Source organism: Eubalaena glacialis, chromosome 6, assembly GCF_028564815.1.
Source record: "Eubalaena glacialis isolate mEubGla1 chromosome 6, mEubGla1.1.hap2.+ XY, whole genome shotgun sequence".
Classification (NCBI taxonomy): Eukaryota; Metazoa; Chordata; class Mammalia; order Artiodactyla; family Balaenidae; genus Eubalaena; species Eubalaena glacialis.
The window spans coordinates 9,427,543-9,715,900 of record NC_083721.1 but is presented as its reverse complement, the minus strand read 5'-3'; the positions used below and the strand labels follow the sequence as shown (position 1 = coordinate 9,715,900).

The 288,358-nt window shown below is 40.5% G+C and overlaps 1 long non-coding RNA gene across 1 annotated transcript; it reads right to left on the bottom strand.

The window, feature by feature from the left end:
- Positions 1-128,066: 128,066 nt before the first annotated feature.
- Positions 128,067-284,203, bottom strand: LOC133093139 (uncharacterized). The gene is made up of 3 exons (XR_009701241.1): positions 284,099-284,203; positions 183,127-183,177; positions 128,067-128,132 (listed from the first exon to the last, which is right to left on the bottom strand). It is a non-coding gene; the product is annotated as an uncharacterized LOC133093139 (long non-coding RNA).
- Between the last annotated feature and the right edge of the window lie 4,155 nt (positions 284,204-288,358).

The following is a 288,358-nucleotide window of genomic DNA, read 5'->3' as shown; positions in this document are numbered from 1 at the left end:
AGCACAGCAACAGGGGTGCAGAGGGCAAAGTGGAGAGATTCCCGCACAGAGGATCGGTGCCGACAAGCACTCACCAGCCCAAGAGGCTTGTCTGCTCACCCGCCGGGGCAGGCAGGGGCTGGGAGCTGAGGCTCGGGCTTTGGAGGTCAGACCCCAGGGAGAGGACTGCGGCTGGCTGCGTGAACACAGCCTGAAGGGGGCTAGTGCACCATAGCTAGCCGGGAGGGAATCCAGGAAAAATCTGGACCTGCCTAAGAGGCAAGAGACCATTGTTTCAGGGTGCGCAAGGAGAGGGGATTCAGAGCGCCACTTAAAGGAACTCCAGAGATAGGTGTGAGCCACGGGCACGAGCCCTGCCTCTGTGGAATACCTGAATAGACAATGAATCATCCCAAAATTGAGGCAGTGGACTTTGGGAGCAAAGGTAGACTTGGGGTTTGCTTTCTGCATATAATTTGTTTCTGGTTTTATGTTTATCTTAGTTTAGTATTTAGAGCTTATTATCATTGGTAGATTTGTTTATTGATTAGGTTGTGCTCTTCTTTTTTTATATATATATATTTTTTTCCTTTTTCTCTTTTTCAGAGGGTGTATGTGTATGCTTCTTTGTGTGATTTTCTCTGTATAGCTTTGTTTTTACCATTTGTCTTATGTTTCTGTCTGTCCTTTTTTTTTTTAGTATAGTTTTTAGCGCTTGTTATCATTGTTGGATTTGTTTATTGGTTTGGTTGCTCTCTTATTTCTTTCTTTCTTTTTTTAATTATATTTTTATTTTTAATAATTTTATTTATTTCAATTATTTTATTCTATTTTTTCCTTGCTTTTTTTTCAACCCTTTTCTTCTGAGCCATGTGGCTGACAGGGTCTTGGTGCTCCAGCCGGGTGTCAGGCCTGAGCCTCTTAAGTGGGAGAGCCGAGTTCAGGACATTGGTCCACCAGAGACTTCCTGGCCCCATGTAATATCAAATGGCAAAAGCTGTCCCAGAGATCTCCATCTCAACACTAAGACCCAGCTCCACTCAACAACCAGCAAGCTACAGTGCTGGACACCCTATGCCAAACAACTAGCAAGGCCGGAAACACAACCCCATCCATTAGCAGAGAGGCTGCCTAAAATCCTAATAAGTTCACAGACACCCCAAAACACACCACCAGATGCGGTCCTGCCCACCAGAAAGACAAGAACCAGCCTCATCCACCAAAACACAGGCACCAGTCCCCTCCACCAGGAAGCCTACACAACCCACTGAACCAACCTTAGCCACTGGGGGCAGACACCAAAAACAGCAGGAACCTGCAGCCTGCGAAAAGGAGACCCCAAAGGCAGTAAGTTAAGCAAAATGAGAGGACAGAGAAACACACAGCAGATGAAGGAGCAAACTAAAAACGCACCAGACCAAAAAAAAATAAAGAGGAAATAGGCAGTCTACTTGAAAAAGAATTCAGAGTAATGATAGTAAAGATGATCCAAAATCTTGGAAATAGAATGGAGAAAATACAAGAAACATTTAACAAGGAACTAGAAGAACTGAAGAGCAAACAAACAATGATGAACAACACAATAAATGAACTTAAAAATTCTCTACAAGGAATCAATAGCAGAATAACTGAGGCAGAAGAACGGATAAGTGACCTGGAAGATAAATAGTGGAAATAACTACCGCAGAGCAAAATAAAGAAAAAAGAATGAAGAGAGTAGAGGACAGCCTCAGAGACCTCTGGGACAACATTAAACGTAACAACATTCGAATTATAGGGGTCCCAGAAGAAGAAGAGAAAAAGAAAGGGTCTGAGAAAATATTTGAAGAAATTATAGGCGAAAACTTCCCTAAGATGGGAAAGGAAATAGTCATCAAGTCCAGGAAGTACAGAAAGTCCCATACAGGATAAACCCAAGGAGAAACACGCCAAGACACATATTAATCAAACTATCAAAAATTAAATACAAACAAAAAATATTAAAAGCAGCAAGGGAAAAACAACAAATAACATACAAGGGAATCCCCATAAGGTTAACAGCTGATTTCTCAGCAGGAACTCTGCAATCCAGAAGGGTGTGGCAGGGCATATTTAAAGTGATGAAAGGGAAAAACCTACAACCAAGATTACTCTACCCAGCAAGGATCTCATTCAGATTCGACAGAGAAATTAAAACCTTTACAGACAAGCAAAAGCTAAGAGAATTCAGCCACCAAACCAACTTTACAACAAATGCTAAAGGAACTTCTCTAGGCAGGAAACACAAGAGAAAGAAAAGACCTACAATAACCAACCCAAAACAATTAAGAAAATGGTAATAGGAACATACATATTGATAATTACCTTAAATGTAAATGTATTAAATGCTCCAACCAAAAGACATAGACTGGCTGAATGGGTACAAAAACAATACCCGTATATATGCTGTCTACAAGAGACTCACTTCAGACCTAGGGACACATACAGAGTGAAAGTGAGGGGATGGAAAAAGATATGCCACGCAAATGGAAATCAAAAGAAAGCTGGAGTAGCAATTTTCATTACAGACAAAATAGACTTTAAAATAAAGACTGTTACAAGAGACAAAGAAGGACACTACATAATGATCAAGGGATCAATCCAAGAAGAAGATATAACAATTGTAAATATTTATGCACCCAACATAGGAGCACCTCAATACATAGGGCAAATGCTAACAGCCATAAAAGGGGAAATCGACAGTAACACAATCATAGTAGGGGATTTTAACACCCCACTTTCACCAATGGACAGATCATCCAAAATGAAAATAAATAAGGTAACACAAGCTTCAAATGATACATTAAACAATATGTACTTAATTGATATTTAGAGGACATTCCATCCAAAAACAACAGAATACACTTTCTTCTCAAGTGCTCATGGAACATTCTCCAAGATAGATCATATCTTGGGACACAAATAAAGCCTTGGTAAATTTAAGAAAATTGAAATCGTATCAAGTATCTTTTCTGACCACAATCCTATGAGACTAGATATCAATTACAGGAAAAAATCTGTAAAAAATACAAACACATGGTGGCTAAACAATACGCTACTAAATAACCAAGAGATCACTGAAGAAATCAAAGAAGAAATTAAAAAATACCTAGAAATAAATGACAATGAAAACACGACGACCCAAAACCTGTGGGATGCAGCAAAAGCAGTTCTAAGAGGGAAGTTTATAGCAATACAATCCTACCTCAAGACACAAGAAGCATCTCAAATAAACAACCTAACCTTACACCTAAAGCAATTAGAGAAAGAAGAACAAAAAAACCCCAAAGTTAGCAGAAGGAAAGAAACCCTAAAGATCAGATCAGAAATAAATGAAAAAGAAATGAAGGAAATGATAGCAAAGATCAATAAAACTAAAAGCTGGTTCTTTGAGAAGATAAATAAAATTGATAAACCATTAGCCACACTCATCAAGAAAAAAAGAGAGAAGACTCAAATCAATAGAATTGGAAATGTAAAAGGAGAAGTAACAACTGACACTGCGGAAATCCAAAGATCATGAGAGATTACTATAAGCAGCTCTATGCCAATAAAATGGACAATCTGTAACAAATGGACAAATTCTTAGAAAAGCACAACTTTCTGAGACTGAACCAGGAAGGAATAGAAAATATAAACAAAACTACCACAAGCACTGAAATTGAAACTGTGATTAAAAATCTTCCAACAAACAAAAGCCTAGGACCAGGTGGCTTCACAGGAGAATTCTATCAAACACTTAGAGAAGAGCTAACATGTATCCTTCCCAAACTCTTCCAAAATATAGCAGAGGGAGGAACACTCCCAAACTCATTCTACGAGGCCACCATCACCCTGATACCAAAACCAGACTAACATGTCACAGAAAAAGAAAACTACAGGCCAATAACACTGCTGAACATAGATGCAAAAATCCTCAACAAAATACTAGCAAACAGAATCCAACAGCACATTAAAAGGATCATACACCAGGATCAATTGGGGTTTATCCCAGGAATGCAAGGATTCTTCAATATATGCAAATCAATCAATATGATACACCATATTAACAAGCTGAAGGATAAAAACCATATGATAATCTCAATAGATGCAGAAAAAGCTTTTGACAAAATTCAACACCCATTTATGATAAAAACCCTCCAGAAAGTAGACATAGAGGGAGCTTACCTCAACATAATAAAGGCCATATATAACAAACCCACAGCCAACATCGTTCTCAATGGTGAAAAACTGAAACCATTTCCACTAAGATCAGGAATAAGACAAGGTTACCCACTCTCACCGCTATTATCCAACATAGTTTTGGAAGTTTTAGCCACAGCAATCAGAGAAGAAAAAGAAATAAAAGGAATCCAAATCAGAAAAGAAGAAGTAAAGCTGTCATTGTTTGCAGAGTACATGATACTATACATAGAGAATCCTAAAGATGCTACCGGGAAACTACTAGAGCTAATCAATGAATTTGGTAAAGAATCAGGATACAAAATTAATGCACAGAAATCTCTTGCATTCTTATACGTTAATGATGAAAAATCTGAAGGAGAAATTGAGGAAACACTCCCATTTACTATTGCAACAAAAAGAATAAAATACCTAGGAATAAACCTACCTAAGGAGACAAAAGACCTGTATGCAGAAAACTATAAGACACTGATGAAAGAAACTAAAGATGATACAAACAGATGGAGAGATATACCATGTTCTTGGATTGGAAGAATCAACATTGTGAAAATGACTATATTACCCAAAGCAATCTACAGATTCAATACAATCCCTATCAAACCACCAATGGCATTTTTCACAGAACTAGAACAAAAAATTTCACAACTTGTATGGAAACACAAAAGACCCCTAATAGCCAAAGCAATCTTGAGAAAGAAAAACGGAGCTGGAGGAATCAGGCTCCCTGACTTCAGACTATACTACAAAGCTACAGTAATCAAGACAGTATGGTACTGGCACAAAAACAGAAATATAGATCAATGGAACAGGATAGAAAGCCCAGAGATAAGCCCATGCCCATATGGTCACCTTATCTTTGATAAAGGAGGCAAGAATATACAATGGAGAAAAGACAGTCTCTTCAATAAGTGGTGCTGGGAAAACTGGACAGCTACATGTAAAAGAATGAAATTAGAACACTCCTTAACCCCAAACACAAAAATAAACTCAAAATGGATTAAAAACCTAAATGTAAGGCCAGACACTATAAGACTCTTAGAGGAAAACATAGGCAGAACACTCTATGACATAAATCACAGTAATATCTTTTTTGACCCACCTCCCAGAGAAATGGAAATAAAAACAAAAATAAACAAATGGGACCTAATGAAAATTAAAAGATTTTGCACAGCAACGAAAACCATAAACAAGAGGAAAAGGCAACCCTCAGAATGGGAGAAAATATTTGCAAATGAAGCAACTGACAAAGGATTAATCTCCAAAATTTACAAGAAGCTCATGCAGCTCAATATCAAAAAAACAAACAACCCAATCCAAATGGGCTGAAGACCTAAATAGACATTTCTCCAGAGAAGATATACATATTGCCAACAGACACATGAAAGGAGTGCTCAACATCACTAATCATTAGAGAAATGCAAATCAAAACTACAATGAGGTATCACCTCACACCAGTCGGAATTGCCATCATCAAAATATCTACAAACAATAAATGCTGGAGAGGGTGTGGAGAAAAGGGAACACTCTTGCACTGTTGGTGAGAATGTAAATTGATACAGTCACTGTGGAGAACAGTATGGCGGTTCCTTAAAAAATGAAAAATAGAACTACCATACAACCCAGCAATCCCACTACAGGGCATATACCCTGAGAAAACCATAATTCAAAAAGTGTCATGTTCCACAATGTTCACTGCAGCTCTATTTACAATAGCCAGGACATGGAAGCAACCTAAGTGTCCATCGACAGATGAATGGATAAAGAAGATGTGGCACATATATACAATGGAATATTACTCAGCCATAAAAAGAAACAAAATTGAGTTATTTGTAGCGAGGTGGATGGACCTAGAGTCTGTCATACAGAGTGAGGTAAGTCAGAGAGAGAAAAACAGATACCGTATGCTAACACATATATAGGGAATCTAAAAAGAAAAACAAACAATGGTTTTGAAGAACCTAGGGGCAGGACAGAAATAAAGACACAGATGTAGAGAATGGACTTGAGGACACAGGGAGGGGGATGGGTAAGCTGGGATGAAGTGAGACAATGGCATGGACATATATACACTACCAAATGTAAAATAGATAGCTAGTGGGAAGCAGCCACATAGCACCAGGAGATCAGCTTAGTGCTTTGTGACCATCTAGAGGGGTGGGATAGGGAGGGTGGGAGGGAGATGCAAGAGGGAGGGGATATGGGGATATATGTATACGTATAGCTGATTCACTTTGTTATACAGCAGAAACTAACACACCATTATAAAGCAATTATACTCCAATAAAGATGTAAAAAAAGAAGACTACTTCGTGTAGGCCACCACACCAGTTAGGAGGAAAGTTCCTTTTAAACACAATCACTCATGTGTCATCTCAAATATTAAACCCTGAGAGATGTTTCACAGTTTGTGGGTCTAGTGCTGTTGACCAGTTGGCCAGTAGACTGTTAAATAAACCACGTTGTCCATGAATTCCCCCCACACATTAAAAAGCAGAAGTTGGCAAATATATACAATATACTTCAGCTTATTAAGGGTATTTTTAGACTATCACTTTTGGGCTAATAAAAACAAAAATTGACTTTTGTAGAAGGGAAAAACTCTCTGGAGTACTTGGAATATCATGCATTCCAAACTTGGAAAGGAGTTACAATTTCCAGTTTCAACGAAAATTTTCTTACCTAAATAGGAAGTCAGAAAAAAAAGATAGAAGTTTACATCATAACTCAGGTCCATCTATTCTTCTGATAAGAAAATAAGACCTAAAACAAAAACAAACAAAAACTCATCAGTTATTAAACTTCATAGGAGGATAAAGAAATGTCATCCTCACTTTCAGATTTCTTTATATATTCCTTGAGAGGTAAATGGGTCCTGTCTTCCCTCCAAATTCTCCTTTAGAAGAAAATTTCCAAAGACTTTTCATTCTGTGAGTAAAAAGTACATCCCCATTTATTCAGTGGTTTATTTAACAAATATTTTTGGAAGTCTTACTATGTACCAGACACTGTGTCAAACCCCAGGGATCCAGCAGTGAACATGAGATGGTCCTTGATCTCATGAAGTTTACAAACCAGTAAGGGAAGGAGAACATTTGAAAAATTATTTGCAGTATATTTAAGTTTCATGCATTCTCGCATGTGTGATGTATTTCTTATTTTTAAATGAAGAAAATAATTAAGCCACCTAGTAAATAAAGAGAATTTTTTAAATTGCCATAAGAACAGACGTTCAGAAGGCTACAGGAGCTAAACTACATAATCAGGGCATGCAAATAAGCTCAGAGAACAGTGCGGGTACATACCTGCTTCTCCCAGGTGACGCATAAGCATTTTAGCAATAGTCTTTTCAAAACAATAACTCTCATGTTTTGTCCAACCTAAGGAGTGAATTTTTATGGTGGAAATCTCAGACCCAGTATAGGAACAGTGGCAAACCCATGGGGGGCAGAAAGAAAATTTCCAAAGACTTCTCATTCTGTGAGTAAAAAGTGCATCCACATTTATTCAGTGGTTTATTCAACAAATATTTTTGAGTATATGGAAAGGCAGAGTTTTCAGAAATAATGCTGTTTTAGAAATAAGCAGTTATTTTCCCCAAGTATAATTCAATGACTCCATCTACCTTCTGCTGAAACCACTGTCATCCCCACCAAAGCTTGAGTATATGAAAAAATTTAGAACTCACTTTCAAAAATTGTCCCAGCATAGAGGTAATTAAAAAAATAGAATTAAGAACACATAAAATGCCAGACAGGCAAAAGAAATCTAAGGGAACTGGCACTAAAGTTTTCAAAACATGGGGAACTGAGTTTTTCAAATGTCAGCCAAAGCAAAGCAGCTCATCAGGAATTCAAGAAAAAAGAAAGAAAAAATCATTATCCCTGGCATCTGACATGACTATTGGGAGAAAAAAGTAAGGAAGTTCTGTTTATGGCCTTTAAAATGCCATTATTTGGACCAGAGTCATAACAGAAAAGCGCTGCTTATTTCAGTGAACTGTAAACATCAAACCCAAAGCCCAAGATCTTAGAACTCAGGAAATGTTCACCATTGACTGGTGTTGCCTAGTTAAGGGGGCCACTGTGGCTGTGGATGACTCTCTGATATACGTTGTTTCTTTTTCTCCCTCTGGCTATTCTGTGTCTTTGTAAATTCTTTATAACACTCCCTTCTCACTACTATTCAATTAGCTTTCAAATGAGTGAAGAGTACCTATGCACCACTTTACCAAGTATCATCACAAGAATTCACAACCAGCTGCTTTGAAGTAATTGGCATCATAATGTGCAGAAAAATGACTTTTCTAATGGTTGCCTGGAAGATTTATATCCTTAAAATGTAATTAAAAAGTAGATTTAGAAATATGCTCAGCAACCAAAAAGATTAAATATTAATGTGGAGTGTAATTAATAAATTATACATCTCTTGATTACTAATGGCTTATTGACTGTAAAAGCATAACATTATGGAATATTAGGGCAAACAAAGGCTTTTGGGGAATATTGTTCAGCTTCAAGGATGAAGCTTCTGCTCTTGAATTTTCAGAAGAAATCCCGATTTTGCAGATAACATAAAAATTTGCCCAATTGTTCCCATTATCAGTCTTCATTCATTCTTTATGTTACAAAGTCTGCTGCTCTTTATAAAATGAAAATTTTGTAGTTTCTTGAATCTTTTTTTATTGCATTAAAGCAATTTCTATTGCTTATCCTCTGAGCTTCCCAGTTGAAATTTCAAACCTAGAAGTATTTCTGTCCTCTTATATGAAAACAAAAGGTCTAATGCCATTACAAAGGGCAGCAGTGAAGAGAAACATGTGAAACAAGGTGAGTATGTGATGGGTAATACTTGCAGGGCACTTCAAACTGAAGAGCAGGATGAAACTATGAATGGAAATAGTGGGCTTTCTAATGGCTTCAGTAGACAACTTTGAGCTCCAATCATCCTAAGTTCCTTTTAAATTTTTTCAAGACATTCATCAGAATCTTAGAATGTGAAAGCTGTAAAGCATCTTGGAAGTTATCTGGTTGTAAAATTTCTTGGAGGTTATCTGGTCTACCAGCTTCATTTTGTATATGAATTTGGAATTCTCTTATCCAAGTCAGTCACATGACTCATACAAGATTTCAAGGGTACTTAAGGGCAGAATGGGTACAATAACTCAGGTCTCCCCCCAAAACCAGTCCAAAGCTTTTTCCTTTGTTTCATTAGTAACTGAGAAACCAGAATGGTCTTAATTTACAAATTTTTTGATATTCAAGTGTTTTTCTAAGAAATTTTATTAACATGTACACAGAAACAAGTGATGTCCAAACCACTAGAACCAAACTTCAAATAACTACCTCTTTAGGGGTCCCTCCCAACTCAATCCCCACTAACCTTTGTCAAAGACAATGAATTCTTTATGCCAGAGAATCTTCCAATGGAGAAAAATTAGCAGAGTAAGATACAACCAAGGACCTAGAGTTTCAGTCTCATTTTATTCTTCTGAAATTAGGCAACTCCTTACACTCCTCAGAAACCAGAACAAATAGCTCTCTAGTCAGCACTTAGAGCGATGAAGGAAGGACTTTGGCAGGAATAATATTTGGGCAACCGTGTTCAATAGGTTTTGCTCAGGAAATTTCCCAGAGAGAACCTGGTGAGTGCTGAGAAAGTTAATCTGATTCCTAAAGCAGAGTACTTCCTGGGTCAGAGTTCAAAAAGGAAGAGCAGACCTTGGCTCTCATCTCAGCTTCGATGTTCCTCCTTCAGGCAGACCCTCCCTCTCTATCTGCACACTTTCTTCATAGCACACATCATAATTATACTTACTTTTTGTCTATTTATCTAATCATCTATTGTATCCATTTATTTATTTGTTTTTCTATGTACATGTTTATCAGTTTATTTTGTCTATTTCATGCTTTTCTCTTTTAGAGTAGACTCTAAGCTCCCTGAGGGCAAAATTTTCTTTACTCCTTTAATTCCAGAGTCTAGCACTACACCAGAAAAATGAAAGTTCCATGAATATCTGCTGAGAAATAAATACACCTATAAGAGCAGAAATTTCTAGAAAATCTTCCCAGCTCGCTCTCTCCCTGCTTGTCCTTGGCATTATAAACACTGTTCTTTCATTTCAACACTGGAGTCTCCTCTATTTTCCCTGTGCAGCCAAAATGTGAGGATGAAGGTGAAGGGCCTCCATCATTAGGAGGGTGGCAACCATCAACGCAGAAAACTGTGAGGACAAGAATGGTGACAATATGCTCTAGAGTGGTCCTTTCTCTTAAGTCCAAGTGGATTAAGTTGCAAAGCATCTCACACTAGAGGAAAATCAAAGCTCCTTCTAGAATGGATCAAATGGTCTTTCTCCAGTGACAATGAGTAGAACACAATTAAAGCATAGCTCTGAACAAGAAATAAAATCAAAGGGGAAAATGTAAATAGGCAAGACTTTTCCAAGCTATGTTAGAAATTCAGGCATTTAACAGGTATATCACTCTATTAATTTCACACGAATGTAGTTCATAAATTCTAGCTTGTAAATTCTCCTTCCCTTTTTATGAACAATGTCATTCACATGTCCCTACAGATGTCACTCTGTACAATTCCTTGGTTGAATTTTTTTTTAATTTCAACATAAGTCCAAAGATGTCATATTTGTTGACCAAAAAAAAAGAAAGATACTTTAACATTTTGAGAGCGTGACACTACCTTTCTTGTTGAACTGAGTTAATCTCAGCTCACTCCACTTCCTCTCAACCATCATTTTGCTCTATCTCTTTTGTCACTATCAGTTCAGTAGCTGACAATAGCAAAAATACTCGGAAAGTATATGGACAAATTAACATGGGCTCAAAACTCCAAAATACAAACCTACCAGCTTAGCTCTAATAGAAATTCAATCACCAGAAATTATTATTTTTAAAAAGTTACAAGTAATAATATAATCAAAAAATCCTAAGGATACTATATTTCTTCAAGCTGACAATGTTAATTGTCACCAGAATACTATCTATATAACAAAACTTTTCCATTGCTTAACAAGTAATCAATAGGGAGGATGGGAGGGAGGGAGATGCAAGAGGGAAGAGATATGGGGACATATGTATATGTATAACTGATTCACTTTGTTATAAAGCAGAAACTAACACACCATTGTAAAGCAATTATACTCTAATAAAGATGATAAAAAAACAAAAAACAGAAAACAGGTAATCAGTGGCTTAGAAACTTCATAAAATTTCTGATTTTACAGAGGTGGAAATTAAGTCCTTGTGAGGTTAAGTGACTTGGTTTAGGTCTCAGAGTCATTTGCTAAAATAAATGCATAACCTAAATGGTATTCATTTTGATGCAATTATTTTATTTTATAAAACTGTGAGATGTGACAGGGTGAGAGAGTGTCATGGACATATATACACTACCAAATGTAAAATAGATAACTAGTGGGAAGCAGCCGCATAGCACAGGGAGATCAGCTCGGTGCTTTGTGACCACCTAGAGGGGTGGGATAGGGAGGGTGGGAGGGAGGGAGATGCAAGAGGGAAGAGATATGGCAACATATGTATATGTGTAACTGATTCACTTTGTTGTAAAGCAGAAGCTAGCACACCATTGTAAAGCAATTATACTTCAATAAAGATGTTAAAAAAAAAAAAAAAAAAAAAAAAAAACTGTACTCACCATGGCAGAAGTGTACCTGATTAAAATCTTGACAATTATTTTGCATACTATTAACAGCAGTGCTTAACCCATGTGGCAGAATAGCTACCAATAGTTTCTGTTGTGTTCTCTGTTTTTGCTTCCTCCTTCCAAGATAGCAGAGGAATACTGTGTTCAATTTTACTTCAGAAAAGATTCTTCAAAATGACAGTTATAAAGAAAGTAAAATACATAGAAAAACACATGTTATAATTTTAAATTTAAAAAGACGAAAGACTAGTGTCTCCATTGAGTAAATTACATGCACATGTAATGTCTGAAGGAAAACATGACAAGATTTGCTCTGTTAGAGCATAGATTTTTTAAAGTTTCTACCAGTATATTACTTATTCAAATAAAAATTAAAATTTAACATCATTAAGTACACATTCTAAAACAACAGGTGGAGGTTGATTGTTTCTTCTGGATAGAGATTCCAGATATTTCAGCAAGTGGCATCTAAAACTACAAAGTCCTTCCTAGGACGGAATTGTGTGGCATTTTATCTAAGATGCTGTGGTTATTGGATTTGATGTTCCTTTGGCAGCATGAACATTTTGGACCTTAATTATGCTCATCAACAATCCCTTATGACAATTTCAAGGTCCAAACATTTCTGGAAACTGAAATTCTTGCGCTAACTCATTTGGGACAAAACCTGCCCTGAAGTGACAGGTCGCTATGCATAGTCCTTCTCCCACTGATGAGAATATTAATATATTTGATTAAAGACATAGTTAACAGTTTAGATTATGGAGTGATGCTGCAAACCTTGCTAGGGCTCTTATACGATGTGTGATATGCCTATTAAAGTATGGTCCAAAATGTGAAACCTTCCAAATTTCAAGACACGTCTGGCTCAAGTGTTCAAGAAATGGATAGTGAACTGTATTCTGTCTTATTTTACTGTTTAATGTAATCATACTCTAATGACAGCATCAAAATCCCTTTGCAGTCCTGTCCTGCATGATCACAAACCACACACAGCCCAAATCTGACCAGCCCTCAGTGTTAATCAGCTGACAACTTATTAGCAAAATCAGCGAAGGAAAATCATCCTTCATGGTTGTTGATGGCTTGTCAGAAATCCTCAGAGAAACTCCGAACCTTAATCTACATAAGTGATGACAAGAGAAATCTTATTTATACCACTTTAAATACTCATCTGCCTAATATATTCTGGAATCTCTCAACAGTACATGACACTGATAACTATTAAATGTTTCCTGTTTCAGAATGAAAAGCTTTCTGCGATTTGGGTTTGAAATAAAATTATTTCCCAACAACTTGAGCACCCGAAATGTCAAACGGTCTAACTTTTTAGGCTTATGCCGAGGTGCTCTAGAAGTGGGGAAATAGGGAAAACAATTAAGCTTGTCATAGTTCAACTTTTAACAATTTTTTTTATGACACACAACATCAGTATAAAGAAAGACGTAATTAAATTCTCCAACCCATGGGGATCCATGTGTGCTTCTCATGCACAGGCAACTTAGTATTCAGTTGACTTTTAGTAGAAATCAGGAGTATTTTCGACCATTTCATCACTAAATCTTATCCCACTTCTTCTTGTGCAAATTCATCAAATTTGCAAAATGAATAGGCTTCGAAAACAGAGATACTGAACTCTCAGTGAGTAAAGAGTAAAGTACTCCCTGGATAAGTCATGTATTTTGGGTAACATGTTAACTTTTCAAAAGCTTCTCAGGGGCCATTTAGCATATTTAAATAATAAGTAAGGAAATCAACATCAATTAATATTTTCTCTGTGCCCGCGGGGTACTTGGCACTGTCTGTTGGACTCAGTGGGAAACAGTCATTAACTGTCCCTGTTCTCAAAGGGCATTTTCCAAACAGACCATAACACCAACCTCATTCTTTCACAAACCGCAGAGAGCAAACAGAAAAATGTAACTTTAGCCAATTAAGAGACTTTGTTTTTAATGGATACTTTACTTCAGTTGGCTTAAATCTTTGTCTTTGAGGTGGTGGAGGAAGGATTGGGAAAATAATGGGATAAGACAGAGAAGTGATGACGAGAAGGAAGAAAAGTAGGAAAGTGCTGAGCAGACATGAGGTATTTCTTTTCTCTAAACGGCCAGTAAACACAGCTCATTCCTTCATCCGCTCAATCACTCAACTCTATGTCCCGAGAGCTTCTCTATGCAACCTGGTCCCGGGCTGGGGACAAAAGAGTGAATCGTGGAGCCCTTGCCCCCAACTATTCAATGGGGACCACAGGGATCTCTATCTCATTGGGTTCTTGTGAAGATTAAATGAGCTAATGTGTGACAAGGTTCAAATAATGCCTGGCACATATACCATATGGCACAAATGCTCTAACATTTTGGGAAATGGGCACATAAACAGACACTTTCCGTGCAATGTGGTAAGGGGGGAGTAGAAGACTGTGGGAGGATGCACGGGTTGGGATGCAGGGGAGGGGCAGGGAGATTAGGTGGCGGCTCCAGAGCCCTGTCCAGGTATCGAAGCATCATCCAGAGGGCTGCAGGTGTGCTGCTGGGCTGCCCCACGGAGCAGGCAGAAACCCTGCCTGGGCTTCCTCCAGACACCACGTGTCCTGGCCTGGGACTGTACGTGCCAGAATTAAGGGGCGTCTCCTCTTTCTCTCAGCAAGTGCTGTGTCCTCCAGGAGAGGAACTTCTCAGTCTTTAAATAACAGGTGGAACTGGTCAGGTCTGTATTTCCCATCACTCAGCATGGCTGATTCTGCTTTCCCCGGAGGATCAGGCGCCCTGTTGGGTGTAGGTACTGTGTCAGGGCTCCGCCCGTGGCATTTTCTTGTCCCTTTTCAGGACTGCCTCGTGGACTAAGAGAAGGACCCAACTCTCCAGTAAACGCTGACTCTGCCTAGAAAGCCCCCCTGGACAGGGCCCTCCAGCGGGGAGGCTGCAACTCCCTGGTTCCCAGGTATCCAGGTGTGAACCACCTGTTGGCCAGGTGTCTTCAATAAAGAGGGGAAAACGGGAATCCAGCTCTTACTACCATGCTGAATTTGGTTCAAGTTCCATTTGCTAGAGCCTGGGGAAGAGAAGGGGCGGAGGGCGATCCACAATGACTCACCTGGGCTGCACCTGTTGGGTGAGGTATCAGCCATGCAGGGAGAGGCAGAGCTCGCTCCACAGTGGTTCCTCATCTGTTCGATGAGTGCTGGGAGCCTGCTGGGTGTCAGGCCCTGAGCCAGGGCACTGGGGACCCACAGTGAACAGAACACACCTCTAACCCCCCAGGGTGCGTATTCAGCTGTGCCAGACAGATGCACAAGTACTCACAGTAAACGGTTAGAGGGAGAGTGCCCTCAGCATTCAAGAGCCCACGTGGGTACAAAGAGGGGACCATAGTTGGTCTTTAGTCCAGATGTTGCAGGGCCAGGAGGCTAAGGACAGATGCTATGAGAGGTGCTGGGTAAGGACCCAGGGTCTGAGCAAGACGGGGACTGAAGGCGGCTGTCATGGAGGACGAGTCTAGGGCAGGCCACCACTGGTCGAGTAGGACCCTCTAAGCCATTTGTGAGGGCAGTGGACATCGTAGGCCATCTACCAACTCCACCTAAAAAGGCTGTTTGCATTCCTGGAGCACAGGCCGTGGATGATGGACGGAGTGTGTTTAGACCTGAATCTCAGAAGCCTCCTCTAAGTGAGCTGTTGAGAAACTGGAGGTGTGTTTTCTCCTCGGTTCCCAAGAGACTGCCTTAGAATCATCTTTAGAAGATTTTACATGAAGTAAAAACAAAACATAACAAAAACCGTGTTTTAATCCCTCTGCCATTTATTAATCGTGAAAATAAATATTCACTTGATTCACAGAGGTGGTGTGAATTAACCTTTGGTTTTTAACTTTCAGGCTTCAGAAGTCTCCTACATTGGGAAGTTCTCTATGCCATACCAATGGTGGGTTTTCTGTGGAAAGACTTGAGGATAATCTTTGGCCCTATAAATTGGAAGCCTGGATAATGCTGTAACGGGGGTGGGGTTTGTTCTCATTCTTTGGTTCTGTATAATAGAGAAAAATTTACAGAAACCCAAAAGAAAAAAAAGTGAAAGATGTTCCTGGTTCATAATAGTCAAACCACTGTCTCCCGAGGATATTAGGGACCCTCAGATCAGATTTCAAATTCCAACTCCTAATGAAGTACTAAATAGATAACTTTGGCTAAATCGTTTAACCTCTGTGAGGCTGCATTTTGCTCATTTATAGAAAGGGAGAAACAAGACCCATCTCTCTTGTACAGGCTCCAGTGTGATAGCATCAGTGAAGGCGTTGTGCACACTCAGAAGCAGTGGATGAATACACAGAACTATATTCAGTCATCAGCTCCTTTCCTGATGGATGAAAGTGTAGCAGAACATCACAAAGGTCCAAGTCCTTGTACGGTTTCCTAAGGCTCTGCTTGTTTAGCGATGTCAGAGTCCAAGTTATAAAAAAGGGAGAAATCCAAAAATCCAGAATTAAGGTTCAAAATCTTATGAAGAAAGCATCCTGGGGCTTTGGAGGATTCCAGCATTAATCCCTTGCCTACCATCCTCTTGGTTTACTCTGCCCTTCACAGATCGCAACCTGCAAGGCCAGACCTTCACCAATTTTCTGCAAACACTCACAGAGCAGCACGCAGGCAGATAAGGGCGGACCCATGCCGGGTTCATCAGGGAGAGGAGGGGAGGAGTGCCGGATCTCAGCATGGAGGTGACCAAGTTCACACAACCGTCAGGAAATGAACCTGATTCCCAACTGGACTCCAAGTAGACCTCATCGAGCACCAACTATGGGCTTACCTGAACCTCATTTACTACTCACAGCAGCTCCATGAGGACTTCAAATATGTATTCTCTAGGTCTCTACAGGGAATGACTACAGAAATGGACAAACTGACTTGTTGATACAAGCCGTGGTTTAAGCCCAAGCTCCTCTTTCTGAGAGTCACGATACCTACTATTTATTAAGCACAGATCTTGTGCTAGACACTATATGCCAAGTGTTTTCCATGTACTATTTCTGTTGTTCCTCACCAGCTCCTACATATCAAGGATTATTATCATTCCCACTTTACAGATAAGAAAACTGACTCTCAGGAAAGTAGTCACTTGCGCAAAGACACAGAGCTTGTGTCTTTAAGCCAGAACTTGCCTTTTCCTCTGCTCTACCATCTCCTCAGGAAAAAAAGGTCCACACTCTAAGCATTGGTGAGGCAGGGCATTATTGAAGTAACCTATAATTATTGATCTACACAGACATTGGGAATGTCCCAGGCAGCCACTTCCTAGCCTACAGACCCTGATTTTGTTCAGGCAGCAAAGTGTCACTCTGGATGATTTAGTTGGTGTGACTGAATGGTGACAATCCCAATGGATTTAGCCAGTGATTGGTGGTTGCCATTTGACCTTGTTCTGACCAAAGAGATGTAAGAAATCTCTTCTGGATTTCCAGAAAAGATTCTTTCCTCCCTGACAAATAAGACATGCAGAGGAGAAAGCCCTTTTGCACCAGCTCCTCCTGCTGGCCACAACACTGTCAGATGTGTGAGGACCCAATGGTTGGAGCAGGGGCAGCCGTCTTGTGAGCATGAGTGGAAGGTGAGGGGCATTGCTCACACTCTAAGGGTGTCAGAATGAAAAAGAAAAAGAGTTTAGGATTTGGAGTCATTGTTATGCCATCAAACCTACCCTGGGACCACCTACTTCCAGAGTTTTTGTAATGTAAGTAAGAGTTGTTATGATCGAAACCTCTGTTAGTAAGTTTCCTATTGCTCCAGACGCACCCCAACTGATAGAGTTATGAAGTCAAATCAAAATGCAAAGTTGACTTATTCTGAAAAGGCAATTTGAGTGTGTTCAGGAAGTAAATGAGTCACCTATTCTGTATATGGTCCTAGTTCTCAGTCACCTAGAAGAGCAGTTAGTGACTTGGAGTTCTTTCTTTGTCTCTGGAGGGGAGGAAAAACTCTTCTTCTACCCTCTTACGTTTTCTGACTGGGACATGCAGATTAAACTAACAGCAGTCAGATTCACAAAAGAAAAGCATACAAAGTTTATATGATGTTAACATTGTTTATGTGACACAGAGGGCTTCATGGATAAGAAGCAAAAACTCCAAAGAACTTGTTAGACTCAGGAGCTTATAAACAACTTAACAAAAGATGATAAATTTGTGGAGAAGTGACAAGGCGAAGGAAAGGGATTTGGGCTTTTAGGGGTGATACATTGTGGGAAAGTGGCCAGGAAATACATGAGGGAAACTAATGGAAGATGAGGGTTGTTTCAGTAAGGTTTGTGCTTATGATGAGTTGACTCATCTTGGTGTCAAATTCCTATCCCCCATGATAAGAACGTTCTCTTCTTCCTGGTACCAGGAGGGCACCTTTCTCATGGGAAATTTATGTCTTGCTTTTAGGCAGAAAGGGTGAGGATAGAGAGCAGTTTCTCAGTTGCTTGCAGCTCAAAATAATCAATATGCCAAACCAGCATATTTTGGGGTGACATGTTTTGATCCCCTCCACTTCCAAATAAATAAGATATCTATTATTTTACTTTTATATTTAAAATATAAGTAACTTATATTTTATATATGAGCTATAAATATAATTAAAATATTTAATTTTATAATATTACAACAAAAGCTACTAACTTTAATCACAAGGCTTACTGCATTTTATTTTTAAATTTTTAATATTAATATGTAATGGTTAGAATAACTTAACCACTACAGAAATGCATAAAACAAAAGTGAAACTTGTCCCAGAATTAAAATGTGCTGAAACTTCTTTTAATAATTAGAAAATTAATTTGTGTTTGAGCTTCATCCATGTTGTGTGTAGCAATAGTTCATTCCTTTTTATTAATGAGTGGTATTTCATTGCACAAATATACCATAGTTTGTTTATTTTCCTGTTGATGGACATTTAGGATGTTTCCAGTTTGGGGCTGTTATGAATAATGTTGTTATCACCATTCTTGGACAAATTATTTTAGCAGGCCTTTTTCTTTTCCTCATTTCTCTGGGGTAGAGAACAGGCAAAATAGTTATCAGGTTGGAAATCAGAGCAGTGCCCCTAGGGGTGGCACAAAAGAACTTTCTGAGGTCATGGATATGTTCTATATTGTGACTGGTGTGGTAACTATGCAACTATATACATTTATCAAAACTCATCAAACTGTGCACTTTAATGTATATAAATTATACCTCATTTATAAAACTCATGAAAAAGAAAAAAGAGAGGACAATACAAAACAGGATGAAATTGCAGTGGATAAAGAGAATCCATTACATCAGCATCAATTACAGCCACTTTCCTTTTTTTTTTTCCTTATGCTTTGCAATATCTTTATTTTACTAGCAAGCACTTAATATATTCATATAGATACATATCTCCTAAAGTATATACTTATTTTATTTTTTAAAATTTTTATTGGAGTACAGTTGATTTAAAATGTTGTGTTATAGACAACTAATGAGAACATACTGTATAGCACAGGGAACTCTACTTAACGCACTGTGGTGACCTAAATGGGAAGGGAATCCAAAAAAGAGGGGATATATGTGTATGCATAGCTGATTCATTTTGCTGTACAGTAGAAACTAACACAACATTGTAAAGCAACTATACTCCAATAAAAATTATTTTTAAAAATGTTGTGTTAGTTTCAGGTGTACAGTAAAGTGGATCAGGTATACATAAACATATATCCATTCTTTTTTAGATTCTTTTCCCATATAGGTCATCACAGAGTATTGAGTAGAGTTTCCTGTGCTATACAGTAGGTCCTTATTAGTTATCTATTTTATACATAGTAGTGTGTATATGTCAATCCCAATCTCCCAATTTATCCCTCTCTCCCTTTCCGCCTGGTAACCATAAGTTTGTTTTCTACATCTGTGACTCTATTTCTGTTTTGTAAATAAGTTCATTTGTACCATTTTTTTAGATTCCACCTACAAGGGATATCATATATTTGTCTTTCTCTGTCTGACTTACTTCACTCAGTATGATTTTCTTCTGTTCAACCCTAAACTGCAGACCCCTGGGAGCTAAGAACCATGATTCTCAGATTTTCTTGAATCAAGGAGTCAAACTAAGCTTCTTCAAATTAAAAGCACACTTGCAAGATCTGCAAAAAAAGAAGGCAAGCACGGGCGAGGTGGAGGCCATCTTCCTGCTACTTGGGACATTGCTGATGGCAGGTGCGGTGATGGAGGGTAAGAAAGGTGATCTCCCGCAGCTCCAGCCCAATCACCACGGCCAGGGCAGGTGTGTCTGTGAAGGGACCAGACTCGCCCTCCCAGGGTCCAGTCACCAGCCTCAGGCATCTAGAGGGGCAGTTAGAGCAAGAGCAGCTATAGACAGACGCTACAAGTCTGTTTTTGTTTTTTAATTGGAGTATAATTGCTTTGCAATTTTGTGTTAGTTTTTGCTGTACAGTGAAGTGTATCAGCTATATGTATGCATATATCCCCTCCCTCTTGGACCTCCCTCCCCCATCCCACCCATCTAGGTCATCACAGAGCACCGAGCTGAGTTCCCTGTACTATACAGTAGGTTCCCACTAGCTAGCTATTCTATACATGGTAGTGTATTTATGTCAAACTTAATCTCCCAGTTCATCCCACCCTCTCCTTCCCGCCCTGTGTCCACACGTCCATTCTCTATGTCTGCATTTCTATTCCTGCCCTGCAAATAGGTTCATCTGTACCAGTTTTCTAGATTCCACATATATAATGGAATATTACTCAGCCATAAAAAGAAATGAAATTGGGTCATTTGTAGAGATGTGGATGGGACCTAGAGTCTGTCATACAGAGTAAGTCAGAAAGAGAAAAACATGTCTTTTTTTTGTTAGTTTGTTTTGTTTTGGTTAATTATGAACCTTTTCAAAGATACATAATAGTTGAAAGTATTGTGGAGTGGACACCCATATAGCCACCATCTAGATCCTACCGTTGTTCAGGTTATTTTTGCTTTATCACATATCCACAACATATTCATGCACCACTCCTTATTTTTCTGATGCACTGACAGTGCATATTTTAACTCAGCAGTTCCACTGGTGGTCTCCTAGTCCCCTCCAGTACCAGGTAGTGGCGCCCCTAGAGGGCCAGTGCCCCAACTTGTTCTTGGAGTCCTCCAGATGACCCCCCTAGAGCCCCCTCCTCCAGCCCTCTGACAATTCTGTAGGCCCCTCACTCCATGTACAGTCTGTTCTGCCACAAGGCCTCTTTCTAAGACTCGAAAATAGCTCATGTAGGACTGGGAGTCAGGGGATGATGTGACAGTAACATGACAATTGTCTTGATTCATACACAGTTTTTTCTGAGCAAGAGGAATACGAAAAGAAAAATCTTCAGCTCCACAACAGAATGCTTCTCAACTCTACCCTAAGAAAATTGAAGAGGATTGCCTGCACCCGCGGCTCCCTCCCCCAAGAAGAGACGCCCCCAGCCTTGCAAAGCTTTGCGCAGAATAGGTTGCTCTTCCTTCCAGGTTTGGAGTTTCCATCTGCATTTTCTCAGCCCAAAAGCCAGCATTTTCATTCATTTGTCTTTATTCATTTTAAACATCCCTGAGGCTAACTCCGGCCATGTTCAGTCACCTATCCAAGTGCCCTCTGAGGTTCAAATCATTGTTTTTGCTGGTGCCTAGATGCAAAATGACATAAGTTTTGAGTGATCTGTCTGCACTGAACCTATATATTCTGTAATTATTAATTTTGAAGAACACAAAGTTGTGGGTTTTTTTTTTTTAAGAACACAAAGTTTTTAAGGAACACAAATACTGGGTTATAGAAGAAATAACTAATGTTTAAAATCTTTTATTTTATTTTTTTAAGTGAATTATAGTTGATTTACAATGTTTTGTTAGTTTCTGGTATACAACAAAGTGATTCAGTCTTTTTTTTTTAACATCTTTATTGGAGTATAATTGCTTTACAATGGTGTGTTAGTTTCTGCTGTATAACAAAGTGAATCAGCTATACATATACATATATCCCCATATCTCCTCCCTCTTGCGTCTCCCTCCCACCCTCCCTATCCCACCCCTCTATGTGGTCACAAAGCACCGAGATTCAGTCTTATATATATGACTTTTTCTTCTTTTTTATATTCTTTTCCATTATGGTTTATTGCAGGGTATTGAATGTAGGTCCCAGTGCTATACAGTAGGACCTTGTTGTTTATCTATAGTACTCTGTGACTACTCATCCCAAACTCCTAATTTATCTCTCCCCCACCTTTCACTTTTGGTAACCAAAAGTTTGTTTGTTTTCTATGTCTGTGAGTATGTTTCTATTTTGTAAATAAGTTCATTTTATCATATTTTAGATTCCACATATAAGTGGTATCACATGGTATTTGTCTTTCTCTGTCTGGCTTATTTCACTTAGTATAATAATCTCTAGGTCCATCCATGTTGCTGCAAATGGCATTATTTCATTCTTTTTATGCCTAAGTAATATTCCACTGTGTGTGTGTGTGTATATATATATATATATATATACCACATCTTCTTTATCCATTCATCTGTCAAAGGGCACTTAGGTTGCTTCTATGTTTTGGCTATTGTAAATAGTGCTGCAGTGAACATTGGGGTGCACCTATCTTTTCGAATTAGATTTTTCTCTGGATATGTGTCCAGGAGTGGATTGCTGGATTATATGGTAACTCTATTTTTAGTTTTTTGAAGAACCTCCAACTGTTTTCCACAGTGGATGCACCAACTTACATTCCCACCAACAGTGCAAGAGGGTTCCCTTTTCTCCACACCCTCTCCAGCATTTATTAAGAAATAACTATTAAATCAATCTCTGCTTAACACAACTAGAGTCACTCCTGTCATCTGCAATTGAAATCCAACTGATACAGAAATAAAACCAGATCTCCCATCCCACTCCAGTCCCCAGCTCCAGGCCCCAGAAATAATCACCAAATATAGGTTTTTGGACCCTTCCACCTATGAGATCATATAGTACATGTTGTCTTACGTGGGACTCCACTTAACAGCATTAGTTGAGCAGTCTCTCCAACACCAGGACTTGTAGCCTACCTCACTGTCTGGATTTATCGTGATTTACTTAAACAAAATACCACCTGTGGACACTTAAGATATTTCAACTGTTTGCTATCATTAAAAATGCTGTAATGAACATCTTTCAGCACACCACTTTATGCACCCAGCAGAGCATGGATGCAGGATACATTCCTCAATTCCAAAAGGAATGTTCACTGTTGCCCGGCAGAGAGGATCCTCCATTGTATTCCCATCAAGCCAGTGTGTATACAAGCATCATCACTGAGCAATTTCAAACATGCTTTTGTTGTTGACTGTTTGATAAATGAGAAAAACTGGCATCTTGTTTTAATTTGAGATTCCTAATATTGAGAAATGTTGAATAGTTTTTGTTTACCAGTCATTTACCACTTCTTTTCCTCTGTGGATTGCTTGCTCTTTTATTTTAAATTGATTTGTAAATATTTTACATAGCAATGAAATTTACCTTTTGTCCTATATATTTGAAAATGCTTTGCTAGCTCACCATTTGTCTTATAGTATGTTTTTCATGCCGAAGTTTTCAACTTTTAAGTAAATTCATCAGTCTTTCCCATTATTTACCTCTGATTATTGTATCATGTTTATAAATTCCTCTTCCTTCCTAAGAATGGATATAGATAGGGATAGAGATTTAAAATTCTTTAGTAATAAAATGGTTTTGTGGTTAAATCTTTAGTTCATCTGAAATTTGTTTGATATTTAGGAGTGGGATATTTTTAACCAAATGGGTAGTAAATTGAGCAAATGTAATTTATTGAATTATCTTATTTTGCTGATAAAATGTTGCCTTAATGTACTTAGGGTTTTGTGTATTTGTGCTCCCCATAAATTATGAGCTATTTCTGGAATATTCTGTTCAATTGACATGTCTGTTCTTATTCCAGTTCCAACTATATAGATATTGTAGGTAATGCTATAAAAAATTTCAATATTTAGTGGAGATAGTCTTACCCTCCAAATACTCTCCCCCAATCCCACTTTTAAAGAATTTTCAGGACTATTCTTAGATATTTATTTTTCCAGTTGAATGTTAGTATTAATTTTCAAGTGCCTGGGGCCGGGGTGGTGAGGGGGGGAGGGGAAAGAAGCTTCATTTAATTTTTAAAGGATTGACATCTTTAGACTATTGAATAATACTGAGTCTCCTTAACCAGTGACAAGCTATGTCCTCTATTCATGAGTCTTAATTTTTTTAATGTTCCTTAATGAGGCTTTTCTAGGGTTTTTTTTTTCCATAAGCATTAAACAGGCCTTAAAAAGTTTACTCCTAGATAATTTATATTTTGCTGCAATTCCGAGTGTGATATTTTTAACTGTATTTTCTAATGGCTTGTATGGTTCCTAATAGTTTTCATGAAGAGGTCAGTGTGACTCAGCTTATTTAAGTTTACATATCTCTGTTAAGAATGCATCAAGGTTGGGCTTTGGCCTTGATATTCAAGAAAAATCTTTTCAGCCATTTGAGGTCCAAATAGCTGTATGACTGCAGTATCATTTCTGGCATCCCTAATCTTGTCTATGATCCATAAACCTGGGAGTGCAGTCATTTGCATCCTATCTAACCAGTGTTACAACATCAATGATATCAACATGCCATGTGTGATGCTTAATTTTATGTGTCACCTTGACTGGGCTACGGGATGCCCACATAGCTGGTAAACCATTATTTCTGGGTGCATCTGTGAGGGTGTTTCCGGAAGACATTAACACCTCAATCAGTAGCCTAAGTAAAGCATACTATGTCTTTCTTCCAGTGGGCATCATCCAATCCACTGAGGGCTTGAATAGAACAAAAGGCAGAAGAAGGGTGAATTTGCCCTTTGCTTGAGCTGAGACATTTATCTTCTCTTTTCCTGGTTCTCAGGGCTTTAGTCTCTGGGACTTACACCATTGGTTCCCCTATTTCTCAGGCCGTTGGGTTTGTAACCATACCTCCAGCCTTTCTGGGCCTCCAGCTTGCAGACAGCAGATGGTGGGACTTCCCACCCTCTATGATTGTATGCCTCAAACTCTCCCAATAAAAGTCTTTGTATATATCTCTATATATCTTATTGGTTCTGTTTCTCAGAAGAACCCTGACTCATACACCATGCTGTTTGGATTTGGATTCAATATCTGACAATTTACTTTAAATACAGGTAGGAGAAGAAAAAATTTCCTTACAGACTTTATATCTTAAAATTCCATCAACCAGTTTAAGGATAAATGAATATTTATTTTTTCAAGAGTACCTGCTATAAAGATTAATTATGACATTAAAAATGCATATTTTATGTTAAAATAATTATTAAGAATGTACTAATAGGGCTTTCCTGGTGGCGCAGTGGTTAAGAATCTGCCTGCCAATTCAGGGGCATGGGTTCGAGCCCTAGTCTGGGAAGATCCCACATGCCGTGGAGCAACTAAGCCTGTGCGCCACTACTGAGACTGCACTCTAGAGCCCATGCTCCGCAGCAAGAGGAGCTACAATGAGAAGCCCACGCACTGCAACGAAGAGTAGCCACTGCTCACAGCAACTAGAGAGAGTCCACACGTGGCAAAAAAGACTCAACGCAGCCAAAAATAAATAAATAAATAAATAATAAATGTTTTAAAAAAAGAATGTACTAATAGTTAAATTAATGTGGAGAGGGGAAGATTTCATGATACAACTATTAAGAGAATGTGTTACATAACATTCTAAAATCAAGAAACATTTATAGAAATTTAAAGAAACATAGAATACAGAAATTAGATTATATTGCAATTACAATCTGTGTACAATTGTTTGGTATGCTAGCCTCCATAGCATTAAGTAAAATATCTATTAGTGACTGTATTGAATTTTTAGTTATTTAGCTCCATTTAGGCCATGAATCTTTCAAGAAAAGTCCATTTAAAAATTCTTAATATCTCATCAGAATGAAATGCATAATGTCAATTTTGCTGGCTCAGAATTTCATGATAAGGGAAAAGAATCACACACATAATATTCATGAATAATTATCTGTGACTCAAAATAAAGATTTTAAGAATATTTTTTAAAAAGAGAAAATATCACAGGAGAAAATTCTTTCTCCTCTCTGAACCTGAATTGAAAGTAAACATCTGCTTTATTTGATAAATATGCCTTCAGGGACTTATTGTTTCTGCACTATGTCAAACTTTTAAAATATGACTAAGACTTTTATATTTTTTTTAATTTTTATTTTGAAAAAAAACTTCAGACCTAGAGAAAAGTTTCAAGAATAGTACAGTAAATACTGATACAACCTTTACCCAGCCCCTCATTCTCTCTTTCACCCTCTCCCTCTCCCTCCGTCTTCCCATCCCTTCCTCTTTCTCTCAGGGAATGGACCATGCTGGGAAAAAGCTCCAGACTAGGGGTAAGGGATTCAAGCGTTCTTATTCTGGATCTGCCTGAAATAAGCAGCAAAACTTAGATGACTCTGTTTACCTCTACAGATCTCTATTCATCCTGATGATCAAGAGTTTGTACTGAAATCTCAAGTTTCATTTATCATCATTTGCTATGATCTGTAATGATTGTATCAATACAGTTGTCCCTCTGTATCCATGGGGGTTCCAGGACCCCCAAGAATACCAAAATTCACAGATGTTCAAGTCCATTATAGGAAATGGTGTAGTATTTGCGTATAACCTACGCACATCTCCTGTACACTTTAAATCATTTCTAGATTCCTTATAATACTTAATACAATGCAAATGCTATGTCAATACTTGTAGATACAGTGTAATTGGTAGGTAAATAGTTGCCAGCACACAGCAAATTCAAGTTTTGCTTTGGGGAACTTTCTAGAATGTTTTGGTAATATTTTTGATCTGTGGTTGGTCGAATCCATGGATGCAGAATCCATGGATATGGAAGGAAGGCCATACTGTGAGAGAATAAATGATAGAGTGGAAGACTTGGAACCCTTCAGGAAAGTATGAAGAAAGCAAGCTGAAAGGTGGAAAGTGGTAGATGCTTGGAATAATAAGAAACAATCTTTCTAGAATAGTGTTTTCCTAATCTTTGGGAAAGTTAAGAAAACAACTCCTTGCTTTCAAACACTAACTTGGGAGGAACAAAGCCCCATCTGTCTGCCAGTGACTAAATATCAACACAAAGTACAGTAAACCTCATTAATTTTCCCTAATTGGGTGGAAAGTTTTGAAAAAGTCTGAAGTAGAGAAACATTTTCACAAAATTCAGCTTAATTTCAAGTTCATATGGCAACAAGGATGACAGGGCCCCCAAGGAAAGGAAAGAGCATACTGTCTTAGAGAATTTTTAATAATAGATTTTTAAAGAAACATTAGGAATTAGAACATTCATTGTTTCACAGAAGCGTTCAATTTCAAAGAGGGTTTACAAGTGTTTAGAAACATTTTTTGGCCTTCAGCCTTATAAAGACTATATATTTCCCTTGTTTATACTTTTAATTTGCTTGGCAAACACTTCCTCTACTTCTAGCCCTAATGTATCAATGCATTTCACCAGCATTTTAAATTTATCCCGGATTCTGAGTTAGTGGATTTCTCATTGGCCAGGGTCATATAGCTCTTTTCTAAAAATCCTCAATACTTTTAAGCTCCCAGGAAATGCACCTGTCAATATGGCATGTGCGTTCTCTCATTTTCTTAAAAGCAGGAACTAGGTTTCATTTTTCACCCTTGATTCTAAAGCGGTTGGAGAGCTTGAAGGAGAAGGGGGCCGTCAACAGAGCGCAAATAAATCTAATCGTGGTGAAAAGGTGATGAAAGACTTGTGCTTACATTTCCTCAATTTGTTCTTAAAATAATCCTTGACACACTCTTTGATTAAGGACCAACTCTTGCTTTTCCAAGGCTGGGGTCATAGAGATCAGGAACAAAAGACACAGTAATTTTAAAACACATATTTGAGCAATTAGCTCCCACCTTTCCCTCTCCATATTTCCAAAGATTTAATAAGTAGCTAAATGGACCTCTTTGAATTCTGCTTCTGTTCCTTTCCCCAGCCCGCTCTCTAACAGGTATGCTGTTGAGGAGTAGACTGGTTAAGAGGAATGACTTGAGAAAAGTCTAACTGAAAATACCACCACCAGCCACTTAAGGCCTATGAGTGCTTCTAGCAGACCTAACAGCTCAGGCATGGATTGAAAGGGAAAATAATATATATGAGTAATATTGGGAGGAGGAAGGACTAAAACTGGGGAGTGTGACAGATGCTATCAATGTCACCCCAGGGTCCCGAGACACTTACTGTCCATACCATGATCCATACCTGCAACTCACCTCCTCCACCGTGGATTTCTCTCTCACAGTGTAAGGAAGACCGGAAGTGGGAGAGAATTAATGCCCCTGGATCAGCTCTCAGCCCATAACAAATGGGGATTAGAGGATAAATAGTCAACTGTCTCCCCTGTAGGGTGGGACAGCTCTGAAAGCACATTCTACTCTGTCTCTCAAAGACAAATCTTGCAAACAAGGCATCGACCACTCTTTGTTCTGGAGTACCTTGTCATGGATGTTTGTATAGCAAATAGCCTTGGAAGATAGAGATAATATCTTCTTCTGGAGCAAAGGGTAAGAATGCTTACTGCTCATTATGTAAGATTTGGGTTCCTTAAGTACAAGGTTTCAACCCACTGATTGCATAAACAAAACCTAGGCCCATCTGCACTATACCCATGGTATAAGGGGACAAGGGGAACCAACACAGTGATGCTCTCGCTGCTTGCTGCACCGTATGTAATGAAGTCATTTGTCTCCGATGTAGGGGTCTCATACCTTCTGCCAGCATCCATGAAACTGTGTTAGGCCAACATGCTAGCTTGAAAGTATGGTGGAGTTCTCAGACCCCACTGATCTCACACCATAGAACATGACCAACTGCAAGACTGAATTTGAATTTGGTCTAAATTTGAATTTGGTCTAAATGAGAATAATCATTTTCTGAGAAAATGTATTTTAAAAAATTTATTTTGCTATGTTGTTCAGATAGGATCCTAATGAAAGTTGAATATTTTGAGAAATAGATCTCCAGGGTTTCTCTGGTCACCAAACTTGAAGGTTGAGCCACCTAAGCTCTTAGCTACTGGCAGATATACAGAGTTAGTACACTCATTCTCTCAAATAGTGAAGTTGTTCAAAGATCCAGGAGACAAGTACAGCTCCTTCCCCTGAGACTTAAAAGACAGAATATTGGGAATTCCAAGTGTAACAGTCAAACACAATGAATTCATCACTTTTGCTTCTTGCTTATGGAACTGTGGGTCAATATATATTTTGTTGGTTTGTTCACTTATTTGTTACACCATACAAAAGTCAATCTCCTTAAGCATATGCATTAAAATGACAATGGAGAAAAAAGTACAATTAATGGTGAAAAGAAGAAAAGTTATTGAGGCATTTGCAGGTTGGGAGGGAAGGAAAAGCATGTGGCTAACACTGGGATTAGCAATAAGTTTGAAGTCCAAAGGGTTTTCATATTCATTCATAGGTGGATAAAAGGGTATGAGTATCCCCATGTACAGAAGAGAAAGAGGAACTGTTGCCAAGTTCATCAGCTCTCAGCAGCTCCATGGAGAGCAGTAAGCTTTATTTTACAGATCACTGAGAATGAATCAGGACTTGTCATAGCTTAAGAACCCTGGTTTGCTTTAACTAAATACATATATATTGTATATTACATATATAAATTATAATGTAACATCATATTGTTACATTATTATGTAACGATATACATTAGAACTATGTTAGAATTATATATGTAGCATACATATTTTAGTAACATATGTAGTTAACTTTAGTAATTTCAATATAGTAATTTCAGAAAAAGCTCTTTCTAGACTAACCATAAACATAAAGGCTTACCTTACTATTACTGGTTCTCTGTATTGTATTTAAACTTCTACAGTTGTGTGTCAGTTATAAAACATACCGTTAAGATAACACTGAAAAGGTTATATTAGTAAACTGCACTATAAGTATGATAATCTTCAGTTCAAATCAGAGATCAAAAAGATCCAAAGCTAGGGAAATAATTTCACCCTTACTTAATATGCTTTTCAGATTAATCTAAGAATGACACCAAAAGGCCAAGGTAAGAAATGCAGGCAGTGAATGCAAGCAAAATATTTTTTTAAAAGACCATTTTAATATTGGAAATCAACGTACCCATGTAAGTGATCAAATAGTAGGAATTAACAATGTCCTAAAAAACTTCCGTCTTCCATCATTTTATTGGTTTGAGGGCTTTTAGTTTCAAGCAGAAATAAAATGAGCTTTCTTCCCTGAAGATATAATAGTCGTTGTCCGGCCTGATTTTGACACTGATTTTATAAGTTATTTGGAGAAGAACAAACATCTTCAAACAGACAGTTCCTTACGGAGCACCTGTGATACACCAGGCGTTGTGCTCAGGGGTGGATTCAAAGAAGAAAAATGTCCTTGAAGGGCTCAAAATCAGACACATATTTTTTTAAGATAAAAAATAAACATGTGACTTAGTTTTTTTCCAAAGGGCCTGCAAATTGGAATTTATCCAAATTCTCTGCAAAATAGAAACCCAGGGAGAAATTAAGACAAGGTTTTATCCAGCATGTTATCTACACGTTCTTAACTATGGTAGGAGCCTCCATTTTCCCCACTAGCATGGGAAGAGAAAAGATACTAAAAGTTCTTACTTCCACACACTTTTTTTTGTGTCTCCCCCTAATTTAGTTGCTTCATTTCTTGAAATTCCTGCTATTTTATTAGTCCTGTGTGAGGAAAATGGAGGTCAAAGCCAAGAGTCCCTCAAGATGAGGTAAAAGGAGGGAGTTGGACTCCATGTAGCCCATCCAGAGCTTGAGGACAGAAGACTCAGCTAACAATAAAGTGGGTCCCTTTGCCTGGAGGGTCCTTAATGCTAAAGACAGACTGTGAAGAGCTAGATGATTTTACAGGTATATTCCACAAACTGTCCTCTTTTAGACAAATGATTCCAGGGAGGGCTCCCCACTTAAATTTATGAGGCTGGTATAACCTAGGCACCAAAACTGGACAAGGACATTAAAAGAAAAAAGTGTTATAGGCCAACCCATCTTATGATCATTAATGCAAGAATCCTAAATAAAACACTGGTAACCTAAATCCAGCAGGCTATTAAATAATTACATCATGGCCATGTATGACTTATCACAGGACTACAGATTAGATTAACATTAGAAAATCTACAAATATAATTCACAACATATTACAGGAGAAAAGCCATATGATTATCAAAATATTCAGAAAAACACAAAAGTAAAATTCAATACCTTTCTGGATAACAAAACAAATACCCTAAACAAGTTAAGGATGGAAGGAACCCCTTTAACCTGATCAATGGAATCAACATAAATCATACACAATGGTGAAGAATTAATAACATTCCCTTAAAAGAACCAAAACAAGTCAGGAACAAGAAACAATGCCTACTCTCACTGCTTTTATTTAAAATTGTACCAGCAATCCTAGCCAGCACAATAAGGCACGAAAAAGAAATAATCGATATAAGCATTGGAAATGAAGAAATAAAATTGTCATTATTTGTAGACTAAAGAATTATTTACTTAAAAAAAAGTTCAAGAGAGCTTACAACTTATTAGAGAAAAGAAATAGTGGTAGAAAAAGAGACCAAATGAACAGATTAGGGAAATTTACAACAGACCAACATATCCATGTGCACTTCATATATGAGAGAGGTGCTAATATAAACCAGAAAGAAAGAATGAACTATTCAAAAAATGTTCTGGGCTGACTGACTACACATTCGTAAAAACATCTTTGCCTCATGCCAGATTCAAAAATAAATTCCAGATGGATTTAAAATATAAAGATTTTTTTAACTTAACATTTATGGAGGAAAAAAATAGAGAATAGCTTTAGAACCTCAGGATAAAGAATCACTTCTAAACCAAGACAAAAGATGACAAGGAAAGAAAGAATGATACATTTTTTGCTACATTAAAATTAAAAACCTGTGTATGACACCATAAACAGAGTGAAATCTATAAGCCAAATACTGGAAAAGACAGCACAAATACCTGCAAAGGAGATTTTCCTGTAGGTCCTATTGGCCAGAAATGGGTCAGATGACCAATCATTGCTTATCTGTAGGAGCTTAGGGAAGACCTGCCCTCATTTCTTGGGACATTGCCACCTCACACCTCAACCAAATCAGGACACTTTTAATAAGAAAGAAAGCAGGGAAATGTTGGTTGGGTAAGCCAACTATTACATCTGCCAAAGACAGTTCACAAGCAATTGACAGAAGAATAAACCAGAATGATTAATAAACCAATGAAAAGTTCTGGACTTCACTAGTAATCAGAGGAATACAATTTAATGGTTGGGGGAGGGAGAGAGGAAGAGAGAGACAGAGAGAGAATATCATACAACCATCAGATTGAAAAAATTCTAAAACATGTAATAACACCACATTATTGGGGTTTGAAGAAGCCCATCTCCACTTAGATGCCTTGTAAGCCTCTCAGTTCAATGTATTCTAACCCAAACTGCTTCCTACAAACCCTTCTTTCCAACCCAGTCAATGGTACCACCAACAACTTAAGGGAAAGACTTGAGTCATCCTTAACTACTGTCATAGCTTCACGGCTCATATCCAGTCACCCTGACATACTTGTACGTCCTTCTATTCTGTTTCCACAGCACTAAGACCCATCTCCACTACCTGGTGGATGTCCTCATCATTTCCTGCATGAAAATCCTCTACATCCTCTTAACCCATCTTTTTGCTTCCTATCTTGCTGCCTTCCAACCACTATTCAGCAGGTAGTGGAGCTGTCTCTCCATGCTTAAATGCTCCCAATAGCCATTGTTATAAAGATTGAGTTGAAATGCCAGATGGGACGTCCCTTAAAGATCTGTCTATACCTCTTCCAGCCCCATCTACAGGCCTCTCTAGGAGTCCACACCTTCCTGTTGGGTTCAATTTTCTTTTCCCCAAGTACATTCATTAAGAGTTATTTTAGTGAGGATCTATGAGCAGTAAATTCATCTAGCATTTGTATGAAATTGTTTTTATTTGCTTTCATTCTTGAATGATTATTTATTCCTTGTTCATTGTTATTATCCCTCAGCACTTTGAGGGCCAAGGAAGGCCACTAATGATGGCACCCAGGACACAGACCAATGATGCAGAGTCAAAAAAAAAAAAATGACTTGCCTTCCTTCTAATTTCTGTCTGACAAGCCTTACTTATAAAACAGAGTGTACTTCACGAAGAGAACTTCTCCATAAACTCTAATCAACATCTTTGCTTTGCTTATCTCTGACAACACAAGGCTCTTCCAAAAAAACCCAAAAAAAACAAAAAACAAAAAAAGAAAACAGCAAGGGGGACACCGTCCTGACTATCTTTGCAAGCTAAGAAAAGTTCAGAAATACTCTTGCACCTTGCCATACTTTAGAGGCTGTGATGCCTAGCTTTCTATGATTATAAAAAAAAATTTTATAAGTTAAATAAATATGTTAAACTTTCTATTTTAATTCTAGATGTAAGATCCAGACATGAGACTCAAGGCTCAGGACACTGAGGCTAGCTTATTTCTGTAAAATAAATCATTTCCTTTCAGCTGGTAAGCTGAAAGGAAATGTATGTTATTCATTAGATTACCAGTACCCACATATCAGCACTATTGGGTAATTCTTTTTCATCTCTAAAACACCAATATTGGTGCCTAATTTAATTGATTTATGCCAAAGATGCAGGTGAAAATTGTTTTGAGTTTTATTACATTACAAAACTATTAGCTTAGTGTTTCAGAGAGGAAGAAAAAATGTTTTGAAAAAATAAAAAGAGATCCAGGGGCCCATTGGCCAAAAGAAAACACACCAAGGAGTGGCATGCACATACAGGCTTCTGGGTACAAGTTTAAATCAAATTTTCTTAGGAGAGGCAGACATTGCTTATATTTTACAAAGGATATATTTGACCTAAACATGCATAAAACATAGATGATCATATTCTAAACAACCTAAAAATATTAACTCATTTCCCCCTTATTTGGCATTTCCTTTGGCACTTTTGTATGCAATCTGAAATCCACTGTAAAGCACTTGACATACATACATATAGTCTCATATGTGCCCTCTTGAAATGTGAATGTATATAAGCCATGTCTCAGTGTAAGTTGACTATAAATTCTTTTCAGGCAAAGACCATGATTTTTGTCGTTATTCTTTCCTAATTATTAAAAATATCTCAAAATACCCACTTTGGTGCTGTGTTTAGATTTATATGATAGATTTGCTTTCCCCAAATGCTGTACTTCTCTTACCACCAGGACTTTACGTGTGGTCTATCTGGAACATTCATCTCATCCTTCAAGAAATAGACATTAAAAATATGGTTAAAAGATATTATGAGAAACTTTATGACAGTAAACTTGACAATTTATATGAAATGAACACATTCCTTGACAATCACATCTTACCAAAGCTGACACAAAAAGAAAGAGAAAATATGAATAGCTCTATATTTATCTAAGAAATTGAATCTGTAAATAAAAATATTTCCACGGAGAAAATTCTAGGTCCAGATGGCTTCACCTGTGAGCTCTTTTAAATATGTAAGGAAGAAATGACACCCATCATACACAAAACCTTTCAGAGAACAGAAAACGTCCAGCTTAACCATGATATCAAAATCTGCAAGGGCATTACAAAATAAAGAAATTATACATCAAATTCACTTATCAGGTACAAAATCCTGAACAAGCTATTTGCAAACTAAATTTAGTAATGTATAGAAACGGAAAATACATTATGGTAAATTTGGGCTTATCCTAGGAAGGCAAAGTTGGATTAATATTAGAAAATTCATATAATTAACTGCATTAACAGATTAAACATGAAATCATCATATGGTCCTTCCAATAGATGCAGAAAAATGATTAGATAAATTTCAATGCTCATTTATGTGAAAAAAAACACCTTTAACAAACTAGGAATATGAAGGGACTTTCATAACCTATAAAGAAAATTCATAGTAAATATACTTTATGATGAAAGTTAAAAACTCTCCTGGGGAGTCAGGAACAAGATTCAAATGCATGTTATAATTTCTATCAACATTTTAGTGGAAATTCTAGCAAGTACAAGGAAATATAAACTAAATGCATAAAGACTGTTATGAAAGAAAAAAACTTTCATAATTCACAAATGATATGTTATTATGATTTTAGCATCTATGTTCATGAGTACATTTGCATTGTCATTTTTCATCCTCATTCCTGTGAGGTTTGGTCAAGTTTATTCTAGTTTCATAAACTTTTTCAATACTCTGGTATACTTTTTGTATGTATTAGCTGTGTCTCTTATTTTCTGATGCTTTGACTTTAGGAGGTCTTGCTGCTCCTAGAGGGACTGCCCCGCCCCACAGGGTTAGCTAATTCCCAAAGATAGTAAACAACTCACCCCTGAGGGTGCCTGTCAAATGTAAACCAATCCAGAGCCCACACACCTAACTCCTTCTTTATCAGGCTTTCATATACCAGGACACCATCCACCTGCCCCAATCGCTCCAGGGTCACGTACCAAACACCTAAGGACAGCTCCTATGCCCCAGAGCCTCCTGAAATTATTCAAAGTAATCAATCTTAAACCTGTTTACCCTGCCTCACCCATTCTTTTGTCCATTGTGGCAAGAAGCCACAATAAAGGTTTTTGCCACTGTTTTCCCCTCTCCTCTGCCTCCTGACGACCTGGTGCTTCCTCATGTGCCCCCCATGCCGGGCCATGTCCCTTCTGCTTGCGACCCTTGAGCATAACAACCTGTCTTTACAATGGTAATACTCTCCCAATCTGTTGACCTTGACAGAACTAAGCAATAATAAAACCTCTTATTTTAAAATATATAAAATTAGAGTCATTCGTGAGAACTGACCCTCGTCCAGCTCCCCTTGCATTACTGTTCCCTTTCTTTTCAGGTTTCAGCGGCACTGGACTTCTTCCTTTTCCTCTACATGCCTTAGGGTTTTTGCTCCCATGATTCCCCCCACCCAGAATTCTCCTTCCCCAGAACCCTGCTGGTTCCTTTATCACCATCTCAGGCAAGCCTTCCCTGACCATGTGGTCTAAAGTAAACCCCTCCCCTGCAGCCCCCTTTCTTTATTATCAATACATTACTATATTTTATTTTATTTTATTTTATTTTATTTTATTTTATTTTATTTTATTTTATTTTATTTTATTTATTTTATTTTATTTTATTTTATTTCATTTCATTTTATTTTATTTTATTTTATTTTATTTTATTTTATTTTATTTTATTTCATTTCATTTTATTTTATTTTATTTTATTTTATTTTATTTTATTTTATTTTATTTTATTTTATCTTGTTTTTCCATTGTACTTATTGCAACCTGAAATTATCTTTGTTTCTTCTTGGTTTACTTTCCTACAGTCTGTTTCCTTGAAAGCCAGAAATCCATCTGATTTTCACTGCTTTAGCCTAGGAGAGTACTTGACACACAATAGGGGCTCATCGTCATTGTTTGAATGAAGAATTAATAAATGGACACAAGAATATGCCACAAGCCACGGCAGGTATTTGAGAAAATAGTTTGGGAAAATAGTGAGGAGACCATATCCCTTAGAGCCAAGGTCCTTTAGGGGATGGTGGGGAAGCGAGTCCGTAGGGAGCCCTGAGCACCCAGTGGGAGAGTAAGACAGCTTGGAGCATAAACACCATCCACACTCTGTGCTGCCCCAGCTCTTGAACTGAGACTCAGTACCCGGCTGAAGGCTTGCAATGAATTCGCCTCTTGTGTCACCTAGACTATAGGCTTCAGATAATCGACAGGGAATATTGTAATCAGTGACTATTTTTAATTCTAGAGAGACCCAAACATGCAATTCTATTCTTCCTTAAAATAAGAGAAGACATCTTAGAAAACGAGATGTTTAAAACACAGATCACTAAGCATCAATTTGGGCATTATCTGAATTCTGACATCATAAGTGAAAACAGTTTTAACTCCACTTAAAAAGATGTCAGATTCAGGCAGTTTTACAACAGGAAATGGGAAAAGGTTAAGGCCTTAACATGATTCAGGTGTCATTTGATATATATACATAGGAAATAAGGTCAGTTAAAATAATTTTTTTCATCAAGAAATTTACAGCTCAGAATAAAATGATGTTTCAATCCATTTTAACCAGCGTTCCGACTCATTCATGTTTCGTAACATTACTCTGCATTGACCACTTAAAAGCTACAAAAATGGAAAGTTCGAAGACCTCGGTGCTTATTTCACTAACATTTTAATTCCAGTAAAGTTTAAACTACTGAATGCAGCTATTTTCATGACAAAAAAAAAAGGAGTCTGCCATTAAAATGTGGGTGACTGGAATAAAATGGAGAAATTCATTAGCATCAAAGTTCCTTGGTTCATGAAACAAACTGGTTCAAGGGAGGAAACCAGAAAAGTATGAATAAACCTCAACGGTTTTGCTGTTTATTTATAAATGTCTATGGACATATTCAAGACCTAACTCAAATATCACTTCCAGGTGACTACTTACCTTTTCCTCTCCTGTTTTCCAGTGTATAAATCTCTATTCTTATGCATATTTCCTTAGATAATAGATATCTCCTCTATGCAACTTTTAGCTTCATAAAAACAGAAGTCCTCTTTTTGTCGATTTTGAATCCCCAGGCCCTGGCATAGTGTCATGCTTTCAAGAAAGGTTTATTGACAAAGTAAAAGAGTATTTTAATCAAGGGCCTCGTATATATGTACTAGGTGCTGGTCATTGTTGCTTTAATAGTAATTTTTTAAAAAAAACCCTGATCTGCCCCTGTCCTCAAGAACCTTATGTTCTGATTGTGGAATTTAAAGAGGCAGAGGGTTTGTTTACTAGTTACCACTGTCTTCACCCATCCAGTTTGTCAGGAGTTTAATAGCAACCTGCCGGTATTTTTCTCACAAAGGGTTTATACTCCAAATATAGGCATCATCATAAAAAATCAGGGAATTGTGTCACACCATCTTAACACTATCCTTAATGGTCTCTTCAAAATTTAGGAAAAAGATCCATAAGATTCCAAATTGTTTATTAAAGAAAAGCCCTGATTGACGAAATGTTTCAGACCATGCCTGCCATATTTTTTAAAGAAAGGAAAATTTTAAATGTAACATGTGGAAGTCACTATATTAATTTAGTTATAAAATATATCTAGTAAAGAGCTGCTTCTAGGTATAATTTATACAGTTAATACGTCCAACTATAAATCAAAAGCACTCACCGTGTGGTGTTTCTAGTGAAATTGTCCCACTCTCCATTAATTTTACTGACTGGAATTTCAGTCGAAGATTAAGCAGTTGATTTTTCAAGTAGTAACACAAATTCTCTTTTCTCTTAATGGAAGATGGTGAGAAAGGGTGTTTTCCACATTTCTGGCCTATGAGGAGAGACAAAGCAGTTTTATTGTACCGGATTGGAAAGACAATGCTCCCGTTTGGATAGGTTGGGTTTTTTTGTTTGTTTTTTTTTTGGTTTTTTTTTAGTCACCTATACACATAGTGTAGAGGCTGAGAATTTTCTTATTCAAGGAAATTATAAAATATATATTTTTAATGGAGAAAATCTGCTATACTAAAAATATAAAAGCTATGTCGTCCCAATGTGTGAAATAATTGTGATTTGAAGTATTAGGGTCCATTATCCCCATAGAAACCCGCACACCTATCACAGGTTGGGTTTTGGCTTTTGATTTGGATAATATGGACCCTATAATGGTCCATCGCACTCTGTCACCCAAAATGTCCCACAATAAAAGTGTGTGGTAACTCAATCTTCCCCATGGGAATTAGCCAACGCTGATGTTATGAGCAGGCCTCAGTCTAATTTTTTAAAGAGCTACTTGCCGTATATTTCCCACCAGACAGTCTTAAAATTTATTGTGAGCTTATACACCATATGAAAATTCAGGGTAGTATTGGTAGATCTTTCTTAATTCCAATAATCATCAAGCACCTTTTAAACACTGTTTACTAAATTATTAATCTCCTATTTTTTTTCAACATCTTTATTGGAGTATAATTGCTTTACAATGGTGTGTTAGTTTCTGCTTTATAACAAAGTGAATCAGCTATACATATACATATGTTCCCATATCTCCTCCCTCTTGCGTCTCCCTCCCACCCTCCCTATCCCACCCCTCTAGGTGGTCACAAAAAACCGAGCTGATCTCCCTGTGCTATGCGGCTGCTTCCCACTAGCTACCTATTTTACATTTGGTAGTGTATCTCCTATTTTTAACATGGGCTTTTCTAAATTGTTTTCCTAAATCCTGGGAAAAGCACTCCAAAATGATATCTTGTGGAAAGAGAGCACAAACGTACAGCATACACACAAAATAAGTATTTGTAGTCCACTTTCAATTTATTCAAAATATACTCTCTCCCAGTTAAAGGAGAAAATGATTACATATTCAGTTATCTTGAAATAATTAAAAGGTCATCAATTTCCTGTCATGGAAGTGATATGGTTTAATTACATTGTATAAATGTATTGACCAGGCCATGGGGGAGAGTATCCCCCTGAGAGGTTATTATCCTAACAACAATCTGACCTCCACTGAGTGGGATATAAGTGTGTACTTAAAGATTTGTGTATATGTGTGGATTTTAAAATAACTGTAGATTTGGGATTAGCAGATACAAACTACTATATATAAAATAGTTAAATATAAGGTCGTACTGTATAGCACAGAGAACTATATTGAGCATTTTGTAATAACTATAATGAAAAAGAATATAACTATATGTATGACTGAATCACTTTACTGTACACCTGAAACTAACACAATATTGTAAATCAACTCCTTCAGTTTTAAAAAAAAGAATCAAATAAATATAGCAGCATTTTATCTGAAACAACAATAGAAAATAAAAAATAAAATTGTGTTTAGGGCAATTGTATTGAGATTAATTAAGGTTTGGTTTACTACCCAGAGTCCACAAGTCAAATATCATCCAGACTGACAATTTAGGGTGAAAAGTAAGGACTCAAGAGTTCAAAATATAGGGAAGTCAGTTGAAAAACGCAAAGGATTAGAGTAAAAAAATAATGACTATAGAGTCTCTGAATGGTAAAGCTGGTTGGAACCAGAGAGAGTTTAAGATTTGCTCATATTTTTCTATGAGAAAATAAAATACTTATTCATATAAATACAGAATTCATTTATATTAATGTATACAAACTTTCCCTTTGCAAGGACTTTCATCCCATCAGACTAACTATTGAAATTGGGCAAAGAAAATGGCCAGTAAAAATGGCAATTAAATAGAACATCCTTCAAGGTAATCATATTTGCAGTTTCCCCTAATCTACCCTAAAACAGTTAAAAGGAACAAGTCTCTAAGCTGAAGGGTTCATTCTGATATCACCCAGTCACGAGTCTACATGAGCTAGGGAAAACCTACATAGTAAGTAGTGTGGAAAAACTCCGTTGACTAGCTAGAATGTCAAAATGTAGTATTTCTACCCAAAAGTTTTGTTACAACAAGTGGTAGCATACAATAGTTTCCAATACAGAGAATTTCTTCAAAGTGAGGTCAATTAGAGTCTTAACACACTGTTATTAACACACGGATTAATAATTCACAAAACAGATTTTTCTCCTCTCTTTACCCCACATCAGTCCATGCTTGAGGCTTAACAGATGCTTGGATACCTCTACAAAGGCCGTTTCTGCTTCATTCATCTGAGCCTGTGCACTGGTTGTCTGTTTCCTAGATGCCACTCCCCACCTCTCTCCCATCCCCACCCGGTAAACAGACTCAACTCGAAGATCAAAGTTCCTAGTAAAGCCCCCAGAGCTGGAGCTGGGCATTTCTTCCACTATTTACCATATTTACCTCTAGCCATGCCTCAATTATGCAAAGCAGCACAGTAAATGGAAACAACTCTGCATCAGGAGTCAGCTCCCTGTTTTGTCACTTACCACATTTGTGATCCTGAGGAAGCTTCCCAATCGCCCAAGCCTTGGACTCCTTATGTGTAAAATTGGAATAATGACACATAACTAAAAAGTTTTACAACAACTAAAAGAGAGAATTTGTGAAAAGCCCAGCACAGCGCATGGCACACAGGGGCACTCAGCAAATGGTACACCTTCCACAAATCCCATCTCCCTTCTCCAGGGTTCCCTCCAATAACCCTGCAGCCCACCAGAGTGGGGACCCCGGGGACGATGCACCCTATGTTAGGTCAGCACCCTGCTTGCTGCCCCCTGAAGCCCTATGTATACATGAAGTTTCCTCTGGGTTACAGCCTTCTCCTCCTCCTCTGTCTCCCCAGCTGATCCCAGCTTGCAACACAGAGATTGTGATTCACATCATCTGGGGTGAGGTCTGCAGTTGAGTAGTTTTTATTTTTTTAAACTTTAAAAACTTTTATTTTATATTGGAGTATAGTTGATTACAATGTTGTGTTAGTTTCAGGTGTACAGCAAAGTGATTCAGCTATACATATACATATATCGATTCTTTTTCAGATTCTTTTCCTATATAGGTTATTAAAGTATATTGAGTAGAGTTCCCTGTGCTATACAGTAGGTCCTTGTTGATTATTTTATATATAGTAGTGTGTATCTGCTAATCCCAAGCTCTTAATTTATCACTCCCCCCAACCTTTCCCCGTTGGTAAACATGTTTGTTCTCTATGTCTGTGAGTCTGTTTCTGCTTTGTGTTTCATTTTTTTGGGGGCGGGCTGGGATATTAACTTTCTTTTTTTAATTTCTATTTTATATTGGAGTATAGTTCATTTGCAATGTTGTGTTAGTTTCAGGTGTACAGCAAAGTGATTCAGTTATATATATACATATATCTATTATTTTTCAGATTCTTTTCCCATATATGTTATTACAGAATACTGAGTATAGTTTCCTGTGCTATACAGTAGGCCCTTGTTGATTATCTATTTTATATATAGTAGGGTGTATATGTTAATCCCAACTCCTTAAAGCTCTGTGTATACATGAAGTTTCCTCTGTGTTACAGCTTTCTCCTCCTTATCTGTCTCCCCAGTGGATTCCAGTTTCTGACACAGAGGTTGTGATTCACATCATCTGGGGTGGGGTCTGCAGTTGAGTATTTTTTAAACTCCTAGGAGTTATTCTAACGTGCAACCAGGATTGAAACCCAACACATCCTTCCGTGATCCCTCCAGCTAACGGAGTCCCTCTCCAAATGTACTGTAATTGTTTGTTTCCTAGATGGCGACACCCTTCAAGGTCAGCACTGTGTTTCATTCAACTTCAAATCGCTAAAAGCTTAACACAATGTCGAGCATTTTGCAGACCCTCAAAATCTTAATAAGTAAATAAAAGGGTACAATGTTGGATAAATGGCCCACCTTGCTAGTCCTCTTTTCTTTTCTGGAGAATGTGTATAATATTTCTCTTACTCACAAAGACACTGAAAAATTAAATCAAGTTTTTTTAAAAAAGCATATGTTTGGGTGGGATGAATTGGGAGCTTGGGATTGACATATGTACACTCCTATACATAAAACAGATAACTAATGAGAACCTACTGTATAGCACAGGGAACTCTACTCGGTGCTCTGTGGTGACCCAAATAGGAAGGAAATCCAAAAAAGAGGGGATATATGTATACATGTGGCTGATTCACTTTGCTGTACAGCAAAAACTGACACAGCAGTGTAAAGCAAGTATACTCCAATAAAAAAATAAAGAGCATATGTTTAAATAAATATGTACTGTATAAAGCAAAAGCATTGCCAAATTCCAATAATATATGTTCATATTCACTTTATACAATAAGAAAGCTGAAAGTAGGAATGTTTGTGAAAACGTATCAATTTAGTCATTCAAACGTCTCTCTTGAACTCATTTCTTTCTTTTTTTTTTTTTTAATAAGATATGTGAGGTACATCCTTAACTTTTTTTTTTTTAATTTATTTATTTATTTTATTTATGGCTGTGTTGGGTCTTCGTTTCTGTGCAAGGGCTTTCTCTAGTTGAGGCAAGCGGGGGCCACTCTTCATCGCGGTGCGCGGGCCTCTCACCATCGCGGCCTCTCTTGTTGCGGAGCACAGGCTCCAGACGCGCAGGCTCAGCAATTGTGGCTCACGGGCCCGGCCGCTCCGCGGCATGTGGGATCTTCCCAGACCAGGGCTCGAACCCGTGTCCCCTGCATTGGCAGGCAGACTCTCAACCACTGCGCCACCAGGGAAGCCCCCATTTCTTTTTAATTTGTGGCTTTCAGCAGTAACCCTGGAAATAACTTCTTTAAAGTAGAATCCATGGCCGCAGTGACTTTGAACTCAGCTCACAGAGACTGATAGATACTGAGCTAAACAGCATCTCACTTGAAACAAGACTGGCATGTGAAGCTATGGCCGCAGAAGAAGAAGGATCACGTGTGCAGTCAGTGCCACTCCTGGCCCCGGAGCTGGATCAAATTCGAAAAAGCAGAACACAACCAGAATCCACTCTCTAAGCATCATTCCTCAGGTAAGGCTTGGACACCTCCAACTCTGATCCCCCCACAGGGGACAATTCGTACTTGAACGGTGCCCTGGGTGAGTCTATTATTGCTTTTAGGATGTGGGGAATAGCAGTATTCATTTCCAACTGGGTTCTTGACAAATTACCACAAACTTAGAGCCTCAAAAACTGATAGCAAAAACAGTCCACAGATTTATTCTCTAACAGTTCTGGAGGTCAGACATCCAGAATGAGTCTTAAGGGACTAAAATCAAGGTGTCAGCAGGGCCAGTTCCTTCTGGAGTCTCCGGGGGATAAGCTGTCCCTTGTCTCTTCCAGCTTCTGGTGGCTCCTGACAGCATCACTCCAATCTCTGCCTCTGTGGTCTCATCACATCCTCCTCCACGGTAGTCAAGTCCCCTTCTGCCTCCCCCTTAGGTTTACATTTGGGGCCACCTGGATAATTCAGGATAATCTCTGCATCTCCAGGTCCTTAATCACATCTACAAAGTCCTTCTTGCCATGGAAGATGACATTCACAGGTTCTGGAGATTAGGACGTGGACATCTTTAGGGGCCATTATGCAGCCTGTACAGACACATAACTAGATGAAAGTAAGATCTGTCCACAAATAATTATAATACAAGGCAGCACATAAAGATGCTCTAAGAGAAGGACAGGTGAAGACATACAGAAGTAAGAGAGGAAGTAAGTCCTTCCCACTAAGAAGGGTCAGGAAAGGCCCTGTGGGCTGTAGGATTTGACCTGGTCTTGAGAGATGGGAAGACTTTGGAAAAAGTAAAACTCAAAATATGTCAGTAAAAAAGTCAATAATCGATACTCATTCTTCCTGTGGTGTGCACATACACATACACACACACAGTAAAATAAACCAAAACAATTTTTTGAAAAAGAATGATTGGGAGTATTCTGGACCCGTCAGCCAATGGTATAAATTGATACCAATGGTATCAATTGTGACCAAGGGTATAAATCGATATTATATAAAATATTGAAATTCTAGAACAAGGTTAAACTGAAATCTACAGAACACAATAGTCAAGGAACTGGCTATCTTATTGCATATATATATAATATGTATGGTAAAATAAATATTTTAAATAAATGAGAAAGGGGTAAGTCATTTCATAAATAAATCCCCCCAGAACAATTGATTATTTGATGAAAAAAATCTATTTAGATTCTCACCTAAAATCATTCACCAAAAAATATAAATTCCAAGGGAACTTTAAAATTAAATATAATATATCAATATATAAGAAATCAAGAAGAAAAAACTTTTAATTTACCATCATTGGAGGAGGTACAATTTACTAAAAGTAAGATGAAAACATTATTATATGTTACTAAGTTTAAATTTTAAGCTTCTCTTCAATCAAAATAAATAAATAGAACAAAATTAAAAGGCAAACATCATATTTGGGGAAAAATAGTCACAGGAAATACTATCTAGACAAAGTACTAATATCATTATATATATAAAAAGGTTAATCAAATTGAATTTTAAAATACTGAAGCTCCAATGGATAAATTGACAGAGGATGTGAATAGGCAATTTCCAAAAAGGAAATATAACTAATCAACAAATGTGTGGAAAATGTTTTCCTTCACTAGTAATCAAGGAATGGGGCATTAAAATAACAATGAAGTAACCTTTGACCCCTATCAAATTAGCAAAGATTTTTTTAAAAATAATAATTTCCACTGCTGATAAGGGGACTGTGAAAAAGGTACTCTCGAATATTGCTGATATTTTGGTATAATCCTTTTGGAAAGCAATTTGGCAAAGAGCCTTGCAATGTTTATACTCTCTAACTCAGTAAGTCCACTTTTGAGAATGGAGCCTAAGAAAATAATTCTGAATATTCAGAAGCACTATCTATAAAAGGAAAAGAAAAAAATCAGAAGTAATCTAAATACCAGATACAAACACAGTTTTTACATAAATTGTGTATATTCATTTCATTAATTATAATGTAACTTTTAAAAATTATATTTCTAAAGAATATGCAATATATGGAAAATATAAGCATTACAATGTTAAATGAAAAAAAGAGTAGGATAGAAATAGTATATACATGATCTTTCCATTTAGAATGAAAACAAATAGAATAAAGATTAGATATAAATACAAAAAAATATTAACAGTGTCTGTCTTTGGATAGTGAAACCATGGATGAAATAGATAGATAATAGATAGATGGATAGATATTTGTTTGTTTTAATTATAAGATATCCTTTTGTCGTCATTGTCAAACTCTTACAGTTTGTCACATAAAGCTTCATTAAAAACTAATTTTTAAATGCCCCCAATTAAACTTTTTTCCTACTGAAAATTTTCAGGAAATAATTTTTTCCACTTTTTAAAAATAAAAACCGGCTTTTGTTTTTAATTTTTTTTGTTGTCTGTATGTAAATAACACAAGAATTACAAATTTAGAATCTCCTTCAAGAGAATACCCAGACCACTTTCCTTCTAAGACAATAGTTATCTGGTACAGCATTTTAAATCTCCATTGATTACACCATAACCCTCATAAAGTATTTCTACTTGCTCATAACTTCTCCCATAAGCTCTGAAATTCAAATAAGTGATGCAGTTTTTTAAAAATTCTAATCTAGGTTTTGATATATATCTGTCTAGAGATAAAAGCTAAGTTGATTTCATGTCTTTAAAAAGACCCCCAAATATTACATGTGCTTCTAATCTCATTAGCAATTAGTTTTTAAACTGTTTGCTCATTGAACGTAACATTTGCAGATAATTTTAAGAAATGATTTTTCAAATTGCTTTAATAAATTCATCAAATGACTCCCCACTGTTGGATTTGGCAAAAATGGAGTTTGAGGTTGAGGGAAAGAAGAGATGCAGGCCCAAGAGCCCAGACAATCTGGGAGCCAGTAACCAGTGGCCCAGCAAGATGCCTGGTCACATCCAGAACCCAGGAGCCACTTGGCACTGGGAACGAAATGCACCCTTCTGTCTTGGACACCAGACCTGGGATGCAGCCAAGAATGCGGTTTGCCTTGGGGGACTTTCAGGAACCTTCCTGCACCAGCCCTGCCCCTTCTCTCGCTGGAGCTCTCCCCTCTGGTGGGGAGTAGCCAGCCATGCAGAGCAGCGTCCAGGCCCTCTCGGGAGCCCTGCTGCCATGGCCAGGCAAGGAGCCCTGGTCAAACGTGACGTTGCCTTTAGGACACAAGGAAGACTTGAATATCTCCCTGAACTTCTCTTGCCTGGTTTGTAGTCGTGTTGGATCAGGCCGGAAACTGTGACCTCCTGATACACAGTGTCTAGACAGTATGACATCAAAACCACATCAGCAGACCTCATCCCATCATCAAAAATGTCAACATTCTGGAATTGCCCCAGCCGGAACTGTAGCCACTAGCCACATAAAGCCATTTAACATTAACTTTAAATTTATTAAAATTAAATAAAACTTAAAATACAGTTCCTCTGTTGCACAAGCCATAGTTCAAGTTCACCCAGAGGTGTCTGGTGGCTGCCACCTCGGACAACACAGGTCTAGGCCATTCCCACCATCACAGAAAGGCCCACGGGGCAGCACTGTTCCAGAACATACTGGCTCTAGCAGGGAGTCAATGGGCCCACTTCCCCCATTTCTAAGACAGTAAAACTTAGAGGATCTGACTCGAAAAAAAAAAAACAGGGAAGAAGCTCAAATGCTGTTACCGTTTAATTAATTAATTAAAATTTGCCTTCAGCCCCATCCATATAAAATAAACTCCTGACTGTGGTCAGCGGTTACACGCAGACTTTGTCATTTTGCTTACTGACTACACATTTTCATTGATCGATTCTAAATTGGATTATTGTTAGTTTTAAAAGCGCCTGACCAGCAGAAAGTGGCCATGTGGCAGGCAAAGGGGAGATTGATAGCAGAATAAACAGGGAAAGTGACAAGATTCGAGGCTGAATTGATCACTGTCAGCGGGTCCGTGGTCAGCTGTCTGCCCTTTGGTGCCCAAAGTAAACATCAGAATAATGTTTAGACAAACACATTTGATTTTTGAGGTAATGGGTATGTCAACTAAATGACAAACCTTAGAAAGGTCAAAGGGATAGCCATTTTTCAGACTCTTTCAACCATTAATCGTTGATTTTGGTAACAGTGCTCTGGTAGGCAGAGCGGGGAGAGAACGTCGGCTTGTGTGCGCTGTGTGATGCTCCAGACAGACCTCCCCAGGATTCACCTGGTCGTCAAAATAAAACGCTGTTGTAAGCCAAGAGTTCCTCCTTTAAAAATGGCACTCAGCATCTCAGTTGTCCAAAGACAATCCAAAATGCAACAATCTTATTAATCCTTTGAAGGGACTCAGTCCATTAGCACCCACTAAAATCATATTTCTGTGGCCTGTTATCTACAATAAAACAAAGCACAGCAAATCCATTCCTAATCATCCATTAGCCTCTGAGAAATTTATAACATTGTTCCAAACACAGGAAATCACTGGTGAATCACAGGTATCCGAAATTATAGTTTGGTACAATTCACCACTTGCTGGGTCATTTTTAATGTGATTTTTTTCCCTTTGAAATATCATACATTAACTATGACTTACAAGGCCAATCAGCACTGATGGTGACTATTGCGAGAGTCCCAAATTCACCTGGTTTATCTGATCACACAAAGCATTTTTTCTCTTTTGCCTAGAGGGATGTGACAGATGAAACTGGATGGGAATGGAATGTAGGTAGAGATGTTCCTGCCTCCAGAAGGAGCTGAGCATGACCCTGCTTCTCACAGAAGAATGTCATGGTGTTCTTGTGTGCTGGCAGTTGCTGCATGCAAATCATAATTTATCAATCTATTGAAATTATGTCACTTGCCAAAATGTTAGGACTCTCTAAACTCATCAAGCACATCAATGTACATAGGAAGTCAGAGAAATGTGAAGTGTGTATTTGAGTCCTACCTGTAAACACACGTGCCATGGCATGGAGTTCACATCCCTCAGATAAAATAGTGTAACGAGTAGGAAGCATAAACCATATAGAGGTCTATTGTTTTGCTGTGTAAAATTCCAGCAAACTCACTGTGCAGCTTGGGTACTTAGGAAATAAGTCTTTGAATATATCTGCAGTGTGGGAGTGTCTTAGTCAGCTTCAGTGCCATAACAAAATACCTAGAGTGAGTGGCTTGAACAATGAAACTTTATTTTCTCACAGCTCTCAAGTCTCGAAGTCCAAGATCAAGGAGCCAGCATGGTCAGTTTCTGGTGGGAGCTCTCTTCCTGGATTGTAGACAGCTGCCTTCCTGCTGTGTCCTCACAGGGCAGGGAGAGAGAGAGAGAGAGGGAGAGAGGGAGAAAGGGAGAAAGCAAGCTCTTCAGAGTCTCTTTTAATAAGGTCACTAATCCTACCATAAAGGCCCCATCCTCATGACCTCATCTAAACCTAATGACCTCCCAAAGGCCCCACCTCTGAATACCATCACGTTGGAGGTCAGGGCTTCAACATATGAATGTGGGGGGCACACAATCAGTCCATAGCAGGAGGCATGAGGTTATCAGCTTATGGAGGTGGATGTTACTGATGTTCACCAATTTCTAGTTCTTGTCTATTTCTAGTGATGTTTTCATTACACTTCTCCATACCCTTGGAATTAAGTTTGGCCATGTCATTAGTCATGGCTAATGAAATATGAGGCATGTCACTTCCAGGCTAAAACATGTCACTGCTGTTGCTCAGCTCTCCTGTCATCTCTTACGCTATCAAGGTAAGCCCTGAGCCCCTTGTGATGGTGTCATAGGTGGTATTCTAGTTACCATGCTGCAGAAGAGCTGAGCAGCTTAAAAAAGCATTGACTTATATTCATGGGTGCTGTGGGTCAAGAATTTGAACAGGGTAAAAAGAGGATGACTTGTCAATGGTCCATTGTATCTGAGGCTGGGAAGTCAATGGCTAATGTCTAGAATCATCTGAAGGCTTGTTCATTTACATATCTGGTGCTGGGGAAGATGATTCAAAAGCTAAGACTGCCACCTTGAGTGCCCACTGTAGACTCTCTAAGTGGTGGGGACTTGCTCACAAACGGCAACATCAAGGCAGTCAGATTTCATACATGGTGGCCCAGGGCTCCAGCAAAGAAGGCAGAAACTACATGGTCTTTTGAAGCCAGCTTGGAAGCCACACATATTACATCAGGTATATGCTATTAGCTGAAGTATCAATAAGCTGGCCCAGGTTCAAGGAGAGGGGACACATATACCATCTCTCCAACAGAGGAGTGTCAAAGAACGTGTGTGCATGGCTGGAGTCGGTGGGGAGGGGACTTCTTAAGACCACTACTGAGGGTGTGGAATGCCTGTTTGGAGCAGAGCCCCACTGCCCTTCCGCAAAACCATGTGGAATAATAATAAACTCTTACTGTGTTAAGCCACTGAGGTTTTGGTGGCATCTGTCCATGCCCAACCCAAATAGAATATCTCCTTAAGTCCTCAAAGAGATAATGAGCTTCCTCCATAAATATCAAATTAACCAAAACAGGAAAGGCTTCTACTTTAGAGGAGTATAGCTCCAGTACTAAATTCATGCTTCAAAAGCAATCAGGTTGGAGTGTATAACTGAGTTACTTTGTTGTACAACAGTGATTGGCACAGAATTGTAAATCAATTGTACTTCAATAAAAAAAAATTTTATAAAAAAAAAAGCAATCAGGTTACACAACTTTAAACCAACATCCCCCAAACTGTGTTTGGAGGAACACAATATATATGTCCAATTTTTTTAGCAAGAAAACGGAGGTTCCCAATAAAGCCACAATAGCATGTACCTGCCCCAGGTACCTGCCCCCAACTGCCTGCTAAGTGGCCGTGTCAAACATCGTAGATCAGCCTCAACACTAACCATCAAACAATCCTCTCCTGAGTCCCAAAAACTACTTTCTCTAAGATTCATTCTAGTATAGTTCCTCTCCAAATCCACATTATGTTTGTATCTTTGTGTATGTAAATTCCTGTCTTTGGTCTACTTTGGTGCAGAGGAGAGAGTATGGGTTTGAATTCTACTATTTGACCAGTTATTTCCAATAAGTATGTCAAAGTATAATTCTATGTCTAAAGTTGAACTAAAAGCTGGATTGCGGGGTGAGGGATCTACTGAAGACTTGTTAGCAAAGGCTAAGACCTGAAGTAGCTTTTCGTCTCCCTAGGGAGGCAAGATGGGCACACAAAACCATATTAGTCATCTGATCGTGTATGATAAGGACATTAGCAGAGTCACGAGAAAGGAGATGAGAATTGGTTAAAGTAGAAGGATACAGCTTTAGAGAGGGAACTGGATTCAGCTTGTCTTTGCAAGGAAGACAGATTGGACTGTAAGGGGAGGAGAAAGAACGCACAGAATGTGTAGAGGCAAGAATGCTCAGGGGAGGATCTGGTGCAAGGAAGAAACCAGACAGCTGGACTATGTACAGTGTCCTCACAAAGCATCAAGTTATCAAAGTTATTGATAGTTCCAAAGTTATTGTGATCCAGTGGAGAACCTGACTCAGTCCACTTCCCAAGGGCTTCAGACCAGATGGAAAACTAGGTTCCTCTTATTTTATTCTATGACCTGGAGCAGCTTGAAAAAAGCAAGAAAAGTCAAGAGCCTGGGAGGAGGTGGGCTGTGAAACAGAAGGTCCTGGGCACAAATCCAACTCTGCTTCTCAATCGCAGATGAGGACTTAACTCATCCACTCCTCAGCTTCCCCTTTTGCCAAATGAGTATGAAATTCTCATGAACATGACTTCTCTGTGGATTAGTTTGACACTGTGTGTAAAGTTCCCAGCACTGTTATGGTTACATGGTAGATGCTCAAAAGAAGGTGTGTATCATCATCACCATCATCATGGTAGATGCTCAAAAGAAGGTGTGTGTTATCATCACCATCATCATCATTATCATCACCATCACCTCATTAACAAAATGAAAGATCCCAAGGATAAATTCCAAGCTATGCTTTGGAAAGAAATAGACTAGAAAGATAGAGATTTGTAGAGAACACAGGGCTCCTGAGTCCTGAGTCAGCAATAGAATGTGCTTCAACTAAAAAAGTTAATTTAAGAATATTTTCCATCCGCGGTTTGTTGAATCTGCAGATGCGGAACCCGCGGGTATGGAGGCCGTGTCAAACATCGTAGTAATGAAACTGTAGTAATGAAACAAGGAAAGAGCAGCATTATAAAATCCCAATGCAAGTTAGTGTTGACTTCTCAGGAGGAGCGGGGAGGACAGATGTCAATGAACATTATTGGCAGTATTCTAGTTCTTGGATTGTGCGGAGGCTTGATGCCTGTAACGTATCATTAATAAATGAATAAGTAAAATGGGAGAGGGCCATGCACGAACCGATGACGATAGCTCAAATATCAAGTAAAATCAAATACTGCCCAGTTCTGTACTTGGTTATGTGAATGACGAGAAAATGTCCTCATGTAGGAGTCTTCCATCCTCTGAACACTGAAGCAAAATAATTATACTCATTAAAGAAAAAAAAGTTAATTTAAGAATATCATTTTTAAAAAAGGAAGTACTAATGTCTGCTGCAACATGCAACATGGATGAACATTGGAAACACTGTGCTAAGTCAAAGAAACCAGATGCAAAAACCATATTGTAAACTAGAGATGATCATACTAAGTGAAGTAAGTCAGAAAGAAAAAGACAAATAGCATATGATACCATTTATATGTGGAATCTAAAATATGACACAAATGAACTTACCTATGAAACAGACTCACAGACATAGAGAACAGACTTGTAGCTGCCAAGGGGGAGGGGTGTGGGGGGAGGGATGGAGTGGGAGTTTGGGGTTGGTAGATGCAAACTATCAATGTTATATATAGAATGGATAAACAACAAGTTCCTACTGTGTAGCACAGGGAAATATATTCAATATCCTGGGATAAACCATAACGGAAAAGAATGTGAAAAAGAATGTATATATGTGTATAACTGAATCACCTTACTGTATGGCAGAATTTAGCACAACATTGTAAATCAACTATACTTCAATAAAAAAAATTAGAAAAAGACCGTATTGTATGAGTCCATTGATATGAAATGTCCAGAACAGACAAATCCATAAAGACAGAGAACAGATTAGGGTTTTCCAGGGGTTCTGGAGAAGAGGCAATGGGAGTAACTGCTTAATGGGTTCGAGGTTTCCATTCGGGGTGATGAAAAGTTCTGGAACTAGACAGTAATGATGGTTGCAAAACATCATGAATGTACCTAATGCCACTGAATTGTACACTTTACAGTGGTTAAAATGGTAAATTTTAAATTATGTGTATTTTAACACAATAAAAAAGTGGCATCCAAATATATTAGCAGAAAAGTAACATTAAAAATCAGGGAACTACTGGGAAGCAGCCACATAGCACAGGGAGATCAGCTTGGTGCTTTGTGACCACCTGGAGGGGTGGGATAGGGAGGGTGGGAGGGAGACGCAAGAGGGAGGAGATATGAGGATATACGTATATGTATAGCTGATTCACTTTGTTATAAAGCAGAAACTAACACACCATTGTAAAGCAATTGTACTCCAATAAAGATGTTAAAAAAAAAAGCAGGGAACTAACTCTCTCCTAACACTCAGAATTTAAGACCCTAGTGAGATGACGGTACAGTATGGATGCATGACGTTAAAAATGACTGATAGAGAAACTGAAGAGCAATAAAAATAATAAAAAGCGTAGAAAAGAGACACTGTGCCAAAAAGTGGTCAGAGATGGAATGACTAACACAGACAGAGGAGACAGCAATAACGTGTAGAAATAGGAGAGGTTATCTGAGATTATCTGACTGTCCATGTACGCTCTATTAAAATAACAAGATTGTCCTTGCATAATTCCCCACTCTAATTCATTTCAGCAAAAGTCCCACCCCGGAACCACTGGGGCACTGAATGCCCACTATAAATAAACCGTGTTTATTTAGAAACAATACTGTGAAACAATACTGTATTGTAATCAATTTTCATATTTTCCCAAATTTCAATGCATAGAGAAACTCGAATCTTGGTGTAATATTTTCCCCACGAATAGGGAAAGTTGATACTTTCACCATTTGGAAGACAGAGAGAGAAGGATGCTTTCTGGAGAAGGAGTTAAAAGATGTTAAACTGAGTAGAAGGTGGACCATTGTGCACAGCTCTCCCCTCACTACAGCTGGTCATCTGCTGGAACCAGTGAGCAGAGCGGCACTTGCAGTCTAAGAGAGAAGTGGCTGAATTAGGGAAGCCCTTAATTTGGAGGAAAGCTTTGTTAGCAAGGACAGCTAAGGGGCTGTGATCAGATCGCCCAGCTGAGGCTACCCCAGGAGTTCTGTAAGAGAAAGGCCTGAGCTCGTGCTGTCAGGCTCAGCTCTGAGTCGGCAAACAAATATACAATTTTTGAGTTAAAGTTTCATGTAGTGCTGTAATAATTAATCTTGCTTCGATGTTTATAAGGTCATCATTTTGGAATCTGTAGACTGACAGTAATAACTCCATGGATCAGGCTGCCTGAATCCAATTACAAATATCTCATCTATAGTGGCAGCAACTTGGAGTGAGGTGAATCTCGGAAGAAAGGCTGGAAAAGTTCCATCCGGACCGCTAGCCTGAAAAAAATGCTGATAAACATGAAACTTATCAACAATTCTGAAATGTCTTTCCCAGATAGAAACATTTTACGCTATGAGCTTTTCGAGGACTCTTTTTCGGAGAAGACTTACTGCACACCATGGGTTCAGAATGCAAATCACCACCTACAGTGGAAGAAAGAGATAAATTTAAAAAAGCAGATTTTCAGAGAAAGACCCAAAGGAAGAGAAACAAATGGACAAATGGGGTAGGGGAGGTGAGATAAAGGGACGGAGTGAGATGAGGAGGGACAGAGATGAAAATAAGAAAGATCCCAAAAAGGAGACTCACTTCATCTCTTCGAATTTCCTGGTGTCCTGATGGAGTAATGGGAGATGCCAACACAGATGGCAGGATCTAAGTAAAGGATCAGGGGACATCAGCTGGCTTTTTATTTGTTCCCAGACCCGAGCGGTGTCCACCTCTCAGCTGACACCTCTCTCACCCACGGGTGGCCCCTGATCTGCGCCAGCTAAGTTTGTTTCCTTGTTGACCAACACGCCAACACATCACAACAAGAAGTTGGCATGGAAAATGACTTAAAACATGCATCATGCTCATAGGAAGAGAGTCAGTCTTCTTATCTGCCCCTGCAAAATATGAATTGCACAAAAGGACACTTTGTCATCATAAAAGAACGATGGGCAGCCAGGCTGACCCGTATACCTAGGGCTTGGAGAACGAGGAGGCCAGTCAAGGCTCTATCTCCCCTGACACCAGGGTGCAGGGCCACACTCCCATCTACTCACTTAGTTGTGAACGCCAAAAGTTCTGCAATCCTTTCTAGACTTTAGAACCATAAGGATTACAGTGTCCCATCTCAAGAAGAAAGGAAGTGCCTTTTTTGGGGATTAGGTTTGGTTTGTTGTTTGTTTTGCTCTGTTTCCACTTGCTCTCAGGTCAGCTACCCACTCTTCAGAACGGAACCAGACTTCCTCTGCACCGTGAACAGGACCCTGGCTTTTTCCCCAGGCCTCCTGCAGCACTTCTAGCACCTTCCTCACACAGATTGCAGGTAGGAGATTAGACGCACAGAGCTCTGGAATTGGAAGGATGGAAAAGAAGATGTAAATAAAGGTCCACCTTTCAATCTCCTGGGACTCCAGTTCAAATTTAAGCGCTCAAAACAGTGACTCTCTCCTAGAGAAAGGGAGCTGCTGTTCCATCCACAGTGCAACAGGCTGTTTCCTGGCTGGTGCTGCCCATCGCTGGGCTAAAGCCAGAGTGCCCACTGCATGAGCTGTGAGCACACGTAGTCCAGCAGAAGCCCCTTCGTTTTCCACATCTGTCCCTTTAAAATGTCGGTAAGGTCCACTTTCTCCCTGCATTGCATCTGTTTCCCTGGCATCCCACGTTTCTGTTACAGAGAGCTAAATCCTCGATTTATTGCTTTCTCTTTTTTAAAGTAAGACAATGTAGGTTCAAGACATTTAGCAAATGTCTCCAGCTAAGCCAAAAATTTAAAGATGAGGAAGGATTTGGAATTCCCTATACTATTCTCCTGTGACCAGGTTGTGTGTTGTTTGTTTCCCTGGCATGTTGTGATACGAGGCTCTTTGACTACATATAAAGATGTCTTAATTGGTCTCAGTGATTTCCAGCTTGCAAGACGTCACCTAGAGCTAGACTGGTGCAAAATTTTAAAATTTTTAATGAGCATTTTAAAAATTAAAAATAAACCTTAGAGTTAGACCAGTCCATATTCAAATGCTCTGGGCATCAGTCCCAGCTACTCACAAGCTGGTGACTTGAGACCAGTTACCTAACTTCCCCATGCCTCAGTTTCCCGCATCTACAAAACTCTGATGAGAATTCCTGCCCTACCTACTTGGCAATACTAAAATGGGAAAATGCTACGAATTATAAAGCATTCAAAGGTGCTGTCTTATGACTGAGAATACCAACTTGTTCACTGGGGGACTTGCAGGTTATGCTCAAGTCATTGGAGAGTAAGACACGAGTAACTTCCTACTAAACTACTGAACTACAGGGCTTCTTCCAGAACCCATCCATGTGAGTGCTAGTAGCTACCTTTCCATCTACGGTATGGAACACCTGTTTTTACAGAATGATCATCTGAGTGCAGCTGTTTCCAAATCTAAAAATAAGTCAAGGTATAAGCAATCTTTTAATTTTTAAATTATATGGTAAAGTCAACTTTTTCCCCTTTGGTGTACAGGTCTACGAGTTTTCATATGTATAGATTGGCCTAACCAACACCCTAATCAGCGTACTGACCAGTTCCATCACCTAAAACATTCCCTTAATGGACACATTCTTTCTCCCTCTCCCCACCTCACAGCACCTGCAAGCATGGATCTGTTCTCCAGGTCTATTCTGACCTTTTTGGAAAACGTCATCTAAATGGAATCATACGGTATTCAGCTGTTTGAAACTGGCTGTTTTTCACTCAGCATAGCATCTTTGAGAATCATCATCAAAGTTATTGTCTGTTTCTTTTCATTACTAAATAGTATTCCCTGGCACTGATGTACCACAGTTGGTTTAACCATTCACCTGGTAAAGGACATGTGGTTTATTTCCACATCTTAGCGATTATTAATAGAGCGGCATAAACATTCACGTGTAAGTTGTTGCGTGAGCCTAAGTTTTCATCCCTCTAGGGTAAACACCTAGGAGTGGGATTGCTGCGTCATCCAAATCATTCTTTTATAGTGATGGGTAAATTTCAACATCACATTAAATCTCCAGATTTCTTTTTCAAGTCAATCTCTTAAAATAAGAGACTAAAAACACTATTAAACAACACTCAAAAACTCATGTACTCTACCCTCTCTCAAAATTTGAGGTTTTGATATATTTGTGCTATTTTTGAGTGTTTTCCATAGATATTTAAAATGTCATTTTAGCACATTGTAAATAATTTTCAGTGATTCTATCAAGAGTTATTTTTATCAGCTAAGAAACATCCATTTGACTTTCTGAAATAAAGACAAAATAAAGCTAAGTAGAAAGGGGGTTCAACATCAGAGTTTGAGTTAACACAGACCAGATCTAGCATAATTTTGAAGCCACTAAGGCTGAACTTTATGAAGAACACTCCTTCAACACTACTCATCAAGTAACCCTTGGGGTGTTTGAAGATACTTTTTAGGAGTGCCCCCAAAGGCCTGGATTTAGCATTTGTTAAGCAGTCCTGGAGGAAGCCACAGTCACTGGAGTTTTGTGAGCCAGTCTCTACGTGGTATTTCTTGCCCTGAGCCTCATGGGTCCCACAGGCCCCAGAACAATCTTCATTCCCATGGTTGAAGATGACAGCATAATGTCAGTGTACTTAAAATTCAATTTCATTCTTCCTAATCTATGCTCCATTATGCAGGCCTTTGAAATAGTCTCCAAAGAAGGTAAGCCTTCTATTGATTCCCATTCTCCTACATAGCAACTGGTGTGTAGCAACCCATAGTATAATATGAGGGGGAGAAAATATTGATTCTAGGAAACTTAATATTATTAAAAGACAGTTGTATTAAATCTCTTTCCTGGACTTAGCTGAGCGCTTTTTTTTTTTCTTTCCCATTTTCAGAAAATCAATGAAGCTAATACCCTTGTTAGTTTTAGAGTTTCTACGACAGCAGTTTCATGTCATCATAGAACCATCGGAAGGTTTGTAGGCTCAGCGCTCGAAGCTTGCAGCCCTTGAATGACTGACGATAATAACATTCCTCTCTTTAGTATTTTCTCTTTAGTTATTCTGCCACTCAGAGGGGGCAAGTTGTATTCGAATTACATTTTCCATGTTATTTGTTTTCTCCGGTGTGTAAAAGTCTCAAGACAATGCTTAGCCTTCACCACAAAATGCCTAAGTGCCTATGATAAAGTTCATTTCACAAATGCAATTTGCAGTTTGAGAGAAGTCTAAAGAAATAAAACCAACAGGAATCAACGTGGTGGGGGGGGGGTTTGCTTGATGGAGAACACCTGCCAACTGAAAACCCCAGAATCTGCTATTTAAGACTGTGTAAGTCACATTGGTTTTTCTGTGGACCATCCAAACATGAGCTTTCCTTTTTATAAGAAGCAGCTGCTTCTGATTTGTGACAAGATTAAAGCATTTTGGAATCTCTTTCCAGCATCCAAGTTCTGATAGAATGTCTGCTATGTCATTATCAAATATAACAAGACTGTAATATGGCTCCAGAGTCAATGAACCAAAGACTGGAATCTTCTTCTAATTATATAATATGAAACTTCTTGTAATTCTGATGCCATGAATTTGGAATTTGTGATTAATATGAGTTAGACTGCTAAGCAAGCATTTTCATCATAGATACTGCAAACAGTATTTTAAAAATAAGATGGCAAGAATAATGCTGAAACTATGTGAAAAACAAACTGTTTTCAAACCCCCTCAAAGACTTTAGAAGCCACAATTAGCATGCAAATATTTGTGGTGCTTTTTATAGTTATTTTAAATCCCTTTCCTCTGGCTCCTCTTGAGAGTGGTATTCTCAGCTTCCAACTGACCAAGTCCACCTGGACATTTCAGACACCATGAATTGATTTGCCCCAAACTGGACTGGATATTTGTATTTCTTGCTCACCGTCTCTCTTCCTGTTTTCCCGCTTTCCATGAAAGGACTCATCTCTACCGTCACCTAAAAGAGAAATCTGAAAAGCAACCAAGGACCGTTGGTTGACGTTGACACTGTTTAAGAAATATCTGTCTAACTTGACTCCTCTCCCCTAGAATTCATCCTGTTGCTGCTTCCTCCCCCCTCACCGGACCCCTGAAAGGCCTCTTACTTACCAGCATCTCTGGTCCCAGAGACACCCTCCTGAAAAAAGCAAAGCATCAGATCATATTGAAAACTGCCCTTGGCTTCATATCGTCCATCAGATAACATGCCGAGTCACCAGCACCCTGTGCTGGGAAGGCTCTGGAGTCAAAGATGATGCGCATGAGCTTGAGCAGATACCAGAGCAGAAATGCCTGTGTCCTCTTTGGGTGAAGGTAGGAGACCCAAATGGCTCGAACAGGAGTTTTTGTCAGTGATATTTATACAAAATGGGTCATAGAGGTGAAGGGGGTCCAGACCGGTGGAGACGTGAAAATCAGCCTGAGACTTTTTGACTGTATCCCTCCATCCGTGGGGAATCATGGTATGTCATGAGCAGAAGAGGCAGAGAGAAGCAATGTCTAATTGGAAACACCAATCCCCTCCCCTACTGCCACACAAACAACTAAATGATGTCATTAGGCTACTAGCTATTTTTGCTAGTGACTACTTCATTTGTCTTTCATGGGAAACAAGGACAGAAAGAGAGATTTATTGACAAGTAACTCTTTAGGAGCTTCCCTTTAATACACTTTGAATTTTTAAGTAACACTTTGCACTGGCTCTACAGACATAAATACTGTTTCACAGATTTACAATGTATTAGTAGTAGTATATAGCTTAACTGTGATGGTCCTTTCTCCAGAGGATAAAAAAATAGAAATATAGTACATCATCAGATAAAGTACTAACATATTAATGAGGGGACTTCATTTCTTTGAACCAAAGAAAACAAAAAAATATGATGAAGAATGCATTAATGAGTGTTTCAAACTTAAGTGCCTGGTCCTTTTAGTCCAAAGCCATTTTATCAGATAATCTCATTCAAAGTAAGACACAGTGGTCCTATGTGTTATCGCCTCCATTTGAGAAGATCATTTAAAAATCATTTAAAAGGGAGTTGGTATGTATACACCACAATTTGTTTATCCAACCATCCACTGATGAACATTTGGGTTCAGTCATTTGAAAAAACGAAGTACTGACACATGCTATAACATGGATGAACCTTGAAACATTATGCTAAGTGAAAAAAGCCAGACACAAAAGACATGTTGTATGATTTCATTTATATGAAATGCCCAGAACAGGCTAATCCATAGACAGAGAAAGCAGATTTGTGGTTGCCAGGGGCTGGAGGGAGAATGAGGGATGACTGCTTAGTGGGTAAAGGATTTCCTTTTGGGTTGATGAAGTTGTTTTGGAACTAGATAGAGGTGGTGGTTATACAGTGCTCTGGGTCTACTTAATGCCACTGAATTCTTCACTTTAAAATGGTTAATTTTGTGTTATGTGAATTTCACCACAATTTTAAAAGGGGGGAGGCGGTCTGTAGATGGTCATCCAGGAGGCTGTTACAGTGAAATTTCAGACATTGTGGCAATAGGGTAGAGGTTTCCCATTAAAGAGCTTTCTCAGGGTCCCTAAATCACAGGAATGAGTTTGCCTTTGTCCAGGACTGAACTTGCCTCAGATAAAAAGTCCTCACTGTGGCTTGTCTGGGAAGCCAAGGTTAGCTCGCAAGAAAGGAAGGAGAGTTGGCCTCAACCTTCCACTGGCATGGATCCATCCTCTGTGCAGAAAAAGAAATAATAAGTAACTAATGCTGACTGGAATTAATTTTATTATTATCCTTATGCTATGCTGACCTTTTCTTTTCTGTGGCCTAAAATTAGATCTTGTGTTGTTTATCCAACTTTTGCCTGGGATTCTTTTTTAAGTTGTATCGATTCCCTACTGCTGTGGCAGCAGAGGCAAGCCAAGGCGAGACCTGGTGGTTACACACAGTTTACTTTATGGTTTCACCCTCGGACACAGACCGAGGCAGCGACATTTGTTTCTGGTTACTGACGACACATGTGTTTCATCTTTCTTTCTCATGCCCTAGGCTAACCTGGGAAGCCTACCCAGGGTCTTACGCAAGGGAGCCCCTGGTTGCTGAGGCTGCAGACTATAGAGTCTAGAAGTCTGAGACTTGAAGACCCACCCACCCGATTCCCATTGGATAAGGATGCCAGCCTTTCTCAGGGCAGGAAATCAACATCATGAGAGCAAAGGATAAAGAAGAAACTAGATGGAAGTGAGCTTTGAGTAGGTATAGTTTTGCTGTCTTGCTTTTTGATGTGAGTGGGTGTACATTCAACTTTGCCTTTCTGTGAAAAAAATCACCAGGAGGAGGGCACAGCTGTCAGGGTCCATTCAAACGACAGAAATCACTCTAGTTATTTTAACAAGGAAGATGTAATGCAAAGAAATGTTAACTATAAAAGATGTTTAACTATTTTATTTTTAAAAAGGGACCCTAAAGAAGTAGCATTACCTTTAGGATGAGGAAGAGAGATAAAAGGACAAAGAATTAGGAGAGAAGCCCCCTCTTGCCACCCACAAGGCTGAGACTCAGAGCTCATCAGAGGGGACTCAGCTACCACAAGAACTTACAACCTGCTGGTGGTCAAGAAGCATTCTGGAAGGCAAAGGCCAGAGATGGTCTGGAGAAGCAGCCTGTCATTGTAGGGGTGTGTGTGGGAAGAGCTTCTGGGAAGTGGCCACCAGCAGGGAGAGCGTGGCCAGAGGTCAACAGCCAGAGCTCAGCTGCATAGGCCACTGGGCCACTGCAGAGGAGGGTAACGCTGAATCCAGAACTCTGAATCCAGAACTCAGGAGCAAAGAGTTTTCACCTTGCATTGCCATTCTAAAACCCTCCTGTGATGAAGTTAACAGTTGGCCAGTGGGCAAAGGAGAAATGTTTACAGGGTCCAGCTCCAGTATCACAAATCAGGGCAGAGAAGAGTCAATCTGGAGCTGGGAGACAATACATTGACACTTTGCACAGATGGGGACCCCCATTCTAGATCTGGTCTCACTTCAAGGGCAGGCAGACCCTTCACCTCAGTGAACTGCTATCATGGTATCTCCATCCCTGGGAGGAGCACGGACAACATTCTTCATCAACTCCATTTGCCAGTACTCAGTGATATATCCAGGTGAGTCAAGGGACATCATTAAACTTTCAAAAACAGTGGTTGATACATATTTTCACAGCATCTCAGGTGGAGGAGAAAGATAAAGAGGAGGACTTTCGTAAACTTAGATGTGGCCCCAAATGGCTGTATTTTCACCAAAATCAGTTTCCTTTTCCTCCTGAGCATCCAGCTAGACTCTGTTCCCAGCTTCCTTTTACAGTTAGGCAGAGGCCACATAACTGATTCTAGCCAATGGGATGTAAGCAAAAGTAATATATCCCACTCCCAGGCCTGGCCCTTAGAACAGCCCCGGCCCTTATGTCCTCTCTCCTCCAGGACCCACTAGCTGCTTGCAGAAGAGGGGGTCTGTGGTCTTAGGGAATGGCAGAGCTTCTAGGGAAGGAGCCTAGGGCCCCGAGTTACCTTTTGGAGGAGAGGATCCCTGGAGAGTTGCCCAGCCAGATACACCCACATTGGACTGTGATGACGGAAAGAATAAGCCCTTAGTGCTCTGGTTTCCAGACCAGCAGTGTCAGCATCACTTGCAAACTTGTTAAAAATGCAAATCCCTGGCTTCGACCAAGGCATACTCAATTAGAAACCCTGCGAGAGGGTTTCTAAAAGCCCTGTATTTTTAATAAGGAGATTTAGACACTCTAAAGTTTGAGAACATCTGCCTTATTGTGTAAGGACACTGAGATTTGGAGGGTTTTTGTTAAGTCACTTAGATAACTATATACAGGGAGTCCCAACATAAAAACCATAAACTGAGTCCTTGGTAACCAATTAAAATTTGACGGTTGCTTCACTAGAGACCTTTGTCACGGCTCCATTAATTCCAAGCCTGGACCAAGCTGATTAGGTCTTCATAAGGTTGAAGACTTAACTAACCTCGGGTATCACCTGTGACATTTGACCGGGAACCAGAAAACCAGGACTGGGTTCATTAATTGAATTTTTTTAGACAAGTCACTTAACCTACTCCTTTTATTGCCTCTGCAAAAAGCAGATCAATTCCAACCCATTTAGTAGTTACCTGGAGGAAAAATCCTCAGACAAGCATGAACCAATAGATTGCATGTCCATGTTTAGAGAAATTCCATATGATGATTGTTTTTATATCCATCAAACTTTAGAAAACAGAAGACAAAACCCAGCAGCTCTTCAACTCCATACACCAGCTGCAAACAGGGGACTGCACAGAAACAAACGATCTAGGTTAACTCATTTTCAATTTAGAACTTTCCAAATGCGAAGTTTTCTATTTCAACTGTTGGCCAAAATGTAATGCCATCTCTACAAAAATTGGGGTTGTTTAACTTCCCAAATATAAAGTCCAAATTTTAGGGTTTTTGAAATCACATTTCCCAGGGGAAAAAATATCATCATTTCAGGGAAACGGGAAGCTTGGAAAGAGCATCTAATATCAAAGCAATATGTTTAATTAGCCACGTGGGTAAACAAGGGCAGCCAGGAATGCGGCGGCTCAGAGGAGAGTCATGGCATTTAGTTCCAGCTCCGTGCAAAGCCACATCTTCAGCACTTAGTTCAGAAGTAATTACCATCTCGCTGGCCCTCGGGTAGAGGGAGAAAAGAAATAACTATATTCATCTTGTGATTAAATGGCAATTAGCAGCTAAGTGCCCTGCAATAATGTGGCACTTACCACCTCATCACAGTATCAGCAGCTTCCCTGGCCAACCCCACCAGCCCGCTGGGTATCAGAGCACAGTGCTGCACGGCTAGGACCCTAGGGAGGACCCGGGCACCAGCCAACACAGGTCAGAGTGAGGCGCAAGGTAGTGGTTAAATGGGCACTCTACAGCCAAGCTGCCTGGGTTCCAAATACAACCCCGCCACTTATCAACCTGCCAACTTGGCCGAGTTACTTAAATCTTTCTCAGCATCAGTGTCCTCACCTGAAAATTGGGGGAAAGAGTTGTTTCTAACACATAGCATGGTGAGTGTGAGGCTTAAGTGAGTTAATAGATGCAAAGCGTTCAGGAGAGCTCCCAGAACACGGAATTTTCTCAGTCAAAGATGGCTAATGTTTCCCCATGCTTCTCCTTCATGGGGCTGGGACAGATGAACTCTTTCCAGCCATGCATGATTTAATGCTAAAAATAATTTTAAATGTATTGTACTGCCAAAAACAGAAACAAACACAAACACAAACAAAAAACCCTCTCTTATACCAGCCTGTCCCTTTGGTTCTGGATGAATTCTGATTTATCCTGTACCTGCGGGACCACCCTCAATTGCTCCAAATTGTGAAACAAATAGAAGCAACATCCGGGAAGGCCTGAACGGAAATTTTTTATTTCCCAAAAAGAACAAGGCTATGGATTCAGACAAGAAACTGGGAAGTTCAACATCTCAAGACAAAAATGAATGAGGATGGACCTAAGGAAGGCCAAAGGGATGATGGGTGTGGCCAGCTCTTGATTGTCTACATTTATAGCCACCGGTTGCTTCTCAGGCTGACGTCTCCTCTCACCACAGATATTGTGAACTTGGTGCACAAATGATTTCTGAAATTAGTTTTAAAACATAATAAATGATAAATCTGTTGCAAAACCATAGAACTTTTTTAAGGTTACCCATTTTGGGCAGCAGGGGTCATTTGTTCTTAGATGCTTTCCTAATCCCTGTCCTACTCTGCTCTGCACACCTGGGACCTGCATTTCCCATGCTCCTTGCCAATTAGCTTTGTCCAACACGAGACAATGGTAAGACTGGAGAGTCTTACTCTACCTGTAACAGAGATTCCAACAGTGCCTGCACCTCCTATCAGATAGCCCTCCACTCTTGGTTCCCAGCTCCAGCCAGGACATCCCCACTCTGGGGCTCCAGTTCAATATCACATCCTTGCCCTGTCCTTCTCCAGCCCAAGAGGCAGCGGCAGAATGTTCTTCTTGCTAATCACTGATTGACTAATGGTTCTCTGGTGGTTTCTTAGCTGTAACATCACTTATGTAACAGATTCTCTTTATTAAATTCCCTCTGTTTGAAATACCTAGACTGGATTTTATTTCTTGAAGAAACATTGACTGCTAAACCATCGCTTCATCTATGTTACTTTCTCCCTCTTCCAATATCTCAGTGAGAAAAGCACTGGACTAGGAATCAGAAGCCCTGAGTTCTGGTCCCAGTTCTGCCACTAACTGACTGTGTTACCATGGGCATTCTTCTCTGTGCCTCAGTTTCCTAATAAATAAGATGACTGGACTTGGGGATCTCAAATAACACTTTCAGCTATAAAGTTCCCGGACTAGACATTCTGACCAGTGTCACCTGGCACTTCAGAATGTGGGAACCCGTGGCATTGACTTACTCCCTGAGTTGGCTCGCACACATTCACTTGTGTGTCATTTTACATCAGCAGCCGAGTTAGGGCAAGGTGGTCTCGTCTGTTTTGTAGGTGAGGGGAGGGTCTGCATGTGTGGAGGGGTGGCCACACATATACATGTATGTACTTGCAATTCCCTAAGAAATATTCATAGGGGCATTATTCTCTCTCTATTCATGATTTAAACTTATAAAGAACTGAGCGTATTAACATTATAAGATGAGGATTGGTGAGGATGATACTATCCAAATTAACATTTCAGCCAAATTAATATAAAGATACTAAATAATAAGCATGAATCCATGATGTATTTGGAGCCTCAGCAAGTAGATTTCTATTTTCTTTCTCTTCTCTGAACTAGCAGTTCTCGTTTTCTCCTCACAAGACAGCATAATCAGTTATGGGTCACACGTGGGTATAGTCATGGAAAACTTCCAGTGTGCTATATGTAACCTGACCCCTTCTGCTTTTTCTCATCATTATGCAAAAATTCTTATTGTTTTCTATTGCCTTCAATACTTATAGAGTTAGCTTTTAATTCATTTTAGGCTAGAGTTACAATCAAGTATATATTTAAGTCAGTTATCAATTCATGTCCTTTACTGATAGAACTTTTATTTTTAATTTTTATTTTTGGCTGCATTTGGTCTTTGTTGCTGCACGTGGGCTTTCTCTAGTGGGGGCTATTCTTCATTGCGGTGCGCAGACTTCTCATTGTGGTGGCTTCTCTGGTTGCAGAACACAAGCTCTAGTCATGCGGGCTCAGTAGTTGCAGCACACGAGCTCAGTAGTTGTGGCTCGCGGGCTTAGTTGCTCTGCGGCATATGGGATCTTCCCAGACCAGGGATCGAACCTGTGTCCCCTGCATTGGCAGGCGGATTCTTAACCACTGCACCATCAGGGAAGTCCCTAGAACTTTTAAATATAAGTTTATATGCATGCATGTGTGTTTGCATACATCTCACACACACACACACTCACAAAACTCAACCTTGAAGAGATTTCTACAGTGAAAAGTCTCATAAAATTTTTCTTCTCATCAACATAGTCTTAAACTTCACCCAAAAGTAATCCATTTTCTTTTAACTCCTCAGTGCCTCATAAAAAGACTGATATCCTTTTTTTATCAGAAACCAGTACTGAAATATTCATCTATAACTGCAATGTCCAATATGGTAGTCACTAAACACACGTGGCTATTGAGTACTTGAGATGTGGCTGGTTCGAATCAATTTATGGCATAAATGTAAAAGCACACCAGATTTTGAAGTCTCAATATGAGAAAAATAAACATAACATAATCTCATTAATATTTTTATATTGACTGCATGTTGAAATTATAAAATTTTGGACACTTTGTGGTGAAAAAATATTGTTAAAATTAATTCCATGTGTCTCTTTTCATTAGAAAATTTTAAAATACATCACATCCTATTTCTACTGGGCAACACTGATTCTAGAAGTTAAAGGAAATGAAAAGATGCTTCTACCGTGTTTTCTTTCCTTACAGAAGAACTTTGATGAGAAGCAGCAGTATTGACCACAGTTGATGGGGGTGGGGGCAGGGAAGGGCTGAATTTATAGGAAAGATGGTTGTGTTAGGGTTTCAACTTGCTGACACCCAAATCAAACTTCACTCTATACAGAAAATAGCAAAGACCCAATTAACGGTGCTGTACACTGGAAACAGCATCATTGTGTTAATAGTTTGTGCTTTCTTCAAAAGTCCAAGAGAGAAGAGCTTAAGGCACTTTTTCTTATTGACTGAAAGCTGAAGAAAGTAAGGATCTCTGAGTTAAAGTTTCAGAGGCTTGAATTCCCATATGGCCACCCGTTTCATTATCATTCAAAAGCACATGTCAAGAATAAATCTTACAAATATACACAGGACTTTAAAGCTTTAGGATATTCAGAGGAATAAGATCACACACACATTCCACCTTACATCTAAATAATTTTATTCATCATCTCAATCCTTGGGCATAGCATGAAGCCTGGTACACCGTGGGTGCTTAATGATGTTTGCTAAATTGCACCAAAGGAACAACTTAAGCATGTCATTTACTGAAAGATGGACCCACTCATGCTGTTTAAGACAATGAAGCAAAGATGCAGCTCCAGAAATTCAGAAACACAGTTGCAGAAATTACCAAGTACATGCCGCAGCCATCAGAAAGATGAGAAACTAAATCAAGCTTTCTCGGAACGCCATGTTGTTGCTCTATTAGCTAATGAGGATCTCAGTTTTTCTGCTAGGTTGTGTAATAACCATCTTGGTAGTTCTTTAATAGGAGAAAGAAGCCGGGTCTCTTTGCCATCTCAGTCTGTACTGGTTTGCATTATTTTTGTCCAAGCCTTTTACACTTACAAAAAAATCTATTTAAACTTTGCATTCTTTTTCCTTTGAATGGATCATGTGGGCACTAGGGTGGACCTCAGGGGCTTTTGGGTGGATAAGACCAATAACAGGAATTGCTAATGTGGTTTCTGTTGAATGTGATGGATTCATTAGGTAAAATCATTTGATAAATCAAGAGTACTACATTTTTACTCCATTCATCTTTGTCTTTTGGATTCCAGGGTGACATTGCTGACAAAAAGTACCACTTTGAGCTAAATGAGCAGCCTTGCTTGAAGAAGCTGGTTTAAGGGATAAACACTGCCATTCCTTGATTCTCACAAGCCCCTGCATTTGCCTTGAAGTCGCGCTGAAGCTACACTACACAGAAGAGCCCTCATTCTCCCCAATGAGTTTTAACGATAAGCCCCAAACCTTGGGGAATTTCTTCTTCACCCTTTCACATAGTAGTCAGTCTGGATGCAACCAGCATGGTCCTTAAAAATCCCAGTTGTATTATTTTTAACAATCAAATGGAATTTGTTAATATGTAATACATATATATAAAACCTTGTACCCCATAACCAAGTGGAATTTTTTTTACATCTTTATTGGAGTATAATTGCTATACAACAGTGTGTTCATTTCTGCTGTGTAACAAAGTGAATCAGCTATACGTATACATATATCCCCACATCCCCTCCCTCTTGGGTCTCCCTCCCACCCTCCCTATCCCACCCCTCTAGGTGGTCACAAAGCACCGAGCTGATCTCCCTCTGCTATGCGGCTGCTTCCCACTAGCTATTTTACATTTGGTAGTATATATAAGTCCATGCCATACCAAGTGGAATTTATTCCAAGGATGCAAGGCTGGTTCAATAGGCAAAACTCAATGTAATACAGTGTATCAACAAGCTATAGAAGAAAAATCGGATATTCACATCAATGGATGGAGGTAAAGCACTGCACAAAATCCAACACTCATTCATGATAAGAAAAATCTCAGCAAATCAGGAACAGAGGGAAACTTTCTAGACTTGATATGAAAACTCTATGGAAAATAAACTTGCAGCTAACATTGTACTTGATGAAAAACTGAACATTTCCCCCCTAATATCAGGAACCTGTCAAGGAGGTCCTTTCTTACTACTCCTATGGGTTGAATAATGTCCCCCCCATCCAAAGATATGTCTAAGTCCTAAGCTCCCAGAACCCGTGAATGTGATCTTATTTGGAAAAACGGTCTTTGCGGTAATTAAGTAATAAGGAGCTCAAGATGAGATCATCCTGGATTTAGGGTGAGACTGCCTAAATCCAATGGCAGGTGTCAGAAGAGAAAGGCACAAGGAGTTGACAACAGACACACTGGGAAGAAGGCATGTGAGATGGAGGCAGAGATTGGAGTGATGCATCTACCAGCCAAGGAATACCAAAGGTTCCCAGCAGCCACCAGAAGCTAGGAGAAAGGCATGGAATAGATCCTTCCTCCAAGCTTCCAGAAGGAACCAACCCTGTTGACACCTTGATTTTGAACTTCTAGCCCTCAAAACTGCCAGAGAATAAATTTCTGTTGTTTTAAGCCACTCGAATTGTGACAATTTGTTATAGCAGCTCCAGGAAATGAATACATCAGGTGACAAAGCTCAGCAGAACCCAGGGACCAAATGAATCTGATGGTTTGTACAGAGAGGCTGGGAGTAAGCTTACCTTTGCCAAGTCCGCGAAGAGCAGAAGTCCTGCTCAGCAATTTGCGTTCTCTATAAGACTAAAGTTTCTTAAATCCCCTCAAAGTCGCCACTATACTATCCGAAATACATTATTCAGATTTATTCATGACATCACTCTCTCTGTCTGCACCCATGTACCTCTCAGGAGTTCACTCCCTCCTGCAAAGGCATCCACCCCTGGGCTCCCCTGTGAGCCTCTGGAGAGAAAGAACTGTGCTCTTAAGCTCGTTATGGCCCCAGCACCCAGGGCCATGCCCAGCACATACAGGGGCCTAATAAATGTCTGCTGAGTGGACAGATGGAACCAATCTGTGATTAAAAGTGTCCTCCTTAGAGCATAAATGTGTCTCCCAATACCACCTGTGTCTCCGTTCTAGCTCTTTCCCTAAATACCTCCACCATGTGTGCTTTTTCAGGGCCAATATGGTGTCCATGCATCAGGCCCACTCCCCTGACCTGTTGAGGCTTCATCACATAAGCCCTTAGCTGCTGAGCAGAGGCCCTGAGCACACCATGCTCTTCTCCACACATTTTCACACTCAGTGCTGTTCCTTTGTTCAAACTCCTACTCCTTCAAGTCTCAACTCAAACGCAATGACCTCTAGGAAGCCTTTCTGAATTTCCTTAAACAGCTTTGACCTTCCTTTTCCATCACACTTGGAAACACTTAGCATTGACAGCTAGCTGTGTGCTTTATGTTGGTGGTGGAGGAGGTGGTGGTATCAATATGATTGAGCCTCTGCTGGGTGTCCTTCCCTTCTTTATACCAATTATCCAGTTTTATTGTAATTTGTTGCTTGTCTGCCCACTACATTAGAAGCTCCAGAGGACAGAAGTCTTTTCCCCTTGAAATCTGGCTTGTAATTTCACTATGGCTTCAATTTCTTATCTGATGACCTCATCTCAGCTTACCCAGAAATTCTCCCAAGGGCTCAGGAACCGTTTGGACCACAGATCCAGCCCATACCGCCCTGATGGAACAAATGCCAACCACACTCCAAAAGGACGCAGTTTCTTGTTTCTAAAGTATTTGCGGGCTTCCTTGGTGGCGCAGTGGTTAAGAATCCACCTGCCAATGCAGGGGACACGGGTTCGAGCCCTGGCCCGGGAAGATCCCACATGCCACGGAGCAACTAAGCCCATGTGCCACAACTACTGAGGCCACGTGCCACAACTACTGAGCCTGCGCGCCTAGCGCCCATGCTCCACAACAAGAGAAGCCACCGCAACGAGAAGCCCGCGCACCTCAAGGAAGAGTAGCCCCCACTTGCCACAACTAGAGAAAAGCCCACATGCAGCAACGAAGACCCAACGCAAACAAAAAAATAAATAAAATTAAATTAAAAAAAAAAAGTATTTGCTAGTACCTCTCAGATTTTAAACATTTCCCCAAAAGCCATTATAAATGGAGTCTATGATTTTTAGAATATTATTACTTCAGAGGAAGGAGGACTCATGTCAGTTGCCCATGCAGCCAAGCCGGCACAAAAACCCCTGGTGAAAAATAAGTCTCTTAAACAGAAACCAGTAACCGGGCTGAGCTGGTACAAGTAGCTCCCCCTTATCCGTGGGGGGATACATTCCAAGACCCCCAGTGGATGCCTGAAACCAGACTGAACCATATTTATGCTGTTTTTTCTATACATACATATCAAAAAGTTTAATTTATAAATTAGGCGCAGTAAGAAATTAACAATAACTAATAATAAAATAGGAGAATTATAACAATATACTATAATAAAAGTTCTGTGAATGTGGTCTCTCTCTTTCTCTCAAAATATCTTATTGTACAAATATAATGCCTTTTCCATCCTAAGTGCTTACTGTGCACCGTGGCCATAACTTTTGCACTTTGAAGTGTGAGAGCAAAACTAGAACAAATTTCTTTTTCTTTCTTCACAGTTTCACAGATAAAAGATTCCTTATTACCATAGATCTTAGCAACCTCAGCATAGGATTTTTCTTCTTTCCTTAAGTCGAGAACTTTCACCTTTTCACTTAAAGGAAGCACTATACAGTTTCTCTTTGGTGTATCCAAATTGCGAGCATCACTGCCTTTGTGCTTTGGGGCCATTATTAAGTAAAATAAGGGTCACTTGAACACAAACCCTGTGAGTGGTCTGATGACCAATATGGCTACTGAGTGACTAAGGGGCAGGGCACACTGGACATAAGGATGATTCACGTCCCGGGTGCGATGGCGCAGATGGCATGAGATCTCATCACATTACTCAGAACTACTTAAAACTTAATGAGTTGTTTATTTCTGGAATTTTCCATGTAATATTTTCAGACCATGGTTGACTGCAGGTAACTGAAACTGCAGGAAGCAAAACCATGGATGGGGGGGTGGGGTTACTGTATAGGAAACATGTCTGCAGCACAAGGAAGGGAACACAGCCCTGCGCAGATGCAGTGGAAGTCCGCCCACAGTGTGATGTGCATGTATGTTCACACTGAGTGTAACTAAATACACCCGGATGGTCTAAACTGTGTTCTAGGGTGGGGGGGATTTCATTCTTCTCCACTGGAGTAAAGTTGGTTTCCACGAGCACTTTCAAGTTGCCTATCTTTGTGTTTTTATTACTTCCTTGTTGCCCATTTTTATAAGTAAAACTTTTCTCTGATAATGACTGCATCTCCCTAAAAGCTTCTTCTGAGTTCTTATTTTCAAAGCAGTTGGATCCATCTTCATATTTTCCTGCCATAATTGCCTCAAGCCAATTTCTTTTAAAGGAATTAAAAATGCAAACCTAATATTCTAATTGCATAATAGGATCATCTTGGCAGCTCGATCAATACTATCTCCCACTGTCAATACTATGGCCGGGCTGCGTGGATGTCAGAGCCCACTGGTCTCACTTTATCACTGGCCCCATGGTCCATCCACATCTATAAGATGTGACATTTTATTGGTGGCCTTCCATCAATCAGCTCTAATTTGTGCATCACAGAGATGCACGTTGTCATCTCAGCATCCGCGTTGCCCTGGGCACCAGACAGCACAGAGTTGAAGCCTTCATGTTTCCAGGGACTAAGTTAAATGGCAAGAAAGAGGCTGGTTGACAACCACACACAGGATTTTTTTTCCAGGTCACCATCCAATGGAATTAGAAGCAAAGGACCTATGACAGGTCACCCCAAAGATCCTAAACCTGTCAGTACAGCTACAGATCATTACAAATGACACAGGTCTGGAGTCAGGAGACCCTGGCTGACAGATCCAGCTCAGCCATTCTCCAGGGGTCACCTTGAGCAAGTCACCTAGCCTCTAGGTGCCTCAGTTTCCCCTCCTACAAAATAACCGTGTTCACCTAGGTTGAATGCTAAGGTCCCTAGCAACTACAACTTATTTTACTTCTAGAAGAGTGAAGATCATACTCTAAGTAACAAGGATGAAGGATATTGTCAGTTGATTGAGATAAGAAACATCGTTACTACTTCTGGGCAGTTATTTGCCAATTAACAGTAGAAACATCATAATTAGCACATATCATGCAAATTCTACTTCCCTTAAGAAGTGTTTTTCCAATAGATGTGTTGGGGGAAAAAAAGAGAATGTTTTCCCACACTTTCTCTCCAGCAGAATTTTTTTTTTTTTTAGGTTTCAAATACCGTACTATTTGATCCAAAACACAATCATTCAATTTACCCACCTAAGCCAGCACAAAGGTATAAAAACTATGCCAACGATCATAAATTTCCTTAAATAGAGCTAAGCAGTTGGAGTGTAGCAAAGTTTCAGGTTCTTATTAAATCTGATTTTAGGGTAAGCTGATTTTGAATAGACAATCAGGTCAAAATCTTTTAGATTCTCTGAAGAACACCTTTCTAAAATTATGACAGCACACACTAAGTCTCAAAATGTAATTTATTTGGCTTTGGAGAAAAGCACTCTGTGTATATATGTGGGTATCTTACATGTAACTATAATAAAATTTCTTATTTATGTGGTTCTTTGTAGATTATTCAATTAACAATTATCCATTATATGCTGGGCATTGTGTAAGGAGCTTTCATAGACATTTCTTTATTGGGTTCTCAGGGTGACCTCAGGGGTCAGATGAGAGTGGCCTTCTTGTTTCCAGAGGAAGAAACTGAGGCTGGAGGACAGTAAGAGGCTCCCCAGGAATTATCAGGAGACATGAAAGTGACAGAAGACTCAAGGATTGTTCAAGAAAACAAGAAGCAAAGGAAAGATTCTGAAGAGTTGAGTCAGCAAAGGGTTCAATTTTCAGAAGGGTGGAGGGAGGGCTTGGAGATAAGAAGGGAGAGAGAGAGGAAGGGTTATTCTGTGAAATACAGATCAGTGGGCTTAATATTGATCCCTGGCAGAAAGCGAGAACTAATCATTACTGGTTGATCTGTGAGCTCAGGGATGAGAAAACAGCGACTGCCAAGAGGCTGCCGTCTCCTACAAACGCCACCCCAATCTAATCTCGTTTCCTCTCTTGATAGGGTTATTAGGCTGGTTGATCAGTGGATCTGGGTTTCAGCAAGGCACTTGACAGAGTCGCTCAGGATATTCTTGCGGACAAGAAGGAGAAATGGGGGTGGGACTAGAGGACAGTTAAGTGAATTTGTAACTGGTTGAACAAGCGTGTCCAAAGCGTTGATTAATAGAGTGATGTCAGCCTACAAGGAGGAAGCCATGTGCCCTGGGGCTCTGTGTTTTGCTCTGTTCTGTTCAACCAGCTTATCAGTGTCTTGAATGATGTTGTAGGAGGCATGCTTGTTAGAACATGGAAGGACATAATTATGGGGTCACTAATAGGTTAAAAGAATCAGGATCCAAAATGTGCTCACCCTGCTAGTCCAATGGCCCCAAAACCTTACAGAAGAAATGTAAAAGGAATGAGTTGTGTAGTCCTTTGATTGATTCCCAGATCAACAGCACAATAGAGAATCTCGGCTTAGGAGCAGTTCAAGGAGAGAAGACTTGGTCCCAGGCAAAATATGCCCTCGTAAACTGTTGTAGCCAGTAGCAAAATCTAAGGGGTCTTGGACATCATTAGTAGATTTCCAGGGCCCCCTCTAAAAGTAGTTATGATCTTGCTACCTGGTGGGCTGGTAGAGATACAGGTTCAGGTCAGGCACTGCATTTTAAGGCAGGTAAGAGACAATTCATAGGAGGGGAACAACACAAGTGAGAGATATGGCTACTACTCTAGGTGAAGAATGGTTGACATGGTTGGTGATATTTACACGAGGAGAAGCAAGGTGGCAGTCTTCTAATATCTGGAGAGCTAACATAGGAAGAATGAGAAAACACAATTTTCACTGCTCCATAAAGATGGAGGGAGTTACAGAAGATCAGAGATACAGTTTCAGGGCAACCAAAACACAGATGTTGCCACATGAAGGACTGAGTTCTCAATTCTTAGTTCCCAGTATTGAGTTTATAGGCTGGGCTGTTGAGGGAACTATTTTTTTCTGGAGTGAGAATTGCCCTGTGTGATTCTACAAGGCAAAATATTTGATGTATGTAGATGTGTGGACAGGAGAATTGTCATAGAGCCTGCTGATAAAATCCAACACACAAGCACTAGCAAAGTATTACTTCAAGGTATTTTGTGTACATAGAGAAAGTGTGATGGAAAACTGAAAATGACCATGACACATTGCTTTCCCTGGAGGAGCTTAAAACCTAAAGACACGTAAGTAAATATGTAATTGGCTTTAAATAAAAGGCAGAATAAAGTAGATTGTAATAGAGGCTCAAAGAAAAGGTCAGCAGGATAAGGAGAGGGTCACATTTAACTTTAAGTTGGGTTTGGAGGCCCATCAAAGACGGCTTCATGGAACAGGTAGCATTTGACTCAATGGGAGTTGGATTTCCAGCCCAGACCTCCAGGCAGCTCCACCGCAGCCCTACTGACATTCCAAAGGTCCCCATCTTTGCACCTTCTTCCAGATTTACCCTTTTGAAACTTCTTCTCGTCTGTGCCGTTTCTTTGACCAGATTTTGTTCTCTGTCCACACCTGCCACCTGGCAGCTTAAGATGTCCTTTACTTCCCTACTTCCCCATCACCCTCACTGCTACCCAGGACTTGCCTCCATTCTCTGTACCCCAGCCCTGCCCACTTTCACATCTGACAGAGTCCTGGAACAGGGTGTCACTTCATCACCTTTGCCATGTTCTGTGGTTTAGAAGCAAGTCAGAGGTCCCACCCACATTCAAGAAGAAAGGATTATACCAGGTATGAATATGAGGCCACCTGAAAGTCTGTCTGCCACAGGTACCGAACAAGAGTCATTTAGACACCTGGAGCAAGGAGAGGAAAGATGGGACAAGGGCACAGATGGCTGACAGTTGAGTGCAGGGTGCGGGTTCATGGAGGGTGTCGGGCCGGCCCTGGGGGAAGCCTTTAGAAGTGCCCTGGTCTTCCTCTCAGCTCTTGCACAGACAAATGGCTTGTCATCCTATGAGTATAACAAGGGGACAATTTAGGCACCGAGTAGTCACCTCTGAAGACTTGTTTAGTTATCAGTAACTAACTAAAAAGACAGTAAATACTTTCAGGCATGAGCAGGTGCCCAACACAGGCAGCACGCAGCCTTGAGTTCTTCCCCTTCACAGTTCTGGAAGGCTTGCACCCTCGAGGGCACTAATCCACCCAGCTGTGGCGGCTGACACTGCTGGGATTTACACGTCTTGGCCATCATACAGGCCCCCAGACTGTGGTTAACATTATCCCCCCAGCCACGTGTTTACATATGGGAATTCCTGTACATTAGCAGCTGCTTAGACATAACATTTTATTGCCAGCGGTTTGAACTCCACATCACACTCGGAGCTTGTTGCTGGAGCCTCTCCCTCAGCTTTCTCACAGTGCAAGGTGTTGTCTCCCTTGAGAACTGAGCATTTAAAAATTAATCACCATGATGTTTCATTCCACAATGAAGAGCCTGTTCTATTTATTTCCTCTTCTTAAGACCTGACCCTGGAGATCTCAGGGGAAGACTGTGTGTTTTGTTATTTACTCCTTCTGTAAAGTGGTCTGAAAACTGCAGAGAAGATAATCAGGAGATACTTCTAATCCCAGCCATTTCCTCTCTCCAAGTATGGCGCCCTCTTTGGGGAAATGGTGTTTCCAACAGTGAGTAAGTGCCATAAGTCTGCTGCTCTTTGGGGCATTGACTAATCATAAGAGTAGCTCTGTGATAGGCTGCAAAATGGCCACAGTCCTACGGTTCTGCATATAATCACACCCTTAGCAATGTGCCTTTGTGACTCTTCTCATCAAGAAATGGAGTCTACCTCTCCCTACCTTGAATCTGGGTTGTTGTTATAACTTACTTCAGGCAAAAGAATAAAGTGGACATGACAGGGTGCCAATCTGGGGCCCAGGCATCAAGAGGCCCTGCATACTTCCACCCCTTGGAATCCTGCAAAGATCAAGCCCAGGCTAGCCTGCTGGAGGATGAGAGACCATGTGCAACAGAGACTTGCCATCCTGTTTGTTGGCATCTTAGACTAGCCAGGCCCCAGCCAACCCAGAAGCCGACGGCCAACCCAGAAGCCGATGGCCAACACATGAATAAACTTGGATGAAACAAGAAAAACTGCCCAGCTGAGCCCAGCCCGAACTGCCAACCCACAGACATGTGAGAGAAGAAAATGGCTATTGTTTTTGCCTACTCCGTTTTGGGGTAGTTTGCTATGCCATAAGAGCTAACTGATACAGGTGCCATAGTTTATCAACATAAACATCAGGGTTCCCAGTTTGAAAGAATAATGAGGCAAAGACATCTACTAATGATGTCCCAACCTGGCTCATTCTCAAACACTCAGCAGGCTGATGACGCCCCCATTCTTTTTTTCACTAAGTCTTTTGAACCCATTTTCGTGAGCCACCAGAATCTCACGCTGAAACTGGAAGGAAAAGACCTCCAGGGGATGGGCTGGGCTGTTATATCTTTTCCTTTCACAAAAACCTTGCAAAACATACTTCTTTTATTTCACCCTTGGATGATTGCCTTCAATTCTTTGTTTCATAAGCTTCTGTTCTTCCAAAGAGCCATGACAGCATTGATTTCAACCTACGATTGCTGGTGAAATATTAAACCTTATTGATTCGAAATTAAGGATTAGTTGCAAGTTGGATACTCTGCATATTTTGAAGATGCACAATTTTATTTCTTCTAGTTGAAAAGTAACTGCAGCTCCACAGTATGATTCTTTTTTTTAAGATGGAGTCCTTCAAATCAGCTTTCTCATTTTGTCTTGCCAAAATTGTCAAATACATTATGTTGACTAACCAATTTATTCTTCCAAATGAAGCATTCATATTTCTTACTTATAAGTGTGCTAGTGTGAAAACACATGTTCTTTTCATTAACTACACATTAGGATGCCTCTGGATCCCCCAAACGACAACAAAAACTTCATTGGCTAAAAGTAAAGATATTTTGAGTAAGAATTCAGTAGATTTTTTTTGGTCAAATCAGCAGAGTTTATCATTAATTTGATGTTTCATTGAGAGCATACCACTGCTCCCTGAGACTCATACATTCAAAGCTCACCTCAGTACATGGCTACGATGGAAGTTTTTTCTTCTAAAATTCTCTCATAAAATAGAACACCACACCACTGAAATAAAATCTCTCAGGATGACTCAAGTCTTGGGATCGGCAATGTGCTGTCTAAAACCAAACTTCACCTGAAGATGTAAAGACATGAAGATATGCATGCAATAGGATACTTATTTCCCAGTTCCTAATTCATAGCCGCATTGCTCTTAAGCATCCACAAATATATACTCCTCTCCAAACCGCAGTTGTTAAACAGTTTTTTTCCTTTGAAGCAATTTGAATGGCAACATTTTTTTTATTGAAGTATAATTGATTTACAATGTTGTATTAGTTTCAGGTGTACAGCAAAGTGATTCAGTTATACAACTGTATATATATATTCTTTTTGAGATTCTTTTCCATTATAGGTTATTACAAAATATTGAATAGAGTTCCCTGTGCTATACAGTAGGTCCTTGTTGTTTATCTATTTTATATATGGTAGTGTGTATCTGTTAATCCCAAGCTCCTAATTTATCCCTCCTCCCTCCTTTCCCCTTTGGTAACCATAAGTTTGTTTTCTACATCTGTGAGTCTATTTCTGTTTTATAAATAAGTTCATTTATATCATTTTTTAGAGTCCAAATGTAAGTGATATCATGTGATATTTGTCTTTTCTCTGTCTGACATACTTCACTTAGTATGATAATCTCTCGGTCTATTCATGTTTCTGCAAATGGCATTATTTCATTCTTTTTATGGATGAGTAGTATTCCATTGTATGTGTGTGTGTGTGTATGTATATATATATATATATATACACACCACATCTTTATCCATTCATCTGTCAACGGACATTTAGGTTGCTTCCATATTAAACATTTTAAGGGAAGTAGATAAACAAGGTAAATACCTTTCCTTAATATATACATCTCTATATCATAGCTGTATTCGACCTAAAAAACGGTTGCCCTGGTGTGTTCCATGTAGACAACACAAACACAGAATCTCTCTCCCTTTCCCCGTCGGCAGTCACTGCTTAGAATTCCCCATCCCTTTCCCCTCCCAGAGCTCCTCCCCCAAGCTCTGACCCTTACTTCTCATCTCTAACTGGCATTCACTTGGGATGAGGGAACCTCAGTCCCCCAAGCCCCACGTCTTCCACAGAATGGTATCGTCACTCTACTGTCTTCCCATCCTCCACACTGGAACCGTGATGCTGACTCCTGAGGTAAAATGTCTAGAAAGCGGGGTTGGAGGGTCCTTTTGAAATGTAGGTGAGGTGTCTTACGTCCTTATTCTCAGTCTTTATTCTCAATTTATTCTTTGATCCATTCCTGAATTCCTCAACTGGGACTCACTGGGCTCATCTGACAACTTTAATGTAGACAGAGAGACAAGCCCAAGTTCTTGGCCTCAAAGAACTAAGAGTCTTGAGGGAAAACACCAGTGATACTGTCCCTTTCCCAACAGGCTTGCAGATGAAAATGAGAAGAGGAAGAGCAGACGAGTCCATTCACTGCTGTTCGTGTCCGTATCACGTGAGTAAATACATAAATAAAGCAAAAACTCTTGAGACTGTAACCAGTTTATTAAGGAGTCTCAGAACATGGGGTTACAAACACAACATGGTTTTATTTCTTCTAAACATTGCCCTTCTCACTTTGCTCTGCTGAATCATCCTTTGAACACCCCTTAACAGTATCTTGGGCAGATTCCACACCTTCCCAGTCACTGGTGCATTCCAAAGCTTCAATCCCAATCTTGATGTAAATCCCATGTCCTCCTTCCCTCTATGCAGACTTGAGCTGGGACCTTAAATGCTGAAGGGTGGGTGAGATCTACTTCTACAATGCCCACACCCTGCTGCCTGAGCTCTCTCAGTTGGTGGGGCAGTGAGGAGGCACCAGAAAGGGACACAGGTCTATTCACTTAAGTGGTCGCTACTGGCATCCTCTCTTGGGTGGTTCTTGAAGCTCTGCTGGCTGTCTGGCTTATGATTCCTCTGAATGGCAGCATCCAAATGCTGGCTGTCTTGTGGGGTGCATGTATGAGCTCTGAGGGCTCTGTCAGCTCCCTTCTCTGCCCCCACCTACTGCACAATTCCCTGACATTCAGAACCTGGTCCTGGGTTGACCTCTTTCACCCCTGCCCCATTGTTCCCTACATCAGGGGAAAATCCCAAAGCCTCTTACTGCTAGGATTCCTGTGCCTGATGGACACTCCTCTTAGCTGGGTACCAGCAAGATGGTTCAAGCTCAGCTTTCTTTCTGGGATGTCTACATGACTCACAAGAAACTCAGCCTGCTTCACGCCCACCCTCTGTCCAGGCTGCCTCCCCTCCCATGTCTCTCAGAGAGGCAAATTGGCAAGTCCACTTCTTAAGCCAATGTCCAGCGGGGGAAGGCAAGTCTCCCTTTCTTTCGGGCACCTCCAATCTTTTAGTATTTCCCTGGGTTGTCTCACTTGTCTTCATGTTGAGAGGGACGTCTCTTACTCCAATGTCCTCCTTCTCCCCTGCCAGCTTTATTAGAAACACTGGGAAGAGGTGCTGGGTGGTGGCTGGTAATAGGCGGGGTGGGCAACTGAAAAGCCCCACTAAAACCTCTTGGTGTTTGTTTCCAGGGGCTTCCATAGCAGATAACCAAAAATGGAGGGCCTTAAATGACAGAAACTTATTCTTCCATAGTTCTGGATGCTGGAAGTCCAAAATCAAGATGTTAGGAGGGCCACGCTCCCTGTGAAAGCTCTAGAAAAGAATCCTTCCTTTCCTCTTGCAGCTTCTGGTGGCTTTAGATACTCCTCAACTTATAGCAGCATCACTCCAATCTCTGCCTCATCTTCACATGGCCTTCTTCCCTCTGTCTCTGCAGGTGTCTCTTCTCTTCTTATAAGGACACCAGTCATTGAATCTAAGGGCCACCCTACTCCAGTATCACCTCTTCTTAACTAATTATATCTGCAAAGACCCCATTTGCAAATAAGGTCACACTTGGAGGTTCCAGGTAGTCATGAATTTTGGGGAAACACTATTCAGTACAATCTTGTTACAGAAAACTTCCAGGTCATTTCCTTGAGAAGCAGAAGAATCAGAGAGAAGCTTTGAGATGTGTCTTGTTCTACAGAGGGCTTCAAGGGAGAGAAACTTTAGTGAAGGTGATGGTACAGGATTCATGCAGGCCCATCACTGGGATCTACAAAAAAAAAAAAAAAAAGGTGGCGGGGAGATAGACAATAATAGGTCATGAAGATTACTGGCTAAAGAGATATCCCTAGACCCTTTAACTACCCTGGACCTAGGAATGACCAGCTTCTCACTCGCCAGCCCCCAATCGCCTTCCTTCCACTCCTTCCAGCCACCACCGTGTAGGTGACCATGACGGCCACCGCAACCCCCATAGCCAGCCCCTGGCAGGGAAGGGGAGAAGCTACATCACACCTCTGGAAGGAGGTATTTGCCCAGCACATGTTAATACTCTTGATACACTTGCCCATGGAGTGAATGTACCTGCGGTGTTTCTTCTAGCCCAGTTTGGATGATGTGACACAGCTCAGGTGGGCTTTAGTCACCTGTCTTGGGATCCGGCCATTCTTTGTATGAGGAAGAACATTCTAATCCCCAAAACTAACTTCTAAATCTGCCCTTCCAGAATGTGTGGATTCCCTAGGGCACCACTACTGGGGAAAGACTGTTTATATAGCAATGAGATAAACCTTGAAATGTCCAACTTAATACATCAAGCCAGAGGAACGTATTAAAGATTGAGGATGTAATCTAGGAGAACTCTATTCTTACTCATTTTCTCACTAGAAGTATGTTTAAAACTTAGTTTATATCCTTCCCCCCAAAATAGTGATAAATACTTCCTTATATGTGTCACTAGCTATTAAAATTAATTATTCAAAATAAATAATGCATCATATTCAGGATTAAAAATGGAAATTGTATTTAATATTTTTGAAAGCTTGAGGAAAATATTACTGAAGCTCAATTTCACTTAAACTAGATAATTTGTTACAAATGACATATCATTTTTAATAAATATTAAAATATGATTCTTCCTTTTTAATAAATAGACATGAGCACAGACTTTGGGCAGAAGCTGGGGCTCTATTCCAGCTCTTTTTCTAACTGTGTTAACTTGGCAAAATAATGGCCCCTATAAGCCTCAGTATTTTCACCTGGAAAATGGGTTTAATGATACACTCTACCTCAAAGTGTTATGATGAGATTAAACGAGTTAATGCACGTAGAGCTCACAGAACAGAGTCTGAAACACAGCAAGCACTACACAAGTTCTACTGTTGTAGTTTTTTGGTAGGCCTTTCTGCCTTGTCTTTTCTTTCTCTCCACTTTAAGTTTCCAAAGTACAGGCGAAAAAATACCAGCAATTATCTCTCCCCAAGCCCTCAGCATGGTGCTCAGCATAAGCTGGGTGCTTCTAGCGCTGTGGTTGAAGTTGTGGAATCATTTACTTTCCTGTGGCATTCTGATACAGTTCAGAATTATTGATCTTGGTTTCTGGGAACAATATGGTTACATATCAGATATTTTCAGACAAAATTTTGTCTTCTCCTAGAAAGATAAGGTAAAGAGTCACAGCCTCCTAGTCTTGACACAGAGAAATGATCAGCTGGGAGTCAGGAGCCCTGGCCTCGAGTTCCATCTCTGCTGGCTACTAGTTATGGGATCCTCATTAAAAAAATCACTTTTCCCACATAGACCTGGGTTCTCCCATTTGACAGTGAGAAAAGTTCTTCCTGTGCGATTATGTAATTAATAATAATGACAGTGACGGCCACCTCACCTCTAACGTAGACCAGGCATGAGTCAGAGTGCTTTAGAATTACCAACTCCTTCAGTCCTCAAGATAAGGTTCCCACACCAGGACTTTAGAGTCCCCACTCTCATCATCCCCATTCTATGCTGGGGAAACTGAGGCACAGAGGCCCCACTGCTGGTAAGCGGTAGGACCAGAGTCTGGTTCTAGAGCCTGACTTTTTAGCCATTACCCAGTACTGTCACCTCCAAGTTCATCAGCATCTGCAATACAAACAAATCCTTAATGTGCGTCCCCTAAAGCTCAGCATATGTTGGACCCCGTGCCCTCAGGCCTCTGTGACATCACTAGAATAATCCCTCAGCTGATCCTTCAAGAGGCAATTCAATGTCCACTCTCCTGAAGCTTTCCTGAGTCTCAGTGCCAACAGACATCACGCCTACTTTGACACACATTCCAACCCTGGGGCTGGTATGGCCATTGCGGTGTCCTAAGTTAGTGGTCATTGTTTTATATGAATTGTCCCATCTCCCTGCGCACATGATTACGCTCTGACGTCAGAGGCTGTGTCATCCTCTATTGGCATCTCCCTGCTGGAGCACATAGAAGGCTCAGTAAATATCGTCACAAGTCAGAGCATCACCGACGTGTGGTGCATCCTGGTCTGACGTCATCTATTGATTAAGCTGATAGGATGTGGGACGGGAGGTGGGGAGAAGCCTGCGGCTCCTAAATTCATGGTGCAGGAACGGAGTGGAGGCAGCATGGTGAACCAAGACTGGCACTGGAGGAGGACAGCAGTTATTCAGGGAAGACAAGGAGTTAGGACACACCAGGCTTATTTCTACAACAGGGTGTAAGAACGCAGCAGCAGACAGACACCAAGTTGCCACAGGAGCTTCCTGAAGGACCCTTCACTCAGTCCACAAGAGTTGCCCTGGAGGAGCAATGCGTCACTCGTAACGCCATTTCCATGTTTACGTTTTTGAAATATTAATGGCCTTGGCTGGCCTTTGTTCTGCTGATCATGGACACAGAACCTGTCCCTAGAGGAGGCGGACTCAGAGCCCAGGATTGAAATTCCATCAAGCCTTTTAGTCAGTAGAAATCCTTTAAGCTATGACAATAACTCAGATCCACTCCTTCCTTCATTTAGTTCCAGAGACTTGGAGGAAGTTTCGTCCCTGAGACAGAATTCCATTTCATTTCTAACACCACACACGGTGGCTTAGAGACAGAAGGCTCACCAGCAGGATCGAGGGTCTACAATGTACAGGCCATTCACCATAGGCGGCTGAAGCTGCAAGGGTCATGTACTGGGCGCAATGGTTCTCAACCCCACAGCCTGGGAGGAAAGTTCATTTTAGGATTTATACCAGGAGTACACACATGAGAAGAGGGTTATATCTTTCTGTGTATCTGGTTTGAAGCTCTGTGCACCAGACTGTTAATATCAGAAGACCATCTGAACATCTGTGGATGTGTCTCTACATCAGTGCTGTCTGGAAATGGCTGTTGGATCCACACTAAACAAAGCTCTCGAGAAGAGAGAGAGGACAGAGGATGCTTCTGGTACAAGCTACAGAAGGCTAATGTTTCAGGAATGAAAACCAAGCTGCAAAGACAGAGCTGGAAAGTGGGATATTGCTGCTCAAGGGGCCACCAAAATGCCTGGAAACCCCAGAAAGAAAGGACAGTCTCAGTGAGAGGGTTCCAAGTAGTGACAGCAAATGTGCATCCAACTCTCAAGCATTTGGTGGTTTACCTGCATCCCGTATATGGACTAACTATTGTCTACTGTCGCAGACTCTGCATGACTAAAGGCCCTCTAGTGCAGTCCCCATCTAAAGGTCACATACGTAACCTCACACACACACACACACACACACACACACACTAGCAGACACCACAGGTGCCCTGTCCATATCCCTTTGGCCCTTCCCTTTTCAGTGCACTCTGGCCCAAAGTGCCAGTGACTGATGGGAGTTAGTGGGTACATACACCTCAAGGTGGGAAAATTCCGTAGTTCAAGTTCAATAGCATTTTCCAGGGCTTGGATATATATTACACACACACACCACACACACACACACAGAGACAGACAGACAGACACACACACACACACACACACACACACTCCTCTACTATTCAGAGAAGGTTTAAGTTGTACAACACTCATATCTTCACATCAATTTTATTATTGTTCTTATCATTTTACTTTAGAAATGAAGAACCTGAGTCTCAGAGAGTTAATAGATACCAAAGTCATATAGTGCACTCAAAACCACTTCTAGGTGCTTCCAATGCCTTCAGTTTTTCCACTGTGCCAGTGCTGCCTCAATGGAAGGGACAACCAAGGACACACTTCCAAAGAGCTCATTTATTGTCACTGTGTCTCTTGGTGAAAGGCACAATAGATATAAGGGCAGAACAAACATTACTCTAACCTCAGTGGTGAATCACTTCTTACCTATTCCCCACCATCTACTGGCACACACTACAAACAATAGTAGATGCTTAATAAATACATGGTGGATGAATGGATAGATGGACGCATGGAAGGATGGATGATGGATGGATGAGTGGATGGATGGATGCGTAGGTGGATGGATGGATGGTGGATGGAAGATGAGTGGATGAATGTATAGCCATTATCAGTCCTCAATGAATATCTATGTCTACTGCATCCTGAGGAAGAACAAGGGTGGAGTTACAACTTATTAAATATGATTTGCATATAACATGTTGCCTATTTTACGTCCCAGCACCAAAGACATCTGAGAGGGTTTGTGTGAGAATGTCATCTATTGGGGTTGTCAGAGCAGAAAAAGTTTGAGAAAAACAAGTCTCAAACAGTCACCAGAGGCTAGCTTGAAATCCAGTAGTGGTTCTTATGCCTAAGTGCGCATAAAAACCACTTGCGAAACTTGTTAGAAATGCTGATTTCCTGCCATAAGTCTAAGGTTCTAATTTAACAGGAACCCAGGAATCATGCAGTATCCTCAGGTAATTCTGAAGACACCACAAGGGTTGTGATGCTCTGAATAGGGATGAAGGGATCCCCTTCACAGAGACCTTTTCTTCTCTCCTTTAGTTTATTGTCAGGATTTGCCTTATTGTGTCAGCATCACAAATACACATGAGGCTTGAAGAGGGAGTCATAAGTGGGATATAAAAGGCATCACTCCCACCCTGGGTACTCACTGAAAGTGTCAGGGAAAACACAGCATCAAAGCCTTAGGTGTAGATAGGGTAGATAAGGAGATTAGGGGCCAGAAAAGTCAACCCCCGACCCAGTGCATCAATCCCTTATAAAGCTGCCAAAAGAAAGTGGTCTCACTTTTGCTTGAACACTTTCTGCAATAAGAAGTTATCTACCTCCTGAAACTGTCATTGTTGAACAATTTGGTTACACAGTTCTTAGTGGTTCCGGTTCTGTTTACTGAGGCCACAAAGATGAGGTCCAATTCTCCATGCACCATACAACTCATGGAATATTTAGGGACAAATGGCATGTCTGCTCTAAGATAAGCAAACCGCCCGCCCCACTTATTCCTATAAGTATTCATGAGATAGAGATTGACAACTATTAACATCTAAGTGATGCCCTCTGGACCTACCTTTGAATTTAGCCTCCCAGCTGTGGTCAGATAAGAATAAGTAGAGAGGGTCTATCACACTATCATACCCTTTTATGGACACTCTACCTCCATTATTGCCTTCTAAAATCACATTAGCTGATCTAGTAGTCAAATCCTATTGAGCCAAACCTCAATTAAAACCCCAAAGTCTTTTTCACAAAACCTCTCTGTGTGTGGCCATTGATTCAATTATCAGCACTTGTTGAGTAAAGGCATTCACCCATGTTGTGACTCATCTAACTACTTGGCCTGCATTTTGGCATCTCTCCATCTGTTCCACGTAGGAAGAGGCTCACTGCTTCTTCAGCCTTCCTGTGTTCACTAAATCTGGGTAGAGCTATCAAAATCAACTCTCCCACCCCTGCCCCCTGGAGATACACCATCATTACGTTACTGGAGACTCTTGATCTGGGATCTGATCATATCTGCAGAAAGACATGACAGATAAGACTTCATTTCTTATGAAGATAAGAGTGAAATGAAGGGTTCTTGCCATGAAAAATTACTTCCTACCATGCTGACACTGGAGAATAGGGCAACCAGGGTGCTGTCAGAATATCCAATGAATGAGGGAACTTTTTTCCTGTCTCACTGATGGTTTAATAAAAGTTTAATCCATTTATATTTACTTTGGTCTATGTTAGCTTTCACTTCCCTTGCTTTTTTTTCTTTCTTCCTTCTTTCCTGCCTTCAGCTCTGTTTTTGTTTCTTTTTTCTTTTGAAATTATATAGTCACATTTCTATACTTTTATTATTATAGTATTAAGCATACACAACTATCTTTTTTTCAGATTTTGATGCTAACCAATAACTCTACTCTCCCACCAGATAAGAATCTTTAATTCCACCCTAAATACTGCCTTTCTATCACCCATGACATTGTGGTCTAGAATTTTAATTCCTTCTCATTTCAAATATCCCCTCAAATATTATTATTGCTATTCTTATAGTACATTTGCAAAATGTTTTTACCCATTTCATAACTTTCTTGCTTTTTGATGCCCACTGATTCCTTGTAGCTTCCATTTTCTTCTTTCAGTATTGCATTATTTTATTTGCTCTTTCAGGTAGTAAGTCTCTTAGTCTTTGTATGTCTGAAAATACATTTATTTTACCTTTACTCATATCAGGGAGTGAAACAATTATATTGAGAGAGTTCTGAGGGTAATGAAAACAGGGGAAATGATGATGAGGACACTTGACAGCAGCCCTGCCAGCATCCCAGGCTCATAGCTGCTGGGAAAAGCTTCCCTCCTCTTGAATCATCATTTAACTGAGTATAGATATGAAGTTGATAGTTACTTTCTCTTACCATTTAGAAAATAGTATTTGATCATCTTCTGACATGTGTTGTTGCCAATGAAAAGTCTGCTGTCAGTCTGATTGCAGCTCCTTTTCAGGTACACATTTAATTTAATTTAATTAATTAATTAATTAATTTATTTGGCTGTGCCAGGTCTTAGTTGTGGCATGCGGGATCTAGTTCCCTGACCAGGGATCGAACCCGAGCCCTCTGCATTGGGAGGGCAGAGTCTTAACCACTGGACCACCAGGGAAGGCCCAGGTACACATTTTAAAGATTTTTATATCATCTTACATATTCTGTAATTTAATTGCAAGGAGTTGGGTTTGGACCATGTTATGTATCCTCTTCAAGATTTAGGGTTCTACTGCAAACTGGTTAATGATTTTTCATTATGGAAAATTCTCCACCAGTACGTCTTTGACTATTATCTCTCCTTCATTCTATCTCTAATTTCTTTCTGGAACTCAGCTATATTTTGGAGCTTCCTGTTTTGTGTTCATTGTCTCAATTTCTGTTTCATATTTGTACCATCTCTGTTTCTTTGAGCTGTATTTTGAGCATTTTATTTTTTCAGCTTTATCTTCAAAATTATTTCTTTCTTCACTTGCATTAGCAATCTTTGTTTCTTTGTCAAACCCAACTGCTTTTCATCTTGCATTACAAAATCTATTTGTACTTTTCACCTTGATCATCTAAACCATGCCTATTTTCAAATTCTTTGGACATTACTCTTATCTGCAGTTCTTAGTGAATTCTCCCATTTGTTGTGTCTGTTGACCCTCTCTCAAGGAGAGAATGTCATTGTGGGTTTTGTAATTTTTTAGTTACTTGAGGGAAATGAGAACATACAAGCTTGCATGGTGTGTGAGATGTAAGCTTGTCTCTGGCATATGTAAGCCCTTGTGAGAATTCCACCTGTGTGCCCTGGGTTATGGAGGTCACCTTAGGGGGACAGTCTCACTTTGGCTCCTGCAGACTCTGTGGAGTCCCAGGCTGGTTTTCACATTCACGTTGTGCTAGACTTGTTTTCAGTGGTATTTTTTGGCTTGAGATCTGGCTGTGTACATTTAGTCTCACACTCATACTGTGCAAGCTTGTGCTTTCTGATTTCCCTCAAGTAACTCTTGCTACCCAAGGTCCAGAGCATAAAGCCCACATCTGGGGCTGGTGGGTGGAGTTTTAATCCCTATTTCATTGATGGGCAGTCCTTATCTCTGGGAGTTCAGTCTCTCCTCCTGCATCCAGGGATCTTGACGCCTGAACTCCCTGCCAGTGCATTGTTACAACCCAGACCCCTGGGAGACACTCCATCCACAGTCCCCAGGCCTCCTTCTCCTCCAACTCTGGCTTCTTGTTTCTGGCATCTGGAGATCTCCCTTCCCAGCTTTTGAGCTCACCTCTGGATTTTGTTTTTGTTATTTTTGGAATAGAAGGGGAACTTTCCCAATTATCTCGGTCAACCATCTTGATCAGAAGTTTAAAGGGTCTTTGAAACGTTAAAGGATTTAATTCATGGGCAATGTTTTCCCCTTAGCCTTTAATCGAATGTCTTTATAGCCACCCACCTCTGCATCTGAGTCCTGTAAGAGCAAGCAAGTACCTTTATAGCAAGACAAAAAAATCACACACATTCACGGCGGCAAAAACCTAACCTCACAGGAACTGCTCTGAAAGGGAAAGCACCATGTGAAGAAACAAGTTTTGATATGTTCAGTGAACACTAGTCTTGGTATCTTCTGTGTGCTCATCAAATAAAAGATGTTGAAATGAAAGGGAAGTTTCTCTACCTCTGTGTTCCTGGCCTGGAAGTGAAAGGACTTACATTGTAAGAAGCACCATTTGTCTTGGAAATATAATTTTGAAAATAAGACTCTTTCTTTGCAGCTCCTCATCCTCACCCCAGCCCTGGTCAGAAACTCTGAGCAGTTGCAAGTGTATGCAGAGCTGAATGTGCCTGAAGTTCAGTCGTTCAATAAGTTACAATAGAAATGTTAACAGCAGTATTGATTTTTTATTATGTTTGTATTGCCTGTTTAATTTTATTTTCCTTGCAGGAAATTTTTTAATCAAAAATCCAGTTATTGAAATGCCCCATAAGCCAAGTGATACTAGTGAGGCTAGAAGAACACAGGCATTAAATCCCTCCTGGTTTTCTCTCTTCCACCTTTGCCCACCCCCAGTCCAAAACTGAAAGCTCCTCCATTTCCAGCTGAGAGTAAATGCATGTGACCTTCAGTTCCACAGAGGTTAACCTAGTCTGATTAACTTTTCCATGTTATTCCATTAAATAAAAACAGTTTTGACACCCAGAGACTAAAGCATCCTAGAGATAATACAATAACCCTATGCAATCATTGCAAATTGGATTGTAATAATTCATTTAGGTGACCATACATATTTGTTATATGTAATATGAAACATCGCAAAATGAAATCAATAGAAATGTTTCTTGTTAATGAAGATATACTGGGCTGTTATGTGTGGGTTGCGGACTCAATACCACAGAAATCTTATTTGTATTATAAATTTCAGGGTATCCTGAGTGTTACAAATGAAGATAGCATTTCTTAAAGAAGCGATGGCTGGTCTTTTAGAAAATTATATCATAAATTTTATGTCATTTCTTGGTCTTTCAAGATCTTTGCACAGCAACATAGTCTTATAATTCAAGTAAAAATTCTGGCTGAGTGATTGCGTTCAACAATTTGCAAACAAACTTTTACCCAAACTTCCATTTTAAAATTACAGAGTTCAAAATAATTTCGCTTCGGTAAGTCTGAAAGATGTTACCCCGGAAGATTTTAATATACTTTTTAGGGTATTTCCTTCCTCCTAACATAAAAACTGAAGATGTAGAGGTAGAAATTGATAGGTATAGGTACAGATATGTAACTATACACACATCAACCACCGTGACTGTAATGAACTTCACTATTAGAATACTACCCTTACCTTCATAAATGAAATACAATATAACATAGCATTATGTAGTATACTATAGTATGATAATATAACATATATGTTTATTTATGTGTATAGATAAATAAAATAAGATTGTTTTAACTGTGTGTTAACTAAACTCACATGGTATTTTAAAAGGCCCATTTTAATAGTAAGTTCTTCTGCATTTTGAACAATATTATGGTGATATTTCAGATGAACAGTTGGCAAATATTGGCAATAGGTGCAAAGAATTAGTGAACTCATAAGTTATGACGCCATTTACACTTCTCCTGTCAAAGCTCCTATGCTTTCCTTCTAGTGAGACCTGACACGTTGATTAAGGCCCATAAGAATGGCATCCATCGCCCTCGTGAGAAAGGAGGATTACAAAACGCAAGTAGAGTTATTTGCAATAATTAAATGGTTACCTTGGATAGTATAAGTTTAAAACAGACCCACAACAGGTAATTGTAATCATGTTTCTCCATCTGTTATCTTTTTGATTAATGCTACTCTCTCCCGTTTCTACTGCACCCTCTGAAACCCTCAACTTCAGGTAAACACAGACTAAAACAGCACCTGCTTTAACTGATTCGACGACTCTCAGCTGAAATCTGGTTCTACCTGCACCCCTTGTGAGCCTCTTGGACTTGGCTGGTGCCCACTTCCACACCCACTGAAGGGCTGTCTGAATGGACAGGAGCTGGGGCTGGCTTTGCCTTTTCCTCCTGCTGTCAGTCTTTTAAATATTTTGAGTCTGGGGTCTTCAGACTACACTGCCCTCTAACTTTCCTCTGCACTGTTTTCTACCTTCCCCTCATTTACCCCCTACACTCACCGGAGACTTGGGTTCATACGTTGGGGTCATAGGTGTCCATCCATGAGCTTCTCCAGGCTCTTTCACAAACCACACCTGCGACTTTCATCACTGGGACCAGCTCTGCCTCTGAAATGGGAAACTGGGATTCTGTCTTTACACCTTCTACTCCTCTGACTCTCACCTCTGCTTCCAATCTGATGTCTCCACCTCATCCAGAGCTTCTCCTGTGTATCATCACAGGTGTCTGGAACCTCTCCCTTCCTCCTGACTCTGCCCTCATCCTGATAACTTGTTCTACCTCTGCCTGCCTTAAAAAAAGAGAGAGGCAATTCTCTGGATCTGGACCCCGAGATCCTCTCTAGCCACTTCTCTCTTGCCTTCCCTTCCCAGTGCAATTTCTTGAAGGAATAGCTTACACTTCTCTCTTCTTCTCCCCTCCTCACATGCCACCACCAACTCCCCCTGAAACTGCTTTGGCTGAGTTGCCAATGCCCTGTTAATTTCCAAATCCAATGGAAACATGTCTGTCTGTCTTTTTCTCTATCTCCCGTGGCCAGGAATTCCCATTCCTGCAGCATTCTGATTGCACGAACTCATGAACTCCCCGATCCGTGGTTGCTGCATCTTTATCCATGAAAGATCTCTCTTCCTCCATCTGTTCTTTTTTCTTAATTTGAATTTTTTTTTAAATGATGAGTTATTTCAAACATTCATAAAAGTGCAGGGAATAGTAGGTTCATCTCTGATTCTCTTATTTTCTCATCCTCTGCAGTTGTTCCTAGTGGCCTCTTCCCCCTGCTAGTGTTAACTACTAAATCCTTTCCATCTCTTCCTCCTGACCTGCAGGTCTGTGTCCTCCCACATCCAGACACCCCCACTGGACGCCCTACAGGCTGCTCCACCAAACTGACCTCTTCTGCACACACAAGCCTGCTCTCCTCTTTCATCATTTGTATTGGTGATTATCTGTGTTGCCAACCAAGTTGGATAATGCAACGCTTCTGGCAAAGTTCTGTTATCACATCTCAGAAACTTCTTCCTACCCTATCTCTCCTCCCATGCCCAGCCATGGCTTTGGTTCAGACTTTTCTCATTTCTGGCTGGATTTGATATAACAGTCTCCTTGTTAGCTTAGCTCTTCAGTCTCGCCCCAGCACGTTCCAACCCAGCCTCCACCCATCTCTACACAGATGTTTTTCTTCATACAATTAAAATCCTATCATGCTAGAAACAATAAATGCTGGAGAGGGTGTGGAGAAAAGGGAACCCTCTTGCACTGTTGGTGGGAATGTAAATTGATACAGCCACTATGGAGAACAGTATGGAGGTTCCTGAAAAAACTAAAAATAGAACTACCATACGACCCAGCAATCCCACTACTGGGCATATACCCTGAGAAAACCATAATTCAAAAAGAGTCATGTACCAAAATGTTCATTGCAGCACTATTTACAATAGCCAGGACATGGAAGCAACCTAAATGTCCATCATCAGATGAATGGATAAAAAAGATGTGGCACATATATACAATGGAATATTACTCAGCCATAAAAAGAAATGAAATTGAGTTATTTGTAGTGAGGTGGATGGAGTTAGAGTCTGTCATACAGAGTGAAGTAAGTCAGAAAGAGAAAAACAAATACAGTATGCTAACACATATATATGGAATCTAAGAAAAAAAAAAAAGGTCATGAAGAATCTAGTGGCAAGACGGGAATAAAGACACAGACCTACTAGTGAATGGACTTGAGGATATGGGGAGGGGGAAGGGTAAGCTGTGACAAAGTGAGAGAGTGGCATGGACATATATACACTACCAAACATAAACTAGATAGCTAGTGGGAAGCAACTGCATAGCACAGGGAGATCAGCTCAGTGCTTTGTGACCACCTAGAGGGGTGGGATAGGGAGGGTGGGAGGGAGGGAGATGCAAGAGGGAAGAGATATGGGAACATATGTATATGTATAACTGATTCACTTTGTTATAAAGCAGAAACTAACACACCATTGTAAAGCAATTATACTCCAATAAAGATGTAAAAAAAAAAAAAAATCCTATCATGCCTCTTCCCTCCTTGGAAGGCATTGGGATCCCTCCTTGAACTCATGACAAGGTCCAGACAGTAACATGGGTACCAGATCCAACTGATCAGTCCCCCCACCCTACTCACAAACCCTCTGCTCTTCCAAGCTGGTTACCCTCTCCTTCCAAGAATGCCACTCCCCTGGGTTCCCCCCAACCGCAACCATGGAGCTAACTCTAAGTCTTCCTTTAAGACTTAGAATCTTGAAGTGTTTCCTCCTCTGCATCACCTTGCTAGGTCTCCAGTTAGGAATGATGCTTCTCCTCTCTGGATGCCTCTATCACTGCTCTTACCTCGCTGCTACTACCATTTGCATGTTGGTCTCCCTGGCCCATCTGTGTAAGCCCAGAAAACAGGGACTATTCTGACCTCTGCATAACCAGGATTTAGCACATTTCCTAGCATTAAGTCCTTGATAAGTACCCAACATCTCCTGACTCAAGAACTTGTTCATATGCACAGAGATGGTGGGCTGGGCCTTAATACAAAATCAATAAAATTGCAGAGGATTGTAAAAACCCCACTAAGGGCACAGTGTTCAGTATAAACTAAACAAACATTTAAATTCAAGAGCCATGATTTCTACTGCTTTAAAGCAAGTCAAGGGAAGTTAGCATTATATATTACTCCCATGTCCTTGAATGCTATTACTTAGGAACCGATAGGCAGATAATCAAATGCTCACTTTAGAGGTTGAACCCTTGTCTTATCATAGAAAACTGGATAGTTATGAATGAGGTGATCCATTGATGATAAACCTTTACCCTGGGGCATAACTCTGAAATTGTTCATGCTGTGCTGCCCTGTGGCTCTGGGCAGGAACTGGGGGCTTGGTTATTTAGGTGAGGGGTGGGAGGAGAGAAAGGAGGACAGGATTTAAGTCAAGGAGCCTCTGCCCCAAGTGGCTGAGAATTAAGGTCATCTTAGCCCCAGGGAGGCTAAGAGTTCTCTTCCCCATATCACAGGTTATGTATTGGCATCCCTCTACTGCTTTGCTGAATAGAATACCTGCATCACCCAAAGATAACCTATTTTCTTTTCTTCAATTAATAAGATTGAGCTTATAATTTATTGAAAGTGAATAGGTTATTATGAGTTCTCCAGAGATAGATTCCCATGCGACCTGATTATTTTCTTTTTGTTCACCCCCATGTCCCATTCTCTGGGCTTCTCTTTTTTGTTCAGTGTCGCAGGAGGCTGGGCCTATGAACTTTTCTAGTGAGCTTCCCTACCTTGTGGCTTCTGGTAGGGTTCTGACAATGGGAGCCTTGGCAGAAGATTGGGGTTGGAGGAGGGAAAGACCAGGCACTTATTTCTTCTACACCCTCTCTGCCAACCCTCAGTTTTGCCAATGGCTGCATTTCTCTGCCTGTAGCCCCAGCCTGCATCAGGGAAGCATCTCCCATAGATCTCGATTCCTACCCCTGCTCTGTTTACGCCAAAGGGAACTAACAGATTCCCGCTGATGCTCACCCTTGGGTGTACCACCTTGCGGATTCCTTTACCCCTTGACCTCTGAAATTGTCTCTTCAACGAACCCCTGTAGTACACAATCTATTTCCTGCCAGGAGCCTGATGGGGAAAACCTCCTTGATTCCATCCCTCATCATAAGCCTGACTGCAGTAGCCACACCATCTTCAGGACAGTTATGTTTGGCACTGTGGTCACTGGACAGACAGATCTCTCTGATGGTTGGCCTCGATCCCCGAATCCCTCCCCTCCTTGAATCAGTCATATTTCTCCAGAGAAACAGAACCAATAGGGTATTTAAGGAATTGGCTTAAACAGAACCAATAGTACATTTAAGGAATTGGCTTTTACAATTATAAAGACTAGGAAGTCAATTGGGAGATTGGAACTGACATATACATACTACTATATATAAAACAGATAACTAATAAGAACCTGCTGTATAGCACAGGGAACTCTACTCAATACTCTGTAATGGCCTATATGGGAAAAGAATCTAAAAAAAAAAAAAAGAGTGGATATATGAATATGTATAACTGATTCACTTTGCTGTACACCTGAAACTAATACAACAGTAGTAAATCAACTAGACTCCAATAAAAAACTTTTTTAATTAAAATAAAATAAAGACTAGGAAGTCCAAAATCCATAGGGCAAGCTGGCAGACTGGAGACTCAGTTAGGAATTTATGCTGTAGTCTTGAGTCTGACAGATGGAAACTCAGGCAGAATTTCTACATTGCCCTAGAGGCAGAATTCCTTCTCCTTTGGGGAACCTCAGTCTTTGCTCTTAAAGCCTTCAAATGATTGAGTGAAGCCCATCCACATTATGGAAGATAATATGGTTTATTAAAATCAACTGATTGTAGATGTTAATCATATCTTAAAAATGCATTCACAGAAACATCTAGATTAGGGTTTAACCAAACCACTGGTCACCACAGTCTAGCCAGTTGACACATAAAATTAATCATCCCCCCAGCCCCCATGCACCACATACACTCAGTTTCTTCTGGGTAAGGAGGTACCTCTTTACCTCAAAAGCTAACAAGGACTTAGAACAATTTGTACTCATTTATATCCTCTTAGGAGGTAAGGATAAGAAATACCTAGTGAAATAACAAAAACAAACACCTTCATGGTATCAGAGAGACCATCCAAAATCCATCAGGCTCTGCACAAAGTATAACACTGTTACATTTTTTTATTGACACTGATTGGCTTGTGCTTGAAACTGCCCAAGAAATTTAGAAATATGGAAAATAGGATTAGAAGGAGTTTGAACTATGACCCAAGAGATCAAATCCTGACAACTTGGTATGCTAAACTATATTAAAATGTATGACTTTGAAGGAAGAGATCAATATTTTTTTCTGTTTGTGAAGAGCCTGCACTAAATGATAGTGAGATATAAGCAGCCTGAGAATGTAAACATATCCTAAGGATTTCCATGGTTTGTAGTTGTCCAAGGCAGCCATCTCTAGAAGGGGAAAATGTGACGAGCTTCTAGAAAGAATAGCTGAGATATTTGCTTGTTTGTTTATTTTAAAACCAAGAACAGATTTATAAATTACTTATGTCTTAAAAAACCACATGACAACCACTATGGACCTGACCCAAGACACTCTTTTTTAAGTATAGCAAAATACAACTGAAAACGCAGCTTTCTCTTAGCCTGAGTGCCACGGAGGTTTCTGCCCAGGGTATTTATTCCTTCTGTGCCGCCATACTGCAATGGCGGCACTCCTCTACCTGTAGCCACGACCCCTTCAGGAGTCTCTCTCCCCCACGTACACCTTTCCTTCCCTACCCCTTCAGGCCTAAGGGAGATGCCAACTTCTTGCTAAATGCATCACCAATCCTTCTTGCAACCAACAGAATCTAGGAGAAACAAGAGGCCAAGAATGGAAAATCTTAAGTCCTAGGAGAAGTACCAGTCCGGCCAATCCCAGAAATCCTTCAGTCTTTAGCCAACACGTGTTCTTTTTCTAAAACAAACTCACCAAGGAGGTGGTCACTCTCTAAGTGTCCCTCTCTGAAACTCCACATTTCCCTTCACATTTGTTCCTGTCCCTACCTACGTCATTTTCTCCCTCTTCTTCTCCTTCTCCTCCCTCTCCCTCTCCCTTTCCTTCTCCTCCTCCTTCTCCTCCTCCTCCCCCCTCCTCTCCCTTCTCCTTCTCCTTCTACTCTCACTCTCCCTCTCCTTCCCTCTCTCTCTCCCTCTCTCTCTCTCTCTTTCTCTGTCTCTCCCTCTCTCCCTCGCCTTCCCTCTCTGTCTCTCCCTCTCTCCCTCTCCTTCCCTCTCTCCCTCTCTCTCTCTCTCTCTTTCCCCTTCTCCTCCTCTACAGACAGACAAGCTTTCTTATTGCAAAGGGCTACTTGAATGCAGAAGAACCTCTTCACCATATGCCTCTATTACAGTATCACCAACTGAGGTACGCCAATTACAACAAAAGGAATTCAACCAACTCTTATTCTCTTAGTGGAGATGGTCCTCCAGCAATCACACACATTGAGTCCAAGACCCAGATTTTCTCATCCATGCATCATAACAAAGGACTTTTTATATGCGAAATAAACATGAAGGGGCTTCCAGACCAATTCAATGTAAGTGGTTTGCTTTATGCTGTGATTTCTTAGCTAAATATATCTCAAAACTTCCTTCTGGAATATTGACGCTTTCCTTTCTCTGTGTTATTTTTGTCTTTGATTATCAAGGCTGCTTTGCCTAGCTTTGGCTTATATTTTTATGGTCTCACACTACCAAGCAAAGTGAGGACTGCCTATACCTAGACCCTCCGACCTGCCGTGAGAAAGAGATGGAGCTTTCTTTTCCCCCTTTGTGAAATCACTGCAACTGCTTAGCAAATATGAGCCAAAAGAGGCCAGATGTTGGGAAAAGAGGGCAAAAAAAAAAAAATTGCCTTTAAACAAATATTTTCCTTTCTCTTGATACAGAGATGCCATCCACCCTATATCACCAAATAATACTCTTCTGGAAAATGCTGTCACAGACAGGAGGGGAGAGCACACTTGCTGCACGTGACCAGCAGGAGCCAGAGTTTATCATCTTTCCTTCTCAGGAGGGAAGGGAGACTCGATAAGCGGTGCACCAGCAGTGCACAGCTGGTGGGGTCACTGTGACTCACACTCCTCCACAAGATGTGGAACCCCCTTGCCCTCCACCCACCCCAGTGCGAGTTGGCGACCCTTTCCCATGCTCCTGATCTTGGTCATCTTGGGTCAAATCTTACTCACCATATGAGAGAGTTGGTTTAGTCTCTGTTTGTCCCTTCAGGCTGTGTGTGAGCTAAGTAAAGTCAGAGAATCTTCCTTTCTCCTGGGGACCCTCAGGTCCAGCCCAGTGCCTGACTCATCCAAGGAAAAGTAAACTCTTAGTCCAGGAGTGAGTCATCCCCCCACCCCAGGTTGAGTTCAGGCCTCTGTCTAACACTGAATCAGTGACATTTACTGCCTATGATTTTGAAATTAGGTAAATGTACCTAATTTTGATAATCTGCTTTTGAAAAGAATCTTTTATTTCTTATCCTGGGAGAAACCAAAGTCCTCTAACTGGGGAATTTTCCTAATGCAGCCCCAGTGACAGGCTGACCCCAGGACCATAAGGAGGCCATTCACTTCCTCCCCTGATGGCTTGATAACAGGGCTGAGAAGAAATGCGTCTGTGAGCCAAGGCTTCTGTGGGCCCCTCTGTCCTTTGTCCCCTGTGGACCTGTCTCTGTGAAGATTATCTTCTTTTTTGTTTGTTTGTTTATTTTATTTTTCCAAATAAACTTTTTTTTTAATATACGGAATATTGTTGATTAACAGTGTTGTGTTAGTTTCAGGTGTACATCAAAGTGATTCAGTTATACATATACATGTATCTATTCTTTTTCAGATTCTTAAGATTATCTTCTTTTCTAAGTCCCTACAGTTTGCTCTTGCCTACATGATTACACATTGGGCAACCCTTATATTTTCAGCAGCTCATCTCATAGCTGCCTCCCACCCCTCAGAGGGTGAGGTTCAGCCTCTGCCACAGACCGATCTGGGGAAGGTTCGATTCCATCAGAGCACATTCCTGCTACTCAAGCATCCCTGATGGATGTATTCTCTTGGTGCCCTTCGTCATCAGCCTCTGACCCCACTCTGTCCCTTGCTCTTGCTCTTGTAGAGCTGGGGATGCACAACAGTCTTTAAATTCCTTCATCTCCTCCTTCCCCTTCCACCCAGTTTCAGGTCTATAACCACCTTCTTTGCATGTATGGTCCCACAAATGCCAGTCAAGGGCACCCTAAGCACAGAGTTCCATCCCAGGGTTCCCCAAGTCCCCGTTTCTTTAATTACTTCCCCTCCTGACACCTGTTTCAATAGCACTATCTACGTCTATCTATTCCTCTTGAACTGTAAAAGGTTTTCATTTCTTTCCAAATCACTTAACTCTGCTTGGTGTGTTTAATAGCATTCTTTATTTAGCATCTTTTTTCCAAAGTGGTTTCCAGAATTTCTTCTCTCAGTGTCTCCAGAGATCAGCCTTGTCTTCATTGGCTTACAGCTGGGTAAACTCCTGAATGGAGACCTTATCTGACTTGCCAGCAGTCACTCAGCCATTCAGTAACACTCAAACATGAAGATCCTACATTTAAATTACTGGTCTCTCAACTATTGGTACCTTCTCTGCTCCCAAGGAAACAAGAACAGGCTTGATAGAAAAAATAATGTTCACTCTAAGTAGCAGTGGCACATCGTACAGTACATACAAGGCAATGCTTAAAATTATCATCTTTGGGGTTAGACTGACCTAGTTTCTGTCCAGTTCATCCAAGCTTCAGCTGGGTGACTTTGTGCAAATTACTTAACCTCGTTGAGCCTTAGTTTACTTATCTATTGCATGGGAATGGTAATACCACCTCACAAAGTTGAGAAGATAAAATAACAAAAATGCTTAACCCAGTGTCCAGTATAAATGAAGTGGCCAAATAATAGTAGTGATCATTAATTTAAAGAAAATAATCATATAGCTGAACTTAATTTTTTTTTTTAAGTATATGAAGAAATGCTCAAACTCATAGAAATCAAATAAATATAAATTACAACAGTGAGGTGCTACTTTATACCATCACATCAGAATGGCAAAAATAAAAAATGGCTAATATCATGTGTTGGTAAAGATGGAACATTTCTACATCACTGGTACCACCATTTTGGAGAATAATCTAGCTGTATTTATTGAATTTAAATATATATACCTTATGGAAAAAAAATATAAAGATAGAAATTAGATGGCAGGTGTGCTGAAAGTTATGTCTTCTCTGTGGTCACTCCATGAGCCCCTCTTCTCCCCTCCTCTGCTCCTCCCGTTGACATGGCATCCTCTAAGACTTGCACCTGGATCCTCTATGACTTCGCCAGATTTTCTTTCTCGGGGAGCTCAAGTACTTCAATACTTCAATTCTTTTTGTTGTTGTTGATTAAATTGCTCATATAGGATCTCCATCTTCTCCCTAGTTGCCAGGATCTCCTCATCTGTGGCAGTGTTTCCCAACCTTGCCTGATCATAGAACTTACAGAAAGTGGGAGTGGGGGGACTTTAAAAAATCTCTAAACCCAAATCTGCAATGGGTGTGGGGATATGCAAGTTTAACAGGCCCCCTAAGGTAAGTCTGTGATCAGGCAAATTTGGGATAAAACAGCCCATTCAGCACAGCCACCATGGTCTCCTAAACCAGGTCTCATGACTTATGAAGGAATTTGCACCACTATCTCCTGCAAGTAACAATCAGAGGGAAAGAAAAATTGGAATCAAAACCCTGGGGATGTTGTGATATTTCTATAGTTTATAAAGACAAGAGCTGGCACACTTAATATTGAGAATCTTTTGAAATACTTGAAATAAATATGGCCACCATATCTGCAGGACACTTCTGTATGAGAATCCCAACTTTTAAAACTAAATGTGCCAACAGAGATCAGCCAAGGTAGTGGAGTAGAAAGACCACAAGCTCACCTCCTCTCACAGGTACACCAAAATCACAACTATTTATAAAACAACCATTGGTGAAAAAGACTTGAACCCACTAGAAAAGATCTTCTACAACTAAAGATATAAAGAAAGAACCACAACAAGACAGGGAGGATGGGCAGAGTCACAGTATAGTCAAATCCCATACTCCCAGGTGGGCAACCCACAAACAGGAGAATAATTACATTGCAGAGGTTCCCCCACAAGAAGTGAAGGGTCTGAGCCCCATATTGGGCTCCCCAGAACACTTGGCTTTGAAGGCCAGCGGGGCTTGCTTTCAGGAGTCCCAGAGGGCTGGGGGAAATGGAGACTCCTTTCTTAAAGGGCACACACAAAACCTCACACTCCAGGATCCAGGGCAGAAGCAGTAATTTGAAAGGAGCCTGGGTCAGACCCACCTGCTGATCTCAGAGAATCTCCCAGAGAGGCAAGAGGCAACTGGAGCTCACCCTGTGGACACCGACACAGGCAGCAGCAATTTTGGGGAGCTCTTTCTGCCACATGGATACTGCTGCTGGCAAGCATCATTTTGGAATCCTCCCTCTAGCTTGTTAGCCTCAGAACCCAGCCCCACCCCTGCTCAACAGCCGGTGAGACCTGTGACACCTCAGGCCAAGTAACTAACTGGGCAGGGACACGGTCCCACCCACCGGAAGAGAGAACTCACAGACGTCCCTGGACACAGCCCTGCCCATTAGAGGGCCCAGAACCTGGTCCCACACACCAGTGCATAAGCACTAGACCCGGGACCTCCAGTGCCCTGCATCCAGAGACCCCAGGACCCAGCTCCACCCACCAGTGGGCGGGCACCAGACCCCAATCCCTGACCCCTCCCACCAGTAAGCCTGCTCTAGCCTCAGGACAAGCCTCACCCACCAGCCGGCAGACAACACTGGTGTTCCCTCTATGCCCACTTTCTAGAGAGTTTTTATCATAAATGGACTTTGAAATTTGTCAAAAACTTTTTCCGCATCTATTGAGATGACCATATGATTTTTATTCTTCAGTTTATTAATATGATGTATCACATTGATTGATTTCTAGATATCTGCTGCATCTTATTTTTTTAATTGGGGAGCAAAATTGTCCCTAGAATCACTTGCCCTTGTGCTTTCTTGGGCAGAACTGATGAACAGACCCACCCCTAAACTTCTCACTAGCAAAAGGAAATGGAATTATTAAGTTTGCCTTGAACGAATCACGGTCTATTCCTGAAACTCACCTTCCCTGAGAGTATTTCTAGAATACATTTAGGAAGAAGAAAGGAATGGCTCATAGATAGGTAACCAATGGAGTCTTGAAAAATGCACAAGATCATAAGATCACAAAATAAACATTTTTTTTCATTTCTTGATTTGCAGTGTTCATGCCAACAAATTTTAACCACACACAATTTCACTTCCAAACAAATGCTTAAGTCCTTCAAAGCAAATTTATAGTTTCATTTATATTAGATTGCTATGTTGCATCTGGACTCTTAATTACAAACAAACTAAACTCCTACTAATACTACAAAGAGCATATGCTGGCCTCAGGGAGGTAGAATGGAAGTAGAAAGGTCTAGTCCAAGCTTCTCCCACCTAAGTGTGGGTTCTCAGTTGATGGACAGAAGGTCTAATTAAGGCCGTGACCACCGTTCTGTTTACACAAAGATATTATTAGAGGGTCCATCTTTAGATCTTGGTGGCTGGGGGTCAATATATATTTTTATTCCAAAAATAAAGAAGCTTTTATCTTTAAAAAAAAGTTATTAGGTATATCATAAGAACCCTCTCTATATTTAATTATTGAATAAATAAATTATTAAATAAATTATTGAATAAACCCTCTCTATATTGAATTATTGAATAAATAAATTATTGATATTTGTTAACTTATATTCTCTCCCTTTCTACAAATGATTTGGAGAAGCTTATAAAAAAAAAAAAAGAGCCAATCTGAATAAGGCTAGTGGATTGCACCAATGTCAATTTCCTGCCTGTAATATTTTACAATAGTTGAAGAAGATGTTATCACTGGGGGAAACTGGGTAAAGAGTAGCCTGGATCTCTCTGTATTCTTTCTTACAACTGCATGTGCATCTACACTTATCTCAAAATAACAAGTTTAATTTTAAAATAAATAAATAAAGAACTGAGCATATCATTGGCAGCAAAAATGGTACATCTGAAAGCAAGAAAAAGCAGAGACATGCAAGCCAGCAGTCCTCTGCAGTTGTTAGCAGGGGTCTGAAAATTTGGTCTAAGCTTCCTAGTGGCCAAGGGAAAGAGGGAATTAGTTACAAGGATCACAGTGCCCTAAAATTTTATTAAAAGGGGGGAGGAGAGACTGCATTTCTGATACTGCAACCTGAGAGGAATTTGTTCCCTTTACAGATACGTTGTGTTGTACCCAAAAACAATCCTACAAGAGATAAAATCGAAAAATTCATAGGACTTTTTTTTTTTTTTAATGTTCTTGAACCTGTAGAGACAGTGGAACTCCATGGTACACTTCAGAAAAAAATAAAATTCTGAGGGGCCAATAAGTTTCACCAATGGGTAATGAAAGGAGGCACAGTGACGTCATTTGATCACCTTTCTGCCATAATTACTCACAATTATTGAATTACGTTTTCACCCTGACACTGTGAAATACATGTTCTTCAGGAGCGACAGGCAAAGGTGGCTCTTCAATACATTTTCTAGAGTCTTCCTTTTGAGCAAAAGTCAACGGCTTGCCAGCCATCTCCTGTCCTCCCGGCTCTTCCCTGTCCCCAGCGCCATCCCCAGCATCATTTCTCGGCTGCATGGCTCCAGGGGAACTGGTTGCAACACTGGGGAGTCTCTCCAGGTCCCTGGACAAAGGAGCCACGGCAAAGAGCACACAAGGGAGCCTCTGAAGTTCCCTCTCCCTTGTGAACAAAAGCAGGATTGGGCATTTTTTTAAACAGTCCCTGGGTAAATGCTTCTGCGCTAGGTGTTACTTTGCCTCAGACAGGCACAAATCCAAGCATGCCCTCTCAATCACACACCGGAGAAATCAGGGTTGAAGAAACATCTTAAATGACGCTGTTAAGTTCAGACATTACTGATTGGTGGGGATCAAAAGGCAAAGGATCCAACTCATGGTCTCTAACCCCCCGAAGTTGATTATCTGTTCAATGCCAAGTATAGGTAAGGTCCCGGAGAAGCCACACAGAACTGAATCAGAGGAAAATCCAAGTGTTGTAAACTCAAGATGTAAGTGTTAGGTTTGAGGGAGCGATCTGAGCAATGAAACCAGAGAGTGAGTTTTAAATGAGGTCCTGGAAAGAGAGAGGAATTACACAGATTGCCCGTGAGGAAAGGGTATCCCTCACGGGAGGTACAGCAGAGAGAAAAACATGAAGGTGGGATTCGCAATTCATCCTCGGGGGACATTACACAGATTGATTTGGTTGGCGAAGCAAAGCCATGGTGGAGAGTAATGGAAGAGAAAGCTGGAGAGATAAGACCAGCTAAGGCAAGTCTTTGAATATGACACTATGGCATTGAGAGGATTCACAAAGAATGATATCAGCACGTACATGCCAGCCTAATAAAAAAGTAGAGACAATGGACTGTCTCGTGCATCAGAGGTACTCTGCCTAAATTATTTTTGATCTATTGGCACATCTTTTACGATCTACTAAAAAATTAAATTTTTCATTCATCTATTGTATTCAACAAGCGCAAGTCACGAGCCCAGATTATTAATGATGTCAGATCTTGTATTACTAAAACAAATGCATGAAGGTTCCATTTCTGATGACAAAAAGAGAGTCATTTGTTTCAATCATGGAAGACAATCTTATTAAACATTGCCAACTTACTGCCAAGCTGGCTGGTCACCAAGGCACAGCTACAGAACAAATGGAATCGAGAGGACTGTCAATCTTCTGACAGTGTCACAGTCCCCAAAATAATAAACTAAGGGAGAGATAAATCTGTTATGACTTGGATACTTTTACTTCTTAATTCTGGAGTCTTTCAAGTTCACCATTTTCATAATCCTTTCATGTAACAACTAAGCTGTTTGGCAAATGCTAGTGAGGATGGGTAAAATGGTCCTATCTGTGTGGAAACCTTATATATATATTCAGATAAACTGACTTAACCTTTCAGGAAAGTAATTTAGTAAAATAGATAAAAAGCCTTAAAAATGTTCATACCCTTTGACCCAATAATTTTACTTCTCAGTCTAAGGAAATAATCTGGAATGCAGAAAAGGCATTGTGATCAAGAATGTCCATTACTCTGTAGCTCTTAATGGCCAAAAACAATGGAGCCAACTGATTTTCTAACAGGAGGGGCATGATTTAATAAAGTACCTTCCAGCCGTGGAAAAAATGCTTATGACACATTACATATATGCTATGTCATATATACTACACTTTCAAGTATACAAACAAGGTTCCCAGAAAGTATATAAATAAGGTTCCCAGAATGAAGACTAAAAGATAACTGCCCCCAAATTTTGACAATGGTCTTTCAGATGTTGAGATTTTATGTATCTGTTTATTTTCTTCTTGTTCTTTACTATAGTACTTTCAAATTTGTCTCAGCACTCATGTATTACCTTTAAATGCAAATAGAACTCTTGAAACATTTCTGAACAGGTTCATTCTAGAAGGTCCTATAGCTGGGGGGCACCAGGAATAGTGAAGGACAAAGAGCACAAAAAACCCAAGAAGGATGGTAGTTCCTATTACACCTGAAAGATAAATGTGTTTGTTCCAGATCTGCCAAGAGAAGCTTGGAGGGATTCCCAGGGAATGAGGCCAGAGTTAAGGTGCTGCCCAGATCCCAAATAAGTCCAGCCCCTACCCAAATGGCCTTGAGGTAGGAGAGATAAGATAACACAAATGCCAGTTAGTTTTAGGGGAACCCAAAAAAAGAGGGTTTCATGCTCCGATTCCTATTTGGAATTCTGGGAGAAGACCACTTTGTGGGATGCCCAAAGGCAACATGAGGTAGTCTCACTAGAGCAAAAATGGCAGAGTGGGGTCTGGAGCCTCTGAAGTAGTTCTCACCCCAGATCTCCACGGCCTAAGCAGCAAGGCACAGAAAGATCCAGAAGTTCCCATGAGACTCCATGGTGAACAGGCCAACGAGCTGAAGTGGCCTAGAGTTGTGACAAAGAGCGGCCAAGTGATGACGCTAGTGACCAAACTGCCCCAGCATTAGTGGCAGATGCAGGCACACACCCGAGGCCAGGAAAAATTCACTATTTTTTCTATAGTTTACCCCTTTGAGCTTCAGATGCACATAATTAACTTAATCAAACTCCTAGTTAATGGCATGCCATCATTTAGTGGCACACTCTCATGGACAGTTTGTGATGAATTATGATTGATTGATTGATTGCCTTTCATTCCCATTCTCATAACCATCTTTCTCTCCCACCATGGGCAGTCACCCCATTGTATTTGACTAGTATTCTTGAGTTTGTATGTACCCTTGAGAATTACAAAGTTTCAATTTATATAAATGGTAATGTGCTAAAGTTGACATTGCGTTTTTACTTTCTTTACTCAGCACTAAGTTTTTAAAGTCTATTCATTCTGATGTGTTTATGCCTAGTTTGGCATCTGGATAATATTCCTTGATTTATTTACACATTTCCCAAGTGACAAACACTTCAGATGTGTTCAACTCCAGCACAGACACTGCTGCAATGGATATTCTTTTGCATGTCCACTCATAGACCCTTAGGAGAATTTCTCTGATATGTATCACCAGGAGTGGGGTTTCTGGAATAGAAGAAACACACCTACTTAACCTAATGACTGACTACTGCTTTTAAAAGTGGCTTCATAAGTGTTCAGTATGAAAAATAGTTGAAGAGTTACAGTACAAACACACACACACACTCACACACACACACACACACCATGCCTATGACAGATGCAGAGCTGTGCTGCTCAGATCCCTCTTCAAGGATGGAGGAAGTGTGGTCCACAGTCAGCCTCCAGCTGTCAGCTCCCACAGGGTCCATCTCCGTTGTGGAACACGTGGTCTCTAGCCTCTTGGGGTTGATTATATGACCAAGGCCACACATAAAGACTTGGCTGCAGTTCTTACCTTCCCAGGCCAGCTATTTCAGCCAAATGTCAGCAACGCTGAAGGGTAATTTCCACTCCAGAGGCCCTGGCTGATTGGCCAAGGCTTTGCCCTGCCTGCATCACATCTCCACTTCTTCTGCCCAGTACTGCATCCTCCCCACTCCCGTCTCAGGTGCTGATCCCTGATAAACTCTGTCTCACTGTCTGCTCCTGGAGCGCCAACATGCAACAGCACCACTCAACTGCCCAATCTTGCCAGTCGGCTGTGTCTCTCATTGTTCTTTTAACTTTCATTTCTCTGCTTCCTAATGAATTGAAATGTTTATTCATATACTTGTTAGCTGTTCAGTTCTCCCCTCCTCTGAACTGATTTATTATATCCATTATTCTTGGTTCCTTTGACTTTTTCACGCTAACATGTAGGCATTCCTTGATTATCCTGCATAAGCCTTCCAGTTTTAGATGTCGCAAATATCTTCTTCTAACCTGCCATCTGACTAATAACGATGTCTCTATGAGATTCTACAATGAACTGGATTCTTAAGTTTGATGTAATAAAATCTACCAAGTTTTTACATTTGGTTGTGATGTTGAGGCCTGGTTTAAGAAGTCTTCTCCTACCCCTAAGTCAGATAGTCTCCTGTATTTTCTTCTATTATTTTTATAGAATAGGTTGACGTTTAGGTTTCTAATTTATCTGGAGTCACCTTTATAAATGATATAAGGTTGGGATTCAGTTTTATTTTCATTCATCTAAAGAGGAAGTTTCTGTAGTAGCAAGAGAGGAAAAAGTAGTAATATAGCTTTAATTGGACAGGGAGGAATAACAACAAGTGGCATGGTGTATTATTTAGCGATATGGGCTTGACCATCAAAAGTAACCAAAAACAGAAGCAGTTAAAGTCCTCAGAGAGGGGGAGGGGCAGGACGGGGAGAGGGGCTTGGGGGACACACCAGGATCTATTGCTTGTCACATAAGTCCTTTTGTTCTCTTTTATTACTTCGGTAACTTTTTACAATTACTATTCAAGTTAAACGTGAACTTCAAGTTAAACGTGAACTTCAAGTTAAACTTGAACTTCAAGTTAAACTGAAAAAAGTCACACTTGTTATGAATCCTTCCCAAGCAGACTCTGATGTCTTGAGTCAGAGACCTATCCCAGCTCTCCTTACTCCCCATCAACTCATCACACTTCTTCATTTTGGAATGAGTTCCCAACAGGAACTCATCATCTAGGGTGATGTATCACCCTAGACACTCTTCATGACACCACCCACAGGGGTGGGACATCTGCCTACAGGGAGGTTGGGCACATGATTGTCCTGGACATGGAGGAAGGGAAATGACCTCACCGTGAGGTGAGGAAGCCACAGGGCCTGCGGAGATGCAGATTTACAGAAGGCCTGTGAGTATGCACTTTCTGAATAGAGAAAGGCATATCCTGAAGGTATACCACAGTAATTTTATCTGTCTGTGAATATATGATACTCTTTCTTCCCCAAAAATGATTTTTAAAAAAGCACTTCATACTGTCTAGCAAGTTCAAATTATTTAGAGCCGCCGTATATGGTTGTGAATGTTCTATGTGTGAATGCCCTGAAAAAATGCCCTTAAAAAAAAAAAATAAATAAATAAATATATATATATATATATATATATATATATATATTTAGTTGTTTCTATATGATACATCATGGTGCTTTGAAAAGAGCCCTGGACTGAGAGTCAAGAAAGCTGAATTTTGGCCTGGCCACTGGCTATGTGATTTTGAGCCAGTCCTCCCCCTTCTGAAAGCTTCAATTTCCTCTAAGAGAATGGGTTACTAGATAGTTTCTAACACTCTTCTCAATTTTAACAGCCTATTATACAAATATCTGATTAAATTCCTAGAGAATCCCACAGTATCAGAATATCTAAAAAACACATTTTGAACCCAGAAAGTGAATTTCACTGAAATTTACTACCAAGTGAAATTTTTTATTTATGAATTTGATTGTCCTTTTAAAATAGGTCCTTTAAATGCCATTAATTGATAAACAGCAGAAATGGTTTCAAAATCTAATCCAACAAAGCTCCTGCGTGTTCTACTCAGAACAGATGAATCCTTAAATTTTTTAGGGTTATCAGATATGTATAATATTGCCAGTTCATTAGAGGGTTGTATTACCATACTTCATTCATCTATGGCTCAAAGTGTTGTTATCAACTCAAATATTTGACAGTCTTAAAGGTGAGAGCACCTCTGTGGGTTAACCTTCCCTCTTGTGTGCACACAACATTTCATGAGGCCAATATAAGAAATCTTGCTTATTTCTTACAGTGCAAGCCAGGTGTATCTTCCCCAATAGCTTCTAATCATTCATCAGACCCATCTGGAAAAATCCCACACCTTGACGACTGAACTTTCCATCTCTGGTTGAGGAAACTCAGGAGATCCAGTCTTTTCTTTCTCTAACACTGCAGTTTGTAGAAAAGAAGGATATGGCTTTTTCCACCCTGCCAGGCTCCCAGTTATGGGATGTGTCTGGTACTGCAGGGTACCTTTGAACAAACAACTGGCCATTTCCATGTATCCACATATTATTGCTTTGCTACAAGGAAAATATTGTAACACTAACCATTTAACATTAGAATACTGACCCTATCTTATTAAGTGATCTACCAGTTGTTGGGCATTTCATTACTATAAACAACCTCAGAATAATAAAACCAAAAGCCAACTCAAGCACAATCACAGGGAAAATGCTTTCAGTGGAAAAGGATGAGCATTTTCTCGGCATCATCATGTATCACAAGATTTAGTTCTATATCCAGAATGAAAAAATCTGGGAGGTGTACAGCAAGCTACCCCTCTGGCCTGTCCCTGGAGCTGTGCTCCAAAGGGCACCGATCATCTTCAGCCAACAGATCCGATGGCTCCTTCTCAGCATGGTCCTGTCAATCCCAGCACACCATTTAATGCTGCAAAGTACACCTTCCTTCTGAAATGGCAGCCTCTTCTGGCTTTGGGGATAACTCTCCCTGACCACTCTTTTTTCTACCCATAACCAAATGCTGCTGTTCACCAAGGCGCTTTCACCAACTTTTTCTTCAAAGCTTTTCCAGGGGAAAGTTCATCACCCATGTGATGATGGCTCTGACAGAACTCTCTACAAAGTTCCAACGCAAAAATTTCACTTTCCAATTGTACGTTTTCCATCTTGCATTTTAAAATTTAAATCCATTTCTTCCCCACTGATTCCACCAAAAAAAAAATCTGATCCCTTTTCCAAGTTCTCTCAGTTAATGTCACCGTAATATACCCATTTATTTGGGTTTGAAATCTCACAACCATCTTTCACTCTCCTTTTTTCCCTATATCTAATCAGTCACCAGCTCCTGTCAGTTTTACATCCTAAAAAAGGTCAAATCTTGATTATTTGAGGTTGAATTAACCACGGTGAAGACTAAGCAGTGACCTGGGACCCTTTACCTCTCCAGCTGAGTGAGAGCACTCATTGTTGGCTGACTGCTAAGCTGGGAAGAATGGACCCAAAATGCAGAAGAGCTGCCTTTGATGTCAGCAGGAAAGAGAGACCGAAACTCTATTTGGCCGACCTGGCTCAACCTCCTGCCTTCACCCCAGGACCTGACCAATCCCCAGAGCGGACACTCGGTAACCATCTGCCAACCACAAGCATGTCCTAGCTGTCTTCTGAGTCTTAGCCATAGTTGTTCCACCACTAGAAAGTCAAGAGTTGACAGTAGTTTCGACCTAATTGTAATTAGGAACTAATATATTCTTCTTCACCACCAATCTCTCCCACTTAATGGAATCTGGACTCTGATTCCAGAATCATTCCTCTCCTTTATTACTACCATAGTGCGAACTCAAATCTCCAGTATCTCTCCTCTAAATGACTGCATAAATAGCCTACTGGTCTTCCTTGCTTGGAGTCACTCTCCAATCCAATTCAGCCCCAACCTTGATTCCTTCTAATATACACCCTGGACCTTATCGCTTCTCTACTGAAAGCTGCAATGGTCAACAACAAAACATTGTTTAGATATCATTTACAATGCTAGTATTCCTGCTATAACAAGTTCTTGCTTATTCATAATCCATTTAGAGTAATACAAAAAAAAAAACCTGGCAATAACCTAAGTGTCCACCAACAAGAGAATGTTAAATAAATTCTAGTACATTCAAGATATGGAACATTAGGCAGTCCTGAAAGTCCTTTGAAAGAATGAAATGGTGGCAAACAAAGATATCCGCCATATATATGCCTTATTTTTATGTTTTATAGGCAAACAAAATTTGGGAGATCACATACCAAACAGGGAACCTATAGACACCACTGGGGAGTGAGATTGCAGGAGAAAGGGAGCTTTTATTCTTACTTTATAAGCTTCCATGTTATTGAAATGCGTTACAGAAAGCTGATATTATTTTTAAATACCCAAAGCTAATATAGGGTTTATAAATACATTTGTTATCTGAGGGCTTCACTTAGAAATTGTCCTCATTATATTTTGATTTGGGGTACATTAACATATCTATACATATAAACCTAAAATTTAACCATATAATGTCCTCACTAGACTGCGTTCTCATTGATCATTGAAGACAGAGTTTGATCCAATTCATCTTTGTATTTTCCCAGAATTCTTTGCATGATGCCTGGCATACATTAGGAGATATACATATATATAATTTCACTACCAATTTCTCCCAGTTAATGGAACATGCTCTATATAAGCCATATATATAACTGTATTTTTGCATATTTGTATATGCAAATATATATGCAACCAAATGGGAGAATGATCGGCATTTTGTTAATTTGCTGACAAACCTGTCTTGCTCACTGCTATGAGATCTCCAAATCACCAAGTGCTCCAGGAAGGACAAGAGCCATTCGCTAGGGAATGAATCCTTATGTTTGGAATGATGGGCACAGGCTGGCGTTAACTCACAGGTGAGTCAGGGCCATTTGGGGATCAAGCACATGAGCAGGAAGCCTCTTTCTGTGAGACTGTCATTGAGGAACTCAACCCCAGATTGAGAGAGAGGCCCTCAGAATCTTTGGAAGGGAAGGAAACAAATTCCTAACCCCAAACCTACTGGATTGAAAAGGGAGTGGTCACTTTATACACACATGTCTCCAAAATCCTGCCCAGTGAGTAAAAAGCATTAGCTGGTGTTTAACTAAATATTTAAAATCTCATAGAGGCAAAAAGGATCACCATAGAAAGGAACAAAGAAAAGCAAGCTCAGCCTTTGCCCTATGGCAGTTGATTTCTCTCCCAAACCCCAGGTAGCTGAAAGGTGGAAAGTCTAGAAACAGAATCGAACATGTCTGATCTCTTTTATAACAATGTTCTTATTTTAGCCCATGTCATCAGGGGAAATGGCTGAAAATAGTGACAAATACAACATCAATAAACATAATAATAATTGATTTTCCAGAGATGAAATATTTGAAATTAGTGGACATTTCCCCCCAGAGTATTGGTTGATTAATTTAATGTTCATCTTAGTCTTTCAAAGATATCCTCTTACTGCTCATCTGCTCTGCCACGCTTTGTGATGGGTTTTGTGGTTAGGACTCCATGGTTAAAGTATATTGCACAGTTCTGCAGTTTTTTAAAATCTATTTTATTCAAGTATTGTTGATTTACAATGTTCTATTAATTTCTGCTGTACTGCAAAGTGATTCACACACACACACACACACACACATATATATATATAAACATTCGTTTTCATATTCTTTTCCATTATCATTTATCACAGGATAGTGCATATAGTCCCCTGTGCTATACAGTGGGACCTTGTTGTTTATCCATTCCGTATATAATAGTTTGTACCTGCTAATCCCAGACTCCCAATACATCCCTCCCCCTTGGCAACCACATGTCTGTTCTCTATGTCTATAAGTCTGTTTCGTAGATAAGTTCATTTGTGTCATATTTTAGATTCCACATCTAAATGATATCATATGGTATTTGTCTTTCTCTTTCTGATTTACTTCACTTAGTATGATAATCTCTAGGTCCATCCGTGTTGCTGCAAATGGCATTATTTCATTCTTTTTTATGGCTGGGTAATATGTCATTATATATATGTACTACATCTTCTGTCAGTTCATCTGTCAGTGGGCATTTAGGTTGTTTGCATGTCTTGGCTATCGCAAATAGTGCTGCTATGAACATTGGGGTGCATGTAACTTTTTGAATTAGAGTTTTCTCCAGATATATGCCCAGGAGTGGGATTGCAGGATCATACGGCAACTCTGTTTTTAGTTTTTTTAGGAATCTCCATATTGTTTTCCATAGTGGCTGCACCAATTTACATTCCCACCAACTGTGTAGGAGGGTTCTCTTTTCTCCGCACCCTCTCCTGCTATTTGTAGACTTTTTAATAATGGCCATTCTGATCGGTGTGAGGTGGTACCTCATTGTAATTTTGATCTGCATTTCTCTAATAATTATCAATGTTGAGCATCTTTTCATGTGCCTGTTTGGCCATCTGTATGTCTTCTCTGGAGAAATGTCTATTTAGGTCTTCTGCCCATTTTTAGATTGGGTTGTTTGGTGTTTGTTTTTTGTGTGTGTTTGTTTGTTTGTTATTGAGTTGTGTGAGCTGTTTGTATATTTTGGAAATTAAGCCCTTGTCAGTCACATCATTTGCAAATATTTTCTCCCAGTCTGCACGCTGTCTTTTTGTTTTGTTTATGGTTTCCTTTGCTGTACAAAGGCTTGTACATTTGATTAAGTCCCATTTGTTTATTTTTGCTTTTATATCTATTGTCTTGGGAGACTGACCTAAGAAAGCATTGGTATGATTTATGTTCACAGTCCTGAAGCTTTAAAGAGAATCCTGATTGTTTAAGGATGGCTGCAGCCAACAGCAACAAAAACTACAACAACAAAGGAGGTTAAGACACATAAAGTGATTAAGCTTCCAGAGATTGGGATTTCAGGTTTTTCACACGAGATATAAATTTGGTGACTGTGCTACTCAACATTTTTGTAACTTAAGTATTCAAGAAACAGGTTTTTGAGAGCTTCTATTTGTACTCCCCCAGAGCACCCAACTTTCACTGAATTAATTCAGAAATCTCAACACAGAGCAAAGATGAGATTCAAGTGACTATTTTCCTTCCTTCCTCCCTCTCTCCCTCCCCATCTTCCTTCTCTTCTTCCTTCCTTTCCTCCTTCCCTTCCTTCCTCCCTTTCCTTCTTTCTTTTCTTCCCCTTTGCTATTATCTGAATGTTTATGTTCCCCCAAATTCATATGTTGAAATCCTAACCCCCAAAATGATGGTATTAGGAGGTGGAGACTTTGGGAGGTTATTGGGTCATGAGGGTGGAGCCCTCATGAATGGGATTAGTGCCCTTATAAAAGAACCCCAGAGAGATCCCTGCCCTTTCCACCATGTGTGGCTGCAGAGAAAAGACAGCAGTCTAGGAAATGGGCCTCACCAGACACTGAGTCTGTTGGCACCTTGATTTTAGACTTCCCAGCCTCCAGAACTATGACAAATAAATCTTTGTTGTTTATAAGCCCCTCAGTTTAAAGCATTTTTGTTATAGCAGCCTGAATGGGCTAAAACACCCTTCCCCCTTCCTTCTTTCCTTTTCCTTCTCTAGCTCCTTCTTTTCCTCCTTCCTTTCTTCCTTCCCTCTATAACTCTAAAACAATGTTTTAAAGTCACCTTAGACTATTTCAAGGTTTTATATTCATATCTATGATGGGAGATAAGTGGAGTGAATATTATTATTTCATTTACTGTGAATAAGTAAAGTGAAACACAGAGAGGTTCGGTGACTTTTCCAAGACACTATGGTGAATGGATAAACAATCCAGAGAAACAGGTTGACCTCTAGAGTTCCAGTTGAGCACTTTCCACGAGTTGTTAGCCCTTCCTGTCTGTCAGGGAGAATTCCAGGTGGTTTCACTGACAATAGCTCATCTTATAACCTGTAAGCACAGACTGACTTCTGTATGGAGCCACCCATCTGGTGGGTGAGGCAGAAAATCTGTGTCCACCCTCACTTCTTGTCCCTTCCCAAATGTCACATCACTCAGAAATATGTACTTTATCATTCTAAACATGTAAAGATAAACTGGCTTCCCTGTTCTTAGGGGCTAGGAGTGGAAACTCCCCTTTTATCAGATCTCTTCACATCATCACCTGCACAGGTGAGTTTAAACCAGTGCTTTGGAAACGTGAGCTATGGCTCCTGGCACTGGCTGCTTGCTCCCTTCCCTTCAGGCCACCATTACTATTTGTTGTAACTTGACTTCTCTTAACGCCATTGCTCTGCAGGGTGATTTATCCCGTCTAGAACCCGGGGGCACCCGGCCTATGATCTTCGTCCCCTACAAATCGACCAGAGCTGCCTCTCTTTCCCAACTGTGTACACTTTGACTCACCCTCATCTTTCCTTCTGCCCCATCCCATGGTCCCCATAATTGTACCCAGGAGACATAAGACACCTTCTGTGAAGACACATTTAGTTTCCTAACATCTCGCATTTACAATTTGGTTTTTCCCAGCACAATTACCCATCTATAGCCTTCACTAAGACAGTGTTATTCATCCCCAGTGCATTTACCAAAGGAGATGAATTGGGAGTTTTCATGAATGGAAATGAACTTCCCTTTCGACACTTTGAACAGAATGACTCTCCCTAAATAAGGGTCACAGTGAGATGGCAGCACTGTAAGTCACCATCAGGTCAAGCTCCCTAGGTCAGGTCAGCATCAGGCATTAAAAAAAAAAAAAAAGGCTCTATTAAGTAAACAAAATCATTTCACAGAAGGGAGGGGAACATCATCACTTATAAGAATGCATTTTGTAAACTTCCTTTCATTAAGATGTCTTTCCAAAATGTTTCAGAAACAAAGAGAAGAAAACCTCTTCATTTCCTTTCCTAGGTTCTGCCTTTCAGAGCTGTTAAGGCTGAGCGATGCTGGGAATATGAGGAAGTCATACAAATGGGGGAGGGCAGAGCTGGGGGAATCTAGTTAGAGACACAACCTGTGTCAGAGTCATGGTCCAAGCATCGGCCCCATTTATAACCTGTTCTTTAACTTTGTTTATCTTTGTAGTCATTCACAGGAGCATCTTATTTTCCAGAAGTTGGGGCCCTATAATCATTACCTGTCTTTGGAGAAAATAAGATTATGAACATTTAGTTCCTCTTCTCAGAAAGTCGACACTGTAATAGGTCGCTCTTCCCTGACCTTCCACCTCCCACCCCCGTGGGGCTGCTGTATTTTCATGGTTTCCTCTTGGCCCTGGTGCTATAAGCACAACCAACAATGGTGGGATTTTTTTTTTTTTTGATTGATTGATTGATTGATTGCTATGTTGGGTCTTCGTTTCTGTGCCAGGGCTTTCTCTAGTTGTGGCAAGCTGGGGCCACTCTTCATCGCGGTGCGCGGGCCTCTCACTATCGTGGCCTCTCTTGTTGCGGAGCACAGGCTCCAGACGCGCAGGCTCAGTAGTTGTGGCTCACAGGTCTAGTTGCTCCGCGGCATGTGGGATCTTCCCAGACCAGGGCTCGAACCCGTGTCCCCTGCATTAGCAGGCAGATTCTCAACCACTGCGCCACCAGGGAAGCCCAATGGTGGGATCTTTGATTCTTAACCTCAATCATAAACAGAAAGGGGACAAGAGGACCCACTTTCTCATTTAGGATTTGTGATTGAGACCCTCAGCATTTCTAGGAATGAGCACAAGTTTCTGGAAGTGAATACATATGTTTGGCTATCTGGCTTATATTAGCTTGCTACAGCTGCCATAACAGTGTACCACACAGCCTGAGTGGTTACAACAACAAAAATGTATTGTCTCACAGTTCTGTAGGCGAGAAGTCTAAAATCAAGGGGTCAGAAGGTGGGGTCCTTCTGAGGGCCTGGAGGGAAGGATCTGCTTCAGGCTTCTCCTCTTGGCTTGTAGATGGTCATCGTCTCCTATGTCTTCGTAGCTATGTATCTTCCCTCTGTCACTGTCTGTTGCTATGTCCAAATTTCCCCTTTTAATCAGGACACCAGTCATACTGGATTAGGGCCCACCCAAATGATGTCATTTTAACATTGATGACCTCTGTAAAGACTCAATCTCCAAACAATGTCGCATTCTGAGGTCCTAAAAGTTAGGACTTAACATATGAATTTTAGGGTACTCAATTCAACCTCTAACATAGCTCAAATAAGTTGCCTCAGATTCCAAAGAGAAATTGGTTTTTGGTAAAAGGTGACCAGCAACCACACTGGATTTCTTGTCCCTCTCCTATATACAGCACAGTTTCCCACCCCAGCCCCATCTCTGCACCACAGAAGGTCTAGAGTTGCCAGCAGAAGTCCCCTCACTCGGTTGGAAGCTGTGCTCCAAGTTGACACCTTGAACCATAGGGACAAGCCTATGGGGACAGATGCTGGTTTCAGAAAAGGCTCCCTCATAAAGGGTTCTGATCATCACACCTGTGAATGCCAACTGCCCACCTATCAACCTTAAGTCCTGGACCCAAATCCTTTATCAGCCCTTTTTATGGTTGAATTCAGATTCCATCCATCCATCCCTTCATCAGTTTATTCATTTGACAAAGAATTCCTCAGCATCTGCCATGTGCAGGCACTGTGGTAAAAGCTGGAAGCCTAAATGATGAAGACCCATCTCAAGGAGCCCATAGCAGGGTGTGGAAGTCAGAGACAGGAGGAAATCCAATACATATGCAGTGGCAGAGGGGTCTTTGGGCACACAGAGCTGGGTCATTCTAGTTAGACTAGGGAAGGTCCAAGAAGACCCCTGGATTTACCAGGGAATGATGAACTTGGCCAAGTTCTGATATGATGTCTCCTCCTGCAGGTGCGGCATGACACGAAGCCAAGGAAAAAAGGAGTGAGTAGAAAGAGACAGTGGTCACCAGAGATGGATATCATTAGGATGGCAATGAAGACCAAGACTGAACTAGTCAGTGGGTCCAGACTTTCATCTGGCTGGTGCCATCCTCCTCGCCTTTGCTCCTCTCTCCTTCTCCCCAGACGAAGGCTTCTTCTTCTGGCCTGCACACATTCACCATTCTTCCTCATCCTCTGCCCCAAACTGTGTCTCAAAGTCATAGTTTCCTATGGCTGCTATAACAGGTTACCACAAACTCAGTGACTTAAAACAACACAAATTTACTATCTTATAATTCTCGAAGCCAGAAGTCTGAAATGGGTCTCACCGGGCTAAAGTCATGTTGTCAACAGGGCTGCCTTCATTCTGGTGGCTCTAGGGGAGAATCTGTTTCCTTGCCTTCTCCAGCTCCAGTGACTGCCTGCAATCCTTGGCTTGTGGCCCCTTCTTCCATTTTCAAAGACAGCAGTACAGCATCTCCCAATCACTCTCTTTGACTCTGACCTTCTTCTTCCCATGTGATCACATTGGGCCCACTCAGATAATCCAGGATTATCTCCCCAGCTCATGATCAGCTGATTAGTAACCTTAATTCCAACTGTGATCTTCATTCCCTTTTGCCATGTAATATGACATATTCACAGGTTCTGGGATTAGGATGTGGATATCTATGGCAGGGGGAGGGCATAATTCTGCCAACTATATCGAGCAAAGACAAATTCCTTCCTATGAGAAATTCCAATGACAGTTGTTACGAAAATAGGGTTTTCATTTCAGTAGGGACTGAAAAGTGTCCACTGGGTTTTTGAACAGAAAGAGGACCTGAATAAGGGTGATGTCAGAGCCCAGTGGAATAATATGTGAAGGAAGAGTCAAGAAATGAGAAAGTAAATACAGACAACACTGTAAGGATATCATCTGTTTGTAGGGCCAGTAAACAAGTCATTCATATTAGTGAGTAGAGCAAGCACCAGGGATGGGGTAACAATATCAGATTGAAAGTCTTAATTACAGACTTTGCATTCTCCAAATTCTAGGAATCAGATTCCGTGTTCCATAGATCTCATCCCAGTCCATTTGCCAATCAATTTTCGGGAGAGATCTGGCACAGGAAGCGGTAGAACAGTGATGCACTGCCCAGGTGTCCTTCTTAGCAAGTTTGCACAATATCCTAGAATCCTTGCCAGGGAGTTTGATCTTGGGAGAGTACTCCCAAATCTTTAAACTCTCCCTTATCTAACCTTATATTCCAAGCTCCACAACCCAGAACCCTCAGAACCAGACCCATGTATAATCCACGGGTCTTGCTGGTCCATGCTGCCTAAGTCTTGCAGCTATTTTCCTCAATTATCTGGTTTAACACATCCTCAGCTGGGGTGTGCCAGGATGAAACCTATTTATAGACCTAGGGATCAGGAGGGGAGGGAGCTCAGGTTATCTTGCAGGGGCGAGGTCTCTGCACTGCCTCCAAGCATAAGGGAAGTGCTAGCTCTTCATGGGAGGGATAGGCTACTTCTGTAGACTCAGGGGGTGCAGGGGAATCTGGAGATTCAAGACTTTCGAGAGACCAAAAAGGTGCAAAATTTCAGAAGCCACTCACTCCCTGCACTTTCATGGACCTAAGAGTGCATACCCCCTTAAACTGCACCCTGGATGCTTCCTTTTCCTCTTCCTAGTCTCTGTCCTGCATCGAGACGTGAAGGTCTCACTCCTTTTCAACCAGGACCCTGACCTTGGCAGAGCCGACTGGCCTTGCTTAGAGTTTAACCTCCTTTAGCAAGGACCCCAGGAGACTGTGCAAACTAGCTACTAGGATGGCACCTCAAAGCATGGAAAAAGTAATGACCAACTTACTGAGTTCAAATGCCAGAATTCCTAGGATCAAACGGCTCCTCTGGGTGAGCAGGCTGGAGAGGACAGATCATGGAAGACCAGGGAACCCACCAGAAAACCCATGTTCAATGGGAAAGCCTAGATGATAGGCCACTTACAAAACAACAGGATGAGCTGGTGATGGGTCACTAGCAGCACTTGGGAAGTTCAGAGTAGTTCCTCTTCTTTAGGCCAGGGTTGATGACAGGAGAGGGTGCTAGAGAAATAGTCTCACCAGACCAATGGGGATGATAAGACCCCAAACAGGAGAGACTAGGAAGCAGAGCATAACCATGTTTAACCATCAAAAGCCAAGTGGATGCAGGTATTGTAATGACTAGCAAGGCATCCCTAGGGCAAAATAGATGAGCAGCTGGCAAGGGCGCTGCTCACCTTGTGCCTGTAAAAGAACCAAGGATGCATGACAAGGAGACTAAAGGGAGTTGCCCCCATTAAGGGTCATGGTCCTTTTCATAGTTTCCAGACCTGAGCCAGTTTTCAGACAATAACTCATTGATTAAAGAGGAGATGGAGTCCCCAGGACAGACCCTGTAACATATGGCAAATGAACATGGTTATGATGCCCCCAGTCTTGACCCAAAGGGACCTCAGCCATTTACTCAGGTAACTGTACACTGGGCAAGAGAAACACTCAAATATGTTTAGGAATGTTGCACACAAGGTCTCGGCTTACACTGATAGCTGGAGAACTGAAGCGTTATCATGGCTGTTCTGTGAAAATGCGAGCATATGGGGCCCAGGAATAATGGCATCTGACCAACATGCAACTGAGAGGGTATCCACCAGTTCTACAGACCCACCTGGCAATGATTTACCTCATCTTCAAAAGTACAATTGGGATAGACATATTGGTAGTCAGAGCAACCAACTTACATTGAGTTCTTGACCTATGGGATAAGAATGATCATAGTGGGGAAAGCCAATTGGAAGCTTCTGAAACTGCCACCTCCCACCCTGCCCAAATATAATATTAAATCAAAATATATATATCACATACCAGGGGAGGAGAGTAGAAATTATTTTCACCCTCAGTGATCTAAAGGATACAGAGGTAGTGGTCCCCTTCCTGTCTCCTCTTAATTCATCAGTCTGGCCCCTGAAGGAACCAGATAGATCCTGGAGGATGACAGCAGACTACTCAAACTCAACTAAGTAGGAGCCCCAGGTGCTGCTGTCACACCAGACGTGGTGTCTTTGTTGGGGAGATTAATAGGTCTCAGGTACATGCTATGTAGCCATGGATTTGATGAAGTGAAGGTGTTCCTCTCTAACTCTATCAGAAAAGAAAATCAGAAACTGTTTGCATTCAAATTGAAAGAAGAAAAATATGCCTTTACTGTTTTGCCCAAGGCCTATGTTAGCTCTTCTGCCCTCTGTCGTAATGCAGTCTGAAGAGATCTAGACATCTGGGCATCCCACAGAACATCACATCTATAGCATAATTCTAGTCTGGCCAGATGGACAAGAAGTACCTAGTACACTGGAGGCCTTAGTAAGACACATGTGCTCCAGGGGGTGAGAGATAAACCCTATGAAGATTCAGGACTTGCTATATCAGTAAAATTTTAGGGGTCTGGGACATCCCATCCAAAGTAAAGGACAAAAATATTGCATCTTGTATCTCTCACTACAAAGAAGGAAGCCCAAATGTGACATCAAGGACAGACTTATGATAGTCTCCACTAGCAATGATCGCTCTGCCATGAGTAGAAGAAGTGATACCCACAATACTAGGTTTTCTGTATACATAAATATTCATTGAGACTCTCAAAGGGTTATGGGCAACAAAAGTGAACAATTTTATACTGCAGGTTCTTATTAGTCATCAATTTTATACAAATCAGTGTATACATGTCAATCCCAATCGCCCAATTCAGCACACCACCATCCCACCCCACCGCAGTTTTCCCCCCTTGGTGTCCATATGTCTGTTCTCTACATCTGTGTCTCAACTTCTGCCCTGCAAACCGGCTCATCTGTACCATTTTTCTAGGTTCCACATACATGCGTTCATATACGGTATTTTTTTTTCTCTTTCTGACTTACTTCACTCTGTATGACAGACTCTAGATCCCTCCACGTCTCAACAAATGACTCAATTTCGTTCCTTTTTATGGCTGAGTAATATTCCATTGTATATATGTACCACATCTTCTCTATCCATTCGTCTGTCGATGGGCATTTAGGTTGCTTCCATGACCTGGCTATTGTAAATAGTGCTGCAATGAACATTGGGGTGCATGCATCTTTTTGAATTACGGTTTTCTCTGGGTATATGCCCAGTAGTGGGATTGCTGGGTCATACGGTAATTCTATTTTTAGTTTTTTAAGGAACCTCCTTATTGTTCTCCATAGTGGCTGTATCAATTTACATTCCCACCAAGAGTGCAAGAGGGTTCCCTTTTCTCCACACCCTCTCCAGCATCTGTTGTTTGCAGATTTTCTGATGATGCCCATTCTAACTGGTGTGAGGTGATACCTCATTGTAGTTTTGATTTGCATTTCTCTAATAATTAGTGATGTTGAGCATCTTTTCATGTGCTTCTTGGAACAGTCGTTTATTTAGCTCATGATTCCTTAGGTTAACAATTTAGGCTGGGCTCAGTTGGATGGTTCCTCTGATTTTGCCTGCGCTCATCATGCATGTGTGCTTAGCTGCCGAGACAGCCAGGGACCGGCTGGTTTGGGATGGTCTCTGCTGAAACATCCTACCTTGGTTCCATGTGGTTGTTCATCCTCCAACAGACTACTCTGGTCTTATTCACAGGGAATCTGGACAAGGATCAAAGAAAGAACAGCCATGGATGAGCTCTTGTGCTAAGCTTCGAAATGTCACACCTCACTTCTGCTGTGTTCTATTTGTTAAAGCAAGTCACAGGGCGGCCCAGATTCAAAGGTAAGGGAAACTGACTCTGACTCTACCCCTTGATGGGAGAGTTGCAAAGTCATATTACAGTGAACATGGATACAGGGAAAAGCAAAGGATGATGGCCCTTTTCTACCAGTCTGCTAGTTTCTGTATGAACTGACATTTGTTGAGGCTCCCATAGTAGAAAATCTCCTGAAAGAGTGAGGGAAGCAGGAGCCTGATCAAACTTCTAGGCCAGTCATTTCAATGCCTGAATCAGAAATTCCTAAACAAGTCTGATGTCCCTCTTTTAAAAACACAGCAGGAGCACAAAGCCCTGACCTTTGCTTCTCTTCTCTCTGAACTCATTCCACCCTCTGAAATGACTTCTCTGTGCCTCTTGTCCTCTTTAGAGTCAATTTAGAAATGACTCCTTCAGAACAGAGCAAATTGGTAAACACGCTAACAGGGGTGGACAATTTATTCAAGCAAAACAGGAATGAATTCCTGTCATCTACCTGGCACCCTCCTGCATGATTTTATCACAGCCTTTGTTTCAAAAGAGAAGAAAAACAAGTGGTCTGACACAGAAACTGCACTAAAATGCTAGTAAGTCTGCACTCACAAGAAACAAAAAGAAAGAAAGGAGAAAATCCTAAAAATGTTGAGGTAGGGAGCCAAATGTACCATATGTTCTTGGGAATCTGATCTTGACCATGAATCTCACAGATGGCTGTCAGAGTGAGCTAGGTGGTGAGGGGAATGAAGTGATAAGAAGGGTTTCATCAGAGAATAGCCATGTACGACCTCTCCCTTTTCTCCTTTGAAAAGGGGTATTTGATGAAACAAAGCACAATTTCCTAAATCCCAAACCTATTTTTATTTCTATTTGCAAAATTATTTTCTCTGCTCTTTAACGTTTCCTGGTTCTCTTTTTTTTCCCCCTTTTTTCTTTTCTCTCCTCCATTAAGGAGCAGGGGATTTCAAGCTTTGCTTCCTTGTCAAGTCGAAAGGCCTAAGAATCAGAAGTTGTGGGCCTTTTGGTTTCTGTCTATTTCAGGATATGATGAAGTCACATAGATTTGCAAGGTAGAGAGGTGCTCTATTATCTAATCATGGCTCCAAGAACAGGAATTTGGAAGGAAAAAAGGAAGTAATTAGGCTTCTCCCTCTTAAAATGCCTTTAAAATGTGGACTTAAGAAAACATGTACTCCAGAGTCAAACAGAATGAGGAGAAAGAGCTTCTTAGATTTCAAAACACAGTGGGCTTGGAGCTTGAAGAGAATTTAAAGGGACTAGAGCTATAAACAAGTCTGATCCCCTAAATTAACCAGATCCCAGCCTGAGCTCAAGAAGACATTGCCCACAAGAGCCACCATGCTAAGGACAATTTTTGAATGCAATCAATAAGATGCTCTAAATTGAACTTGCCTTTATGAGCTTTTGTATTCAAACAGACCAAAAGAAAAAACAAAAAACAAAAAAAATGGGAGGCAGTTTAGCATGGTATTAATTGCTTAGACCCATACCAGATTGCCTGGGTTTGGGTCCCAGCTTTACCAGTGTCATGAGTTGAATTGTGCCCACTCCCTGCCTCCCAAAATTCCTAGGTTGCAGTCCTAAGCCCCCAACACCTCAGAATGTCACCTGATTTGGAGACCGGATCTTTACAGAGGTAAACAAGTTAAAATGAGGTCGCTAGGGTGGGCCTCAACACAATATGACTGGTATCAAGGAGAAATGTGGACACACAGACATACATACAGGGAAAACGCCTGGTGAAGATGAAGGCAGAGATCTGGGTGATGATTCTACAAGCCCAGGAACACCAAAGATGGCCAGCAAACCACCAGACACTCAGAGAGAGGCCTGGATCAGACTCTCCCTCACAGCCTCAGAAGGAACCAACTGACTTGATCTTGAAATTCTGGCCTCCAGAATTGTGAGACAATCCACTTCTGTTGTTTCAGCCGCTCAGCTGTGGTTCTTTGTCACGGTAGCCCTATATACAAATGAATACACCCAGTTATCATGTATCTGTTGATACCAAGCAGGACCCTGTGGGGCTCCTGGGCACAAAAGCCTTTCTGTGTCCACCATGTCTTGATTACAGGAAATAGGCTTCATTCAGCCTCCATGACCTTCCCTGAGTTCCAACCGGCAGGTTCAAGCAGTTGCTAATCAGGGAAGGGAGGGGATGTGAGACAAGGGAGGAAGAGTTCAAAGAAACAAAATATAGTGCAGCCTTAGGGCTGAGTCCTGGTTCCCCATCATGGGATACACACAATATCTTTGAGTCGTTTTGCAGATACTGAAACCCCCATCAGGTGGGAAAAGTTAATGGTATGCTGCCCACGAGCACGTAGACCCCAGACCGGCTGGAACCGGATGGTTGATGGTGCTGACTCCCAATTACCTCACCACCAACCAATCAGAAGAATGTCCATGAGCTGATCACGCCCTCTTTGCACAATTACTGTAATACTCCTCACGACTCCCTCCAGGTCGGGAAACACAGTTTTGAGGGCGTAAGCCCGCTGCGGCCCCCTTTGCCTGACGAAGCAATAAAGCTATTCTTTTCTACTTCACCCAGAACTCTGTCTCTGAGATTTATTTAGGTGTCAGGGTACAGAAGCGGGATTCGGCTTCACTGTGACTCTGGGCACAGCTCCAGGCACATGTGGATAATAGTAACAGGGTCCAATGCAGATGTTGTTAGAAGGATTAAATGAATTAGTATGTGCAAGTGCTTCAAATAGAAGTTGACACCAAGGAAGCTATATATGCGTATTTGTTAAAGAGATTAAAAAAAAAAATCCACATCTACGCCAGTCATTTTAGGAATTATTAGTTAATTTGTCTGACTTTGCAGCCAGGTGGTATTAGAGGGGTTTTTAAAAAATCCTTTAGAAAATCTAAAGGCCATTACTTATTTCAAGTACGGCCAACAAACTGTTATAATTAGAGCTATGTTGTTTTCTTCATTTTTCTTTCAATAGTGTGATCTGGCACTACCGAGGGCCGTTAGGTTTCTAATAAATTATTAATCTGGGAGTTAATAATTCATGTTAAATGGTGCTATAAGCCACTTTCTCTGGCAAATGTGAGCAAAGGTCATAACTTTTTAACAGCAAAGGTGAAACCTTTTCTAAGTTTCTTTTTCCATGCTCTATCATGGAAATATTAAGATATGGAAGGCAAATTTTAACCAGAGCTGAGAAAGCAAGATAATTCCAAGGGTAAAAGGTCTAGACCTTCAGTTGTATTTTGTGGACCAGTACTATCTCCACAGCCCCGAAGGAAGGAGAGAAAAGCTCCAGAGAACTCAGAGGTATGCCAGCCCCATGAGAGCCTCCCAGGAAGGACACGGCAACTCAGGTTTGCGGATCTTTGACGAGACGACATATAATAATTATATGTTGATTCGTTGTTGATAAAAAAATTTTTTTCAGAAAATAACAAGGCATTTGAGATAGTAACTCACCAGTGAGATTTTTTTATAACAAATAATAATTCTTCTAAATTACAAGGCATGACTTTAAGTATAGCAAGCACAGAATCCTAAGCAAATCCCTCTCACCATTGACATCTTTGATTTTAATTAATGTATTTAAGTTCTGCCTTTTTTTTTTCCAGAAAGAGTTTGTTATTCCTGATTGCAGACCACAGAAGGCAAGAAATTAAAGGCTTCTTACCTCAATAAATTTGCATTTACTGTCCAACTCATTGATTCATCCTTGGGTCTAGGAAGCAATCACTAGTGACCCAGATGTTCTGAGTGTCTTCTACCTTTTTTAGCCCTGGTAATTACTTGTAAACTTCATGTCAAGCCACAGACTGGTGTAATGAAATAACATTTGCCCATTTGGAGAATAAAATTCTTCTTAGTAGCTTTTTTTCAGTTTTGATTAAAAAATGTCAAATATGGAACGAATGATGTCTGAAGACTTAGGATAAAACTTAAATGGAAACCACTAGTTTAAAGAGTTTCAGGGCTAAAAGTCAAGTCTTCTAGCTCTTGTTTTTCTAAAGAAAATTTGAATAGCATATGCTTTTCATTGTGCTCCATCGCAGTCATTTACATATTCGGGAAATGTATATTTGGCAACAGGTCCTATTTTTAGGAGTCCTTGAAACTTGCCCTTTGAAAATGTTTTCATTTCTGGCACATATGTGTGTTTTCAGCAGAATAAAAATACAAAGCAAAAAAGAAAAATATGTACAGAAAGGAATGATTTTTCCAGCCCCATGGAGCACAATAAGAAAGCAATCATTCAGTTGTGACTTTAAAAATGGATTCATGCCGGGATTTTCCAAGTATTTCCTTCTAAATGACCATTTCTCTACAGAACTGAACTAATGTAAAGAGACAGGTTGTTCCAGTGCCAGAACTGAACAAGCAAAAAGGATGGAGGTTGTATTTTTATAGGAGGAACTTGACCAAATAATACCCTCTCTGTTTCCCTGCAGCCCCCTGGGTTGATGCAGAAGAAAGTGCCATATGCCCATTGTGTGGCTTGGAGCACGTTTTCCTGGCCTGACTCTTGATCACCACCAGACTATTATTTGCAGTCAGTAACAAAGATTCATCCTTGTGTCCATCAAGCAACAAGGAGAATCTTTGTCACTTAGTGTAATTAATAGCTACACTTCACATGGCAAGATGGAAGAAGAATGCCCTTCTCACGTAGATTTGTGTGGATTCAGAACAGGCTTCATGGAACCTTGCTGCCTTTTGACCATTTAAAAGGCCAGAACTCCAACAGAGGTAGTAAGATGGTCAGCCAAGGGTTCCTTTCTGTGGTTTGCTTCTGTTTTCAAGAGCAATAAAGTAAGGCTAACCTTTTAGTGCTTAAAACTGTTCAGTCTTATTCAAAACATGCCTTGTGGAAACTAAATAGGCACACACCTAAATGCAACCTTGGACTAGTTGCTGTATTGAAGGAAAAAAACATTATAAAGGATATAGTATTTGGATAAAATTGGAATATGGATGGCATATTAAATAAATGTATGATATTGTTGTTAAATTTACTGAAGTTGATAAGTGGTCTGTGGTTATGGAAGAGAATAATTATCCTTGTTCTTAAGAAATATACACTGAAGTATTTAAGGATGACAAGTCACGATATATGTAACTTATTTACAAATGTTCAGAAAAAATACTTTGTGTGTCTGCGTATATGTATACATATAGAAAGAGAGTACAAATGAGAAAGCAAATGGAGTAACATGTTCTCAACAGGTGAATCTAGGTAAAGAATATTTGTTGTTCTTTGAAAATATTCTTGTTGCAGTTTTCCTGGAAGTTTGAAATTATTTCCAAACAGAAACTTTAAATGTATATATATAAATATATGTATATCTTATGGTTTGAAATTATGTTTTGAATAAGATTTGGAGAATGGAGAGACAAAAGCAAAGAAGAATTAAAAAATTAATTTCCTAGAAAATACTTCCTGAAAGATGGGAAGATGACAGCTTCTTTCCATCTTCAGAGACGCATCAACACCTTAAATGTGCTTCTGCCCACCAGGCTCATTCTATTCTCTCCAGTCCTCCTCATCAGTTAATAGCCTTCAAAAGCATTCGGGTTGGTGCAAAAGTATCTACAAACAAAAAGTATAAGAATGAGCATCTTGGTGCAAATGGTGCACAGCATCATCTTGGCACTGAAGACTTTCCTTCCACTGCTGAAATATCCACTGAATCAGGCAAATACGGTTCACTGAAGTTCAGTGTTGTAAAACTTTTAACACCTTTGAAATAGATGGCTATGTTCCAGACAAAGGTACTAAACAATGTTTTATAATGATAATAATAATTATTGGGCTTCCCTGGTGGCGCAGTGGTTAAGAATCTGCCTGCCAATGCAGGGGACACGGGTTCGAGCCCTGGTCTGGGAAGATCCCACATGCCGTGGAGCAGCTGGGCCCGTGAGCCACAATTACTGAGCTTGCGCATCTGGAGCCTGTGCTCCGCAACAAGAGAGGCCGCGACAGTGAGAGGCCCGCGCACCGCGATGAAGAGTGGCCCCCGCTTGCCACAACTAGAGAAAGCCCTCGCACAGAAAGGAAGACCCAACACAGCCATAAATAAATAAATAAATAAATAAAAATTTAAAAAAAATAAAATAAAATAAAAAAATAATTATTATAATTAGTAGCATCCTAGTCTAAGCTTTTTAAATGTATTAACTCATTTATTCCTCATAATCCTATAGGAGAGGTATTATACTTATTTCCAATTTACAAGTGAAGAAACAAAAGCCCAGCGAGACTACATAACTTGCCCAGGGTAACACAGCTGGTAAATTGACAAATTTGAACCCTAGTGGTGTGACTCCGTACCCTACATTCGTAATGACAACACTAGACTTCTCAACTACCCTCTCCTAGCACTCAGACATCAGTCTTTACCTGCTAACCAGTTGAAACAGTTCTAATTATCCTAATTGATTGGTTAGGATGTCACTATGATGTCGCACTGTCTTTGTTCAAAATCCCATCACCTATAGGGAGGGTGGGGGGGAGACGCAAGAGGGAGGAGATATGGGGATATACGTATATGTATAGCTGATTCACTTTGTTATATAGCAGAAACTAACACACCATTGTAAAGCAATTATACTCCAATAAAGATGTTAAGTAAATAAATAAATAATAAAATCCCATCACCTGAGTTTCACAAAGCAAACCTCTACTGAAAAGCCAAATTTCCTCTATGGCCACAATTAAGTTTCTAAGGCCAAGCTCATTGTGTGTTGAGATCACCACTTCCAAATAAACTAGAAAGATTAAATAACTAATTGCTTCTCCATGAACTCTTCAACAATTTTCTCATAACCCAAAATGATCTCTCCCCTCGAAACCCATTGTGAATCATTAGGTGGCATCCAGTTCCATAACAAGAGGTAATGTACCAGTTCCATGTGCATAATCCCTGAGTGACTTAATCTAAGGTTTATTTTGTTAGTTTGGCTAGTACTTCACATGGGTTTGCATCAAGAAACCTATTTTCCCCTCTCAAGAAGCATGAGATCCGTGGTAGCCTTTCTTTTTTTTTTAATTTTATTTTTTTTTGAAGTATAGTTGATTTACAATGTTTCAGGTGTACAGCAAAGTGACTCAGTTAGAGATAGATGATGCTAGATAGATAGACAGAGAAATATATACATATATATTCTTTTTCAGATTCTTTTCCATTATAGGTTATTACAAGATATTGAATATAGTTCCCTATGCTATACAGTAGGTCCTTGTTGTTTGTCTATTTTATATATAGTAGTGTGTATCTGCTAAGCCCAAATTCTCAATTCATCCCTCCCCTCTGCTTTCCCCTTTGGTAACCATATGTTTGTTTTCTATGTCTGTGAGTCTATTTCTGTTTTATAAGTAAGTTCATTTGTATCTTATTTTAGATTCCACATATAAGTGATATCATATGACATTTGTCTTTCTCTGTCTGACTTACTTCACTCAGTATGATAATCTCTAGGTCCATCCATGTTGCTGCAAATAGCATTATTTCATTCTTTTTTATGGCTGAATAATATTCCATTATATATATACCACATCTTCTTTATCCATCCGTCAATGGACATTTAGGGTGCTTCCATAATGGTAGTCCTTGTTGAAATAAACATCCACTTACTTCAGGTAATAGTATTGATAGTACTTGCCATAGTAGTAGTACTAGTCATGGTAGTGGTGACATTTCACTGAGGATGAGGCACAGTTCTCTACTTTGCCACATCCTTATGATGTAAGTACTATGAGTTTCCCATGTTAAAGATGAGGAAGTTGAGGCACAGAACAAGGAGGGCATCCTGGCCATTGGAAAGTCAGATTTGGCAACCACCTTGTATTGGTCAGACAGTCTAACCACTATGGCAAACAATCCTAAATCTCAGCAGCTTAATCTAATAAAGGTTTATGTCCCACTCGTCTGATCACAGTCTGATCAGGCAGTTAGCAGCAGCCTTCCACAAGGTGACTCAGAGACCCTGGCCCCTTTCTCCTGGTGATTCCACCATCCTCTGGTCCTTGGAGTCCTCCTTGGACCACGTCTAGCCAGTGGAGAATGAGGAGGCATGGAATGTGGTCTCCTGTGTGACCAGGAGAAAAATGAGCCCCTTGGTGAACACTTGGCATGTTGCGGGAAAGACCACAGAAGCCTGGGTTAGATTGGAGCAATGAAGAGAGAAGAATTTTGGTCCCTCCCCACCTATCCAGCATGGCATGCTTCACTTCCTCCTTCACCTTGCCCCACACAGAGAACCTACAACCACACACGTCTTCTGGGGTCAGGAAATCACATTGTGATTCCGTGTGCTTTCAAGAGCAATCAATCCTGAGTCTTCTGGGCCAGGGTCTCCCTCAACAACTAAACAAAAGAAGTAGTGTCCGGTAATGGCCAGAGGCTCGACAACTTTCTCTGACTCACCTGAACTTTGGCCTGAAATAAGCAAAGCCCTAGGATACTGACACAGGCTTGACCTGGGCACAGCATTGTTTCTTGACCTGGGCACAGCATTGTTTCTTTGGCCTGAAATAAGCAAAGCCCTAGGATACTGACACGGCCTTGACCTGGGCACAGCATTGTTTCTGAGTGCTTAGACTGGGCTCTCACTCTGGCCCCCACCACACCTTCTTTGTTATGTCACAAAACTTTCATGAATTTATGTCAGGCAAATCGGGGCTTAGCTGACTATACTCACATGCATCCAGGAAGAGCAGTGGTAAAAAGACAGAGGTGCTTGTCCAGGGTTGACAAGCCCCCTCCTTGCTATTCAGTGATGTCCTATTTATTCTGAATATTTTACTTCATCTGTCAGTCTCTTTAGATATCCCTTTTTAATTATGTATAGTAGGGATATTTCTTATCAAACATCAGATACTAGACATTCATAACTTTCATGGGCCCAGAAGATAAAACTTAATGTTGCCTCAAAAATATCTCTCAAAGATCTTGACTTTGCCAAATTTTATTGTTTCAGAGATCATGTATACAGTAATGCCACTACTCAAAGACATCTTTAATGTAGCATCATAAATCCAACGTCTCTTTAGAACATGTGAGTTAGCGTAATTTTTTCGTAACAAGTTGGTATCTCAATGTCTTTATCCTCTGCTGGTATCAAAACTCCAGGGAAAATACAGTGTTTAAGAAACACTACAGTGTTCACTAAAAATATATAGCACAAAAATTTTCAAGACAAAATACAGAAATAATCATTCTTCCCTCCTCTTTCTTCCTACCCTTTACCTTTTCTTCTTCTAAGAGCTTTCAAATAAAAATTCAGAAAGGAGGAAACTTCCAAATAAAACAAAACAAGCAAAGCCAATTAGACATAGTATCTAATTCTGTATATCAGTATAAAACAATGTTTCTGCATTAAAAACATTTTAGAAATTATGAAAAGTTGTAAAAATGAAATTAAAACCACTCATAATTCCATTAACCAGAAATGATCTTTTTTCTAAATTGGAATTAAATAGTATAAACAGTATATTCTACCTTTTTCCCTTTCGATAGTGTAAGCATATTCCCATTGATTTAGTGTACTTTGAAAACACGACTTTTCACAGTTACATGTCTGTTATGTGGTTGATAATAACATTGGCTTATTGCTGGAAATATAAGTCTTCATAATGTATTGTTATTATAAATAACACTATGATGAACATCTTATGGTACCACTTGGTTGTTGATAATCCTTTACAACAACATGAACCATGGGCCTCTTCTCATCTACTATGTGGATATGGATTGCTGATTTTCTGACTTGGACTGCTGAGAAAATGTTCCTGAGTGGCTAAGACACTTTTCTAAGGAAAATATTACAAAGCTTATTTTCAGTTATCCATGATAATGGAGGAAAAGGAGATGAAAACCCCAATTTCAAGGACTTTCTGTTGGTCCTGAAAATGCATGAGAATGGATCCAGAGAATTCCTAGACACAGTGGGTGGCATTGAGGGACTATTTTTATAATAACTAATTTGGTTCACTTTCTTTTGTGACAGTCGGAAACTTGGCCAATGAATCCTTTTGCCCCCTCTCTCCTCATTTGAGAGATTAGTCAATGTCATAGTCTACATAAAGAGAGATTATTTTTCTTTATACAAGTCACAAACATGGGAGGGGGAAATACATGAGAGATAGAAATGCAATTAATTTTGTCCGGGCCCTGAAATTCGTTCATGAAATTGCCAAGCCGAGGGAAAAGACAAAGAGACTGTTGGGTGAGAAACCAAAATTGAGAGCCAGGAGACTTAGATGGTGGGGTAAGGGGAGGCAAGGGGGCGGGGGGTGGCACTGGCAGCCAGTGGGTCAACAGAACCTGAGCCAGAGGTCAATGGCCTATGGGGGTCAATGGGGGAGGGGGGGTTCTCTTTTTGTCCACAGTTCAGTGAACTTGCTGATTAGAAGAACAACTTAAGACTTTCATAAGTGCTGTGACCAAATCCCTAAGGAAAAGTGTCTACGACAGCCCGAGCAAAGCCTGCAATGAATTGTTGGACGTAATTAAAGGTTCATGTCCCATACTGGTGGCAGAGGGTGAAGCAAGTTGACTTACAGAAACTAAGTCTTTTCCAACCCACAAGTCTCAGAACTCACTCAGATTTGGCAAAATTCCACGAGCAAAAGGCAGACACACATTTACCATGACTCCCTCCATCTTGTGAAAAATTGCATTTTCCTGAGAACCCAAAGTGCTTCTCCAGATGACACGTGTCCTCTCAACCAGAACCTAGAGAAAACTCTGGGAGGAGAAGGGCTGAGAGGCTTTAAAAACGCCTAGACACACGCTGAGTCACCAAGGGCTCTTCCAATGTCAGTGAGGGCCACCCCTGGGCAGAAGAAGACTCCCTTTCAGGCTGCAGCCCTGGAGACAACAGGGGTTGGGGGTGTGAAGAGGAGGAAGGGGCCGGGGAGCTCAGAGGCTCAAGTAGCAGCCTGCTCTTGGCAGGGGCGGCTGCTAATTTTCTTTGGCTGGCTCTGACTACCTGTCTGAAAGCGCTGCAATGCAGGAAGGAAATTTTTCAAAAGATTAAACTATTATTGTTTCCTGTGTGGCTCTCTTCGCTGGTGTATGAAAAAAAGCTTTAAGGGCACTTGAAAAGAGATTTGTCTGAATAGCACGGCTGTTGTGATTCATCTCCCCCTCCAGTGGGGATTTGGCCAATTTCCTCAGGAAAGTGGTTGATTAGGACCCATGGATTTATCCATGGCATAAATATAAGATGTCATAAAGGTGATTAATGGTGAGCTCCCCATCAGAGGGAGTTAAGAGTTTAAAAAAGCTATATTTAAAGGTCTGAAAGGGGAAAAAAAACCTCATTTGTCACGTTGCCAACGTGTTTCAAGAGTTAAAAACTTCTTTGTGGCCCCGGATAATTCATGCTACCAACTGTTAAAGGTCGTTGTATTTTCTGATTTTACAAGTTTGTTTGAAAAATTCATTCAGCATGTTTTGCTGTTTATAGAAAAGCACATGAGGAAAGGAAAATAAAATGTATTTCCCCCCTGACTAGTGACCGCTGCTCCCGTAACACTTAAGTACAATAAACTTGTTTGTTTTTTCCACCCTGCCTTGCTGTTTATGTCCCACCATACAAATAGCAATTGATGGAGGATATTCTGAGACAGTTTTCAGAGCCCAAGTGAAACTAGCCTGGGGTTCCCAAGTCAGGGGAAATCAGAGTTGTTCAGAAATCAGATGATGGCACTGATGGCCACTGGCAGTGTCTAGCGTGGCTCAGTGATGTCACATTAACCAGAGATGCTCCAAAATGTGAATTCACTGTCCTGACAGTTCCACAAGGCAAGGTCCCTTCTCCAGTCACAAAGCAACCAGCTTTATTTAAAGGAACATAGATGATCCACCTTCCTATAAAGCAGCTACCAAATTCTCTGAAACTGGCAATCAACCACTGGCCAAATCATGCAGTAAAGCACTAAAAAATATTTACTGAAAATAAAAGGTTGCCAATGTTGGCTACATATTTGGGCCTTTTATGGAAACATGAAGTCATGGGTGCATTTGCTAATGTGTATAGGGCGGGTGGGATAAGGGGAGTGGAGTGTAATTGTTGAAATACAATCAATTGCTATGAACTATTTTAGTGCTTTCTGGGATCCTTGCATCATTTTGTAAGTTGACCATAATCCACATGGGAAACCTGATGTAGTACAAGGTGTTCTTTAATTCCTTAATTTGTTTAGCAAACATCTAATGTGGCAGGAACACTGACTGCTACTCAGTGCTAGAGAGGAAAATATGACTAAGGGCTCAATGAGCTCCTGAGTGAGCCTGGCAGATAAAGAAGCTTCTTACAAGAGTGAGATAAGTGATTTGATAATGTATATACAGACTCTCAGCCTGAGTCAGGGAGAGGTGAAAGTTTTTCTCCCAGAGTGCTAGAAGTAGAGATAATAATAGCTATCACAGCTAACTAGAAGCTTCTGTTGAAGGGCACAACCCAGAAGTTGAAGGAATGGCTCTCTTTGGGTCCTGTTGTCCTGAACTTACTCTGGTTACCACACCCAACTGCAGTGAAGACACAATATTATAAGCAATTAAATGTAAATTATAAGCAGTTTTTTAAAATTGAAGTATAGTTGATTTACAATTTATAATATGTAAATATTTATAACAAAGTGCAATCAATTTTCATAGCAATACAATATGTATAGGGTTTGTTCAAAAAGTGGTAGAGAATTTAAATGCAAGAGGAGCCAGAGGAGATGAGATCATCTTCAAGTCTTCAGACTCAAGGAAAGATGGCAGGAGTGAGGAAGATCCCTCGGCACTGGCTTTAGCTGCTGCTATGGCTGCGTGCTCAGCCGTGCTAGCTCTTCCAGCAGTGGGCTGTATCCCATCCATCTTTGTGCCTCCAGTGCCTAGTATAGCTCATTCCCTGTCATTTATTGACTCCTGATTAACGTTGAAGAGACGGGAAGAACACTTTAGTTGGGTTTTAAATAATGGATAAGATGTACAAAGCCCTATCACCAAAGGGCCATTTAACCTTGGCCTCACAACCACAGGGTCTCAAATTTGGACTTTCAAGATACATATATGACATATAGAGATGACACACAAGGTTGAAAGATGATGACATTCATCACACAACTTTGATCTCATGTTGCGTTATCAGGCTACCCCCCTGTGGTACACAGTGAATTAGTTTTTATAAAACTTATAAATATCTTGTGCCTAACACAAACATACAGCATTGTGGGCTTTGTGTTTGGGTTATAAAGAATTTGTTTGTTAAAATGTAAAGTTAGGTATTCTGGAATATTTGCAATGCTGTTTCGGCCTTTCTTCCCCTTGTTGTTGTTTTTGTTTTGTTTTGTTTTGTTTTGTTTTTTCACTTAGGGTCTCAAAAAACTTGATGTATCCTGAGCCTCTCTCAATTTTTAAAACTCCAGGAACAGATATTCTAAGGTTGTCCATTCCAAACTATACTCTTCGGTGCAAGTTCCCTGAACATCCCATCTTTTTTTTTCCATTTAGATTTGGTAACTGGTCTTCAACCAGTTTCCCAGGGTAAAGTCATGGGATTCCGGTAATTTCCTGGCCCTTTCCATCCTTCAAAACTGTTACTTTAAGGGCCAATAGTCTTTCTTGACCTGGGCTCTCAGGATACGCAGACCCTGGTTTCCAGCTAAGTCCAATCATTCATGGTAAGCAGGTAAACAAGGAAAGAAAGTGAGGATGGATATAGTCCTCCAACCCTGAGAATACCTGTTTAGACATTACTGCCTTTTGAGGCACCTACCATACCCTCCATTCAAAGTTGGTAAGTACACACATAACTAAACCCAAATTCCAAATCTCTTACAAAGGACTTCAGTGCAAGCAATCACTAAGTGGGTTTTCTAAAAATATGTGATTTCCATATTCCATGCCAACACCCCAGGGTTCATCCTAATAAGAAATATTCATAAAAACAGCCCAAGAAAAAACGGAGCTGGAGGAATCAGGCTCCCTGACTTCAGAATATATTACAAAGCTACAGTAATCAAGACAGTATGGTACTGGCACAAATACAGAAATATAGATCAATGGAACAGGATAGAAAGCCCAGAGATAAACTCACGCACATATGGTCACCTTATTTTTGATAAAGGAGGCAAGAATATACAATGGAGAAAAGACAGCCTCTTCAATAAGTGATGCTGGGAAAACTGGACAGCTACATGTAAAAGAATGAGATTAGAACACTCCCTAACACCATACACAAAAATAAACTCAAAATGGATTAAAGACCTAAATGTAAGGCCAGACACTATAAAACTCTTAGAGGAAAACATAGGCAGAACATTCTATGACATAAATCACAGCAAGATCCTTTTTGACTCACCTCCTAGAGAAATGGAAATAAAAACAAAAATAAACAAATGGGACCTAATGAAACTTCAAAGCTTTTACACAGCAAAGGAAACCATAAACAAGACGAAAAGACAACCCTCAGAATGGGAGAAAATATTTGCAAATGAAGCAACTGACAAAGGATTAATCTCCAAAATTTACAAGCAGCTCATGCAGCTCAATATCAAAAAAACAAACAACCCAATCCAAAAATGGGCAGAAGACCTAAATAAACATTTCTCCAAAGAAGATATGCAGATTGCCAACAAACACATGAAAGGATGTTCAACATCACTAATCATTAGAGAAATGCAAATCAAAACTACAATGAGGTATCACCTCACACCAGTCAGAATAGCCATCATCAAAAACTCTACAAACAGTAAATGCGGGAGAGGGTGTGGAGAAAAGGGAACCCTCTTGCACTGTTGGTGGGAATGTAAATTGATACAGCCACTATGGAGAACAGTATGGAGGTTCCTTAAAAAACTAAAAATAGAACTACTATACGACCTAGCAATCCCACTACTGGGCATATATCCTGAGAAAACCATAATTCAAACAGGGTCATGTACCACAATGTTCATTGCAGCTCTATTTACAATAGCCAGGACATGGAAGCAACCTAAGTGTCCACTGACAGATGAATGGATAAAGAAGATGTGGCACATATATACAATGGAATATTACTCAGCCATAAAAAGAAACGAAATTGAGTTATTTGTAGTGAGGTGGATGGACCTAGAGTCTGTCATACAGAGTGAAGTAAGTCAGAAAGAGAAAAACAAATACCATATGCTAACACATATATATGGAATCTAAAAAGGTTCTGAAGAACCTAGGGGCAGGACAGGAATAAAGACGCAGACGTAGAGAATGGACTTGAGGACACAGGGAGGGGGAAGGGTAAGCTGGGACGAAGCGAAAGAGTGGCATGGATTTATATATACACTACCAAATGCAAAATGGATAGCTAGTGGGAAGCCGCCGCATAGCACAGGAAGATCAGCTCGGTGCTTTGTGACCACCTGGAGGGGTGGGATAGGGAGGGTGGGAGGGAGACGCAAGATGGAGGAGATATGGGGATATATGTATAGCTGATTCACTTTGTTATAAAGCAGAAACTAATACACCATTGTGAAGCAATTATACTCCAATAAAGACGTTAAAATTAATTAATTAATTAATTTAAAAGAAAGAAAAACAGCGCAAGGGGGGAAACACTTAACACAAACAATGACCCTTTCCCAAGACTGAGTCTCAACCACATAGAGCAGTGATATTGGAATGAGAAACAGATTTTGTGAAACAGTGTTTCGGGACTTAGTCTGGGCTCTCTTCCCTTCCCCATCTACCATTTTCCTCTATGTGACAACATCTAAGTCTGTGACTTCCACGAACAACTACTGAGATGCTGGGATGACTTCCGGATCTTAAACGCCAGCTCCCACCTCTCTCCTAAGCCACGGACTCATATATGCCTCTGCCTGTTAGGGATGGACACAGTTATCTCAACCTCAGGTAGTCAAACTCCGTCTATACCAATCTGTGCTTATCAGCTCATGTGATCCTGCTTGTCCTCCAGGTTCCCTGTGTTGGTTAAAGGCACTAGCACCTTCCTCCATGCCCAAGCTAAACATCTGAGCATCACTCAGCCTCATATATAATCGACCTCCAAGTCTTGTTGACTGTCTTCTAAATGCCTCTCAAATCCAATCACTGATACCACCCTGTCCTGGCAACTTTGATCCTTTTTCAACAATAACTTTCTAACTGGACTCTCTGCATTCACTCTTGCCCCAATTCAACCCACTCTTTTCTCTGCAGCTAGAAGTTATTAAATATCTTTTTCCTCATTGATTCAGCAAATAATCTGAAAATTATTTATTATGTGCCAGGCACAGTGCCAATCAAGCAGAGGGTATACAGCGGTGAGCAAAAGAGCCGTGGTTCCTGTCCTCATAGAGTGTAGACCAATCAGATCGTGTCACCTCCAGGTTTTATATCTGTGGTCGGAAGAAACATGGCCCCCAAAAATGTCCACATCCTAGTGAAAGGGGCACACAAGCTAAGGAATGCAGGCAGCCTCTAAAAGCTGAAAACGGCAAGAAAAAGGATTCTTCCTTAGAGCTGAAGGAACACAGCACACCAACACCTTGATTTTAGTCCAGTGAGACCCAATTTGGACTTCTAACCTCTAGAACTGTGTTGTTTAATCCACCAAGTGTGTGGCAATTTATTACAGCAGCCGTAGAGAACTAATATCCCAGTATTCATAGTATTCACATAATACAGCTTTCTTCAACAGCTGCCCAGTTCCTTTTGGATAAAGCCCAAATCCTTACACACAGCCTCGATCCCACCCACCCTCCCTCCCTTCCTCTCCCCACTGCCACCAACTGAACTTTTTTCAACTCTCAAAGGGGCTACACGCATCCTTTGAGGCTGGAACACACCATCCTCACTCCCTGGAACCTTCCTCTGCTTTATCTGCTGCCTCCAATCCCCAAATGCAACCTTCAAATTGAAGGCCATTTTCCCCAAGATGTTTGACTAGAACTCCTCCATCTGATCACGTTAGAGGCTCCCACGCTCCCTCTATTTTCTTGTTCAAAGTATGCATCACACCTGGCACTGTCTCAATATCTCTACTCCCCACTGAACTATAAGCTCCCGGAGGGCAGAGCCTACAATTGTCTTATTCACCACTGGACCCCCAAAACCTACCATGGCCGGTACTCGACAGAAGTTTGCAAAACGAATGAACGTACGAACGAATAAGGGACAAAAGATAACATTTCTCCTTCATCTAGAGAGTAGTCCTTTGTGTGTACATCTGGTCATTTTTTACATTGAAATAGTTACTTTATTATACACAATATTTTGGACCTCTTAAATTCTGATTCCTTGACTGAAACACAAGAAAAAAATCACCTTCACTGTTATGCACGTTCTCATTTTTTTTTTACAAATTGCAGATCACTAAGTTTTTATCAGGTGAGATTCTCTTGCTTCCAAGGGTCCCCCACAAGGTGTGGACTGAACCTTCTGGGACTCACTTATTCCAACAGAACTCAGTGACTGGACACAATAGAACGAGTGACTGAAAGTATCCAAAATAGCCATTGAGCCACAGCACCTTGGAATTAAACTCATTCCTCTAGGAGATGACCCCACCAACTTCCCATGGCTGAGCCTACATGGTAAAGTGTTTCTGCCATGGCAGTGAAAGTGAACCCTTCCTGTTCTGTCCACTCATCTCACCCTCCTTCTTGTGGGGACCTGCACCTCCTTTCTGGGAACTCTCCTCCCTTCCCCCACTCCAACCACGTGGCTGCTGGAGAAGGAACTATGAAGATGATGCCCTTCGGTGGTCAACTTTCAAGCCAATTGGAATGGTACCCTGGGAAATTTAAAACTGAGAAAGAGAGACCACTTTCTTCTATTTCCCACTGTGTGCATCAAAGAAGCCAAGAGAAGAAAATCCAGTCCAGGGAGGGATGGAGAGAAAGGGGGGCAAACCCAGGTGGAAAAGGAAAAGGTAATCTCTGAAGGTCACTCCTGAGACCCCGCCCAGTTCTTATCTTTGGTACCATAAGACATCTCAACAACCATGTAACAATTTTTTTCCTTTTGGCCTAAGCTACTCTAAGTTGGGTTTTCATTACTCACAGTTACTATGTACACATTCATAGAAACTCCCCCTTTAGCCTCCCTTTAATCGACTACAAACACACTCAAGGTTGCTGCTCAGCGAAATCCGTCTACGGCCATATGGAACCTGGCACCACATGTAAAGTAAACCATGTTTCACATAGCACACTCTACCTCAGGGAAGAATGGAAGATGATCCATTTATTCAACAAACAGACAGAACTTAATATATGCATGGCAGCCTTGCAAGGGATTACAGGATGCGACCCCATTCAGTGAAATGTCAATGCAACCTTTAAGAAATCTTTATCAAGATCTTTTTAATCTTTACTACTAAAAAGAAAGCCAATGAAGGATTTGTTCACAACTCACAGCAAAATCTGAAATCTTGTTTTCACATCTTTCTTAAAAGCTCCCATGCACAGCAGTATCTCCCACCTCTGTCCAAACTTCCAGAACCTCTCCCTGCTGCCACCATCTCAGGCTACCCAGTATGGTCCATTGTCATTCATTCTTTCAAAAAGTATGTGTGCCAAGCATTTCAAGAACAAGGATAAACTGGAAAACAAGTCAAGCAAAATTCCTGATCTCATGGAGCTTACATTTTATAGTGGGAAAATAAGCCTTCCAATCTTCTCGATCAATTGTATTCTCTTCCATATGTAACTTTCTAAAATAATTCAATAAAGATCTTTTCCCTCTCCCAACACTCACATTCTGTACAAAAAAGCTTTGTGTGCTGACCTGGAACATACAGAATTCTTCCAGCAATTTTTCTAAGCAAGGAAGAGATGGTGAATACCCATTTTTGAACTTTTTCATGTCATACACTCTAGATATAAAAATGGCATGGGGATAAAATTTATAATAAAAATATAGAGAGATATGGATATATACATGCATATACATACATACATGTATGTATGTGTATGCATGTGTGTTTGTATGTATGCCACATGAAAGATTCAGTCTCTGCAAGATGGGATTTCAGAGAAAGGACAGTTCAGTCAATTGAATAAAAAGAGAGAAGGCTTCCTGGAGGACATAGCCTTGGAAGGACGGATAAGGTCCAGGCGCAGGTGTGGCACTGTAAAGAGAAAAACTCATGAGCAAATAGAGAGAGGAAGGAAAATGGAGAAAAGCCAGTAGACCAGTGAACCTGGCTGTCCAGGAGGCCCCATGTACAGGAGGTGGCTGGGCTATGCAACGGACCTGGGCCCTACTGAGAGGGTGGTGAATAGTCAACAAATGGGTTTGCATCATGTCCTCCAGGCAATAGCAGGCTGTTGAAAGTCGTGGGGGAAAGTTTCAGTGTAGAGTCATTGAAATTCAGTACAGGAAGGGAAATTAAAGGTCATCTAATCTCCCACCCTGTTAATCCTATATTTTATAGGTAAAGTAACTGAGACAGAGCAGAGATCATAACCCCAGGGTCCTAACACTTCTCACTGCTCTCATTCCCATGATCTTCCAAGCATACATCACTGTCTTAATGAAAGATTAAACTGATGCAATTGGTAAAGGGAGAGTGATGGGGAAAGGGAGGGGTGGCTACTAGAAATGTATTTAAACATTCTAGGTTAGTACTAAGTATAATGTGATAATGGCCTAAAAGTAAGGTGTTGGGGATGTAGAAGAGAGATGCAAATAATTATGACAATGGTAATAAATTAGGTGCGCATATGTATGTGAGCATGTGTGTACACACACACACAGACACACACACACATATAAATTGAGCTGTTGTGAAGACCATGTAGAAGGAAGATGCCTCCAGGCTTGAAGCCAATTCATCCACCCAGCACAGTTCCTGTTACAGAGAAAGTCCTCGGTCACATTCATTAAATGAAAGAATGACTATGTGATGCGGGGAGAGATAATAGGGCCACTTCCCCTCCTCCTCCAGTCTTAACATAACGCACCCCATTCCCTTGGTGTTTATTGTCAAGGAAAACTCAAAGCAGTTTTCAACTGTTGAGTTTCCTCCTATTGTCACCCACATTGTCACGGTGTGTCGGTGTGTCCGTGGGCAGTCAGGTCAATAACTCAGAATTCCATGCCGTCCTGGGCCTTAGGGAAACACAAAATGGGTCACAACAAATACTATGAGATCAGGGCAGAGAGCCAACTCAGGCTGCTGGAGCCCCCAGGCTCCACCCCTAAGATGTGCAGAGTCACAAAGGGAAACGCTACAGGGCCCTAAGGCTTCATGATACTCCTGACCCGGAAGTGAAACTCACTTCCTGATGGAGCTCAGGCAACTTCCTGCAGCCACCCTGAGCTTCTAAGTCAAATTTCAACTATAGAACTCACTGTGCACACCTAGCTAGGGCAACAGAGAATTCAGTCCTCTCCAGAAGGCAAGAATCTGAGGGAAGGACCACTCTTCAGATGTGTGGACCTTGAGGCAAAACACTGTCTGCACCCTACCCCCATCACACACCCCCATCTCACCACCCCCTTAATTGTTATACAGGTATGCCTCAAAGAAAAAAATTAACATCAATGGCCATTGCGAAGAAGAAAGGAAGTCACAAAAAGTGGAAGCGGTGAAGGGAGGGGAAAAAATGGAATGAGAATGGTAGCTCATATATGCATCAATGAGCCCTGAACTAGTTTTCATGTTAGTTGAAGCACCACCATTATATGGAGTTATAGCCCATCTACCAGCAGCAACATGGGGCAGCTCCACCCCCGCCCAGGGGCAACAACATCTATTTGCTGTAACAAAAAGCTCTATCTCAGTCAGTGGTCTCCAAACATCGTTCAGGATTAAGTATCATCATAAAGGATTAAATGTAGATTTCAGCTCATTGGTAAACCCAATACTTCATAAAGTAGTTTGGGATAGAAAAATGGAAGAAGTAAATGTTTTGGTAGAAAGTCATATTCACAAAAATCCAAGAAGTAAGCATGTTTATTAATTTCATAAGAAAATGATAGAAAAGGAGGGGAGAGAGAAAGGACATTTCCCTGGATACAAAATTCTAAAAGAGGCTTGGGGCAGGACACCCAAACCTAAAATAGCTCTTTAGTCCTTGGGTTCTGTGGTCTTTCAGCAAAAGTTAACTTTTCTGGCTTGGAGTTTCTTACTGAACTCCAGTGTGAAATATTGAAAAGAAAATGACTACAGAGAACCTATTTAGACCTTTCTGGCAAGGCCCGAATTGGAGGAGAAGAGGGAAAGGGTTGTTTATCTTGACAGAGGATTTCCTTACCAGAACATGGAAAACATTCTTTTTGTCAAATATGGTTAATAGTCACCCAGCAACACAAAGAGTAGTTTCAGTAGCTTAAAATCAACATGAGGTGACTGGGAGAGGTGTGACCATGCCCCACAGACAGAACATGAGCGAACTTACAGCCGTGTCTTGGACAGAGACAGTGTTGTTGATGAGTGCATAGGAAAAATGTCATTACCTAATGCACTTTCCACCAAGGAAAATGTAGTCACCTACTTAGTAGGTAGTGCAGACCTGCCCAACCAAAAGCTAGAAAAGCAGCAATATTAACACATCCTCAAAAATGCCTTGAAAGACACAGCAGCTGTTCTTCAAACAGGAAGAACAACGATGCCCTCACCCACTCAACTTCCCATTCCGATGGGAATGACTAATATTTTGCAGCATTCCAACTGACTTCCTCTCTCAGCTCAGTGAGTATATGCCCTGGTGGTAGAGGCCTCTGAACAGAGCATCTATGATGGAAACAGTATGGAATGGTGGAAAAAGCTTGGATTTGCAACTTGGTTATGTAGGCCCTAGTCCCGACTCTGCCAATGACTAGCTGGGTTTCCCAAGACAATTCGGCATCTCTCTGGACTACAGTTTCCTAAAGATCTTTCAACTCCAACGTGTAAAGAATAGAGTCATGGAGTTAGGAAATTCCTTAAAGATCATGTATATTAGAGATAGATCTCTGGATTAACCCCCCAGTTTCAAGTCAAATATTCATACTAGTGTTTTGTTTTTATTCTTCATGTTTCAGAATTAGCTCAAGGAACATTTATATATAGTTAATTTTATTTGCCCTTTTTTCCACCCACAGCTCTTAAGGCAGTTTTCTGTATATTTTCCCTACATACAACAAAAAATTTTAACTAAGATAAAAATGATTTTTGTTTTCAAATTCTTTGAAATTCTAACTACCTAAAATGCTCTTCTCTTCTACCTGAGTTACAAAGGGTCATTCATATTGCCTGGTTAAGAATTGTATAAATTCTTTGTGGTTTTTATATACTTTCTTTTATAAATCAGAATAAGAATATTGGCATGCATGGGGTGTGCAAGGTGATTCTGATCTCATTTTGAGTTTTTAAATTCAAACAACAAAAACTGAAGCAATAAATGATAAAACCAGACTAAGTACTTGGAAAAGTTTGTATCTGATATGGTAGATTTCAGTGGTTCTAGGCATTCTGGTCAAGGGGTGGAGGCTATTTCCCTGCCCCTTTAATCTGGCCGTGTGACTTGCTTTAACAAACAGAAGGCAGCAGATGTGATATTGGGCCACTTCTAAGCTAAGTCCTCTAAAGGCTTTGTAGCTTTTGCTTGCTGTTTTAAGAACTGCCACCACATGAGCAGACCCTGCTAACCTATTGGAAGATGAGAGACTTTTGGTATAGTCCCATCATCACCCCACCCTCTAGCCAATGAAACATGCAAACGAGGCTATCTGGGACCAGCTACCACCTTGCTCACCTACCAAATGACCACAGATTCATAAGGCCAGCCAAGACCAGCCAAGCTCAGAAGAGACCAAAAGAGCCACCTAACAGAATCATGAGCTAAATAAATGGTTGTTGTTTTAAGCCATTTGATTTTGGAGCTGTTTGTTATGCAGCAAAGGCTAACTGATACACCTAGTTTGTCTTAAACAAAGGCTAGCCTAGATATTATTACATGTGATTTTTTAGATATTATAAAATAAGTAGTTTGTCCTCAGAAACCTCCCTGCCCATTCTGCTTTGCCCTTACCCTCACTGACATAGCACCCTCTCTCTCTAAGATACTACTGTCTCCTGTCATCTCCAGCCTTCCTGACACAGAGGGGAAAAAAAATTTAATAAAACCAGTTTAAACTAATATATGAATATTAAGGGTGTTTTTAGATGCATTATCTCATTAGATTATATTCGATTTTTATAACCACCCATGAAATAATATCATTCCCATTATACTGATTAGGAAATAATAGTTCAGAAAGGAAAAAGCCTGCCCATGACCACTAAACTAGGAAGTGGTCTCTCAACTCCAAACCGTATATACATATATACATATACTCCTCTTCTCCCCTTCAAGTTGTTTCTCTTCATCCAGGGTATTTGCATTTCAAAAAAAAGGAATTTGCATTCCTGGAGGACTGGCCCTGCTAGAAATTCAAGCACTAATTCATGCAGTGGATTAGAATTTAAGAAAGCATTGGCTCCTCTTGTGCCAGATACTTGAAGAAAGGAATCCATTTAAGCAGTGTGCCCTTTAGTTACACACTCAGAAGATAATTGTGCATTGCTGTTTTGTTGAAGGATAACGCCAAGACTTTCCTTTGAGGAGAGCATCATTGACTTTCATTCATGAGTGTTAACCTAAGCCAGTGGTTCTCAAAGTGTGGTCTCTGGACCAGCAGAATCAGCTCCACCTGGGAACTTGTTGAAACTACAAATTCCAGCGTTCCACCCCAGACCTGCTGAGTCAAAATTCTGGAGGTGGGGTTGAGTCACATGTGTTCTGATGAGTCTTCCAGGTCGTTGTGATACGTGATCAAGTGTGAGAACCACTCAGTCTGTGGTACCTGCTCAACCTGAGGACTTCCTAGAGCAGGGGTTGGTAACCTGCAGCCTGTGGGCCAAGTCCAACCAGCCACCTGTTTTTGTAAATAAAGTTCTATTGGAACATGGTACTATCATCCTTTTATGTATTATCTACGGCACCACAAGGGCAGAGTTGAGTAGTTGAGACTGAGACCATATGGCAAATAAAGCCAAAAATATATATTATCAGGCCCTTTACAGAAAAAGTTTACAAACCCCTGTCCTGGAGGTTGACTGCATTAGGTACAATGGATAAGAATGTAGGTTTATATGTAAACAAAATGAGGTGCAATACTGTCTCTACCATTTACTAACTGGGTTGCCATGAGCAAGTTTCTCTACTCTAAGACCATCACAGCTTCAATCATTCTAGCTCCAGAGTCCCCTGTAGGGTTGACTGAAGCTGTAACTCAGCCTCTGCCCTGTTCACTCCTGCCTCCTCCCCCTCCCTCCCTGCCATAGGTGTTGCTTCCAAGGATCCTCCTTAGCAAACAATCTGTATGCTAGTGTCTGCTCAGAGTCGACCTCTGAGTGACCCCAATCCATGGCAACCCCAGACTAGAAGATGATGTTCTGAATCATCTGACATAAAGTACCGTGATCAGCAGAATAATCCCCTCCTCAACAATGTCCCCACCCTAATCTGCAGAACCTGTGGAACCTACATGACAAAAGGCACTTTGTGGATATGAATAACCTAAGGAATTTGAGATGGGAAGATTACTAACCTGGATGACCCAACCAATCACATGAATCCTTAAAAGCAGAGAAACTTTCCTGGAAGTTATGGTCAGAGGGCGATATGACTTTGGGAGGGGGGTCAGGGAGGTGCAACATTGATGGCTTGAAGATAAAGGAAGGGACCATGAGCCAAGGATTGTGGGTGGCCTTTAGAGAGTGGAGAAGGCAAGGAAATGAATTCTTCCCCAAAGCCTTCAGAAAGAAACACAAAACCTTGATTTTAGCCCAGTGAGACCAGATCAGACTCCTGACCTCCAGAACTGTAAGATAACAACTTCTTGTGTTTTAAGCCACTAAATTTGTGGCAATTTGTGACAGCAGCCATAGAACACTAATACAAAAAGAGGCAATTGACAAATATAAAATTCACAGTGAGAGGCTATAAGACCTGAGGGCACTTCAGAGAGGAAGAGGTCACTCTGATGTCTCCTGAGAAGCTTCTGTGCCTGACAATCAAGAAAGATGAGCCACAGGTATTAATATTTTCACAGACAGGGGAAAAAAAGCAAGCAGAGTCAAATATGGACTTGAAACCAAAAGTCATAAGGACAGATGCACACTTGTGATGGAGCTGCTTCTCCCAGGGGCAACTCCACAGGCTCCAAGGGGAGGGGCACAGGATTTACTTCTTTTGTGATTCTCCCCACAGCACTCAGGAGGCCAGCTGGTTAACAAGGAGGACTTTGATAATCACATATTTTATTAAGAATTATGTGCCACCAATAAAGATGTTTTAAAAAAAAGAATTATGCATCAAACTTCTGTAGTTAACACCAACTTTCTTATTTAGCACAGTGAGGCATTTTGACAACTCAGAGAAAAAATGGTGAAGAACAATCACGTTACAATAGTTCATTCATTAGGGCTGGGTCACTGGGCATTTACAGCACTTTGTAAAGTCCTTTATTCATTCAGGGCAAGATACAATTGATACGCAGCCCAGTTCACACCATTACACAGGCTGTCAAAGCTGGAAGGAAACTCAGAGTCATCTTGTCTAACCCTGTCATTTTCTGGATGAGGAAACTAAGGAGCAAGATGATCAAATTATTCACCAAAGGCCACACAACCAGTTCACATGGGGACTCAGCTCCAGCCCTTTGACTTTTGGGCTAGCCTCTCCCCCTCCCACCTCCCTCAGGCTGTCTGGGGTTCTAGAACAGAGGGAGCCAAATTCACAGCCAAGGCCAGATTAAGCACAAGGGTACTTCCAGCCAGGCAATAATCTGGCCCCTTTCAACAGTATTAAGTATCTGTTCTACTTTTTTTAGTGGGAACAACATTTATTTATATTAATAAAAAATTGCATTATATACAGAAACCAATTCACTTTCCCAGTCCAGAGCAACATCCATATTCTAAAAGAAATGATGGCAAAACACCACTCATTATTCTACTTTACTAACCAGGTAGATCTTTGGGAGGCATATAAAGGGTTTTAAATGTATAGAACAAATAAACTGATTGTTCCTGGTAACTGGCACTGCAGAATGCATTGTTTGGGTTCAGAATTTCAGAATCTATGACTTCATGTTTCTATGACAATAATTCTCCACAGGTAGAGGTCTGGGCATGTGGGGAGTGGTTTGGGGTTTTTTTTGTTATTTCCACTGGAGGATACTATCTTTGGTGGCCCAAGTTAGACTTCCTTGGTTGTGTTAGTTGCAGGATAAGGAAACCTGAGTTAACTGGTGAACCATTTACAGAGATATTCAAATTCATTGTACGGCTCAGTGCCCTGAGCAGCTGCCCAGCTGGCTCAACCCTTACTTGAATTCTGATTGCAAGCACTCCTTCGTGTCTTGGTAAATGGGAAAGGGAATATCAAAAGGATGCTTGGGTCCAGCCAGGAAGGCACCAGGTTGTCTCAGAGGAGAATCAGTAGTTTAGGTAAATGCTGAATGAAGATCCTCTGACCACATGATCCAGGTTTACCCTCAGAATGGGATCACCACAATAATGTATCTCTGTGGAGCTTTTTCTAGTAGTTAGTCTCCATTTTGAATGAGAAGAAGAAGAAAAGGAGGAAGAGGGAGATGAAGAAGAATGAAGGTAGTGGGGGAGAAGCGAGGGGAGGAAGGAAGAAAGGAAGGAAAGAAGGGAGGGAGAAAGGAAGGAAGGAAGGGAAGGAGGGAGAAAGAAGAAAGAAAGCAGACCTTCTATTCCTAACAGCCAGACTAGAAACTATCCAAATGTCCATCAACAATTGAATATGAAATTTCATCAATCTGTACCCTTAGGACCATGTATGTTACCCTCCAATTAAAAGTTTTAAAACTTAAGTACAATGGTTCTGCCCCTTGATCAAGTATCCTTTGACCCCAGTCCTGAAAGGAAGCACCCTCACTGGCTCCCTATGCACAAGAGGAGCAAATAAAAGTAGAGGTTTGAGATAATTCGTGGGGAGAAAAAAAAAAGAAAGAAAAATGTTTCTGAAACACCTAATTGAAGCCTGTGATTCTGTCTACAAAGAAACATACCACTGGCATTATTATAAGTCAACTCTTATTCCAGACCCTTTCTATATGCACATTTCCAAAAATTTGGCTCATTTCTCAGAAAGACTTAGTAAATGCCCCCACTGTTTACAAAGAGCCAGTCTTGACGAGCAGGAAAAAGTTTACAAGCTGCTAATGAGGGTTTAGCACCCTTTGAGGGACAAACAGCTCCAGTTAGCAGCTCCTCAGAGGGAAATGAGCCCCTGTGCCCAGCAGGTACCAGCCAGGAGGCACAGTCCTGCATTGATTGCTAGGTAGCACAACCAAAAGGGTGTCCGGGTTAATTATCATTCCATAAACTCAGTGGAAAACACGCTAAGCCTCATATCTCTGGGTTCTCCAAACATCAAGACAAATAACCAGAAAGCAACAAACTCACAATAGCAACAGCTAGACTGTGACTGCCTTATGCCACTTTTCCTTTTGCTTAAGGGAAAATTTCCTCAGGAAGGGACACAAAGTAGACTCAGTCCCATCTATTTGCTTGTTTCGTTCATTCATTTAACAAGCATTCATGAAGTGCTGATTTTGCACCAGTCACTCTTGTAGATGCTGCATATGCAACACTAAACAAGATCTTCAAAATCCCTGCCCATGGAGACCTTCAAGATGGCGGAGGAGTAAGACATGGAGATCACTTTCCTCCCCACCAGTACGTCAAAAATACATCTACATGTGGAACAATTCCTACAGAACACCTACTGAATGCTGGCAGAAGATCTCAGACTTCCCAAAAGGCAAGAAAATCCCCACGTACCTGGGTAGGGCAAAAGAAAAAAGAACAAACAGAGACAAAAGAATAGGACCTGCACCTCTGAGAGGGAGCTGTGAAGGAGGAGAAGTTTCCACACACTAGGAAGCCCCTTCATTGGCGGGGACGGAGGGTGGGCGGGAGGAAGCTTCAGAGCCACAGAGGAAAGCACAGCAACAGGGGTGCAGAGGGCAAAGTGGAGAGATTCTCGCACAGAGGCTCGGTGCCAATCAGCACTCACCAGCCTGAGAGGCTTGTCTGCTCACCCGCCGGGGCAGGCGGGGGTTGGGAGCCGAGGCTCAGGCTTTGGAGGTCAGACCCCACGGAGAGGACTGGGGTTGGCTGTGTGAACACAGCCTGAAGGGGGCTAGTGCACCACATCTAGTAGGAGGGAGTCCGGGAAAAAGTCTGGACCAGCCAGAGAGGCAAGAGACCATTGTTTTGGGGTGCACAAGGAGAGGGGATACAAAACACCACCTAAACGAGCTCCAGAGACGGGCAAGAGCCGCAGTTATCAGCACAGTCCCCAGAGACGGGCATGAGACGCTAAGGCTGCTGCTGCCGCCACCAAGAATCCTGTATGCGAGCACAGGTCACCATCCACACCGCCCCTCCCGGGAGCCAGTGCAGCCCGCCACGGCCAGGGTCCCGTGACCTATGGACGACTTCACATGGAGAACACATGGCTCGCCACAGGCTGTTGCAATATCATGCTGGCCTCTGCCACCTCAGGCTTACCCCACATCCCAATTATGATTACTGTACCCCTCCCACTCTCCAGCCTGAGTGAGCAAGACAGCACTAATCAGCAGCTGCTTTAATCCCCTCCTGTCTGGGCAGGAAACAGACTCCTGAGGACGACCTACACGCAGACGCGGGGCCAGATCCAAAGCTGAACCCCAGGAGCTGTGCGAACAAAGAAGAGAAAGGGAAATCTCTCCCAGCAGCCTCAGGAACAGCGGATTAAATCTCCACAATCAAACTGATAAACGCTGCATCTGTGGAATACCTGAATAGACAATGAATGTTCCCAAAATTGAGACAGTGGACATGGGGAGCAACTGTAGACTTGGGGTTTGCTTTCTGTGTCTAATTTGGTTTCGGTTTTATGTTTATCTTAGTTTACTTTTTAGTACTTGTTATCATTGGTGGATTTGTTTATTGGTTTGGTTGCAATTTTTTTTTCCTTTTTTCTCTTTTTGTGAGTGTGCATGTGTATGTTTCTTTGTGTGATTTTGTCTGTTTAGGTTTGCTTTTACCATTTGTCCTAGGGTTCTGTATGTTTGTTTTTTGTTGTTGTTGTTTGTTTGTTTATTCTTTATATGAGTGTGTGTGTGTATGTTTCTTTATGTGATTTATCTGTTTAGTTTTGATTTTACCATTTGTCCTAGGGTTCTGCCTGTTTTTTTTTTTTTTTTCTTCCTTTTCTTCCTAGCCATGCAGCTAGCAGGGTCTTGGTGCTCTGGCCAGGTGTCAGGCCTGAGCCTCTGAGGTGGGAGAGCTGAGTTCAGGACATTGGTCCACCAGAGACCTCTTGGCCCCATGTAATATCAAAAGGTGAAACTCCCAGAGATCTCCAACTCATGCTAAGACTCAGCTCCACTCAACAACCAGCAAGCTACAGTGCTGGATGCCCTATGCCAAACAACTAGCAAGACAGGAACACAGCCACACCCATTAGCAGAGAGGCTGCCTAAAGTCATAATAAGGTCACAGACACCCCAAAACACAGCACCAGACGTGGCCCTGCCCACCAGAAGGACAAGATCCAGCCTCACCCACCAGACCACAGGCACCAGTCCCCCCCACCAGGAAGCCTACACAACCCACTGAACCAACCTCAGCCACTGGGGGCAGACACCAAAAACAACAGGAACTATGAACCTGCAGCCTGCAAAAGGAGACCCCAAACACAGTAAGTTCAACAAAATGAGAAGAGAGAGAAATATGCAGCAGGTGAAGGAGCAAGGGAAAAACCCACCAGACCAAACAAATGAAGAGCGAATAGGCAGTCTACCTGAAAACGAAATCAGAGTAATGATAGTAAAGATGATCCAAAATCTCAGAAGAAGAATGGAGAAACTACAAGAAACGTTTAACAAGGAACTAGAAGAACTAAAGAGCAAATAAACAATGATGAACAACACAAAAAAAGAAATCAAAAATTCTCTAGAAGGAATCAATAGCAGAATAACTGAGACACAAGAACTGATAAGTGACCTGGAAGACAGAAGAGTGGAAATAACTGCCGCAGAGCAGAATAAAGAAAAAAGATAGAAAAGAATTGAGGACAGTCTCAGAGACCTCTGGGACAACATTAAACATAACAACATTCGAATTATAGGGGTCCCAGAAGAAGAAGAGAAAAAGAAAGGGACTGAGAAAATATTTGAAGCAATTATAGGTGAAAACTTCCCTAAGATGGGAAAGGAAATAGTCAATCAAGTCCAGGAAGCACAGAGAGTCCCATACAGGATAAATCCAAGGAGAAACACGCCAAGACACATATTAATCAAACTATCAAAAATTAAATACAAACAAAAAATACTAAAAGCAGCAAGGAAAAAGCAACAAATAACATACAAGGGAATCCCCATAAGGTTAACAGCTGATTTCTCAGCAGAAACTCTGCAATCCAGAAGGCAGTGGCAGGACATATTTAAAGTGATGAAAGGGAAAAACCTACAACCAAGATTACACTACCCAGCAGGGATCTCATTCAGATTCAATGGAGAAATTAAAACCTTTACAGACAAACAAAAGTTAAGAGAATTCAGCACCACCAAACCAGCTTTACAACAAATACTAAAGGAACTTCTCTAGGTGGGAAACACAAGAGAAGGAAAAGACCTACAAAAACAAACCTAAAATAATTAAGAAAATGGTAATAGGAACAATACATGTCAATAATTACCTTAAATGTAAATGGATTAAATGCTCCAACCAAAAGACACAGACTGGCTGAATGGATACAAAAACAAGACCCGTATATATGCTGTCTACAAGAGACCCACTTCAGACCTAGGGACACATACAGACTAAAAGTGAGGGGATGGAAAAAGATATCCATGCAAATGGAAATCAAAGGAAAGTTGGAGTATCAATTCTCATATCAGACAAAATAGACTTTAAAATAAAGACTATTACAAGAGACAAAGAAGGACACTACATAATGATCAAGGGATCAATCCAAGAAAAAGATATAACAATTGTAAATGTTTATGCACCCAGCATAGGAGCACCTCAATACATAAGGCAAATGCTAACAGCCATGAAAGGGGAAATCGACAGTAACACAATCACAGTAGGGAACTTTAACATCCCACTTTCACCAATGGACAGATCATCCAAAATGAAAATAAATAAGAAAAAAAAAGAAAATAAATAAGGAAACACAAGCTATAAATGACACATTAGACCAGAGGGACTTAATTGATATTTATAGGACATTCCATCCAAAAACAACAAAATACACTTTCTTCTCAAGTGCACATGGAACATTCTGCAGAACAGATCATATCTTGGGTCACAAATCAAGCCTCGGTAAATTTAAGAAAATTGAAATCATATCAAGTATCATTTCCAACCACAATGCTATGAGACTAGATGTCAATTACAGGAAAAAACAAACTGGAAAAAATACAAACACATGGAGGCTAAACAGTACACTACTAAATAATCAAGAGATCACTGAAGAAATCAAAGAGGAAATCAAAAAAGACCTAGAAACAAATGACAACGAAAACATGATGACCCAAAACCTATGGGAGGCAGCAAAAGCAGTTCTAAGAGGGAAGTTTAAAGCAATACAATCCTACCTCAAAAAACAAGAAAAATCTCAAACAAACAACTTAACCTTACACCTAAAGCACTTAGAGAAAGAAGAACAAAAAAAACCCCCCAAGGTTAGCAGAAACAAAGAAATCATAAAGATCAGATCAGAAATAAATGAAAAAGAAGTGAAGGAAACTATAGCAAAGATCAATAAAACTAAAAGTTGGTTCCTTGAGAAGATAAAATTCATAAACCATTAGCCAGACTCATCAGGAAAAAAGGGAGAAGACTCAAATCAACAGAATTAGAAAAGAAAAAGGAGAAGTAACAACTGACACTGAAGAAATACAAAGGATCATGAGAAACTACTGCAAGCAACTATATGTCAATAAAATGGACAACTGGGAAAAAATGGACAAATTCTTAAAAATATACAACCTTCCAAGACTGAACCAAGAAGAAATAGAAAATATGAACCGACCAATCACAATCACTGAAATTGAAACTGTGATTAAAAATCTTCCAACAAACAAAAGTCCAGGACCAGATGGCTTCACAGGTGAATTCTATCAAACATTAGGGAAGAGCTAACACCTATCCTTCTCAAACTCTTTGAAAATATACCAGAGGGAGAAACACTCCCAGACTCATTCTATGAGTTCACCATCACCCTGATACCAAAACCAGACAAAGATGCACAAAAAAGAAAACTACAGGCCAATATCACTGATGAACATAGATGTAAAAATCCTTAACATAATACTAGCAAACAGAATCCAACAGCACATTAAAAGGATCATACACCATGATCAAGTGGGGTTTATCCCAGGAATGCAAGGATTCTTCAATATACGCAAATCAATCAATGTGATACACCATATTAACAAACTGAAGGAGAAAAACCATATGATCATCTCAATAGATGCAGAAAAAGCTTTTGACAAAATTCAACACCAATTTATGATAAAAACTCTTCAGAAAGTGGACATAGAGGGAACCTAACTCAACATAATAAAGGCCATATATGACAAACCCACAGCCAACATCGTTCCCAATAGGGAAAAACTGAAACCATTTCCTCTAAGATCAGGACAAGACAAGGTTGCCCACTCTCACCACTATTATTCCACATAGTTTTGGAAGTTTTAGCCATAGCACTCAGAGAAGAAAAAGAAATAAAAGGAATACAAATCAGAAAAGAAGTAAAACTGTCACCGTTATCAGATGACATGATACTATACATAGAGAATCCTAAAGATGCTACCAGAAAACTACTAGAGCTAATCAATGAATTTGGCAAAGTAGCAGGATACAAAATTAATGCACAGAAATCCCTTGCATTCCTATACACTAATGATGATAAATCTGAAAGAGAAATTAAGGAAACACTCCCATTTACCATTGCAACAAAAAGAAAATACCTAGGAATAAACCTACCTAAGGAGACAAAAGACCTGTATGCAGAAAACTATAAGACACTGATGAAAGAAATGAAAGATGATACAAACAGATGGAGAGATATACCATGTTCTTGGATTGGAAGAATCAACATTGTGAAAATGACTATACTACCCAAAGCAATCTACAGATTCAATGCAATCCATATCAAACTACCAATGGCATTTTTCACAGAACTAGAACAAAAAATTTCACAATTTGTATGGAAACACAAAACACCCCGAATAGCCAAAGCAATCTTGAGAAAGAAAAACGGAGCTAGAGGAATAAGGTTCCCTGACTTCAGAGTATACTACAAAGCTACAGTAATCAAGACAGTATGGTACTGGCACAAAAACAGAAATATAGATCAATGGAACAGGATAGAAAGCCCAGAGATAAACCCACATATACATGGTCACCTTACCTTTGATAAAGAAGGCAAGAGTATACAGTGGAGAAAAGACAGCCTTTTCAATAAGTGATGCTGGGAAAACTGGACAGCTACATGTAAAAAAATGAAATTAGAACACTTCCTAACACCATACACAAAAATAAACTAAAAATGGACTAAAGACCTAAATGTAAGGCCAGACACTATAAAACTCTTAGAGGAAAACATACGTGGAACACACTATGACATAAATCACAGCAAGATCCTTTCTGACTCACCTCCTTGAGAGATGGAAATAAAAACAAAAATAAACAAATGGGACCTAATGAAACTTAAAAGCTTTTGCACAGCAAAGGAAACCATAAACAAGATGAAAAGACAACCCTCAGAATGGGAGAAAATATTTGCAAACGAAGCAACTGACAACGGATTAATCTCCAAAATATACAAGCAGCTCATGCAGCTCGATATCAAAAAAACAAACAACCCAATCCAAAAATGGGTGGAAGACCTAAATAGACATTTCTCCAAAGAAGATATGCAGATTGCCAACAAACACATGAAAGGATGCTCAACATCACTAATCATTAGAGAAATGCAAATCAAAACTACATTGAGTGTAAAGCAATTATACTCCAATAAAGATGTAAAAAAGAAAAAACCACATTGAGGTATTACCTCACACCAGTCAGAATGTCCATCATCAAAAAATCTAGAAACAATAAATGCTGGAGAGGGTGTGGAGAAAAGGGAACCCTCTTGCACTGTTGGTGGGAATGTAAATTGATACAGCCACTGTGGAGAACAGTATGGCGGTTCCTTAAAAAACTAAAAATAGAACTACCATATGACCCAGCAAACCCACTACTGGGCATATACCCTGAGAAAACCATAATTCAAATAGAGTCATGTACCACAATCTTCACTGCAGCACTATTTATAATAGCCAGGACATGAAAGCAAGCTAAATGTGCATTGACGGATGAATGGATAAAGAAGATGTGGCACATATATACAATGGAATATTACTCAGCCATAAAAAGAAACGAAATTGAGTTATTTGTAGTGAGGTGGATGGAGTTAGAGTCTGTCATACAGAGTGAAGTAAGTCAGAAAGAGAAAAACAAATACCGTATGCTAACACATATACATGGAATCTAAAAAAAAAAAAAAAACGGTTCTGAAGAATCTAGGGGCAGGACAGGAATAAAGACACAGACGTAGAAAATGGACTTGAGGACATGGGGTAGGGGGGAGAAGGGTAAGCTGGGACAAAGTAAGAGAGTAGCATTGACATATTTACACTACCAAATGTAAAATAGATAGCTAGTGGGAAGCAGCCACATAGCACAGGGAGATCAGCTCGGTGCTTTGTGACCACCTAGAGGGGTGGGATAGGGAGGGTGGGAGGGAGACGCAAGAGGGAGGGGATATGGGGATATATGTATACATATAGCTGATTCACTTTGTTATACAGCAGAAACTAACACAACATTGTAAAGCAATTATACGCCAATAAAGATGTTAAAAAAATAAAATCCCTGCCCACAAGGAGATGATATTCTGGTGGGCAAGACAGAAAAACAAATAATCATGTTAGTACCCAGAATACAGTTAGGTAGCAATAGGTGCTCTGAGGAAAAGCCAAGCCAGATAACGAGATGGAACCTGGTGAGGGCTGCTGCTTTTGAAAAGGGCATCTCATAAATCTCTCCCCAAGGAAGGGGTCTTGTAAGCCAGGGTAGGAAATTCAGATTGTTTTCTTAAGTTGTTGGAAATTGTTGAAAGTTTTTAAGCAATGAAATGATAGAACCTGATTGTGGATTTGAAGGATCATTTTAGCTGCTGCGTATAGAATGGATTTTAGCGGGGCAAGAGTGGAAGTCAGGAGCTTCGGGGGAAAGTGAGGAGATGGTGGTGTAAATGTAGAGATATAAGGAAGTATATACAGAGTCACGATGTTTTAGAGATTGAGATGCTCTTGCCTCACTAACAGTTTGAGTGTAGGTTTTGAGAGAAAGGAATTAAGGATGACTCCTACTTTGGGGCTTGAGCCAAAGTGAACTGCGGTGTCATTTACTATGACATTCCTGCCTCCTGATCCACACGAGAAAAAGACCTTTCTGCCTATGGGACTTCCCCTGTCTCTATTGTCTAGGGAAGCCAGAATTGACTTGGACATATTCCTAGGTACAGAGAAATGGTAGCCTCATTATTTTATTTCAGCCCTTAGAGGCTGTAACTTTGGGAGCACACAATTCATAAATAAATTCAGAGTAGCCTATTTATCTCTTCTTTTTCCATTTGATTGAAATCCTGGGCATCGGTTTCTACTAGGATGATGAATTTGGCTAGAGCTTTGTCACATTTATTCAAGACTAATATGGTGTTATCTAGTACAAGAAACAGATGAGAAATCATTTCTGCAGGACTGAAGCTCAGACATGGCTCAAAGGAAACATACGAGACATAAGGAAATCGTTGGAACACAAACGTTAGACAGTCTTGTGCTGAGCTAGAAAAAGTCTTAGTTAACCCAAAATGTAATATTTATAGGCATGGGCAAGAGGTAAGGAATTAACTTGAGCATGCTGCAGTTGTGTTTCAAAGGTGAATTTTCTTAGTGCTGTTTGAGAGCATTGAACTTGGGATTAGCAATTCACCAACTTAGGAAAATCAGCCAGTCAACAAATATTTACTGGGCCACTTCTATCTTCCAAGTATCATGGAGGGTACAGTGGGAAGAAAAACAAACCTGCTCACTTCCCCTGTGGAACTGATGGTCTAAAGAGAAAGGTGGCATAAGCAGAGTGATTATAAATTATGAAACACTTGCAAAGGACAAGTACAGGGCTGGGCAAATGCATTATGGGGACCAACCTAGTCCAGGGAATGACGCCAAGACAGGAAGGATGAGTGGGTGACAACGAGGCAAAGAAAAAAGAATCACTGCCTTTAGAGCAAACAACACCAACCAAGGCCAAGAGGGTAACGGTGTGGCATTTTCAAGGAACTCTGAGAAATGAGGTGGAAGGGACGTGGGAGACAGTGATGGAAGAAGATGTAGGGTCAGCAAGGGCCAGATCAGACAGTCAGGACATTATAAACTCTGCTTGCTGTTTATTCTAAAGGCAATAGGAAGCCACTAAGTGGTCATAAGTAGAGGAATCAGGGTTGGGTTTTTTTTTTTTTTTTTTTTTTTAATTTATTTTAAATGCACTAAAGTTTCCTTCTATATCCTACAGACCCCCAAAATCCTGGGATCAAGTGAATGCCGACTATTCTATCTTGCGATGTTTCTGTAGATTTTTTTTTTTTTAAAGTATTTGTTTACATATTTTATTTATGGCTGTGTTGGGTCTTCGTTTCTGTGCGAGGGCTTTCTCTAGTTGTGGCAAGCGGGGGCCACTCTTCATCGTAGTGCGCGGGCCTCTCACTATCGCGGCCTCTCTTCTTGCGGAGCACAGGCTCCAGACGCGCAGGCTCAGTAATTGTGGCTCACGGGCCCAGCTGCTCCGCGGCATGTGGGATCTTCCCAGACCAGGGCTCGAACCCGTGTCCCCTGCATTAGCAGGCAGATTCTCAACCACTGCGCCACCAGGGAAGCCCCAGGGTTGGGTTTTTAAAGATCACTTTGGCAGCAGGATGGGAAGAGATGATGGGGACAAGAATGCTTGTGGCTGGAGAGGGAAGAGGCTTGGTGAGTCAGGACAAGGGAATGGGCGCTGTAAGAGTTATCGGGAAGCAGGATCCGCAAGACCAGGTAATGGATGGATGGATGTGTGACCACATTCAGGGTGGGGCAGAGGTGGGAGGCATGGAGGGCAAGGAGATTGCAAGGTCAATCGTGATTCCCGGGTTTCTGGCCGAAGCATTTTACTAACATAGAGACTTCCAGAAGGTTGTATGAGTCTCTCCACTTAGATCCAGTGCCCACCCTAGGTGATAAGAATGTCATCTAGAAGAAAATATAGATGGAACGTCAAAGAAACCAAAGGGACAGAGAGACCATTTGAGAGCCTGATAGATATGGAAAGCCAGAGAGAAGGAAAAACCTGGTAACCATCAACAAATATAATTATGCCCTCCCTCCCTCTGACAAGATGAGAAGGAGGTACCAATATGTGGGACTGGGGGAGATTAGAGAAGAAAGATATAGCAACTGCCTGCCCTGTGGTTTTCGGCATGGCTAGAGGTAAGGGCATCATTATAGTCGAGATTGCCTCAAAGGTAGAACAGATGCCAGCACAGAGAAAAGGGGTCAGACGTGTGGAGCTGAAAGGGGGCTTCCACTCCACTGAGCAGAGCCTTGAACCACACCTGAGGAGGCTGAACTTGGAAGCCAGGACACCCTGGTTGCACTCGCTCTTGCCCATCCTTGGATAGATATGAAAATACCAATGATTAGTCCTGACGTGTAGAGGTTTTGCAGAAAGGAGGCTGCACAGTTTTAGGCTCCCTGTTTAATGACTGATATGTATGCTATGTGATCTTTTCTGCTGTGAGGAGGGAGTTATTTCTGTGAGGGGGAAGTTATTTCAGGATCGCAGATATGCTCAGGGGTGCTAGCAAAAGGACTGAAATAAGTCATTCATAAGATTCCATGGAAGAATTTACCAGAGGAATTCATGAAAAATGTTAAATTGATGTGTCACACCTAGAATGAACCTCTTTGCTCTTTATGTTTCCCCACTGCTCAGAGAACCTCCCTGGAGAGGTTGATCCCTCCCAGTTGACCCCTCTTGCTTCAGGAGGTCATATGACTTATGCAGAGGGGGATCCAGAACTCCAATCACCTAAACCATGAAAGCAATGGCTTGGTCTCAAAGGAAAGGCCAGGAAATCAGAATGACAAGGAAATCCTGGTTTGCACTAAGGAGAGAGATGCAGTGGAATAAAACTTGCCATATTAACTGAGGGTTTCCCTGGTGTCTCCTTGTATGCATAGCAATGTTCCCTGGCCTTTGCCAACTCAGAGTCAGTGAGAAGCAGCCGTTGAGTCAGGGAAGGGACTTTATAGCAGAATAAGGAGAAAAAAGGGAAGTTTTTGGAATATGACTTCGAACATGGCTTTCCTTATTCAGAATCTACAGACTTTGCTTTTCCAGAGGCCACACTTTTGAGCTTGCATTGCCCACATCCTAAATGCTTCAGGAAATAAAGGCTGGTTGGTTTGTTGTTATGGGTCCCAAACACAGAAATCAGTTCATCATGACCCTCCCCTGTTGGGAAACTGTATCACTAACATCAGTGCATGCAAAGCCCCTCTCAGGTTCATCTCTTCCCTTTGATCCATCACCCCCCCACTCCATCCCCTAGTTCCCTGTAGGTAATGTACTCTGAAGTACTGGCTTAGCCCTGAATACGCATGTGTCCTTTTAAAATATGCAGAGCCATTGTGTGTGTGTTTTTAATTAATTAATAACAAATTCATTAAGTTATTACTACTAATAATAAATCATCTACCCATGTTGTCATGTGTACATCTATTTTGTGGTTTCTCTCTGCTACTACACATAAAAAAAGCTCAAGACCTAAAGTTTAAGCAATAAACAAGAGATAAGAAAAAATGATGAGGTAGATCGTGCTGCTCCAGACAAGAGAAAGCATCTCTGGGCTGGGAAGAGGGAAGACAGACTTAAAGGTGAAGAAAACGGTTGAGACATCAATGGGGGTCCAGAAAGGGAAGCTCTTTGCCCTGACTCCCAGACCAAGATCTGGGGGTTCAACAAGAGAACCCAAGGTAGATCCAGATAATCCAAGAGGCCCTTTTCTAGGTAGAGTTCATGGAAAAGAAGCAAGACCCCAAAGTTTTCTCATGCCCAACTCAGGACAACAATCAGAGAATTGTCTGCATGGTCTGCTTACAAACCCCGGAGCCCTGGTGCTGCAGCACCATGCAAGCCCAGTGGGACTTTGGCCTCTCCCGTGAGCATGGGGCGAACCTGGGGCTTGAGCCAGCCTTGTGGGCCAGATGGGGCTGATATGGCATCAAACTCCCGACAATGACACTTGCCTGATGGCCTCGTGCCCATAGTATCTTGGATCTCCCTAAGCCGCCAGGATAAGGATGAAACCTCAAGAAAAGGGGGAAAGACTTTGAATTAACAGAAATTTAGTTTCTACTATCCATCTACCAAAAAAATTGATGGGTAGCTAAATGCCTACAAAGGGGAAAAATAGAAACGTCTTGAATTATATCTATGTTTGCTCTTCAAATTGCTCTTTACCAAATTCCAGTGATCTTTAACTTGGTAGCATCTCCTTAAAATGGAGGAAAGAAACATAAAATAGACCATTTGCAAATTAAAATAAATAAAATAGGGATGACTTTGTGCACTTGTTGAGTAGATTTACGGAATTCATTATCCCCAGGATGGAGGAGAGCTGTGAGGTCATGCACAGCTGACAGAACCATAAAGGATTATTGAAAAGGTTTTTGTTAGGATGTTCTTTGTCCCAAGGCTGATATCATATCTTCCAAGATAGACTTGACCTTGCTCCACAGCCATAATTCTGTTTTATTCTGAAGGAGTTGGTTCTAAACAGAGATCCAGGAGATTCCAGATCCATCATAGTTAATGAATCACCTGAGACCAACCTTACAAGGAGAAATATTTCTTGAGCATCATAGATCAAGTCAGCGTCACCTAAGAAGAATATTATTCCAAAAAACTCCCCCCACTCTCTCCCACCACAAAGTAATCTAACAGGCTTTCCCTAAAGAGTGCTCCAACCAGGAGTCACATGCTCTGGAAGCAGCCCATTCTGCCGATCCGGGCTCCTCCAGTGCCCTGTTTCTCTTCTGCTTCAGATCACTTTGCCAGACAAATGTTTATGCACGCTTAATTCCAGCAAAGACCACAACCAATAAAGGGGACCCCCGGTGGCATCCCGAGAGAGCACCTAGTATTCAGATTTGCTTTTTTGACGGTAACTACATTGCTCACAAAATATTTAGTCAAACCATGGGATATTTGTTCAAGTCAAAAATTTTTTTGAATGGCCATGAAGTCCATCCACTTTTATGCCTATGTCTTAGTAAAACCTAACTGTCCTTATTTGTTTAAGTCAGTTAAAGTAACAAATCTGAGAACAAGCTATTCACTATGCCTTAGGCAATGAATAGGATGTCATTTTTATTCAGTACTCTTATCCTAGTCTCTTTTAAAAAGAAATGCTTCTAAAACTAATATTTACTTTTTCCCCCAGAAATACTTTAATTGGCTTTGTGAAATCAATGGTTCCCTCAATAATTGATAAAAGAATGTCTCTTTTCCCTGTCCTGGCAATATCTTGGTTTAAATAACAGGACAGATAATTCTTTCACAAATATGAAAAACAGATTTTCGGAAACAAGCTTATTTTATTAAGCCATGTTATTTAATTTTATCTGACATTTGCAAGTCATTTTTGCTAGTAAGCACTCTACATTAATACCTTGAGTTCACATAGAGTTTAACAATATGAATTTCCTATCAGAGGAAAGTACAATATATGTTTGGCAGAAGCCAAGTTCATGAAGAATTAACAGTCATCAGATCCCAAAGGGAAACAAATTATCTTCACTCCTCTCTTGCCAGCAGTCGAGCATTTAATTTGCACTTTTAAAATCCTGCCTGTTATCCCAGATTCAGGAATGAGAGCAGTGGTAACTCCTTTGCACATCCATGTCTAACCATATAAAATCCAAACATCTATAGGCGACCAGTTGCCACTGAGGTAGAAAAAGCATATCAACTTCAAATAATTTTCATATTAAGAATATCTGGAATGAACCACAGAGAATAAGTTATTTTTATATGCTTAAAAGATGTGACAGAAACCAACCTCAATTTACAAATTAAATGGATTCTTGAAAAGTTGTGTTAAATGAAAATTGGTCACTGAATCTTACTTTTCCACTGACCTGTGTTTTAAAACATATAAAATATGGCTCAGAGTTTTAAAATGCAGAAACCAAACAGTAATACAAATAGCAAATATTGAACAACAATAAATCTTTAAGGGGAAAAAGTGTTCTTTCTTCCTATAAATAACACATATGAAAATACACTGTTCTCTGTACTCCAATAAAATTAAAATACTAAAAAAAAAAAGAAAATACACTGTTATGAGCAGACCTTCAAACCTCCATCATTCTCTGGGTCTTCAGAAACACTGTTTAATCTGCAAAGAACCACACTTATCTGGAAAGCTCCTACTCAGAAAAGTTCTAAAAGTTCAGCTCAAAAAGCACCACATTTATATAACTAGCCTTCCTTGCTCTGTAATCCCTGAGAAAAAAAAATATCTACACAGTTCTGTGAGCCCTGAGGCAGAATTAGGGTACCTCTTTCCTCTCCCAACACCAAAGCATTCTTCCTGCATAGCCTTGGAGACCAATTGTCATCATTCTTGAGAACCCAGATCACCCACTGGACCCTGTGCTCCCTGCAGAGGGGACACAATGCACCTTCGGGGTTCCAGTGCCTACATCAGCACCTGGCACTTCATTGGTGCTAAGCAAGACTTTGAAATGAATGAGCAAAGAAATGAAAGAATTAATGAATTTAAAAGGGTATTTTGTTTTTTTTGGCTTATTGTTTGTTTGTTTAAATACATCTTTTTTCCTTTAACATCTTTATTGGAGTATAATTGCTTTACAATGTTGTATTATTTTCTGCTGTATAACAAAGTGCACCAGCTATAAGTATACATATATCCCCATATCCCCTCCCTCTTGAGTCTCCCTCCCACCCTCCCCATCCCACCCCTCTAGGTCATCGCAAAGTACCAAGCTGATCTCCCTGTGCTATGCTGCTGCTTCCCACTAACTATCTATTTTACATTTGGTAGTATATACATGTCGATGCTACTCTCACTTCACCCCAGCTTCCCCCTCCCGGCTGTGTCCTCAAGTCCATTCTCTATGTCTACATCTTAATTCCTGCCCTGCCACTAGGTTCATCAGTACCATTTTTTTTTTTTAGATTCCATATGTATGTGTCAGCATACAGTATTTGTTTTTCTCTTTCTGACTTACTCTGTACGACAGACTCTAGGTCCATCCACCTCACTACAAATAACTCAGTTTCATTTCTTTTTATGGCTGAGTAATATTCCATTGTATGTATGTGCCACATCTTCTTTATCCATTCATCTGTCGATGGACACTTAGGTTGGTTCCATGTCCTGGCTATTGTAAATAGTGCTGCAATGAACATTGTGGTACATGTGTCTTTTTGAATTATGGTTTTCTCAGGGTATATGCCCAGTAGTGGGATCGCTGGATCATATGGTAGTTCTATTTTTAGTTTTTTAAGGAACCTCCATACTGTTCTCCATGGTGGCTGTATCCATTTACATTCCCACCAACAGGGCAGGAGGGCTCCCTTTTCACCACACTAAAAGGGTATTTTGAATTCTTAAAAACCTAACACAAGGGACCTCCCTGGTGGTCCAGTGGTTAAGACTTCGCCTTCCAATGCAGGGAGTGTGGGTTTGATCCCTGGTTGGGGAGCTAAGATCCCACATGCCTCACAGCCAAAATCAATCAATCAATCAATCAAACAAACAGAAGCAATATTGTAACAAATTCAAGGAAGACTTTAAAAAAAATGGTTAAGATGGTAAATTAAAAAAAAAAACTAACACAAATACTGCCTAGCTTGACCCCTATGGTTCAGAAATGCTTTCAATTATCGGGTCCCTTATATCTCCTGTTGTCAATACATGGGGTAATTTTAGTTTGGTTGCTCTTAAAAAAAAAAACCCTGTGCTCTCTGATTTCAGAAATTAGGATCAACAGACTTCTTAGAACCTGATGTGCTCATCTGTTCATAACAGAGTGACTCAGCAATACACTGGAGCCCAGGATACTTCACTTAATGATGTCTTAATTAGCAGACTCTTTAAACTGCTATCCTGAGCTGACTAACAAGTATTACCAGAGTTTACAGAGCAGGAACAGTTTTGAATCTGAAGGAAAAAACAAGGTTACCCATTTAAAGTACTTGTTACATCCACACAGCAGATAGTAGAGAAATGCAAAGAAGAGTACACAGTCAAGGGCCAACACGTTTTCACAAGCTGGCCATGCAATGACTGCATCGCATACTTGCACTGGTGGGAATCTCTCCCTGAGGACTTCGGAGAGCTGTCTGGGTGAACGGCTGAGCACACACCGACTTTTAGAGTCTCCCTGAGAAAGCGCTTCAACACCTACAGCACTATGATCAATACCTTCATCTCCACAATCCTCGGGGAGTGCAGGGAATATTGAGATGTCAAAAGACTGACAGGCGGGCTTCCTTGGTGGCGCAGTGGTTGAGAATCCACCTGCCAATGCAGGGGACACGGGTTCGAGCCCTGGTCCGGGAAGATCCCACATGCCACGGAGCAACTAGGCCCGTGAGCCACAACTACTGAGCCTGCGCGTCTGGAGCCTGTGCTCCGCAACAAGAGAGGCCGCGATAGTGAGAGGCCCGCACACCGCGATGAAGAGTGGCCCCCGCTTGCCACAACTAGAGAAAGCCCTCGCACAGAAACGAAGACCCAACACAGCCAAAAATAAATAAATAAATAAATAATTAAAAGACTGACAGGCAACTCCCAAGGCAATAGAAATAAAAGCAAAAATAAACAATTGGGACCTAATCAAACTTATAAGCCTTTGCACAGCAAAGAAAGCCATAAACAAAACAAAAAGACAACCTGCAGACTGGGAGAAAATATTTGCAAGTGATGTAACTGACAAGGGCTTAATTTCCAAAACACACAAACAGCTCATACAACTCAATAACAGTAAAAAAAACTGAATCAAAAAATGGGCAGAAGACCTCAATACACATTTCTCCAAAGAAGACATACAGATGGCCAATAGGCATATGGAAAGATGCTCAACATCGCTAATTATCAGAGAAATGCAACTCAAAACTATTGATACAATGAGGTATCACCTCACTCCAGTCAAAATGGCCATCATTAAAAAGTCCACAAACAATAAATGCTGGAGAGGGTATGGAGAAAAGAGAACCCTCCTACACTGCTGGTAGGAATGTAAATTGATGCAGCCTCTATGGAAAATAGTATGGAAGCTCCTCAAAAAACTAAAAATAGAGTTACCATATGATCCAGCAATCCCACTCCTGGGCATATATCCAGAAAAGATGAAAACTCTAATTTGAAAAGATACATGCACCCCAATGTTCATAGCAGCACTATTTACAACAGCCAAGACATGAAAGCAACTTAAATGTCCATCAACAGATGAATGGATAAAGAAGATGTATGTATGTGTGTGTGTGTGTGTGTGTGTGTGTATATATATACACACAACGGAATACTACTCAACCAGAAAAAAAGCACGAAATAATGCCATTTGCAGCAACATGGATGGACCTAGAGATTATCATACTAAGTGAAGTAAGCCAGACAGAGAAAGACAATTATCATATGGTATCACTTGTACGTGGAATCTAAAATATGATACAAATGAACCTATTTACAAAACAGAAGCAGACTCACAGACATAGAAAACAAACTTATGGTTACCAAAGGGGAAAAGTGGGGGCAGGGAGGGATAAATTAGGAGTTTGGGATTAGCAGATACAAACTACTATATGTAAAACAGGTAAACAACAAAGACCTACTGTATAGCACAGGGAACTATATTCAATATCTAGTAATAACCTATAATGAAAAAGAATATATATATATATATAACTGAATCACTTTGCTAGATGCCTGAAACTAACACAATATTGTGAATCAACCTTACTTCAATTAAAATAAAATTAAATTAAATTAAAAATGGTATACAAGATACACACACAAAAAAAAAGACAGACAAGTGATTGTAAGGCAGAGCATCAAGTCAGAGGCAATGGCTAAAACCAACCAAGGAAAATGACCCACAGTGTTTTTCTGCAGGCTTGAGTCATGGAAAATTAAAGGTCATTTTAAGCTACACTGGGTATTGATGGAAGTGCAACCAAAATGACAACAGAAGCCTCAATGTTTTCCACAGATAAAGTGAAGAGAAGGCCAAACTGGAAATAAATTACCAGTGGACCTCACTAAGGGGTGGGGAGTTGGAAAATTATCTAATGAATATTAGATGGCAGGAAGAGAAGATACTTTTCCTCTTGCATATTTTAGTTTGTTAATTATGAACCTAAAAGCTTGATAACCTAGAATCCATATTCCACCTGCTGATTCTTCAGCCTACAAAAAGACTTCTTAATTATCAAAGATTCTGGAAGCTTCTTAATGCAACCACCATGACCTGTAAAGAAGCAAGTCACAGATTGGCTTGAACTGAAACCTCAAGAAGCTGTAATGTAAGGTTTGCATATGGAATAGTAAGGTGTTGAAAGCTCTTGATGTCAGTGGGTGCCCTTGTATTTGAAGGTATTTAAACCTTCCATGGTCAGTTGAGCATACTACCAAAGCCCAATATTCCTCTAATACTTCTTGAGTAACTATGTGACAAAATTTGCTTACAGAATTCACCTCAATAAATCTTCAGACTTCTTAATTCAGTAGAATTAAAGATTCTATTATTTTTTCTCCTTACATTTTGCTTCTATAGTTAGTCATATTTTGCTATCAATCTATTTCCATTTCTCCAAATTGTTGTCAAGTTCTGTAATGTTTACTATTACCAAGAGCTGTTGCCACTTCTTAATAACAAGATCCAGATTTTGAAAATCTGAAAAGTTAATGATATTTGCAGAAGTGCTCAACAAGGTGGGTACAAACATGTTTATGGTTGCTTTTCATTTCGCATTATTCCATTGTTCTAGCTAATGCACAGAACTAAGAACTGATATAAGCAACTAAATTTTGAATCTGTGATTTCTAACTATCTCTAACAAACTCCTCAAGAGAAAGAAATTAAGACTTTCATACAAAATAAGCATCCCTGTTTATACATATATATAAACAGGTGTTGTGGGAAGCAAATAAAGTTGAGTACAATTTAAATAACATATCCCTCATGATGGGAGGACTCCCAGAGAGGGACATATTAAAAAGTCCTTAATTATACCTCACCTTTAGACATGCTCATACCCTTCATCAGTTTATTTCTAGTATTTCAAGCATGCCCCTTAATAGCTTGTTTGCTCTTCACACATGAATACACAATTCACATGCTTAAAAATAATGCATGCCCAAAGCTAATTCACCACAAAATTTTCCATTTTTCCTCCAATTTTATGAATTTTTTTAAAACCTACACTTCTTATCACAGTTATCACAGGTATTTGGGTTCTGATATTTTCCACTGATTTTTCTAAATTAAGGCCAAAATTCTAGAGCTATTCAAACAATTATACAAACACTGCCTTTCAGTCAAAGATAGCAAAGTGGCCAAAGTTGAATGAGTCTAAACAAAGGAAACACCACACACACGGCTCCTTTGGCAGCTGAAGCGCGACGTGTGCCTTAGAATCATCAAGATCTCCAAGTGTGAATACATTTCAACTCAGAGGCCACGTGTACACCCACAAGACATTAGGAAACAGTGACCCAGATCTCTGGTCCTTTCTGTACTGTGGCCAAGCTGGGATAGTTTCACTTCCTCACAAAGACCACGCCCCCTCAAATTCCGGCTTTCACACAAGCAGTTTCCACAGCCTAGAATATCCTTTCCCCACCCATATTCTCCAATTTCCATCCAGCTTATTACTACTCTCAGTTTAAACGTAGCCATCCTTGAACCTCCAGGTCAGACTCTATCTGTCCTCCAGGGTCACTCTGCCCTTGGAGCTTGGCAACACTCCTCAGGCCTGTAATGATGTTTGGTGGTCATTTTCCTTGTATGACTCTATACACGCAGTCTGGAAACCTGTCTCTTCTGTTTGGTCCTATATTCTCATTGCCTGGCACACGGTACACCCCTGCCAAGTCTCCACTGAACTGGATTAAATCAAGTTAAATGACAAGCTTCGTAAACACAATTTGTTTCCTGAATGAGATCTTTCTTTTTGTCATGTTTAGGTAGGAGGGAGACAGAGAGATACAAAGAGAGGGAAAAAAAGAGAGAGAGAAAGAGCAAGATTCATCTCTCCATCACGTAAAACAAGGCCATTGAACCATGAAGGCTATTTACGTGGCATCCCAATGGGACAAGTTTTCCTTCTTACAAATAGGTCTCCAAGGGCCAAACAAAGCAAACCAAGTCTGTACTTTGGCCTGACATCTGCGGTGTTTTCATCCTCACCCATTTCTTTGTACCAATGGAGATCTGATCTCTGTGTGTAGTGGCAATGACTCTCTTTGATCTTCTGTGTTGACCACATGTTCCCCCAAAGCCAAGGAAACAATTGTGTCTTCAGCTGAGAACTGCAAAGTTGATTCAAATATAAAACATAAAGCTCATATTCCAAAATGAGACCAAAAGGAGTCTTATAGTTCTAGGTTTCAGAGAAGAGGTGATATAACAATGATCCCACATCCTTAATTCCCAGTTACCACCAATGGCACCACCAGCAGCTCCCAGATACACAGAAGAAGCAACCAGAACTACAGGCAGGGAATCACACATACTTTCTCTTAAACAAAAAAAGGAAGCCCACTTGGGAAACAATCAGTCTTGGCCAAGGAGAAATCAAAAAGGAGGGGTGATAAAAGAAACAGAAGCTTGCTTCTAAGATAATAGTATTAACAATGAGCTTTTAAACAAATACAAAAAAAAAAATACATAGTTCAGCAAGTTCTCTTTCATCAAAAGTGCTCTAGTCATATTCAACTTGAGATTGCTCTCAAGTCTCTGGAGCTTGGCTCTTTGCCTCCTGTTAGGGGCCACTGTTACCTGAGTTACCAGTAGGTACGGGAATACCAACAAACCCCTGCCTCAATGTGCTTTCATAAAGCAATACAGAAACAATTTTTGGCTTTGCTGCAAATGTGCATAATGGAAAGCAAATATTATTAAAAAGACAATCATTTTTAGTGATTAAAATAATCCAAGGCAGAAAAAATTTCTCCCATAAGTTTCAAAGTTCTCATTTATCATCGTTTTGCCTCAAGAAGCCAGAGTAATTTTATTTTTCCTGACTTCTATTAAAAAGATCAATACATATGATTCCAAAGAGTCTCGGCTCATGAAAAGATGGAGCAGGCCTGTAATCACATATGAAAGTATTGGTTGTCATTAGCAGAAAGATTGATCTGAAAAGACAGCAGACCCAGAGTGAAAGGACTTAAAATTTTCCACTGGGCATCCCAGCAACTTTCACCTTCCAGATAATTGAATACAGATAACAGATTACCATATTAGAGGAAAGAATTGGATTGGGGATATTCAGTAGATACCCACTTTAGCAAAGCAATACCAAATTTCTCAATAATGATTTTTGTTTGATGCAAGAACATTAATGCAGCCTGACAGTACAAAGGCATAGTCCAAAGCGCATTGAAGCCAAAATTGTTGGATCAGATTTTTATACAGTTACCTGTGGCATCAGAGGTTGTAATGAATGCACGTGTTCAGTTGGCTGTTAAAAAAACCAAGTTAAGGAACATATTCAGGCAAATGTCATGGCCTTATTCCATGAATAGAGCTTCTTTCAGCTTTCTTCAGTGAATTATTGTTATGACCCTTAGTGGTGATTGTATAAAACTCACAAGAACTGAACTCATGGGCATGCAAAGGGTTTTCTTCACTGCATAGCTGTCCTTTCCTGAAACCCACTTACAGTGCAGTAAAAATGCTAGCTATAAAATAAGTTGGAATTTTTATAGGACCTTGGCAGGGCATAGTGAATTTGGAAATTCAGGGTTTTGGTCCAAGGACACTAAACTGGAGGTCAAGGTTTTCCATACCTTCATCCTCATTCTACATATGTACAATATTGACACCCCTGAGGATGGTGTTCCCAAGCTCCAGAATTGATAGATAAGATGTTTTTTAAGACATCTGAATATTTCACCACCCTTCAATCCCTTTACTTACTTAGCTGCCAGCAAATACCTGGACATCTCACAGGAATCAGATCTGTTCATAATAATTAACCATTGATCATTTTCATAATGACCTAAAAGCTGATCCTGGAGAAAGATATCAATGTCCATCCCTTATAACAATCATCTTGACAGTGTAAGTGGGCATTGCATTTGTGTTAAAAACCATTGTTTGTTATGGACTTCAACAGAGTTTGCGAGACATTTTATGTTGTGTGTTCCTCTATTACTCTTCTATGAATTCCTAAATGCTGTCATTATCTAAATTTTCCACAAAAATCACATTGTCATGGCATCCACTAGACACTTCAGTGCACACAAAGCAAAACTGTTTTCCTCCATGTCTAAACTAAAAAAAACGCAAACACTTGTTTTTATAAAAATACCAGAAAATGTTCACGCTTTTGGAATTTCCTGTAATAATAGTATCAGGAGTAAATTCCTTTAAATACAGAGGACGGGAATAAGACCAGCCAGGAATTATTTTTAGTTTTTCAAACTTAGTAAATTCTTTTCCATTCTCAGCTGAAAGATTTTTTTTTCTTGCAACTAAGAAAACATCTCCATTTTACTAGTGAAGTCAGTATTTAAAAAAAAAAAAAAGGAGAAATACTGTTTTTCCCATTTGTGCTTCATACAGGATTCTGTGTAAATATATGTGTACACATTTATATTTCATGCTCGTAGTAAGGTCACATTTTTTAAGCCAATTCTCTTGTCAAGAAAACTAAAGTAAGGATCACTCAAGGGCACTGTTACTTTAAAAATGGAGCATGATGGCTCTCCAAGACTGGAGTGGGCTATGGAAATTGCCCATCTTTGTCCTGATGAAGGTTTCTCTGACAATGACCCTTGAGTCATGAGACATCACAAGGGACAGATTGCCTATGACAGCAATGAATGTATGAATGCTCAGTGACAGGCCCACATACTGCCAGGTCTCCATCCCTCCCCTGCCCTTCCCTGTTTTGCTGATGCCTTGATGAAAGAGCTACGATATGATGCCCTGGATTGACATGCTCTCAAGGGAGATGACAATATAGCCTGTGTGATGCTCCAAGGCACACACTGAGCTCTGATTTGTACTGGGCTGTGCTAATTACAATGTGTGTGAGTTGTATCTCATTCCTGTCCTCTGTGTACAATGTGATAAACAAAAAGTTGCTGAGGCATGAAACACGAAATAAATAGGGCCTCAAACACCCTACCTTTCCAAACACCATGGAAATTATAGTATATTTTTTTAACAGAAAAGACAAAATGAGAAAAAAGCTATAATGTAACTCTATTAGTCAGAGCTCTCCAGAGAAACAGAATAGGAGAGACAGAGACAGAGATTGATTTATTAACTATAAGGAATTGGCTCATGTGATTATGGAGGGAGACAAGCTCCAAGATTTTCAAGGTAAGTCAGCAAGCTGGAGAGTCAGTGGTATATAGTTCTGGTCCAAGTGCAAAGGTCAGAGAACCAGGAGAGCTGATGTGTGGTTCTACTCTGGAAGCCGGCAGGCTCGAGACCCAGAAAAACCAAAGTTTCAGTTCAAGTGCAAAGGCAGGTAAAAGCCCAGCTCAAATGACACTGGGCAGGAGGAGTTCCCTCTTAACCAAGCAGAGGGTCAGCATTTTTGCTCTATTCAGGCCTTCAACTGATTGGATGCATTCCACAGAGGGAGGGCAATCTGTTTTACTCTGTCTACTGATTTAAGTGCTAATCTCATACAAAAACACCCTCACAAAACACCCAGAATAATGTTTGACCAAATATCTGGGTACCCTATGACCCAGTCAAATTGACATATAAAATTAACCATCACAATAACCTTGTCAAATGCTAACCAAATACACTTTGTTTTTTTATCTTAATACAAGTGATAATATAACTTCTGTTCATCCCTTTTTTTGTGATGATTCTTTTTGGCCGTTTGGTTTAAATATTTCTCTGCATGTCAAAAAGCAGGCAATAGATAGGTAGTAAAATTGCACTGAAAATTCATTTCCCTCAGCTAAAGCAAACTCAAGGAACATTTATTTAATAAAATGGAGAATCAATAAAATTATAATTTTAAGTCAGAGTCAATGCCAAGTTGTTCTGTAAAGAAATTTGATAGGAATCCATGTTCTTTTCTTTGTTAGGAAAAATAATATTAAAAGTAGAATTAATTTAATGATCATCATACTCATTGGTATAGTGGTGATAAGAAACATGCATCCAGCTTCTATTCCTTTGAAACTGCATTTTCCAATTCTTTAAGGACCTTGCTACTCAAAGGGGGTTCCACAGAGAGGCAGCATCTCCATCACTTAGGAGTTTGTTTAAAACACAGATTCCAGACCCCACACCAGGAATATTAGATCAGAATATCTGGGGGTGGAGCCTGGGTATTTGCATTTTAAGAAGTTCTCCAGCACCATAACATTTGAGAATCCCCACATTAAACAATGCTTTATCCAGTTCACAAAAATCACATACACCACAGATTAAACCTCAACCAGAGAAACTTAGTTCTATCATCCAGTTGAAGCCTGTTGAACTCCAATTCATTCAACAATGGAGAATTCTATGTTTAACTGTGTTTGCTCATTCCCTCTAAATTTAAATCCTAAGAGAATATCAAGATAATACAGTATTAAAATGTAATAGTAAATTTGATATTTAAATACTAAATGAAAGTTAATATTAAAATATTATGTTTGCTTTGCATTTCACTCTACCATCTTGGCATAAATAGACAGCCCTCAGAAGACATTTCAAATTGCCAACATTTCTCTAATTTGTCATATTTTCAATTAAAATTTAGGCACAGACAACACATATGATCAAGGTCTTGACTATGAACCTGAGTATCGAAAACCACTGGTTTAGAGCAGTTGGCCTATTTATTGTGGAACATCTTTTAATTCTGCCATCCAAGTCCTATCTTAGAAAAAGATACTAGTTCAGTTATAGCTTTTAATCAGCCCAGATCCCCTCTTTGCAATGAGAATATTAAAAGAAGCCAAATTTTGAAATAGTGGAGTTTACCTTCTCTTTCCCCAACCTGAGTTCCCAATGTCTCCTTATTGCCCACACTACACAGCAATAATTCCCCACCAAGACATTCATTGCCTACATGCTGACCTTTGCTGCCCTTGATGACCCTCTCATATGGTGGTCTCTCCACAAGTCCATCCTCACTAACCAAGATGTTCTATACCATTTCCCACTCTCAAAAGACCTGATACCAACTACTTATCTGTCCAAAATCCCTTTGGGATAATAAGAATGAGCAATAATTTGGCATGGTGTCAGGTTATGATTTGGTGCAAAGACGAACTTTGAGCTATAGAACCAGAGTTCAAGACCTAGCTATGGTTATATAACCTTGAGGAAGGTTTTAGTCTCAAATAACTCAAAATTTAATAAGGCAAACAAGACAGTTCAACAAAAATACAGTTGACTGCCAAATGCCCAAGAAATGTACAATAAGCCAGGGGAATCAAGAACAGGAGAGCTCATATCCAGCTGGACATGAGCTTCAGACATAGTTTCTCAGAGGAAGCCACCCCTGGTTCACAGTAAACTCATCTTTTTCTGGGGTCACACTTGAAACAAAATAGATATACCCAAAACTGCTCCATCTAGATATAAGAACTGGGTCCATGCAAACTCACATCATATTGGTTTTTCTCTTGGCTCTAAGCAGAGTGAGGCTCATCATGTGACCATACTGGAGTCATTCTGACATAAGTAGCCATAGACAAGAACTGTCATCATGGTCCTTTGAAACTAGTCTTGTAACATCTCAAGATATGTGTGAGGGGTATATGCATGTGAGTAGATGGGGACAAGTGTATATGCAGGATTACATACGATTTTTGCCTCAAGCTAACTAGATAGCTTTCCTGTCTATCAGTAAATAAGGGCATATTGAGTATTTGTTATGGGTCAAGCCCCATGATGAGGATGTGGCTGCAAACACAGAGCCAGTCCCTGCCCTTCAGGAGCTTAGAGTCAAAATGACCATAGAGACATTTACAAATAATGACCAGTGTAGACTAAAATATAGTTGCAAGTTTAAGACTAAAATTTACACAGCTTCCAGACAGTGATTCCTCTTCTTTGCTACAGTTCTATGACCTGCTGTTACAATGAAGAGGATTATGACTCTTGTCCTCATATTGAGTGGTGTGGCCAATGCCTGTCTTGGTTCCATGAAGACAGCCCTGTCTCTTCAGCATGGAGTCCTCACTTATTCCATGGAACCATTCTATTAAGCAGTGGTTCTTAGCCTACAAGGATCACCTGGGGGGCTAAAGTGCAGATACCTGGCCTCACCCAGAAATTCTGATTCAGACTCTGGCTGGGATAGTCTAATTGTATTTGAAAATCCCACCTGAGTGGTTCTAAAGCAAACAGGTATGTGAACTGCCCTGTGACCTAGAGGTGAATGAACTAAAAACTCCAATTTTCCTTAACTAGACAAATTGAGAACATAATTCAATTGATATGCTACATCCACTTCAGAATGTTTCAAAAACATGCACAAATATCCACATACCTTCTCTTGCCCCCAAAAGACACTAAGACGCAAACTATTCTGAAAATAGAAGAAAGTTAACAATCCTAAGATTTGAATTCTTTGTAAAGAGCTGTGTTAGTATATAACTTCAATACATGCTCCAGACTAACAAAAAGGATTATTCATCTATCATTTAATTTTTTTAAATATTCATTGGTAAATCTCTCTTTTGGGCAGCATGAATAAATACCTAAAGGTAAGAAATATGCCAAACCAAAAACTAAATTCTGACAACAATTCATGACAGAAATAAAATCAGCTCCAAAATCTGAGATAAACCACAGATAAAAGAGAGGTTTTTCACTGTGACCTTCAAATCAATTCTTTGGTTTTCTTTTATCATTTTGGTTTTCTTTTACAACTGGAAAAATGACTGTATTTTCACTAAATCTAATTTTTCTCTTTCACATAACATCGATTTAAAGGCAATGTTATCAATAGGAACTTCCAAAGCCATAATTCTGTTGAGACCAAGATACACAGTTTATGAGCAAAGATCAGCAAATTATTTTAGAAAAAGACATCAAGGCTTGGGATAAGCCCAGAATGATGTGAAATGAGGAGGGCAGGCAGGAAGAGTAAGAATAGGAAAGATGTATTCTTCAAAATTCTACTGAGGTTTTTTTTTTAATTCATAAAAGGGTAACTTTATGGAAAAACTTTGCAAAGAAATTAATGATAATAAAACAGCTGAACAGCACGGCAGGCATTGAAAGACTTGAAAATGAATGAATGAATAAATGCACGAACAAATAAGAAATTGAATCAACGAACTGTTGTGCAAATCCCTTGGGGCCTGATACAGTGAGCTGTGTTAGGAAAACAGGTTGAATAAAATATAGTCCATGTCTCTAAGGCACTCACCACCTAGCCAACAAAGTCACAGACATCTATCTCTACAACTAGGCATAATACAGAAAGATGTGTGATACACCAGTCTTATGAAACAGTGATTCAGGAACAATGAAGGTAGCGTGATGAATTCTCCTGGGGACTGTAATCAGGGTGGCCTTACGGGGAGATGAGTGTTTTGCAGACTTTGGGTCTCAGCAAGTCTCCGGGTGAAGGCATCACTAGCTTGAGACAGTCTAATTTGTGCGGAGTTTCCCCTTGGGTCCTCTGCTTGACTCTCATTACACACTTCACGTGCACATGTTCAGCTACTATCTGTATGCTTATGACTCCCAAAACTATGTCTTCAGACAAAAACCTCCTGCCTGGGTTTCAGAATCACATCCAAATTGCCTCCTGAATAACCTACAGACTCCTCAAATTCATTATATCTAAATCTAAACACTTTAACTTTTCCCCCCTCTCTACCCTCAACCCCCTCCTCTCCTATTTGCTTTCTCAATGAAAGATGTAGCCACTCATAGCCTGAGACAGAAATTATGCATAATCCCAGATTCTCCCCCTCCCTACATCCCAGTCACTAAGTCCTGCCGCTTCCACTTAAAAATCTCACCCTCCTCTCATTCTTCCACAGCCATAGTCTTAGCTGATACTCTTATCATGTTTTACCTTGTATCCATGTCTCTATTTTTATTCCCTTCCAGTTCATCCTCCACTGCCAGAGGGATGGACTGTAGCTGATAGTGACTTTGTTTTTCTGATTAATATCTTCCAGTGGTGCCTCAGCACTTCAGGGTAAATCCCACATTCCTCATGAACTGGGTCCTCTCACCTTACCATCCTTTTCCCCACTGCCCCCAACAGGTACTCAGAGCTCTGACCATATGGCACTTCATCCTGTGCCTTGACCTAGACTGTTTTCTCTGGCCTTAGCATCCTTACCTTCCCTTTAACTGACCACCTTCCCTGCCTGTCTAGCTTCTGCTCAGCCCAGTGACCTTTCCCCTTCCTTTGGGAGGCATCTCTGATCCTCATCTCTGATCCTCTGGCCCCTAGCTCCCTGTGCCAGTCTCTAGTGGAGGGCTTCCACACTCGTTGGTATTGGCTGGAATATTTGTCTACATCCCCCAAGCTGACTGTGGAAGTTTGAGGGCAGGACTTTGTTCTGTTCATCTTTATATCCCTCAAGTCTAGCACGAAGCTCATCACATAAGAAAAATGCAACTATTTGCAAATTATCTTAATTAACTAAAACCTTTCTCTGAGCTTCATAATTGTTGACATTCAAGAATGAATAGTTGAAAACCTCAGAAAGCATATGACTAGTAAACAAACTTTCCTTCTCAAAAATAAACTGCCAACAACAAAAACTACATCTTCAAGTTATGCAAGTATATTAAAAAAAAACTGATTGGATATTGAAAATTTGGGTCAACCAGTTGTTTTCTTCTAAATTGTGCCAAATAACTGATCTGGTAGTTATTATTGTTTAAACCATTATATTATCTGACACTTTCGAGACAGTTGAGTTAGTGGGGCAGTTGCTTAAGTTTCACGTAGGTTCAATCTGTGTGACGTGTTAGCAGATTTCACTGAGTTGCTGCAACTCAATCCCTCAAGCGCTTTTTTGAGCATCTACTTTACGATTGGCATAGATGCTATACCTATGCTTCTCCAAGTTATCCCACGGACCACCTTCATCTAAATAACCTGAGGGTCTTGTTAAAATGCAGATCCTTACACTCCATGCAAGAAGTCTTAAACCAGATACCCTAGAAGCAGTGTCTGCTTCATCTTTAAAAAGTCCACCCTATAAATATTTATTCAAACCAAAGTTTCAGAGCCATTGGTCTACACTTTGGACAGTCCAACAGAAAGTGGAAGAAAAGGATGAGGGAGTGGAGGGATGAGGGAGTGAGGGAGGTCAATTGGGAAGAGAGGGCAATATATTAAGATATAGGGTCAGCTGCTGTAACAAGGAGACCCAAGATAAGAAGAGTTTGTTTCTGTTTCACATAATGGTCTGAGTATAGGCAGTCCAGGGCTCATGTGAAGGCATCAAGGCATCAGGGACCCAGGATTCTTCTACCTTGGTGCCTTGTCATTCTGAGAGTCTTTCTCTCATCTACATGGTCTAAGATGGTTCATTACCTCACCCTCTTTCCAATAAGGTGAGACGGAAAGGAAAAGCGTGCCTCCCCTTAAAGGCACAAGCCAGAAGGTGCACTCACAACACCTGTTTATGTTCCAGGACATACCCATGTAGCTTCATCCAACTACAAAGGAGACTGAGAAGTGAATTGGGGTGGGAAGAAGTTCATGTACCCCACTAAAAATTGTTCTATAAGAATTGAGTAAAGGGGAAATAGATAATGAGGTCAACTTGCAATTTCTGTCACCTAAGAAAAAGATGAAGAGGAGAGAGGGGTTAAGAGCTGGAGAGGAGGTGGAAGGGAAGGAAAAACCATAAAACCAATTGTCAATTCTCCAAAACACTCTCCATCCTCCAAACCCCAACCCCCATCCAAATACATGTACTTAGAGCCTGGTGTTCCTGATTTTCTGAGCTTCTTTAATCAAGATAGTTGTATTCACTTTCATTCATACCCCTCTAGCCTTGGCCTTAGACATTGACTTTGCTTGACAATAATCTTCTGCCAATGTTTCCAATATCACTGGCATAATGGGCTACAGGCACAAGCTGCTTATCCAGGTTCTCTGCTTTATATTAAAAGTCATGGGCTTGGGCTTCCCTGGTGGTGCAGTGGTTAAGAATCCGCCTGCCAATGCACGGGACACGGGTTCAAGCCCTGGTCCGGGAAGATCCCACATGCCGCAGAGCAACTAAGCCCGTGCGCCACAACTACTGAGCCTGTGCTCTAGAGCCCGCGAGCCACAACTACTGAGCCCACGTGCCACAACTACTGAAGCTTGTGCGCCTAGAGCCTGTGCTCCGCAACAAGAGAAGCCGCCACAATGAGAAGCCCGCGCGCCGCAATGAAGAGTAGCCCCTGCTCGCCGCAACTAGAGAAAGCCCGTGCACAGCAACAAAGACCCAATGCAGCCAAAGATAAATAAAATAAATAAATTTATTAAAAAAAAAAAAAGTCATGGGCTTGCGGATGAATTCTAAGCAGCACCATTTCCTCGCTTTTGATTAAAGATGGCACTGTTTGATCAGTCCAAACACGGCACTCTTTCTCTCTGAATAGTGCCCCTGAAATTGGGCCATGCTGTGACCCTTGTGCTTGCTGAATTGAATTTCCAAGTGAATATTCGTCTCAGCTTTCACGTGGAAACCGCACTTTGGTTTGTAGTCCGGCTGCTGGAGAAACTCTAAAACGTGAAGGGACAGGCAGCTTTGGTGTTATTCCTACACTCAGGGTATCTTTCCCGCGGAGTAAGAACTGCCGTGGCCTCGGGCCCAGAATGCTGACCTGCGAAGAACAGCACCTCCAGCCTTTCAGGAGCCTAAGATGAACTGCGTGACACCCATTCCATAGATCAGACAGCAGGTCAGATCTTACTGCTTTTGTACAACAGCCATTATGTGATTTACGGAGCAAAGAATGGATACAATACAATCCTCAGAGTACGTTACAAAGTTAGAGGGTATTTCTAAGCATGAAAATATGCAACATTTCAGGAGGTAATGTCATAAAAAGAGGCATCAGACCAATAGATCACTGTCTCCATTCAACTGTAATTGCTAAAAATACTTTTAGCTCTCATTTCTGAGAGTGAGAAACTCTAGAAGTTACATTCACATTTTTAGGAGGCCATATGTAACCTAACTTTTCCAAAACTGAACTTGAATATAATCTAGTTAGAATTACATCCCCCAGGACATTTCAGTATAGATTCAGATTCACAAAGCAAAGGAAAAGATAATGTGGTTTTATTCCAAAGCACAGGCTTAAACACATGGCAACACTCATCATTCTCAAAATTCCCAATTGCTTCATTTGCTCCCAATCGTCAAGTGGCTTCTATCAGAAAATTACATGCAGTCAGAAAATTACAGGAGGCCTGCTTCTTAGGGAGTAATGATCCATTCATCTGATAATTTGCTAAGTGCTTACTCTTTCTACTTGTCATTTTTCCCTTCTTGGTTAGCACATCATGCAAATTGTGACAAGAGATAAAGAAATGGAAACACTCGTAGAAAAACAGGCAAAATAAGGACAAAAAAAGTAAGATACAAAATGTCTTTAAAAATAAACTTAATATTTTTAAAACTGCCTTTCATGAAAAACACTAGCGGAGAAATTTAAATGTACTAGTGTAGCCCCTCAGACACTGATTTTCAGATGGTGACGCCATATGGCCCCCATCACTGGAATTGAAACCACTGAACATGGATGCTGGGGACATCCAAGGACAACTCCAAGTAGCCATCTGGCTGTGGACAAATCCACTCTGTCTCCAGAGACTTCTGTAAGATTCCAACCTGGTCTTTAAATGTGTGTATATAAGCAACACTGATCTGCAGGCTATTGTTTTATAGGTGAATCCTTGCATTTCATTGTTCTGAGGTTGATATTCTCATTGGTTAGCTATTCTTGCCAGTTTTTACTTTCTTGTTGGTCACTTTTCAGTGTTCACCAGAACCTGGGGCAATAGCAGTGGAAACCAAGGAGCTGCCCTGCATTACCCTGTTGCTATGCCTGCTACAACGTGGTGATGAGAAGGCTGGAACTGAAAGCCAAGGAGACTTTCCACTACGAAATGCAAGATAAGCATAGGGATGGCCTCATGTGCCTGGGGAATGTAGCCAATTCTAATATGTCCACAAAGCATCCATGCCAGGTGATCTCAAGTTGTGAAAACCAGGCAGATTTTTACTGTGCTTAATGTATTATAATAGCCAGGATTTTAAATATGTCAGCTCTTTTTGGTGTGATTTAATACAGCTTACTTGAAAGGAAAAATAAAAAAAATCTGTATGAACAGTTTCCAGCCATCGGCTCTAATTTCCCACGACGGCCCATGACAAGGAACTCGCAACACTATGGAACAGACTTGACTGGATCAGAAAAGGGCTGATTGGAATTTGTGCTCCCTCTTCTTTTCCTCCTCACTCTTTCTCAACATTCCTAAGAAACATATCCAATTTTCAGGCCAAGCAGGATGGCAAAAATGACATTTACACTGGATGGCATCTAAAAATATTTTATACCAATTTCAACATTCTAGGAGAATAACTGTACAATATTCCAATATTAACAGAAGAAAGGAAACATTTCTTCAAAGATGGCCATCTGCTCATGCTCTATGTATTTCCTGTCTTGGATGAAATTTTTCCATTTTTCTCATGAAACCAGTTAGTTATAAACCTGGAAAGTCATCTGACATTGCGTTTTAATGAATTTCTCTATTTCTCTTTTGAATTCTTTGGGAAGAAGAGAGTACAGCACAGAGAAATATTCACTCTGTAGGATATACGATCAGGAAAGCAAGCCCATGATCTATTCACTGTTGAGTGCCTAGCTCATTACCTGGCACATGACAATTGCTTAATAAATTTTTTGCTGTGTGTTAAATGACTCTTTCCAATGGGTAAGTCACTGTTTTTCTGCCACTCCCCAATGCTCAAGGCTCTAACAAAGATCTTTTTAAAGATACCATGATTTTTATTCTAGAGTTTTCCATCACAACTTTTCTTCTTCTCACTAGTAGCTTTCTCTTATACACCCAAAGGTCAGCTGTCTCTTGAACCCAAAGTTTCAGCTTAATTACGGAACACAAGGGCTTTGAAGTCAGACAGACATGTTCAACCACGTGGTTCTCCCACTTACCTAGTGTGGTTCATCAAACTGCTTAATTTCTCTGAGTCTCATTTTCCCCACCTGTAAAGCATTAAAATTATTTCAGAAGGTTATCTATAGATTAAATGAAATAATATGTATAAGACAGCAAAGTGCCTCACACACAATAGCCTATTTATGATGACTACTTTGGTAATACTAGTATTATTATTATTATCAACATGAAACTTCAGAATAATCCTGTAACATGCGTTATAAGTTAAATACTGTCACATATCTAACTGAGAAGTTTTCTTGTTCATAAACTATATAAACTGGGTCTTTTTTTTACTGTATAATATCAAAGGAAAGTTGCCTTAGTTTTTGTGCTGTCCAGGGAAAGATAAATACTAAACTATGCTATTTCTTGGATGCAAATTTCTCTAGAGCTTTCTTAAGTAGTCTATACAATGCTTTAATAGTATCACAAACTAGCTGTAATTTTCCCAAAGTCAAACAGCCTGTCAGTGACCACAAAATACAATGGAGAAAATAGTATACATCCATATGAGTTTTCATTGAAATAAATGTAGAGAGTGTGGAGAGATAAGATCAGATGCTCTTCTAGAAGTTTCCTTGCCCCACATATCTACTTTTCACCTTGTGGCATAGTTAAAGTGATACACGCAAGTTTAAGAAGCTCAGCAGAGACTCCTTTACGTCAAGCACCATGGGTAGCTAAAAAGGAAATGGGTTGTTCACCTCAAAGAACTTGAGAAGAGATTAATACAGCAAACAAAGAGGTAGAACCACTTGTCAATACATGAACAGCATGTAGGAAGTGCATCACCACATATGAGCAGTGGATAAAAACTTGAAAGGAAAGGATAGTAGAGTGCTTTATGCTTTAGGCCACTACTCCGAATTAAATAACTGAACTACAATGGTTTGAGCTAATCTAAAATCAATAACAATTGGCACGTGTATCTAGGTTCTGAAAATCAGAGGTGAGATGGCATACATCTCATTTTCTCTCTTCCTCTACTCCCAAATCCCACTGACAGGAAAATGAGCCCCAGTCAGCTCATCTACTCATGTGCTTTCAGCCAGCACCTGAATAACTGTGAATGGTCCTCAAATTTATTTTTGATGTCTCTCCTTCGAGCCCCAGTTCCATTAAATGCTTATTTCCTTTTGGATGTTCCACGAAGACCTTATACCATCATAAGCAAATCCTATAGTCATTTTTTTTAATTTAGGTTAAATCTTAATTGTGTGTAACTTGTGAACGAGTCTGTAATTTGTGTTCTGAATAAATAGTTAGCCAGCTGCAATTAATTGAGGTCTGCTTGTTAAATTTTATAGTGTCAAAGCCTCCTAAACGTGTCTACAAATGTATTCATCCTTTCATCTTACATTCATCTTCCCTAAATCAACTATTACCAGCAGGAATATCATAACCTTCGTGCTTCCTAAAGTTTGCAATTTTGGTTTCATCTTCAACTCCTCCTCATCTTTGGGGCTGGAGGATGGAAGTTTGGGGGAAGCAATCCATGTCCTTTACAGTCTACAAGCTCAAAAAGGCTGAGCTAGGAAGCATCCACTGTGGCCTGAGTATTCCCTACAAAAGGCCCTCAGGATAGCTCAGAGATGAGAGAGGGCAAAGACGGAAGCCTTGGCTGCCTTCTAAATCCACACATGCCTGCATCCCACCCTTTAAAGGCATAAGGGTTCATTCATTCTTACTTTCAACTCAGAAACAGTAATTGAGCAGCTACAAGTGCCAAGCACTGCTTTGCTTTGGATGATGGAGATGACGTGGTGAACAAAACCTGCCCTCATGGGGCTTGCATTCTAGAGGGGTCTGTTTCTTGGTAGTGAGAAAAAGGAGTAAAAATAACAGACCTTACAGTTGGGGTACAATATTTTTTTCAATCTTTCTAAAAGTTCTTAATTGCCAATCTAATTTCTAAGCCAAATTTCATTCCTTCTGTGCAAAATGGCATGGCCAGTCTGACCACCAAATACCAAGGGGCTTTCTTGACTATTCAAGCACATTGTTGGCCAAAGAAAGCAGGCTGCTCTGAAATGACATGGCAAAACATGTAGAGTAATTTTAATCAATTCTTTCAGCCAATTTTAAAGGTATTTATCATGAAGTAGCACAGTCTTGCTAAAATATTTCTTTAAACACAAAGAGTGCTTTGTTTCTAAACATTCGAGAAATAAAGGGAGCACCCAGACACCGTGCCTGTTTTGTAAGTTAAAGTGAAAAAATACGACACTGAAACTCATAGTTGATATCTCTTCAGAAGAGAAATTCATCAGCAAGGTAATAATTCCCAGTAGTTATACAAAGAAACCACAGTCTTCAGGAAAACCACATAACAGAGAATGGAATACTGGGAGCAGCCCACATAATTACTCATGATAGATAACTGTATTAAAAATTAAATATAAATTATTGTGAGCATTATACTTTTGGCACCAGATGAAAAAAGTGCTTTATGTTACTTAAAAGTTTCAATAACTGCCCTAAATTTGGCTCTGTTGAAAGTAAGCCTACCCTGAGTAAATATAAAGCGTTTATTATTTGAAGCACTGCTTTCAATACAATTGTAAGTTTAAAAAGATCTCTTGAATTTGCTAAAAGTTTCTATATGACATTGATATTTCTTAAAAGTACTAAAAATGGAGACAAAGAGGTGAATTTTAAACAGGGCCTTAAGGAAGATTATTTTAGTATATGAAAATATCTCACAGAAATGCAATAAAACACAAAAATCAATTCCAGATGATTTTTAATCTAAATATAAGAGGGAAAAATAAATCTTTGAAAAAAAAATAAGAGAACGTCTTCATGACCTTGGAGTAGGCAAAGATTCCTTAAATAGCACAAAAAAATAAAAAATAAAAACTAACCTTTAATGGAAAAAAAGATGAATTAAATTATATTAAAATTAGGAATTTCTATTCATTACTATTAAGGAAATGAAAAGGCAACCCACAGAGTGGGAAAAGATGCTTACAACAAAAACTCCAACAAGAGGAGACCTTCAAGATGGTGGAGGAGTAAGATGTGGAGATCACCTTCCTCCCCAAAGATACATCAGAAATGCATCTACATGTGGAACAACACCTACAGAACACCTACTGAACGCTGGCAGAAGACCTCAGACCTCCCAAAAGGCAAGAAACTCCCCACGTACCTGGGTAGAGCAAAAGAAAAAAGAAAAAACAGAGACAAAAGAATAGAGACAGGACCTGCACCTCTGGGAGGGAGCTGTGAAGGAGGAGAAGTTTCCACACACTAGGAAGCCCTTTCACTGGCAGAGGCAGGGGGTGGCGGGGGGAAGCTTCAGAGCCACGGAGGAGAGCACAGCAATAGGGGTGCAGAGGGCAAAGCGGAGAGATTCCCACACAGAGGATCGGTGCCGACCAGCACTCACCAGCCCGAGAGGCTTGTCTGCTCACCCGCCGGGGCGGGCGGGGGCTGGGAGCTGAGGCTCGGGCTTCAGAGGTCGGATCCCAGGGAGAGGACTGGGGTTGGCTGCGTGAACACAGCCTGAAGGGGCTAGTGCACCACAGCTAGCCGGGAGGGAGTCCAGGGAAAAGTCTGGACCTGCCTAAGAGGCAAGAGACCACTGTTTCAGGGTGTGCGAGGAGAGGGGATTCAGAGCACCGCCTAAACAAGCTCCAGAGACGGGCGTGAGCTGCGGCTATCAGCGTGGACCCCAGAGACGGGCATGAGATGCTAAGGCTGCTGCTGCCGCCACCAAGAAGCCTGTGTGCAAGCACAGGTCACTCTCCACACCTCCCCTCCCGGGAACCTGTGCAGCCCGCCACTGCCAGGGTCCCGGGATCCAGGGACAACTTCCCCGGGAGAACACATGGCGAGCCTCAGGCTGGTGCAACATTACGTGGGCCTCTGCCGCCACAGGCTCGCCCCGCATTCTGTACCCCTCCCTCCCCCCGGCCTGAGTAAGCCAGAGCCCCCGAAGCAGCTGCTCCTTTAACCCCGTCCTGTCTGAGCGGGAACAGATGCCCTCAGGCGACCTACACACAGAGGCAGGGCCACATCCAAAGCTGAACCCCAGGAGCTGTGTGAACAAAGAAGAGAAAGGGAAATCTCTCCAGGCAGCCTCAGGAGCAGCGGATTAAATCTACACAATCAACTTGTACCCTGCATCAGTGGGATACCTGAACAGACAACGAATCAACCCAAAATTGAGGCAGTGGACTTTGAGAGCAACTGTAGACTTGGGGTTTGCTTTCTGCATCTAATTTGTTTCTGGTTTTAGGTTTATCTAAGTTTAGTATTTAGAGTTTATTATCATTGGTAGATTTGTTTATTGATTTGGTAGCTCTCTTCTTCCTTTATTTTTACATATAGATATATTTTTTTTTCCTTTTTCTCCTTTTGTGAGTGTTTATGTGTATGCTTCTTTCTGTGATTTTGTCTGTGTACCTTTCCTTTTACCATTTGTCTTAGGGTTCTGTCTGTCCTTTTTTTTTTTTTTTTTTAAAGAAATGATTAATTGTAGTGTGAAACACAGCAGCATTACATCACTGTTGTGTCTTTTTTTTTTTTTAAATAAATTTATTTATTTATTTATTTATTTTTGGCTGTGTTGGGTCTTCGTTTCTGTGTGAGGGCTTTCTCTTGTTGCGGCGAGCAGGGGCCACTCTTCATTGCGGTGCGCGGGCCTCTCACTATCGCGGCCTCTCTTGTTGCGGAGCACAGGCTCCAGAGGCGCAGGCTCAGTAATTGTGGCTCACGGGTCCAGTTGCTCTGTGGCATGTGGGATCTTCCCAGACCAGGGCTCGAACCCGTGTCCCCTGCATTGGCAGGCAGATTCTCAACCACTGCACCACCAGGGAAGCCCCGTGTCCATTTTTTTTGTTGTTTTTTTGGGTGTTTTTTTTTTTTTGGATAGTTTTTAGTGCTTGTTATCATTGGTGGATTTGTTTTTTGGTTTCGTTGCTCCCTTCTTTCTTTCTTTCTTTTTTTTTTTTTTATTACTTTTTAATTTTTTTCTTTTTAATAATTTTTTGAAGTTTTTATTTTAATAACTTTATTTTATTTTATTTTATTTTATTTCTTTCTTTCCTTTTTTCTCACTTTTCTTCTGAGCCGTGTGGCTGACAGGGTCTTGATGCTCTGGCCGGGTGTCAGGCATGTGCTTCTGAGGTGGGAGAGCCGAGTTCAGGACATTAGTCCACCAGAGACCTACCGGCTCCATGTAATATCAAACGGCGAAAGATCTCCCACAGATCTCCATCTCAATGCTAAGACCCAGCTCCACTCAATGACCAGCAAGCTCCAGTGCTGAACACCCTATGCCAAACAACTAGGAAGACAGGAACACAACCCCTCCCACAGATCTCCATCTCAATGCTAAGACCAAGCTCCACTCAATGACCAGCAAGCTCCAGTGCTGAACACTCTATGCCAAACAACTAGCAAGACAGGAACACAACCCCACCCATTAGCAGAGAGGCTACCTAAAGTCATACTAAGCTCACAGACACCCCAAAACACAGCACCATACGTGGCCCTACCCACCAGAAGAACAAGATCCAGCCCCACCCACCAGAACACAGGCACCAGTCCCCCTCACCAGGAAGCCTATATAACCCACTGAACCAAACTTAGCCACTAGGGGCAGACACCAAAAACAACAGGAACTACGAACCTGCAGCCTGCGAAAAGGAGACCCCAAACACAGTAAGTTAAGCAAAATGAGAAGACAGAGAAACACACAGCAGATGAAGGAGCAAGGTAAAAACCCACCAGACCAAACAAATGAAGAGGAAATAGGCAGTCTACCTGAAAAAGAATTCAGAGTAATGATAGTAAAGATGATCCAAAATCTTGGAAAGAGGATGGAGAAAATACAAAAAAAAAGATTAACAAGGACCTAGAAGAACTAAAGAGCAAACAAACAATGATGAACAACACAAAAAATGAAATTAAAAATTCTCTACAAGGAATCAATACCAGAATAACTGAGGCAGAAGAACAGATAAGTGACCTGGAAGATAAAAGAATAGAAATAGCTACCACAGAGCAGAATTAAGAAAAAAGAAAATAAAGAATTGAGGACACTCTCACAGACCTCTGGGACAACATTAAATGCACCAACATTTGAATTATATGGGTCCCAAAAGAAGAAGAGAAAAAGAAAGGGACTGAGAAAATATTTGAAGAGATTATAGTTCAACACTTCCCTAATATGGGAAAGGAAACAGTCAAAAATCCAGGAAGCGCAGAGAGTCCCATACAGGATAAATCCAAGCAGAAACACGCCAAGACACATACTAATCAAACTATCATAAATTAAATACAAAGAAAAAATATTAGAAGCAGCAAGGGAAAAAACAGCAAATAACATACAAGGGAATCTCTATAAGGTTAACAGCGGATCTTTCAGCAGAAACCTTGCAAGCCAGAAGGGAGTGGCAGGACATATTTAAAGTGACGAAAGGGAAAGAAGTACAACCAAGATTACTCTACCCAGCAAGGATCTCATTCAGATTCTATAGAGAAATTAAAACCTTTACAGAGAAGCAAAAGCTAAGAGAATTCAGCACCACCAAACCAGCTTTACAATAAATGCTAAAGGAACTTCTCTAGGCAGGAAACACAAGAAAAGGAAAAGCCCTACAATAACAAAACCAAAACAGTTAAGAAAATGGTAATAGGAATATACATATCGATAATAACCTTGAATGTAAATGGATTAAATGCTCCAACTAAAAGACACAGACTGGCTGAATGGACACAAAATCAAGACCTGTATATATGCTGTCTACAAGAGACCCACTTCAGACCTAGAGACACATACAGACGGAAAGTGAGGGGATGGAAAAAGATATGCCATGCAAAAGGAAATCAAAAGAAAGCTGGAGTAACAATTCTCATATCAGACAAAATAGACTGTAAAATAAAGACTCTTACAAGAGACAAAGAGGGACACTACATAATGATCAAGGGATCAATCCAAGAAGAAGATATAACAATTGTAAATATTTATGCACCCAACATAGGAGCACCTCAGTACATAAGGCAAATACTAACAGCCATAAAAGGGGAAATCGACAGTAACACAATCATAGTAGGGGACTTTAACACCCCACTTTCACCAATGGACAGATCATCCAAAATGAAAATCAATAAGGAAACACAAGCTTTAAATGATACATTAAACAAGATGGACTTAATTGATATTTATAGAAAGTTCCATCCAAAAACAACAGAATACACTTTATTCTCAAGTGCTCATGGAACATTCTCCAGGATAGATCATATCTTGGGTCACAAATCAAGCCTTGGTAAATTTAAGAAAATTGAAATCGTATCAAGTATCTTTTCCGACCACAATGCTATGAGACTAGATATCAATTACAGGAAAAAATCTGTAAAAAATACAAACACATGGAGGCTAAACAATACATTACTAAATAATCAAGAGATCACTGAAGAAATCAAAGAGGAAATCAAAAAATACCTAGAAACAAAAGACAGTGAAAACACGATGACCCAAAACCTATGGGATGCAGCAACAGCAATTCTAAGAGGGAAGTTTATAGCAATACAGTCCTACCTCAAGAAACAAGAAACATCTCAAATAAACACCTAACCTTACACCTAAAGCAGTTAGAGAAAGAAGAACAAAAAAACCCCAAAGTTAGCAGAAGGAAAGAAATCATAAAGATCAGATGAGAAATAAATGAAAAAGAAATGAAGGAAACAATAGCAAAGATCAATAAAACTAAAAGCTGATTCTTTGAGAAGATAAACAAAATTGATAAACCATTAGCCAGACTTATCAAGAAAAAAAGGGAGAAGACTCAAATCAATAGAATTAGAAATGAAAAAGGAGAAGTAACAACTGACACTGCAGAAATACAAATGATCATGAGATTACTACAAGCAACAATATGCCAATAAAATGGACAACCTAGAAGAAATGAACAAATTCTTAGAAAAGTACAACCTTCCGAGACTGAACCAGGAAGAAATAGAAAATAAAAACTGACCAATCACAAGCACTGAAATTGAGACTGTGATTAAAAATCTTCCAACAAACAAAAGCCCAGGACCAGATGGCTTCACAGGCGAATTCTATCAAACATTTAGAGAACAGCTAACACCTATCCTCCTCAAACTCTTCTAAATATAGCAGAGGGAGGAACACTCCCAAACTCACTCTATGAGGCCACCATCACCCTGATACCAAAACCAGACAAAGATGTCACAAAGAAAGAAAACTTTCTTAGGCCAATATCACTGATGAACATGATGCAAAAATCCTCAACAAAATACTAGCAAACAGAATCCAACAGCACATTAAAAGAATCATACACCAGGATCAAGTGGGGTTTATCCCAGGAATGCAAGGATTCTTCAAAATACGCAAATCAATCAATGTGGTAAACCATATTAACAAATTGAAGTAGAAAAACCAAATGATCAACTCAACAGATGCAAAAAAAGCTTTCGACAAAATTCAACACCCATTTATGATAAAAACCCTCCAGAAAGTAGGCATAGAGGGAACTTACCTCAACATAATAAGGGCCATATATGACAGACCCACAGCCAACATCATTCTCAATGGTGAAAAACCATTTGGTGGAAACCATTTCCTCTAAGACCAGGAAAGGACAAGGTTGCCCACCCTCACCACTATTATTCAACATAGCTTTGGAAGTTTTAGCCATAGCAATCAGAGAAGAAGAAGAAATAAAAGGAATCCAAATCAGAAAAGAAGTAAAGCTGTCACTGTTTGCAGATGACATGATACTATACATAGAGAATCCTAAAGATGCTACCAGAAAACTACTAGAGCTAATCAATGAATTTGGTAAAGTAGCAGGATACACAATTAATGCACAGAAATCTCTTGCATTCCTATACACTAATGATGAAAAATCTGAAAGAGAAATTAAGGAAACACTCCCATTTACCATTGCAACAAAAAGAATAAAATACCTAGGAATAAACCTACCTAAGGAGACAAAAGACTGCATGCAGAAAACTATAAGACACTGATGAAAGAAATTAAAGATGATACAAACAGATGGAGAGATAAACCATGTTCTTGGATTGGAAGAATCAACATTGTGAAAATGACTATACTACCCAAAGCAATCTACAGATTCAATGCAATCCCTATCAGACTACCAATGGCATTTTTCACAGAACTAGAACAAAAACTTTCACAATTTGTATGGAAACACAAAAGACCCCGAATAGCCAAAGCAATCTTGAGAAAGAAAAATGGAGCTGGATGAGAGGGGCAAGATGGCGGAAGAGTAAGACGCGGAGATCACCTTCCTCCCCACAGATACATGAGAAATACATCTACACGTGGAACTGCTCCTACAGAACACCCACTGAACGCTGGCAGAAGACGTCAGACCTCCCAAAAGGCAAGAAACTCCCCACGTACTTGGGTAGGGCAAAAGAAAAAAGAAATAACAGACAAAAGAATAGGGACGGGACCTGCACCAGTGGGAGGGAGCTGTGAAGGAGGAAAGGTTTCCACACACTAGGAAGCCCCTTCGTGGGCAGAGACTGCGGGTAGCAGAGGGGGGAAGCTTCGGAGCCACGGAGGAGAGCGCAGCCACATTGGTGCGGAGGGCAAAGCGGAGATTCCCGCACAGAGGCTCGGCGCCGAGCAGCACTCACCAGCCCGAGAGGCTTGTCTGCTCACCCGCCGGGGCGGGCGGGGGCTGGGAGCTGAGGCGCGGGCTTCGGTCGGATCCCAGGGAGAGGACTGGGGTTGGCTGCGTGAACACAGCCTGAAGGGTCTAGCGCACCACAACTAGCCGGGAGGGTGCACGAGAAAAAGTCTGCAGCTGCCGAAGAGGCAGGAGACTTTTTCTTGCCTCTTTGTTTCGCGGCGTGCAAGGAGAGGGGATTCAGAGCGCCACTTAAACGAACTCCAGAGACGGGCGCGAGCCGCGGCTATCGGCGCGGACCCCAGAGACGGGCATGGGACGCTGAGGCTGCTGCTGCCGCCACCAAACAGCCTGTGGGCGAGCACAGGTCATTCTCCACACCGCCCCTCCCGGGAGCCTGTGCAGCCCGCCACGGCCAGGCTCCCGTAATCCGGGGACAACTTCCCCGGGAGAGCGCACGGCGCGCCTCAGGCTGCTGCAACGTCACGCCGGCTTCTGCCGCCGCAGGCTCGCCCCGCCTCCTCCGTACCGCTCCCTCCCCCCGGCCTGACTGAGCCAGAGCCCCCGAATCAGCTGCTCCTTTAACCCCGTTCTGTCTGGGCGGGGAACAGACGCCCTCAGGGGACCTACATGCAGAGGCGGTTCCAAATCCAAAGCTGAACCCCGGGAGCTGTACGAACAAAGAAGAGAAAGGGAAATCTCTCCCAGCAGCCTCAGAAGCAGCGGATTAAAGCTCCACAAACAACTTGATGTGCCTGCATCTGTTGAATACCTGAATAGACAACGAATCATCCCAAATTTAGGAGATGGACTTTGGGAGCAGGATATATTAACTTTTCCCCTTTTCCTTTTTTTTGTGAGTGTAGATGTGTGTGCTTCTGGGTGAGATTTTGTCTGTATAGCTTTGCTCTCACCGTTAGTCCTAGGGTTAGGTCCGTCCGTTTTTTTTTTTTTTTTTTTTTTGGCTTAAAAATTTTTTTTTTCCCCTAATAAATGTTTTCTTAATAATTTTTTCCTTATTTTCTATTTTTTAAAAAAAAATTTTTTAATAAGTTTTTTCATATTTTTTATTTTAAAAAATTAAAAAATTTTTTTTCTTAATAAATTTTTTCTAAATAATTTTTTTCTTATTTTTAGTATAAAAAATTAATAAATCTATTTTTAAAAATTAAAAAAAAATTTTTTTTCTTAATAAATTTACTCTTAATAATTTTTTTCTTATTTTTTATTATAATTGCTTTATTTTATTTTATTTTATCCTCTTTTTTTCTTTCTTTCCATTTTTTCTCCCTTTTATTCTGAGCCGTGTGGATGAAAGGCTCTTGGTGCTCCAGCCAGGCATCAGGGCTGTGCCTCTGAGGTGGGAGAGCCAACTTCAGGACACTGGTCCACAAGAGACCTCCCAGCTCCACGTAATACCAAACGGCAAAAATCTCTCACAGATCTCCATCTCAACATCAAGACCCAGCTTCACTCAACGACCAGCAAGCTACAGTGCTGGACACCCTATGCCAAACAACTAGCAAGAGAGGAACACAGCCCCATCCATTAACAGAGAGGCTGCCTAAAATCATAATAAGGCCACAGACACCCCAAAACACACCACCAGACGTGGACGAACCCACCAGAAAGACAACATCCAGCCTCATCCACCAGAACACAGGCACTAGTTCCCTCCACCAGGAAACCTACACAACCCACTGAACCAACCTTAGCCACTGGGGACAGATACCAAAAACAACGGGAACTACGAACCTGCAGCCTGTGAAAAGGAGACCCCAAACACAGTAAGATAAGCAAAATGAGAAGACAGAAAAACACACAGCAGATGAAGGAGCAGGGTCAAAACACACCAGACCTAACAAATGAAGAGGAAATAGGTAGTCTACCTGAAAAAGAATTCAGAATAATGATAGTAAGGATGATCCAAAGTCTTGGAAATAGAATAGACAAAATGCAAGAAACATTTAACAAGGACGTAGAAGAACTAAAGAGGAACCAAGAAACGATGACAAGCACAATAAATGAAATTAAAAATACTCTAGATGGGATCAATAGCAGAATAACTGAGGCAGAAGAACGGATAAGTGACCTGGAAGATAAAATGGTGGAAATAACTACTGCAGACCAGAATAAAGAAAAAAGAATGAAAAGAACTGAGGACAGTCTCAGAGACCTCTGGGACAACATTAAATGCACCAACATTCGAATTATAGGGGTCCCAGAAGAAGAAGAGAAAAAGAAAGGGACTGAGAAAATATTTGAAGAGATTATAGTTGAAAACTTCCCTAATATGGGAAAGGAAATAGTTAATCAAGTCCTGGAAGCACAGAGAGTCCCATACAGGATAAATCCAAGGAGAAACACACCAAGACACATATTAATCAAACTATCAAAAATTAAATATAAAGAAAACATATTAAAAGCAGCAAGGGAAAAACAACAGATAACACACAAGGGCATCCCCATAAGGTTAACAGCTGATCTTTCAGCAGAAACGCTGCAAGCCAGAAGGGAGTGGCAGGATATACTTAAAGTGATGAAGGAGAAAAACCTACAACCAAGATTACTCTACCCAGCAAGGATCTCATTCAGATTTGATGGAGAAATTAAAACCTTTACAGACAAGCAAAAGCTGAGAGAGTTCAGCACCACCAAACCAGCTTTACAACAAATGCTAAAGGAACTTCTCTAGGCAAGAAACACAAGAGAAGGAAAACACCTACAATAACAAACCCAAAACATTTAAGAAAATGGGAATAGGAACATACATATCGATCATTACCTTAAATGTAAATGGATTAAATGCTCCCACCAAAAGACACAGACTGGCTGAATGGATACAAAAACAAGACCCATATATATGCTGTCTACAAGAGACCCACTTCAGACCTAGAGACACATACAGACTGAAAGTGAGGGGATGGAAAAAGATATTCCATGCAAATGGAAATCAAAAGAAAGCTGGAGTAGCAATTCTCATATCAGACAAAATAGACTTTAAAATAAAGACAATTACAAGAGACAAAGACGGACACTATATAATGATCAAGGGATCGATCCAAGAGGAAGGTATAACAATTGTAAATATTTATGCACCCAACATAGGAGCACCTCAATACATAAGGCAAATACTAACAGCCATAAAAGGGGAAATCGACAGTAACACAATCATAGTAGGGGACTTTAACACCCCACTTTCACCAATGGACAGATCATCCAAAATGAAAATAAATAAGGAAACACAAGCTTTAAATGATACATTAAACAAGATGGACTTAATTGATATTTATAGGACATTCCACCCAAAAACAACAGAATACACATTTTTCTCAAGTGCTCATGGAACATTCTCCAGGATAGATCATATCTTGGGTCACAAATCAAGCCTTGGTAAATTTAAAAAAATTGAAATCGTATCAAGTATCTTTTCCGACCACAACGCTGTGAGACTAGATATCAATTACAGGAAAAGATCTGTAAAAAATACAAACACATGGAGGCTACACAATACACTACTTAATAACGAAGTGATCACTGAAGAAATCAAAGGGGAAATCAAAAAATACCTAGAAACAAATGACAATGGAGACACGACGATCCAAAACCTATGGGATGCAGCAAAAGCAGTTCTAAGAGGGAAGTTTATAGCAATACAAGCCTACATCAAGAAACAGGAAACATCTCGAATAAACAACCTAACCTTGCACCTAAAGCAATTAGAGAAAGAAGAACAAAAAAACCCCAAAGCTAGCAGAAGGAAAGAAATCATAAAGATCAGATCAGAAATAAATGAAAAAGAAATGAAGGAAACAATAGCAAAAATCAATGAAACTAAAAGCTGGTTCTTTGAGAAGATAAACAAAATTGATAAACCATTAGCCAGACTCATCAAGAGAAAAAAGGAGAAGACTCAAATTAATAGAATTAGAAATGAAAAAGGAGAAGTAACCACTGACACTGCAGAAATACAAACGATCATAAGAGATTACTACAAGCAACTCTATGCTAATAAAATGGACAACCTGGAAGAAATGGACAGATTCTTAGAAATGCACAACCTGCCGAGACTGAACCAGGAAGAAATAGAAAATATGAACAGACCAATCACAAGCACTGAAATTGAAACTGTGATTAAAAATCTTCCAACACACAAAAGCCCAGGACCAGATGGCTTCACAGGCGAATTCTATCAAACATTTAGAGAAGAGCTAACACCTATCCTTCTCAAACTCTTCCAAAATATTGCAGAGGGAGGAACACTCCCCAACTCATTCTACGAGGCCACCATCACCCTGATACCAAAACCAGGCAAAGATGTCACAAAGAAAGAAAACTACAGGCCAATATCACTGATGAACATAGATGCAAAAATCCTCAACAAAATACTAGCAAACAGAATCCAACAGCACATTAAAAGGATCATACACCATGATCAAGTGGGGTTTATTCCAGGAATGCAAGGATTCTTCAATATACGCAAATCAATCAACGTGATACATCATATTAACAAATTGAAGGAGAAAAACCATATGATCATCTCAATAGATGCAGAGAAAGCTTTTGACAAAATTCAACACCCATTTATGATAAAAGTCCTGCAGAAAGTAGGCATAGAGGGAACTTTCCTCAACATAATAAAGGCCGTATATGACAAACCCACAGCCAACATTGTCCTCAATGGTGAAAAACTGAAACCATTTCCACTAAGATCAGGAACAAGACAAGGTTGCCCACTCTCACCACTATTATTCAACATAGTTTTGGAAGTGTTAGCCACAGCAATCAGAGACGAAAAAGAAATAAAAGGAATCCAAATCGGAAAAGAAGAAGTAAAGCTGTCACTGTTTGCAGATGACATGATACTATACATAGAGAATCCAAAAGATGCTACCAGAAAACTACTAGAGCTAATCAATGAATTTGGTAAAGTAGCAGGATACAAAATTAATGCACAGAAATCTCTTGCATTCCTGTATACTAATGATGAAAAATCTGAAAGTGAAATTAAGAAAACACTCCCGTTTACCATTGCAACAAAAAGAATAAAATACCTAGGAATAAACCTACCTAAGGACACAAAAGACCTGTATGCAGAAAATTATAGGACACTGATGAAAGAAATTAAAGATGATACAAATAGATGGAGAGATATACCATGTTCTTGGATTGGAAGAATAAACATTGTGAAAATGACTCTGCTACCCAAAGCAATCTACAGATTCAATGCAATCCCTATCAAACTACCACTGGCATTTTTCACAGAACTAGAACAAAAAATTTCACAATTTGTATGGAAACACAAAAGACCCCGAATAGCCAAAGCAATCTTGAGAACGAAAAATGGAGCTGGAGGAATCAGGCTCCCTGACTTCAGACTATATTACAAAGCTACAGTAATCAAGACAGTTTGGTACTGGCACAAAAACAGAAATATAGATCAATGGAACAGGATAGAAAGCCCAGAGATAAGCCCACGCACATATGGTCACCTTATCTTTGATAAAGGAGGCAAGCATATACAGTGGAGAAAAGACAGCCTCTTCAATAAGTGGTGCTGGGAAAATTGGACAGGTACATGTAAAAGTATGAAATTAGAACACTCCCTAACACCATACACAAAAATAAACTCAAAATGGATTAAAGACCTAAGTGTAAGGCCAGACACTATCAAACTCTTAGAGGAAAACATAGGCAGAACACTGTATGACATAAGTCACAGCAAGATCCTTTTTGACCCAGGTCCTAGAGAAATGGAAATAAAAACACAAATAAACAAATGGGACCTAATGAAACTTAAAAGCTTTTGCACAGCAAAGGAAACCATAAACAAGACCAAAAGACAACCCTCAGAATGGGAGAAAATATTTGCAAATGAAGCAACGGACAAAGGATTAATCTCCAAGATTTACAAGCAGCTCATGCAGCTCAATAACAAAAAAACAAACAACCCAATCCAAAAATGGGCAGAAGACCTAAATAGACATTTCTCCAAAGAAGAGATACAGATTGCCAACAGACACATGAAAGAATGCTCAACATCATTAATCATTAGAGAAATGCAAATCAAAACTACAATGAGGTATCATCTCACACCGGTCAGAATGGCCATCATCAAAAAATCTAGAAACAATAAATGCTGGAGAGGGTGTGGAGAAAAGGGAACACTCTTGCACTGTTGGTGGGAATGTAAATTGATACAGCCACTATGGAGAACAGTATGGAGGTTCCTTAAAAAACTAAAAATAGAACTACCATATGACCCAGCAATCCCACTACTGGGCATATACCCTGAGAAAACCATAATTCAGAAAGAGTCATGTACCAAAATATTCATTGCAGCTCTGTTTACAATAGCCAGGACATGGAAGCAACCTAGGTGTCCATCATCGGATGAATGGATAAAGAAGATGTGGCACATATATACAATGGAATATTACTCAGCCATAAAAAGAAATGAAATGGAGGTGTTTGTAATGAGGTGGATGGAGTTAGAGTCTGTCATACAGAGTGAAGTAAGTCAGAAAGAGAAAAACAAATACAGTATGCTAACACATATATATGGAATCTAAGGGAAAAAAAAAAAAAAAAAAGAGGTCATGAAGAACCTAGTGGCAAGATGGGAATAAAGACACAGACCTACTAGAGAATGGACTTGAGGATATGGGGAGGGGGAGGGGTGAGATGTGACAGGGTGAGAGAGTGTCATGGACATATATACACTACCAAATGTAAAATAGATAACTAGTGGGAAGCAGCCGCATAGCACAGGGAGATCAGCTCGGTGCTTTGTGACCACCTAGAGGGGTGGGATAGGGAGGGTGGGAGGGAGGGAGATGCAAGAGGGAAGAGATATGGCAACATATGTATATGTGTAACTGATTCACTTTGTTGTAAAGCAGAAGCTAGCACACCATTGTAAAGCAATTATACTTCAATAAAGATGTTTAAAAAAAAAAAGAAAAGAAAAAAAAGAAAAATGGAGCTGGAGGAATCAGGCTCCCTGACTTCAGAGTATACTACAAAGCCACAGTAATCAAGACAGTATGGTACTGGCACAAAAACAGAAATATAGATCAATGGAACAGGATAGAAAGCCCAGAGATAAACCCACACACATACGGTCACCTTATTTTTGATAAAGGAGGGAAGAATATACAATGGAGAAAAGACAGCCTCTTCAGTAAGTGGTGCTGGGAAAACTGAACAGCTACATGTAAAAGAATGAAATTAGAACACTCCCTCACACCACACACAAAAATAAATTAAAAATGGGTTAGAGACCTAAATGTAAGACCAGATACTCTAAAACTCTTAGAGGAAAACATAGGAAAAAACTCTTTGACATAAACCACAGCAAGATCTTTTTTGACCCACCTCCTAGAGTAATGGAAATAAAAACAAAAATAAACAAATTGGACCTAATTAAACTTCAAAGCTTTAGCACAGCAAAGGAGACCATAAACAAGATGAAAAGACGACCCTCAGAATGGGAGAAAATATTTGCTAATGTAACAACAGACAAAGGATTAATCTCTAAAATATACAAACAGCTCGTGGAGCTCAATATCAAAAAAACAAACAATTCAATTAAAAAATGGGCAGAAGACCTAAATAGACATTTCCCCAAAGAAGACATACAGATGGCCAAGAGGCATATGAAAATATGCTCAACATCGTTAATTATTAGAGAAATGCAAATCAAAACTACAATGAGATATCACCTCACACCAGTCAGAATGGCCATTAAGAAAAAATCTGGAAAGGGTGTGACGAAAAGTGAACTCTCCTGCACTGCTGGTGGGAATGTAAATTGATACAGCCACTGTGGAGAACAGTATGGATATTCCTTAAAAAACTAAAAATAGATAGAACTACCATATGACCCAGCAATCCCACTATTGGGCATATACCCTGAGAAAACCATAATTCAAAAAGAGACATGTACCACAATGTTCATTGCAGCACTATTTACAATAGCCAGGACATGGAAGCAACCTAAGTGTCCATCAACAGATGAATGGATAAAGAAGATGTGGCACATATATACAATGGAATGTTACTCAGCCATAAAAAGAAACAAAATTGAGTTATTTGTAGTGAGGTGGATGGACCTAGAGTCTGTCATACAGAGTGAAGTAAGTTAGAAAGAGAAAAACAAACACCGTATGCTAACACATATATATGGAATCTAAAAAACAGAAAAAAAAAAAAGGTCATGAAGAACCTAGGGGCAGGACGGGAATAAAGATGCAGACCTACTACAGAATGGACTTGAGGACACGGGGAGGGGGTAGGGTAAGCTGGGACAAAGTGAGAGAGTGGCATGTACATATATATACTACCAAATGTAAAACCGATAGCTTGTGGGAAGCAGCCACATAGCACAGGGAGATCAGCTCGGTGCTTTGTGACCCCCTAGAGGGGTGGGATAGGGAAGGTGGGAGGGAGGAAGATGCGAGAGGGAAGAGATATGGGAATATATGTATATGTATAGCTGACTCACTTTGTTATAAAGCAGAAACTAACACACCATTGTAAAGCAATTATACTCCAATAAAGATGTTAAAAAAAAGAAAAGGATAGTCAATCAACAATTGAAATTCACTATGAACAACATAAAAAAAAAAACTCCTACAAACAACGGATGCCCAGAATAAATAAAGAATTCCTAGATCTCAATAAGAAAGAGAAAGACAACCCAATAGAAAAATGAGCAAAAGACTTTAACACAGATTTCACATTAAAAGATATCCAAATGGCCAATAAACTTATGGAAAGGAGCTCAACTTCATTAGCCGCTAGGGAAAGGTAAATTAAAACCACAAGAAGATAACCTTCCTTTTCAATCCGTATGGCTGAAATTTAAAAGAAGGAGGCTAATACCAAATGGAGCAACTGGCATTCTCCTATGCTGCTGACAGGAGAGTCAACTGGTACAAATATTTTGTAAAACTGTTTGGCAGTATCTGCTAAGCAAAGGTTTTCAAAGTGTGGTCCTTGGACCAGGAGCACCAGCATCGCCTGGAACTTTTCAGAAGTACAAATTCTCGGGCCTCACCCCAGACCTACTGAATCAGAAACTCCAGGCGAGTCCCAAGATCTGTGGTTGAACAAGCCCTCCTGGTAATCTGATTCACGTGAATTCTTGAGAACCACTGTGCTAAAGCTAAACGTATGCGTACCCTGTAACCCAGAAATCGTACTCTTAGATAGGGGTAACAGAAATGTGTACAAATATTCCTCAAAAAATACATACAAACATGGTCACAGTAGCACCACTTATAATAACCCTAAACTGGAAACTAGCTATACGCCCATCATCGGTACAATGGATAAATAAACTGTGGTATGGTTACTTCATAGAAATCCATACAGCAATGAGGATGAGAAGTCTACAGTTTCATGCAACAATTTAGATGAATAAAAGAAACCAGCACAAAGCAATACATCGTGTATGATTCCATTTATATAAAGTACAAAAGTAAGTCAGGATAATGGTTATACTTGGGAGAGACCAGTGGGTAGAAACTGGACAGGGTCTGGAGGAGGGCTTCTGGATGCAATTAAGGTTCTGTTTCTTGATCAAGGATTGTTCAGTTTATGAAAATTCATTCAGCTTGTAATATTCATTGTAGACTTGTAATATGTGTACATTACTGTGTCTATACACAAAGGTTTTTTTAACTTGATTAAAATAATTACTTTCAAGTTGCATAGGTGAGAATTACTTCAGGTAGTATATTTGCATTGGAAAAAGTTTAGGACATTAAAGAATAATGAAGAACATCAAAAATAATATACTACTATGGGGAAAATTTATCCATATGGCAGCAGGAGCAGGGTGGCGAGGAAGATGCAAGATCATACACCAATGAAAGCTTCCCTGGAAGGCTGCATCTAGGTGCTAAAAATAGTCCCTGGGGTCTGGTTGGGCAGTAGAAACCCAGCAGTGGGTGTAGCTTACTGGTAAATCTAAGCTTTAATAATTAAAATGTAAGCACTACATTTCTGCATCCCTTAACACCATAGGAATTTTCAGTGGTCATAGTTGCATTAACCCACTCATCAGTCAGGTTAAGCAGCCTTCAGAGGAGCGAAGTGGAAATAGTCAAACACATTAGTTAATGTTCGCTTCTGATTGAAGTTTCTCAATATTTTGCCAGCAGAGTCAGTGGATTTAAAAAAAGACAATGAATGTTCTCATCTCCGTCAGAGCAAAGCCTTCATTCCACCTCGAACTCTCTTTTGAGTAGCTTCTGGGCTCTGGTTTAGACATGGGTTCAGCCTGATGTTTACTAACAGGGATGTTGACCTTGGCCAATTACATCACTTGGGTAACTCAATATGAGCAACACACCTACACTTTTTTTCCTTTTTTAAAAAATGTTCTCTATCTTAGTTTTTACTTTTTGAAAAAGTAATTTGCTTGCATGGTTAGAAACTCAAAAATTACAAAGGTTTATATGGGAAAATGCCTCCTTTCTTAACTCATCTCCCAGGATTGGAGGCAACCAATGTTACCAGTTTCCTATATAACTTTCCAGAGACTGAATGTTTATTGGAAAAAATCTATAGCTATATCTCTATATTCCATCGTATCCTTCCCTCTTTTCCATACCACTGAAAGCATATCAAACTGCTCTGCATTTAACATTTAAATCTTCCAACAGTTAAAAAGGGTCATCTCCTTTTTTATAGCTGCACAGTCATCCATTGTATGAATGAATGAACGTGCCACTATTTAACCACGTTAACAGACATTTATGTCTATTAATCTTTGCTTATTGTAAATAGTGCTATAATGGATATTTTTCTACATATGTGTCTGTAAACATGTGTGTGTATACCTGAGGATAAATTCCTTCTTATTTCTCAATTTTTTGTTAATCTCTTCAGTTAAAAAAAAAATTCCAGACCTATAGAAAAACTGCAAGAATATCACATTGAACTTCTAATATTTTGATATAAATTTCTTTAGCATTGCAACCCACTAACCATTTTATATGGAGAGATATACCTTTCCACTGAATCCTAAGAAAGTAAGAGGACGTGGGTATTTGAAGGTGGTTTTAAAATAAAATAAAATAAAATAAATTAAATAGCAGCCTGTAGGAGGGCAAGAAATACAGAAGAGGGATGTTAAGAGTCCCAGTGACAGCCAACCTCATGTGGCTGTCCCCAGGTATATATGGTCTCTCAATGCCTACACACTAGGATGGAGGTGGCAAACTTTTCCTGTAAAGGGTCAAATAGTAAATATTTTAGACTTTACAGTCCTTAGAGGCTCAGCCACAATTATTCAACCCCACTGTTGTAACATGTAAGTCGTCGTAGATAATACATCAAATAAATGAGCATGCCTGTGACCTACCTTCATTCACAAAACTGTTTACAAAAACAGGCTGAGGGCTGCGTTTGGCCTCCTGGCTATAACTTGCCAACCTATACTCTTAAAGGTGATACGAAAATTACTCCTTTTTAAAGGAGATCAGCCTCTAGACTCACTCCAAAGGTAGAAAACCACGTTCAGCTATCCAAAATCAATCATAAGCACTAGTTACTGGTCTCTGACCTCAGATAATTAGACTGTCATTCTCAGCATTAAATCAAGTTCCATTGTTCTTCCTAAAGCATTTCGGGTTTGCACTGCTATCAACTGTCTCTGTAAGGTACTGGCATTGGCACTGTCCCTGAACAGTCCTGAATGTACCCACACAGGTGAGCAGGAATAGTGAGTCCACCTAAATGCAGGCACCCATTGAGCCTATAGGCTTGGGAACGGGTATGTATCAGCCTGAAATCGCATTATATCACTCCAGAGAGAAAATATTATTTTGACATTTGGACCTTCACACAACACAACAGAAAGTATAGCTGAGAGTCCCAAGCAGTATGGTCCCAATGATTTAAAATACAAAGATGTCTTCCAACCAGTTTCATAAATGAAATCTTTCTGGTTGATTTCTTTTTTTTTTTTTAAGATCTTTATTGGAGTATAATTGCTTCACAATACTGTGTTAGCTTCTGTTGTACAACAAAGTGAATCAGCTATATGTATACATATGTCCCCATATCCCCTCCCCCTTGAGCCTCCCTCCCACCCTCCCTATCCCACCCCTCTAGGTCATCGCAAAGTACCGAGCTGATCTCCCTGTGCTATGCAGCTGCTTCCCACTAGCTAACTATTTTACATTCGGTATTGTATATATGTTGATGCTACTCTCACTTCACCCCCTCCACCCCGTGGCTCAAGTCCATTCTCTATGTCTACGTCTTTATTCCTACCCTGCCACTAGATTCATCAGTACCTTTTTTTTTTTTTTAGATTCCATATATATGTGTTAGCATACGTTATCTGTTTTCCTCTTTCTGACTTACTTTACTCTGTATGACATACTCTAGGTCCACCCACCTCACTACAAATAACTCAGTTTCATTTCTTTTTATGGCTGAGTAACATTCCATTGTATATATATGCCACATCTTCTTTATCCATTCATCTGTCGATGGACACTTAGGTTGCTTCCATGTCCTGGCTATTGTAAATAGTGCTGCAATGAACATTGTGGTACATGTCTCTTTTTGAATTATGGTTTTCTCAGGGTATATGCCCAATAGTGGGATTGCTGGGTCATATGGTAGTTCTATTTTTAGTTTTTTAAGGGACATCCATACTGTTCTCCACAGTGGCTGTATCAATTTACATTCCCACCAGCAGTGCAGGAGAGTTCACTTTTCACCACACCCTTTCCAGATTTTTTCTTAATGGCCATTCTGACTGGTGTGAGGTGATATCTCATTGTAGTTTTGATTTGCATTTCTCTAATAATTAGCAATGTTGAGCATATTTTCATGTGCCTCTTGGCCATCTGTATGTCTTCTTTGGGGAAATGTCTATTTAGGTCTTCTGCCCATTTTTTAATTGAATTCTTTGTTTTTTTGATATTGAGCTCCATAAGCTGGTTGTATATTTTAGAGATTAATCCTTTGTCTGTTGTTACATTAGCAAATATTTTCTCCCATTCTGAGGGTCGTCTTTTTGTCTTGTTTTGGTCTCCTTTGCTGTGCTAAAGCTTTGAAGTTTAATTAGGTCCAATTTGTTTATTTTTGTTTTTATTTCCATTACTCTAGGAGGTGGGTCAAAAAAGATCTTGCTGTGGTTTATGTCAAAGAGTGTTTTTCCTATGTTTTCCTCTAAGAGTTTTAGAGTGTCTGGTCTTACATTTAGGTCTCTAACCCATTTTTAATTTATTTTTGTGTATGGTGTGAGGGAGTGTTCTAATTTCATTCTTTTACATGTAGCTGTCCAGTTTTCCCAGCACCACTTACTGAAGAGGCTGTCTTTTCTCCATTGTATGTTCTTGCCTCCTTTGTCATAAATTAGTTGACCATATGAGCATGGGTTTATCTCTGGGCTTTCTATCCTGTTCCATTGATCTATATTTCTGTTTTTGTGCCAGTACCATACTGTCTTGATTACTGTAGCTTTGTAGTATAGTTTGAAGTCAGAGAGCCTGATTCCTCCAGCTCCATTTTTCTTTCTCAAGATTGCTTTGGCTATTCGGGGTCTTCTGTGTTTCCACACAAATTGTAAAATTTTTGTTCTAATTCTGTGAAAAATGCCATTGGTAGTTTGATAGGGATTACATTGAATCTTTAGATTGCTTTGGGTAGTATAGTCATTTTCACAACATTGATTGTTCCAATCCAAGAACATGGTATATTTCTCCATCATTTTATGTCATCTTTGATTTCTTTCATCAGTGTTTTACAGTTTTCTGAGTAAAAGTTTTTCACCTCCTTAAGTAGGTTTATTCCTAGGTATTTTATTCTTTTTGTTGTGATGGTAAATGGGATTGTTTCCTTAATTTCTCTTTCTGATTTTCATTGTTAGTGTATAGGAATGCAAGAGATTTTTATGCATTAATCTTGTATCCTGCCACTTTACCAAATTCATTGATTAGCACTAGTAGTTTTCTCATGGCATCTTTAGGATTCTCTATGTATAGTATCATGTCATCTGCAAACAGTGACAATTTTACTTATTCGTTTCCAAGTTGTGTTCCTTTTATTTCTTTTTCTTCTCTGATTGTCGTGGTTAGGACTTCCAAAACTATGTTGAATAAGAGTGGTGAGAGTGGACATCCTTGTCTTGTTCCTGATCTTAGTGGAAATGGTTTCAGTTTTTCACCATTGAGAATGATGTCGGCTGTGGGTTTGTCATATATGGCCTTTATTATGTTGAGGTAGGTTCCCTCTATGCCCGTTTTCTGGAGAGTTTTTATCATAAATGGGTATTGAATTTTGTCAAAAGCTTTTTCTGCATCTATTGATATGATCATATGGTTTTTATTCCTTAATTTGTTAATATGGTGTATCACATTGATTTGCATACATTGAAGAATCCTTGCATTCCTGGGATAAACCCCACTTGATCATGGTGTATGATCCTTTTAATACGTTGTTGGATTCTGTTTACTAGTATTTTGTTCAGCATTTTTGCCTCTATGTTCATCAGTGATACTGGTCTATAATTTTCTTTTCTTGTGATTTTTTTTCTGGTCTTGGTATCAGGGTGATGGTGACTTTGTAGAATGAATTTGGGAGTGTTCCTCCTTCTGCAATTTTTTGGAAGAGTTTGAGAAGGATCAGTGTTAGCTCTTCTCTAAATGTTTGATAGAATTCACCTGTGAAGCCATCTGGTCCTGGACTTTTGTTGGTTGGAAAATTTTTAATTAGAGTTTCAATTTCATTACTTGTGATGGGTCTGTTTATATTTTCTAATTCTTTCTGGTTCAGTCTTGGAAAATTGTACCTTTCCAAGGAGTTGTCCGTTTCTTAGTGGTTGTTCATTTTATTGGCATATAGTTGTTTGTAGTAGTCTCTTATAATCCTTTATATTTCTGCATTGTCAGTTGTGATTTCTCCTTTTTCATTTCTAATTTTATTGATTTGCGTCCTCCCCGTTTTTCTTGATGAGTCTGGCAAAGGGTTTATCAATTTTGTTTATCTTCACAAAGAACCAGCTTTTAGTTTTATTGATCTTTGCTATTGTTTTCTTCATTTCTATTTCATTTATTTCTGCTCTGATATTTATGACTTCTTTCCTTCTACTGACTTTGGGTTTTCTTTGTTCTTCTTTCTCTAGTTGCTTTAGGTGTAGGGTTAGATTGTTTATTTGAGACTTTTCTGTTTCTTGAGGTGAGACTGAATTGCTGTAAACTTCCCCCTTAGAACTGCTTTTGCTGTGTCCCATAGCTTTTAGGTCGTTGTGTTTTCATTGTCATTTCTTTCTATGTATTTTTTTATTTCTTCTTTGATTTCTTCAGTGATCTCTTGGTTATTTAGTAGTGCACTGTTTAGCCTCCATGTATTTGGTGGTTTTTACGGGGTTTTTTCCTGTAATTGATTTCCAATCTCATAGCGTTGTGGTCAGAAAAGATGCTTGATAAAATTTCAATTTTCTTAAATTTTCCAAGGCTTGATTTGTGACCCAAGATGTGATCTATCCTGGAGAATGTTCCATGTGCACTTGAGAAGAAAGTGTATTCTGCCACTTGTGGGTGGAATGTTCTAGAAATATCAATTAAATCTATCTCGTCTATTGTATCATTTAAAGCTTGTGTTTCCTTATTTATTTTCTGTTTGGATGATCTGTCCATTGGTGTAAGTGAGGTGTTAAAGTCCCCTACTATTAATGTGTTACTGTCGATTTTCCCTTTCATGGCTCTTAGCATTGGCCTTATGTATTGAGGTGCTCCTATGTTGGGTGCATAAACATTTATAATTGTTATATCTTCTTCTTGGATTGACCCCTTGATCATTATGTAGTGTCCTTCCTTATCTCTTATAACATTCTTTATTTTAAAGTCTATTTTATCTGGTACAAGTATTGCTACTCCAGCTTTCTTTTCATTTCCATTTGCATGGAATATCTTTTTCCATCCCTTCACTTTCAGTCTGTATGTGTCCCTAGGTCTGAAAAGGGTCTTTTGGGTTTTTACCTTGCTCCTTCATCTGTGACATATTTTTTTGCCATCTCATCTTTTACTTTTCCTTTTTTTTATGAGTGGGATTGCGTTCCTGTCTTACTGGTTGTTTGGCCTGAGGTTTCCAACAATGCAGTTTGTAGGCTGTTGGGTAGAGCTGGGTCTTGGTGCTGAGATGAGGACCTCCATGAGACCTCACTCCGATGAATATTCCCTCGGGTCTGAGGTTCTCTGTTAGTCCAGTGGTTCAGACTCAGAGCTTCCACCACAGGAGCCTTGGCCTAACCCCTGGCTCGTGAACCAAGATCCCCCAAGCCATGTGGGGCAGCAAAAAAAACGAAAAAAAAAATGAGAACAATAACAAAGTAAAAAATAAAATTAGACTAGGAAACTAACAGATATGTTAGAAAAATATAAAAATAAAAATATAGATGAAACAACAACTGGAAGGTAAAACAGAACCACAACAGTAAAAAAGAGGAGAAACAAAAAAAGTGGAAAAGGCCTTGGTTGTGGGGGGCAGGGCATAAGCAGGGGCGAGGTTTGGGTGGTGGGCAGGGCCTATGCTTAGGACCCACCAGGCTGGAAAAGGTCCCAGGGGGTGTGGGGGGTGGAGCTTAGGCTCAACAGAACAGAAGGGGCCCAGGTGTGCCTCCTGCCTCTGGTCTCAGAGAGTGGGGGACCCAACCTGGGAGCCCAGCAGGCTTCCTGGGCTCGAGTGGATGCGCAAACACCCTCCACTCCTCTCCCACTCCTCCAGTCCTGGAAGGCCTTTCCTGCCTGCCTCTCCTGTTCTCTCCCAGCTTCCCTCCTATGTCCCCAGGACCAACCCGGCCCAGAAGGGACCTCTGAGGGCGTAGGACATGGCCTGAGAGCAAAGCAGAGTTCCCCAGCTGATTGGGCAGGGGAAACGCTGGGTGCACTCCCCCCCTGATCTGAGCCCCCAAGGGTCCCTCCAGGATTGGGAACCCCTCCCCCCCCCAGCCACCCCTCAGGGGCGCTGGTCCTGTCCGGCCTCCACTTCTCCTCCCCCTTCAGTCCCCCAATGTCCTACCAGTTTGCTTGGGGGTTCTTCCACGTCCTTGGGTGTCAGGATCCCCCACCAGCTTCTGGCAGGCGCCTTAGTTGTGGCGAGACACGAACTCCACGTCTTCCCACACTGCCATATTGACTCTGCCTCCTGATTTCTTTTAAGTCATGTAATTTTCCCTCTTGAATCAGATTATCTTATTTCATTGGGTTATTATTTCCCTGGAGGTAAGGGACTGGTAAAACGTCTTTATCAAATAGCAACAAGTTACACTTTTGGTGCCCTAGAAATGTACAACAATAATAATTAATTCAAAGCTCAGCTGGGTAGTAAGTGCATCTCCTGTTCCTTCTCATCACTGTTTTGTTTGTTTGTTTGTTGGGTTTTTTTCTGGTTTTTTTTTTTTTTTTGGTCGCACTACACAGCATGTGGGATCGAACCTGCACCCCCTGCATTGGCAGTGCGGAGTCTTTACCACTGAACCGCCAGGGAAGTCCCTCATTACTGTTTTTGATCAATTTCATTCACACCCATGTTCTCACACTTCCCTTCTTTTGCATCCATGTTTTATGTTTCTGACCCTTTTCCTCTTATTTCAAACCAACAAAAAGTAAACAAATTCTTAAAAGTTGAGGGCAGCAAGACTTATATATTGAAAAGGGGGCATTTAAGAAAATGTCTTTCACACAGCCTTTTGAGACTGTTCTTTGAGAGCAAGAACACATGTCCAGTATAGTATGGATTAGAGCCCCTCTAACCATGTAATAAACCCAAAATATCAACTTATACTAACTATCCCTCCAATGTTTTCTTTTATGATTTAATCTCAGTATGTTTCTTTAATTGATATCTGCTATTGGTTTGACATCAATGTCAATTAAAAGCAGCACAGTATGGCCACTATGCAATCAGATAGGGATAAGAAAACACTAGTATACATGTCTGACATAGAAAATGCAAATTTGATCATTATGACAATAAATATATTTGTTGAGAGGCTGATGAATAACCAATGGCTTATTGATAATATCCTCTAATCCCCCTTCCTATTACTAGAAAAAATATAGAAACTTAAATAAAAAGATAATACACTAAGTATTAAAATGAGAAAGCAGAGTGTCCCCTTGATACATAATACCAAAACATACTTTCATACCTACAACCTGTTTCCTCCTATATCAAATGGAATTATACTGCCCACCAGCCAGTGCCGAGAGGAGCAAGTCAGAGACAGAGACACCATAGGAAAGCATCCTGAGAATAGGCACGTGTTCTACAAACACAAGTCATTATTATCAATAAAACAGAAATAAATCCATTAGTCTGAAAAATCTCTCCCCCCAAAATGCCTTCATATTATCTGCAGGATCTAACAGATCAGTTTATCAAAGTAGTGTTTTTAATTATGTGCTGTGGGTTAAAATAATCATACACACACTCAGATCCCATGTCTGACTACCCACAACACTTGTTTGTTTTGTTTTGTTTTTTCAATCTGGGATAAGATGGTTTTTGTTACTGAACCAGAAAAAATTCCATTTTCCCTTGGTGGTTCACTTGTTAATTCTTAGATAGCTAGAATTTTCCTTTTTGTCTTTGGATTCTCTTTCTCACACAGACAATTGAGTAGAAACAGACAGTACCTAAGACGTGAGGAGCTGTCAGTCAATTGATGTGGGGGTTTCTAAAAGTGCAGCTCCTGGGGTGTCAGGTGCCAACAGGAATACGAGCTGAGGGCATTACTGCCACAGAACTAAACACCTTCCTTGTCCATGCTCTATCTCCAACCCTAGCCTGTCAGTCCTGATATGCCATTCAGGAAGTACTGGCATCCTCCCAATACCTTATATATAGTGTGTCTCACAAACCCAGAGGGGATCTAATGAATGACAGTTCAGAGTGTTTCATACTCTGGGGCCAATAGTCCTGGGCTCCAACCTCTGGACCATCACTTAATGTTTGGAGACCCCTAGATGGCACTCAGCATCCATAAGCTTCACTTCCTGTAGTGGATATCTGTCATCTTTGTACACACACAGACACACGCACACACACACACACCCCAACACATTTCTGAACACTCTGCCTGTGTTTATGGAAATTTCTCCCTTATCAGTCCTACTTCCCCTATGAATAAGCTAGAAACTCATTTTACAAGCTTTCCTTGCAATTGAAATGTAGCATGTGATCTAGGCTTGATGAATCAGATGCACCCTCAAGAGACTTTAGTGCAGTAGTAAGCAACTTAGGGAAGCATAAGCTCCCCACAATTTTTGTCTTTTGTGAGAGAGACAATGGAAGCCTCCAGCTTATAAAGCAAAAGAGGCCTCCAGCATCAGTGATAAAAAACTGTGGTATCTGTGTCCTGTGAAGGTGGTAGAGTCTTCACAAAGACTGCCTACCCTTACAAGGGTCTGTGAGCTTTCCAATAAATCCTATATTAAGTTCTGCTTCTATTTATGCACATTGGTGTATGTTCTTCTGTTTCCAACTAAGAATCCCAACAAATTCAGTTGCTCCATTTATCAAATGGAAATGATAAGGTAGGATTCACAAAAATGCTGAGGATTACCTGGGACAACTAGGTAACAGTACCTGGGATACAGGCAAAAAGCATCCATCAAATGTTAGTTTTACTTTCCACATCTTTTAGTAGTCATATACTTTAATTACTGTATTTATTTTCTTTCTATTAGCACGCTAGCTATGTATTCTTTTACTATTCTTTTAATGGTTAACCTAATGATTACAACATGCTTTCTTGATATATCACGGTCTAACATAATATAATTTTTATCATCCCAATTCTGCTAGAACTTTAGAACTGTTTAATTCCATTTACCTCCATTCCAACTTTTACTTTATTATTATTACACATTTTCCCTGCACCTATTTTAAACTTCAAAGACATTACAATTATTGCTTTGGACAATCAAGAATTATTTCGACTTAGCCACATGTTTATCCCTCCTAATATTATTCATTTCCTCCTGCATCTCCATACTATCATGTGGAATCATTTTCCTTCTTCCTGGAGAAAATAAGTTTTTCTTTTAATACAAACATGCCAGCAGCAAATTCTCTCCATTTTTGTTTGTCTAAAAATATCTTTACTTCACTTTCATTGTTGAAAAATATTCTTAATTCTAGGTTAGCAGTGATTGTCTCTCATCACTTTAAATTGTCCTCTGGATTCCATGGTTGCTCATAAACATCCAACTGTCAGTCTTAACTCTGGATCTTTTAAAGGTAGTATGTCTTTTTTCTCTAGTTGTTTTTAAGATTGTAGATTTTACTTTGGTTTTCAGCAGTTTTAGTATGATGTGCCTCTGTTTGTATTTCCATTACTCAAGATTCCATGAATTTCTTGAACCTATGGATTCAGCTGGATAAAATTCTCAGCCATTATCACTTTGAAACTTTCTTCTGCCCTAATTTCTTCCTCCATTCAGTCAGGGAATTCAATTATATGTATATTGGATCTCTTTAGCATATTCCATATGGGTCTAACATATCTATCTTTTATTAAATCTGAACTTGAATGCTATTGGCTTGCCTTCCAGTTCACTATTCTTGTGTTCTGTTATGTCCAATCCACTGCTAAGCTCCATATATTGTTAATTTCAGATATTGTATTTTCCCATTTTAGAATATCCATTTGATTTTTTATAGATTCCAATTCTTTGGTAAAATTCTCCATCTCTTTTATCCATTTTTTCTCAATTTTTGAAAATATTAATCATAGTTATTTTTAAATCCTTGGCTGCTAATTCCAATATTTGACCATCTGTGGGCCATCTTCTATTATCTCTTTTTTCTTGATTATCAATAATATAGTCTTACCTCTTTGCATGTCTTGTAATTTTTTATTGTATAACAGACATTAAAAACTGCAGAGACTCCAGATGATTTTATCATTCACCAAAGAGAATTTCTCTTTCCTCCATTAGGTAGATAGTGTAAAGGACTAATCATTCAATCCAATAATGGGTTAAGCTGGAAATTGGCCAGGTTTTAGTTTTAGTGAGATTCATAATACTCCTGCTTTTTCTTTAACTTCTAGGGCATGGACATCCTAGCTTTTTATTGAGATCCTGATGGGGCCTTTGTCTCCTTGGCCCTGAAAGATTCTGAGAGTTTCAGTTTTGCCCTTCAGAAGTCTTCAAATTAGCTCTCTGTCCTCCCATCCAAGGAGGCCTCAAAATTTGAAAATGTCTTTCTGGGGAGACTAGACAAGTGTCTGCTGCAAGTCCTCTGTTTCTGGGGAAGGGTCTTTGTTTCTCACCCCATATCCAGAATTGGCAAATTATTACAGAGGGATGAGGAATAGCTTCTGATTGCCAGCTCACCCTAGAAGGATTCTCTCCTTGGAAGTTTAGTTTTTCTCGTCCTCATTGCTTTTCTAGCTTTCTGATGCCTATAACAATAGGCTTTTGGTAAATTTATAAATTATCTGTTTCTTTCTAATTGTTGCAGCAAAAGCATTGGCCAAGACCGTCTACATTCTACATAGGAGAAGAAGTTCCTTTCCCTACTTTGTAACAGATGATGTAATTGGTGACTTGATGCTTGTTAAAAGCCCCCAACTTTTCCATTAATAACAGAAGAAACTAGAATAAAAGGAGATCAATCAATCAGCTTCATCAACAAACAGTTGATTGTTGGATTTTATGGAAATTTTAAATTGTGTTTATTTCATTCTCATGTCTAAAGAACATTTCACTTTGTATAAGAACCACTTCTTTATAGACAGACCAAGTTGACAGAATTTAAATCACAATGTCTAGTTCAGATTCATTTTAATCATTCCACTTATATATACCACAAATCAAAATAAGGCGATTGTGACAGAGGAGAATAATTTTGCCTATCAGCTTCATCCTTGTGATTGAGACATGTTTGTAGTAAATTATTTGGTTTTTGTTAGGATAACACTGAATCATATTTCCCCCACCTCCAGTCAAAATAAGCTTCATACTGATATAACAGAAAAAGAACCGATTGTGAAAAAAAAAACAAAACTGGAAAGCAGCCATATTTATAATAGAGTGCTCCTATTTATAAAAAGGTTCTAGATATGATGACTGCAAAACCTGCCTCCAAGCAACTCCATGTACCAATTGCTGCATTGAGGAAGACAGAAAGATAAGAAATTACATCGCATGCTGTGCATAAATCTAATGAAGGTGGCATAGAAATGTGAGGGCTGAGAACCCACCAAGCACTAAGGAAAAGACTGACTTCTTACATGGTCCTGCCAGCCCTTTACTCTAGGAATACAATGACTCTGGAGAGTTCATCAATGCTCCTGGTATAAAAATGGGAAAGGGCCTTATCACGTGTAGGTCATGGTCTAGATGATATTTGTCTTAATTTCCAACTCCTTTCCATCTTCATGGCTACTCACCTTTTACAGAACCACCTAACTGATGTCTTCTTTTGCCATAAAGTGCACAGACATATCACTTTAAAGGTACACCACCTTCATCTTCCTAGATTCATTATTGCCCTCCCTTCCCACGCTACCATTATGTTGCACCTTTATTTTTAGAGACTTGCAAGGATAGTAGAATGAAGAGTTAGAAGAGAGGCATTTTAAGACCTTTCTATCCTAACAAGGAGGCACAGCTCACCTTACATAATGCACAGGGCCAATCCTGGTATGAGCAATTGAGGAAATGGATGGTTCTTCTCATAGGATGGGCTAGGAGAACAATGGTATCATTAATCGTTCACCATTTCCAGCCCATTCTTTGGATGTGCCATCTCTATCTTGTCACAGCTGGTGAAAAATTTAAAGGTCACTTTTATTTTTCCAATCAACAGCTTGACATGATCCAATAAAAATGCAATTCCTTTAATGCACAGGCTAATGCACCAGCAAATTGAGGTCTAAGGCCCCCATGCCTGGCGCACACACAGGTAATCTCTTCCCTGAAACAAATCTTTCCTTCCCAGCAAAGGGTATGAATTATTTGTCCAAACAATCTCCCACTCTTAGCTTAATACAAAAGCTCTGTCAGTGTTGAAATTTGGGTGGAGCCCACCAAATCCAAGGCTCTATAGTTCAGGGGGAAAAAAATCAAATGCCTGGTATGATGAGAGATCAAATGAAATCAGAACATTCTACCTTGCCAAGCATTTCCAGCAGCCAAATACCAATACTAGTTCAAGATAGATGGCTTAGACTTAAGGTCAAAGAGGTATTACTTAAAGATCTTTCAATATTGTTCCTTCAACAAATGGCTTGCTTTCTTATACTTTCTGCTTTTAAAAAGTTTCAAGGGCTTGAAATGTGTGAATAGGTTCTTCGATATCTTATTTTGACATATATATATTTATGACATACTAGAGATAGTGCGTTTTTTCAAAACACTTTGTCTATACTTTTTTAAATGTCCATGATAGATGATACATTGGTACATTTTTGCTCCTACAAGTGAATCACCAAACTACTGAGATGATGACTAAATGACCACCCATTTCTTTGGTACATCCAGCTCTGGCCAGGTTCTCCACCCATTCCCAGGTACCCAGAACCAGCTTAATCTCACTCAACAAAAAGTTTGGTTGAACCAAGAATGTTTTTATCTCTCTGCCATCCAACATGTAAGCCTGACTCTTGTCCTTCATTTCAACCTTTAGCCATATCTGAAGACATTATCCACCTTTTAACACAATTCCCTGTGTAAAACACCTAAGATAAACAATCTCCTGCCAGTTCTCAGTGTTAAAATCTTTACCCACTTTGTATCAATTTGTTGATTCATTTGTCAATAACATGTGGATTCAGAGAGACCATAAGTCGAATCAGGTCCCCACCCCCCCCCAAACATAACTATACACAGAAAAATCCTGCGTGATACAGTCTATAAGATGGATATTAGTTTTGGCTCCCTAATCTAGCTTCAAAAAAGAATTCACCTTGAACTAACAATGGCCAACTTTGCAGATCACCGCAATTTTATAAAGCACTATTGCAATCATCATCTCACTTGATCCTCTACAAGAACTCTACAAGAGTTCTACATAGAGTTCTACAAGAACTCTATGAAGTCGACAAAGCAGGCATGATCCTTATTTTAAAGATTATGAAATTAGGACCCAGAGAGGTTAATTACCCTCCAAACAGTCCCCTGCTAGTAAGTGGCAGAGTCCCAACAGTGTCGTGGTTCCAGCACATCACACAGACTCAGAAAACCCCGATTAATTTCATCTTAAGCACAACATACAGGACTTACTAGAGCAGTATTACCAGCTACCGTAGGGATAAAAATCTCTTGAAATTAAGCCTTCTGAATGTGGTGCCAAGTTATTACAAAGCTCCGGCTCCTTCTAACAGTTTGTGCTTAAACTTCTCTCTCTTTCCACAGGTTCACAGGGCTCTTCTTCATCGGTTTTTATTGTAAGTTTTACAAATATCTGATCATGTTAAAATGGTTGGGTGGCACTCCTTTAATGTTCAGTCAGTGATGTGAAACTATCCTGACTGTAATAAGTGACTTCTCTGCAGGATTGACGCTGCAATTACTCAACAACCTTCCCTCATTCTATTAGACCCTGTCTTTATTTTACATTTTCATATTTTGTTCATCATAGATTTTTATACTAACTTTTATTCTTTTAAAGATTGCCACAATGTCATTTGTCTTGATTACTGAGCTTTGTGGCGCCCCCTTAAATTTCATGCCAGGACCAAGTGCCTCACTTGCCTCACCCAAGCCCCAGTCCTGTTTATTTGAAATCCTGCCTTTTCTGGTCAAAAGCAGTTTGGTATTCCAGGTTACATAGATCTTGATCTTGGTCAGGTTACTTAAATGCTTTGATCCTCCATTACTCATCATAATCTTGGACTCATGAGAGTATTTAACTCATATGATTGTTTAAAAGATGTTCATGAAAGGTCGGGCATATAGTTAATATAGAAAACAGTGATAGCTCTTGTTAAAATTATTACCATTTTTTCCTTGTTAATTTTTAAAATTTGTAGTGTGGTAAAATACACATAACATCAAATTTACCATCTTAACCACTTTCAAGTGTACAGTTCAGTAGTATTCAGTATAACCAACCTCCAGAACTCTTTTCATCTTAAAAGACTGAAACTCAGTACTCATTAAACAGTTTCCCATCACTCCTCCTCCAGCCCCTGGCAACCACCAATCTACTTTCTGTTTCTATGAAATTGACTACTCTAGGTACCTCATTTAAATGGAATCATACAGTATCTGTCACTTTGTGTCTGCCTTATTTCACTTAGCATAATGTCCTCTTGGGTTCCTCCATGTTGTAGCATGTGTCAGAATTCCTTTCCTTTTTAAGACTGAATAATGTTCCATTTTATGTATAGACCACATTTTGGTCATCCATTTATCTATCGATGGACATTTGGATTATGTTCACCTATTGCCTATTGTGAATAATGCTGCTATGAACATGATGAAAAAATATTACTATGATTTTTATTCTTGTCTTTTTATTTTCTCCACTATATCTGACACTGCACAGAATGAGGGCTTGTCTACAGAGTGAAAGATAAAACCACCCTGGAATCATTCTGATACAACCTTGGTGCTAGTCTAGCTTCAGAAAGGTGCAATCTGCAGGACTCAAACATAGTAACTTTTTATCATTTATTGATTGAGGCTAAAGTGGTATGAATGTAGTTCTGGACTGATTCAGCCAATGAGTGGAGAGCATAGAACAAATCAGTGCTTACAATTCCTCTGTCAAATGGAGACGCATCCATGGGTATTCCACTGAATCTGTCAGCCAACAACTGTTAGTTACTTTGGCAAAAAACTGTGTTATGTTCAAAAAAATTTCCCCTGATATTCTGCATTTGTATTAAGCTGTTGCCTTCTGAACAATGGATGAATCCCAGGGAAAATTTTTTAATATGTTATTGTCAAACCATAGATTCTTCCAGCTACATTACAAGGGCATTAATAGATGATAGGACTTAGAATTCTCGTCTTCTTTCTTTCATTCAAATATATTTTCTTTCATTCAAAGCTACTGAGCACCTAGGAGGAACCAGGCATTTGGCTGGGCACAAAATAACCAAGAGGAGAAAATTACAGTCTACCTAGAAACACACACTTAGAGAGATCAATTTAACAGCTTAACATTCTCCCACTTAGGGCCACCCCCAGGACAACCACAGCAGAACGAATCTCTCTCAGAAAACCTGCACAGAGTATCTTGGGAGCTTGTCACAACTGGTCCTTGGCATTTTCTCTCCTCTGGTCTTCACCAAGTTTGACAGCCATTTCTTCTGATTATTACCTGGGGATGAGTGAATTTTATGGTCTGCTTTCTAAGTCAGGGTTCTCCAGAGGAAGAGAATCAATGGGATATATAGAAAGAGAGAAAATGAGCAGTATTTTAAGGAATTGACCGATGTGATTTTGAGGGCTGGCAAGTCCAAAATCAAGTAGGATGGGTGGTAAGGCTGAAGATTCAGGTAATAGTTGATGTTGCAGTCTTGAGTCCAAAATCTGCAAGGAAGGTAAACAACCTGGAAACTCAAGCAGAATTTCTATGTTGCAATCTGGAGAAAGACAGAATTTCTTCTTCTTCAATAAACCTCAGGCTTTGCTCTTAAGGCCTTCAACTGATTGGATGAGGTCCACCCACATTATGGAGGGTAATCTGCTTTACACAAAGCCTACTGATTTAAACGTTAATCACATCTAAAACATACCTTTATAGTGACTTCTAGACTGGTGTCTGACCAGACAACTGGGCTCCCTAGCCCAGCCAAGATCATACATAATATTAATCATCACAGTATATCTTTTTTTTTAAAAAAATTCAATAATTAGAACACACACTATTCAATTAAAACATGATCAAAAGATTTGAACACACAATTCACTCACAAATATATACAGGTGGCAAAGAGTCACATGAAAAGAGGTATAGTATCATTAGGTAAATGAAAATTAAAAGGCATTTTTAAGTCCAGTTTTTAAAAATCCCACTTCAACTTTAGTTCATCTGAAATGGATTGAGACTTACCATGTGAGGTGACCCATGCATCTACAGACACCTCATTTGCTTTATTCAGTTAAGGCTTTAACATGACCCTAGCAATTAAACACTTCTGAGCAGGAAAGTGTTAATACTGGATTTCCGCTTTGGCCATCCTGTACAAAACCAACATCCTCCTCCTCTGTATTTTAGTTTCATTATTTGTGCAGCAGCAAACTTTTTCTGTAAAAAGCCATACAATAAATGTTTCAGGTTTTGTGGGCCAGAAGGTCTCTGTTGCAAATACTCACCTCTGCCTTTTCACTGTAACATGAAAGCAGCCATAGACAAGGTATAAATAAAGGAGCATGGCCGTGTTCCAATAAAACTTTACTTACAAAACTAGGTGGTGGGCTAAGTTTGGCCAGCTGACATTTATTTGCTGACCCTTACTCTATACAACAGCTCATTCTGTTTTACTTCCTGACATTAGAAATTCAGAGTGAAATGATGTATTTGCGAGATGCCTGATCATTGTCAAATTAATTGTAGGGAAACATTTTGTAAGGAAGATATAGTCAACAAAACAAAACAAAACAACCACAGAATCAGAGTTCCCCTCTCAGCACTTGTGATGTCATAATACAATAAGAAATATATATATTTTGGTCTTTATCTCTAGCTCCTAGTCAGAGCTCCTAAAACCTTTGTGATTTCCTGAGCAATGTAGAGGCTAGGAGCACCTTTTGTTCTAATATTTGGTCTCTGATTCTGATTCCTGCTGTAGAGCTCCTAAATCCCTTGGAATTTACTAAGTGATAGAAGCATCTCTTGTTCTAATGAGGCAACTCTTGGTGGGCTCCTGGATGGCTTCAGGATGAAGGCTGGTCACCAGAAAGACCTAGCCATGATGAGAAGCATGGAACTTTCAGCCCTACCTCCCCACACTCCAGGACTCAGTTAATAACTGATCATGCCTAGGTGATGAAGCCTTCATGAAAATCCCTGAACTATGGGGTTCCAAGAGCCCCAGGATGGTGAACGTCCACATGCCAGGAGGATAATGTGCCCGGAAAGGGCATGCAAGTTTTGCACACCTTTCCACATACCTTGCCCTAAGCATCTTTCACATGGCTGTGCCTGAGTTGTATCCTTTTATAATGAATCAGTGGTCTAGCAAGTAATCTATTTTCCAGAGTTCTGTGAGATATTCTAGCAAATTATCGAACTCAGAAGGGGGTCATGGGAACCTCTGATTTATAGCTGGTTAGTTCGAAGCACAAGTGACAACCTGGACTTGCAATTGGCATCTGAAGTTGGGGTTGGGGGGGCAGTCTTGTGGGATCTGAATTGAATTGTAGGACACCCAGCTGGTGGTGGAGATTGGTCAGTGTGGGAAAAAGCACACACACTCACACAAATTTAGTGGCCAGAAGTGAAGTGTGAGAGTAAAGGAAAACAGTTTTCCCTAGACAGCGCCATTCCACATGGAAACTCTCGGTGACATCACTAACAGGTCCTAAGTGCCTGGCACAGAAGAGATGCTCAAATAAAGTTGAATATCATTATTATTAGAACTACATAAGTAAAGTGTGAGTAGCTGAAGTTGTTATAACTACCATTACTAAAGCAAGATACAAGATACTTTTTAACTGACCTCATGTCATAGTTTATGGATCACAAATTGCCAACTTTCTTTTAAGGGTATAAAGCTGAGGCCTGGATGATTAGAAATAGTCCCAGGTGCCAGGAATTACAGGTAAGAGGAGGAAATGGTAAAACCAGGTTTGGAAGCCCTTGCCAAGGGCAGGCATGTTGTAGGTAGCTTTCACAGCTATTAGAGTTTTTTTGGTTTTTGTTTTTGAACAAAATGGCACACAAGTTTCTTGTGGATTTAGGCTATTTTGCCTAATAACAACAAATTTTATTGCAGCAATTTGAGACTAATTCATCCCTTAACTTCAAATCTCTCCTAGTTCACTTAGAAGTTTCTAATGTGGAGGCAACAACATTTTAGTGGAAAGGGCATGCTCTGGGGAGCCAAAGAGATTTAGGTTCAGGTCCTCCTCTCTCATTACTTTCCTGCTGTGTGACTCTGGGGGAGTTATTTGACCTCTCTGAGTTCCAGTTCACTCACCTATGAAATGTGAGAAATGATACCTACCATATAGAGATTTGTGAGTGTTATGAATTGAAGTGTGTCCCCAAAAAAGATATATTGACTTCTTAAGCCCCAGTACTTGTAATGTGACCTTATTTGGGATCGGGTCTTTACAGAGGAAACTGAGTTAGGATGAGGTCATTAGAGTGGATCCTAACCCAATATAACTGGTGTCCTATGAAAAAGGAAAACTTGGACATAGAGATAGATACACATAGAGGGAAGATGATGCGGGGACAGAGACAGAGATTGGAATTATGTTGCCACGAACCAAGGAAAGTCTGGGGCTACCGGAAGCTGGAAGAGGCCAGGAAGCATCCTCCCCTAGAGGTTTCAGAGGGAGCACAGCCTGCTCACATCTTGGTTTTGGACTTCTGGCCCCTGGAACCAAGAGACAATAAACTTCTGTTGTTCTAAACCACTCAGCTTGCCGTACTCTGTTAAGGCAGACCTATAGCAAACTACTACATTTAGAATTCAGTAAGATCATGGAAAGGAAGTGCCTGGCTCAATGCGTGATCTGTAATGGATGTTCAAAAACTTGGTCGAAGAAATAAATATTCTTTTCAAAGTCCAGTTCCCATATTGAACCCTTACTTTATGCTGTACTAGGATACTTAGCATATGTTCTCATTTATAATTCTTACAATAATCCTATACAATATGGGGACTGATTAGTCCCGCCTACTTTAGAGATGAGGGAACTACAGCCTTAGGAGGTTAAGTAACTTGTCCAAGGTGAACAGCTAGGAAGTGGACACTGTATTTCACCAACTCATTTAGGGTTAAGTTGCCTAAAGACAGGGTGCCCTGTCTGTAGCAGTGTCACTAGAGGAATCAAGTAGTCAGAGTTGTGTAAAAGCCTTTTCCATAGGAAAATGTGATCTAAGAGTTCCATGCTAATCTAAAGCACATTCCATGCACCTTCAGTGGCATACTTTAACCATAGACTCCTGAGGTCCTATATAATTTAATTCCACTAAAAGGATAGGTCACTGGAAAGGAGCTATATGATGGGCATGGAGATGTGCTGCTGACACACATCCTCCTTCAAAGAAAGGTTTGTTGCCCCAGCTGTCAATTCCTTCAGAGTTGTCTGAGCTACAGAAAGACCCCACTCGAGGTCACGGCCTTCCAGATCAGTCTATGGAGGAACAAGCGTTTCAGGCCAAAGTCGGCTCCTGTAACCACACTACTCACTCTAGAGCTCCCCCTCCAGGTTGACGGAGGTATTGTCAGGCGTGTACCACGGGTGGGTGTCTCCTGCCCAGTTCTGCTTCTCCACTGTTCCTTTTACCTGTTGTTCCTTAAAAATATGCTACACACCAAATCCCACCACCAAATCTACTTCCAGAAAACTCACTAGGCTTTGCTTCTAACTTTGGCTGGCAAGGAGTGATACTAGCCCAGATATGAAGTTGACAGAATATCCAGGGAAAGAAAAGATCCTGGTATCCATGTCCTTGTGACTTGAGTCCAGAGGAGGAAATGCAATGAGTTGTGGATGCAGGGCTAAAGTGTATGTAATAAATCTCCACCCCGGTCATGGACAGATTTGAGGTCCCATTGACTTAAAATGAAGAGATGGAATCTCCATAAAATAGCATCAAAATTAAGTGTTCATCTCCCCATGGGGAGTCAGAAAGTATCCCTCTGCTGGTGATGGCATCAAATCCCCAAGGCCAGACAAATGTATTTTTTAAAGGAATGTGCAATAAGAACATTGAAACCTGATATTTCAAGTCATACATATCAATTCCAAAAATCATACATGCTTGGCTAAGAAAACCCCATCCAAATGGCACTTCAGGCTATTACAGTTATGGGGAAAAAAAGATATAAAAAGTCTTGTGATTTGTGCACAAAGACCCTTGGCTAGTAGTAATTGTTTCATAAATATGTTTTTTTTCACATTTCCACCAAATCAAGGTCAAATTAAGCTAAGTAAAAGGAGGGAGGGGAAAGGAGTAAACTGTTCCATGAAAATTTTTGAGCTGATTAAAAATTTACAGAGAAAGGAATCCATTCCAAGCACAGTCATGCCATATCTCCTGCATAAAGGGAGCCTGGTTACTTAACTCTAAACCCTGCCTTTCGGGCTATCTGATTACCCCTTATCAGGGGCCATTAGTGTCTGATAATAGCAACCAATCCCTTGTTTGGTCAGCCTTAATTTCCTTAAAGAAAAATCTCCTGCTTTGGCACGCAACGCCTCCCCTTGTCCACCCAATGGAGTAATGCAAGAAATAAAGATATACTTTAAGATCTGGCACCAAAAGGCAAGTCACTTCCTGCCTATCCACAAACATACTTTTCCACATTCCTGTCACCAAGTAGTAGCATCTTCTTGCCCCAGGCTTTTGAACAGAGAAATGAAATAGCATGCAATATGTATTATGATAATTACAAAATATGTAGAATGCACGTCAACAGGACTGTAGAAATCTCTTAGCCCAGCCTCTTCCTTTTATGAGTGAGGAAACAGAAGCCCATAGCCTCATAGGGCAGTAAAGGTCAAGTCTAGATTTCTGATTCCCGAACCAGACTTATTTCCACTAAGACAAGTCATGACCCTCATCATATCAAGTTTTCTACAATACGACGTACACAGAAAACAAACTATTCAGCCTGATTCATTCCAAAACTGTCATCTCACCTTTGCCATTGTGTGTCTTATGGCATTTATAAACATTTTAAAGAGAATTCTGACTAATTGGGATCCATCACCAATGAATAATGGCTAGAGGGGGAAAATCTCCTTTGAAAAGTCCGTGGCTATTGACCTCTGGTTTAAAAATGCAGTCTTTCCCAGTTTCCACAAAGGAGAAAACAAGATATGGAAAAGAAGATATAGAAAAGGGGGAACCCCACAGAAAGAGTGAAACTATGATTGGCAGGCAAACTGTTACCAGAATATGGAAGCAGTGGTGCTAGTATGACAGGCAAAGCCAACAGCTGCTCCACTGGAGCGCAGACACTCATTCTGCCTCTGCACTCAGAAACCGAGGTCTGTATGCAACAGAAAATAGCTCAGCCCTCCCCATGTTGTGTGGACGCAAGATGTTAGGTAGTTATAATCCCTTCAGAGCCTCACTTTATACTTGATTCTGAAGAAGGAAACTAAGCAAATGACTTGGGGATGGCAGAAAAGGGGTGACCAGTGAGGGTGCCTTCATGCTGGGAGGGGCAGTGCCAACTGCTGAGATGAGTCAAGAACTTCAGTAGGAGGAGATGTGCGTGTCATACTTTCTCATACCTTCTGCCAGTTCAAAGTGTCAGGAAAGCAAATGGTAAATAGAGGATCCCACTTAGCAGAGATCTGGGAGAAAGAACCAAAATGTGGAGTGCAAATTAAGTGGACAAAATCCAAAGGGTTGCTGGTGAGACCCGGAAGAATGTTAAGACACCAGCAACATTGGCCATCTGAAATCAAATATCTGCTTCATGTCTGGTAAAGGCAGACTGGATCACGTAGAAAACTGAAACTGTGAAGAAGAGAAGAGTTGGGTGTTCTGGATGAAAGCGAAGAGATAAGGAGATAAAAATGAAGAGCAAGAAGATGGCAGATCCCCAGAACTGACACTGTCAACTTAAATACCATGAATTCTTGAGGAGGTATTTCAGCCAGAAAGGCTGAAAGGAAAGTTTTGATTTAAAATAATTTACAAAAAATGTTAGAGTTCAAAAAACACCTGAGTATGTGGAGGAAAAGGGTTCATTCACCACGTTCCAACCTAAATTGATGAGAGCAGCCCCCATCAACACATGCTCTGACAACTCTTAAATCATATAAATGGAGAAAAAGGGCATATAAGCATTCAGGCAGGGGGGGGGAAACAAAGGAAAGAAAAAGAAGTAATCTACAACAGAACAAAAATTAAAGCAGCTTCAGGTATCCCTTCCATAACACTGAAAAAAAAAGAAAATGCAACTACAGTTTTGTCTAAATTTAAACTGGACGAAAAGATTAAGAGACATACACCAAATAATCAAGAAATGATTCAAAAAAATAAGATTTTGTGACCTAAAAGGACTGGTGGTGAACATTGAAATTCATTAAGGATAATCCAAATAAAGATTATAAAAGTGCTGATCAAACTAAAAATAAATGTAAAATACCTCTTAAAAATAAGGAATAGTAAAAACCAAAAATACTCATTGAATATCAATAATCCGAATCTAAGGTTATATTTTTTAAATCTCAGAAATGAGAAAGGGGAGTAAAAACACATTAAATCTCTTACTTGGCACAGAAAGCTTTTTTAAATATTATCTCATTCTTAATTTTGATTATTATAGAAATACATATTTTAAATTTTTTTAACTTAAAGAGCCACGAGTAAAATTTAAACTAGAGTACATTAACTCAAAATCACGGAGAATGTAAAGGTAAAAAATAAGAACAGAAAAAGAACTCAAAAAAAAGCAAAACAGAAAACATTAAAAAGAAGGAAAAACTTTTCAGAAAAAACATAAATATCATGGCAAAAATAAATAAAAACATTAAAGGATGATCCAATTGGATTTTAAAAAATCAAACATATTCTGCTCTCAAGAGATATGTTGAAATAAAATGAACAGGAAAATTTAAAAGAAAAAGAGAGAGCAGAAAGATTTATTACAGAAATTTTTGAGGTAGACTTTAAAAAGTAGGAAAGTATGGAAATTATTTATGACAAAGTTGAATACTAAGAAGAATATTAAACAGTACAAGGACTGGAATTTTATATCAATAAAGATGGAATCCAAAATGAATACACAACCATAATAAACATTTGTTGACTACCATAGCATCAAAATGTGAAGCAAAAATAATAAGAAATGAGTGATAATATTCAAGCAAAAGAGGAAGCCACTACATAGAAATTAATAAGCACTCTCTTAAATAACCTTGAATGAAAAATTAAACCAACAAGTGGAGTTTTTTTAAATGAGTAATATTTTAAAACTATCAAAATTTTTGAGGTAGGATCAAATAGTACTCATAGGAAAGTTCACATTTAAATTCTCTTCGTATTAAAAAAAAAATAAAAGTAAAAGAACTAGCCCTCAATGCAAAAACCAGGCATATCTATAGGATGCAGAAAAAATGTTTAATACTAGTTTTGTTAAACCATAGAATTAATAGGTAAATCCTGGAACGGATTTTTTTGGAAAACGTAAACAAATACACACATATTTCTAGTCACTCAAAACAAGAAAATAAAATCAGAAAATGAAAATATACCTATAGAAATGAAAAAATATAGAAATGACCCCAAATGCAAAGAAGGTTTAAAAATATAAAAGCATAGTTTGTATAGTTCTGTGCTAATCCCCTTGAAAATCTTAAAGAAATGGCAGATTCTTTTAAGAAAAGAAAATAAAAGCAAAAGCATCTCACTCAGATAAACCAAAACTATAGAAACGCTGGGAAAGTTACTCACAATTTACTTCCAAGAGGTTATAACCCATAACAGGCTTTTTAGATATACTCTTAAATAAGGAATAGATTATTTTTATAATGTATAAATCATGTCAGAGCATAGAAATTATAGAAAGCTTGCCGCCAACACCATTTATACAACTGGTCTAATTCTGAACAAAACCAGAAAAGAGAGAAAAGAGACAAACCAAAAAAAAAAGAAAGAAAAAAAAAATTCTATAGACTGATCTTATAAACATAGACACAAAAATTCTAAATCAAATACCACAAGAGAATTTCACATTATTTTAGAAGAATGACCCACCTAAAAATATTTACATAAGGAATCCATGGGCCATTTAATATTAGGCATTGTATTAATATAATATGACACATCAGGGCCAATTTGGAAAACGGTGTGATACTCTCAACTCTATCCAAAGAGTTTCTAAAGTCAGCTGTTCACGTACTATCTAGATATTGAAGGGTAAAAAGTAATTTTCAGATAGCCAGATAATTCTTTAAGAAAAAGATCAAAGTCCAAACTATCCAGATGTCTGGGATTAAATATTCATTAATTCAAATAGAACATTCCTTGAGAAAGAGAAATATTATGCTACAAGCCATTTCCTCAATATTATGAGCAATAGGAACTCCCAAATCCAACCAAGAAGGACCTCCAGAGCCTCAACCTGGCTGTCACTTGACACAGTCATTTTTCCCTTTGTAGGTCATCTACTTCTTGTTCATCTCCCTCCACAACTCAGCTACACTACCCCTAGACACACTTGTATTTCATCTCTTCTTCATCCTCTTCATCCCCTGCAGGAACTTACTGGTAACACCCTCTTCCCTCATGGCCCCAGTTCTATCAGAACTCTCCATCCTGATTATTTCCTGTCTGTCTCCTCTGAGACCACAGACTCCTGGGGCCCTGTGTTGTGTCACCACGTAATTTCACTACCCAACCACACAACACAGAGTAAGCACTCAATCCATTTTGATTCTTTGTTCAATTAATCAATCCAAAAATTTGCAAGTACATATCTATATTGATTTCTGTGTAGCAAAACAATTCTATACTAATACCTGAGTCATATTTCCCTCCAACAAATGGGTCCAAAACTCTCACGTGCTCATGCGTACACATACACACCTCTCAAGTTTTAAGGCCTGATTCCAACTTTGCACTTGAAGTTTTAAGATTTGCCACAGGAATCTGGGGAACAAAAGCTAAAAATCAGTCTGCTGTCACTTTTCTTCCTGGTTCAGTTTCATCTGTGTAGACGATGAGAAAACACAACTAAGCTAATCCAAGTTTCCCACTTCAATTATCCGTTGGGAAGGGGTGATCTCCCAATGAAACTCTAACCCAGAGAATTTAGTTTACTCAGCTAACGGCCTGAACATCTCCCCTTGGTCAAATCCAAACAGACTTCCCTCTCTTTCGTGGGGAGGGATAAATTGGGAATTTGGGATTAACAGGTACATACTACTACATATAAAATAAATAAACAAGGACCTACCATATAGCACAGGGAACTATATTCAGTATCTTGTAATAACCTATAATGGAAAAGAATCTGAAAAAGAATACATATATATATATATAACTGAATCACTTTGCTGTACACCTGAAACATTGCAAATCAACTATACTTCGATAAAAAAAATTCCCTCTCTTATAAAAAGGCAACTTTCTATTTTTTTACATTTCCTGTACCAAGTTGTACTTATGAAGACCATACTAACATGGCCAGGTCCCACCCATTAACCAATTTGCCAGTCTTCATGGGAATAGAAACAGCTCTAAGGACCAAGAATCCTAACTATTGCACTAATTGGGAGAAAAAAAGACTGTCCTGCTTCATTTTTCCAACTCCAAAATTATAGATAAAACCCCCAGAATCCACCACGGAATTGGCTGAAATAAATATCTGCTGAAATGATAATGGAAAATTCATTTTTGTGTGCCTTGATGCATTTTGAGTCTAGGGTTCTAAAGAGTTTGTCACTCTGACCTCTAATTGGGCTTTGAAATGGATTTTTTAAAAGAATCAATACAATCTTAAAAGTTCAGTTAGATGGAAGGGAGGCGGATGCAGCCTAGGTGGATACTAGTGGTTAGTCTGAAGAAAGGATGCAGCAGACAGACAAGACTAGCATTAACAACAGGACCACATTTGCATCGCACAACGGGAAGAGGAGGTTGGCACTGGTTCCAGAAACCTGAGCTATGAAGTCGGCAAATCCAAATTATTCAGTACAAATCCCCATTTTCAAAAGATGAGCCAGGTCCATAAATATATCCACAGTCCCGTACTCAATGCACAGTTGCCTACCTAAATATTTTAGATGTAGGAAGTAGAGCATCTACTGAGTTAAAAAGCAATTTTTACCCATCTTCTTATATCACAAAGCAATTATTGCTCAGTCACCACTTAATTTGTTCTGACAACCTAATGTCAGATAATACCAAAGAAAACAAATGAAAAATAGAAAGAATAATTAAGTCTCCTATATGATATATGTTTATGCCAAAAAAGATTAGTTAAAAATCCATCTTCCTCCACCTGAATCCAGAGAATGTTTAAGGGAACTGTCAGTAAAATCATTACTAATGAAGTACCAGACTATGCAACACAATGGTTAGAAAGGAAATTTAAAAGATAAATGCAATTGCAGATGTCACAAATTTTCCATTAACGAATGAAGATGCTGGGAAAGTTCACATTTTTGGAACAGCCTATGAACATCACAAGTATTCAAAGCATCAAATCTTATTCGATCCTGTATTCTCATCCAACTCTCAGCCTTCTCCCTGTGCCTCAGACTCCTCCTACTATGTTTCAGCATTTGACCTTCCTTATAAAAAATTGGAAAGGAAACTATTACAATCCACTATCCCCAACAACCAAACACCGAACCTACTTTCTTGGCTAGCATTGTCTGTGGTATTGATAAACAATCCATCTTTGAATTACAAACCATCATCACTCACCCAATTCTCGAGGCATCCCAAAATCCCACCAAGGAGCCCACAGGAAGATAGCTTTGCTTGTGAAAAGGATGGGGCTTGATCTAAAGATGAACACCCAACTGTACATCTGGACGGTAGGTTCTGGCATGGGGAGTTGAGAGCAGAGCAATTCACAAAGATGGCATGGAAAAGTAAAGAAAGGAGCAAGAGTGAGGGCTGGTAGTGTGGCAGTTTGCAAAGTAGGTTTCAAATGATTAATCTCTGCAAAAAGACATTCCCATCCATGCCTTTTGTCTAGTAACTTGATCTTTTTCAATGGAGGAGAAACTTTATCTTCTTCCAAAGAACAATGGGGAGATAACTCAGAGGGAAGAAAGAACAAGAATTCACTGTCCTCTAAGACTTCTTCTAGAACATTTTAATCTCAGTTTCTTTTTACTGCCCACATCAACTTGAGAAACCAAACGAACTTCCATGGCTCAGCCCACCCTGGACTCCCCTTTCTCCTGAAGTCCAGGCAATGGCCAGCATCACCCTTCCCCATTTCCTTGGTGCTAATAGGAGCAATTGTATCTCCCTCTTGGACTGACAAATGAATGAGTGACTGAGAATTGGTTGGCTCAGTAGCTACCATTCCTGAAAAATACCTTAAAAACAAAAACAAAAACTCAAGAAAGAAACTAATGAAAACCTTCATGGTGAGGTACTATAAACTTTTAACCAGTTCAAAGACTCTAATTTTTTAGAGTTGCACCAAAAGTCAAAACTAGAATCACCACATTTGTAAGATTGCTTAGAGATACCCCAAAGGTGTGCCAACCCTACAGCTTGGACTTCACCTCTGAGTCCACATGAATGACATACCTGTTGTACTGAGTTTTTTCTTAGTTAGAAGTCATATAGTTCTTGTTTCAGTGATGGGCAATTAGGACTATTTTGCTTTGAACAAAACCCATAAAGCTAAAAAAGTCAACTCAGTTATGCAGAGGGGAGGGAACTCTGCCAGGTACTGAGACCCAGATCTAGACTAAGACTTAGATGGAAAGAGAGCCAAAGCTTTTCACTATGCACTCCTTCCTCCAGGAATCCAACCTGTGCCAGTGCCAGGGGGTCCAAAAGCTCATGGAGAAAGAAGAATGCAAGGCTTGGGGTGACAAAATCAATGCCTAGCCAGGGGCAGGGCAGGACTTGAATCTCAGTGGGGAATTAGTGCACAGACCAGGAGCTGAGGAAGAAGACTCATCAATGGACCGCTCACCCAAGCTTTTGCGAGAGATAAGAAGGTAAAATAAGGCTGCAGGTTGCACGTGGGGTAGGCAGGACACCTGGGTCTCACCAGACTCAGGGTGGAAGGAAAAGGAAGTCATTCCAAGCCCCTTTCACCAGTGGAAATGGGCTATTCAGTACATTGGTTAGAACAGGCTCGAAGACTGGGCAGGACTAAGGCTGCAGCAGATGGGATTCAGCAGATACATCTGGTCCAGGCTGGGATGGACACAATCATGATGAATCAGAAACATAGAAGCAGCCCGGGAAAGCACTTGTGCGATCCATTTCATAATCAATGCAGAAGTTTTGCAGCCCCCGTGCCTGAAAGCAGCACTTCAATTACTAGAGCTGCCAGTGAGCTGAGTCACACGTTAAGTGATGCATTTGCCATGGAATAGAAATCACCTCGAAGTACATGATCCTTTCATTCCTCAAACACTCTCTGAGCATGAGTGGGCGAGATGCTGGAGTCTGAAGACGAGCATGTGGTCAGTGTGAAGACATCCCTCCCCACAGCTTGTGCAGGGACCACAGAAAGTTTAAGCCCCAAACATTATCCTCTTCTTTATACTTAACAAGGGAATCTTGGCTTGAGGGTCAAAGTTTATATTGACAACAGCTTTCCCAATGTTTTCTTTGTTTTGTTTTGTTTACCAAGACTTATCTTCATAGCTGTTAAATTCACCCTACATGGAGTTTTTTTTTTGCTTGCTTGTTTGTTTGTTTTACTAAGTGGATTTCATAATGTATTCAATATAGAGTGTGCTAAGGACATGCCGAGGTTTCAGGATCTGATATATTTTATAACACTTTGGAACTACAGAATCAATAAGATTATTGATTATTAAACTTATTCATTAAGTTGAGCAAGACATGGACACTTTTCATAGGAAAAAAATTCCCGTCTTTACCACCTATTCATCTTTATACCCCAGATGCAGAGGAAGTGTTTGAGGATGGAGTATGTACTCCCGGAGTGATTCCCATTCAACACCAAATGCATTAGATCCCCAGTTGTTTAAATTATAATGTGTCTTAAATATGAACGCACCTAAAACTGGGAATAGATTCCCTCTGCTTAGAACACTTCTGAAACTATAAATTAACATTTAAAATAAATATAATCAAAATGATAAAAAGCCACAAAATTTCAAAGTAAATTCATGTAATATGGCAGGTGATGATGTGACTATACAAGGGACCGCTGAGAAAGCTGTGGTCTGAGTCTGGACTGTGGCATTCATTATTAGGTGCAAATGAGCTGTGTGGTTCTCCCAACACTTGTCTCAAACTACAATAAGGCTTTGCTTGTACAGCACTAGGTGACAGCCTTGGTCCCTCATGAGGATTCTCATTGTATATGTCCTAGGTCCAACCCTGTTCTCACATTGGCATCTGACAATTAATATTAAGGTCTCCGCTGTTTTGCCATGCCAGGATCTCTTTACCACAAATAGGACCAGGGTGCTTATCACCTTCTAATTATTTAATCAGTTTCATGTAGAGCATCTCCCGGCTGCCTCTAACTTCAGCCCCTCTTCTGTTCAAAGGCAGGGTGCTGAAATACCTCCCAAAATCAGACTTGGAAATACTGCCCCAGATAGCAGTAAGTGCCAAGAATTTATAGAGAGTTTAAGTTCTAAAATCAGCACAGAAGGCCAAAATTAAAGTGTAAAGTACCCTTGAATTGTCTTAAATTGCAAATCAAACATGCCTTTATCCATACAGCCCTATATAGTAATTCTTAGGCTCACTGAAGTTTGAGAACCACTGAAACAGTCTAAAGGGAAGAACACAAGGAAAGTCTTTCCAGGGAAGTCTGGGCATCCAACCATCCATGCATCAGACAACCGCAGTCCCCAGGGATGAATGGGAGACCAGTGGGAAATTCTGAAGTGTCCTTGCTCCCCAGGAGAAAGCACTCCATTCTTTTCTAGTATCGAGCTTCCCAACCTAACATGTGTCAGTAGATGCAGTCATGTTGTGAGGTCTAAACAAGATGATTGTGGAGTCTCATCCCAGGACTGGTGTATAAATTAAGTTGCTAAGTTACACGAGCGTGTGCGAAATTCTGTTAATTCAACCTTGCATGGTGAGTTGATTGCCTTTTGTTTCATCCCATAATTGGCTTATGTCAAACATAGTTTCCTGAAATCTCCTTTTTGCAAAATATTAATTCTGTTGAAATGTACACCTCTATATGTATTAACTGAAAAACAAAATGAATCGCTTTAAAAATCAAGGATTTTATACTGTGCCCAAAGAATCAGGCTGCCATCAGGCTGAGATTCAGGAAAAATATATATATATAGTGCACATAAAGGTACCATGTGAAAGAGAGAGAGGAAATAAAAAGGAATACTTGGTTATTAAGATGGAAAGGCTGAAATATGATAACAGATCTGTTGCCCTTAATCAAACCAAACCAACAGTCAGAATATTTGGTCTGCATAATTTTCCAGGAAACATTCTAATGTCATGCATTTGGGTCCTCTTAAGGAAATATGGCCTCTATAAATATTCAGTCATAAGAACAAAAATGAGCGATTTGGTAGAAGATATTGCCCTGGTTATACCCAACTCAGTTCTGGCCTCTTATCCTCAAGAGGATTTTTTCTTATAGTAACCGTCTTTGCTCTTTCTAGAGCCACCTGGCTCTGATCATCCCACTCCCATCCAAGCCTGGTCTTCCTCCAACTACCATGCCCCCCCCCACTCCAGTGATCCCACTAAGAAACCTAGAAGTCTCCCCCTTAACAGCACATCCAAGCAATCACCCAGCCCTGCCATTCGCTCGGGAAGAGCCCAGGCAGACCTCCCCTCTGGCTCTGTAGTGCCAGCATCCTGGTCCAGGCCATCAACATCTCCCACCTGAACTATTGAAATACCCTCCTAATTGTGTCCACTCTCGTTCCCTACCTGCCTGTTCTCCACACAGCAGCAGAATGAGCTGAAGAGGAAATCAATTGCATCCCCTTCTTGACCTTTTTATTTACTGCCCTTTTCTCCCAGAACCATAATGGAATCCCTCCCCTACCTGCCAGCCATGTTCCTCACGATCTGGCCCCTGCCACATTCTCCAGCCTCAGCAGGGGCCATTTCCCCCCATTCTCCACATCAGGCCACTCTCGGACTTTCTAAGGCCCCAGCTCTGTGACTTGGCAGGGGCTTCACACCTTCTCAGTCCTTGGCTGGGGTTCCTGTCCTTCCCGAGTAGCCTGGGCCCTCCCTATACCTCCAGACTGCTCCCCTTGCGACCTCTCTCCTGGTGTGGTCAGTAGAAAAATGGCACCCCAAAGATGTCCACACCTTAAACTTTGGAATCTGTGAATATGTGACCTTACAGGGCAAAAAGGACCATGCAGATGTGATTAAGAATCTTGAGATGGGGAGATTGCCCTGGATTAACCAGGTGAGCCAGATGTGATCACATAAGTCCTAAAAAGCAGAGAACCTTTCTCATCTGTAGTCAGAGAGAGACATGAAGACAGAAGTGGGTCAGAGAGATGCGATGTTGCTGGCTTTGAAGATGGAGAAAGGAGCCATGAGTCAAGGAATGAGGGCAGCTTCTAGAAGCTGGAAAAGGCAAGGATGTGGAATTCCCCCCTGGAGACTCCAGGAGGAATGCAGTCATGACCACAACTTGGCCTTACCCTTGTGAGAGCCATGTTGGATTTCTGACCTCCACAACTTTGAGATAATCAATTTCTGTTGTTTGAAGCCACTAAATTTGTGATAATTTGTTACAGCAGCCATAGGAAACTAACACACATGTTATTTATGGTATTTGTCATCCCTGTAAGATTAGTAATTATGTGGTGGCTAAAAATCACAGGCTCTGGAGTCATACAGGTAAGGTCACGCTCTCACTCTTCTTCTCGCCAGCCAGGTGGCTTTAGGCAGTTAACCTAACAAGCATGCTAAGCTTCAATTCCCTGATCTGTAAGAAGAGGATGACAATGCTTGTCTCCAAGGGTAGTCAGGAGAACTCAGTAAGATAATATGAAGAAGTACTTAACATAGTGACTAGCACAGAGTAAGCCTTCAGTAAGTGGAAGCCACAATGAGTATTATGATTATTAGTTGTGTGATTATTTCTTTTCCCCCACGAGGTTATAAACTCTGCAAAGACAGGCACCATGACTTTACTGAACATTGCTATATTTCCAGGGACAAGCACAGAGCTGGATGGAGTGAGTAGTCAATGTAAAAATGAATGGATGAAGGAATGAATGAATGGGTTTATATGTAAACACTTTAGGTACCAAGAATTACCTAGAGACATAATTCACCCAGTTAGCTCAACAATACATACTGAGCAGCTGCTGTGCACACTGGGCATTGTACCTGGTGCTGATGGACAGAACAGGAAAAACAAAAAGTGTCCCTCATTGTCTATGAGCCCAGACTCTCAGTAGGTACACTCAGTGTGACAGCACTAGACAGCATGGCATGAGTGTCATGAAGGGGACAAAGCCAGGGGACTCCTTAGAGTTATGAAAGAGGAAACGATCTCACCTATCTTGGGTGATCTGGGAAGCCTTTCTGGAGGTGGTGAGATGTGAGAGGGTCTTTGAGTCTAGGTAAAGTTTCCACTGGACAAGATCCAAGAAGGAAAATCATTCCAGGGGTGAGTAAATGGCCCTAGCAAAGGTACTGAGACAGGAAGACTGAAGATGTATTTAGTGACTCTGGTAAAGGGTTAATATTGGGGAATAGAAGACATAAGCCTGCAAGAGTTATTTTGGGCCAGTTTTTAGATGTTTTTGAGCACCAGCTTCCCCTTAAAGGAAAGGTAGGATCAGTAAAGATTTCTGATTCAGGGACTAACACAATGAAACAAGTCTAAGACAATGGTGGGATTGGGCTACACAAACAGCTGGCCTATCTGATACACCAAGTGGGGATTCAACTCCTAGTTTTAAAAAATGGAGAGAAGGGCTTCCCTGGTGGCACAGTGCTTAAGAATCCACCTGCCAATGCAGGGGACATGGGTTCGAGCCCTAGTCCGGAAAGATGCCACATGCCACAGAGCAACTAAGCCCATGCGCCACAATGACTGAGCCTGAGCTCTAGAGCCCATGCACCACAGCTACTGAGCCCGTGTGCCACAACTACTAAAGCCCATGCACCTAGACCCCGTGCTCCGCAACGAGAGAAGCCACCACAATGAGAAACCCATGCACCGCAACAAAGAGTAGCCCCTGCTTGCCGCAATTAAGAAAGCCTGCACGCAGCAATGAAGACCCAGTGCAGAGAGACCTTCAAGATGACAGAGGAGTAAGACATGGAGATCACTTTCCTCCCCACAAATAGAACACAAATACAACTACATGTGGAACAACTCCTACGGAACACCTACTGAACACTGGCAGAAGACCTCAGACTTCCCAAAAGGCAAGAAACTCCCCACGTACCTGAGTAGGGCAAAAGGAAAAAGAAAAAACAGAGACAAAAGAATAGGGAGGGGACCTGCACCTCTGGGAGGGACCTGGGAAGGAGGAAAAGTTTCCACATACTAGGGAGACCCTTCACTGGCGGAGACGGGGCGTGGCAGGGGGGAAGCTTCGGAGCCACGGAGCACAGCAACAGGCGTGCAGAGGGCAAAGTGGAGACATTCCCGCACAGAGGATTGGTGCAGACCAGCACTCACCAGCCCAAGAGGCTTGTCTGCTCACCCGCCGGGGCAGGCAGGGACTGGGAGCTGAAGCTCCGGCTTCGGAGGTCAGATCCCAGGGAGAGGACAGGGGTTGGCGGCGTGAACACAGCCTGAATGGGGCTAGCGCGCCACAGCTAGCCAGGAGGGAGTCCGGGGAAAAGTCTGGAGCTGCCTAAGAGGCAAGAGACCATTGTTTTGGGGTGCACGAGGAGAGGGGATACAAAACACCACCTAAACGAGCTCCAGAGATGGGCACGAGCCGCGGTTATCAGCACGGACCCCAGAGACAGGCATGAGACGCTAAGGCTGCTGCTGCCACCACCAAGAAGCCTGTGTGCAAGCACAGGTCACTATCCACACCTCCCCTCCTGGGAGCCTGTGAAGCCCGCCACTGCCAGGGTCCCGTGATCCAGGGAAAACTTCCCCAGGAAAACACACAGTGAGCCTCAGGCTACTGCAATGTCACGCTGGCTTCTGCTGCCGCAGGCTCGCCCCGCATCCGTACCCTTCCCTCCCCCCGGCCTGAGTGAGCCAGAGCCCCCGAATCAGCTGTTCCTTTAACCCCGTCCTGTCTGAGCGGGAACAGATGCCCTCAGGCAACCTACATGCAGAGGCGGGGCCACATCCAAAGCTGAACCCCAGGAGCTGTGCGGACAAAGAAGAGAAAGGGAAATCTCTTCCAGCAGCCTCAGGAGCAGCGGATTAAATCTCCACAATCAACTTGATGTATCCTGCATCTGTGGAATACCTGAATAGACAACGAATCATCCCAAATTGAGGCAGTGGACTTTGGGAGCAACTGTAGACTTGGAGTTTGTTTTCTGCATATAATTTGTTTCTGGTTTTATGTTTATCTTAGTTTAGTATCTAGAGTTTATTATCATTGGTAGATTTGTTTATTGATTTGGTTGCTCTCTTCCTTTTTGTTTTTCCATATAGACAGATTTTTTTTTCCTTTTTTCTTTTTGTGAGTGTGTATGTGTATGCTTCTTTGTGTGATTTTGTCTGTATAGCTTTACTTTCACCATTTCTCCTAGGGTTCTGTCTGTCTGTTTTGCTTTTTGGTTTTTTGTTGTTTTTTGTTTTTAACTACAGTTTTTAGCTATTGTTATCATTGGTGGATGTGTTTTTTGGTTTGGTTGCTCTATTATTGCTTTCTTTCTTTTTTTCTGTTACTTTTTATTTTTTATTTGATTTTAAATAATTTTTTTATTTTTTATTTTAATAACATTTTATTTTACTGTATTAATTTTTTTTTTCTTTCTTTCTTTTTTTCTCCCTTTTCTTCTGAGCTGTGCAGCTGACAGGGTCTTGGTGCTTTGCCTGGGCGTCACACCTGTGCCTCTGAGTGGGGAGAGCCAAATTCAGGACATTGGTCCACCAGAGACCTACCAGCTCCACGTAATATCAAACGGCAAAAGATCTCCCACAGATCTCCATCTCAACACTAAGACCCAGCTCCACTCAATGACCAGCAAGCTCCACTGCTGAACACCCCATGCCAAACAACTAGCAAGACAGGAATACAACCCCACCCATTAGCAGAGAGGCTGCCTAAAATCACACTAAGGTCACAGACACCCCAAAACACACCACCGGACGTGGTCCTGCCCACAAGAAAGACAAGATCCAGCCTAATCCAACAGAACACAGGCACTAGTCTCCTACACCAGGAAGCCTACACAATGCACTGAACCAACATTAGCCACTGGGGGCAGACGCCAAAAACAACAGGAACTACGAACCTGCAGCCTGCGAAAAGGAGACCCCAAACACAGTAAGTTAAGCAAAATGAGAAGACAGAGAAACACATAGCAGATGAAGTAGCAAGGCAAAAACCCACCAGACCAAACAAATGAAGAGGAAATAGGCAGTCTACCTGAAAAAGGATTCAGAGTAATGATAGTAAGGATGATCCAAAATCTTGGAAGTAGAATGGAGAAAATACAAGAAATATTTAACAAGGAACTAAAAGAACTAAAGAGCAAACAAACAATGATGAACACATAAAATGAAATTAAAAATTCTCTACAAGGAATCAATAGCAGAATAACTGAAGCAGAAGAAGCAGGATAAGTGACCTGGAGGATAAAATAGTGGAAGTAACTACCACAGAGCAGAATAAAGAAAAAAGTATGAAAAGAACTGAGGACAGTATAAAAGACCTCTGGGACAACATTAAACGCACCAACATTCGAATTATAGGGGTCCCAGAAGAAGAAGAGAAAAAGAAAGGGACTGAGAAAATATTTGAAGAGATTATAGTTGAAAACTTCCCTAATGTGGGAAAGGAAATAGTTAATCAAGTCCAGGAAACACAGAGAGCCCCATACAGGATAAATCCAAGGAGAAATACGCCAAGACACATATTAATCAAACTATGAAAAATAAAATACAAAGAAAAAATATTAAAAACAGCAAGGGAAAAACAACAAATAACATACAAGGGAATCCCCATAAGGTTAACAGCTGATCTTTCAGCAGAAACTTTGCAAGCCAGAAGGGAGTGGCAGGACATATTTAAAGTGATGAAAGGGAAAAACCTACAACCAAGATTACTCTACCCAGCAAGGATCTCATTCAGATTCGATGGAGAAATTTAAACCTTTACAGACAAGCAAAAGCTAAAAGAATTCAGCACCACCAAATCAGCTTTACAGCAAATGTTAAAGGAACTTCTCTAGGTGAGAAACACAAGAGAAGGAAAAGACCTACAATAACAAACCCAAAACAATTAAGAAAATGGTAATAGGAACATATATATCGATAACTACCTTAAATGTAAATGGATTAAATGCTCCAACCAAAAGACACAGACTGGCTGAACGGATAAAAAAACAAAACCCGTATATATGCTGTCTACAAGAGACCCACGTCAGACCTAGGGACACATACAGACTGAAAGTGAGGGGATGGAAAAAGATATTCCATGCAAATGGAAATCAAAAGTAAGCTGGAGTAGCAATTCTCATATCAGACAAAATAGACTTTAAAATAAAGACTATTACAAGAGACAAAGAAGGACACTACATAATGATCAAGGGATCAATCCAAGAAGAAGATATAACAATTGTAAATATTTATGCACCCAACATAGGAGCACCTCAATACATAAGGCAAATGCTAACAGCCATAAAAGGGGAAATCAACAGTAACACAGTCATAGTAGGGGACTTTAACACCCCACTTTCACCACTGGACAGATCATCCAAAATGAAAATCAATAAGGAAACACAAGCTTTAAATGATACATTAAACATTATGGACTTAATTGATATTTATAGGACATTCCATACAAAAACAACAGAATACACTTTCTTCTCAAGTGCTCATGGAACATTCTCCAGGATAGATCATATCTTGGGTCACAAATCAACCCTTGGTAAATTTAAGAAAATTGAAATCATATCAAGTATCTTTTCCGACCACAATGCTATGAGACTAGATATCAATTACAGGAAAAAGTCAGTAAAAAATATAAAGACATGGAGACTAAACAATACACTACTGAATAACCAAGAGATCACTGAAGAATTCAAAGAAGAAATCAAAAAATACCTAGAAACAAATGAAAATGAAAACATGATGACCCAAACCCTATGGGATGCAGCAAAAGCAGTTCTAGGAGGGAAGTTTATAGCAATACAATCCCACCTCAAGAAACAAGAAACATCTCAAATTAACAACCTGACCTTACACCTAAAGCAATTAGAGAAAGAAGAACAAAAAAATTCCAAAGTTAGCAGAAGGAAAGAAGTCATAAAGATCATATCAGAAATAAATGAAAAAGAAATGAAGGAAACAAGAGCAAAGATCAATAAAACTAAAAGCTGGTGCTTTGAGAAGATAAGCAAAATTGACAAACCATTAGCCAGACTCATCAAGAAAAAAAAGGGAGAAGACTCAAATCAATAGAATTAGAAACGTAAAAGGAGAAGTAACAACTGACACTGAAGAAATACAAAGGATCATGAGAGATTACTACAAGCAACTATATGCCATAAAATGGACAACCTGGAAGAAACAGACAAATTCTTAGAAAAGCACAACCTTCCGAGACTGAACCAGGAAGAAATAGAAAATATAAACAGACCACTCACAAGCACTGAAATTGAGACTGTGATTAAAAATCTTCCAACAAACAAAAGCCCAGGACCAGATAGCTTCACAGGCGAATTCTATCAAACATTTAGAGAAGAGCTAACACCTATCCTTCCCAAACTCTTCCAAAATATAGCAGAGGGAGGACACTGCCAAACTCATTCTATGAGGCCACCATCACCCTGATACCAAAACCAGACAAAGATGTCACAAAGAAAGAAAACTATAGGCCAATATCACTGCTGAACATAGATGCAAAAATCCTTAACAAAATACTAGCAAACAGAATCCAAGAGCACATTAAAAGGATCATACACCATAATCAAGTGGGGTTTATCCCAGGAATGCAAGGATTCTTCAATATACGCAGATCAGTTAAAGTGATAAACCATATTAACAAATTGAAGGAGAAAAACCATATGATCATCTCAGTAGAGGAAGAAAAAGCTTTTGACAAAATTCAACACACATTTATGATAAAAATCCTCCAGAAAGTAGGCATAGAGGGAACTTACCTCAACATAATAAAGGCTGTATATGACAAACCCACGGCCAACATCGTTCTCAATGGTGAAAAACTGAAACCACTTCCACTAAGATCAGGACAAGACAAGGTTGCCCACTCTCACCACTATTATTCCACATAGTTTTGGAAGTTTTAGCCACAGCAATCAGAGAAGAAAAAGAAATAAATCGAATCCAAATCAGAAAAGAAGAAGTAAAGCTGTCACTGTTTGCAGATAATATGATACTATACGCATGGAATTCTAAAGATACTACCAGAAAACTACTAGCGCTAATCAGTGAATTTGGTAAAGTAGCAGGATACAAAATTAATGCACAGAAATCTCTTGCATTCCTATACACTAATGATGAAAAATCTGAAAGAGAAATTAAGGAAACACTCCCATTTACAATTGCAACAAAATGAATAAAATACCTAGGAATAAACCTACTTAAGGAGACAAAAGACCTGTATGCAGAAAACTATAAGACACTGATGAAAGAAATTAAAGAGGATACAAACAGATGGAGAGACATACCATATTGTTGGATTGGAAGAATCAACATTGTGAAAATGACTATACTTCGGGTATACTACCCAAAGCAATCTACAGATTCAATGCAATCCTTATCAAACCATCAATGGCATTTTTCACAGAACTAGAACAAAAACTTTCACAATTTGTATGGAAACATAAAAGACCCCAAATAGCCAAAGCAATCTTGAGTAAGAAAAACGAAGCTGGAGGAATCAGGCTCCCTGACTTCAGACTATACTACAAAGCTACAGTAATCAAGACAGTATGGTACTGGCACAAAAACAGAAATATAGATCAATGGAACAGGATAGAAAGACCAGAGATAAACTCACACACATATGGTCACCTTATTTTTGATAAAGGAGGCAAGAATGTACAATGGAGAAAAGGCAGCCTCTTCAATAAGTGATGCTGGGAAAACTGGACAGCTACATGTAAAAGAATGAAATTAGAACACTCCCTAACACCATACACAAAAATAAACTCAAAATGGATTAAAGACCTAAAAGTAAGGCCAGACACTATAAAACTCTTAGAGGAAAACACAGGCAGAACACTCTATGACATAAATCACAGCAAGATCCTTTTTGACCCACCTCCTAGAGAAATGGAAATAAAAACAAAAATAAACAAATGGGACCTAATGAAACTTCAAAGCTTTTGCACAGCAAAGGAAACCATAAACAAGAGGAAAAGACAACCCTCAGAATGGGAGAAAATATTTGCAAATGAAGCAACTGACAAAGGATTAATCTCCAAAATTTACAAGAAGCCCATGCAGCTCAATATCAAAAAAACAAACAACCCAATCCAAAAATGGGCAGAAGACCTAAACAGACATTTCTCCAAAGAAGACATACAGATGGCCAAGAAGCACATGAAAAGCTGCTCAACATTGCTAATCATTAGAGAAATGCAAATCAAAACTACAATGAGGTATCACCTCACACCAGTCAGAATGTCCATCATCAAAAACTCTACAAACAATAAATGCGGGAGAGGGTGTGGAGAAAAGGGAACCCTCTTGCACTGTTGGTGGGAATGTAAATTGATACAGCTACTATGGAGAACAGTATGAATGTTCCTTAAAAAACTAAAAATAGAACTACCATACCACCCAGCAATCCCACTACTAGGCATATACGCTGAAAGCACCATAATTCAAAAAGAGTCACGTACCACAATGTTCATTGCAGCACTATTTGCAACAGCCAGGACATGGAAGCAACCTAAGTGTCCATCGACAGATGAATGGATAAAGAAGATGTGGCACATATATACAATGGAATATTACTCAGCCATAAAAGGAAAGGAAATTGAGTTATTTGTAGTGAGGTGGATGGACCTAGAGTCTGTCATACAGAGTGAAGTAAGTCAGAAAGAGAAAAGCAAATACCGTATGCTAACACATATATATGGAACCTAAAAAAAAAAAAAATGCTTCTGAAGAACCTAGGGGCAGGACAGGAATAAAGACGCAGACTTAGAGAATGGACTTGAGGACGTGGGGTCGAGGAAGGGTAAGCTGGGACGAAGTGAGAGAGTGGCATGGACATATATACACTACCAAATTTAAAACAGATAGCTAGTGGGAAGCAGCCACATAGCACAGGGAGATCAGCTCAGTGCTTTGTGACCACCTAGAGGGGTGGGATAGGGAGTGTGGGAGGGAAACGCAAGAGGGAGGAGATATGGGGATATATGTATATGTATAGCTGATTCACTTTGTTATATAGCAGAAACTAACACACCATTGTAAAGCATTTATACTCCAATAAAGATGTTAAATAAATAGAGTGAGATGCAAAAAATAAAATAAAATATTACTGCCAAAAAAAAAAAAAGTCCCAATGCAGCCAAAAATAAATAAATAAATTTATAAGATTTTTTTTAAAAACTGTGTGGAAACTAGATGATAAGACATCAGGATGTTGCTGCTTTTCACTTTCAAAACCTCTTTGGAATTTGTTGTTTTCAGGGCACCATCTGGATCCTTGCCCTGGACAGTCTTGATACCTCGTCTGCTTTGTTCACTGGAGCAGTTCACGATCTCTCTGCTCTCACTGGCCCCTGTGCTGGGCAGCTCTTCTTCGTAGCTTCCCACAGTGAACTTATTCTAGTGCCCCTCTTGGGGGTGCTGGCATTTTAGTCTTGAGCCCTCTGCAGTGCAGGTTTAGGCCTTGGTCATCTCATAGACATTGTCTCAGGGAGTTGAGGGTAGAATGAATGGTAAGTTGGGACCTCGGCAGTCTTTGCCAAGAACCCTCAAATCTTAGTCCTTGGGTGAAACCCTCCCCGCCTGCACATAAGACCCACCTCCCTAAAAAAATGAGTTTTGTCCCATCAGTGGCTGACACAGACATGGGGACCAAACCCAGACCTATCCTGGAAATATCTGCTCCCTGCCTGAACATAAGACCCACCTCCCTAAAAAAATGAGTTTTGTCCCATCAGTGGCTGACACAGACATGGGGACCAAACCCAGACCTATCCTGGGAATCTCTGCTCACAAATAGGCAGGGACAGAAGACCGTCCTCCATCCTTGCTTTGTGATGCCAAACTCTATTATAAAATGTTCACTTGAGAAAAGTATCAAATGTTTATTTCTATTACAAATAGCACCCAAACATTTCCCAAATGGCTTCTGAAACCAGTAGTGTACATTTTTTTACATTTTTAAATGTTTCCAAACTCTTTTGAAATTTGTAGTGATTGAGACAGATTTTTGAGTTTAGTATTACCACTCATGTCACATTTTCGCCTGATTTCCAATCATCTGTGGTCTCCTTGATTAGTAAGGCACTTGATTTTATCTTTTATTGAGGGCCTTTGAATGTAGCAAAATGTTGAAATGATTCATCCATCATAATAAAAGACTTCAAAGGGATCCAAGTTAAACTTCAGGATTCTGAAGAGCATACTAGACAGTCAACTTCTTGCATTTCAACTTCAGGACCATGAGCCTAGTGGAGAATTTTGCTAAAAATGCCTAATGAGCATGTTAGTCACGTCTAAAAATCATCTGTTTTCCACATGTTCACATTCATACATATACGGTGTGTGCATTTCATCCGACATTAATTTATTATGTAGCAAGATATAGTTTAGGCTATTCATTTCCACTGATCCATTCCCTGAACATCAGAGGCCCCTGCAAAAGAAAAACAAAGCAAATTCCTTAGGGTGGGAGCCATGCCTGACCAAAACCAGAGAAACAGCATGGCACCTGATTCAAGCTTTGTCTATATGGGTTCCAGTTGGAAACATAAAGTTGAAATCCATCAGATGATTGTTTTTAAATCAACAATTCAGAAACACTTTTCTTTCGTACTTATATGAATGTTACCTTATGTTTTCAAAGCAAGCATTTGGACTCAGTTTTTAGAAAGACAAAAGATATTCAGTGCGTGTTTAGTGTTAAAAAAGATTTTAGAAGTGATAGTGAAGGCTAAAAAATGAACACACAATCAAAAATAAAGAGCTCCCTTTTTAATAGATCTTAAAAGTTTTCATCACAAGAAAATAATATTCTATAACTATGTATGGTGATGGATGTTAACTAGACTTATTGTGGTGATCATTTCAAAATGTACACAAATATTGAAATCATTGTGTTGCACACCTGAACTAACATAATGTTGTATAATAATTATACCTCAATTCTTTTTTAAAAAGATCTCTTTTTTAAATATATATTTAAAGTATGTAGTTTTCCATTTCTTGCAATGGATTTAATGAGGAACTGCTAAGTGGAAGTACTGAGGAGTACAAATGGTGATGAAATACACCCTGGGGTGTCCACAGCTTAAAAGAAAATAGATACCTAAGTGCCCGTAATGCTGGGCAGACTGTGATAAATAGCAAACTATACACTCATTGAGATTGCAAAGAAAAGGCAATCGGCAATCCTTCGAATGATATTTCCATATAAATTAGGCTTTAAGAGGTAAGTAGGATCTCAACACCCAGAGATGACGTCTCAGGAAGAACAGCATGGCCATAGGCCAAACGCATGAGAAGGATGACACAGCTCTAAGGCAGCGGGGTAGTTGGGAGGAGGGTGTACACTAGAAGTCGGGGGGCAGGGATATCACCTGCCACTAAAATGGTAAATTAGGGTCAGGTTGTAAAGGGCTCCAAATGCCAGCTAGGGAGTTACAAAATTTCTCTGCAGAAAATGGGTCCCAAGAAGGTTCTGACCAAAGAAGGAGGTTAGAAAGATGAATCTGATGGTAAGCAGAAGGACGAAAGTTGCAAAGAATAGGGTGGAAAGATTTGCTAGGAGACAGGGATACCAGCTTACATGAAAATCAGGTGGGTGGAGACAGAAAAGAGAAAGGATAAAATTCAGTATTAAATCAGCATTTGGTAACTGATCTCATCTCGGGGGCAAAAGATGATCCAAAACTTTCTACCTGGGAGAGGTGGAGAGACAGGGATAGAATTAAGGAAGAGAGAGAACTCAAGAGAAAATGTAGATTTTTGAAAACAAGTAATTGATGTTCCCCCCCCCCCTTTTTTTTTAAGTGATGTCTGATTGGAGTCTTAAAGTCTTAAGTTTCACTGGTTAAAAAGAGGAAGAAAAGAAGAGACACACTCTAGCCAGAGGTGAAAACATGAGCAAAGCCACAGAGGTGAGAACTCTGAGAGGCTGTCAAAATAGGAAGGAAGAAAGAATGGAGGCGTAAAATAGGACCAAGTAGCAGGAATGGCAGAGAGGGGCGAATGCGAGAAATATTTAGGAGGCAAAATCAATAACATATGATGATGTGTGGGATAAAGGAGACAAGGGAGTCAAGCAAGTATCTCAGGTTTCAAGCTTAAGTGACCCCTGGGATTTCGCTCCCACATTTGAAATGGAGAATAGATGTGGAGGAGGTAACAAACGGGGGAAAGATGATTGATGTCCCTTGGCCAGAGCTGCGTTCAAGGGGTCTGGGAGACAGGAGGACAGTTTCCACTCAGAGATGGAGGTGCAGAGCTGAGCCTAGGGAAGTAAAGAGCCAGTATAATAATAAAGATGTAAAGGGACATTAGGATGCAGGCAGTAAATAAAACCATGCATGTAGTTGGTGTCACCTTGAGAGAGTCAAGAGGAAAGCACACGTATCTCTCTCTGCAGATGGAAGACCCCCAAACCGAGCACCATTTAGATTAGAAGAAATCATCTTAAAGTAGTATCATAAGGAGATATCAGTATTATAAGACCAAAGAAAACTAACAACTGCAGCAAACGACGATTCACGATTCATTCATTAGCATGCTACTTACTATTCCACTGACAACTTTAATCATCTGGATGAGCAAAAACAATTGCCTTTCATTAATCCCTGCTGATAAATGGAAATATCTTTTAATGACCACCAGGATATCTGGAGCCATGCTTCCTGCTTTTTGTACCCAATGTTTCATTGTAGTCAGTGCTCACACTTTGAACATTCCAATATGGTACAGCAATCTGAGAGGCAAGGCCATTTACAAGAAATGTCCATCTAATGCTCTACCTGAAGACAAGAGAGTTCTTCATCGTGGGACCCTATTCATCAAAGTTTAAGAATTTAGGTCTCCTTGATTAACAAAAACTTACCTCTGGGAAACTAAAAGCATCTTATTTAATAGAGCTGGCAAATCAGCACCGGGTTAACTGACATCCACAGTGCATGGGATCCATCCAAGGAACTTTTGTGGGTTTTGCCTCAGCAGCCCAAGGAGTTCTCTTTTCAAGACTTGCATAAAGGTAGCAAGTGAATGACATCACCTGAAACGGACGCTCTTGGACGAGCTGACACCACATTTAACAGAAGCCTGAGAAATGCGGCAACTCAATCAGCTCAAATCGGCATGGCGGCCGAACATGATCTGCCAAGAATTCTCCCTCCTGGAGCTTGATAAAAGAATAAACGTCTAGAACCTCTGGGTCTTCAATTATTAAATGGAGCAACTTATGTAACCAAAGTCGAATAACCTCACAGGCTTGCTGACCACCCTTCGAGATAGAAACACCCAATAGTACAACCGGTGAAACTGATCTGGCTGGAAGGCTGGCAGAGGGAGAGAAGGAAGGGATCAGAATTTCAGGCCGCCTTCCACCCTTAATTACAGGAGAGAGTGGCTCATTCATGGCTTCCCGCCCTGAGGTTTCTAACTCTCCAGTCCCCTCTGCCCGCCTGCCGCCCCCCAGGGGAGGTTGTGTCCTTCTTTTCTTTCTTGTGTCAGATTTCGGGCTGACACGTGGTAATTGATTCCGTTGCTGGTTAGACGGGTGTTAAGTGGGAGGGATGAAGTTTCAGTGAAAACAAATAGCACTTCATGGGTTTGACCTTTCCTCTTTGGAGCTTTTGTTGTGGTCGGCTCTGGGATGTGCAGCTCAAAAACTGCGTGAGCCCGTCGTGTCTGTGTCTGCAGCTCCCCTGATTCACCTTCATCAGCTCCCAATGTGCCGATGACAGCTAGATTGTCTCAGTGTCGCTTCTGGCTTGATGACAGCCCAGCAGCAGGTGGAGGCTCCGAGAATTGGTGTCTGAGAGACAGCAATGGCCGAGCAGGGCCTGAGCCTTCTAGGATAGCATCCCCTTCATGGAAAAGACTTACATTCTGGAGATAAGAAGAAGAAACCTTTTAATGACAGTACACCTGATCCAAGGGCTGCTCCAAATCTGTGGCACAGTTTCAATGTTCGGCTCCATCCGCCAGAAGGAGGCATCAGCACTGAGCCAGGGAAATGCTGGGCTTTTCAGGGAAGAAAAAAGATAGACCCTGAAGGAGCTACAGGCCCCAGGCAACATGTACTGGCAGGAAACAGGTAAGGATGATGGTGCTGGACCCTCAGGCCTCCAGATCAGTTTATCAACAGGGGAACATTCTCCTGTCATACGAGATGCAACACCTGTATTAGTTTGCTTCTGCTGCCATAACAATGTACCACAGACTGGGTGGCTTAAACAGAAACGTATATTCTCACAGCCCTAAGAGGCCAGAAGACTGACCTCAAGGTGTCAGCAGCCTCTCTCCTTGGTTTGTAGATGACCATCTTCTCCCTGTGTCCTCACATGGTCTTCCCTCTGTGTGTGTCTGTGTCTTAATCTTCCCTTTTTTTAAGGACCCCCATCATATTGGATTAGGGCCCACCATAATGACTTCATTTAAACTTAGTTATCTCTTTAAAGCCCTCTCTGCAAACACAATCACATTCAGGGGTACTGGGGGTTAAGACATCAACATATGAATTTATGGGGGAACGCAATTCAGCTCATAACAACACCCTGACAAGAATTTCAAGAGGCGGTATTACCATGCTGCTGAGGTGACTCTTGGAAGCTTGGAGCAAGCGATGGTCATACAAATGAGGTAGAAACGCCAGAAGTGCCATAATGAAGAGTGAAGGAAGAATCTAGCAGCTTCTTCCTTCCTTCCAGTGAAGGAAGAAGTAAGCAGCTAGAGTGACACATCATGTAAGTCCAGAAAACCCAGCAGATGCTGTTCCATGGAAAGGCCCAGAGGGTATTCCATTAACTAAAGCAACAAGGAGTGCGCCGGTAAGGACGCTGGTTATCATCACTGAAAATCTCAGTGGGTACCATTCTCTGTAGGGCAAGACTGATGGTAGGAGACACCATTACAGAAGTAGGTTCACTGGTAACCCTGGGGATGATAGGATCCAAAATATTAGAGACCGGGCAGCTATGCTCAGCTGTCAGATGCCAGATAGACAATTATACTACTGGGTGCCAAGGAGGGAGTGATCCTCTGGGGATCATCCAGGCATGGATAAGAGATGACTGTTAGAGAACAGCACCCCTAGAGGCCAGACAGAGCAGCCACCCAGGATACTGCTCAATCTATCCCATCAGAAGAATCAATGCTGGACAATCAGGATGTTGGGTGAGAGAACCCATCCCACAGTCACTACCCCAGTCCCCAAATGTGTAATGGGAACAGACATACTTGATAGTTGCAAACGTCTAAACAGACAAGAGCTATCATAGCAAGGAAGGTTAAGAGGAAGCTTCTCAAACTGCCTCCTACCCCAGCCAAGTTAGTAAATACAAAACAATATCATGTCCTGGGGTGGGGAGAGGGGAAGGTTTGGATTTTAAAGCTTAGAACTACCCTTAAAGACCTACAGAATGCAGAGTGTGGTCCCTATCATATCGCCATTTAATTAATCAGTCTGGTCCCTGCAGAAACCATACGGGTCCTGGAGGATGACCGACTCCCACAGACTTAAAGCAGCAGCAGCCCACAGCTGGCACTGAAGCTCCCTTGCCAGATAGTGTATCTTTACATAAACACAGGCTCAGGTACATGGCATGCAGCCTTTGATCTGGGGACTCTGTCCTTTTCATCCCTATCAAAAAGGAGGATCAGAGACAGTTCGAATTTGCTCAGAACAGACAACCATATTCACTTACAGTGTTGACCCAGGGCTATGTTAACTCTCTCCTCTCTGCCATAATATAGTTTGAGGAGACCTGGACCATCTGGGCATCCACAGAACACCACGCTGGTGATGACATCATGTAAACCAGAGCTGGTGAGTGAGAAGTGTCAAGAATGCTCAGGGCCTTTGTAAGTCAGACTCATGCTATAAAGAAAATGGGAAATAACCATCAGGGGCCACATCAATAAACTTTTAAAGGTCTGGGGTCTGGGGCATGTCAGGATATCTCAGCCAAAGTAAAGAACAAATTATCGTATCCCACCCCTCCAAAAACAAAAACAAAAACAAAAATGCTGCAGCTCAAAACCCAGTGGGCTTTTTTAGGTTTTGGAGACACTAGTTTCACAGCTGGGAATATTGCTCACATTCATATAACAAGGGACAAAATGACAGCCAAGAGAGGGAAAGGCTCTGCAAAAGGTCCCAGCTACAGAGCAAGTGGCCCTATGGCTTGAGCCTTGTGGCCCAGCAGACCCTATGGCGTTAGAAATATTGGTGATGGCAAAGGACACTTGTACGGAGTTTTCGGCAATCCACACTGGAAAAAATCACAACTAAGACACTTGGAGTTCTGGAGCAAGGCCATGTCAACCACATCAAATAACTACATAACATTAGAATAAACAGCTCCCAGCATGCTATTGGGCCCTGGAAGAGATGGGAGTACCTGACCATAGGACACCAGGTAACCAATCATCCATGCTGAGCTGGGTTCCATCACACCCATAAACCCACATGGTTGGGCATGCCCAGCAGCAATCCATTGTGAGATGCAAGTGGTACATCCAGGGCATAAGCAAGTCATACTAGCAGGTATCCCAGACCCCCATGTTATTCACCATTGTTCCATCAGTGCCTCTCCTTATCTCATACCTATGGCCACATGGAAAGTCCATTATGACCAACTGTTGGCGGAGGAAAAAGCCCACGCTTGATTTATCCATGAGTCAGCTGAATATGAAGGCACAAGCCAAACATAGCCAGTGGCTACAGAAACAGCTTCATTCAAGTGGTAGCCTTGACAGACAGTGGTTAGAGGAAATCATCCCAATGGTCAGAGCTTTGGATGGCACACACTCTCATTAAAGGGGAATTGGAAATTGCCAGTATACAGATACCATTAGCTTCTTACACAGTGATTGGACTTGGGTAGACAGCAACATCCCTGGGTAGTTTATCTCACTGGTCCCCAAATCTAGTTGAGCATCAGAACCACCTGTAAAGTTTTTAAAGAATATAGACGCCTAAGCCCACCTCAAAATTACTGAAATAAATGCCTCAGATATGGTGCTAATAAATCTATATTTCATGTAAGATCCTTCAGTGATTCTAATACTGCTAGTCCTTGAACTGGTATTTGGGAAACATTTGTCTAAGTAATTGGCAATGCCACAATGAAGAACAAAAATATTGACAATTAATGCAAACACACAACTAACCCTATTGTGATAATCATTTCACAACATATATGTGTATCAAATCATCACACTGTACACCTTAAACTTACACAGTGTTATGTGTCAATTATATCTCATAAAGCAGGAGGAAAAAAGAAAAAGAAATCAATTTTTTTTAAAAAGCAAGTACTTGTAAGACAATATGCTTTAATATATGTCAATTTTTTAATTCTCACGACCGCCCTCTGAGGTATGGTAACCCCATTTGGTAGGTGAGAACACTTATGTGACATGACTTACTCAAGGTCATATGGCAAGTGAAGGATGGAGGTAGTATTTGAACTTAGTCTGAGTCTAGAGTCCTTATGCTTAATCATGATGCTTAGTGGAAAAGGCAGTCCAGGAAAGAGAAGGGGGAAGAAAATTCTGTAATCCACAAGCACGTACAGTTTGTAGGGCTAATTTTGTATTTACCTTAAATGAAGACATATTGCTTTTCCAAATAGTTTGACTCCAATCTCCCTTCACAATAGCATGTGCACGCCATCTAGTGGCTAGATAAGTCTGCTTGATGAGTAACTGCTCTGCGTTAGCAAGATACGCTGAGAACAGAAAACTTGTCATTGAAATTTAGTAGATGCAAGTTTCCAATTCCAGAATGAATGAATTCTAATTCCAGAAGGATGAATTCTTTGACTTCCAGAAAAAGTTTTTAAAATATAGTAAGTATATAAAAATGAGAAAAGTTAATCAAAATGGGTGAAGTCAACAATAGCCACAGAAATGATGTCAGATCAGGTTTTGTTTTGTTTTGTTTTTTTAATGAAAATGCAACAGTAATAAAACATAAAAAGAAAAAAGCCATATGGCAAATCACTTTTAACTTTATATGCTTATAATGAACTTACTATATGCACACACTAAAAACTTTTCATGACCAGTCACTTTTTCCAGGACTTACCTTCGTTCAGCATCCTTTTCCTGTCCAGGTATTAAGATACCGTCTGCTCCCGCCTCTACTGCATGAGATTTCATGGCTACCCAACAGGACGAAAGGTGATGGAAGTTTAGAAACCCATGACTTGTCTTCTCCCTAATGTCTATGGGATTGATTTTCTCCCAAGATCTCTTAAACCCAGATAGACAAAAGCAAGGCAGCAAGGTACTGAACTTACACAATAGGAATCAGTTCGCTATGTGAGAAGCAGGTCCAGGAAGAAGGGCCATGAGCAGGAGATGATGTCAGGGCCCCAGGAGTCATCATCCAGGTCCAGAACCAGTGTAAAACAGTTGGAAGACAGAGGGGTAGCTCTGTGGGCGGAGTCTGGCCTACCCAGCCTCTGACAAGCTTTCTTCCCAGCACTCTGCAAGCATCAGGGCTCATCCCACAGCTTCTTTCATGCTCATACTCAACTTTAAATAGCTCTTCAGCAGGATTCATTTCAGGGACAAATGTTCTCCTAATGTGAACCTCGAAAATACGATGTTAATTGAAAGAAGCCAGACACAAAGGGCATATATTGTATGCTTCCATTGCTATGACATATGCTGCATAGGGGACTCCACAGAGATAGAAAGCAAATTGGTGGTTTCCAGGAGCTGGGGAGTTGGGGAGGAGTGGGGAGGAAGGGGGGAAAACTGCTTAATGGGTAAAGGATTTTACTTTGGAGTGATGAAAATGTTCTGGAACTCGATAGAAGGGCTCATTACACAACATTGTGAATGCACTAAATGCCACTGAATTTTTGAAATGGTTAATTGTATGCTATTTGAATTTTACCTTCTGTGGCCAATACCAGAAATACCACAAATAAAAAATTTTACCTTTTGTCTTAGGATTTTAGACCAGGGTGTTTTAAATTTTGAATATTTGGTGAGAGTTGTTTTATAAGATTTAGTTAGAGACCTCAGGCCACCCTTTAAAGTGAGAAGGTTATCAGAGCCTTCTGTGTGAACAGGATTTAATAGTGAGAAGGGGGAGAAAAAAGATGCCACCTGGACTCCTGGGAAGGGAAAACAGAGATCATTCTTAGCAGTGAAGTTGTTCTAAAAAGAAGCAAGAAAACAAGCTACTCCCACTGCAGATCTGCGCTTTGTAACAGGTTCTATGTTTAGATGGGTGGGGTAGAATTCCTGACAAGAATCAAGGAGGTTCTTGTCTCTGGGGAGTTCCCAGCTTCATGCTTCTAGGGCACAAGAAACCCGGAGCCTGGAAGAATCCAGCACCTCATCGGCAAAGCTTTCTCTCAAGAAGCATCAGAAGGCAATCAGCGATTGGCCAACAAGCACAAATTCCAAACACACACCCAGTTAATGAAAACCACACACACACAAACACACACAAACTAGAGATATTTTCTACCTGCCAGTGACAATCTGGAGCAGGAAAAGCAGACGGAAAATAGCCACAGGGGCTTTATTCTGAATATTCTACATCTAAGGGGGAATTGAGTTTCTCAAAAATAAAGACTTTCGGTTTACAAACATACTGTTTTTGCCAAAAGGAATTTTTTATTTTAGGTGCTTTGGGAAGACTTCAGAGTTCTCGGGTTTGGGGCCAAAGATGCCTGCATGTTGCAATCCTAAACCTTTGGCAGTGACAAAAACATGTTTGCAAGTGGAAAGTTTTCGGTGTGGGGTTTGTGTTGTTTTGTTTGGGTGTGTATTTGCCTGCTTGGTGCCAAAGGATTTCCTCTGCATCTTCCCAGAACCAGGGAGCAGGAGTCAGCACTCCATTTGGGATGTTGGCCCCAAACCACCTGTACCCCCAACTTGTCCATCCTGTATGCCTTGAGGCAAGAAAAGCAGCCAAGAAGCTTAGGGTGCTACCCTTTTCCTGCCTTCAAGCCGAACCTGAAGGCTTGGATAGTCAGATGGGGGGCCAGGACGAGCTCCGTCTCCATCACTGTGGGTTTCATGTGGGCTGAGTGGATTTCTGTATTGCAGGCTCTGATGAACCCAGTTTGTTCCTTATGTCTCACCCTAGCAGGACACATTTCTACTCTTTCCATCTTTCTGTGGCTGTGGTAAGGTACCACCTGTGCTGAGGTAACAGTTTGATATATTAACTCTGGCTTTCTGTCTATTAAAACTGGGCAACCACATGGAGCAACTAAGCCCATGCACCGCAACTACTGAGCCTTCACTCTAGAGCCGCGAGCCACAACTACTGAAGCCCGCGGGCCACAACTACTGAGCCCGCGTGCCTAGAGCCCGTGCTCCGCAACAAGAGAAGCCACGCAAGGAGAAGCCCGCGCACCGCAACGAAGAGTAGCCCCTGCTCGCCGCAACTAGAGAAAAGCCTGCGTGCAGCAACAAAGACCCAACGCAGCCAAAAATAAAATAAAATAAATAAATTTTTTTTAAAAACCATAAAAAATAATCTAAAAAAAAACAAAAACTGGGCAACCAGAGAAGACCAGTCCTGCAGAATGTAGAGACAAAAAGAATGCAACTTTCAGAGAACTCTACATCTTAACAGAGCAGGAACAATAGTCTTGAAAACCAAGTCTTTCGATGCACAAGATTCAGGTACTTTGGAATTCACAAGCTAAGCCTGGTCCCTGGTATAAACTGCTACCGCGAGAACAAAGGAGGGTCCCAGTGTGCCACCCAGACGCTGGACAAGGGCAGAAGCAGGACTGAGAGTGACCAGACGCTGTAGAGAGCGCCAGAGTCAGAACCCCAGACTCATCTGTCACCAGCCCCCATCGGGGAGCTGAGAGGCAACGGAGGCCCCACTCAGTCCTGTGGATATTCCAAAGAGCTCTGAGCTCAAGGGGCCACCCTCCCAACCCTGGACCTTGCCCAGGCTAGGATCCCCGCTGACAGCGGCTGCACTTCGCCCATCGCCATCCGCCAAGATGCTCCTCCCACCTCTGTGTCTGTGTTTGCACTCAGAAAACCCAAAACTGATGGCTGCAATCGTCCTCCTCTCCACCTCAGCCCTCTCCAACCCAGTCTCCTTCCCAACTGGCCTTTCATGATAAGTGCATCTTCTGAGTCACTCACATGAGATTCTTGGCATGGGCTCTGCTGTCTCCATCTCCCACCCCACCCGCCCCCAGCCGCCCCGCCACCCCCAGAGCTCATCTACTGCCAAATACCACGGATTCTACCTCCCTGGTGTCTTTTCCATCTGCCCATGGTTTTCATTACCATTGCCACCGCCTGATGCAGGAATCTCCTCCTGTCTCAACAGAACCAATTTAGTATTCTCCTAAATAATACCTCCCTTGGGCTCTCCCACATGAATTCTTGTAAACTTCTGTACTGTTTCTACTCTGGCTCCTGTTTCTCTATTCCTCTCTATTCCTCCTCCTTCTTTCTCATCTCCACCGCCACATTCTCCAGTGAGAATTCACCACCACTCCCAGTCTCTGTGCCAGACAGACTACATTTTTCAGTGTCTCAAATACAGGGGTGATAGTCTCTCCCCTTAAATCCTGCATGAAAGCTGTTCTCTCTGCCCTTTTCTCCCGTCTAACTCCTAAGCATCTTTCAGATGTCACTTCCTCTAGGAAGGCCTGCCATGCTTTCAGCAACACATGGCAGGAACACTGATTCCCACTGGCAGAAACAGTAAGGAAATGTATTAACAGCATTTAACAGGAAACATGAAGGTAGGGTATGGGTTCATTGGTGTCATGCTGTCATCAACCACCCTGTTTCTTCCTTCTTGTTTCTTTGCCATCCCTAGCGTTGGCTTCATCTTTAGGCCAGTAGCACGATGTCTGCCACAGTTCTAGACACCACATCCAGACACTCCAAAGTCCAGAGGAAAAGGGAGTTTTTCTTCCCATACTTTCTCTCAGGTGAGAAGGGACTTTTGCAGAAACATCCCCTCCTTCCCTGCCCCCCACCACTAGAACCTCCCTTACATTTCATTGGCCAGAATTAGTTCACATGTCCATCGCTCAGCTAATCACAGGTGAGGGGAGTGTCACTACTGGTGTTGCCTGTTGGACCACCTCTCACACCTGGATGTAGGGTCAGCTTCCCCAGAGGCGCATGACTGTGCTGAAGAGAGAGCAGACACCTGATCAGAACCCAGATTCCATTTGGAAAGAAGTAGGAAGCAAAGGCAATCAGCAGAGTTTACTCTTCTTCCCATTTGGTTCTATGTTCCTTTAGCAGCTGTCTTAGTCTATTCAGGTTGCTATGACAGAATACCACAGATATGGTGGCTTATAAACAAATACAGAACTTTATTTCTCACAGCTCTGAAAGGTGAGAAGTCCAAGATCAAGTCTCTGGCAGATCTGGTGTTGGTGTCTGGGGAGGTCCACTTCTTGGTTCACAGACAACTGTCTTCTACCTGTGTCCTCACACAATGGGAAGCGAGGGGGGGGGGTGCGGTCTCTGGCATCCTTTCAACAAGGACACTAATCCCATTCATGAGGGCTCCACCTTCATGACCTCATCTAACCCTAAATACCTCCCAAAGGCCCCACCTCCTAATACCATCATATTGGGAGTTAGGATTTCAACATATGAATTGGAGGGTGGGGGAGACAAAAACATTTAATCCGTTGCATTCTACCCCTGGCCCCCCAAAACTCATGTTCTTCTCACATGCAAAATACATACATTCCATCCCAACAGTCCCCAAAGTCTTAACTCCTTCCAGCATCAACTCAAAAGTCTAAAGTCTCATCTAAACACCATCTAAATCAGATATGGGTGAGACTCGAGGTAGGATTCACTGAGGCAAATTCTCCTTCAGCTGTGAACCTGTGAAACCAGACAAGTTGTGTGCTTCCAAAATACAACAGTGGGAAAGGCATGGGGTAGACATTCCCATTCCAAGAGAAGAAATAAGCAAGAAGGAAGGAGTGTCAGGTCCCAGGAAAGTCCAGAACCTAGTGGAGAAACATTAAACCTTAAAGCTCGAGAATGATCCTCTTTGGCTAAATGCTCTGACCCCCAGGCTCACTAGGGTGGCAATGTCCTCTCCATGGCTGAGCAGGATGACCTCACAGCAGCTCTGTGCCTGGGTGCTGCCCCCATAGCTCTACAGCAATTGGCTCATCTTCCACCATCTCAACAGCACTCACAAAGTTGAAAGTGAGCATACACCATCCTACCGCCATCTCTTCTCCTGGCCCCTCTTCTCTCCTCCACCTCTCCATGCTGAAATCTCATCTTTTAAAGCCCAACCACAATGTCCCATTCCAAAATGAGCCTTTTCTGACCAATCACACATAGTCGTCCAGCATTTTTAGATTTATAACTTCTAATGACACCACAGAGCACCCCATATCATAGTCTTTTGAATATGTGACTTCTTTGAAGCTCCTGAATAGCAAAGCTGATGTGACTTACCTTTGTACTCCCTCTGGAACCCGACCCCGTGCTCCGCACATACTGGGTGTGCTATAAAAGGTCATGAGTGGGTATGGGGGAACACTCAACTTAGGGTCTGTGCTCAAGTATTCTCGTCTAAGCTCAGCTGCACATCTACCATGCAAACTGGGGCAAGCCGTTGGGCCTCCCCAAAATAAAATGAGGCTCTCTGGATCAGATGTCTCAAAACCCCATAGAGTTCTGTATTTGTTTCCTAAGGCTGCAGCTGCCACAAATTGCCCCAAACTAGGTAATTTAAAACAGAAATCTATTCTCTCCTGATTCCAGAGGCCAGAAGTTGAAAATCAAAATGTCAGCAGATGTGGCTCTTTCTTGGAGGCTCTGAGGAAGAATCTTTTCCATGCCTCTCTCCTAAATGCTGGTGGTTGCCAGCACCCCTGGGTGTTCCTTTACTTGTAGCTGCATCACTTTAATCTCTGCTTCCATCTTCATATGGCCTTCATCCCTCTGTGTGTCTCTGTGTCTCAAAACTCCTACTCCTTTCTCTTATAAGGACAACAGCCATTGAATTTAAGGCTCACCCTAAATTCAGGATGGTCTCATCCTACCATCCTTAACTTGACATCTGCAAAGACTCTATTTCCAGATAAGGCTCCATTCACAGTATAAGGCTTAAACGTTTCTTTGGTGGTGGGGGACACAATTCTACCCATTACAAGCTCTAACACTGCTGAGTTCTGTTAGTTATTCAAGGACCACTGAAGGCTGAAATATTTCCTTCTTTTTTAAAAAATTGCCTGCAGATACGTATTGTGGATCATTCAACCACTCTTCATTTGAAGGTTGAGAATTTTTTTAAATTTTTCTTTTCATTTCTTAAAATACAGGCAGTGAGTCAGTCTCCAAATTTCAGATGCTGATCCTCTGCACTATAGATCATTTGTTTTGGCTTCTGGTATCAATCCACAGCCTAGAGGTCCCCAATAGCACCATCTCAAGGGTGTGTATTGGTCGCAGCTGACTTTTCACTTCCCAGTGCCTTAAAATCCCTGACAATGATGGCAAGAACCCTTGGAAGAATCACAGGGAGGACCCTGTGTTAAGTGAGCCCCTGGCTTGTTTCAAGAGAAGCAGATCAGTCTCAAGGGGCCATAAGAGACCAGCAACACCACCGTAGCCCTGGACATCACACAGAGTGTCCCCACCACATACAAGACAAGTGCCATTTTTGAACTGCATTTGCAGTGGGGAAAGGTCCTGACGCTTCTATCAAGTTGCACCAAATAATGCCACTGATGGATGAGGTGGCTCGAAACAAAAGGCAATCATTTTTCTTTCTTGCATTTTCTCTGCAGGCTTCATGGCTGGCAAACCAATCCTATAGAACCGAACCCTCTGAGACGGAGCTCCACCCAGAGAACAAGGCTGAGTTGTGTGCTGGGCTTACGTTATGTCTATTTTAAAAGTTGACTTTGGCAGGTGTGTGGACCACTCACACAATATATCTACTCCCAGAAAAGATAAGGGGGAAAAAAATCAAACACTGAATTTTCTTTAAATTCTCACTTGGAAGCGAACAGCTTGGCCTTAAAAAGGGGAGTATAATCCTTGTTTCAATGATGATGAACTAGTTGGAACAAATTATAAAGAAAATATTGGAGCTATAAATAACGCATTTTTAAAGACTCTGTGTGCTAAAGTATCTCCTGAGAGGCAAATTCTAAAGAATGTTAATCTCCAGATTATATTCTCTCTGAGGCCATGTTTTTCCAGAACTCTTGGAACGTGTCTAAGTAATGAAATAAACTCAACAATCTTTTTAAGAGTTCACTGTTAAAAGATACTAGGAGCAAACAGATGATTGTAGCCTCATGGTTGTACCTTCGGGTAAAGGAAAATGAGAAGAGCTCTAAATCATCCAAGATGAAGAAGTCCCACAGCCAGACATGCTCTGGTTCAAATAATCAGGAATGTTTCAATCCAATGCCAACTTTCTCCCTTACAATAATGAATGGATAAAAAGGGTACGTTCAAAAGGGATCTTCACCACCTTTCTGGTTTCTACCTCTGTCCTACCTCAAAAAACTCCTTAAACGCCACCGCCAGAACCTCCTTTTCTTACACCCTAGAACAAAACAACAAAAATAAACTTTATAAAAGTTTATAAAACATAACCTTACAAAACCTGTTATTGAGGCGCAACAATATATTTTTAAACTAATAACGTGAATTTTTCCATGCTGAAGAGTTGTATAATTGGGTCACCAAATATAAAAAGACACAGCTGTAATAGAAAACATTTCAGAAAAGGAAATTCATACTTCAAAAGCCCTGACTAATCATAAAGTGATGCAAATTTGAAAGGAAATACTTAGATTATATTTTTACCCAACTGAGCAGTCAGATGTTTGGAAATGCCCTGGATTTTTCTAAATATTTCCTCCTGTTAACAGCAAAACAGCTCAGATGCTCCAGAAACAAAGGACACACTTTCAAACCTTTATTCTGTGTATTTTTCTTAATTACAGCTGCTCCATTCCAGTTGCAATAAGAGGTCTAATTGTAAAGGCTTTAAAGCTAAGATGTTTACCCAGAGCTGCCAAACAGAGTTATTTTTATGAAAAATACTAAGAAGTGCAAGTCTGGGAATACACACAGAGCTTCAAATGAGAGGCTGGAAAAAGAAGGAGGTGATGAAGGACTTAGCACATTTTCAGTTTGTTTCTCTTACAACCTGTGAGAGAACCCAGACAGTCCATGGGCTCCAGGAGAAAACCCAAGATGGCTGCCATCCAGGGAGTTTGGCAAAACCCCGGGGAAGGAGAGGCTGTGGTGAGCTGGGCTCCCGGACGGGAAGGTGGTGACAGCTGCAGCTGAGCTGCATGGCCTGTGAGCCCAGAGGACAAGCTCTGGTAACTGCCTGAGCAGTGCCCTGTGGCCTTTTCTTCAAAAGTGAAGATGGAGGCATCTGGTCAACCACAGGTGAGGTGGCACTGCAGGGTGAAGCTGTAAACTGTCAACTCAGCCAACCCTAATGAGGACCAGACACCCAGAAGCATTTGCAGAGTTGGCGGGGCGGGAGTGAGAAGTAGGGTTCGCTTGTCTCAAACCACCACCGGCTAAGCAGGCCTGCACAGCGAGGGCAGAGGGAGACAACGTCCCCTGGACTCTCTGGGCAAAAGGCAGAATTAGAAACGCAGATTCAAAACAGGCTCTGGGGGTCTTGTGCCAGATTCGTGCCTGGGTGACTGCCTGGCCCTTTCTCCAAAATAGCAAGCAGAACCTGTGAGAAATATGCTCTGGCCCCTTTTAGACCCCGACCCTGAGGATATGAGGGTGGGAACCAGAGGAGTAACATTTGCTCAAAATCCTCATCACCACTTCCTGGCATCAGTTCTCTGGCTCACAGCCTGTCCCTAAGAAATGGGGAAAAAAACAGCTCGCAGCAGTGAAACCTGGAGAGTTCTGCCCTGGACAACCTGGGACCCACTGAGGCCAGGCCCACTGGGGATGGCGCAGGCCAGGGGAGTTTTCTACAGAAAACTTGAGTTGAGTTTAACCAGAAGGCTTAACTTTCTAAAGATGTCATGGTCAGCTCTTTCGAGGGTAAAGATTTGTTTTTAAGTTTGTTAAACCTGGCCCTCTTAAATTACAAGTTAGGTCAGTAAATAAAATGTTCCAATCAAGTCTGCAACTTAATTTTCCACAGTGGTCTCGTGACCTACCGGAAGAACTTAAGAACATATTTGTTTTATTTCTTTGGGATGGAGGAGAGGGGACCTGTAACCACAGTAAGCCATGTGACTCCTTTGTCCACCTCAAGCACACTATTATGGGTTGAACTATGTCCCCACCCAACAGACACCAAATTATTATATTGAAATCCCAACCCCCAGGACCTCAGAATGCGATCTTATTTGAAAGTAGAGTCGTTGCAGATGTACTTAGTTCAGTTAAAATGTGGTCGCATTGGCATGTGGTGGGCCTCTGATCCAATGTGACTGGTGTCCTTATAAAACAAGAGCAGCAGAACCTAGCAGAGAGGCCTGGAACGACCCTTAGGAGGAACCAACCCTGTCAACACCTTGATCTTGAACTTCTGGCCTCCAGAACTGTGAGACAATACATTTCTACTGTTTAAGTCACCCAGTCTGTGGTCCTTTGCTCCAGAAGCCCTAGGAAACCAATACAGTACCCTGGGCACTTTTGCCCTGTGGGCCTCTCCTCCATAAAATGTATTCAAAAGTACTTGGCAACTGTGTTGGTATAAAGACAAATAAAATCCAGGCTGGATCATATTCTTTTTTTCCTTCTAATTTTAGAAGAAATGAGAACATTTTTAGCTTAAAAGTCTCATGGGCACTCAACACTGTACTCCTGGTCGGCCCTGTGGAACTATTCACTGGAGACCCCAGGCTCGGTCAGGTGTCTCCCTGTGCTTACTCTGTCTTGGTACCATATTGAAATTACCTGTCATTGTGTCTAATATTCCCTCTCCCTACCCCCTGGCTAAAATAGACACAAGCAAAAAGACTGTCTTATTTGTTTTTGTAGCCCCAGCATAGCCTGGCACACAGAAGGTGTTCAATAAATAACTGTTGAACCGACTTGAACTGAACAGATTAAAGATATAGGGTTATGCAAGGTCATTACTGAAAAATGAAGCAAAAAAAAAAAAAGTGTAAAAGAAGGAAATTTTGGCAACAACAGAGCCTTAATAACTAGAGCTTAGCTCCTGGTAGCAGAGTGAGGATCTGGGAGCACATCCCAGGAAAGTTTTGAAACTGAACTAAAATGAGTGTTTTATAACCATGCATTCTGTTCCATTTTTCTCTCTCTCTTCATCTTTAAATTTATTTTTCACTCTCCGGGGCTTGGAGAGGTTTCCTTACATCACAGCTATTTGCCTTTCTTTGGATTAGGGTTTCTCAAATTCCAACTTTTCCACTGAGATTTTCTGACAGTAGATTTGGCCTTTCTCTTTTTATTCTCTGAATTTTATTTATTTATTTTTTATACAGCAGGTTCTTATTATCTGTTTTATACATATTAGTGTATATATGTCAATCCCAATCTCCCAATTCATCCTGCCACCACCATCCCCCTTCACTTTCCCCCTTGGTGCCCATACGTTTGTTCTCTATATCTGTGTCTCTATTTCTGCCTTGCAAACTGTTTCATCTGTACCATTTTTCTAGATTCCACATATATGCGTTAATATATGATATTTGTTTTTCTCTTTCTGACTTACTTCACTCTGTATGACAGTCTCTAGGTCCATCCACGTCTCTACAAATGACCCAATTTCGTTCCTTTTTATGGCTGAGTAACATTGCATTGTATATATGTGCCACATCTTCCTTATCCATTCGTCTGTCGATGGGCATATAGGTTGCTTCCATGACCTGGCTATTGTAAACAGTGCTGCAATGAACACTGGGGTGCATGTGTCTTTTTGAATTATGGTTGTCTCTGGGTATCTGCCCAGTAGTGCGATTGCTGGGTCATATGGTAATTCTATTTTTAGTTTTCTAAGGAACCTCCATACTGTTCTCCATAGTAGCTGTATCAATTTACATTCCCACCAACAGTGCAAGAGGGTTCCCTTTTCTCTACACCCTCTCCAGCATTTGTTGTTTGTAGATTTTCTGATGATACCCATTCTAACCGGTGTGAGGTGATACCTCATTGCAGTTTTGATTTGCATTTCTCTAATAATTAGTGATGTTGAGCAGCTTTTCATGCGCTTCTTGGCCATCTGTATGTCTTCTTCAGAGAACTGTCTATTTAGGTCTTCTGCCCATTTTCTGATTGGGTTGTTTGTTTCTTTAATATTGAGCTGCGTGAGCTGTTTATATATTTTGGAGATTAATCCTTTGTCCGTTGATTCACTTGTAAATATTTTCTCCCATTCTGAGGGTTGTCTTTCATCTTGTTTATGGTTTCCTTTGCTGTGCAAAAGCTTTTAAGTTTCATTAGGTCCCATTTGTTTATTTTTGTTTTTATTTCCATTACTCTAGGAGGTGGATCAAAAAAGATCTTGCTGAGATTTATGTCAAAGAGTGTTCTTCCTATGTTTTCCTCTAAGAGTTTTATAGTGTCCAGTCTTAAATTTAGGTCTTTAATCCATTTTGAGTTTGTTTTTGTGTATGGTGTTAGGGAGTATTCTAATTTCATTCTTTCCATGTAGCTGTCCAATTTTCCGAGCACCACTTATTGAAGACTGTCTTTTCTCCATTGTATATCCTTGTCTCCTTTGTCATAGATTAGTTGACCATAGGTGCGTGGGTTTATCTCTGGTCTTTCTATCCTGTTCCATTGATCTATATTTCTGTTTTTGTGCCAGTGCCATATTGTCTTGATTACTGTAGCTATGTAGTATTGTCTGAAATCAGGGAGTCTTGATTCCTCCAGCTCCATTTTTTCCCTCAAGATTGCTTTGGTTATTTGGGGTCTTTTGTGTCTCCATACAAATTTTAAGATTTTTGTTCTAGTTCTGTAAAAAATGCCATTGGTAATTTGATAGGGATTGCATTGAATCTGTAGATTGCTTTGGGTAGCATAGTCATTTTCACAATATTGATTCTTCCAATCCAAGAACATGGTATATCTGTCCATCTGTTTGTGTCATCTTTGATTTCTTTCATCAGTGTCTTATAGATTTCTGAGTACAGGTCTTTAATCTCCTTAGGTAGGTTTATTCTTAGGTATTTTATTCTTTTTGTTGAAATGGTGAATGGGATTGTTTCCTTAATTTCTCTTTCTGATCTTTCATTGTTAGTGTATAGGAATGCAAGAGATTTTTGTGTGTTAATTTTGTATCCTGCCACTTTACCAAATTCACTGATTAGCTCTAGTAGTTTTCTCGTGGCATCTTTGGGATTCTCTATGTATAGTATCATGTCATCTGCAAACAGTGACAGTTTTCCTTCTTCTTTTCCAATTTCTATTCCTTTTATTTCTTTTTCTTCTCTGATTGTCGTGGCTAGGACTTCCAAAACTACATTGAATAAGAGTGGCAAGAGTGGACATCCTGTCTTGCTCCTGATCTTAGAGGAAATGGTTTCAGTTTTTCACCATTGAGAATGATGTTTGCTGTGGGTTTGTCGTATATGGCCTTTGTGATGTTGAGGTAGGTTCCCTCTATGGCCACTTTCTGGAGAGTTTTTATCATAAATGGGTGTTGAATTTTGTCAAAAGCTTTTTCTGCATCTATTGAGATGATCATATGGTTTTTATTCTTCAATTTGTTAATATGGTGTACCACATTGATTGATTTGTGTATATTGAAGAAACCTTGCATCCCTGGGATAAATCCCACTTGATCATGGTGTGTCGTCCTTTTAATGTGTTGTTGGATTCTGTTTGCTAGTATTTTGTTGAGGATTTTTGCATCTACATTCATCAGTGATATTGGTCTGTAATTTCTTTTTTTGTAGTATCTTTGTCTGGTTTTGGTATCAGGGTGATGATGGCCTCGTAGAATGAGTTTGAGAGTCTTCTTTCCTCTGCAATTTTTTGGAAGAGTTTGAGAAGGATAGGTGTTAGCTCTTCTCTAAATGTTTGATAGAATTCACCTGTAAAGCCATCTGGTCCTGGATTTTTGTTTGTTGGAAGATTTTTATCCACAGTTTCAATTTCATTACTTCTGATTGGAAGTAGTATTCCAATTGGAATATTTCCAATACTACTACAATTGGAAGTGGTAGTAATATTATTTTCATATTTTCTATTTCTTCCTGGTTCAGTCTTGGAAGGTTATACCTTTTTAAGAATTTGTCCATTTCCTCCAGGTTGTCCATTCTATTGGCATAGAGTTGCTTGTAGTAGTCTCTTAGGATGCTTTGTATTTCTGTGGTGTCCTTTGTAACTTCTCCTTTTTCATTTCTAATTTTATTGATTTGAGTCCTCTCCCTCTTTTTCTTGATGAGGCTGGCTAAAGGTTTATCAGTTTTGTTTATCTTCTCAAAGAACCAGCTTTTAGTTTTATTGATCTTTGCTATTGTTTTCTTTGTTTCTATTTCATTTATTTCTGCTCTGATCTTTATCATTTCTTTCCTTCTACTAACTTTGGGTTTTGTTTGTTCTTCTTTCTCTAGATCCTTTAGGTGTGAGGTTAGGTTGTTTATTTGAGATTTTTCTTCTTTCTTGAGGTAGGATTGTATTGCTATGAACTTCCCTCTTAGAACTGCTTTTGCTGCATCCCATAGGTTTTTGATCATCGTGTTTTCATTGTAATTAGTCTCTAGGTATTTTTTCATTTCCTCTTTGATTTCTTCAGTGATCTCTTGGTTATTTAGTAACGTATTGTTTAGCCTCCATGTGTTTGTGTTTTTTATGTTTTTTCCCCTGTAATTTATTTCTAATGTCATAGCGTTGTGGTCGGAAAAGATGCTTGATATGATTTCAGTTTTCTTAAATTTTCTGAGGCTTGATTTGTGACCCAAGATGTGATCTATCCCGGAGAATGTGCCGTGTGCACTTGAGAAGAAAGTGTAATCTGCTGTTTTCGGATGGAATGTCCTATAAATATCAATTAAATCTATCTGGTCTATTGTGTCATTTAGAGCTTTTGTTTCCTTATTAATTTTCTGTCTGGATGATCTGTCCATTGGTGTAAGTGAGGTGTTAAAGTCTCCCACTATTATTGTGTTACTCTTGATTTCCTCTTTTATAGCTGTTAGCATTTGCCTTATGTATTGAGGTGCTCCTATGTTGGGTGCATATATATTTATAATTGTTATATCTTCTTGGATTGATCCCTTGATCATTATGTAGTGTCCTCCTTGTCTCTTGTAACATTCTTAATTTTAAAGTCTATTTTATCTGATATGAGTATTGCTACTCCAGCTTTCTATTGATTTCCATTTGCATAGAATATCTTTTTCCATCCCCTCACTTTCAGTCTGTATGTGTCCCTAGGTCTGAACTGCATCTCTTGTAGACAGCATATATATGGGTCTTGTATTTGTATCCATTCAGCTAGTCTGTGTCTTTTGGTTGGAGCATTTAATCCATACACAGTTAAGGTGATTATCTATATGTATGTTCCTATTACCATTTTCTTAAGTGTTTTGGGTTTATTTTTGTAGGTCCTTTTCTTCTCCTGTGTTTCCTGCCTAGAGAAGTTCGTTTAGTATTTGTTGTAAAGCTGGTTTGGTGCTGCTGAATTCTCTTCATTTTTGCTTGTCTGTAAAGCTTTTGATTTCTCCATCAAATATGAATGAGATCCTTGCTGGGTAGAGTAATCTTGGTTGTAGGTTCTTCCCTTTCATCACTTTAAATATATCATACCACTCCCTTCTGGCTTGTAGAGTTTCTGCTGAGAAATCAGCTGTTAACCTTATGGGAGTTCCTTTGTACATTATTTGTCATTTTTCCCTTGTTGCTTTTAATAATTTTTCTTTGTCTATAATTTTTGTCAGTTTGTTTACTATGTGTCTCAGCGTGTTTCTCCTTGGGTTTATCCTGCCTGGGACTCTCTGCGCTTCCTGGACTTGGGTGGCTATTTCCTTTCCCATGTTATGGAAGTTTTTGACTATAATCTCTTTTCTCGGGTCCTTTCTCCCTCTCTCCTCCTTCTGGGACCCATATAATGTGAATGTTGTTGCGTTTAATGTTGTCCCAGAGGTCTCTTAGGCTGTCTTCATTTCTTTTCATTTCTTTTTCTTTATTCTGTTCCACAGCAGTGAATTCCACCATTCTGTCTTCCTGGTCACTTATCCGTTCTTCTGCTTCAGTTATTCTGCTATTGATTCCTTCTAGTGTAGTTTTCATTTCAGGTATTGTATTGTTCATCTCTGTTTGTTTGTTCTTTCATTCTTCTAGGTCTTTGTTAAACATTTCTTGCATCTTCTCAATCTTTGCCTCCATTCTTTTTCCAAGGTCCTGGATCATCTTCACTGTCATTATTCTGAATTCTTTTTCTGGAAGGTTGCCTATCTCCATTTCATTAGTTGTTTTTCTGGGGTTTTACCTTGTTGCTTAATCTGGTACATAGCCCTCTGCCTATTCATTTTGTGTGTCTTTCTCTGAATGTGGTTTTCGTTCCACAGGCTGCAGAACTGTAGTTCTTCTTGCTTCTGCTGTCTTCCCTCTGGTGGATGAGGCTATCTAAGAGGCTTGTGCAAGCTTCCTGATGGGAGGGACTGGTGGTGGGTAGAGCTGAGTGTTGCTCTGGTGGGCAGAGTTCAGTAAAACTTTAATCCACTTGTCTGCTGATGGGTGGGGCTGGGTTCCCTCCCTCTTGATTTTTTGGCCTGAGGTGACCCAACACTGGAGCCTACCCGGCTCTTTGGTGGGGCTCATGGAGTACTCTGGGAGGGCTCATGCCAAGGAGTACTTCCCAGAACTTCTGCTGCCAGTGTCCTTGTCCCCATGGTGAGCCACATCCACCCCCCACCTCTGCAGGAGACCCTCCAACACTAGCAGGTAGGTCCGGTTCAGTCTCCCATGGGGTCACCACTCCCTCCCCTGGGTCCTAATGTGCACAGTACTTTGCGCGTGCCCTCCAAGAGTGCAGTCTCCACTTACTCCAGTCCTGTCGAATCCGCAATCAAATCCTGCCAGCTTTCAAAGTCTGATTCTCTAGGAATTCCTCCTCCCGTTGCCAGACCCCCAGGTTGGGAAGCCTGACGTGGGAATGGGAAGCCACTCCAGTGGGTGGACCTCTGTGGTATAAGTGTTCTCCAGTTTCTGAGTCACCCACCCAGTGGCCATGGGATTTGATTTTATTATGATTGTGCCCCTCCTACCATCTCATTGCAGCTTCTCTCCTGTCCTTGGATGTGGGGCATCTTTCTTGGTGAGTTCCAGTGTCCTCCTGTCAATGACTGTTCAGCACTTAGTTGTGATTCCGGTGCTCTTGCAAGAGGGAGTGAGCGCACGTCCTTCTACTCCGCCATCTTGAACCCAGATTTGGCCTTTCTAAACCTAACCTCATTTACGGTTCATGACAACTTTAGAGTCTAAGTTGTTCTCATCTCTGGACAATTTCTACCTTTCCTGCTGACCACTCCTTATCTTTGCTCTATCCCAGCATGAAAAAAATTCTTTTCTGCACCAGGACTCCATACTGGCAAACAAGCAAACCTTTCTTAGCACTTGCCACAACATAAACTTCTCAAAAAGAAAGAAATAAATTAACATTCTACTGGCCATTTGGGAGAGACAAAGAAGCACAGAAACTTACACAGTGTGACTGGGAAGATAAGTCCTATAAATTTCTAATTGTGTGTCATAAACTTCCTAGAAGAGCATTCCCCAAAAAGCATTCAATAGGATGCTAACAGAGTCACATAGATGAAAGGTTCCAAGGACATAAATTTGGGAAGTACAGGGTTGAAAAAGCTAAGCCCATTTCTATAATGCAGAACTTCTCAGAGGCTTAGTGTGCTGACATGCAATGTGAGTCTCCGTGAGGCAGAGAAAACATTTGGCATTTCACAGACTTAGTCATGGACCCATCCTTCGGGGGAGCAGAATACAGGGAGAAAGGTATCTTTTGAGAGACACATCTTCCAGGAATTACTCTGGAAAACACTGGCCTAGCCAGGATATATTGAGTTTCAAAGGATGGAGTTGCCATGACTATTGACATAAGGATTCCCTGTGGTCTGAAGTGGTTGGAGAGGGTATCTTAAAAGTAGTATGATTCTCGGGAATTCCCTGGCCGTCCAGTGGTTAGGACTCTGTGCTTTCACTTCCAGGGACAAGGTTCGATCCCTGGTCAGGGAACTAAGATCCCACAAGCCACGTGGCACAACCAAATAAAAATTTAGAAATTAAAAATAAATAAAAAATAAAGTATTTTTAAAAAGTAGTATGATTCTTATTAGTGATCAAAACACAGAGAGAGGAGAGGAGAGGAGGGTGTTTGGGCGGGGAAAATAGCTTCAGCAAGGGAGAAAAATTACAAGCTGTGTTTGAAAAGCACCAGCGTGGAAGGTATGTTGTGGAAAAGGCCAAAAGACATAGGAGGAGGGAGAAATGAATAGGAAAGAGGCTTAGAACCTGACTGTGAGAACCTCATCCTGAGAGTGTAGGAAACAACTCAACTTCAAGGCAAAAGTGCAGACCAGGGGTGCTGCAAGAGCATCACTGAATTAGGCACAAATGAATAAAATGATACCTACTGTTGTAAGACCAGACACTATAAAACTCTTAGAGGAAAACATAGGAAGAACACTCTTGGACATAAACCACAGCAAGATCTTTTTTGATCCACCTCCTAGAGTAATGGAAATAAAAACAAAAATAAACAAATGGGACCTAATGAAACTTCAAAGCTTTTGCACAGCAAAGGAAACCATAACAAGACGAAAAGACAACCCTCAGAATGGGAGAAAATATTTGCAAACGAATCAACAGACAAAGGATTAATCTCCAAAATATATAAACAGCTCATGCAGCTCAATATTAAAGAAACAAACAACCCAATCAGAAAATGGGCAGAAGACCTAAATAGACATTTCTCTGAAGAAGACATACAGATGGCCAAGAAGCACATGAAAAGATGCTCAACATCACTAATTATTAGAGAAATGCAAATCAAAACTACAATGAGGTATCACCTCACACCAGTTAGAATGGGCATCATCAGAAAATCTACAAACAATAAATGCTGGAGAGGGTGTGGAGAAAAGGGAACCCTCTTGCACTGTTGGTGGGAATGTAAATTGATACAGCCACTATAGAGGACAGTATGGAGGTTCCTTAAAAACTAAAAATAGAATTACCATATGACCCAGCAATCGCACTACTGGACATATACCCTGAGAAAACCATAATTCAAAAAGACTCATGTACCACAATGTTCACTGCAGCACTATTTACAATAGCCAGGTCATGGAAGCAACCTAAATGCCCATCGACAGACGAATGGATAAAGAAGATGTGGTACATATATACAATGGAATATTACTCGGCCATAAAAAGGAACATAATTGGGTCATTTCTTGAGATGTGGATGGATCTAGAGACTGTCATACAGAGTGAAGTAAGTCAGAAAGAGAAAAACAAATATCGTATATTAATGCATGTATGTGGAACCTAGAAAAATGGTACAGATAAACCAGTTTGCAGGGCAGAAGTTGAGACACAGATGTAGAGAACAAACGTATGGACACCAAGGGGGGAAAGCTGCGGGGGGGTGAGGATGGTGGTGTGATAAATTGGGCGATTGGGATTGACATGTATACACTGATGTGTATAAAATTGATGACTGATAAGAACCTACTGTATAAAAAAGTAAATAAAATAAAATTAAAAAATTAAAAAAAAAATGATACCTACTGTCTACTGGGCAGGGAGGAAGGAGAGTGCTGGTGAACTTGGCATGTAGTAGAGCCTTGGCAGTGCAGGGACAAGAGCCCTGGCGTGTTAGGGAACTCTCACCTTGCACACCCGCACTGTTGTGACTTTGGACAAGCAAGTTCACCCCCCACCCCCCCAGGGACCCAGTGTTCTCATCTGGGAATTAAGAGGAACTGACGCTCTGGTCCCCTACTATTCTAACACCCCTACTACTCTAACACCAGTCTCTGATGTCATGAAAGTCACAAATGTCCATAGCCAGCAGGAGTAGAAGGAACGGGGCATTTTGAGGTCAGACACCACACTCCATTCTCCCACCGTGAGCTTGACAGAGACGTTTTCAGCTGACAAGCCCTTCTGCAAAGAGAGTGCAGCTGTGTCAGTCTGGGCTGCTCTGCAGTCCAATACAGCCACCTGTGCCATCTGGGCAAGGGGTGGGAACCCAAGAGGCATGAGTTCTGAGAGAATCAAGGGACAGTCTATTGGGAGACAAGAAGACAGAGGAATTGTGAGCTGTGTCTCTTCCCGTTGAGTTCAGGCAAGCTAACTGCCATCCCTTCTGAATCTTAACGAGGGAATGGATCAGGTGCATGTTTTCTAATTCCTCAGCTACTTCCTGAACTACCAAGAATCAATTAACAGCTCCCACATCTGTAAAATTAAGAAATTCATCGTAGTTTCATAGGGCGGTGGAGTGGACTGAATGGCATAGGTTATATAAAACACAAAACCCCATGCCTGGCCTAGAGGACAAGTCAATACATGTTCACAGCTTTGTAGTCTAAGCGTGTTGTGCTCAAACCTAATTATTTCCCAGAATGCATCACTGATGTGTTGCTTCCTCCATCCCACACCCCTGTCTCACCCCAACACTTCCCTGCCTGCTGATGGGACTCAGCTCCAGCCACTCAAGGCATCCTTCAGTGGACAAAAGGACCAAGAAAATATAGACCCACTTGGGCATCTCAAACTTCTTTTTACTTAGAGCTGACACTGTGATTTTAGCTAAAATGTTAGAATAATTTTGTTTTCCATTATTAGCATGATTCTTCCTTACCATGATGAAATATGGTTTCCTTTGGTTTTAAAAAAAAAGTGTCCAATGTGTTGTAAAAGATGAAGTAATGCCTAGTAACCTTGGTTGTTTTTTAAAACCCCTTCCTATCAGCTTCTTAAGGGACTTGGTTGTAATGTTGATCCATGCCACAGTATATTTGCTTCATGCCCAGATTCTGGCTGACCCCTTAATGGGTAAATTAATTAGGTAATATGAGTCAATTAATCAGAATGCATAGTTATTCTTATGAACTCTACTGCCAGCGCATGAACTCATGACATGTATTTCATAAATGGGAAGAACGGCTAAAATAAAAGTATAGATTTTTATATGATATATGGTTCTAAAAGTCAGACACTATGAATAATTCATCCATTCGTCCACCCAAGAAGTGTTAATTAAGGACCTACTAAGAACCAGTCACAATTCTCAGCACTGGATGTAATAGATGGGTCTAGTCAAGGAGGGGTAGTAGGTGTGCAAACAAATCTGCACACACAGATTTATGATGGAGGTGGGGACGGGATGGGATGGTGAACAGTGTGGAGGCCACACTCCTGCCAGAGGGTCAACCAAGGTTTCAGAGGGACAGAGTTGCATCTAGAAGGATGCTTAGGGACTCAATGGATAGATAGAAAGGGAGAGAGAAAGAAAGAGTGATAGAAAGATGTTCCAGGTATTGGGAATTTCCTCTGAAAATGCCTCAAGGCTCCAGGGAGCAGACTAACTCAGAATGGCTAGAATGTAAAGTCCCAGAGAAAGAGAGGGGAAGTGATGAACAGGCGCTAAGTGGAGGAACAGGCAGAGCTTAGAAGACCTTGAGTAGCACACTAAGGAGTCCTGAAGGCAATGCAGAGTTTCTGCAGGGTTTTAATCACAAGGAGTGGTGTGGCCAGGTGTTTAAAAGATCACTCTGGAGACAATGTGGTTGATGGACTAGGGAGAACAAGACTGGTGGGAAGATAAGCTTAGAAAGGATATCATAAGTCCCAGGTGAGAGATGATGGAGGTCCGGGGTTAGTCAATGGCATAAAGGAGAGAAAAGAGACAATAGATTTCAGTTATATTTTTTCCAGTTTTATTGAGATATAATTGACTCAGGTATATTTAACAGCCCGAATCAGCAGGGTTTGCTCATGGATGGAGGTAAAGTGAAAGGGAAGAGTCTGGGGTTGTAAGTGGATGAATGGCAACACCATCAACTCAAGTAGTGGAGAGAGAACAGGTGTTCAGGGAGGTTCATGAGCTCCATTCAGCCAGGTGGATTTGAGGGGACCGTGGGACATCCAAATGCAGGTACTGGACAAGTTGTTGTACAGGTGGGGCTGAAGCTCAGGGAATGAGTCTGAGCTGGTGAAAGGCAGTCAGAAATCATCACTGCTATTGTAAAGGAATCAAGAGAGATGTGTGATTGCTCAGGAGGGGCGGGGGAAGAAGAGGAGTCCAAGAAAGAGGTAAGTCCAAGGATGATATAGCAAGACAGAGGATGATATAGAGAAAGGGGGGTGGACATGGAAATCACCGGATAGAACATTTCAAGAGTGTGCAGTCCACAGCGTCAAATGGCACAAGGAATGAGCACTGGACGTGTTCCTGGTTTGCACATTTCAGTTCCCGTGAGGTCAACTGGCACTGAGTATCAGCCACAAACAGGGAGGTGCCAATTGATACAAAAGGAGAGAAAACCCAATGGCTCTCCAACTTTAATGTGCATCAGAAACACATGAAGGGTAGGTTTAAATACAGATTCCTGGGGCCCCACCCTCAGAGATTTTGATACAGTGGGTCTACAGGAGATCCCAGGAATCTGCATTCTTAACAAGTACCCGAGAGAGTTGCTATGAGGGCAGTCAAAGAATCCACTCTTAGAAACACTGTGAAGGTGCCTCCCTTGAAGTCAAAATTGAGACTTTTTTAACAAAAGCATTTTATTAACAAAAGTGTTCCCCAGGGGTCACTAGTATCCATCTCTTCCACTCAGAGAGGCCGAGGAGGCTTCTGGGTTGGTTTAACCTTCCAAGTGACTTCAATCTTGTAGCCCTCAGCATCCTCAAAATGAGATCAGCAGTTCTCATAACTGGAAGAATAACTTTTGCATTTAAGAAAATATATCGACAACGTCCTGGCTGCCAAATTTCTAAAGTCTCCCCAGTAGATTCTGTGGTCCAGCCAAGTTTAGAAACAACTGAATAGATGATCTCTAATCCAACATCAATCATTAATAGTCCATGAATTCAATGAGCATCTGCAAGAGGAATTGTGTTTTGGTTGCTGATGTATGGTCCCCATAAACCTCCCTGTCAAAAAGGAAGTTTAAGATTCCTTGATGTCAGCAGAGCCTGCGATAGAAACTTTAGTCCAACTGTGAGTTTTCAGAGTAAATATTATGACAATGATGTAGAATTTTAGCTGGTCCCGTTAATTATGCAGTTGAAGCACTTGGATGGTTCACGGGTACCCTGATGTAAACATTCTGTTCAGTAATTGTTACTGTCAAGTTCAATGGCCTCCTCCAATCAGTCAGCAGAGATTTACCATTGTTGTTATAACAAGAGGAGTCCAGGAAGAATGAGTCCTTTCATCAGCTCTGAAATAGGAAGACTTGGTATGCATATTTTTAAGTCAGTGCCAAACAATAAAGTCTCTGGCTAATAAGGATTATTAAGGGAAATGGGATGCCTAACAAGTAACATAAAGGGCTGGCAATCACTATTATTTCAAAAGTGCCATTCCTCCAGAGGTAAAAGAGACAGACAAATACTTGCAAATGAGCCAGTTACCCCTCTAACCTTTTCTTCTTTCCTCCTGTGGTGATCCCCAGACTAGGGAATGCTGAAAGAGAAGGCAGCTGAGGAACAGGGGACCACATGGCAGACAAGCACTGAAAACCCACTTGCAGGGTCTGCCTTTGTTGTCTCCCGGATTTCTCTTAGGATGGCCCCAGGGAGGTACCATCAGCTTCCTACAAAACAGAGGAGATTTCCCCTGCTGAAAAACCTCAGTAGGGTTCCCAGGGCTTACACAATAAAACTAATATTGCTTATAGAGGCAAGCAAGAGTGTTTTCCATGGGGCCTTCACTCCTCTCTCTTCTTGCCACCCACCCTTCCCTATCCTCATTCCCATACCCCCAACAGGTACACACCCTCCATTCCGTGAACATTGAACTTCTTACTTTCCACAGCTCCTCACTGGGCAAATCTCCCTCCTCTCTCAAGACCCAGCTCAGACAGCACTACCTTGGTGAAGCCTTCCCAGATTATCCCAGACAGACATATGGATCCACCTTTGACACTCTGGAGCCCTTTGTTTAAACTCCTATGACATCAAGGACCCTGCTAAACTATCTTTTATCCAATTGCCCATCCAACTCTTATGCTGGACCATGAGCAGCTTCAAGGCCAAGTTCATAGCAGATTCTCAAAAATATTTGTTGGATGGATAGAAGGAAGGATAGATGTATGGAGCAACAGACAACAGAAAGGAAAAGAAGGAGGCAGAAAGGAGAATTGGGCTGGAGTCAAGAGACCTATATTTCTTTATCTGTTGATACAACAAACATGCATTGGGAGTAACTATCAAGTTCCACACTGTGTGAGGCACAGTGAGACAAATAAGACACACCTCTGACCCCCAAAGAAGGCTCACAGGCCAGCAAGGGACACATAAATACACAAGTACATTGACGTCTGTGGAAGTATACATAGGGTGTTATGATATCTTATAGGAGAATTAGCTAAAACAGTCCAGGAGGGTCAGACTGAAAGCTGAATCCTAATGCATGAGTGGAGCTGGAAGCAATTCACATTTCCAGTAGAGCGACAGAATGTGCAAAGGCATGAAAATAAAGAAAAGCTTGGGCAAAGAATTGAAAAACAACGCTGAGGTGTATCTTAGCGTGCAGGCAGGAGAGATGAGGCTGGAGAGAGAAGCAGGATGTGGCCATGAAGGAGTCTAGAGTAACTATGGACATGAGGGTAAGCAGAGAAAAAGCTCTCACTGAACTCCGGGCCTTTGCACATGCTGTTCCTTTTACTTAAAATAAGTTCAGTTTCCTCCAGCCAAACCCTGCCCCTTCAGTTAGAGGTTCCAGGCACCCTACACTTGACCTTTACAACACTCATCAAAATTCATTAAACTATCCTTTCTGGTATCTGTCTGCCCCAGTAAACTGGAAGATTCGCCAGGGCAGGCATTGTATATGTGTTGTTCATCATCGTATTCCTAGCACCTAGAAAGTGCCTGGCCTATAGTAAGCCCTCCATAAATATTAGTTAAATAGATGCAAGGACTTCATGGTCTTGTTAACCAAATCTTTCCATCATGGAATCTATGAAATAGTAAAAAGAATCTCACCTGGAGGAGTATTTGAGAAAAGTCCATGAGGTAGAAAAGATCCTAGCAGAGCTGGTTCTCATCCAGCCACTGACACTCAGCCATGATGTGACCCCCAGCAAGGCAGGGCAGCTCACCAAGGTTTGCCTTCTTATTTGTCAAATGGGGCCCTTGGACTGGATGAACACTAAGAATGCCCCTAACTCATAAAATCAGTGGTTTTTACATTGCAGTAGCTCCAAAGCCATAATGGCCCATGGCAAGGAGTTCCTTGGCAATACTAACTTGGAGGAAAGAACTCAGTGCCATTCACTTCCAGGACTGTGGTCTCACTGAATTTGTACTCAGGGAAGCAGGTGCAAAGTCCACTCTTGACTTTATTAGATGTGAAAATACAATCAGAGACGAAAAGAGAGGTCACGTCTCCTGCTCAAATAAACTTTCTTTCAGTGAGTCCCCAGGAGATGGATATGGAGAGCCCAATGTTTTCCACTTTCAAGTTTAAAAGGCCCAGAAACAGTCACTGTGCCTACAGCCAAACCTGGGAGAAGAGCTTGCTCGAGGTGTCTCCTGCAGCAAAGGGCCACGTGGTCTGCTCTCCGCCCAGGAAAGTCGGAGGGTTGGAAACAAATTAAGCCATGATTTAAGTAATTTCATCTATGTGTTTCCAGAAATTAATTATATTTATTGTATCTGACACCAGTCATGGATAGCAAGCGCCTTTTGTGAGTCTTACAACAAAAGTTAGAAAGCATTACTCGTAATGGCTGATTTTGCTTTATTATATCTGACTCAGAGCCAAAGGTAGACAGCACTTAGAGCTGTCTGTGGACATTAATGTTTGGAAAGCAACACAGCTCCCCTCCCTGGCCTCCTACCAGCACTTGCACATGCAGCCCACCCCCTCCCAGTATAAGGATGATGGGGGTGGGGGGGCGGCCGGGAGGCAGGGAAGCTGTTCAAAACCCTTAGGATTTGTTGTGTAGCCACCATACCCCAAGCACAGTGCTAGGCATTGCTGGATCCTCAGCGGTGGGTAAGACAAGGATCCCCGCCGTCCAGGTATAATTGATAATAGTCTAAAAAACATTATCCCATAAAAATCATATTATATGTCGTAAGACAGGATGAGGATGTACACAAAAGGGAAAGATGCATTCTAGTTGGGAGAAATCAGGAAAGGAGGTGGCATATGAGATGAGCCAGCAAAGAAGAGGCATCTCTAAGGAAGACACAAATGGGAACTGATTTGGGGTGCCAAGAACAGCATAAGCGAAGGTGGGAAACCAAGGAAGCCTGGGGCATGTTCAGGCAAGGCTTCAGATGGCATGTGTCCAGGTGGGGAAATAGCACACAGTGGGACGGGAAAGATGGAGCATGCGGTTGAAGGCCTTGAATACTTCCTGAAGAGCGTGCCTATGTTTGGTAGTCAGTCAGGAGCATGCACGCCATTAAGCAGAAGAGTAAGAAAAGAGCTACGCTCCAAGGGTATTAGTGCAGGGATAGTGTTAGGTATGCAGCCAGCGGGGCCTTAAGAAATTGCCTTCCCTGGCCCAATTGAGAGACACTTCTCTAGAACACAGGCACACCTGGTGATTAGGGTCTGTAGTGTTGCTTCAGTACTACAGAAATTAACATGGCGGCCTTGGCAAATTTCAGTCAGCTGGCCCGGGAACCTAACTATCATGTGTCCATAGAAAAATGCAATTGTGAATTTCAAGCTGTTGCCATAGAAACAAGCTTCAAAGACAGCCCATTTGTGAGCTGCAGATGACGAAGATTTGTGTCATATCTTTAAGGCGTGCTTCCACTTTTCAAGAATTTGACATCTAGTGGAAAAGATGAACATATTTTGGACAAAGGAACCAGGATATCCAAGCATGAGGGCATTTACATCCACCTGTGCCCACGATATCAGGACAAGAACATAACCCATCAGGGAGCACCCACACACATACCTCACTAGCTACACAGTGGTCTGTCTCCATAAGCCTTAAAAAAATAGCAAGGATGTGAAATGGTTCTAAAATCCATAACATCTTCCCAGAGTTAATTTTACTGGGAAATTGTTCCCCCTTTTTAGAACATTAGTCCCTAAGGACAGAGTACAGTGAGGAGAAGCTTGTTTTTTTATGAATTTGCCTAAGAAAGTTGATACACACTAAAGTCCATCTAGTTATGCAATTCCCTCGCATCTGTCCCTTGTTTGTTTACTTTGAAACCACCGATCTAAATCTTCTTGGGACACTCAATGCAAAATAATAATAAAAGTCTGGTCATGTTTATTTGGCTTTAAAGGAAAAAAGTAGCAGAAGAAAGGAACAAGGTCTCAGCTAATGATTAAGAAAATATGGCGGAAATGAACATCTACAAAAAATGAATCAAGAATGAATCTCTGTATCTCTGCATTGTCAATGGATTCTTTTTCTTCACAAATAAGACACTTACGTCTTTCTTCCCTGCGTATTTTCTGGATCCATCATTGAGACGCCATATTTTATTGTGCCAAATATATTAATAAGTTCTTAAACATCATAAAAAGTCTCTACTACTTATCTTCGAAAAAATATGTAACTCAAAAGATACAGTAAAATTGTACCAGTAAAGTTATGAATGCTAGCATAAATAGGCATATGTACATATTTATATGTCTATTGAGAAATGCACATCTATACATTTTTAACTTTTTATTTCAACATAATTTTAGGCTTACAGAAAAGCTGAAGAATAGTATAATGAATTTAGAATTCCCATGTACCTTTCACCAAGATTCCCCAGATATTACCATTTATCTTGTGTGTGTAGCTAGATACATAAGTTCCAGACATGATTCACTTTTAACCCTAATCACTGAAGTTTGTGTCTCCTAAAAACAAGAACATTCTCTTACATAACCACAATATCATTATTCAAGTAAGAAAATTAACAATACTATTGTCCAATACCTATTATGCAGACTTTATTCAAATTTGGCCAATTGTCCAAATAGTGACCTTGAGAGCAAAGGAAAATCCCGCATCACACATAGCGTTGATTTGACATATGTTCAGCAATACCGACCACCTTCATGTGTAAAGAGCAGAGAAACTGTTGCCGTCATGAAGAATCTCAGAAAATATTCCCTTGAGCTCTTCCTGAGGAATTTACTAGAGCACAAGCTTCAGACAACGAAAATGACTAGAGAAGCATGCACACAAGGCAGGTGGTGAGCATCTTAACATGTGGTTACTTGAAGAACTAAAACTTAATGAGACTTTATAAAGGGAGACTTTATAGTCTATATGACTATATAAATATAGATCTGCCTACAAGTATATAGTAAAACCATAAAAAATAGAGGGAGAATGAAGGTAGCATATGTGACAAAATGAAGTTAACCATTTTCAGGAATCATAATTGGTGGTAATAGCATTATGGTGTTATTCTGAGACTGTTGTGTATATACTATGGAATAAAGCAAGTGAGTAATTATGGGAAGTTCTAATTCTACCACTCTAATTCTGTGTGCTTGAGAACTAAGGTTTTTGGTGTGAAATAAAGGAGATACACATGCAATACAGAGGAGGTAAAGTACAAACACTGTAGTCTTGAACTTGAATTAGAAATCAGTGTGAATTCACAAGGCATTTTATCTTAGATAATAGATAGGTAGATAGGTAGATAGATACATAGATAGATAGATACATAGATAGATAGATAAACAGACATAGATACAGACATATACATACATGTGTGTTTTCCTAGCTCTGTCCACTGGAAAAGCCTAGAAATGGTGATGAACTCAGTTCTAGATTCATGTCAAGAAGACACAAGAGCAACTGGTTATAGAGGCCTAACTTGAAGAGCTTCTCTGGGTCAAAGATGGGACAATGTGAACCCCCATAAGGATGAGAATTGCTATAGACTGAAACTCATCAAATATGTTTAAATCCATGCGCTCATAATGACATGTTTTAAAAACCTAACTGGTCAACTTTCAAGGATGACAAGGAACCCATACATTATCTTGAAAACTAAGTAAGTAAAAGGAGAGTGCCAAATATTTATATTACTTCCCTATATGAACTATACCACCAGGTAACCAAATAGTAGATGAAAGATGGTATCTCCTTATAAAATTATCCCAGCTAATATAGCTGGGATAAACAAAAACTAAATGATGGAATTAGAACATCAGCATACTGCAGTGCTCAGTGAATGAATAGATCTAGACGATGTACATCATATAAAAAACAAGGGAGAAATGAGCATGTATGTGATGGAAGAAAACAGCACCACCTACAATATTCTAGTCCAGGGGCTAAACCTGGACCTGGTAAGACTTCTGGATCCAGATGCCAATTTATAGGAGGACAGAGAACAGAGGAGCAGGTTGATCTGCACCATGAGTGTGCAGTCAGCAAACTCCAGCCTGGGGGACACTCCACAGGTCAGAGGTCCCAGGTTCTTCAGGTTTAAATGTAAAAATGTTTTTTAATGGGCAAAACCTATAGTGTTTAGGGCTGCATACTTTGGATTAAACCATAATGATGCAACAAATTTAATACCATAATATCCATAAAAGTGATTACTTTTGGTGGGAGTGAGGGAATTTCTAGGGTGACTGGCAAAGTTCTACAAAGTTTTACGATAAAACTGCTTTAAAATACATTTAAAAGTCAAAAACTTAATAGGTGTTGTTTTAAAAAGACTTTCCAGAACAGGAATCCATTATCATTATGATATACAATGTGGGGAAACCCTTACAGTATACATCTACATATAAAATAAATGTCTAGAAGAAGTCTTGTTCAGCCTGCACATGATGTCTAGATGAATATTGTTCAGCCTGCACACTGAACTATGAACTGTGAAGGGGGGGTGGTCCTGATGCAGCCCAGAATGAGATGGAGAGAGAGCTGGGAGACTCAGCCCAAGAGGACTCGCACATTTAGCTTGATGTATTTTTATACCATTTGCATTTTTACAAGTGACTTTTCATGTATTGCTTTTTTTTTAACATCTTTATTGGAGTATAACTGCTTTACAGCGCTGTGTTAGTTTCTGCTTTATAACAAAGTGAATCAGCTATACATATACATATATCCCGATATCTCCTCCCTCTTGGTCTCCCTCCCACCTTCCCTATCCCACCCCTCTAGGTGGTCACAAAGCACTGAGCTGATCTCCCTGTGCTATGTGGCTGCTTCCCACTAGCTATCTATTTTACATTTGGTAGCGTATACATGTCCATGCCACTCTCTCACTTCGTCCCAGCTTACCCTTCCCCTTCCCCATGTCCTCAAGTCCATTCTCTACATCTACATCTTTATTCCCGTCCTGCCCCTAGGTTCTTCAGAACCTTTTTTTCTTTTTTTAGATTCCATATATATGTGTTAGCATATGGTATTTTTCTCTTTCTGACTTACTTCACTCTGTATGACAGTCTCTAGGTCCATCCACCTCACTACAAATAACTCAACTTCGTTTCTTTTTATGGCTGAGTAATATTCATTGAAATTCAATATTCATCAAGTAATATTCCATTGAAGATATGTGCCACATCTTCTTTATCCATTCATCTGTCAATGGACACTTAGGTTGCTTCCATGTCCTGGCTATTGTAAATAGAGCTGCAATGAACACTGTGGTACATGACTCTTTTTGAACTATGGTATTCTCAGGCTATATGCCCAGTAGTGGGATTGCTGGGTTTTATGGTAGTTCTATTTTTAGTTGTTTTATGGAATCTCCATACTGTTCTCCATAGTGGCTGTAGTGGGACCTAATGAAACTTAAAAGATTTTGCACAGCAAAGGAAACCATAAACAAGACAAAAAGACAGCCCTCAGAATGGGAGAAAATATTTGCAAATGAAGCAACTGACAAAGGATTAATCTCCAAAATTTACAAGCAGCTCATGTAGCTCAATATCAAAAAAGTAAACAACCCAATCCAAAAATGGGCAGAAGACCTAAATAGACATTTCTCCAAAGAAGATATACAGATGGCCAACAAACACATGAAAGGATGCTCCACATCACTAATCATTAGAGAAATGCAAATCAAAACTACAATAAGGTATCACCTCACACCAGTCAGAATGGCCATCATCAAAAAATCTACAAACAATAAATGCTGGAGAGGGTGTGGAGAAAAGGGAACCCTCTTGCACTGTTGGTGGGAATGTAAATTCATGTATTGTTTATATAGATTAAATGACTCAATCAATCAAGGAGTTAGTGAACTAAAGAATGTGCAAGCTAGTGGGAAAAAGTGGGTGAGCAAGTGAATAAGTAAGTGAGTGAGTTAATGAATAAGTGAATCTGTAAGTGAGAGAGGGAGGGAGTAAATAAATGGAGAAAGAAAAAAGTACCCCAGTATGGTAGGCAGGTCCTAATAGAAAAGTCTTTATAAAATCATGTTTAGCAAACCACAGGGGAAAAACAGAACATGGGAAATACGGTCAACCCAGATATTTCACAGCCTGCGTATCTGAAGATCCTTAAATCCCTAGCCACTGATTCAATGAGGTTATATGCTAAAATTTTATAAATGAAAAATTTACAAGGAAACTTGAGGAGAGACCAGTCAAATATGAATTCAGAACCAAATGCCACTTTGAAAGATCCTGTGTATCCATCCTAACACCAGCCTGCCTACACTCCCCTCCAGGAAACCCCTCATCATGAGATCCCACCAGGAAGTCTCCCTGGCCTTTCAAATTTCATCATCTGCGAAGAATTCTAAAGCACACCTCTGAATCCACCCAGAACTGCAAACATTCCTTTTAAACACAGAACCACAGCCTCTGAATCCCTGGCCACCCAGTGTCCAAATTCAGAGCCGAAAGGTGTTCTTTCAAACTTGAAGCAGTTCAGAACCACCTACCTCCAAGTTTCTTCGAGTCACCATATTTAACTCTGGGAATTCGAGGTTCTGGAAAGCTTGTCAGAAGGAGGGTATGTTGCTTAATTTCCCTGGGCTTCCGTCAGGGTCTCCATCTGTAAAACGGAAGGAATTCATCACCCATCACAGAGGGGCATGTGACCTCAATGAGAGAATTATGTGAAATGCTTAATACGATGCCTGCTTCACAGCAAATGCTCAGTGGGTGTTTGCTGTGGTTCCTCACTTTTATGAAGGTGAAATTCACGTAACATAAAATTTTCCATTTTAAGGTGCACAATTCAGTGGCAATTAGTATGGTCACAGTATTGTGAACCATTTCCCTCTAGATCCGAAACATTTTCATTACCCAAAAAAAGCCCCTTATTCACTAAGCAGTTAACTCCCTGTTTCCCTTCTCCCCTGCTCCAGCAACCACTAATCTGCTTTCTGTCTCTATGGCTTTACCCATCCTGGATGTATCATATAAACAGAATCATACAATATGGGACTGTTGTGTCTGGCTTCTTTCACTAAGTATAATGTTTTCAAGATTCATCCATATCATAGTGTGTATCAATATTTCATTCCTTTTTAAGGCTGAATAATATTCCGTTGTATGTGTATACCACAATTTGTTTATCTGTTCATCTGTTGATGACATCTGGGTTGTTTCCACCTTTTGGCTGTCATGATAGCACTGCCATGAACATTCGTGTACATGTATTTAAGTACCTGTTTTCAATTCTTTGGGGTATAAACCTAGGAGTGAAATTGTTGGATCATATGGTAATTCTATGTCTAATTTTTTGAGGAACTGCAAAACTATCATTATTTCTAAAGCATTCATTTCAGTGTCTACTAAGAACAGGGCATTCTTTCACAGCGGGTGCTGTAAATATCCATGAGCTATAGCCCCTGCCCTCTGGGAACTTATTTTCTATAAGCAGCATTAATCCAAATGGAAACAAATAGTCATAATTTTCCACAGGCTGTTAGTTTTCTTCAAAGTGAGTACCTAAGCAAACTCATGACAATCGAACCTCAAATTTCAAAGTAGTCTTTATCCCCCAAATATACATATTTCAAATGCATATAGGTAAATAAGCCTATTCTTTTAAGTAGTGCTGATAACTTCTAACTGGGTCAAACTTGACTTTCTATCGCCAGTAACCAATAAAATATATTTTTAGGCCTTAAATCATACACATCCAGGTAAGCACAGATGCAAAACGGCAGAAAGCCTGTCTGACATAATTGCTCAGGTGGATCCATATCTTAGTAAAGGAAGGTTAGAGAAACAAATATAGTATCAAGTGGAGGAGCAATGAACAGAGCTCATAGAAACACGGAGGGAACGACAACATAGTAGGTTTCAGAACAACCAAGCCAGGGCAGAGATTCAAAGAGCAGAACAACACAACAACAATGCCAGGACATGGGGAAGATGTGCCAGTTATGGAAAGAGGCAGGGTTAAAAGATGAGAGAAGAATGTCAGTTTCATGTCCCTGCCAAATCTTTCACAGCTAATTACACCCTGACAGCCTATAAATTCCTCTAATAGTTCTCAATGAAGAAACTATTCTTCTACCCATTCCCACAACTATTAAGTAGCGTAGCTGGTTTAGACTAGCTTCCAGAATCACCCAAGTGGCGTTGATGATCATTGATGGGTGTGGACAAGAAAGAAAAAAGAATGCATTCTTTTGAGAGCCTTCTGGGCAAAAAGCACTATGTATGGTAAGTAGAAGATTCCGCACATAAAATGTCCCTATTTCCCAACTGAAACAAATATCTGAGGAGTACCTCTCCTCTCCTCTCTCTCTCTCTCTCTCTCTCTCTCTTCCTTCCACCCCTCAGACTAGGACCCAACACAGTAGCTGAGCTCTCCAACCAACCACCCCTCAAATTCATTTTTCAGAGTCAAGGGATTTATCTTTCCCACCATGGAAGAGTTCTGGTTCCATATATGTCAGCTAAGAAACAAAAATTCAGTTTTCAGAGACAGAGGCTCACTCATCTCCAACCAGCAGCTTCTTTCATGGTTCTGAATGAAGACAATGATAGTTAGCATTCATATGGTGGCTTTTGTCTTCAAGACACTTTAGAAAGAGGAGGGGGTAATGGGTTGACAGACCACCTTCAAAACCCTGTTTTTCAGGTGGCTAGTCTACATTTTGACTGTTTAAATAAAGCAGGAATGGAACAAAGACCCATTCAAAACGTCTAGTTCCAAGGAGAGAGTGAACCATCTATGGGGCAAAAGAAAATAAGTAATAAAATAAGTGTCAAGTCCCCAAAAGTGAGCCCCCCTCTGCTAAAGGTCACTGACTTAGGAGTCAGGCACAACTCATTTCAAATCCTTATCCTGCCATTTACTAGCTCTGTATCCTCTGAAAACATCCATATTCTCACTGGAAAATGGGAGAAATAACACCACCTACCAAATAGATTTAAGTGAGTTAATGTCCAGCCTAGTGGTCAGTAATCGTGGTGGTAGTGGTAATATTATGCCCCATATCAATGACCCAACTTTTAGAATGTAATTTATTATGTTATAGGACCAAGTCTTTTCAAAATATTAAATGGTTTGGGGATCCTTGAAAATGTTGAGAGGTAAGAAGTATTTTGCATTTTTTAAAACAATTTGGGGATTGTTTTTTTAAAGATTTTTTAAACCTTTGCAGTTAATAGCTGGGCATTACTGATGTAGCATGGGAGCATGAGCCAAGATTCTTCCAAGATGCTTGGGTAAGGATGTCTGAAACAAGAGATGCACCACATGAAACCCATAAAGGCTGCTTCTTCAGCCCATCGCCATGCTTGCCACCATTTATTGGGTTGGCCAAAAAGTTCATTTGGGTTTTTCATAAGACATTACAGAAAAACCCAAACGAACTTTTTGGCCAACCCAATATTTCCTCTTTGAGTGTGGCTTGGGATAAGGTAGTATCATTTGTGAAAGGAATTGCTCCAAGACACAGAAAGGCTTACAGAGATACTGATTTAAGAGTAAAAATTATGTTTGTTACTTCACCCTCAGTGGGTGAAGACCACTGAGGCTTACAATTGTCCTCGCATCAGCAGAGAATTTAGACATGTGAAGTAATTTCGCTACCTTGTAAATTTAGTACAATATCCTGACTTAAATACAACCAAACTGAGCCCACCTGGAGAATTTTGAATATCCAACTGGATATTTACAGATGACTTCAAAACGTGTATCTCCAGCCAAGATCTCACCTATGGATTTCAGAACCATAAATTCCATTTGGCATCTTAAATGCCACTTGTCCAAATCTGCTCTTAAGATCTTCTCTCCCAGTCCCAGTCCTTCTTCCCTCCTCCTGTGTCTCCTCTCTCAGGGAACTGTCCTTCCTACATCCAGTTTTGTTGAGTAGACTCTGAGGGGCCATCCTTGGCACCATTTTTTCCACCTCCCACCCACACATCACAGCCAACCCATCACCAACTCCTGTCCATTTTCCCTCCTAATAATAATTAGGTCTCTTCACTTCTCTCCAATTCCATGGCCACCAACCTACAAACCCAAGACACTGACATTTTTTGCATGAACTACTCCCCAGCATCCTCCCTGAACCTGCCCTAATCTCTTCCCCATGGTTTCCAGAATGATCTTCTCAAAACTCAACATTCCACCTTAAATTCCTCCTTGGCTTCCTATTGTTCAGGTAAAGGAGGAAACATTGAGCATGGCCTAGAACACTCACCATGATTTGACCTCACAGACTTTTACCTACTCTGAGCTCCATCCAGGGTCTCCATTCAAATATATGCCCACTCCTGTCACAGGGTCTTTGCTCATGCTCTTCCCCCTCCCAGACAATCTCTTTCGCCTAACCCCACCTCCGTCTGGACAATTCCTACTTGCCCTTCAAATCTCTGCTTAAAAATTGCTCCCTAAGAAATTGTCTTGGTCAGATTCTTACGTTCCATGTGGTTCAGTGTGGCTCCATATGTTCATGGAACCATATCTCTTTCTTCAGTGCTCTCCTTTCAGTCTGCATTTATCACCCCTCCACCTCACTGTTGTGACTGTTGTAATTGCTCCTCTACTAGCCTGTGGGCCCATGAGAGCAGGGACTGTGCCTGGTTTGTGCACCATTATACCCTGATTACCAAGGCCAGTGCCTAGTGAAAAGTAGGCACTTGGTAAATAGCTGTTGAATGAATGATGAAATGGATGTATGTGAAAAGGTATATTACATGTCTAATAGGAGGATATGAGAGCCTCAAGTGTA